The sequence below is a fragment of the Mustelus asterias genome, chromosome 31, assembly GCF_964213995.1.
Source record: "Mustelus asterias chromosome 31, sMusAst1.hap1.1, whole genome shotgun sequence".
Classification (NCBI taxonomy): domain Eukaryota; kingdom Metazoa; phylum Chordata; class Chondrichthyes; order Carcharhiniformes; family Triakidae; genus Mustelus; species Mustelus asterias.
The window spans coordinates 722,654-983,566 of NC_135831.1; the positions used below are offsets into that span (position 1 = coordinate 722,654).

General features: G+C 52.1%; 2 protein-coding genes across 2 annotated transcripts in view; one reads left to right on the top strand and one right to left on the bottom strand.

The window, feature by feature from the left end:
* Positions 1-10,966: 10,966 nt before the first annotated feature.
* Positions 10,967-243,261, top strand: dnah2 (dynein, axonemal, heavy chain 2). Its single transcript, XM_078200892.1, has 87 exons — positions 10,967-11,051; positions 15,448-15,494; positions 23,214-23,384; positions 34,078-34,306; positions 35,163-35,273; positions 37,334-37,572; positions 41,214-41,405; positions 47,645-47,802; positions 49,626-49,713; positions 54,364-54,569; positions 55,932-56,061; positions 57,671-57,853; positions 58,134-58,348; positions 61,509-61,655; positions 61,941-62,097; positions 65,507-65,746; positions 67,991-68,179; positions 70,485-70,632; positions 72,789-72,981; positions 74,985-75,185; positions 78,644-78,800; positions 78,927-79,101; positions 81,462-81,625; positions 84,199-84,360; positions 85,965-86,068; positions 89,905-90,061; positions 91,226-91,308; positions 94,923-95,103; positions 96,785-96,923; positions 99,650-99,867; positions 102,300-102,398; positions 107,974-108,099; positions 108,772-108,882; positions 110,392-110,580; positions 113,411-113,514; positions 114,629-114,818; positions 115,817-115,997; positions 117,437-117,564; positions 120,316-120,468; positions 122,087-122,212; positions 123,843-124,061; positions 126,751-126,868; positions 133,203-133,339; positions 136,237-136,374; positions 138,756-138,914; positions 141,738-141,890; positions 143,078-143,169; positions 144,744-144,942; positions 149,098-149,322; positions 151,376-151,480; positions 153,348-153,536; positions 154,997-155,082; positions 157,219-157,349; positions 159,392-159,538; positions 161,949-162,116; positions 167,068-167,228; positions 168,602-168,741; positions 170,945-171,077; positions 172,480-172,619; positions 178,190-178,400; positions 182,963-183,079; positions 186,477-186,618; positions 188,119-188,288; positions 189,682-189,798; positions 192,725-192,889; positions 195,947-196,072; positions 199,517-199,665; positions 200,902-200,968; positions 205,064-205,214; positions 206,489-206,637; positions 208,316-208,449; positions 209,579-209,723; positions 211,059-211,258; positions 212,801-212,927; positions 215,492-215,678; positions 220,164-220,312; positions 220,401-220,584; positions 222,907-223,097; positions 224,206-224,397; positions 225,883-226,067; positions 228,138-228,366; positions 230,448-230,599; positions 235,257-235,371; positions 237,156-237,332; positions 239,801-239,875; positions 241,728-241,878; positions 242,987-243,261. Exons 2-87 carry the CDS (start codon positions 15,492-15,494, stop codon positions 243,139-243,141), a joined length of 13,299 nt encoding a protein of 4,432 aa, XP_078057018.1. The 5' UTR covers positions 10,967-11,051; positions 15,448-15,491; the 3' UTR covers positions 243,142-243,261.
* A 9,234-nt stretch (positions 243,262-252,495) lies between these two features.
* Positions 252,496-260,913, bottom strand: part of LOC144481725 (disks large homolog 4-like) — a 142,846-nt gene continuing 134,428 nt past the window's right edge. Inside the window, 4 exon segments of the mRNA XM_078200873.1 lie at positions 252,496-252,708; positions 255,259-255,294; positions 255,297-255,349; positions 256,553-256,665. Coding sequence (XP_078056999.1) covers positions 252,602-252,708; positions 255,259-255,294; positions 255,297-255,349; positions 256,553-256,665 — 309 coding nt within the window. The 3' untranslated portion in view covers positions 252,496-252,601.

A 260,913-nucleotide genomic window follows, 5' to 3' on the forward strand; every position in this document is an offset into this window, starting at 1 on the left:
CGCGGGTGACAGGGGCATCATGCGAGTTGGGTCAATTGGTCATCGGAAACGTCCGCAACATCGCCTTGTCCCAAAACGCTTCACGGTATCTTGGTGACCTCTCGCAGCGTGTGCACACACGGCTGCCACTGTGCCTCGGTGGTGGAGGGAGACCCGCTTTTCTCATCATTGGTGGGACCTGGGCCTCGCTGGCCGGGCCCAGCGTTCATTGCCCATCCCTAGTTGCCCCTTGAGAAGGTGGTGGTGAGCCGCCATCTTGAATCGCTGCAGTCCATGTCCTGTGGGTTGGTCTACAAAACGTGGACTGCACAAGACATTGGTGAGGCCACACTTGGAATACTGTGTACAGCTCTGGTCACCCTATTATAGAAAGGATATTATTAAACTAGAAAGAGTTGCAGGAAAGATTTACTGGGATGCTACCGGCACTTGATGGATTGAGTTATAAGGAGAGGCTGGATGAATCATAGAAACCCTACAGTGCAGAAACAGGCCATTCGGCCCATCGAGTCTGCACCGACCACAATCCCACCCAGACCCTACCCCCATATCCCGACATATTTTACCCGCTAATCCCTCTAATCTACGCATCTCAGGACACTGAGTGGCAATTTTAGCACGGCCAATCAACCTAACCCGCACATCTTTGGACTGTGAGAGGAAACCGGAGCACCCGGAGGAAACCCACGCAGACACGGAGAGAATGTGCAAACTCCACACAGACAGTGACCCAAGCCGGGAATCGAACCCGGGTCCCTGGCGCTGTGAAGCAGCAGTGCTAACCACTGTGCTACCGTGCCCAGATGGACTGGGACTTTTTCCCCTAAAGCGGAGGAAGCTGAGGGGTGATCTTATAGAGGTCTATAAAGTAATGAGGGGCACAGATCAGCCAGATAGTCAATATCTTTTCCCAAAGGTAGGGGAGTCTAAAACTAGAGGGCATAGGTTTAAGGTGAGAGGGGAGAGATACAAAAGGGTCCAGAGGGGCAATTCTTTTCACACAGAGAGTGGTGAGTGTCTGGAACAAGCTGCCAGAGATAGTAGTAGAGGGGGGAAAAGGGGAAAAGGGACTGTCCTGTTGCAGAGTCGGGGCAGACCCGATGGGCCAAATGGCCTCCTTCTGCACTGTAGGGATTCTGTGATGAGAAAATAATAAATCAAACCAAATCAAAATCAAATATTTTGAGGCAGAAATGGAAAGGAAAATCCAGGGCATCAGTTGATTGGGGGGGATTAGCGGAGCAAATATGTGGGGTTAGGGGAGAAGGCCTGGGTGAGGTGCTTGGTCGGACAGTCGGTGCATACTCGATGGGCTGAATGGCCACCTTCTGCGCTGGAGGGATTCTGTGATATGATTCTATGATTAATTTTTAAGGATGCTGCCATGGTGGCGTGGGGGCCAGAATGTGAGGACTTTGCTATCCCCCTCCCGCCCGACACAGGTTTTTAATTGTCCCTTTAAGGCCCCATTCACAATTTGGAATGGGCGGGACTGTCCCTTTAAGGCCCCCAACCAAAATTTGGAATGTGCAGGACTGTCCCTTTAAGGCCCCCCCAACCACAAATTGAAATGTGTGGGACTGTCTCTTTAAGGCCCCCCCCGACCACAATTTGGAATGTGCGGGACTGTCCCTTTAAGGCCCCCCAACCACAATTTGGAATGGACGGGACTGTCCCTTTAAGGCCCCCCCAACCACAAATTGAAATGTGCGGGACTGTCCCTTTAAGGCCCCCATTCACAATTTCGAGGTGGCGCGATGGCGGTCGCGTCCCGTCTCCCGGGGCAACGCGGCCGGCTGCAATGGAAGAAGCGGGACGGGCGTTGATTGACGGGCGCTTCTGGCCACGCCGCCTGCGCCACATGGCCGCGCGGCCCGGTTGCCAGGGAAACGGCTCCAACGGTCCAAACCGCCACAGCCCGGCGACAACCAAACCTGCTGGCTGTGGCTGGGGGGGGCGGGGACAGAGGGCAGAGCCGGCCGCCTATTGGGCCGAGTGGGCGGGGCCCGCGGCGTCCGCCAGGCTGATTGGGCGATCCGGCTGTCAATCACGGCGTGGGAGAGGAGAGCGGGTTCGGTTGACTCGGCAAAAAAATCAACGGAGAGGCGCCGCTGTGAGGGAGCCCCGCACTGTCAGAGGGTCAGCGCTGAGGGAGTGCCGCACTGTCAGAGGGTCAGTGCTGAGGGAGTGCTGCAGTGTCAGAGGGTCAGTGCTGAGGGAGTGCCGCACTGTCAGAGGGTCAGTACTGAGGGAGTGCCGCACTGTCAGAGGGTCAGTGCTGAGGGGGTGCCGCACTGTCAGAGGGTCAGTGCTGAGGGAGTGCCGCACTGTCAGAGGGTCAGTGCTGAGGGAGTGCCGCACTGTCAGAGGGTCAGTGCTGAGGGAGTGCCGCACTGTCAGAGGGTCAGTGCTGAGGGAGCGCCGCACTGTCAGAGGGTCAGTGCTGAGGGAGTGCCGCACTGTCAGAGGGTCAGTGCTGAGGGAGTGCCGCACTGTCAGAGGGTCAGTGCTGAGGGGGTGCCGCACTGTCAGAGGGTCAGTGCTGAGGGAGTGCCGCACTGTCAGAGGGTCAGTGCTGAGGGGGTGCCGCACTGTCAGAGGGTCAGTGCTGAGGGAGTGCCGCACTGTCAGAGGGTCAGTGCTGAGGGAGCGCCGCACTGTCAGAGGGTCAGTGCTGAGGGAGTGCCGCACTGTCAGAGGGTCAGTGCTGAGGGAGTGCCGCACTGTCAGAGGGTCAGTGCTGAGGGAGTGCCACACTGTCAGAGGGTCAGTGCTGAGGGAGTGCCGCACTGTCAGAGGGTCAGTGCTGAGGGAGTGCCGCACTGTCAGAGGGTCAGTGCTGAGGTAGTGCCGCACTGTCAGAGGGTCAGTGCTGAGGGAGTGCCGCACTGTCAGAGGGTCAGTGCTGAGGGAGTGCCGCACTGTCAGAGGGTCAGTGCTGAGGGAGTGCCGCACTGTCAGAGGGTCAGTGCTGAGGGAGTACCGCACTGTCAGAGGGTCAGTGCTGAGGGAGTGCCGCACTGTCAGAGGGTCAGTGCTGAGGGGGTGCCGCACTGTCAGAGGGTCAGTGCTGAGGGAGTGCCGCACTGTCAGAGGGTCAGTGCTGAGGGAGTGCCGCACTGTCAGAGGGTCAGTGCTGAGGGAGTGCCGCACTGTCAGAGGGTCAGTGCTGAGGGAGTGCCGCACTGTCAGAGGGTCAGTGCTGAGGGAGTACCGCACTGTCAGAGGGTCAGTGCTGAGGGAGTACCGCACTGTCAGAGGGTCAGTGCTGAGGTAGTGCCGCACTGTCAGAGGGTCAGTGCTGAGGGAGTACCGCACTGTCAGAGGGTCAGTGCTGAGGGAGTACCGCACTGTCAGAGGGTCAGTGCTGAGGGAGTGCCGCACTGTCAGAGGGTCAGTGCTGAGGGAGTGCCGCACTGTCAGAGGGTCAGTGCCGAGGGAGTACCGCACTGTCAGAGGGTCAGTGCTGAGGGAGTGCTGCACTGTCAGAGGGTCAGTGCTGAGGGAGCGCTGCGCTGTCAGAGGGTCAGTGCTGAGGGAGTGCCGCACTGTCAGAGGGTCAGTGCCGAGGGAGTGCCGCACTGTCAGAGGGAGTGCCGCGTGGCGGGACGAAGGATGGCACTAACTGATGAAAAAATACGGGAGAGTCTTCAAGGATGGATTGGGCAAAACAAAATGCCTGCAAGGAAAAGTCTTTGTGGATCCAGAGGCGTCCCCTGGATTATTTAGGGTGAAACACGTCGTGATATAAAGTAGACACGGCGTTAACGAGATTGGTAGAACTGGGCATCATCCAACCAGTTCATGTTCTTGGAATGGGCAACACCAGTCGTTCCCGTATTGAAACCCAACAAGTGGGTGAGCACTGCTGCCTCACAGCTCCAGGGACCTGGGTTCAATTCCCGGCCTCGGGTCACTGTCTGTGTGGAGTCTGCACGTTCCCCCCGTGTCTGTGTGGGTTTCCTCCGGGTGCTCCGGTTTCCTCCCACACTCCAAAGATGTGCAGGTTAGGTGGATTGGCCATGCTAAATTGCCCCTTGGTGTCCAAAGATGTGCAGTTTCGGGGGATTGGCCATTGCTTAATTCTCCATTAGCGTCAAAAGATGTGCGGGTTAGGTGGATTGCCCATGCTAAATTGCCTCTTAGTGTCAGGAAGGCTTGCTCGGGTAAATGAGTGGGGCTATGGGGTTGGGGCCTGGGTGGGATTGTGGTCAGTGCAGACTCGATGGGCCAAATGGCCTCCTTCTGCCCTGTAGGATTCTACGATTCTCTGAAGAACCTCCGCATTTATGAGGAAGACAGTTTAACAGCCGATTGGATAAGCATCCAATCCCGAAGATTGAAGACCTGTTTGCAAAGCTGGCTGGAGGTCAGTCCTACACAAAGGTGGACATGAGTCGCGCCGATCAGCAACTCGAAGCGGACGACGCTTCCTGAGGTTACGTCAGAGTAAACACAGGCAGAGGGTTGTTCCAGTTACACGTGCCGGCCTTTCGGCGTGCCGTCAGCGTGTGCGATTTTCCAGGGGACGACGGGGAGTCCACTGCCGCAAGGTCTGGTTGCACCCTGACAAAGTTTTCACAACACGATCGACAGAAGCCAAGCTTCTGGTAAACCTTGAGGAGGTGCTGACATAATTTCAAGAGGCTGGAGTTCACCTCAAGAAGGGTAAATGTACTATTCAAGCCAGTGAGGTCACCAACCTGGGGTATGGTGTAGGTGCCCAAGGATTAACCCCTTATGGAAGATAAGATCAAGGCCATAAAGGAGGCAGCAGCCCCCAGAAACACACCAGAGCTCAAGTCATTTTTGGGAATGGTAAATTATGATGGGCGCTTTTTTTGCCAAACTTGTCAATGTTATTGGCCCCTTCTGCATACTCCGTAAAAGAAACACCAGCTTTGGTCTTCGAAGACTCCCCAGAAAGGAGCTTTCCGCAGAGTAAACCAATTGCTGCATTCTTCAAACTCGTTAATACATTTTTCCCCTGCTGAGCAAGTGGTGTTGACCTGCGATGCCTCTCCCTATGGCGTTGGTGCGCTCTTGGCCCATGGGATGGGCGACGGATCTGAAAGGCCACTAGGGTATGTCTCGAGAACCCTCTCAAAGGCAGAAAAAGGCTCCCAAAATGAGAAAGAAGGATTATCCATTGCTTTCGGTGTCAAGAAATCCACCAGTCACTCACACGGCAGCCACTTTACCATCGTTTCGAACCACAAGCTGTTCTTCGGTCTGTTTGAAGAAGACACAACCTTCATTCTGTCTGCATTCGAGGCGTTTCCCCTGGAGCGTAGTAGGCTTCGGGGTGATCTTATATAGAGGTTATAAAATAATGAGGGGCACAGATCAGCTCGATCGTCAATATCTTTTCTCTAAGGTAGGGGAGTCTAAAACTAGAGGGCATAGGTTTAAGGTGAGAGGGGAGAGATACAAAATGGTCCAGAGGAGCATTTATTTCACACAGAGGGTGGTGAGTGTCTGGAACGAGCTGCCAGAGGCAGTAGTAGAGGCGGGTACAATTTTGTCTTTTAAAAAGCATTCAGACAGTTACATGGGTAAGATGGGTATAGAGGGATATGGGCCAAACGCGGGCAATTGGGACTAGCTTAGTCGTTTAAAAAAAGGGGTGGCATGGAACAGGTTGGGCCGAAGGGCCTGTTTCCATGCTGTAAATCTCGATGACTCTATATTGACCTGGAACACTGATAGTGACTGCAGATGCACCGAGCCACCTCCCTTTACAACAAAGTGTTACAGCCGCTCCAGTAGCACAGGAAATTCTCATGGCGTTGAATTCTTTGGACACATTGGCAGTCTTGGCAGGTACTGGATCAGCCGGGATCCACTTCTGCCCAAAGTGAGACACATGATACTTACAGGTTGGGCCAATGAGCTAGTTTCTGAAGGAATTAAATCATGTCTCACCCGCAAGGATGAATGGAGTTGCCGGGATGGCACCATACTCTGGGCAGCAAGAGTAGCCATCCCTGTACCAGGCAGAGAGCTGCTTCTATTGGAATTATGTGGAGATGCTGGCGTTGGACTGGGGTAAACACAGTAAGAAGTTTAACAACACCAGGTTAAAGTCCAACAGGTTTATTTGGTAGCAAAAGCCACAAGCTTTCGGAGCTCCAAGCCCCTTCTTCAGGTGAGTGGGAATTCTGTTCACAAACAGGGCATATAAAGACACAAACTCAATTTACATGAATAATGGCTGGAATGCGAATACTTACAGCTAATCAAGCCTTTAAGATACAAACAATGTGAGTGGAGAGAGCATTAAGACAGGTTAAAGAGATGTGTATTGTCTCCAGACAGGACAACCAGTGAGACTCTGGAGGTCCAGGCAGGCTGTGGGGATTACGATCGTGTGACATGAACCCAATATCCCGGTTGAGGCCGTCCTCATGTGTGCGGAACTTGGCTATCAGTTTCTGCTCAGCGACTCTGCGCCGTCGTGTGTCGTGAAGGCCGCCTTGGAGAACGCTTACCTGAAGATCAGAGGCCAAATGCCCGTGACCGCTGAAGTGCTCCCCAACAGGAAGAGAACAGTCTTGCCTGGTGATTGTCGAGCGGTGTTCATTCATCCGTTGTCGCAGCGTCTGCATGGTTTCCCCAATGTACTATGCCTCGGGACATCCTTTCCTGCAGCGTATCAGGGAGACAACGTTGGCCGAGTTGCAAGAGTATGTACCGTGTACCTGGTGGATGGTGTTCTCACGTGAGATGATGGCATCTGTGTCGATGAGCCGGCACGTCTTGCAGAGGTTGCTGTGGCAGGGTTGTGTGGTGTCGTGGTCACTGTTCTCCTGAAGGCTGGGTAGTTTGCTGCGGACAATGGTCTGTTTGAGGTTGTTTGAAGGCAAGAAGTGGGGGTGTGGGGATGGCCTTGGAGAGATGTTCGTCTTCATCAATGACATGTTGAAGGCTCCGGAGGAGATGGCGTATCTTCTCCGCTCCGGGGAAGTACTGGACGATGAAGGGTACTCTGTCCATCGTGTCCCGTGTTTGTCTTCTGAGGAGGTCGGTGCGGTTTTTCACTGTGACGCGTTGGAACTGTCGATCGATGAGTCGAGCGCCATATCCTGTTCTTATGAGGGATTCTTTCAGGGTCTGGAGGTGTCTGTTGCGATCCTCCTCATCCGAGCAGATCCTGTGTATACGGAAGGCTTGTCCGTAGGGGATGGCTTCTTTAACGTGTTTAGGGTGGAAGCTGGAGTTACTATTGGAATTGCACAGAGCTCATCCGGGTATCTCAAAGATCAAATCGCAAAGATGAAGATGCTCACCAGAAATTATGTGTCATGGCCTGGCATTCATGCCAACATCGTGAGCTCAGTCCAGCACTGTGAAGAGTGCCACCTGCAACGAGGGTTGCCTGTTGCAGCCCCACTACACCCTTGGGAGTGGTCTGGCCTGGCCCTCCGAGCCCCCCACACAGCCCGTTCGCTGGCCTCCTTCCTGCCCTGACCAATCCTAATGGCAGAGTGGCAGTGGGGCTGCCCCACCCCCACCGATTGCCCCACCCCCCCCCCCGGGCACTTTGCCCCTTGGGCATTGCGGGGGGGGCCACAGACTGGCACTGCCAAGATGTCAATGCCCAAGGGCAACACCGACCGCCCCACCCCCTGGGGGTGCCCCGATTGCCTGCACTTACTCCAGCGGGGTCGGGCCACCTCATTAGCGGGGTGCCACTGGAGTGAAACTCTGGCGGGGTGGGAGAGGCGAGCGGGCCAGGAGAATTCAATCCCGGGCCCGCTAATATCATTTAAATACTAGCCCCGCCTCCGGCGTTGGTAGAGGCTAGCGGGGCGTGAACTCTCACACGAATCCCGTGCATCGCCCTTCCCCGCGCGATTCTCCCGGCCCGCTGCGCTAAAAAGCCGATTGTCATTGGCTGCCGAAAATGCGCAGGACACGGGCTTCTCCTTATGATGAGCGAATCAGCTGATTGAGCGCTGATGTCCCCATCAAACACTTCCAGGACTGGTACAGCACGGGGTTAGATACAGAGTAAAGCTCCCTCTACACTGTCCCCATCAAACACTCCCAGGACAGGTACAGCACGGGGTTAGATACAGAGTAAAGCTCCCTCTACACTGTCCCCATCAAACACTCCCAGGACAGGTACAGCACGGGGTTAGATACAGAGTAAAGCTCCCTCTACACTGTCCCCATCAAACAACTCCCAGGACAGGTACAGCACGGGGTTAGATACAGAGTAAAGCTCCCTCTACACTGTCCCCATCAAACAACTCCCAGGACAGGTACAACACGGGGTTAGATACAGAGTAAAGCTCCCTCTACACTGTCCCCATCAAACAACTCCCAGGACAGGTACAGCACGGGGTTAGATACAGAGTAAAGCTCCCTCTACACTGTCCCCATCAAACAACTCCCAGGACAGGTACAACACGGGGTTAGATACAGAGTAAAGCTCCCTCTACACTGTCCCCATCAAACAACTCCCAGGACAGGTACAACACGGGGTTAGATACAGAGTAAAGCTCCCTCTACACTGTCCCCATCAAACAACTCCCAGGACAGGTACAGCACGGGGTTAGATACAGAGTAAAGCTCCCTCTACACTGTCCCCATCAAACACTCCCAGGACAGGTACAGCACGGGGTTAGATACAGAGTAAAGCTCCCTCTACACTGTCTCCCATCAAACACTCCCAGGACAGGTACAGCACGGGGTTAGATACAGAGTAAAGCTCCCTCTACACTGTCCCCATCAAACAACTCCCAGGACAGGTACAACACGGGGTTAGATAGAGAGTAAAGCTCCCTCTACACTGTCCCCATCAAACAACTCCCAGGACAGGTACAACACGGGGTTAGATACAGAGTAAAGCTCCCTCTACACTGTCCCCATCAAACAACTCCCAGGACAGGTACAGCACGGGGTTAGATACAGAGTAAAGCTCCCTCTACACTGTCCCCATCAAACAACTCCCAGGACAGGTACAACACGGGGTTAGATACAGAGTAAAGCTCCCTCTACACTGTCCCCATCAAACAACTCCCAGGACAGGTACAACACGGGGTTAGATACAGAGTAAAGCTCCCTCTACACTGTCCCCATCAAACAACTCCCAGGACAGGTACAGCACGGGGTTAGATACAGAGTAAAGCTCCCTCTACACTGTCCCCATCAAACACTCCCAGGACAGGTACAGCACGGGGTTAGATACAGAGTAAAGCTCCCTCTACACTGTCCCCATCAAACACTCCCAGGACAGGTACAGCACGGGGTTAGATACAGAGTAAAGCTCCCTCTACACTGTCCCCATCAAACACTCCCAGGACAGGTAAAGCACGGGGTTAGATACAGAGTAAAGCTCCCTCGACACTGTCTCCCATCAAACATTCCTAGGACAGGTACAGCACGGGGTTAGATACAGAATAAAGCTCCCTCTACATTGTCCACCATCAAACACTCCCAGGACAGGTATAGCACGGGGTTAGATACAGAGTAAAGCTCCCTTTACACTGTCCCCATCAAACACTCCCAGGACTGGTACAGCACGGGGTTGATACAGAGTAAAGCTCCCTCTACACTGTCCCCCAAACACTCACAGGACAGGTACAGCACGGGGTTAGATACAGAGTAAAGCTCCCTCTACATGGTCCCCATCAAACACTCCCAGGACAGGTACAGCACGGGGTTAGATACAGAGTAAAGCTCCCTCGACACTGTCCTCCCATCAAACATTCCTAGGACAGGTACAGCACGGGGTTAGATACAGAGTAAAGCTCCCTTTACACTGTCCCCATCAAACACTCCCAGGACTGGTACAGCACGGGGTGAGATACAGAGTAAAGCTCCCTCTACATTGTCACCCATCAAACACTCCCAGGACAGATACAGCACGGGGTTAGATATAGAGTAAAGCTCCCTCTACACTGTCCCCATCAAACACTCCCAGGACAGGTACAGCACGGGGTTAGATACAGAGTAAAGCTCCCTCTACACTGTCCCCATCAAACACTCCCAGGACAGGTACAGCACGGGGTTAGATACAGAGTGAAGCTCCCTCTACACTGTCCCCCATCAAACACTCCCAGGACAGGTACAGCACGGTGTTAGATACAGAGTAAAGCTCCCTCTACACTGTCCCCATCAAACACTCCCAGGACAGGTACAGCACGGGGTTAGATATAGAGTAAAGCTCCCTCTACACTGTCCCCATCAAACACTCCCAGGACAGGTACAGCACGGGGTTAGATACAGAGTAAAGCTCCCTCTACACTGTCCCCCATCAAACACTCCCAGGACAGGTACAGCACGGGGTTAGATACAGAGTAAAGCTCCCTCTACACTGTCCCCATCAAACACTCCCAGGACAGGTACAGCACGGGGTTAGATACAGAGTAAAGCTCCCTCTACACTGTCCCCATCAAACATTCCCAGGACAGGTACAGCACGGGGTTAGATACAGAGTAAAGCTCCCTCTACACTGTCCCCCATCAAACACTCCCAGGACAGGTACAGCACGGGGTTAGATACAGAGTAAAGCTCCCTCTACACTGACCCCATCAAACACTCCCAGGACAGGGACAGCACGGGGTTAGATACAGAGTAAAGCTCCCTCTACACTGTCCCCATCAAACACTCCCAGGACAGGTACAGCACGGGGTTAGATACAGAGTAAAGCTCCCTCTACACTGTCCCCCATCAAACACTCCCAGGACAGGTACAGCACGGGGTTAGATACAGAGTAAAGCTCCCTCTACACTGTCCCCATCAAACACTCCCAGGACAGGGACAGCACGGGGTTAGATACAGAGTAAAGCTCCCTCTACACTGTCCCCCATCAAACACTCGCAGGACAGGTACAGCACGGGGTTAGATACAGAGTAAAGCTCCCTCTACACTGTCCAGACTCACCATGCAAATACTCTCCTCTTGTAGGAACGGCTAAGCTTCAAAAATGGAAAGCCGGAGGAGTTACTCACGGCAAGTCAGCCTCCGATCGTCCTCCGTTTCTTTTGGACATTCAGATCCTGGTACCCTGGATTCCTTCCATTCATCCAAGCAAAAAGAAGGTGAGATACTCGGTGATAGACTATGGCACTTGAGAGCAGAGACCAATTGAGGCACTACAGTGTGCTTTGTCACCAATCAGTGCCCGGCTTCATTTCCTCTTCTGCATATTTAAAGCACGACAGAAGGTGGCTTTATGTTTTGGACAGGGGAGGGGAAATAAACTGAGACCCCAATTTCCCTTCCCTTGAGTGTCCATTGTCAGTGTGGTCTCGGAGAGGGAGGGGGGTGTGGTTCTTAGCTCCCCAAAAATGCTTATGTTGAATTTAGCCGCAGGATTTTATGAGTTTGAATAAGAAGCATTATTTTTTGCATATTCACTCCAAAAGTCTGAGCGCAGGATCAGTCACTCCACAGTTAAAGATAGTGGTACTCTTTTACAAATTGTTCAAGCCCCCAGGGAAAACCCGCTTGAGGATTCGGTGAAGAAGCAAGTCTACTTCACTCTTGAGTGGGACGCTTACCTTTATCAATCGAGGCATAGATTACAAAAACAGGGAGGCCATGTTGGAGTTGTATAGGAGTTAGGTGAGGCCACAGCTCGAGTATCGTGCGCAGTTCTGTTTGTCACATTATAGCAAGGATATGATTGCGCTGGAGAGGGTGCAGAAGGCGGCACAGTGGTTCGCACTGCTGCGTCACTGCGCCATGGACCCGAGTTCAATTCCGACCTCGGGTGAGTGTCCTTGTGAAGTTTGCACGTTCTCCCCGTGTCTGCGTGGGTTTCCTCCGGGTGCTCCGGTTTCCTCCCACAGTCCAAAGATGTGCAGGTTAGGTGGATTGGCCATGCTGAATTGTCCCTTAGTGTCAGGGAGACTGACAGGGTGAATGCGTGGGGTTACAGGGATAGGGCCTGGGTGGGATTAGTGTCGGTGCAGTCTCGATGACCTCCTTATGCACTGTAGGGATTGTATGATGATTCTAGTGGAGATTCACCAGGATGCTGCCTGGGATGGAACATTTAAGTTATGAAGAGAGGTTGGATAGGCTTGGGTTGCTTTCCCTGGAGCAGAGAAGACTGAGGGGCGACCTGATCGAGGTGTTCAAAATTATGAGGGACATGGACAGGGTGGATAGGGAGCAGCTGTTCCCCTTAGTTGAAGAGACAGTCACGAGGGGACACAAGTTAAAAGTGAAGAGTGGGAGGTTTAGGGGGGGATGTGAGGAAAATCTTTTTTACCCAGAGGGTGGTGAGGGTCTGGAATGCGCTGCCCGGGAGGGTGGTGGAGGCGGGATGCCTCACATCCTTTAAAAAATACCTGGCTGAGTACTTGGCGCGTCACAACATTCAGGGCTATGGGCCAAGTGCAGGTAAATGGGATTAGGAGTTTTTTAACCTGTTGGTGCTGACTCAATGGGCCGAAGGGCCTCTTCTGTTCTGTATGATTCAGTGATTCTGTGAACTGTAGTCTAAATGAGTTCAGATAGCTGGAGTCACCTCTCAGTGTTCTTGGAGGGTTCCCTCGAAGAGATGAGAGGTGGTGAAGATCGGCCCTGGTGGTTCTCATTATTCGGAGGTCTAGCTTCTTGACAGATCTACTTTGATTCAGGAATCAGGCTTGGTGTGTTTTAAAGACTTTACCTGTGTGTTTAGAAGGCAAAGATGCTGCTGCCTTTTCTGTAGCTGTTGTGTGACGTTTTTCTGCAGCTGCCCAGGTCTCTCTCTGTGTCTTTAGAGAAAAATTCTTGTCTCAAGCCAGCTTTGGTCTCAACCGACGAAGGTTCGGATCCAGAGTGCTCTGGATGTCCAAAGCCATCACAGTACAATAGGAGATAGCTGGTGCTCTTTCACTCTGAACTTGTGAATAACTGGCCTAATCAGCTCTCCTTTGCTTTATTCTTCGAAACACCTGGTGGGAGTTGGTTCATTTCCCGTCTTGGCGTACCATCCTCGGGAGGAAGGTGCCGGGACTCTCATTCAAGGGGTGCAGGGGGGAGGATGCCTCGGTGCTAACAGGAGCCAGGCTCACCGTGCCCGGAAAGGGTTCAAAGGCAGCACCGGGGATACCTGGTGCTCAAGCAGGCTGTGTGCCTCGCTGCTTTGGGACTTTGTTCCAGTTATAAAAAGGACAGTAAGGCCATCTAGCCATCACCTCTTACATCTTTTCACCACCTCACACACCAACTGTGCCCCATCCATGCCACCTCAGCCCAACTCCATGGCACCTCCTACACTCCATGTCAAGCGATGGCACTTGCGTGTCCATTCAGCCACTCTGTATAGAATCGATGAACCCTATAGCAATGAAAGGATGTATTAAAAAAAGCTTTGAATAAACAGTCATTTGTTGATAAAAATTGCTTTTATTACACCCCAATAATAGTGTCAATCATCCAGACCCTTTAAAGTATCGATGGCAGAAACTGCAATCACTTGAATCCTCTTTATCGTATGTAAATAAAAAATGTGAATTTCAGAGAGCCGGCGGTATTAACCAAGCCGGGATTTTCCTGGGTTTCGAGTGTTTCAGCCATTCCTCATTATGTATTGTTGGTTGTGAGCCAGATCTCCGGTGGAGGACGAAAACAGCTACATAGAGGGGTGCGGCTTGACCTGGAAGATACGAGGGGCCCTGGGGAGGGTTGTTGGGTGGTTTTTGCCCACCATGGAGGTGGAGGCATGGGAAAGACTTTATGAACTTAACTTTCAAATGTTCACAGTCCAAAGCTCAGAGTCCAGAGATGTGCAGGTTAGGGGGATTGGCCATGCTAAATTGCTCCTTCGTGTCCCAAGATGTGCAGGTTAGGGGGATTGGCCAGAGTAAATGTGTGGGGTCACTGGGATTGGGTGGGGGAGAGGTCCTGGGTAAGATACTCTGTCAGACAGTTGGTGCAGACTTGGTGGGCCGAATGGCCTCCTTCTGCACTGTGTGGTTTCTATGATGGGTTCCCTCACCCAGGCTATGATTCATGACATGAAAACAGAAAATGCTGGAAAATCTCAGCAGGTCTGGCAGCACAGAACATAGATAGAGTCTCGAGGTCCATGGATTCTGTTTTTGATTTGATGTGATTTGATTTATTATTGTCACATGTACTGGGACTGTGGTAAACCACTGTTAGCTTATTGCCTGTGTGTGTGACATGCCTGGACACGTCCCTGCCGGCCCTGCCCGGGACTCCTCCCCTCTCCCCGGTCCAGGTATAAAGGCGACTGCTCCCCACCCCCCCCGCCTCAGTCCGGACCAGTTCATCGGCATGGGTGTGCTCCAAGTCTTTTGCGAATAAAAGCCTATTTGTTCTTGCATACAAACTAGTCTTTGCTCGATTGATGGTGCATCAGGGACACAGTGAAAAGTATTGTTTCTTGCGCGCTATACAGATAAAGCACACCGTTCATAGAGAAGGAAAGGAGAGAGTGCAGAATGTAGTGTTACAGACATAGCTAGGGTGTAGAGAAAGATCAACTTAATGCGAGGTAGGTCCATTCAAAGGTCTGACGGCAGTAGGGAAGAAGCTGTTCTTGAGTCGGTTGGTACGTGATCTCAGACTTTTGTATCTTTTTCCCGATGGAAGAAGGTGGAAGAGAGAATGTCTGGGGTGCGTGGGGTCCTTAATTATGCTGGCTGCTTTTCCCCGAGGCAGCGGGAAGTGTAGACAGAGTCAATGGATAGGAGGCTGGTTTGCGTGATGGATTTGGCTACATTCACGACCCTTTGTAGTTCCTTGCGGTCTTGGGCAGAGCAGGAGCCCATACCAAGCTGTGATACAACCAGAAAGAATGCTTTCTATGGGGCACCTGTAAAAGTTGGTGAGAGTCGTAGCGGACATGCCAAATTTCCTTAGTCTTCTGAGAAAGTAGAGGCGTTGGTGGGGCTTTCTTAACTATAGTGTCGGCATGGGGGGGACCAGGACAGGTTGTTGGTGATCTGGACACCTAAAAGCAACAGGTGTGAATGTGTTGAAGTTACAACGTTCACCTGACCCTTTGGCAGCCATCTTAACCACCAGTGGAGTGTCCGTAGACAATCCCACAGGGACACCACCCAGATCTGAAGTTATGAATAGGGCGTGCCTTCACTGGGCCAGCCATGTGACACTTTTTGAAGAGTAAAGCATCTCACAAGAGCATTACTGAACAGAATCTGACACAAAGCCACATGGGGGGATATTAGTTCGGACAGTTGAGGTGGGTTTGAAGGAGCACCTTAATATATTGTAAAGAGAGGCGGAGTGATTGAGGGATAGAATTCCAGAGCTTGGGTCGCAGGCAGCTGAAGGCACGGCTTGACAATCGTGCAGTGATGGGAATCAGGGGTCGCTCAATAGAACTCTGAGTGGCAGTGTTATTGTGGTGTGTTATTCTGCACAGTGAGCTAGTGACTCTTGCTCTGATGTACACCCAGTCTCACACTTTGCTTTGTTTCCCCTGTTTCTACCCCTAAATCGAAACAAAAGAAGAAACCAAGACAGTTCTGAAGTGGCATTCGATTGACCACAGCATGGTGAGTATATTAACGAGGGGTGGGGAGCAGCTCTGGTTTTTGTCCGTCCTTACTGGAGTGGCCTTTCTTTTCCCCAAAGTGTCACTTTTCCTGGCACTGGCAGTGTCTTGAGGAGCATCCTGCTCTTCATCCACTCCCGGCTGGTGGAAGGGGGTCTGCATTCCCCAGCGATCAGTACGGTTTGCACTGGAGCGGCCACTGAGGCAGGCTTGAAGTTGTGTCCTTTCCCTGTTTCAAATCTAGCCACTCAATGGGAGGGGGGGTAGGAGAGAGAGGAGGGTATGAGGGAGAGGGGCACAGAGGAGAGGGTTGGGGTGATGATGGGTCATAAGGAAGAGGCCAAGGGGTGAGGAAGAGAGTTGAGAAGAGGGCAGCACGGTGGTTAGCATTGCTGCCTTACAGCGTCAGTAACCCGGGTTCAATTCCGGCCTCCGAGTCTGCACATTCTCCCCGTGTCTGCATGGGTTTCCTCCGGGAGCTCCAGTTTCTCCCACACTCCTAAGATGTGCAGGTTATGTGAAGTGGCCCATGTTAAACTGCCCCTTAGTGTCCAAAGATGTGTAGGTTAGGGGAATTGGCCATGCTAAATTGCCCCTTAGTGTCCAATGATGTGCAGGTTCTCATTGATCCACTGGAGCAAGCTGAGAGGGGTGATTGAAAAGCAGCAGTGCTGGTAAGAGATTAATTGGATTAATTGAATTGTTTATTTATTTAATTAGTCAGCTAGTGTGTGTATTTTTTTGGCCTTTACTTTAACAGCAGTTTTTCAAGTTTAAAGTGAAAACTAGAAGTGGGCAGCAAAGGAGTCTGGGAAGGGTTTTTATTTTAACTTTAAAAGTCAGTTACCTGGGAGGTTCCCCCTCATTGATCCACTGGAGCAAGCTGAGAGGGGTGATTGAAAAGCAGCAGTGCTGGTAAGAGATTAATTGGATTAATTGAATTGTTTATTTATTTAATTAGTCAGCTAGTGTGTGTATTTTTTTGGCCTTTACTTTAACAGCAGTTTTTCAAGTTTAAAGTGAAAACTAGAAGTGGGCAGCAAAGGAGTCTGGGAAGGGTTTTTATTTTAACTTTAAAAGTCAGTTACCTGGGAGGTTCCCCCTCATTGATCCACTGGAGCAAGCTGAGAGGGGTGATTGAAAAGCAGCAGTGCTGGTAAGAGATTAATTGGATTAATTGAATTGTTTATTTATTTAATTAGTCAGCTAGTGTGTGTATTTTTTTGGCCTTTACTTTAACAGCAGTTTTTCAAGTTTAAAGTGAAAACTAGAAGTGGGCAGCAAAGGAGTCTGGGAAGGGTTTTTATTTTAACTTTAAAAGTCAGTTACCTGGGAGGTTCCCCCTCATTGATCCACTGGAGCAAGCTGAGAGGGGTGATTGAAAAGCAGCAGTGCTGGTAAGAGATTAATTGGATTAATTGAATTGTTTATTTATTTAATTAGTCAGCTAGTGTGTGTATTTTTTTGGCCTTTACTTTAACAGCAGTTTTTCAAGTTTAAAGTGAAAACTAGAAGTGGGCAGCAAAGGAGTCTGGGAAGGGTTTTTATTTTAACTTTAAAAGTCAGTTACCTGGGAGGTTCCCCCTCATTGATCCACTGGAGCAAGCTGAGAGGGGTGATTGAAAAGCAGCAGTGCTGGTAAGAGATTAATTGGATTAATTGAATTGTTTATTTATTTAATTAGTCAGCTAGTGTGTGTATTTTTTTGGCCTTTACTTTAACAGCAGTTTTTCAAGTTTAAAGTGAAAACTAGAAGTGGGCAGCAAAGGAGTCTGGGAAGGGTTTTTATTTTAACTTTAAAAGTCAGTTACCTGGGAGGTTCCCCCTCATTGATCCACTGGAGCAAGCTGAGAGGGGTGATTGAAAAGCAGCAGTGCTGGTAAGAGATTAATTGGATTAATTGAATTGTTTATTTATTTAATTAGTCAGCTAGTGTGTGTATTTTTTTGGCCTTTACTTTAACAGCAGTTTTTCAAGTTTAAAGTGAAAACTAGAAGTGGGCAGCAAAGGAGTCTGGGAAGGGTTTTTATTTTAACTTTAAAAGTCAGTTACCTGGGAGGTTCCCCCTCATTGATCCACTGGAGCAAGCTGAGAGGGGTGATTGAAAAGCAGCAGTGCTGGTAAGAGATTAATTGGATTAATTGAATTGTTTATTTATTTAATTAGTCAGCTAGTGTGTGTATTTTTTTGGCCTTTACTTTAACAGCAGTTTTTCAAGTTTAAAGTGAAAACTAGAAGTGGGCAGCAAAGGAGTCTGGGAAGGGTTTTTATTTTAACTTTAAAAGTCAGTTACCTGGGAGGTTCCCCCTCATTGATCCACTGGAGCAAGCTGAGAGGGGTGATTGAAAAGCAGCAGTGCTGGTAAGAGATTAATTGGATTAATTGAATTGTTTATTTATTTAATTAGTCAGCTAGTGTGTGTATTTTTTTGGCCTTTACTTTAACAGCAGTTTTTCAAGTTTAAAGTGAAAACTAGAAGTGGGCAGCAAAGGAGTCTGGGAAGGGTTTTTATTTTAACTTTAAAAGTCAGTTACCTGGGAGGTTCCCCCTCATTGATCCACTGGAGCAAGCTGAGAGGGGTGATTGAAAAGCAGCAGTGCTGGTAAGAGATTAATTGGATTAATTGAATTGTTTATTTATTTAATTAGTCAGCTAGTGTGTGTATTTTTTTGGCCTTTACTTTAACAGCAGTTTTTCAAGTTTAAAGTGAAAACTAGAAGTGGGCAGCAAAGGAGTCTGGGAAGGGTTTTTATTTTAACTTTAAAAGTCAGTTACCTGGGAGGTTCCCCCTCATTGATCCACTGGAGCAAGCTGAGAGGGGTGATTGAAAAGCAGCAGTGCTGGTAAGAGATTAATTGGATTAATTGAATTGTTTATTTATTTAATTAGTCAGCTAGTGTGTGTATTTTTTTGGCCTTTACTTTAACAGCAGTTTTTCAAGTTTAAAGTGAAAACTAGAAGTGGGCAGCAAAGGAGTCTGGGAAGGGTTTTTATTTTAACTTTAAAAGTCAGTTACCTGGGAGGTTCCCCCTCATTGATCCACTGGAGCAAGCTGAGAGGGGTGATTGAAAAGCAGCAGTGCTGGTAAGAGATTAATTGGATTAATTGAATTGTTTATTTATTTAATTAGTCAGCTAGTGTGTGTATTTTTTTGGCCTTTACTTTAACAGCAGTTTTTCAAGTTTAAAGTGAAAACTAGAAGTGGGCAGCAAAGGAGTCTGGGAAGGGTTTTTATTTTAACTTTAAAAGTCAGTTACCTGGGAGGTTCCCCCTCATTGATCCACTGGAGCAAGCTGAGAGGGGTGATTGAAAAGCAGCAGTGCTGGTAAGAGATTAATTGGATTAATTGAATTGTTTATTTATTTAATTAGTCAGCTAGTGTGTGTATTTTTTTGGCCTTTACTTTAACAGCAGTTTTTCAAGTTTAAAGTGAAAACTAGAAGTGGGCAGCAAAGGAGTCTGGGAAGGGTTTTTATTTTAACTTTAAAAGTCAGTTACCTGGGAGGTTCCCCCTCAGTAGTAGTTTTTTTTTTCTCTCGGGCCCCTAGCCCTATAAATTGGTGCAGAGGAGATACCCGATCCTCTACACTGGTAGAGGATCCCACCCTTCCATCCTCCTCTAACCTAATTATAAGTGTGGGGAAGTTTTTTGTTTTCTTTTTTTCTTGCTGGTAATGGCTTCAGGGATGGCAGTTCAGGCAGTATGCTGCATCTCCTGTGGGATGTATGTGGTGAGGAAATCCAGTAGTGTTTCAGGAGATTTTAGTTGTAAGAAGTGCATTAGATTGCAGCTTCTGGAGGAGCGTGTAAAGGAGCTGGAGGGGGAGGTAGAGGAACTCCGCATAATTCGGGAGGCGGAGGTGGAAGTTGATAGGAGTTATAGAGAAATAGTAACTCCTGGAAATGAGGCTTGGGTCAATGCCAGGAGGAGGGGTAAGAAGCAATCGGGAAGACAATCCCCTGGGGCGGTTCCCCTCCATAATAGGTTTTCGGTGCTGGAGGCTACAGTTGAGGAGGAATCAACTGAGCATAGAGAGCAGATCTCTGGGGGTGAGCCGAGTGAGAAAGCTCAGGTGGTTAGGGGCTGTAAAAGACTGGGCCTTGTGATTGGGGACTCCACAATTAAGGGGACAGATAGGAGGGTCGGAACTAAAGGTAGGGACTCAGGGTTGGTGTGTTGCCTACCAGGGGCTGGGGTCCGGGATGTGTCTGACAGGGTATTCAGGACTCTTAGGGGGGAGGGAGATAAACCACAAGTTATTGTACATGTGGGGACACACGACATAGGGAGGATAGGGGAAGGGGATATTAGGCAGGGATTTATGGAGTTGGGGTGGAAACTAAAGGCCAAGACTGACAGAGTGGTTATCTCTGGACTCTTGCCTGTACCACGGGATAGTTTAGAGAGGAATAGGGAGAGGGAAGGTTTGAATTCATGGCTGAGGGGATGGTGCAGGAGGGAGGGGTTCAGGTACTTAAGCAATTGGGGCTCGTACTGGGGAAGGTGTGACCTCTATGAGAAGGATGGTCTACACCTTAATCAGAAGGGGACCAATATCCTGGGGGGTAAATTTGCTAAGGCCATGCAGGGAGGTTTAAACTGATTCGGGGGGGGGGAGGGATCCTGAGTAGTGGGGCTGAAAGTGAGGGATGCATGGATGGGGACTGCAATGCACGGCATTGCAGAGGTGGGGTGGAGCAGGGTTTGAAATGTGTATACTTCAATGCCAGGAGTATTCGCAATAAAGTGGGTGAACTTGCAGCGTGGATCAGTACCTGGGACTTCGATGTTGTGGCTATTTCAGAGACATGGATAGAGCAGGGGCAGGAATGGATGCTGCAGGTCCCGGGGTTCAAATGTTTTAGTCGAAGTAGGGAAGGAGGTAGAAGAGGGGGAGGGGTAGCATTATTGGTCAGAGATTGTATCACAGTGTCAGAGAGGAGGTTTGATGAGGACTTATCTGTTGAGGTAGTATGGGCGGAGATTAGAAATAGGAGAGGAGAGGTCACCCTGTTGGGAGTCTTTTATAGACCTCCTAAAAGTTCTAGAGAGGTTGAGGAAAGGATTGCGGAGTCAATCCTGCTTAGGAGTGAAAGTAATAGGGCAATTGTTATGGGGGATTTTAACTTGACTAATATTGACTGGAATTGTTATAGCTCTAGCTCGTTAGAGGGGTCAGTTTTTGTTCAAAGCGTGCAGGAAGGTTTTTTGACTCAGTATGTAGACAGGCCAACTAGAGGTGAGGCTATATTGGATCTGGTGCTGGGAAATGAGCCAGACCAGGTGCTAGACTTGGAAGTTGGTGTGCATTTTGGTGATAGTGACCACAATTCGGTTACGTTCACCTTAGTGATGGAAAGGGATAGGCATGAACCTCGGGCCAGTGGTTTTAGCTGGGGGAAGGGTAATTATGAGGCTATTAGGAGAGAATTAGGAAACATAGGTTGGACTAGGAGATTACAGGGACTGGGAACGTCCGACATGTGGAGTTTTTTCAAGGAGCAGCTACTGCGAGTCTGTGATAGGTATGTCCCTGTCAGGCAAGGAGGAATTGGTAGGGCTAGGGAACCGTGGTGCACCAAAAAAGTTTCTTTGTTGGTTAAAAAGAAAAAGGAGGCTTATGTTCGGATGAGACGTGAGCACTCGGGTAGTGCACTAGAAAGCTTTAGATTGGCTAAGAGGGAGTTGAAGAGCGAGCTTAGAAGGGCTAAAAGGGGACATGAGAAGACTTTGGCGGATAGGGTTAAAGAGAATCCTAAGGCGTTCTATAGGTATGTCAAGAACAGAAGGTTGGTTAGGGCAAGTTTAGGGCCAGTTATAGATGGCAGAGGGAAGTTATGTGTGGAACCGGAGGAGATTGGTGAAGCATTGAACCAATATTTCTCTTCGGTGTTCACGCAAGGGGACATGAATATAGCTGAGGAGGACACTGGGTTGCAAGGGAGTAGAATAGACAGTATTACAGTTGATAAGGAGGATGTGCAGGATATTCTGGAGGGTCTGAAAATAGATAAATCCCCTGGTCCGGATGGGATTTATCCAAGGATTCTCTGGGAGGCAAGAGAAGTGATTGCAGAGCCTCTGGCTCTGATCTTCAGGTCGTCGTTGGCCTCTGGTATAGTACCAGAAGATTGGAGGTTAGCGAATGTTGTCCCATTGTTTAAGAAGGGGAACAGAGACTTCCCCGGGAATTATAGACCGGTGAGTCTCACTTCTGTTGTCGGCAAGATGTTGGAAAAAATTATAAGGGATAGGATTTATAGTTATTTGGAGAGTAATGAATTGATAGGTGATAGTCAGCATGGTTTTGTGGCAGGTAGGTCGTGCCTTACTAACCTTATTGAGTTTTTTGAGAAAGTGACCAAGGAGGTGGATGGGGGCAAGGCAGTGGACGTGGTATATATGGATTTTAGTAAGGCGTTTGATAAGGTTCACCATGGTAGGCTTCTGCAGAAAATGCAGATGTATGGGATTGGGGGTGATCTAGGAAATTGGATCAGGAATTGGCTAGCGGATAGGAAACAGAGGGTGGTGGTTGATAGTAAATATTCATCATGGAGTGCGGTTACAAGTGGTGTACCTCAGGGATCTGTTTTGGGGCCACTGCTGTTTGTAATATTTATTAATGATCTGGATGAGGGTATAGTTGGGTGGATTAGCAAATTTGCTGATGACACCAAAGTCGGTGGTGTGGTAGACAGTGAGGAAGGGTGTCGTAGTTTGCAGGAAGACTTAGACAGGTTGCAAAGTTGGGCCGAGAGGTGGCGGATGGAGTTTAATGCGGAGAAGTGTGAGGTAATTCACTTTGGTAGGAATAACAGATGTGTTGAGTATAGGGCTAACGGGAGGACTTTGAATAGTGTGGAGGAGCAGAGGGATCTAGGTGTATGTGTGCATAGATCCCTGAAAGTTGGGAATCAAGTAGATAAGGTTGTTAAGAAGGCATATGGTGTCTTGGCGTTTATTGGTAGGGGGATTGAATTTAGGAGTCGTAGCGTTATGTTGCAACTGTACACAACTCTGGTGCGGCCGCACTTGGAGTACTGTGTGCAGTTCTGGTCCCCACATTACAGGAAGGATGTGGAGGCTTTGGAGAGGGTGCAGAGGAGGTTTACCAGGATGTTGCCTGGTATGGAGGGGAGATCCTATGAGGAGAGGCTGAGGGATTTGGGATTGTTTTCGCTGGAAAGGCGGCGGCTAAGAGGGGATCTTATTGAAACATATAAGATGATTAGAGGTTTAGATAGGGTGGATAGTGATAGCCTTTTTCCTCTGATGGAGAAATCCAGCACGAGGGGGCATGGCTTTAAATTGAGGGGGGGTAGTTATAGAACCGATGTCAGGGGTAGGTTCTTTACCCAGAGGGTGGTGAGGGATTGGAATGCCCTGCCAGCATCAGTAGTAAATGCGCCTAGTTTGGGGGCGTTTAAGAGATCCGTAGATAGGTTCATGGACGAAAAGAAATTGGTTTAGGTTGGAGGGTCACAGTTTTTTTTTAACTGGTCGGTGCAACATCGTGGGCCGAAGGGCCTGTTCTGCGCTGTAATGTTCTATGTTCTATGTTCTATGGTTAGGGGGATTAGCCATGGCAAATGAGTGGATTACGGGGATAGGGCGGAGTTGGGCCTGGATAAGATTCCTGGGAGTGGGGGAGTGAGACCCTCGTCCCGGGTCTGCTGCTCAGCACCGGTGTTGAAATCCCTGCTGTTTCTGTTTCAGAATTACCTCTTCAAGACCCGGGTGGTTTTGGAGAACCTCCAGCCTGAGATGTGGTTAGAGGAACATGAGGACACTCTGGATGAGTTTATCCATGAGGAGACGCAGAGAGTTCTGACTGTGCACATGGACCAGTACCTTGGTCTGCAGGTTTTGCTTGGTACACCGTCACAGGTACAAAGAACAGTACAGCACAGGAACAGGCCCTTCGGCCCTCCAAGCCTGCACCGATCACGTTGTCCTATCGAGACCAGCCGCCTGTATCTCTCTATTCCCCGTCTGTTCATGTGTCCATCCAGATAAGTCTTAAATGTGGTTAACATAACCGCCTCAACCACCTCACTTGGCAGTGCATTCCAGGCCCCCACCTCCCTCTGTGTGAAACACCCCCCCCCCCGCACATCTCCACTGAACCTTTCCCCCCCTTATCTTGAACTTGTGCCCCCTGTAATTGTCATTTCTGCCCCTGGGGAAAAGCTTCCAACTCTTCACCCTATCCACACCCCTCATAATTTTATAAACTTCTATTGAGTCGCCCCTCAGCCTCCGCCTTTCCAGGGAGAACAATCCCAGTTTATTCAATCTCTCCTCATAGCCAATACCCTCCATACCAGGCAACATCCTGGTAAACCTTGTCTGCACTCCCTCCAAAACCTCCACGTTCATCTGGTAGTGTGGCGACCAGAATTGGACACAGTATTCCAAATGTGGCCTAACCAACGTTTTGTACAACTGGAACATAATTTGTCAACTTTTATACTCGATGCCCCGGCCGATGAAGGCAAGCATGCCACATGTTTTCTTCACCACCTTTTCCACCTGTGCTGCCACTTTTAAGGATGTGTGGACCTGTGCTCCCAGATCTGTGTGTGTCTATACTCCTGATGGTTCTGCCATTTATTTTATAGCTCCCACCTGAATTGGATCGACCAAAATGCATCACGTCGCATTTGTCCAGATTAAATTCCATCTGCCATTTCTCTGCCCAATTTTCCAGCCTATCTCTATCCTGCTGTATTCTCTGACAATCTTCATCACTATCTGCAAACTTGCTAATCAGACCAGCTACGTTTTCTTTCAAGTATAACAAACAGCAAAGGTCCCAGCACTGATCCCTGTGGAACACCATTAGTTACAGACCTCCATTCAGAAAAACACCCTTCCAGCACTACCCTCTGTCTTCTATCGCCAAGATGTGGAGATGTTGATGTTGGACTGGGGTGGGCACAGTAAGAAGTCTCACAACACCAGGTTAAAGTCCAACAGGTTTATTTGGTAGCACAAGCCACAAGCTTTCAGAGCGCTGCTCCTTCATCAGGTGAGTGGGAATTCTGTTCACAAACAGGGCATGTAAAGACACAAACTCAATTTACAAAATAATGGTTGGAATGCGTGTTTTTACAGGTAATCAAGTCTTAAAGGTACAGACAATGTGAGTGGAGAGAGGGTTAAGCACAGGTTAAAGAGATGTGAATTGTCTCCAGCCAGGACTGTTAGTGAGATTTTGCAAGCCTCGGCAAGTCGTGGGGGTGACAGAGAGAGTGACATGAACCCAAGATCCCGGATGAGGCTGTCCTCATGTGTGCGGAACTTGGCTATCAGTTTCTGCTCAGCGATTCTGCATTGTCGTGTGTCGTGAAGGCCGCCTTGGAGAACGCTTACCTGAAGATCAGAGGTTGAATGCTCGTGACTGCTGAAGTGCTCCCCCACAGGAAGAGAACACTCCCGCCTGGTGATTGTCGAGCGGTGTTCATTCATCCGTTGTCGTAGCGTCTGCATGGTCTCCCCAATGTACCATGCCTCACAAGGCCAACACACCCGGCCGTCCCATCGTGTCGGGCAATGGGACCCTGTGCGAGAACCTCTCCGGCTACGTTGAGGGCATCCTGAAACCCATTGTACAAAGAACCCCCAGCTTTTGTCGTGATACTACGGAAACTCAACGCACATGGAGCAGTTGAACCCGGAGCACTCCTCGTCACAATGGATGTCTCGGCACTCTACACCGGCATCCCCCATGACGATGGCATTGCTGCAACTGCCTCAGTACTCAATGTCGACAACTGCCAATCTCCAGATGCAATTTTACAACTCATTCACTTCATCCTGAACCACAACGTCTTCACCTTCAACAACCAGTTCTTCATCCAGACACACGGAACAGCCATGGGGACCAAATTCGCACCTCAATATGCCAACATCTTCATGCACAGGTTCGAACAAGACTTCTTCACCGCACAGGACCTTCAACCGATGCTATACACGAGATACATCGATGACATTTTCTTCCTTTGGACTCATGGTGAACAATCACTGAAACAACTATATGATGACATCAACAAGTTCCAACCCACCATCAGACTCACCATGGACTACTCTCCGGAATCGGTTGCATTCTTGGACACACGCATCTCCATCAAGGACGGTCACCTCAGCACCTCACTGTACCGCAAGCCCACGGATAACCTCATGATGCTCCACTTCTCCAGCTTCCACCCGAAACACGTTAAAGAAGCCATCCCCTACGGACAAGCCCTCCAAATACACAGGATCTGCTCAGATGAGGAGGATCGCAACAGACACCTCCAGACGCTGAAAGATGCCCTCATAAGAACAGGATATGGCGCTCGACTCATCGATCGACAGTTCCAACGCGTCACAGCGAAAAACCGCACCAACCTCCTCAGAAAACAAACACGGGACACGGTGGACAGAGTACCCTTCGTCGCCCAGTACTTCCCCAGAGCGGAGAAGCTATGACATCTTCTCCAGAGCCTTCAACATGTCATCGATGAAGACGAACATCTCGCCAAGGCCATCCCCACACCCCCACTTCTTGCCTTCAAACAACCGCACAACCTCAAACAGACCATTGTCCGCAGCAAACTACCCAGCCTTCAGGAGAACAGTGACCACAACACCACACAACCCTGCCACAGCAACCTCTGCAAGATGTGCCGGATCATCGATACGGATGCCATCATCTCACGTGAGAACACCATCCACCAGGTACACGGTACATACTCTTGCAACTCGGCCAACGTTGTCTCCCTGATACGCTGCAGGAAAGGATGTCCCGAGGCATAGTACATTGGGGAAACCATGCAGATGCTACGACAACGGATGAATGAACACCGCTCGACAATCACCAGGCAAGACTGTTCTCTTCCTGTGGGGGAGCACTTCAGCGGTCACGGGCATTCAGCCTCTGATCTTCGGGTAAGCGTTCTCCAAGGCGGCCTTCACAACACACGACAATGCAGAGTCGCTGAGCAGAGACTGATAGCCAAGTTCCGCACACATGAGGACGGCCTCAACCGGGATTTTGGGTTCATGTCACACTATCTGTAATCCCCACGACTTGCCTGGGCTTGCAAAATCTCACTAACTGTCCTGGCTGGAGACAATGCACATCTCTTTAACCTGTGCTTAACCGTCTCTCCACTCGCACTGTCTGTACCTTTAAGACTTGATTACCTGTAAAGACTTGCATTCCAACCATTATTTTGTAAATTGAGTTTGTGTCTTTATATGCCCTGTTTGTGAATTGAAATCCCACTTACCTGATGAAGGGCAGCGCTCTGAAAGCTAGTTGATTGTGCTACCAAATAAACCTGTGGGACTTTAACCTGGTGTTCTGAGACTTCTTACTGTTCTATGGCCAAGCCAGTTCTGAATCCATCTAGCTAGTTTACCCCTGATCCCGTGAAATTTAATCTTTTGTACCAGCCTGCCATGAGGGATCTTGTCGAATGCTTTACTAAAGTCCATGTAGACAACATCCACAACCCTTCCCTCGTCAATCACTTTTGTCACCTCTTCAAAACTCAATTAAATTAGTGAGATATGTCCTCCCTCATACAAAACCATGCTGTCTGTCGCTAACAAGACCATTCAGTTTCAAATGTGTATCTATCCTATTCCTAAGAATCTTCTCCAACAGTTTCCCTATCACTGACGTCAAGCTCACTGGCCTATAATTACCCGGGTTATCCTTGCTACCCTTCTTTAAATAATGGGACAACATTGGCTATCCTCCAATCCTCTGGGACCTCACCAGTGGCCAACGAAGAATCAAAGATTTCTGTTAGAGGCCCAGCAATTTCCTCTCTTGTCTCCCTCAGGAATCTGGGATAAATGCCATCCAGCCCTGGGGATTTGTCTACCTTAATGCTTTTTAATTCACCTAACACTTCCTCCCTCGTAATGATGACATGTTCTAAAGGGTTTACACATCCCTTCGAGACACCATCATTCAATGTGTTCCTCTCCTTTGTGAATACCGATGCAAAGTATTCATTAAGGATCGCTCCCACTTCCCGGTTCTACGCATAATTTCCCTCCTTTGTCCTGAAGTGGACCAACTCTTTCTCTAGCTATCCTCTTGTTCCTAATATCTGTATAAAATGCCTTGGGATTCTCCTTAATCCTGTCTGCCAAGGACATTTTGTGACCCCTTTTTGCCGTCCTAACTCCCTGTTTGAGTTCTTCTCTACTTTCCCTGTATTCTTCAAATGCTTCATCTGTCTTTAGTTGCCTGGACCTCATGTGTGCATCCTTTTTCTTTTTGACCAGACTCGCAATTTCCCTGGTCATCCACGGTTCCTGAATCCTGCCTTTCCTGTCCTTCACAGGCACATGCCTGTCCTGCACTCCAATCCACTGCTGCTTAAAAGACTCCCACATGCCAGATGTGGATTTACCCTCAAACAGCCTCTGCCAAACAACAGCCTTCAATTCCTGCCTAAAGAGAAAACACTGGAAAATCTCAGCGGGTCTGGCAGCATCCGTAAGGAGAGAAAAGAGCTGATGTTTCGAGTCCAGACGACCGTTTGTCAAAGACTCAAAACGTCAGCCCTTTTCTCTCCTTACAGATGCTGCCAGACCTGCTGAGATTTTCCAGCATTTTCTCTGTTGGTTTCAGATTCCAGCATCCGCAGTAATTTGCTTTTATCTAAATCCTGCCTAATCTGGTTGTAGTTAGCCTTCCTCCATTTTAGCACCTTAACACTCATCCTTTTCCATGAGTATCCAAAAGCTTACGGAACTGTGGTCGCTGTTCGCCACATGTTCCCCCACTGCAACTTTGATGACCTGGCCGGGCTGATTCCCTAGTACCGGGTCCAGTATAGCCCCCTCTCTCGTCAGTCTATCCACATATTGTTCCAAAAAGCCTTCCCGGACACATTTAACAAATTCCTCACCATCCGGACCCCTAGCCCGAAGGGATTTCCAGTCAATATGAAGAAAATTAAAGTCTCTCACTACAACAACCCTATTATTTCTGTCCAGAATCTGCTTACATATCCGTTCCTCAACTTCCCATGGGCTGTTGGGAGGCCTGTAGTACACCCCCATCATAGTGACTGCCCCCTTCCTGTTTCTGAGTTCTACACACAGTGTCTCATTATGTGATTCTTCCAAGATGTCCTCCCTCTGTACAGCTGTAGCATGTTCCCTAACCAGTATTGCAACTTCCCCCACCTCTTTTACCTTCCCCTCTGTCTCACCTAAAACATTTATATCCCGGAATATTTAGCTGACAGTCCTGTCCCTCTTTTAACCAAGTCTCAGTTATCGCAACCACATCCAAGTTCCACGCAAGAATCAAGGCTCTGAGTTCATCTGTCTTACCTGTTATACTCCTTGCATTGGAGCAGATACACTCCAGACCCACTGAGTTTGATCTCCCCCAGCCTGCTCTTCCATGTTCATCCCCAGTCTCTACACTTGCTGACCTACTGTTCTGATTTCCAACCCCCCCACCCCCGCCCCACCCCAACCCCACCACATTTGTTTAAACCCACCCGAACCACACTAGCAAACCTCCCGGCCAGGATATTGGTGCCCCTCCAGTTCAGGAGTAACCTGTCCTTCTTGTACAGGTCCCACCTTCCCTGGAAGACATCCCAATGATCCAGAAAACTGAAACCCTCTCTTCTGCGTCAGTTCTTTAGCCACGTGTTCAGCTGCACTATCTCCCTGTTCCTAGCCTCACTCGCACTTGGTACGGGGAGTAATCCTGAGATTACTACTCTAGAGGTCCTGCTTTTCAATCTTCTCCCTAACTCCCTAAATTGCCGTTGCAGGACCTCGCTACTCTTTCTACCTATGTCATTCGTGCCAATGTGAACAATGACATCTGTCTGATTTCCCTTCCGTTTTAGGATTCTTTGCACCCGCTCAGAGACATCCAGGACCCTGGCACCAGGGAGGCAAACTACCATACTGGAGTCCCTTTCGCGGCCACAGAAGTGCCAATCTGTGCCCCTGACTATTGAATCACCTCCCACTATTGCTTTGCTACAGTTTGTACTCCCCTCATCTGTGCTGCAGGGCTACCCGTGGTGCCTTCGTTCTGGCCACCGCTGTTGCTATCCCCTGATGGAACTTCCCCCTTCATCAGTAACCAAAACAGCATCCTTGTTAGATCGGGGGAAAGCCATAGGGGACCCCTGCACTGACTACCTACCCAATCTGGCAGTCACCCATCGATCTTCCTGCACCTTGGGTACGTTCCAGTGTCGGTCAATTCAGCAGACTCCATTCAGCAGAACAGGCATTCAAACCCTCCAGCTTGTTCTGCTTGCCATTTTGACCAGAATTGGTTGGGGGAGGGGGGGAAGGGGGTGGCAGGGGGAGTATTTGCTCGAGTGGTTGGGGCGGGTTTAAACTAATGTGGCAGTGGGATGGGAACCTTTGCAAGGATTTAGAGCAGGGGGAATCAAGAGCAAGAGAAAAGACAATAAGGAGAATAAGGAAAGTGATAGGCAGAGAAATCAAGGGCCAGAGTCAGATAAGGACCGAGTAAAACATAGTAGGAAAGGGAAAAGAAATGTTAAAAGTGCCCACCTTAAGGTTTTGTACCTGAATGCTCGGAGCATTTGAAACAAAATGGATGAATTAGTTGCACAGATAGAGGTAAAGGGTGCGATATACTCGGCATTACGGAGACGTGGCTCCAAGGTGACCAAGGATGGGAACTAAACACTGAGGCTATTCAGTGTTTAGGAAGGACAGATGGAAAGGAAAAGTTGATGGAGTTGCATTGTTGAATAAAGATGATATTGATATGATATTAAGGAATGATATTAGCACAGATGATTTGGTTGAGGAACCATAAAGGGAGCAGGCCACCTTGGGCTGGGTGTTGTGCAATGAGAGAGGATTGGTTGTGAGAGAACCCTTGGGGACGAGTGACCATAATACGGTAGAATTCTTTGTCAAGGTGGATAATGATGTAGTTGATTCTGAGACCAGGGTCCTGAATCTCAATAAAGGTAACTGTGATGGTATGAAGCATGAATTGGCCATGATGGACTGGGAAACATTACTGAAAGGAAAGACAGTGGACAGGCGATGGCAGGCATTTAAAGAATGAATAGGTGAACTCCAGAAGTTGTTTATTCCTGTTTGGTGCAAGTGTGGGAAGGGAATTGTAGCCAAACCATGGTTTACAAGGGAAATTAGAGATAGTATCAGATTCAAGGAAGAAGCCTACAAATTGGCAAGAAAAAAGCAACAGGCCTGAAGATTGGGATCAGTTTAAAATTCAGCAAAGGAGGACCAAGGATTGATTATGAAGGGAAAAATAGAGTATGAAAGTAAGCTAGCGGGGAAGATAAAACCTGACTGTAAAAGTTTCTATAGATATTTAAAGAGAAAAAGATTGACAAAAATGAATGTAGGTCCCTTACAGTCAGAAACGGGAGAATTCATAACGGGGAATAGAGAAATGGCCGAGGAATTAAATCTGTCCTTTGCTTCAGTCTTCACAAAGGAAGATATGAATAATGTCCCAGAAGTGCTGAGAGAAACATGTTTTAGTGAGGAGCTGAAGGAAATCAGCATTAGGAGAGAAATGGTTTTGGGGAAATTGATGGGATTGAAGGTGGATAAATCTCCAGGTCCTGATAATCTTCATCCCAGAGGACTGAAGGAAGTGGCCCTGGAAATAGTAGATCCATTGGTGGTTATTTTCCAAAATTCCTTGGACTCTGGAATAGTTCCTACAGATTGGAGGGTGGCTAATGTAAGCCCGCTATTCAGAAAGGGAGGTAGAGAGAAAACAGGCAACTATAGACCAGTGAGCCTAACGTCGGTACTGGGGAAGTTGCTGGAGTCCATTATCAAGGATTTTATAACTCGGCATTTGGAAGGCAGTGATATAATCAGACAAAGTCAGCACGGATTTACAAAAGGGAAATCATGCTTGACGAATCTATTGGAATTCTTTGAGGATGTAACTAGTGGAGTTGACTGAGGAGAACCAATGGATGTGGTTTATTTAGACTTTCAGAAGGCTTTCGACAAGGTCTCATATAACAGGCTACTATGTAAAGTTAAAGCACATGGGATTACAGGGAATGTCTTGAGACGGATAGAAAGCTGGTTAGCAGATAGGAAGCAAAGAGTTGGCACAAATGGGTCTTTTTCTGATTGGCAGTCAGTGACTAGTGGGGTTCCTCAGGGATCTGTGCTGGGACCCCAACTGTTCACAGTATATATTAATGATTTGGAAGAGGGAACTGAATGTATTATCTCCAAATGTGCAGATGATACAAAGTTGGGTGGGAGGGTGAGCTGTGAGGAGGATGCAGAGATGCTTCAGCGTGATTTGGACAGGCTGAGTGTGTGGGTATCTGCATGGCAGATACAGCATAATGTGGATAAATGTGAGGTTATCCACTTTGGTAGCAATAATAGGAAGACAGATTATTGTTTGAATGGGTGTAAATTGAGAGAGGTGGATCTCAGCGAGACCTTGGAGTCCTCATGCGTCAGTCGCTGAAAGTAAGCGCGCAGGTACAGCAGGCAGTAAAGAAGGCAAATAGAAACATAGAGGATAGGAGCAGGAGGAGGCCATTTGGCCCTTCCAGCTTGCCCCGCCATTCATCACCATCATGGCTGATCGTCCAACTCAATAGCCTCATCCTGCTTTCGCCCCATAACCCTGAATCCTCAGACTGTGAGCCCTGGTTCTGGACTCCCCCCACCATCGGGAACATCCTCCCTGCATCTACCCTGTCTAGTCCTGTTAGAATTTTATAAATCTCTATGAGATTCCCCCCTCATTCGTCTGAACTCCAGAGAAAACAATCCTAACCTAGTCAATCTCTCCTCATACATCAGTCCCACCATCCCCGGAATCAGCCTGGTTAGATCAGGTAGATCTTGCCAATTTGTATGCTTCTTACTTGAATCTGATACTACCTCTAATTTCCCTTATAAGCCATGGTTTGGCCGCAATTTCCTTATCATTCTGGTAACTATTCAATGTTTTGGCATCAACGACTTCCTGTGGTAATGAATTCCACAGGCTCACCACTCTCTGGGTGAAGAAATGTCTCCTCACCTCCGTCCTAAATGGTCTACCCTGTCACAGGGTATCAGTTGAGAGGCGGTAGATTTAAAACTGAGATGAGGAGGAACTACTCCTCGCAGGGGAAGGTGAATTTGTGGAACTCGCTGCCCCAGAGCGCGGTGGAGTCTGAATCATTGAATAATTTCAACAAGGAGATGGATATATTTCTGATAAACAAAAAAGGGATGGGAGGGATATGGGGAACAGGTGGGGAGGTGGATTTGGGACCAGGGACAGATCAGCCAGGGTCTGATTGCATGGCGGAGCAGGCTCGAAGGGCTGAATTTCCCATTTCTGCTCCTAATTCTCGTGTTTCTATGTAATCGCGTCCCCGCTCAGTCCCCTCTGCTCCAAGGAAAACAACCCCACTCGATCCAATCTCGCTTCATAACTAAACTCTCCAGCCCAGGCGACATCCCGGTAAATCTCCTCAGCACAATATAAAGTGGAAAATAAATGACAACCCGTGTGCAAAGTAGATGGGAGGGAAGACATGAGGAAAGGCTGAGAGGAAGGAGTGGTGCATTGTATCAACCTATTTAATTCTGTTACTGGCTTTGTATTGTGGTCCCTAAATTCCTCCCCATCTCCTTGCTTGCTATCCTCTCACATTTTATGCTCCCAACTTTTCTCTCGGTCCAAAGTGAGCGAGCTCACACTCTGTGGGTGGCACAGCGGGTTAGCGCTGCTGCCTCACAGCGCTAGGGACCCAGGTTCAATTCCTGCCTCGGGTCACTGTCTGTGTGGAGTTTGCACATTCTCCTTGTGTCTGCATGGGTTTCCTCCGGGTGCTCTGGTTTCCTCCCACAGTCCAAAGATGTGCGAATTAGATGGATTGGCCGTGCTAAATTGTCCCTTAGTGTCCAAAGCTGTGTAGGTAAGGTGGATTGGCCATGCTAAATTGCCCCTTAGTGTCCAAAGATGTGTAGGTAAGGTGGATTGGCCATGCTAAATTGCCCCTTAGTGTCCAAAGATGTGTAGGTAAGGTGGATTGGCCATGCTAAATTGCCCCTTAGTGTCCAAAGATGTGTAGGTAAGGTGGATTGGCCATGCTAAATTGCCCCTTAGTGTCCAAAGATGTGCAGGTTAGGTGGATTGGCCAAGCTAAATTGCCCCTTAGTGTTAGGGGGATGAGCAAGGGTAAATACATGGAGTTATAGGGTGTAGGGTCCAGGTGGGATAGTGGTTGGCGCAGACTTGATGGGCCGAAAGACATGCTGGTTCAGGTGCATTGGCCATGCTAAATTCTCCCTCAGTGTTACCTGAACAGGCGCCGGAGTGTGGCGACTGGGGGATTTTCATTGCAGTGTTAATGTAAGCCCACTTGTGACACTAATAAATAAAAAATAAATATGATAATAATAAACAATCCTCCACATTGAACTCCACCCCAGTTACTTCACGCAGGGCTGTGATTGAATGAGTTTATCCCCTCTCCTCTCCAGTCCTTGCCCACCACCAGCCCCATATCCAGCTGAATCTTGTTCCCCTCTTTCTGTGCAGTTCACAGATTATCTCATGTACTTCATCCGCAAGGAGAAAGCCGAAATTAACTCAGAGAACTTTGTGCACGTGGTCCAGTTTGGCACGATCCGGGGAGGGCACCTGGAGAGCTTGCTGAGGCACATGCTGGGCATCTACGCCCCACAGTTCATGGAGAACCGCAAGTGGCCCGAGAGCCTGAAGAACAACTTTTCCGGACACCTGCACAAGTTCCTGGCCAGCCTCACAGGTAAGCTGCTTTCCCGGATACAGAGCGCTGGCCAGCCTGGTTTCCCTCACGGTGTCAGTCTGCAATTAGCAGGTAACTCTCTCACTCCAGCTGACTCCAGAGGTCATGGGTTTGAGCCCCTGCTCCAGAGAGCTGAGTCAAGTTGATTCTCCCATCATCAGTACTGAGGGAGTGCCGCACTGTCAGAGGGTCAGTGCTGAGGGAGTGCCACACTGTCAGAGGGTCAGTGCTGAGGGAGTGCAGCACTGTCAGAGGGTCAGTGCTGAGGGAGTGCCGCACTGTCAGAGGGTCAGTGCTGAGGGAATGCCGCACTGTCAGAGGGTCAGTGCTGAGGGAGTGCTGCACTGTCAGAGGGTCAGTGCTGAGGGAGTGTCGCACTGTCAGAGGGTCAGTACTGAGGGAGTGCCGCACTGTCAGAGGGTCAGTGCTGAGGGAGTGCCGCACTGTCAGAGGGTCAGTGCTGAGGGAGTGCCGCACTGTCAGAGGGTCGGTGCTGAGGGAGTGCCGCACTGTCAGAGGGTCAGTGCTGAGGGAGTGCCGCACTGTCAGAGGGTCAGTGCTGAGGGAGTGCCGCACTGTCAGAGGGTCAGTACTGAGGGAGTGCCGCACTGTCAGAGGGTCAGTACTGAGGGAGTGCTGCAGTGTCGGAAGGTTAGTTGGGCTGGGAGGGTGGGCACTGAGTGCTGTTGGGCCACCTAGACCCCTGGCTGGGTGTGACCAGTGAACAGTGTGGATTGGATTGGAGCTGGGACCCTCTGTCACACATTGGTCTGCTGTCACACTGCCCACTTTACCATTCTGGGCGCTCTGTTAAAGATTGACCCAGCTTTGCTCTTCCCCTGGCGTTTTTCCGCAGATGCTCGCTACAAGCTGGACGGCCACACTGTCCTCTACATCCCAGTTGAAAGCTTGAATCTGACACCTGAGCGGGCAGCAATGGACAAGGAGCTCGTACAGAGACTGGAAAGTGAGTAGAGTTTACAGCACCGTAACCATTAGACGCTCGCCAATACCCTCCCCCTCCCCAAAATGCATCACCTCACACTGCGCACTGTCGTGAAAAGGTCCTTAATGCCACCATCAGTCAAAGTAAAGTTTTATCAGTGTCACGAGCCGGCTTACATTAACACTGCAATGAAGTTACTGTGAAAATCCCCTAGTCGCCACACTCCGGCGCCTGTTCGGGTAACACTGAGGGAGAATTTAGCCTCTAACCAGCACAGGTTCAATCCCCCCGAATGTGTGGAGTCTGCATGTTCTCCCCGTGTCTGCGTGGGTTTCCTCCCGGTGCTCCAGTTTCCTCCCACAGTCTGAAAGACGTGCTGGTTAGGGTGCATTGGCCGTGCTAAATTCTCCCTCAGTGTTAACCAAACAGGCGCCGGAGTGTGGTGACTCGGGGGATTTTCACAGTAACTTCATTGTGGTGTTAATGTAAGCCTTACTTGTGATGAATAAATAAAGTTTAGTTACACAGAGCAAGTGTTAATCCAGGAGTGCTTGTTCCAGGCAAGCAGAACCACCCCGTCATCCCCACTCCCTCTGGAATACTGAATCGACAGGTTATTCCAATTCAAGGAAACATTTGAAAATTATTATTTTAAATTGGTATTGGAAAAGAGCCTGAGTTCAAGAGTAAGTGATTTGCAGGGGGAATCACAACGTGAGGAATTAATTTCAAAAATCACCCACTCACCATGGGAGGCTCCAGATTACACATCAGATTGGATGATGCACAGCAACAAGCTACTTAGCCTCACTGCTCTGTATCTGCTCCACTCAGCTGATCAGCAAACCCCAATCCATTTCCCCCCTCCCCCCCTCACTATCCTGCTTCCCCAAGCTTAACCTGGAAATGCATCGAAGGTGGCACGGAGGCACAGTGGGTTAGCACTGCTGCCTCACAGCGCCAGGGACCCGGGTTCGATTCCCGGCCTCGGGTCACTGTCTGTGCGGAGTCTGGACGTTCTCCCCGTGTCTGCGTGGGTTTCCTCCGGGTGCTCTAGTTTCCTCCTACACTCCGAACGATGTGCGGGTTAGGTGGATTGGCCATGCTAAAGTGTCCCTTAGTGTCCAAAGATGTGCAGGTTAGGTGGATTGGCCATGCTAAATTGCCCCTTAGTGTCCAAAGATGTGCGGGTTAGGGGGATTGGCCGTGCTAAACTGCCCCTTAGTGTCAGAGAAATTCTGGGGATATATAGGGCCTGGGTGGGGTTGTTGTCAGTCCAGGCTCAATGGACTGAATCACTTCATTGTGCACTGTAGTGATTCTATGATTCTATTCACCTCAACCACACATAATCCAGGCAGCTACTCTGGTGGAGTACAGTGGGAGTGCTGCACTGTCAGAGCTATCGATCTTTCAGTGAGACGTTACCCTCCTTGTATCTGTTCAGGTGAATGCAGATGGTTTTGAGTCATGATTCATTAATACAGTCCTACACAGCTTCTATCATCCAACTCAAAACATCCTTAAAAAAACCCTGTTATTTGGACATTCCTCTCATTGCTGGTTGTAACACCCGCAGTTTGTCTTCAAATTATTGAAACATAATTCAATGGTTCCTGTGTAACAGCATTGAGGGGCTGAATGGCCTCCTCCAGTTCCTCTGTAACAGGCTTGAGAGGGGCTGAATGGCCTCCTCCTATTCCTCTGTAACAAGCTTGAGAGGGGCTGAATAGCCTCCTTCTGTTCCTGTGTAACAGCATTGAGGGGTTGAATGGCCTATTCCTGTTCCTGTGTAACAGGCTCAAAATGAGGGATGAATAGCCACCTCCTGTTCCTGTGTAACAGGCTCGAGAGAGAGAGAGGGGCTGAATGGCCTCCTCCTGTTCCTGTGTAACAGGCTCGAGAGAGAGAGAGGGGCTGAATGGCCTCCTCCTGTTCCTGTGTAACAGGCTCGAGAGGGGCTGAATGGCCTGTCCTGTTCTGAAGATACATGGGAGCAGATTAGTTAAGGAGGGGCAATGTGAGTTGGAAGTGAATGTGCTGAGCAGGGTCTCGGTGTTAATCTGTGCGTTTCATTGCAGCTGCAGTTGTTCACTGGACTCGTCAGATTAAGGATGTGCTGAGTGCCCAGGAGGCTGTGGAGACGGGCGAGATTGCGGGGCCACTCGATGAGGTGGAATTCTGGCGTAACCGCTGTGATGATCTGTCGGGGATCGGTTTCCAGCTGGATAAAGCTGGTGTCAAACATATCCAGTCTATCCTTGAGCTTTCCAAATCCTCTTACATTGCTCCCTTCCTCAAACTAGCCAAGCTCATCCAGGTATGTCCCAGCTCGGCCTTGTATAAGGACAGTCTGATTGCTCACCGATCCTTCAGTGCATAATCATTCTGTCGCGCTCGGTGCTCTGATTGCCAATCTGTGTGCGACGCTGAACTCTGCCAGGGCAGTGTTAGCATTGTGCCTGCTGATACCTCTCTACCCCTTCCACCTGCTGTCCCCCAGAGACCTCCCTGCCCAGGGTACCCCCCTGCCCAGGGTACCCCCCTGCCCAGGGTACCCCCCTGCCCAGGGTACCCCCCTGCCCAGGGTACCCCTCTGCCCAGGGTACCCCCCTGCCCAGGGTACCCCCCTGCCCAGGGTACCCCTCTGCCCAGGGTACCTCCCTGCCCTGGGGACCTCGGTGCCCAGGGGACCTCGGTGCCCAGGGGACCTCGGTGCCCAGGGTACCACCCTGCCCTGGGTACCTCCGTGCCCAGGGGACCTCGGTTCCCAGGGGACCTCGGTTCCCAGGGGACCTCGGTTCCCAGGGGACCTCGGTGCCCAGGGGACCTCCCTGCCCAGGGTACCTCCCTGCCCAGGGTACCTCCCTGCCCAGGGTACTTCCCTGCCCAGGGTACTTCCCTGCCCAGGGTACCTCCCTGCCCAGGGTACTTCCCTGCCCAGGGCACCTCCCTGCCCAGGGTACTTCCCTGCCCAGGGTACCTCTCTGCCCCCAAGGTCTCAAGCTAATAATGCAGAGTGGTGTTCTTGTGATGAGGAGGATGAGATTCCGATCCATTTTCTCCCCCCGTTCTGACCCTGGGATACTGCGACTGAATACTGTGTTCCTACTGATGTTCCAGCTCAACAATGGCGGCACGGTGGGTTTAGCACTGCTACCTCACAGCTCCAGGAACCGGGTTCGATTCCCGGCCTCGGGTCACTGTCTGTGCGGAGTCTGCACGTTCTCCCCGTGTCGGCGTGGGTTTCCTCCGGGTGCTCCGGTTTCCTCCTGCAGTCCAAAGACGTGCTGGTTAGGGGGATTAGTGGGGTAAATGAGTGAGGTTACAGGGGAGGTGGCTAAGATGCTCTGTCGGAGAGTCTATTCTCCTACATCCACCATCACATCCAACTTTTGACCACTCTCCCAGGTTTCCTGTCCCGCCCGTGACGATGCCCACCTCTAGCGGAATTGGAAAATCCCACTCATCAGAATTACAAAACACCATCTTCTGGGTACATTAACCGCTGATCCCACGCTTCTTGCCAACCAATTACTCAAACTGGACCTGACAGTGCCCAATCGCAAGGTGGCACGATGGTCAGCGCTGCTGCCTCATGGCGCCAGGGACCCGGGTTTGGTTCCCGGCTTGGGTCACTGTCTGTGTGGAGTCTGCATGTTCTCCCCGTGTCTGCGTGGGTTTCCTCCGAGTGCTTCGGTTTCCTCCCACAGTCCGAAAGACGTGCTGGTTAGGTGCTAATTTCTCCCTCAGTGTAACCCGAACAGGCACCGGAGTGTGGGACTGGGGGATTTTCACAGTAACTTCATTGCAGTGTTAATGTAAGCCTTACTTGTGACAGTAATAAATAAACTTTAAACAAAGGCAGTGTCGTGTCTGGCCCTCCGCTAAGCCTCCAGCTCCCAGTCTAGTCCACCTGCAGTGCCTAATTCCCCCTCTGAATTATCACTCCTTCCCTTCCCTGGATTGCCCCAACCCTGCTGGAAATCTCATCCTTTGTCACCTGCTGCCCGCAGGCTTAACCCTACAGAAACCCCCAAATCCTCCCAACCCCTGCCCCCCATTGCTGTTCAGATCCGACATATCCCATCCCCCGTCCCATCTGTCCTCATCCAACTCAACAGGGGAATCTGATCGATTTATATAATATTCTAAAAGGGATTGATAGAGTAAATGTAGAACATAGAACATAGAAAAACTACAGCACAAACAGGCCCTTCGGCCCACAAGTTGCGCCGGTCATGTCCCTACCTACCTAGGCTTATATATAGGCTTACCTAGAACCCTCAATCCTATTAAGTTCCATGTACTCATCCAGAAGTCTCTTAAAAGACCCTATCGAGTTTGCCTCCACCACCACTGACGGCAGCCGATTCCACTCACCCACCACCCTCTGAGTGAAAAACTTACCCCTGACATTTCCTCTGTACCTACCCCCCAGCACCTTAAACCTGTGTCCTCTCGTAGCAGACATTTCAGCCCTGGGAAAAAGCCTCCGAGAATCCACCCGATCTATGCCTCTCAACATCTTGTATACCTCGATCAGGTCACCTCTCATCCTTTGTCTCTCCAGGGAGAAAAGACCGAGCTCCCTCAACCTATCCTCATAAGGCATGCCAACCAATCCAGGCAACATCCTTGTAAATCTTCTCTCTTGTAAATCTTCTCTTCTCTGTAGACCAAATGTTTCCCCTTATGGGTCACAGGTATAGGTTGAGAGGCGGTAGATTTAAAACTGAGATGAGGAGGAACTACTTCTCACAGAGGGGGGTGGATTTGTGGAACTCGCTGCCCCATCGCGCGGTGGAGTCTGAATCATTGAATGGGTTCAAGAAGGAGATGGATATATTTCTGATAGGAAACGGGTTAAAGGGATCTGGGGAACAGGTGGGGAGGTGGATCTGAGACCAGGGAGAGATCAGCCAGGTTCTGATTGAATGGCGGAGCAGGCCCAAAGGGCAGAATTTGCCGACTTCTGCTCCTAATTCTGATGTTTCAACTGATTCTCTGCACTGCCACTTAGCATCACCCCCCCTGCCCCGCAACCCCACCAAAAATTAAACTGAAATTCTCACCTCTTGCTGCAACAACAACCTTTTGTGGCCTCGCTACAGCCCTCCACGCAGCCCTCCGCGCAGCTTCCGCGCAGCCCTCCGCGCAGCTTCCGCGCAGCCCTCCGCACAGCGTCCACGCAGCGTCCTGCAGCCCTGTTCCCAGCTTTTCCTGTTCCGGCTTCAGAGCGATTTACAGGTGGGAGCAGACGAGTGACGAAGGAAACAATGACGAGGAGGAAAGATCAGTGCCCGCTTGTCCAGGGGAAGCACTTCTTCATGCAAAGGGGGGTGGGGGGGGGGGGGGGGGGGGGGGGGGGCGGCGGGGGGCGCGTCTGGGAAATCTACAAAGCTCTCCTGGAGAAAGCTGAAGTTTGCGAGATCCCTGGTAAATGTATTGGGAAGTTTGTCAGCGTGTCTGACAAGTTGAGCAAGTACACCCGCTGTTTCTTTTTTAATTCCCCGGCTGGGCAAAGCGCCGTGACAATCACATCATCACAATACTCGTTTCATTAGATAGTATCAGATTGATGAGACAGTAATGGAGTCCTGATGCAAATCTTCAAATACGCAATTATAAAAATAACAAGACCATTTAAAGCTTAAACTCGCTGTGCGGCACATTAAGATATAACTTTTACTGAAAGGGTGGCTGAAAACTGTCAGTCGTCCCGCCCCCACATTGCTCAATCCTCTTGTCAAGGCCCCCTCCCCGTCCCTTCCATCATTGCCCACCTCCGTAAAACCCTCTCACCTTCCTCGCCTACTCCTTCTTGCTACTCCTACTCTGGGTTCAATCTCCCCTCCGTGTGCCATCTTGGGCAGGATCGTGTCAGTTCCCTTTGAGTCCGGGCGTTTCCTCCCGTCATTCCCTTTGTGTTTGTCGAATCTCTTTACACTTTGCGTTCAGGACGGACGTTCCCAGGCCCAGTCGAACCTCAGCTTCCTCACCATCCTCACCAGCCCCTGTGCGGAACTGACAAAGATGAAAGTGAAGGATATACCAGCCAAGCTGCCTCACATCCTCAGCCTCATCCGCATCATCTGGGTCAACTCCAGGTTCTATAACACCAGGGACCGCATCACCGCGCTTTTCCGCAAGGTGAGTGAAATCAGAGCAGAGAGAGGGCGGGGTGGGGGGGGAGGGGGGGGGGGAGGGGGGGGGGGGAGGCGGGCGGGGGGCTCACTCTCGCCTCTCGAGTCAGAAGGCTCATAGGCTGAAGCCCAAACTCAGAGGTTTGAGCAGAAAATCGGGGAAATCTCCAAACCGAGATTGACGGATTTAGATGGGGATTAAGGCCTGTGGAAGTCAGGTAAGTAAATGGAGTTGAGATACCGATCAGCCTTGCTCTAAATGGATGGCAGAGCAGGCTCGAGGAGTCAAATGGCCTCCTCTTCCCTGTCTTCCAAATAAACTTCCTGCTGCATTCATAAGAACTAGGAGCGGGAGTAGGCCATCTGGCCCCTCGAGCCAGCTCCGCCATTCAATAAGATCATGGCTGATCTTTTTATGGACTCAGCTCCACTTACCCGCCCGCTCACCATAACCCTTAATTCCTTTACTGTTCAAAAATTCCCCCAAGCCTAATTTATTCCCATCATTGAACTCATTCCCAAAGATCTTTGCGTCCCTTATTCTAACCTTCTTCCTGAAATCCCAAAGCTTTTAGAACAGCGGCTCACCTCACCGATCACCCCTGTCTATTTTAACCTCGGCTGCTGGCCCATGCTACTGAGGTGAGCCTGGGGCACTCAGCTGAAAGGAGATACAGAGCTGGGGTTTGAATGGGCCACTTGAACACCCACCTGCGTGTGGACTGCAAGGGCTCAGTGCTGTAAAGATAGGTCGATGCCTCTAACCCTCCCCCTGGGGCCCCGATTGGGGTGGGTGGGGGTGGAGGGGGGGGGGGGGGGGGGGTGGGGGGGGGGGGGGGGCGGCCTGGGTGTGTGGGGGGTGGTTAGCTCGTAAACGGTGCAAAATACAGCGGATCCTGGAATCTGAAAAAAAATCAAAAAATGCTGGAAAATCTCAGCAGGTCTGACAGCCTCTGTGGAGAGAGAATAGAGGCAACGTTTCGAGTCTGGATGACCCTTCGTCAGAGGCAAAGACCAGGAAAATGGGGCAGGATTTATACTGTGAGGGTGGGCGGCGGCTGTAATCGACAGTAACGGCATGGACAGAAAGACAAGGGGAATGTAAATGGTGAAGATAGAGACGAGGAATGGTGCTGAGAGCATCCATGAAGAGATCGGAATGTGTTGATGGCAGAACGAAGGTGCAGAGTGTAGGGATGCGGCAGGTGGCCCCAGTGGGGTGGGAGCAGGAGGGCTGAAACAAGATGAAGTGGAGCAATAATATAAATTAATAAAAATGGACGATGAAAAGAAGAAATGAAATAAAATAAATGGAGACGTTTTGCGTGGGTTTTCTCCGGGTACTCCGTTTCCTCCCAGAGTCCAAAGATGTGTAGGTTAGGGTTGGCCATGCTAAATTGTCCCTTAGTGTCCAAAGATGTGTAGGTTAGGTGGATTAGCCATGCTAAATTGTCCCTTAGTGTCCAAAGGTGTGTAGGTTAGATGGATTGGCCATGCTAAATTGCCCCTTAGTGTCCAAAGATGTGTAGGTTAGATGGATTGGCCATGCTAAATTGCCCCTTAGTGTCCAAAGATATGTAGGTTAGATGGATTGGCCATGCTAAATTGCCCCTTAGTGTCCAAAGATGTGCAGGTTAGGGTTGGCCATGCTAAATTGCCCCTTAGTGTCCAAAGATGTGTAGGTTAGATGGATTGGCCATGCTAGATTGCCCCTTAGTGTCCAAAGATGTGTAGGTTAGATGGATTGGCCATGCTAGATTGCCCCTTAGTGTCAGGGGGACGAGCTAGGGTAAATGTGCGGGGTTATAGAGATAGGGACTGGGTGGGATTGTGGTCAGTGCAGACTCGATGGGTCGAATGGTCTCCGAATGGCCTCCTTCAGGGATTGTATGACGGAGTTAAGATGGAGGAGAGAGTTCATGCTCTGAAGTTGTCGAGCTCAGTGTTCAGTCCGGAAGGCTGTAAAGTGTCTAATCGGAAGATGATGTGCTCCACAGTTCTGGCAGCATTCGCGCAGAGAGAGGGAGAGAGTTAACAGAGCAAGGTTTCTGTGGATTACCTGTCGCCAGAAGTGGAAGTGGTTGGAGGTCTAAGAGGCTTGGAGCAAGTCCAGTGTCAGGGATGGCTGGGGGAAGGGTGGCAGTGGAGAGTGAAAAGGAAGGTGTGATCGGGTGTAAGGCAGGAGTGATTACATAACATTAGGAATGATGGTACAAGCCAGGAGTTAACTGGACAAAGGACAAAACATAGCCCAGAGGAACAGAAATTCACCAGATGAGAATTAATGCCAGTGTTACAGACAGGAGGGGCTTTAATTTAAACAACCCTGATTTCTCCTCTTAGACATGATGTGGAGATGCCGGCGTTGGACTGGGGTAAACACAGTAAGAAGTTTAACAACACCAGGTTAAAGTCCAACAGGTTTATTTGGTAGCAAAAGCCACACAAGCTTTCGAGGCTCTGAGCCCCTTCTTCAGGTGAGTGGGAATTCTGTTCACAAACAGAACTTATAAAGACACAAACTCAATTTACATGAATAATGGTTGGAATGCGAATACTTACAACTAATCCAGTCTTTAAGAAACAAAACAATGGGAGTGGAGAGAGCATCAAGACAGGCTAAAAAGATGTGTATTGTCTCCAGACAAGACAGCCAGTGAAACTCTGCAGGTCCACGCAACTGTGTGTCGCGAAGGCCGCCTACTACCCAGCCTTCAGGAGAACAGTGACCAAGACACCACACAACCCTGCCACAGCAACCTCTGCAAGACGTGCCGGATCATCGACACAGATGCCATCATCTCACGTGAGAACACCATCCACCAGGTACACGGTACATACTCTTGCAACTCGGCCAACGTTGTCTACCTGATACGCTGCAAGAAAGGATGTCCCGAGGCATGGTACATTGGGGAAACTATGCAGACGCTGCGACAACGGATGAATGAACACCGCTCGACAATCACCAGGCAAGACTGTTCTCTTCCTGTTGGGGAGCACTTCAGCGGCCACGGGCATTCGGCCTCTGATATTCGGGTAAGCGTTCTCCAAGGCGGCCTTCGCGACACACGACAGCGCAGAGTCGCTGAGCAGAAACTGATAGCCAAGTTCCGCACACACGCGGACGGCCTCAACCGGGATATTGGGTTTATGTCACACTATTTGTAACTCCCACAGTTGCGTGGACCTGCAGAGTTTCACTGGCTGTCTTGTCTGGAGACAATACACATCTTTTTAGCCTGTCTTGATGCTCTCTCCACTCCCATTGTTTTGTTTCTTAAAGACTGGATTAGTTGTAAGTATTTGCATTCCAACCATTATTCATGTAAATTGAGTTTGTGTCTTTATAAGTTCTGTTTGTGAACAGAATTCCCACTCACCTGAAGAAGGGGCTCAGAGCCTCGAAAGCTTGTGTGGCTTTTGCTACCAAATAAACCTGTTGGACTTTAACCTGGTGTTGTTAAACTTCTTACTGTGTTCTCCTCTTAGAAACATAGAGGATAGGAGCAGGAGGAGGCCATTCAGCCCTTCGAGCCTGTCCCGCCATTCATCGCCATCATGGCTGATCGTCCAACTCAATAGCCTCATCCTGCCTACCATGCATCCGCAAGCAGAAAATTGTTTAGATTTCCTCGTTTATTAGCAGTGATGTACTTCTCAGCCCCTCAATTTTTATCAGTTATTCCACAACAGACTCCGGATGGGGGAAATCAGAAGGTTAGCCTATTCACACACACACAAACACAAGAGGAGGGTTGCAACACAGCCCCCTTCTTCACTCATGCAGTGAATGTAGTGTGGTTAGCTCTGCTGCCTCACAGCAAGAAGTTTAACAACACCAGGTTAAAGTCCAGCAGGTTTATTTGGTCGCAAAAGCCACACGCGTAAAGCCACACGCGTTAAACACAGCTGAGCCTCACAGCGCCAGGGACCTGGGTTCAATTCCGGCCTCGGGTCATTGTCTGTGTGGAGTTCGCACATGTCTGCATGGGTTTCCTCTCACAGTCCTGAGATGTGCAGGTTAGGTGGATTGGCCATGCTAAATTGCTCCTTAGTGTCCAAAGATGTGCGGTTACGGTGGATTGGCCATGCTAAATTGCCCCTTAGTGTCCAAAGATGTGTTGGTTAGGTGGATTGGCCATGCTAAATTGCCCCTGAGTGTCCAAAGATGTGCGGTTACGATGGATTGGCCATGCTAAATTGCCCCTTAGTGTCCAAAGATGTGTAGGTTAGATGGATTGGCCATGCTAAATTGCCCCTTAGTGTCCAAAGATGTGGAGGTTAGGGGGATTGGCCATGCTAAATTGCCCCTTAGTGTCCAGAGATGTGTAGGTTAGGTGGATTGGCCATGCTAAATTGTCCCTTAGTGTCGAAAGATGTGCAGGTTAGGGGGATTGGCCGTGCTAAATGTGTGGGGTTACGGGGACAGGGTGGGGATAGGCCTGGGTAAGATATTCTGTCAGAATCAGTGTGAATCTGATGGGTGAATGGCCTCCTTCTGCAATATAAGGATTCTATGATCTTGTGAAACATCCTCCTTCATCGCGAAGGGTTAAGGTTTGTGTTTTGTCCAGTTACCTTTTGAGGATGAGAGCGACCTTTCACAAATTTTGGAAACATCCCCGGTTTAATTCGCTTCCCGTGAGAGATGACGAGGGACCACGGTGGAGTCAGTCTCATGTCACGGTCGACTGTAAAGTACGGGTGCTGTGTACTACCTGGTGGGCGGCACGGTGGCACAGCGGGTTAGCGCTGCTGCCTCACAGCGCCAGGGACCCAGGTTCAATCCCAGCGGCACGGTGGCACAGTGGGTTAGCACTGCTGCCTCACAGTGCCAGGGACCCGGGTTCAATTCCTGGCTTGGGTCACCGTCTGTGCGGAGTCGGCACGTTCTCCCCGTGTCAGTGTGGGTTTCCTCCGGGTGCTCCGGTTTCCTCCCACAGTCTGAAAGACGTGCTGGTTAGGGTGCATTGGGCCGTGCTAAATTCTCCCTCAGTGTTACCCGAACAGGTGCCACTAGGGGGGTTTCACAGTAACTTCATTGCAGCGTTAGTGTAGGCCTACTTGTGACACTAATAAAGTTAGAAACACCTGGGTGTTCGCTGTTCCATATCTGGTTTGTACACTCCGGAGATTTAACGTTATTCTTGCCGCGCACCTTCCTAAAGCTGGGCTTTCTCCCAGTCTTACTGCTCGGACATGAGAGGACAAACCAGGAATAGTTTTCCCTGCAATTTCTTCTCCCTGCACGAGTGGAGTTTCAAGGCCTCCCTGTGAGTTTCTGCCTAACATCACCCAAATAGTGGAGAGGGCAATGTTCAGACACATCGAGCCTTTGTTTGCTGATTAGGGAGCTAAATTTCAGGCCCTGTTAGAAAGACAGAGTTAATTAGCGACAAAAGTGGAAGTACCAGATTGTGTCAATACATTATGTAAATAAAGTGTGTGAAGGAATTATGCATGATATGGAAACAGGTTGTGTACATTTTAAATGGTAATTTAGTTTGATAAATTATGCAGTGAGTGTGATTATCCTGGCTATGCACGCTTTAGTTTAAATGAGATTAGTTTTGCATTATTTTGTGCTAATTAGCACCTCTTATAATGGTTGAAAGTACTCCATTGTGGTAATCTTGCCCCCCCTCCACCAACCTTGTTATTCTCATCATAAAATCTTGGTTACGGCTCATTTGGAGTATTGCGTGCAGTTCTGGTCGCCGCACTACCAGAAGGACGTGGAAGCTTTGGAGAGAAGGATGTTGCCTGGTCTCGAGGGTGTTGGCTATGAAGAGAGGTTGAATAAACTAGGATTGTTTTCACTGGAAAGACGGAGGCTGAGGGGAGACCTGATTGAGGTCCACAAAATTGTGAGAGGCACAGACAGGGTGGATAGTCAGAAGCTTTTTCCCCAGGGTGGAAGTGTGAAGGGGGCACAGGTTCAAGGTGAGAGGGGGAAAGTTTAAGGGAGATGTGCGGGGGAAGGTTTTCACACAGAGAGTGGTGGGTGCCTGGAACGCGCTGCCAGAGGAGGTGGTGGAAGCGGACACATTAGCAACGTTTAAGAGAGATCTGGATGGGTCCATGAATAGGGAGGGAATAGAGGGATACGGACTGAGTCAGGGCAGAAGGTTTTTATTCGGGGCATCATGATCGGCACGGGCTTGGAGGGCTGAAGGGCCTGTTCTTTGTTCTTGTTCATTCTGACCACAAACTAGGAGACAAACTTGCGGTCCCGTCTCTTTTCAGCTGAGTAACGAGATCATCCGTTTGTGCTCCGGGGAGATCTCGCTGGATCGGATATTCGACGGTCACATCAAGTTGAGTAAGATCACGCTCCACGACTGCATCGAGTGTTGCCAAGCCTGGAAGAGCCATTTTGCTCGCGCAGCCTCCATTCACACAAGGTGAGTAAGACTTGGTCACATCCTCTGCTCACCTGCTGTCCTAGAGCTTCAACCATCAGCTGATCTCAGATCTGGAGGGGGACAGAATGGTTGAGGGAGAGGAATCCATTAAGCCCAAGGGGCTTGGGAAAGGGGAAAATTAGGCACTGATTCTTCTCCAGATTAGTGTGTGTGTGTGTGTATTCGTGTGTGTGTATTCGTGTGTGTGTATTCGTGTGTGTGCATTCGTGTGTGTGTATTCGTGTGTGTGTATTCGTGTGTGTGCATTTGTGTGTGTGCATTTGTGTGTGTGCATTTGTGTGTGTGCATTTGTGTGTGTGCGTTCGTGTGTGTGCGTTCGTGTGTGTGCGTTCGTGTGTGTGCGTTCGTGTGTGTGCGTTCGTGTGTGTGTGTTCGTGTGTGTGTTCGTGTGTGTGTTCGTGTGTGTGTTCGTGTGTGTGTTCGTGTGTGTGTTCGTGTGTGTGTTCGTGTGTGTGTTCGTGTGTGTGTGTTTGTGTGTGTTCGTGCGTGTGTCTGTTCGTGTGTGTGTCCATGTGTGTATGCGTGTGTGTGTGTTTGTGTGTGGGTGTGTGTCCGTGTGTTTGTGTATGTGTGCGCGTTCGTGTGTGTGTGTGTGTCCATGCGTGAGTGTATGTATGCACGCGTTCGTATGTGTGTGTGTTTGTGCGTGTGTGTTTGTGTGTGGGTGTGTGTCCGTGCATGTGTGTATGTGTGCACGCGCTCGTATGTGTGTGTTCGTGCATGTGTGTGTGACCGTGTGTGTGTGTGTTCGTGCATGTGTGTGTGTCCGTGTGTGTGTGTTCGTGCATGTGTGTGTCTGTGCCAGTGTGTATGTGTGTGTGTGTTCGTGTGTATGTGTGTTCACGTATGTATGTGTGTGTGTCCATGCATGTGTGTCCGTGCGTGTGTCCATGTGTGTGTGTGTTCGTGTATGGGTGTGTGTCCGTGCGTGTGTGTATGTGTGCGCGCGTTCGTATGTGTGTGTGTCCATGCGTGCATGTGTGTCCGTGCATGTGTGTATGTGTCTGTGTGTCTGTGCGTGTGTGTTTGTGTATGTGTGTGTGTTCATGTATGTGTGTGTGTTCGTGTATGGGTGTGTGTTCGTGCATGTGTGTGTTCGTGCGTGTGTGTGTGTGTTCGTGCGTGCGTGTGTGTGTGTTCGTGTATGGGTGTGTGTTCGTGTGTGTGTTCGTGTGTGTGTTCGTGTGTGTGTTTGTGTGTGTGTTCGTGTGTGTGTGTGTGTTCGTGTGTGTGTGTGTGTGTTCGTGTGTGTGTCCGTGTGCGTGTGTCTGTGCATGTGTGTATGTGCATGTGTGTGTTCGTGTGTGTGTGTTCATGTGCGTGTGTGTTTTCATGTTTTCGGGTGTGTGTGTGTGTGTGTTGTGTGCGTTTGTGTGTGCGCGTGAATGTGTGTTGTGTGTGTGTTGTGCACGTATGTGTGCGTGTGTGCATGCATGCACGCATGTGTGTGTACGTGTGTGTGCACGCGTGCACATGTATGTGAGTGTGTGCGTGCACATGTATGTGAGTGTGTGTATATTGGATGGAAGCACAGGGAAGCTGCCACCCTTACCCAGCCTGCCCTGTGAGTGGCTCTGACCTTGTGTACAGGGTGTACCGATCAAACTGTCCACTGCTTGCAGGCCCCGGCGGCAGCGCCATTTCCCCCGGCTCAGTAATTCTCAGCATCATTCACTTCGGGAAAACAACATCCCGGGAACAGAGCGAGTTCGATCTGACACACATGGTGCTGCTGGAACCGACCTGTCAGATTCCGGGGCACGGGACTGGATCCTAAATGTGCACTTCCCTCCTGCTTACAGGTTTTCAAACATCCCCTGGATCTTGGACAACACCAGCGTCTTTGCCCAAGTGGATGCCTTCATACAGCGCTGTCGGGACCTGCTTGAGGTAAGGCTGTGGAGAAAGTTTAATACTCACCCACAGACAGGCTACAGTAAAATACACCAAAGACAAGCACTGCACACACTGCAACTCTGAAACATAGTCAGAAAGATTGGAAACTGACAACAGGTCAGATAGCAGCGATGGAGCGAGAGAGAGAGAGAGACTTAATGTTTCCGGTTGAGGGCCTTCTCATCAGCACTGGAACAACTATGTGTGAGAGTGCGTGTGTGTGAGAGTGCGTGTGTGTGAGAGTGCGTGTGTGTGAGAGTGCGCGTGTGAGAGTGCGCGTGTGTGAGAGTGCGTGTGTGTGAGAGTGCGTGTGTGTGAGAGTGCGTGTGTGTGAGTGCGTGTGTGTGAGAGTGCGTGTGTGTGAGAGTGCGCGTGTGTGAGAGTGCGTGTGTGTGAGAGTGCGTGTGTGTGAGAGTGCGCGTGTGTGAGAGTGCGCGTGTGTGTGAGAGTGCGCGTGTGTGAGAGTGCGCGTGTGTGAGAGTGCGCGTGTGTGAGAGTGCGCGTGTGTGAGAGTGCGCGTGTGTGAGAGTGCGCGTGTGAGTGTGCGCGTGTGTGAGTGTGCGCGTGTGTGAGAGTGCGCGTGTGTGAGAGTGCGCGTGTGTGAGAGTGCGCGTGTGTGAGAGTGCGCGTGTGTGAGAGTGCGCGTGTGTGAGTGCGCGTGTGTGAGTGCGCGTGTGTGAGAGTGCGCGTGTGTGAGAGTGCGCGTGTGTGAGAGTGCGCGTGTGTGAGAGTGCGCGTGTGTGAGAGTGCGCGTGTGTGAGAGTGCGCGTGTGTGAGAGTGCGCGTGTGTGAGAGTGCGCGTGTGAGAGTGCGCGTGTGTGAGAGTGCGCGTGTGTGAGAGTGCGCGTGTGAGTGTGCGCGTGTGTGAGTGTGCGCGTGTGTGAGAGTGCGCGTGTGTGAGAGTGCGCGTGTGTGAGAGTGCGCGTGTGTGAGAGTGCGCGTGTGTGAGAGTGCGCGTGTGTGAGAGTGCGCGTGTGTGAGAGTGCGCGTGTGTGAGAGTGCGCGTGTGTGAGAGTGCGCGTGTGTGAGAGTGCGCGTGTGTGAGAGTGCGCGTGTGTGAGAGTGCGCGTGTGTGAGAGTGCGCGTGTGTGAGAGTGCGCGTGTGTGAGAGTGCGCGTGTGTGAGAGTGCGCGTGTGTGAGAGTGCGCGTGTGTGAGAGTGCGCGTGTGTGAGAGTGCGCGTGTGTGAGAGTGCGCGTGTGTGAGAGTGCGCGTGTGTGAGAGTGCGCGTGTGTGAGAGTGCGCGTGTGTGAGAGTGCGCGTGTGTGAGAGTGCGCGTGTGTGAGAGTGCGCGTGTGTGAGAGTGCGCGTGTGTGAGAGTGCGCGTGTGTGAGAGTGCGCGTGTGTGAGAGTGCGCGTGTGTGAGAGTGCGCGTGTGTGAGAGTGCGCGTGTGTGAGAGTGCGCGTGTGTGAGAGTGCGCGTGTGAGAGTGCGCGTGTGTGAGAGTGCGCGTGTGTGAGAGTGCGCGTGTGTGAGAGTGCGCGTGTGTGAGTGTGCGCGTGTGTGAGAGTGCGCGTGTGTGAGAGTGCGCGTGTGTGAGAGTGCGCGTGTGTGAGAGTGCGCGTGTGTGAGAGTGCGCGTGTGTGAGAGTGCGCGTGTGTGAGAGTGCGCGTGTGTGAGAGTGCGCGTGTGTGAGAGTGCGCGTGTGTGAGAGTGCGCGTGTGTGAGAGTGCGCGTGTGTGAGAGTGCGCGTGTGTGAGAGTGCGCGTGTGTGAGAGTGCGCGTGTGTGAGAGTGCGCGTGTGTGAGAGTGCGCGTGTGTGAGAGTGCGCGTGTGTGAGAGTGCGCGTGTGTGAGAGTGCGCGTGTGTGAGAGTGCGCGTGTGTGAGAGTGCGCGTGTGTGAGAGTGCGCGTGTGTGAGAGTGCGCGTGTGTGAGAGTGCGCGTGTGTGAGAGTGCGCGTGTGTGAGAGTGCGCGTGTGTGAGAGTGCGCGTGTGTGAGAGTGCGCGTGTGTGAGAGTGCGCGTGTGTGAGAGTGCGCGTGTGTGAGAGTGCGCGTGTGAGAGAGTGCGCGTGTGAGTGTGCGCGCGTGTGAGTGTGCGCGCGTGTGAGAGTGCGCGTTTGTGAGTGCGTGTGTGTGTGTGAGAGTGCGTGCGTGTGAGTGAGCGTGCGTGTGAGTGAGCGTGCGTGTGTGTGAGCGGCGTGTGTGTGAGCGTGCGTGTGTGTGAGCGTGCGTGTGTGTGAGCGTGCGTGTGAGTGAGCGTGCGTGTGTGTGAGCGTGTGTGTGTGAGTGTGAGCGTGTGTGTGAGTGCATGTGTGTGTGCGTGTGTGTGAGTGAGCATGTGTGTGTGTGTGTGTGTGAGCATGTGTGTGAGCGTGTGTGTGTGAGCATGTGTGTGTGTGAGTGTGAGCGTGTGTGTGAGAGTGCGTGTGTGTGTGTGTGAGCGTGTGTGTGAGTGAGCGTGCGTGTGTGAGAGTGTGAGAGCGTGAGTGTGTGTATATGTATGTCCTGAATTAGCAATTTAGCAGTCCGGAAGCAAACAGTGCCAGGATTCAGCAGGCAAGTTCCCCATTATTCTTCCCTCCATCGCAACGCCTTTTCCCGGTTAACTTTTGCTGGAATTGCCCTTCACCTGTCTCCTCATAACAGCTTCGTGCCTCCTATATGATCGGGCACTGCTGGGATATCAGCTGTGGATCAGTGGCTGCTGCTCTTGCCCCCATCTCAGAAGAATTCAATTCCCGGAGCAGAGTCTTGAGCTCATAATTGACACTGACCTTCCAGTGACAGTACTGAGGGAGTGCCACACTGTCAGAGGGTCAGTACTGAGGGAGTGCCGCACTGTCAGAGGGTCAGTACTGAGGGAGTGCCGCACTGTCAGAGGGTCAGTACTGAGGGAGTGCAGCACTGTCAGAGGGTCAGTACTTAGGAAGAGCAGCACTGTCAGAGGTCAGTACTGAGGGAGTGCCACACTGTCAGAGGGTCAGTGCTGAGGGAGTGCCGCACTGTCAGAGGGTCAGTACTGAGGGAGTGCAGCACTGTCAGAGGGTCAGTACTTAGGAAGAGCAGCACTGTCAGAGGTCAGTACTGAGGGAGTGCCACACTGTCAGAGGGTCAGTACTGAGGGAGTGCCACACTGTCAGAGGGTCAGTGCTGAGGGAGTGCCGCACTGTCAGAGGGTCAGTGCTGAGGGAGCGCCGCACTGTCAGAGGGTCAGTGCTGAGGGAGTGCCGCACTGTCAGAGGGTCAGTGCTGAGGGAGCGCCGCACTGTCAGAGGGTCAGTACTGAGGGAGCGCCGCACTGTCAGAGGGTCAGTACTGAGGGAGTGCCGCACTGTCAGAGGGTCAGTACTGAGGGAGTGCCGCACTGTCAGAGGGTCAGTGCTGAGGGAGTGCCGCACTGTCAGAGGGTCAGTACTGAGGGAGTGCCGCACTGTCAGAGGGTCAGTGCTGAGGGAATGCCGCACTGTCAGAGGGTCAGCGCTGAGGGAGTGCCGCACTGTCAGAGGGTCAGTGCTGAGGGAGTGCCGCACTGTCAGAGGGTCAGTGCGGAGGGAGTGCCGCACTGTCAGAGGGTCTGTCTTTCAAAGAAAACATTAAATTTTGCAGATATAGCTCCAGTGCAACAGTTCCGTTGAATAGTAGCAGTGTTATCCCTGATATCCTGACCAATATTTTGCCCTGAAACACAATATATATAAACCGAAAGTCTGGTGTCCTAACAGAGAACAGTCCAGCACAGGAACAGGCCCTTCGGCCCTCCGAGCCTGCGCCGACCATGATGCCTAAACTTAAACCGTACGCACTTACAGAGTCCGTATCCTTCCATTCCCATCCTATTCATGTCTCCGTCTAGTTGACCCTTAAATGCCCCTATTGTACCTGCTCCCACCACCTCCCCGGGCAGCGCGTTCCAGACACTCACCACCCTCTGTGTAAAAAACTTACCTCGCACATCTCCTCTAAACTGTTCCCCACGCACCTTCAACCCATGTCCCCGAGTACTTGACTTTTCCACCCTGGGAAAAAGCTTCTGACTATCCACCCTGTCCATGTCCCTCATAACCTTGTAGACTTCTATCAGGTCTCCCTTCAACCTCCGTAATTCCAGTGAGAACAAACCAAGTTTCTCCAACCTCTCCTCATAGCTAATGCCCTCCATACCAGGCAACATCCTGGTAAATCTTTTCTGTAACCCTCTCCAAAGCCTCCACATCCTTCTGGTAGTGTGGCGACCAGAATTGAACACTATATTCCAAGTGCGGCCTCACTAAGGTTCTATAAAGCTGCAGCATGACTTGCCAATTTTTAAACTCAATGCCCCGGCCGATGAAGGCAAGCATGCCGTATGCCTTCTTGACTACCTTCTCCACCTGCGTTGCCACTTTCAGTAATCGGTGGACTCAATACTGGTTGCGGGAGCTTGCAGTGTTCAAATTACTCACCGTGTTTCTAACATTACAACAACGATCAAACTTTCAGAGAAGTGTTTCATTGGCTGCGGAGTTCTGAAAGGTGCCGGTGAAATGCCTGCTTTCTGACTCTGAGTTGGGAGATTAATGTCTGTGACAATACACGGCCGTGAGATTTCCCCGACTCAGTCGCAGCCTCAGGGTTGGCCTGTGACAAGCTGCTGTTCATCAATCACTCCTGCTGCAATTCTGTAACACGCCACCGTTTCCCCCCCGCTCCCTCGGCCTGCCCAGGTGTGTGACTGCCAGGAGTTCTTTGCCCGCTGGGAAGATGGGGAACAGACACCACTACCTTGTTTCGGGGGACATCGCGGACCTGATATCACCCGGAGCCTGCTGGAGATCGAGGCCACCTTTGACAAGAACCTGCAGATGCTCAAACACATGAAGAATGAGATCCTGGATGTAAAGAACACATTCTGGCATGATGAATACAGCAGGTTAGTCTCACTGACCCCGAGGAGATTGCTTTGGGAGCACATTGCCCAGTGTCAAAGCTATTAAATGGCTTAGGAGCAGGCAGGGCCCGTTGAGACAGTGTGGTTGTGTGTTTAATCATGGCAGTTCACATCCCCTCCACCTGCATCCCTTGTCGTCCCTTCACAGGGGTCAGGTATGGCTCAGTGGGCAGCATGCTCTCACTCCAGAGCTTTGAGCACAGAATCCAGGCTGGCATGCCCAGTGCCACGGAACTGAGGCAGTGCCGCACTGTCAGAGGGTCAGTGCTGAAGGAGTGCCGCACTGTCAGAGGGTCAGTGCTGAGGGAGTGCCACACTGTCAGAGAGTCAGTGCTGAGCGAGTGCCGCACTGTCAGAGGGTCAGTGCTGAGGGAGTGCCGCACTGTCAGAGGGTCAGTGCTGAGGGAGTGCCGTACTGTCAGAGGGTCAGTACTGAGGGAGTGCCGCACTGTCAGAGGGTCAGTACTGAGGGAGTGCCGCACTGTCAGAGGGTCAGTGCTGAGGGAGTGCCGCACTGTCAGAGGGTCAGTGCTGAGGGAGTGCCGCACTGTCAGAGGATCAGTGCTGAGGGAGTGTCGCACTGTCAGAGGGTCAGTGCTGAGCGAGTGCCGCACTGTCAGAGGGTCAGTGCTGAGGGAGTGCCGCACTGTCAGAGGGTCAGTGCTGAGGGAGTGCCGTACTGTCAGAGGGTCAGTACTGAGGGAGTGCCGCACTGTCAGAGGGTCAGTACTGAGGGAGTGCCGCACTGTCAGAGGGTCAGTGCTGAGGGAGTGCCGCACTGTCAGAGGGTCAGTACTGAGGGAGTGCCGCACTGTCAGAGGGTCAGTACTGAGGGAGTGCCGCACTGTCAGAGGGTCAGTACTGAGGGAGTGCCGCACTGTCGGGTGGTCAGTGCTGAGGGAGTGCCGCACTGTCAGAGGGTCAGTGCTGAGGGAGTCCCGCACTGTCAGAGGGTCAGTACTGAGGGAGTGCCGCACTGTCAGAGGGTCAGTACTGAGGGAGTGCCGCACTGTCAGAGGGTCAGTACTGAGGGAGTGCCGCACTGTCAGAGGGTCAGTGCTGAGGGAGTGCCGCACTGTCAGAGGGTCAGTACTGAGGGAGTGCTGCACTGTCAGAGGGTCAGTGCTGAGGGAGTGCCGCACTGTCAGAGGGTCAGTACTGAGGGAGTGCCGCACTGTCAGAGGGTCAGTGCTGAGGGAGTGCCGCACTGTCAGAGGGTCAGTGCTGAGGGAGTGCCGCACTGTCGGGTGGTCAGTGCTGAGGGAGTGCCGCACTGTCGGGTGGTCAATGCCGCGATGCCTTTACTGCTGAGTTTAACAGCGCCACGCCATCTTTTCTTTTCAGGTTTCGTTCCGCCATCAAAGATCTGGAAGTGATGATGCAGAATCTGATCTCCTCCTCGTTTGAAACCATGACCACGGTGCAGCAAGGGGTGGAGTTCCTGGACGTTTTCCAGCCTCTTTCAAACCGTGAGGTATCTGTCATGTCTATCTGTGAGCAAGCCAGTTTTCCTGGTGTGCATACGGCTGGATAAACTGTGTGCTGCCCGCGTGGAAGGCCCTGGCCTTGGATCAGGTTAGGCAGAAGGAGAGGTGGTCTATTGAAAGATATCAGCTTCTTGGTTGGGGTGAGTGCTGAGAGGTGGTTTGCCCCCTGGGCTGGAGCGTCCAGGATTTGGATGGGGACACGTTGGGTGTCGGGGTCACGGTATCAGGATAAAAGGTTTGTTATTTCAAAATGAGAAATTCCTTGACTCTGTGTTTTGACTCTGTGGAACCCCCTGCCTCAAGACTCGGGGCGTCGCTGGCTGGGCCCAGCGTTCATTGCCCATCCCTAGTCACCCCTTGAGAAGGTGGTGGTGAACCGCCTTGTTGAACCCCCTGCAATCCATGTAGTGTCGCTACACCCACAGTGCCGTTAGGGAGGGAGTTCCAGGATTTTGACCCCAGTGACAGTGAAGGAACGGCCGATATATTTCCCAGTCAGGATGGTGAGTGACTCGGAGGGGAACCTCCAGGTGGTGGCGTTCCCAGGTATCTGCCGCCTTGTCCTTCTGGATGGTGGTTGTGGGTTTGGAAGGTGCTGCCTAAGGAGCCTTGGTGAGTCGCTGCGGTGCATCTTGTAGATGGGACACACGCTGCTACTGAGCGTCGGTGGTGGAGGGAGTGGATGTTTGTGGATGGGGGGCCAATCAAGCGGGGCTGCTTTGTCCTGGATGGGGTCGAGCTTTCGAGAGCATTCGCAGCACACTAATGCCAGTCAATGACCATTTCCCACAAGGGAAAATCGTAAGCATTGCCCCTTGACATTCATTGGCATTATTATCACTGAACCCCCGCCTCCCCCTACTATCAACATCCAGGGGTTACTATTGACCAGAAACTAAACTAGACCCAGCCATATAAACACTGGGGCTACCAGAGCAGGTCAGAGGCCGTCCCCTGACTCCCCAAAGCCTGTCCACCATCGACAAGGCACAAGTCAGGAGTGTGATGGAACACTCCCCACTTGCCTGGATGGGAGCGGCTCCAACAACACTCAAGAAGCTCGACACCATCCAGGACAAAGCAGCCCCGCTTGATTGGCCCCCCATCCACAAACACCACCATCTTCTGAAGCGATTAAGAATGGGCAACAAAAGCTGGCCGAGACAGCGAAGCCTCCATCCCATAAGTGAATTTAAAAAATATTTGGACCCTTGAGGGAATCGCGGGCTTTGGGGATAGGACGGGAAAGTGGAGTTGGGGGAGTATAGCAGCCATAGTCTTACTGAATGTCAGAACGGTTTTGAGGGCCGAATGGCCTAGGCCTGCTCCTGTTTCATATAGAAGGGCCCTCTTAACATGCTGCCTCGCTATCTCGATACAACTACTGGCAGGGTCAGCTGCTCTTCCATTTCGCGGCAAGAGAGTCATAATTTGGAGCAGATTTTTATCCGGGGAATAGCAAGGTGGGGGGAGCTGTATGCCACCCCCCCTCCCTACGGCGGGGGAGTTGGAAGTGAGGAGTTTGGCCCTCTTGGCAGGGTGTCAGTGCCTGGCTTTGACCGAGAGTTACAATGCAGAGCATCCTGTGCTTCACAGACCATCAAGCGGACCATTGATAAGAAGACAGTGGAGGTCTACATCCTGTTCAGTGATGAGCTCGCGTGGGTGAACAAAGACCTGAACAGGAAGGCCATGCACTTGGCCCCACAGATGCCCCGCTTTGCTGGCCAGGCGCACTGGGCTCGCTCTCTCCGCCGTCGCATCGATAGGTCGATGCAGGTAAGCTACATCTTTCCAAAAGCCAACCGATCCGTCTGGCCGGGACGGCCAGCCTGTGTGCTGGGACGGCCAGCCTGTGTGCCGGGACGGCCAGGCTGAGTTTCTGGATTAATAGTCTAGCGGTAATACCACTCGGCCGTCGCCTCCCAACTGCCCTTCTGAAATGGCTGAGTGGGACGCTCAGTTCAGGGGGCAATTAGGGATGGGCAATAAATGCTGGCCTTGCCAGCGATGCCCACGAATGAATAAAAGAAAATAATCTCTGTTTCACCACCCACAGTTCCTGGTACAAGCCACTTTCCTGCCCAAAATTGGCTTGGGTGAGGAGACGATGGTGTTCTTCCAGACACTGGAGCAGTCCCTGGACGAATTTGTGCGCAAGATCTTCACGGATTGGACGGTCAACATCGACCGTGAATGCATAAAGCGTCTGGAGAGACCCCTGATGATCCGGAACCTCGAGGATAGGGGCAAGCTCAGCGTAAACTTCGACATGTGAGTTTTACAATACCTGAAACGAGGGGCCAACAAAATGCCGGCTGGTTGGAATCAAACCGATAATGCTGGCTAAGTAGCTGACTGGCAGCGTAAGTCAGTGCTGTCGACACGGGATGAGGTGTGTGGGGCTGTCCCTAACGTACACAAAAGTGGAAAGCTGCAACTGCCAAGTGGCCCGTAGTGAATATCCTGGTGATATTCATATCCACCTCTTGTTTCTCTGTTGTTCTCGTATCCCCACCTCCCCCCCCCACCTTGTCTCCATCCATCCCTCTTACTCTGTTCCCCTTTACATAGATTCTATGGTACTCTTGAGAGGGAGTTAGGCCAGTTGAGTTTCTATCCTGCCCCATTCTTAGGGCACCTGGAGCACTGCGCACAGTTTTAGTCCCTGTACTTGAGGAAGGATATAAATGCATTCGAGGCAGTTCAGAGAAGGTTCACTGGGTTGATTCCAGGGATGAAGGACTTGTCTTCTGAAGAGAGATTGAGCAATTGAAGGTCTATACTCGCTGGAATTTAGAAGAATGGGAGGAGATCTAACTGAGGTTCCAACTAGAGAGGGGGCTATACTGGACCTAGTACTGGGGAATGAGCCCGGTCAGGTCATCAAAGTTTCAGTGGGGTAACATGTGGCGAACAGTGACCACAATTCTGTAAACTTTCGGATAGTCATGGAAAAGGATGAGTGTTGTCCTATGGGTAAGGTGCTGAATTGGGGAAAGGCTAACTACAGCCGGATTGGGCAGGCTTTGGTGGCTGTTGATTGGGAGAGGCTGTTCGATGGTAAATCCACATCTGGCATGTGGGAGTCTTTTAAGGAGCAGTTGATAGGAGTGCAGGATAGGCATGTGCCTGTAAAAAGGAAGGACAGGAAAGGTAGGATTCGAGAACCGTGGATAACCAGAGAAATTGTGGGTTTAATCAAAAAGAAAAAAGAGGCATACATAAGGTCCAGGCAGCTAAAAACAGATGGAGCACTGGAGGAATACAGAGAAAGTCGAAAAGAACTCAAACAGGGAGTTAGAAGGGCAAAAAGGGGTCACGAAATGTCCTTGGCAGACAGGATTAAGGAGAATCCCAAGGCATTTTATACATATGTTAGGAACAAAAGGGTTGTCAGAGAAAGAGTCGGACCTCTCAGGGACAAAGGAGGGGAATTATGCTTAGAACCCAAGGAAGTAGGTGAGATCCTAAATGAATACTTTGCATCAGTATTCACAAAGGAGAGGGACACGTTGATTGGTAGTGTCTCTGAGGGATGTGTAGACCCGTTAGAACAAATCGCAATTACAAGGGAGGAAGTGTTAGGTGTATTAGGAAGCATTAAGGTAGACAAATCCCCAGGGCCAGATGGCATCTATCCTAGATTACTGAGAGAGACAAGAGATGAAATTGCTGGGCCTCTAACAGAAATCTTTGTTTCTTCATTGGACACAGGTGAGGTCCCAGAGGATTGGAGGATAGCAAATGTGGTCCCGTTATTTAAGAAGGGTAGCAAGGATAACCCGGGTAATTATAGGCCAGTGAGCTTGACGTCCGTGGTAGGGAAACTGTTGGAGAAGATTCTTAGAGATAGGATCTATACACATTTAGAACTGAATAGTCTCATTAGCGATAGACAACATGGTTTTGTACGATGGAGGTCATGCCTCACAAATTTGGTTGAGTCTTTTGAGGAGGTGACAAAAATGATTGATGAGGGAAGGGCCATCTACATGGATTTTAGTAAAGCATTTGACAAGGTCCCTCATGGCAGGCCGGTGCAAAAGGTTAAATCTCACGGGATCAAAGTTGAACTAGCTAGATGAGTACAGAACTGGCTTGGCCATAGAAGACAGAGGGTAGCAGTGGAGGGGTCTTTTTCTGATTGGAGGTCTGTGACTAGTGGTGTTCCGCAGGGCTCTGTCCTGGGACCTCTACTGTTTGTGATATATATAAATGATTTGGAAAAAGATGTACCTGGTCTGATTAGTAAGTTTGCGGACGACACAAAGATTGCTGGAGTTGCGGACAGTGATGAACATTGTCAGAGAATACAGCAGGATATAGATAGGCTGGAATATTGGGCGGAGAAATGGCAGATGGAATTTAATCCAGATAAATGCGAAGTGATGCATTTTGGTAGATCTAATGCAGGGGGGAGCTATACAATAAATGGCAGAACCATCAGGAGTATAGACACACAGGGGGATCTGGGTGTACAAGTCCACAGATCCTTAAAGGTGGCAGCACAGGTGGAGAGGGTGGTGAAGAAGGCATATGGCACGCTTGCCTTTATTGGATGGGGCATAGAATATAAAAGTTGGCGTATGATGTTGCAGTTATATAAAACGTTGGTTAGGCCACATTTGGAATACTGCGTCCAGTTCTGGTCGCCACACTGCCAGAAGGACTTGGAGGCTTTGGAGAGAGTGCAGAGGAGGTTTACCAGGATGTTGCCTGGTATGGAGGGTCTTAGCTATGAGGAGAGATTGAGTAAACTAGGGTTGTTCTCCCTGGAAAGACGGAGGTTGAGGGGCGACCTAATAGAAGTTTATAAAATTATGAAGGGCACAGATAGGGTGAACAGTTGGAAGCTTTTTCCCAGGTCGGAAATGACAAACACAAGGGGTCACAAGTTGAAGGTAAGGGGGGCAAGGTTCAACACAGATATGCGGGGGACGTATTTTACACAGAGGGTGGTGGGGGCCTGGAATGCACTACCAAGCAAGATGGATGAGGAGACACAAGAGGATCATTTAAGACTTATCTAGATAGTCACATGAACAGACTGGGAATAGAGGGATATAAATGGATGGTCTAGTTAGGAACACATGATTGGTGCAGGCTTGGAGGGCCGAAGGGCCTGTTCCTGTGCTGTATTGTTCTTTTTTTGTTGTTCTTTGTTGAGGTTTATAAGATGCGAAAGGGGATTGACAGGGTAGATATAGAGGGGATGGTTCCCCTTGGATATTCTAGAACGGAAGGGGCAGGGAAGCGGAGATGGAGAGGTTTTTAATTAGCAGCGGGGATGAAGGGTTATGGGGAAGGGGCAGGGAAGTGGAGATGAGACCGAGGTGAGATCAGCCACAATGGGATTGAATGGCGGAGCGTGCCCGATGGGCTGAATGGCCCACCCCTGATCCTCGCTCTGATGTTCCTCTGTTCTTTACAGGTACCTGTTGGAGCTATTCAATGAAATCCATTACTGGGAGCGCTTGGCCTTTGAGATCCCTCACTACGTTATGGAGGTCTACCAGCGGAGGGAAGACCTGAGGATGCTCCGGGAGATTGTTTTCCTGGTGGTCTGTGATTATAACAGGTCAGTGCAGGCGGAGAGTGGAACCATTAACAGTGTCGTGGACGTGAGCCCCCCTACACCAAGTTACAATTCACCATCCTGCCCCTGCTTATTGTGTATACTTCTGAATCCACCCTGTCCATGCCCCTCATTAGCTGGTGATCCACTTGAATCACTATGACTCGGCACAAACTGAAATCATGCCTGTTGCCTTTGGAGCTTTATGCTCACAGTGTGTGAACAAATGTATAACGGTGTGAAGATTGGGTCCTTCAGCACTCTGTAACAGGCTGCTTGTCATTCTAGAATCCTTGATGAGTTGACGAAAGAGCAGCGGAACCTCTTCCGAGACAGAATCAAATTCCTGGACAAGAAAATAGCGCCGGGGCTGTCGAAGCTCCAGTGGTCAGCCAGGACGCTGTCCACTTACTTCATTGATGAATGTCGAATGCAAGCTAGACAGGTAATGTTACCAGTCAGATAGTCACTCAGCGTCCAGTGAGATACTCACTCAGCGTCCAGTGAGATAGTCACTCAGCGTCCAGTGAGATAGTCACTCAGCGTCCAGTGAGATAGTCACTCAGCGTCCAGTGAGATAGTCACTCAGCGTCCAGTGAGATAGTCACTCAGCGTCCAGTGAGATAGTCACTCAGCGTCCAGTGAGATAGTCACTCAGCGTCCAGTGGGATAGTCACTCAGCGTCCAGTGAGATAGTCACTCAGCGTCCAGTGAGATAGTCACTCAGCGTCCAGTGAGATAGTCACTCAGCGTCCAGTGAGATAGTCACTCAGCGTCCAGTGAGATAGTCACTCAGCGTCCAGTGAGATAGTCACTCAGCGTCCAGTGAGATTGTCGCTCAGCGTCCAGTGAGATAGTCACTCAGCGTCCAGTGAGATAGTCACTCAGCGTCCAGTGAGATACTCACTCAGCGTCCAGTGAGATACTCACTCAGCGTCCAGTGAGATAGTCGCTCAGCGTCCAGTGAGATACTCACTCAGCGTCCAGTGAGATAGTCGCTCAGCGTCCAGTGAGATACTCACTCAGCGTCCAGTGAGATACTCACTCAGCGTCCAGTGAGATACTCACTCAGCGTCCAGTGAGATACTCACTCAGCGTCCAGTGAGATACTCACTCAGCGTCCAGTGAGATACTCACTCAGCGTCCAGTGAGATAGTCGCTCAGCGTCCAGTGAGATAGTCACTCAGCGTCCAGTGAGATAGTCACTCAGCGTCCAGTGAGATAGTCACTCAGCGTCCAGTGAGATAGTCACTCAGCGTCCAGTGAGATACTCACTCAGTGTCCAGTCAGACAGTCACTCAGCGTCCAGTGAGATAGTCGCTCAGCGTCCAGTGAGATACTCACTCAGCGTCCAGTGAGATACTCGTTCAGCGTCCAGTGAGATACTCGTTCAGCGTCCAGTGAGATACTCACTCAGCGTCCAGTGAGATAGTCACTCAGCATCCAGTGAGATACTCACTCAGCGTCCAGTGAGATACTCACTCAGCGTCCAGTGAGATAGTCGCTCAGCGTCCAGTGTGATAGTCACTCAGCATCCAGTGAGATACTCACTCAGCGTCCAGTGAGATACTCACTCAGCGTCCAGTGAGATAGTCGCTCAGCGTCCAGTGAGATACTCACTCAGCGTCCAGTGAGATACTCACTCAGCGTCCAGTGAGATAGTCGCTCAGCGTCCAGTGTGATAGTCACTCAGCATCCAGTGAGATACTCACTCAGCGTCCAGTGAGATACTCACTCAGCGTCCAGTGAGATAGTCGCTCAGCGTCCAGTGAGATAGTCGCTCAGCGTCCAGTGAGATACTCACTCAGCGTCCAGTGAGATACTCACTCAGCGTCCAGTGAGATACTCGTTCAGCGTCCAGTGAGATAGTCGCTCAGCGTCCAGTGAGATAGTCGCTCAGCGTCCAGTGAGATCCTTGCTCAGCGTCCAGTGAGATACTCACTCAGAATCCAGTGAGATACTCACTCAGAGTCCAGTGAGATACTCACTCAGAGTCCAGTGAGATACTCACTCAGCGTCCAGTGAGATAGTCGCTGTATCTTTCTCTACGTAGTCAATAACTAACAAGTGATTTCTGCTAATATTTACAGTCTGTTAACTGTATAGTATTTGGAAGGCTCCCCAGGGACTGTGTCAGCATTTACAGGGGGTCCCCGGGGAGTGTGTCAGTATTTACAGGGGGTCCCTGGGGAGTGTGTCAGTATTTACAGGGGGTCCCCGGGGAGTGTGTCAGTATTTACAGGGGGACCGGGAAGTGTGTCAGTATTTACAGGGGGACCGGGTGTGTGTCAGTATTTACAGGGGGTCCCTGGGGAGTGTGTCAGTATTTACAAGGGGGTTCCTGGGGAGTGTGTCAGTATTTACAGGGGGTCCCTGGGGAGTGTGTCAGTATTTACAGGGGGTCCCCGGGGAGTGTGTCAGTATTTACAGGGGGACCGGGTGTGTGTCAGTATTTACAGGGGGTCCCTGGGGAGTGTGTCAGTATTTACAGGGGGGTCCCTGGGGAGTGTGTCAGTATTTACAGGGAGTCCCCAGGGGAATGTGTCAGTATTTACAGGGGGTCCCCGGGGAGTGTGTCAGTATTTACAGGGGGTTCCCGGGGGAGTGTGTCAGTATTTACAGGGGGTTCCCGGGGGAGTGTGTCAGTATTTACAGGGGGTCTCCGGGGAGTGTGTCAGTATTTACACGGGGTCCTGGGGAGTGTGTCAGTATTTACAGGGGGACCCGGGGAGTGTGTCAGTATTTACAGGGGGTCCCCGGGAAGTGTGTCAGTATTTACAGGGAGTCCCCAGGGGAATGTGTCAGTATTTACAGGGGGATCCCGGGGAGTGTGTCAGTGTTTACAGGGGGTCCCGGGGAGTGTGTCAGTATTTACAGGGGGGTCCCGGGGAGTGTGTCAGTATTTACAGGGGGGTCCCCGGGAAGTGTGTCAGTATTTACACGGGGTCCTGGGGCGTGTGTCAGTACTTACACGGGGTCCTGGGGAGTGTGTCAGTATTTACAGGGGGACCCGGGGTGTGTGTCAGTATTTACAGGGGGTCCCCGGGTAATGTGTCAGTATTTACACGGGGTCCTGGGGAGTGTGTCAGTATTTACAGGGGGACCCGGGGTGTGTGTCAGTATTTACAGGGGGACCCGGGGTGTATGTCAGTATTTACAGGGGGTCCCCAGGGGGAGTGTGTCAGTATTTACAGGGGGTCCCCGGGGAGTGTGTCAGTATTTACAGGGGGTCCCTGGGGAGTGTGTCAGTATTTACAGGGGGTCCCGGGAGAGTGTGTCAGTATTTACAGGGGGTCCTTGGGAGTGTGTCAGTATTTACAGGGGGTCCCCGGGGAGTGTGTCAGTATTTACAGGGAGTCCCCGGGGAGTGTGTCAGTATTTACAGGGAGTCCCCGGGGAGTGTGTCAGTGTTTACAGGGAGTCCCCGGGGAGTGTCAGTATTTACAGGAGGTCCCCGGGGTGTATGTAAGTATTTACAGGGGGATCCCGGGGAGTGTGTCAGTATTTACAGGGGATCCCGGGGTGTATGTCAGTATTTACAGGGGGATCCCGGGGAGTGTGTCAGTATTTACAGGGGGATCCCGGGGAGTGTGTCACTATTCACAGGAGGTCCTCGGGAGTGTATCACTCTATGCAGGGCGTTCCTAGAATGAGGGAAAAAGGAATCGAAGGAGATGTTGACTGAGATGGAGAGGAGCTGGAAGGAGACTTGCCAAGAGCAGAAACAACAGTCTGGTCCAGTTGGGCCAAATGGCCTGTTTGTGTGCTGTAAATTCTGTGTGGATTGATATCTCTGAATCTTGTTAATGTGAGAGACCAGAGCGTTTATTATCGTGATCTGTATCCCCACTTAGCTGCAGCTGACAATCGATGAGTACAAAGCCTCGAGCCTGGCCATTAAACAGTACGCCTACCAGATGAGTGAAATGTTGCTGGTGCTTATCGACAGCAAGCGCACGTACAATGACAAGGAGTTCCAAGACGCACAGCAAGCCCACCAAGAAAAGGTCCAGAACAAACTCTTAAAACTACACAAGGAGATCGTCACCATCATGCGCCAAACATATCTCGTCTTTAAGAATGATGGGTCTGAGGTGAGTATGATGTGCTGTGATGTATTTATACAATGACTTTCCGTATCCCTCCGTGGCGGCCAGGCAAGTTGAAGCAGTCGGTCGGACTAGAGTGATAGAGGTTTACGGCATGGAAACAGGCCCTTCGGCCCAACTTGTCCATGCCGCCCCTTTTTTTTAAAATCCCGAAGCTCGTCCCAATTCCCCGCTGACAGGAAGGCTTATAGAATCCTTGGGGTTATGGAGTCATTGAGTGTAAAAGCAAGGACTTGATGCTACATCTCTAGAACTGCTGCCTCACAGCGCCAGGGACCCGGCTTCGATTCCCAGCTGGGGTCACTGTCTGTGTGGAGTCTGCACGTTCTCCCCGTGTCTGCGTGGGTTTCCTCCGGGTGCTCCGGTTTCCTCCCACAGTCTGAAAGACGTGCTGGTTAGGGTGCATTGGCCGTGCTAAATTCTCCCTCCAGTGTTACCCGAACAGGCACCGGAGTGTGGCGACTAGGGGGATTTTCACAGTCACTTCATTGGTCATTGGTCAGTGCACATTTTTGGAGTATTGTGTTCAGTTCTGAGCACCTTATTTAAGGAAGGATGTTAAAGCCCTGCAGAGTGCAAAGGAGATTCACTCGAATGATACCAGGAATGAGGAATTCGAGATAACAGGGAAGGTTAGAGAGATTGGGCTCATTTACCTTGGAGCAGAGAAGATGAAGAGGTGATCGTATTGAGGTGCTGAAAGTGATGGGGTGAAGAAAGATATTCTGTTTCCACCAGTTGGTGCGTCAGTGGCTCGCTGTCACAATCCCAAGGTGGTCAGCAAGCGAGCTGGGAGCAGAAACCTCTTGACTCGGGAGAGCTGTTGGGATTTGGAATGCACTGCCTGCGAGAGGGGTGGACACGGATTCCATAGGAGGTTTCTAAAGAGAGCTGGATACACATTGGAAGATGAATATAGAGGGCTACGGAGAATGGGACTAGCTCTTTTGGGAGCTGGCGCAGCCACGATGGGCCGAATGGCCTCCTTCTGTGCTGTAATAGTCTATGGTTCTATCTTTTCTCCACCTTAATTGCTACCCATGGTTCCTATCTCTCAGAGACTGTGGCTCTCACCTCACACTCAAATGGAATGCTACAGGGAATGAGCCCTGCGTGAGGCAGTGCCGTACCTCCGTTCATACCCAAAGGAAGCGGTTCAGTCCGTTCTCCATCCACTCGCCGCTGCCCTGTACTGATCGTTCCTCCGAGTGACATGTGGCAGCTGGAAATCCCTCACTGCCGGCATCCGTTTTGAGCACTGAGGGGGTAAAAAGGCTCAAGGCTGTTTGGCTGCCTCTGTGAGGAGTGGGCGTTTGGGCAAAAGATTATCGCGAGCCCCAGCCTGAGACGCAGTCCCTTCAGACAGAGTGCTGGGGGACATCCTACATAAATACAAAAGCAGCAGCGGTGAGCACTGCTGTCTCACTGCGCCAGGGACCCGGGTTCAATTCTAGCCTCGGGTCACTGTCTGTGTGGAGTTTGCACATTCTCCCCGTGTCTGCGTGGATTTCCCCCGGGTGCTCCGGTTTCCTCCCACAGTCCAAAGATGTGCAGGTTACGTGCATTGGCCGTGCTAAATTGCCCCTTAGTGTCAGGGGGACTAGCTAGGGTAAATGCATGGGGTTATGAGGATAGGACACAGGTGGGTTTGTGGTAAATTGCCCCTTAATGTCCAAAAGTATGTAGGTTAGGTGGATTGGCCATGCTAAATTGCCCCTTAGTGTCCAAAAGTATGTAGGTTAGGTGGATTGGCCATGCTAAATTGCCCCTTAGTGTCCAAAGATGTGCAGGTTAGGTGGATTGGCCGTGCTAAATTGGCCCTTAGTGTCCAAAGATGTGAAGGTTAGGTGGATTGGCCATGCTAATTGAGTGGGGTTATGGGGATAGGGCAGAGTTGGGCCTGGATAAGATGCTCTGGTGGAGAGTCGGTGCAGACCCGATGGGCTGAATAGCCTCCTGCACTGTAGGAACTCTCTGATTCTACAAGCAGTGGGACAGTGGGGCCACCATGCTGATTGATGTTAATCACACCGCCCTGAAGGAGGCCATTCCCACGAGGCCCACTCCACTCTGCTCTCTTTCCCTTTGACTTTGTGATTCTCTTCCCCTTCAAATATTTATCCAGCTCCTTTTTGGAAATGGCCAGCTTTGCTCGTCTCGTCGGTTTGACGCTTGCTGTGATTTTGATGTCTAATCTCCCTTTCGATCTTGCTCCCCGTGGATTTACAGGTGCAGCACTTTTGGCTGAATTATGCCAAGAAAGTTGACCGAATGGTGGAAGAAGCCTTCAGACTGAACATTAAACGGTCGCTGCAGGAGCTGTCCAAGGCCATCAACGGGGACCCCAAATCCACGCCCAACGCTCTCTTCAGGGTGATGGTGATCCTTCTGGATGATACACTGGGCAGTCCGCCACGGGTAAGGCCATTTCACCGCCTGCTGCATTCAGTGTGGAGCTCCCACACTCCCGTGAACCCATGGAAGGTCGAGGGTGGTCAGATCGACATGTTTACCACACAGAACAAAGATCAGTACAGCACAGGAACAGGCCCTTCGGCCCACCAAGCCCGCACCAACACATGACACCTTTCTAAACTAAAGACCTTTTGCCTCTACGCGGTCCGTATCCCTCTATCCCCCTCCTATTCATGTATCTGTCAAGATGCCTCTTAAACGTTGCTATTGTAGCTGCTTCTACCACCTCCTCTGGCAGCGCATTCCAGGCACTTACCACCCTCTGTGTAAAATATTTACCCCTCACATCTCCTTTAAACTTTCCCCCTTTTACCTTAAACCCATATCCCCCAGTAATCAACACTCCTACCCTGGGAAAAAGACTCCAACTATCCATTCTATCTATCATTTTGTAAACTTCTATCAGGTCGTCCCTCAGCCTCCGATGTTCAAGTGAAAACAACCCAAGTTTGTCCAGTCTCTCCTCACAGCGAATATCCTCCAAACCAGGCAACGTCCTGGTAGATCTTTTCTGTACTCTCTCCAAAGCCTCCACATCCTTCTCTTAGTGTGCTGACCAGAACTGTACACAATTTTCCAAATGTGGCCGAACCAAAGTTCTATACAGCTGCAACATGACTTGCCAATTTTTATACCCAATTCCCCGGCTGATGAACACAGTAAGAAGTCTCACAACACCAGGTTAAAGTCCAACAGGTTTATTTGGCAGCACTAGGAGATGAAAGCAAGCCTGCCGTATGCCTTCTTGACCACCTTATCCACTTGCGTGGCCACTTTCAGGGAATTGTGGACCTGTACGCCCAGATCCCTTTGTTAATGCTTCTAAGGGTTCTGCCATTTATTGTACACTTCCCTCCTGCATTAGACTTTCAAAATGCATCATCTCACATTTGCCCAGATTAAATTCCATCTGCCATTCCCCGCCCAAGTCTCCAGCCTATCTATATCCTCCTGTTTCCTCTGGCAATCCTCCTCACTATCCGCAGCTCCCCCAATCTCTGTGTCGTCTGCAAAGTTACTAATCAGATCAGCTACATTTGGGGTGGCATGGTGGCACAGTAGTTAGCACTGCTGCCTCACAGAGCCAGGGCCCTGGGTTCAATTCCGGGTCACTGTCTGTGTGGAGTCTGCACGTTCTCCCTGTGTCTGCGTGGGTTTCCTCCGGGTGCTCCGGTTTCCTCCCACAGTCCAAAGATGTGCGGGTTAGCTGGATTGGCCGTGCTAAATTGCCCCTTAGTGTGCAAAGATGTGCGGGTTAGGTGGATTGGCCATGCTAAATTTCCCCTGAGTGTCCAAAGATCATAGAATCATAGAAACCCTACAGTGCAGAAATAGGTCATTTGGCCCATCGAGTCTGCACCGACCACAATCCTACTCAGGCCCTACCCTCATATCCCTTCATATTTATCCGTTAATCCCTCATACTTACGCATCTCAGGACACTAAGGGGCAATTTTAGCATGGCCAATCAACCTAACCCGCACATCTTTGGACTGTGGGAGGATCCCGGAGCACCCAGAGGAAACCCACGCAGACACGGGGAGAACGTGCAAACTCCACACAGACAGTGACCCGAGCCGGGAATCAAACCCAGGTCCCTGGAGCTGTGAGGCAGCAGTGCTAACCACTGTGCCAGTGTGCTGCAGGTTACGGTGCAGTTTAGGTGGATTGGCCATGCTAAAGTGTCCCTTAGTGTCCAAAGATGTATAGGTTAGGGTGATTGGCCGTGCTAAATTGCCCCTTAGTGTCCAAAGATGTGCAGGTTAGGTGGATTGGCCATGCTAAATTGCCCCTTAGTGTCAGGGGGATTTGGAGGATAAATATGTGGGGTTACGGAGATAGAGCCTGGGTGGGATTGTTGTCAGTGCAGACTCGATGGGCCGTATGGCTTCTTCGGCACTGTAGATTTTATGATTCTTCTGCAAATCATTTATATATATCACAAAGACGGTGGAAGATTTGGTCGAATAGACAGCTAGAGAAACGGTTTCCTCTGATGGTGCTGGGGGGGCTGGGGGGTGGGGGAGGTGGTGGACGAAGCTGGCGCTGTTACTTGTCAAACTATTTTGTTTGGGGGTAAGGATATTTCTGAAACAAGGATCAAGGCAGAGTTGACGCGCTGGTCCAGCACGAGCTGATCGAATGTGGAACGTGCTGAAGGGGCTGAATGGCCTCCCCGTTCCGTCGTGGGTTTGTGTTGTCGGGGCAGCTGCTAATCCTCTGCTGACCTGCCCCTCCCTCCCCCCAGGTGGAATTCTCCCCAACTCTCTCTCGGCTCGCAAACGTTGTCAACAGCATCAGCTTTCAGATTAAGAACACCCTCTCCATCTTCAAGCGGATCCCAGAGCTACTGACCAGGAGGAAGTCAATCCTCATTCCTGTCCACCAAAACATCGGTAAGCGGCAACTGCGCGGCCCCACGTTAAAATCCGAGCAGGTAGCGTGGCTCCTGAGTGACACCTATCTCAAAGGTATCACATCACAAAACCACGATGTGGAGATGCCGGCGTTGGACTGGGGTAAGCACAGTAAGAAGTTTTACAACACCGGTTTATTTGGAATCACGAGCTTTCGGAGCGCTGCTCCTTCATCAGGTGAGTGTTCATCAGGTTACTACATCACAAAACGTCAGACCATGAAACGCCACTCTGCAACATATCTTTTTTCTTAATAGCATAGAAGGAGGCCATTCGGCCCATCGAGTCTGCACCGACCACAATCCCATCCAGGCCCTGTCCCCTTAACCCCTTGTCATCCCCCTGACACTAAGGGGCAATTTAGCATGGCTAATCCACTTAACCTGTACAACTTTGGACACTAAGGGGCAATTTCCCATGGCCAATCCCCCTAACCCACACATCTTTGGACACTAAGGGGCAATTTAGCATGGCCAATCCACTTAACCTGTACATCTTTGGACACTAAGGGGCAATTTAGAACATAGAACATAGAAAAACTACAGCACAAACAGGCCCTTCGGCCCACAAGTTGTGCCGAACACATCCCTACCTTCTAGACCTACCTATAACCCTCCATCCTATTACGCTCCATGTACTCATCCAGGAGTCTCTTAAAAGACCCCATTGAGTTCGCCTTCACCACCACTGACGGCAGCCGATTCCACTCGCCCACCACCCTCTGTGTGAAAAACTTACCCCTAACATCTCCCCTGTACCTACCCCCCAGCACCCTAAACCTGTGTCCTCTCGTAGCAGCCATTTCCACCCGATCTATGCCTCTCAACATCTTATATACCTCTATTAGGTCTCCTCTCATCCTACGTCTCTCCAAGGAGAGAAGACTGAGCTCCATCAACCTATCCTCATAAGGCATGCCACTCAATCCAGGCAACATCCTTGTAAATCTCCTCTGCACCCTTTCAATCTTTTCCACATCCTTCCTGTAATGAGGCGACCAGAACTGAGCACAGTACTCCAGGTGGGGTCTGACGAGGGTCTTATATAGCTGCATCATTATCCCAATTTAGCATGGCCAATTCACCTAACCTACACATCTTTGGACAGTAAGGGGCAGAGACACAGGCACACACACACACAAACACAGGCATGCATACACAGGCATGTGCGCACACATGCACGTACAGTCACACACATACGCACATGCTCACACGCACATGCACACAGGGACTCGCTCACAAACACTACTACGTTCACACACAAGCACACGCACACACAGGCACATGCACACACACACACACACACACACACACACCTGGGTACACACACACACACACAGGTTCACATGTCCACACACACCGCACAGGCACACTCACGCACACGCAGTACAATCCCCTGCATGGGAATAGGCTATATGAGATTTCACCCAGCAGGTGGAGCACCTTTGGGCTGCCTGTGTCAAAATGGTAGCCATGATGTGGAGATGCCGGCGTTGGACTGGGGTGGGCACAGTAAGAAGTCTCTCCGCACCAGGTTAAAGTCCAACAGGTTTATTTGGTATCACGAGCTTTCGGAGCGCTGCTCCTTCATCAGGTGAGTGAACCTGCGGCGCTCCGAAAGCTCGTGATTCCAGATAAACCTGTTGGACTTTAACCTGGTGTAGTGAGACTTCTTACTGTATCAAAATAGAAATGCTTGCTCCATCGTCCCCTTCAAATCTATCCTCTGTCGTCTCCCAGTCTGGAGATGCCTTGATTTAAAACAAAAAATTCTCATAGTTGTTTTCAAATCCCTCTGTGGCCTCCCCCTGCCCCGGTCTCTGCCATTTCCTCCAGCTCGAGAAGCCTCTGAGTCTCTGCATTTCTCCAATTCTGCTATCTTGCACATTCCTCATTTTAAACACTCCACCATTGGCGGCCGAGCCTTCAGCTGCCTGGACCCTAAACTCTGAAACTTCCTCCCTAAAACTGCCTCAAAAATGCTCTTTAAAATCTTACCAAGCTTTTGTCCTCCTGTCCTGATACTGTGCTTGTTTGTCTCGGTCCATTCTTGCGAAGCGCATTGGGAGGTTTTACCACGTTAAAGGTGCTATATCAATGCAGCTGTGATTATTGCAGCACCTTTTCTTCCTGCAGAGAATGATGAGGAGATTAAGAAGATCCAAGGCATGATCAACAGTGGCATGGCGACCAATGCTGCCAACCTGCAGAACTATTTGAAAACCTGGGACACCTACCGCGAGATCTGGGAGATCAACAAAGATTCCTTCATCCGCCGCTACCAGCGCCTCAATCCAGCTGTGTCTTCCTTCGATGCAGACATTGCCCGGTGAGAGATATTGGGCCGGCTTTGAAATCCTGGGGTGGGGGGGCGGGGGGATTGAACATAAGAACATAAGAACTAGGAGCAGGAGTGGGCCATCTGGCCCCTCGAGCCTGCTCCGCCATTCAATAAGATCATGGCTGATCTTTTTGTGGACTCAGCTCCACTTACCCGCCCGCTCACCATAACCCTTAATTCCTTTACTGTTCAAAAATCTATCTATCCTTGCCTTAAAAACATTCAATGAGGTAGCCTCAACTGCTTCACTGGGCAGGGAATTCCACAGATTCACAACCCTTTGTGTGAAGAAGTTCCTCCTCAACTCAGTCCTAAATCTGCTTCCCCTTATTTTGAGGCTATGCCCCCGAGTTCGAGTTTCACCCGCCAGTGGAAACAACTTCCCTGCTTCTATCTTATCTATTCCCTTCATAATCTGATATGTTTCTATAAGATCTCTCCTCATTCTTCTGAATTCCAATCAGTATAGCCCCAGTCTACTCAGTCTCTCCTCATAAGCCAACCCTTTCAACTCTGGAATCAACCTAGTGAATCTCCTCTGCACCCCCTCCAGTGCCAGTATATCCTTTCTCAAGTAAGGAGACCAAAACTGTACACAGTACTCCAGGTGTGGCCTCACCAGCACCTTATACAGCTGCAACATAACCTCGCTGTTTTTAAACTCCATCCCTCTCGCAATGAAGGACAAAATTCCATTTGCCTTCTTAATTACCTGCTGCACCTGCAAACCAACTCCTTGAGATTCCTGCACAAGGACACCCAGGTCCCTCTGCACAGCAGCATGCTGCAATTTTTTACCATTCAAATAATAGTCCATTTTGCTGTTATTCCTACAAAATGGATGACCTCACATTTACCAACATTGTACTCCATCTGCCAGACCCTCGCCCACTCACTTAGACTATCTATATCCCTTTGCAGACTTTCAGCGTCCTCTGCACACTTTGAACCCCTGTTTCCAATCAGTTTTTTTCCCTCTCCAGTTTATTAAGCCCCTTGTGCCTCTTGCGGAGGTTTCTTACCCGGTCACCGATCCATCCTTCCTGTTGGTCACATTGGCCTTCCTCATACCCGAAGCTACACACTGTCATCATCAGTCCATAAGGTGCCGTCCTTTCCTCACCCAACTCCCAAACACAAGCAGCCTGGGTCACTGGGTAGGAATTGGATGGAGAAACCCTGAGTCCCCTCCCAAGTCTTGGGACAATAAGGTCCACTGTGCCACCCTACAACACGTGGAGTGCTGTGCACAATCTAATCCCCATATATTTTGTTTACACCCCCTCCCTTGGAGCGCTGCGCATAGCTTTCCCCCTCTACACTTTGTTTAGATCACACTGGAGGAACAAAATGGACAATTAGAAGAATATTTTCACTCAAAGGGTTTTCAAATGTTGGAATGCTTTACCTGTTGATACAACGGCGAACATTATCTCCGTAATAGGAAAGTGATGAATCATATGGAAAGGCCGAGTGTAAATGGGGATTGGGAGTGAAGAGCTCCAGTGGAGACACAGTCTTCCTCTTGCCCTTCTGGCTATCCTCTTCCCAGCTCCTGAGACTGGAACTTCACTATAAATCAAGGTGGCGCGGCGGCACAGTGCTTAGCACTGCTGCCTCACAGCACCAGGGACCTGTGTTCGACTCCAGCCTTGGGTGACTGCTTGTGTGGAGTTTGTACATCCTCCCTGTGTCTGCGTGGGTTTCCTCCGGGTGCTCTGATTTCCCCCCACAGTCAAAAAATATGCAGGTTAGAGGGATTGGCCGTGCTAAATTGTCCCTTAGGGGAATTAGCGGGGTAAATACGTGGGGTTACAGAGATAGGACCTGGATGGGCTTGTTGTCGGTGCAGGCTCGATGGGCTGAGTGGCCTCCTGTACTGTCGGGATTTTATGATTCTGTGGTTGACAAGTGAAAATAAAATCAGTCGCTGCTGCCGTCCACTGGTGCTGTTGTCACCTCCTCACTCGAACCTTGCTCCTCCTCTGCAGTTACACCGAGGTGGCCAACAACGTCCAGAAGGAGGAGACCGTCGTTCAGATTCAGCTGGTGCTCCTCGACTGCTCGCCGCTGAAATTCTCCCTGGTGCAACATTGCAACGAGTGGCAAAACAAGTTCACCACCCTGCTGAGCGAGATGGCAGGCCACATGCTGCTGGACTTCTGTCAGTTCCTGGAAGAGAACCGCACCAAGTGGGTACACATTCCACTCGAGCCTGGCTTGTGATAGAGCTCTACAGGATTAGGAGGGGCGTGGACTGAGTGGATAGTCAGATGCTCTTTCCCAGGGTAGAAGAGTCAAGTACTCGGGGACATGGGTTTAAGGTGCGTGGGGAAAAGTTTAGAGGAGATGTGCGAGGTAAGTTTTTTACACAGAGGGTGGTGAATGTCCGGAACGCGCTGCCCGGGGAGGAGGTGGGAGCAGGTACGATAGCGGCATTTAGGGGCAACTAGACGAATACATGAATAGGATGGGAATGGAAGGTAACGGACTCCGTAAGCGCATACGGTTTTAGTTCAGGCACCATGACCAGCGCAGGCTTGGAGGGCCGAAGGGCCTGTTCCTGTGCTGTACTGTTCTTTGATTCCATTTCCCCAGGCTGAAAACCTGGTCGTTCCCTCTTTCCCACCACCTTCAGTAAGTCAGTGAATGGACGGGGAGGTTCACTCCTTTTAAAGATAGTTCCCTGCTCTTGTGATGGCTCTCACTCTCTCCATGGCTCAATTCCAAATGGGAGACTTGAATTTCTCTCGCGCCTTCCCTTCTCAGAGTGCCCCAAAGCCAATGGAAGTACTTTTGAGGAATGGTCACTGTTTCAATGTAGGAAATTCAGTCGCCAATTTATGCACAGCAAGCTCCCATAAACTGTAGTGGGACAATGACAAGGTCACCTGCTTTTATTTCTGATAGCCTAGCCTGGGCGGCACGGTGGCACAGTGGTTAGCATTGCTGCCTCACAGTGCCAGGGATCCGGGTTCAATTCCGGCGACTGTGTGGAATCTGCACGTTCTCCCCGTGTCTGCGTGGGTTTCCTCCGGGTGCTCCGGTTTCCTCACACAGTCTGAAAGATGTGTAGGTTAGATGGATTGGCCGTGCTAAATTGCCCCTTAGTGTCAGGGGGACTAGTTGGGGTAAATAAGTGCGGTTAAGAGGATAGGGCCTGGGTGAGGTTGTTGTCGATGCAGGCTCGATGGGCCGAATGGCCTCCTTCTGCACTGTAGAGATTCTATGATTCTGATAAATACTGACCTTGGGTGAAATCCCCTCTCCTCTCTCTCTCTCTTTCTCTTTCTCTTTGTCCCATTGCTTCATTATCAGTCATTTGATTCTGTGATGGTCGGGAAAAAAAATTCTTTAAGAAAGACCCTCTCCCTAACCCTCCCCCGAACACACACCACTTCAACAACCAGTTCTCCCCAACCACCTAAAATACGGCAGAAGCCACTCACCCACTGCCCCCTTCCTCCAGGGGGGCCGACCAACACCCTGTTCCCCACCCCCCCCCCCCCCCCCACACAAATACAATCCCCATCCACTACCCCACACAACAAAAAACTAACAGGAGTAGGAATAATATAAAAACAAGGAAAAGGCCCATGAAACAAGAACAAAGAACAGTACAGCACGGGAAACGGGCCCTTCGGCCCTCCAAGCCTGTGCCGCTCCTTGGTCCAACTAGACCAATCGTTTGTATCCCTCCATTCCCAGACTGCTCATGTGACTATCCAGGTAAGTCTTAAACGATGTCAGCGTGCCTGCCTCCACCACCCTACTTGGCAGCGCATTCCAGGCCCCCACCACCCTCTGTGTAAAAAACATCCCTCTGATATCTGAGTTATACTTCGCCCCTCTCACCTTGAGCCCGTGACCCCTCGTGATCGTCACCTCCGACCTGGGAAAAAGCTTCCCACTGTTCACCCTATCCCCTTCATAATCTTGTACACCTCTATTAGATCTCCCCTCATTCTCCGTCTTTCCAGGGAGAACAACCCCAGTTTACCCAATCTCTCCTCATAGCTAAGACCCTCCATACCAGGCAACATCCTGGTAAACCTCCTCTGCACTCTCTCTAAAGCCTCCACGTCCTTCTGGTAGTGCGGCGACCAGAACTGGATGCAGTATTCCAAATGTGGCCTAACCAGCGTTCTATACAACTGCATCATCAGACTCCAGCTTTTATACTCTATACCCCGTCCTATAAAGGCAAGCATACCATATGCCTTCTTCACCACCTTCTCCACCTGTGTTGCCACAGGTGGAGAAGGTGACAACAAGCCACAAGATAAGGGCAAGGCATCACAGGGGGCAACAAGGATTGGACGTGAGCTGAAAGAAATGAGGCCGAGCATGAAGAAAAGGGGACGTGTCCTCTCTCTGTCCGACCCCAAAACCCTATGCAAACTACTATGCAAACTTTGGTCCAGTATTGACCAAAGCAGGTCACTGAAACACTGTTACTTACATCGCTGTCCCTGTCAGTGAGAGAGGACAATTACAGAAACACAGAAAGATTTACGATATAACAGGCCAAGTGTATGCAGGCCAGCCAAACGAGCGAAATCCTCCTTCCAGTTCTCAGTATGTAGCTCTGTAGGTCACAGCACCTTGAGTACATGTCCCAAAGCGCTTGAAAAATGCCATGAGGGTTACCATCAGACAGTGTGTTCCAGAACTCCATCATTTTCTGGGTGAAAAAATTACTCCCCCAACCCCTTTCTAATCATCGAAACATAGAAACTAGAAGCAGGAGTAGGCCATTCGGCCCTTCAAGCCTGCTCCGCCATTCATCGAATTCAATATCCTGATTTCCCCCTTACCCCCCATATCCTTCGATCCCTTTAGCCCCAAGAGCCAGATCTAGTTTCTTCTCGAAATCACACAATGTTTGGCCTGAACTATAGAAATCCTTTGACCAATTACTTTAAATCCACGTCCCCTGATTATTGACCTCTGCTGATGGAAATAGGTGCTCCCTCTCCTCTCTATCTCAGCCCCTCGTAATTTTACACAGACTCGATGGACAAGAGCTGATGCAAAGATGGATAGCAGCAAGCAGACGGTGATCTCTGGAAATATCTTTGCTTCAAAGCCTTTTCCAAACACCACACTCTCCCAAGTTGTTAAAGGCAGTCAGCGAGAAGACAAAGAGAAAGAGCCCAGACTACCCAATCCTTCCTCAGAATTCCCCATTTCTGGCCATGTTCTTGGAAATTTCTTTTTTAATTTTTAAAAGTTCATTCATGGGATGTGGGCGTCGCTGGCTGGCCGGCATTTATTGCCCATCCCTAGTTGCCCTTGAACCGAGTGGCTTGCTATGCCATTTCAGAGTCACCCCCATTGGCTGTGGCTCTGGAGTCACGTGTAGGCCAGACCGGGGTAAGGACGGCAGATTTCCTTCCCTAAAGGAACCAGATGGGTTTTTCCGACAATGGGTCATCAGTAGATTCTTAATTCCAGATATTTTTTATTGAATTCAAATTCCACCGTCTGTCGTGGCGGGGATTCGAACCCGGGGTCCCCCCAGAACATTAAGCGATAATGCCACCAGGCCATCGCCTCCTCTGTGTGCCCTCCAGTGTGACCAGACCCTTCAGTTTGCAGTCTCCTAACTTGCTCTGCCCTTGCTCTTGTCTCTGTGCCATCCATTTAGAGTCAGCCATATTCCGGTGAACCTGGAAGAGCTGACCAGTGGGATCCAGCTCCTCGAGCACCTTCAGAACGAGCTGCCAAAGACAGAGGCGCGCATCACCCCCATCCACGAACAGTTCAACATCCTGGAGAAGTACGAGTTCCAAATCGAAGAGAGCGTAAGTGTGCGGCCCGCATTGGGAGGAGACTTGCGCCTGGCGCTTGCCGCGCTCTTTTACCTTTTTCTATTTCCCCCCCCCCCCCCCCCCCCACCTCTCTCTATCTCTCTCATTTCTCTCTGGCAGGTCCAGCAGAGATTGGAATCGCTGAATGGCGAGTGGCTGAACTACCAGCAGGCCGTCGTGGAGAGCGAAGCCATGCTGAAGAAGCAGAAGGAGAAATTCAGGAGTGGCCTCATCCACTCTGCGGAAGAACTGCAGAAGAAGACCCATAGCGCCATTGAAGAATTTAACATGAAAGGTGAAGAGTGAGACCGACCTTTCCCACAGTATTCACCCAGCACAGTTCAAGAGGGATCTTGCATTTCTATAGCACCTTGGAAGCTCTCTCGGCATTCCAAATTACCTCACAGCCGCTGAGGTACTTTAGAAATGCCATGTAGGCAAACACAGCAGAATGTAAATGCAACGTAGGCACGCACGGCAAGATCTCACACACACTAATGTGATAATGACCAGATCATCCATGTTCTTGGTGATTTTTTTTGTGGGATTAATATTGCGCAGGACACTTCTTCATATTCGTGTCCTGTGGGATTAATGTGCACCCACCTGAGAGGACAGACAGAGTCTCGGTTTGGGACACTAAGGGGCAATTTAGCACGGCCAATCCACCTAACCGGCACATCTTTGGACACTAAGGGGCAATTTAGCACGGCCAATCCACCTAACCGACACATCTTTGGACACTAAGGGGCAATTTAGCATGGCCAATCCATCTAATTTACACATCTTTGGACACTAAGGGGCAATTTAGCACGGCCAATCCCCCTAACCTGCACATCTTTGGACACTAAGGGGCAATTTAGCACGGCCAATCCACCTAACCGACACATCTTTGGACACTAAGGGGCAATTTAGCATGGCCAATCCATCTAATTTACACATCTTTGGACACTAAGGGGCAATTTAGCATGGCCAATCCATCTAATTTACACATCTTTGGACACTAAGGGGCAATTTAGCACGGCCAATCCCCCTAACCTGCACATCTTTGGACACTAAGGGGCAATTTAGCACGGCCAATCCACCTAACCGACACATCTTTGGACACTAAGGGGCAATTTAGCATGGCCAATCCATCTAATTTACACATCTTTGGACACTAAGGGGCAATTTAGCATGGCCAATCCCCCTAACCTGCACATCTTTGGACATTAAGGGGCAATTTAGCATGCCCAATCCCCCTAACCTGCTCATGTTTGGACACTAAGGGGCAATTTAGCACGGCCAATCCATCTAATTTACACATCTTTGGACACTAAGGGGCAATTTAGCACGGCCAATCCCCCTAACCTGCACATCTTTGGACACTAAGGGGCAATTTAGCACGGCCAATCCACCTAACCGACACATCTTTGGACACTAAGGGGCAATTTAGCATGGCCAATCCATCTAATTTACACATCTTTGGACACTAAGGGGCAATTTAGCATGGCCAATCCATCTAATTTACACATCTTTGGACACTAAGGGGCAATTTAGCACGGCCAATCCCCCTAACCTGCACATCTTTGGACACTAAGGGGCAATTTAGCACGGCCAATCCACCTAACCGACACATCTTTGGACACTAAGGGGCAATTTAGCATGGCCAATCCATCTAATTTACACATCTTTGGACACTAAGGGGCAATTTAGCATGGCCAATCCCCCTAACCTGCACATCTTTGGACATTAAGGGGCAATTTAGCATGCCCAATCCCCCTAACCTGCTCATGTTTGGACACTAAGGGGCAATTTAGCACGGCCAATCCACCTTAACCTGCACATCTTTGGACATTAAGGGGCAATTTAGCATGGCTAATCCACCTAACCCGCACATCTTTGGACACTAAGGGGCAATTTAGAATGGCCAATCCACCTAACCCGCACATCTTTGGACACTAAGAGGCAATTTAGCACCGCCAATCCACCTTAACCTGCACATCTTTGGACTGTGGAGCAAATTGTAACAGCTGGAGGTAACCCATGTAGACACGGGGAGAACGTGCAAACTCCACACAGACAGCCACCCGAGACCGGAGCCCCCGACAGAGCAGTGCTGTGTCAGTACTGTAGTGGGAATGTCAGTCTGAATCAAGTATTTGAAGTGAGCTTGTACTTGTTTCTCATAACTCCGCTGTCAGCGCTACCCATTCAGCCATGACTGAGAAGCTAAAACATTGAACTATTGGCGTCCGCCTTGGTGTGGGAATTACTTTATACCTTACTGACAGTGAATGGGTGATTGGCCTCCAACGAATATCTCTTGTTTCAGCTTTTTGTACAGTTTAAAGATTTGTTTTATATCCAGAAACCTGGGATTTACAGCCAGATTGTGCCAATGTACTTAAACACAGGATTAGGAGAGAGCAACCAGCAATAACTGGGACAGTTCATAAAGAGTACGATTGAGAGTGTTCAGTAAGGGGGCAGGAAAAGGACTGGTTTGTTACAAGATTTACGGGGAGGGATTCAGAGTCTGTTTGGTTTCTTTCCTCACTGACATTTATTCCACAAACGTTGCTGGTGGGTGGGCTAAGAGCTACTGCGCCCACAGCTGCATTGCTGGCGTGACCCAGGACGCCCCTTCAAGTTTCCTATTTTGCTGCCTTACAGGGCCCTTCAGCAGTTCAGTGAGCACGGACACTGCTCTGGCCTCGATCAGTGAACTACGAAATAACCTCAACCTCCTGAAGCAAGAGGAAGAAGGTATTCGCAGCGGCCTCAATGTCTTCAAGATTGACCAGCCCTTGTCGAAGGAGCTGCAGAATCTGGAGAGGGTAAAGGAGCAATACAGAACACAACCTGGTGTCACTGTGTGCATTGTGCCTGTGTCCATTGTAACTGTGTCCGTTGTCCCTGTGTCCATTGTCCCTGTGCGCGTTGTCCCTGTGTCCATTGTCCCTGTGCGCGTTGTCCCTGTGTCCATTGTGCCCGTGTCCACTGTAACTTGTCCATTGTACCTGTGTCCGTTGCGCCTGTGTACACTGTACCTGTGTCCATTATCCCTGTGTCCATTGCGCCTGTGTCCACTCTGCCTTTGTGCATTGTGCCTGTGTCCACTGTACCTGTGTGCATTGCGCCTGTGTCCTTTGCGCCTGTGTCCTTTGCGCCTGTGTCCTTTGCGCCTGTGTCCTTTGCGCCTGTGTCCTTTGCGCCTGTGTGCGTTGCGCCTGTGTGCGTTGTGCCTGTGTCCACTGTGCCTGTGTGCGTTGCGCCTGTGTGCGTTGTGCCTGTGTCCACTGTGCCTGCGTGCATTGCGCCCGTGTGCGTTGCGCCTGTGTGCGTTGCGCCTGTGTGCGTTGCGCCTGTGTGCGTTGCGCCTGTGTGCGTTGCGCCTGTGTGCGTTGCACCTGTGTGCATTGCGCCTGTGTGCGTTGCGCCTGTGTACGTTGGTGCCTGTGTCCGTTGGCGCCTGTGTACGTTGCGCCTATGTCTGTTGGCGCCTGTGTCTGTTGGCGCCTGTGTCCATTGGCGCTTGCATCCGTTGCGCCTGTGTGCGTTGCGCCTGTGTGCGTTGCGCCTGTGTGCATTGCGCCTGTGTCCGTTGCGCCTGTGTCCGTTGCGCTTGTGTCCATTGCGCCTGTGTGCGTTGCGCCTGTGTGCGTTGCGCATGTGTGCGTTGCGCCTGTGTGCGTTGCGCCTGTGTCCATTGGCACCTGTGTCCGTTGGCGCCTGTGTGCGTTGCGCCTGTGTGCATTGCGCCTGTGTGCGTTGCGCCTGTGTGCGTTGCGCCTGTGTCCGTTGTGCCTGTGTGCGTTGTGCCTGTGTGCGTTGGTGCCTGTGTGCGTTGGTGCCTGTGTGCGTTGCGCCTGTGTCCGTTGGTGCCTGTGTGCGTTGCGCCTGTGTGCGTTGCGCCTGTGTCCGTTGTGCTTGTGTGCGTTGCGCCTGTGTGCGTTTTGCCTGTGTCCATTGGCGCCTGTGTGCGTTGGCGCCTGTGTGCGTTGGCGCCTGTGTGCATTGGCGCCTGTGTGCGTTGTGCCTGTGTCCATTTTGCCTGTGTGCGTTGCGCCTCTGTCTGTTGCGCCTGTGTGCGTTGCGCCTGTGTCCGTTTTGCCTGTGTGCATTGTGCCTGTGTGCGTTGCGCCTGTGTGCATTGCACCTGTGTGCGTTGCGCCTGTATCCGTTGCGCCTGTGTGCGTTGGTGCCTGTGTGCGTTGCGCCTGTGTGCGTTGCACCTGTGTGCGTTGCGCCTGTATCCGTTGCGCCTGTGTGCGTTGGTGCCTGTGTGCGTTGGTGCCTGTGTGCGTTGCGCCTGTGTCCGTTGTGCCTGTGTGCGTTGGTGCCTGTGTGCGTTGCACCTGTGTGCATTGCGCCTGTGTGCGTTGTGCTTGTGTGCGTTGCGCCTGTGTGCGTTGGCGCCTGTGTGCGTTGGCGCCTGTGTGCGTTGGCGCCTGTGTGCGTTGCGCCTGTGTGCGTTGCGCCTGTGTGCGTTGCGCCTGTGTGCGTTGCGCCTGTGTGCGTTGCGCCTGTGTGCGTTGCGCCTGTGTCCGTTTTGCCTGTGTCCGTTTTGCCTGTGTCCATTTTGCCTGTGTGCGTTGTGCCTGTGTGCGTTTTGCCTGTGTGCGTTGCGCCTCTGTCTGTTGCGCCTGTGTCCATTTTGCCTGTGTCCGTTTTGCCTGTGTCCGTTTTGCCTGTGTGCGTTTTGCCTGTGTGCGTTTTGCCTGTGTGCGTTGCGCCTGTGTGCGTTGCGCCTGTGTGCGTTGCGCCTGTGTGCGTTGCGCCTGTGTGTGTTGCGCCTGTGTGCCTGCATGCGTTGCGCCTGTGTGCATTATGTCTGTGTGCGTTGCGCCTGTGTGCGTTGCGCCTGTGCGTGTTGCACCTCTGTGCGTTGCGCCTGTATGTGTTGTGCCTGTGTGCGTTGTGCCTGTGTCCCTTGCACCTGTGTGCGTTGCGCCTTTATCCATTGGCACCTGTGTCCGTTGCGCCTGTGTGCGTTGCGCCTGTGTCCGTTGATGCCTGTATCCGTTGGCGCCTGTGTGCGGTGCGCCTGTGTCTGTTGCGCCTGTGTCCATTGTACCTGTGAAAGAGCTTTCCAATTAGTCCCAATCCCCTCTACTCTTTCCCCATCGCTCTGCAATTTGTCTGCTCTTGTTATCCGTGAAGGGCTGTGTTGCAGGATTATGGGGAGAAGCCGGGAGAATGGCACAAAGTGAATTGCTCCTTTGGAGTGACACGATCGGCTAAAGAGGCTCCTTTCGCGCTGTGAGAATTGTGTGAGATTCGGTCATTTGATTCAGATCTGTGTCGCTCTGGTTACTGACCCTCCTGCCACAGGAAAGGTCTCAGTTAATCTTCTCCATGTGTCGCTCGCAGCTCATGGACACCTTTTGAACTTTGCTTTGGTCTCTAGGATCTTGACTTCCTGCAGCAGGCGTGGGAGGTTACCAAGCAATGGGAGGATTCCTGGGTGGAGTGGAAGGGAGAAATGTTCAGCTCCTTACAGACCAATGTCATGGAGAACACCGCCATGGGCTACTTCAGAAAACTCAACAAGCTGAGTCAAGTCCTCAAGGTATGGAACGCCACATCTCCCACCGCCACTCTGATAGGGATCGTGCTGATAATCCAGTCTCTGACAGGGATCATGCTGATAATCCAGTCTCTGACGGGGATCGTGCTGATAATCCAGTCACCAAGCTGCTTCCAGTTAAATATAAAGCAAAGTCAGCACGGGAGAGAGGGCTGACAATTTTCACCACACGCAAAGCCAGCTCCGCTGAGTTTATTCTTGGAATCAGAGAATCCCCAGGGTGAGGATGAGGCCATTCAGCCCATTGAGACTGCACCAACTCTGACAGAGTATCATACCCAGGACCTCGTCCCCCACCCTATTCCTGTAACACCGCACATTTCACATGGCCAATCCACCTAACCCGCACATCTTTGGACACTAAGGGACAATTTAGCATGGCCAATCCACCGAACCTGCACATCTTTGGACACTAAGGGATAATTTAGCATGGCCAATCCACTTAACCTGCACATCTTGGAATGAAAAAAACCAATTCTGAATCTTCCCAGGCCCAGTGCTTTGCACACACCGACTCCTATTCCCAGTGAAAACACCATTCCACACAGCCTGTTGTAAAATTGTTGTGAATTTTTAAAAATCCATTCATGGGCGTCACTGGGCTGGCCCAGCATTTACTGCCCACCCCTCGCTGCCCTTGGAGGGCAGTTGAGAGTCAACCCCATTGCTGTGGCTCTGGAGTCACATGTAGGCCAGACCAGGTAAGGACGGCAGATTTCCTTCCCTAAAGGGAACCAGATGGGTTTTTCCGACAATCGACAATGGGTCATCAGTGGATTCTTAATTCCAGATATTTTTTATTGAATTCAAATTCCACCGTCTGCCATGGCGGGATTCCAACCAAAATCCCTTTGAACAGGAATAAATCAAATCTATGTACTCTATGAATGGTATGCTTTGTCTGTACAGTGCGCAAGAAACAATACTTTTCACTGTGTCCCAGTACATGTGACAATAATAAATCAAATCAAAAATCTAAATTAATTTCCAATTCCGACAGCAGTCCACAGAGTGCTCTCAGTCAGCAGTCTATCCTTGGGAGTGCCAGAGGAACTGACACTCCCAGTTAAATACAAGGAAAAGACTCCCTGATTGGCCCATCAATTGGCCCCGTAATCAGGGTCATATTCCAATAGGCCAACCTCAATGGCCTGATTGAAGTCATTACAGTCTCCAGAGCATTCGCTGGTCCAGTCAGAGTACCGCGAGGGCACCCTGATGTCACCAGCACTCGCTCCAGCCATCCCTCACAGACCTACAGACCTACACACACTCACACACACACACACACACTCACACACCCTCCTGAGGCCAGCGAGCACGGAGGTACCCGCGAGCCTTGCGCAATGGGATGGCCCTTCGGCCAACCCAGCCACAGCAGTGAAACCTCTCCAGTCCTGGCTCTCAGCAGCAGCTCATTTCTCAGTCATAATACTCACTGAGTCCGGAAGCCCCGTTCCAGCAAGAGTTTACACCGCGGGTGTAATGACAGGAGGGCTGCAAACGAGGGACGCCAGCCCCAGAGAGGTATCGCCATTCCGAGAGAAAAGATAGCTAATCGTGGTGCTTGTGTTATCCCCCGGCAGGATAAGAACTGGGAAATCATCACTGCATCAAAGAACAAGGTTCAGCAGTTCAAGAAGACAATGCCGCTGATTACAGACCTGAGGAATATAGCCATGCGAGACAGGTAGGTCGGGAAAGTCACTCCTAGTCATCGCTGAGTGGACGCGTCACTCCCTCACCGTTCGCCGGGGAGGAGGTGGGGGTGGGGGGGGAGACCCTTCCCTTCAGTTGCCTGGTCTCCAATCTTCAGCCCATTGGAGACCAGAGTTAACAACCAGGGGCTGGCAGCCAGAGGAGGCCATTCGGCCCATCGAGTCTGCACCGACCACAATCCCACCCAGGCCCTACTCTCATAACTGCACATAGTAACCCTGCTAATCCCCTTGATACTAAAGGGCAATTTACCATGGCTAATTCCTCTAACCTACACATCCCAGGACACTAAGGGGCAATTTAGCATGGCCAATCCCCCTAACCAGCACATCTTTGGACACTAAGGGGCAATTTAGCACAGCCAATCCCCCTAACCTGCACATCTTTGGACACAAAGGGGCAATTTAGCATGGCCAATCCCCCTAACCAGCACATCTTTGGACACTAAGGGGCAATTTAGCATGGCCAATCCCCCTAACCTGCACATCTTTGGACACTAACGGATAATTTAGCACGGCCAATCCACTTAACCTACACATCTCGGGACACTAAGGGGCAATTTAGCATGGCCAATCCGCCTAACCCGCACATCTTTGGAGTGTGGGAGGAAACCGGAGCACCCGGAGGAAACCCACACAGACACGGGGAGAACGTGCAGACTCCACACAGACAGTGACCCAAGGCCGGGAATCAAACCCAGGTTCCTGGCGCTGTGAGGCAGCAGCGCTAACCCACTGTGCCACCGTGCCGCTGGGATTGAACCCGGGTCCCTGGCGCTGTGAGGCAGCAGCGCTAACCCACTGTGCCACCGTGCCGCTGGGATTGAACCCGGGTCCCTGGCGCTGTGAGGCAGCAGTGCTCAGCACTGTGCCGCTGGGATTGAACCCGGGTCCCTGGCACTGTAAGGCAGCAGTGCTCAGCACTGGGCCACTGTGCCGCTGGGATTGAACCCGGGTCCCTGGCGCTGTGAGGCAGCAGTGCTCAGCACTGGGCCACCGTGCCGTTGGGATTGAACCCGGGATCCTGGCGCTGTGAGGCAGCAGTGCTCAGCACTGGGCCACCGTGCCGTTGGGATTGAACCCGGGATCCTGGCACTGTAAGGCAGCAGTGCTCAGCACTGGGCCACCGTGCCGCTGGGATTGAACCCGGGATCCTGGCGCTGTGAGGCAGCAGTGCTCAGCACTGGGCCAGCGTGTCGCTGGGATTGAACCCGGGTCCCTGGCGCTGTGAGGCAGCAGCGCTCAGCACTGGGCCAGCGTGTCGCTGGGATTGAACCCGGGTCCCTGGCGCTGTGAGGCAGCAGCGCTCAGCACTGGGCCACCGTGCCGCTGGGATTGAACCCGGGTCCCTGGCACTGTAAGGCAGCAGTGCTCAGCACTGGGCCAGCGTGTCGCTGGGATTGAACCCGGGTCCCTGGCGCTGTGAGGCAGCAGCGCTCAGCACTGTGCCACCGTGCCATCCCAAGGCAGGATACTAAGGCTATTTGCTTTCAAAGGAAAGATTTCTTGGAGAGAAACTTCACGACTCCACAAGAATGGTTCTCTCTCCTTCAATTTTACTCGGGGAATAACAGACCCAATATTTTCTGACACGTACTAAGGCAGCAAAGATAGAAATGTAACCCTGTGTCTGTGTATTAAACAGTGACAACTGTTCCAGAGTCGTTACTGGGAATGTGGAACTCTGCTGATCTGACAGAGAAACAGAGCGTTCCCCTGCTGTCCTGCTGATAAAATATGGATGGAGGATTTTATATTATCTCAATCCATCAGCTCATGTCTCTGATCAACAAGAACTAACAATTCTGCAGCAACTTTCACAACGTTCAATAGTGCCTCACAGCAAAATAATAATTGTTGTAATGTGAGAGGAATTGTGCAGAGCAAGATCCCACAATCAATGTGATGATGACCAGAAGAGCTGCTGCGTTTGGGTTCCTTTGGCTGAGGTGAAATATTGGCCCAGGACAGCAGAGGGATACCCCTCGCTACTCCTCTGAACATCAGACAAATAGTGCCCACCCGAGAGGGCAGTTTAGTATCTCATCAGAAACAGAGCATCTCTGACAGTGCGGCACCCCCTCAGTACTGACCCTCTGACAGTGCGGCACTCCCTCAGCACTGACCCTCTGACAGTGCGGCACCCCCTCAGTACTGACCCTGACAGTGCGGCGCTCCCTCAGCGCTGACCCTCTGACAGTGCGGCACTCCCTCAGCACTGACCCTCTGACAGTGCGGCACTCCCTCAGCACTGACCCTCTGACAGTGCGGCACTCCCTCAGCACTGACCCTCTGACAGTGCGGCATTCCCTCAGCACTGACCCTCTGACAGTGCGGCACCCCCTCAGTACTGACCCTCTGACAGTGCGGCGCTCCCTCAGCGCTGACCCTCTGACCGTGCGACACTCCCTCAGCACTGACCCTCTGACAGTGCGGCACTCCCTCAGCACTGACCCTCTGACAGTGCGGCACTCCCTCAGCACTGACCCTCTGACAGTGCGGCACTCCCTCAGCACTGACCCTCTGACAGTGCGGCATTCCCTCAGCACTGACCCTCTGACAGTGCGGCACTCCCTCAGCACTGACCCTCTGACAGTGCGGCACTCCCTCAGCACTGACCCTCTGACAGTGCGGCACTCCCTCAGCACTAACCCTCTGACAGTGCGGCACTCCCTCAGCACTGACCCTCTAGACAGTGCGGCGTTCCCTCAGCACTGACCCTCTGACAGTGCGGCACTCCCTCAGCACTGACCCTCTGACAGAGCGGCACTCCCTCAGCACTGACCCTCTGACAGTGCGGCACTCCCTCAGCACTGACCCTCTGACAGTGCGGCACTCCCTCACTACTGACCCTCTGACAAGTGCGGCACTCCCTCAGTAGACCCTCTGACAGAGTGGCACTCCCTCAGTACTGACCCTCTGACAGTGCGGCGCTCTCTCAGTACTGACCCTCTGACAGTGCGGCACTCCCTCACTACTGACCCTCTGACAAGTGCGGCACTCCCTCAGTAGACCCTCTGACAGAGTGGCACTCCCTCAGTACTGACCCTCTGACAGTGCGGCACTCCCTCAGCAGCGACCCCCTGACAGTGCAGCACTCCCTCAGCACTGACCCTCTAACAGTGCGGCACTCCCTCAGTACTGACCCTCTGACAGTGCGGCACTCCCTCAGTACTGACCCTCTGACAGTGTGGCACTCCCCCAGCACTGACCCCCAATAGTTCCCTCAGTTCACTCAAAGCTTTCTGATTCAGAGGACAGAGTAACATCCACTGGGTCCTAGTCTGGCTGCAAGAGACACTTTGTTTTCCAGACTGAAGCAACTAATTGTAGTTTGGGTCGCGAATTGAGCCTTCCCTTGGAGATTAGTTGCTCCCCCGTGCCTTTCCGAAGTTGTACTGAAACCTGATAGAAGTCTGCAAGTTTATGAGGGGCATGGACAGAGTGGATAGTCAGAAGCTTTTCCCCAGGGTGGAAGAGTGAATTACCAGGGGGCACAGGTTTAAGGTGCGAGGGGCAAGGTTTAAAGGAGATGTACGAGGCAGAGTTTTTACACAGAGAGTAGTGGGTGCCTGGAACTCGTTGCCGGGGGAGGGAGTGGAAGCGGATACGGTCGTGACTTTTAAGGGGCGTCTGGACAAATACATGAATAGGATGGGAATAGAGAGATACGGTCCCCGGAAGGGTAGGAGGTTTGAGTTCAGACGGGCAGCATGGTCGGTGCCGGTTTGGAGGGCCGAAGGGCCTGTTCCTGTGCTGTAATTTTCTTTGCTCTGTTATTGATATCCTCCCTGTCACTAACTTTCAGACACTGGAACAGCATCAAAGATGAGGTGCAGAAGCTGTTTGATCACACCAGTGAAGATTTCACCCTGGAGAAGATCATTGAGCTTGGCTTGGAGCAACACTCGGACGCAATCAGCAGCATCTCATCCGCGGCAACGAAGGAGCTCTCCATCGAAATGGTAGGGACAGCAGCACCATGGGCCAAACAGGTGGGAGCTGCCTCAGCTTTACTCTGCGTGGGGCAGCATACCACAAGTAACTTCCCCACCCTCCAAACTCCACTCCAGGCAGCTGAGCTCCCGACTGCTAATGATCTGTTGGTTCACTTCTGGTACAGTGCTGACAGAGGCCATTCAGCCCATCTAGTCTGCACCGCCTCTCCGACAGAGCATCTTACCCAAGCCTTGTCCACATAAACCCACATGTATGCCCTGCTGATTCCCCCACACATCTTTGGACACTAAGGGGCAATTTAGCACGGCCAATCCACCTAACCCGCACATCCTTGGACACTAAGGGGCAATTTAGCACGGCCAATCCCCCTATCCTACATATCTTTGGACATTAAGAGGCAATTTAGCATGGCCAATCCACCTAACCTGCACATCTTTCGGACTGTGGGAGGAAACCGGAGCACCCGGAGGAAACCCACGCAGACACGGGGAGCACGTGCAAACTCCACACAGACAGTGACCCGAGGCCGGGAATCGAACCCGGGTCTCTGACGCTGTGAGGCAGCAGTGCTAACCACTGTGCCACCCACTGAACCCTCCATTGTCCGCTGAGCCAGCAGGTGCCTGAGTTCAACCTCCCAGTTGGTCTCCGTCAATGACGGGCTTGGTCGAAGGCTGTATACGTGGCCTGTATACTCCGGGTTTGAACAGGAAACAAGGATAGCGGACCAGGCTACCTGCCCCTTATCTCCATTCAGTGATGGGTGCAAGGCCCTCCATGTGCTAAAAAGTTGCCGCTTCGTGGCTAACCTCTTTGGGAGTCCATTCTGCCCGTGGCAAGCGGCTGAATTTCCAATTTGCCCTCGGCCGTGGCCTCTCCATCAAAGCCGCTTCACCGGGGACTCCAGAAAGCTGCTCGTGCAGTGGTGCCAGAGTGAACAACTGGGGATTCACAGGAGCAGCATGCTGGTGCCTTCAGGACAGGCAGGGGGTAACTGCAGGAACTGGCAATGCCCTGGTCCAGCAGTCGACAGCGTGGCTGACCACACAGTGGGAACGGCCCCACTGAGCAGCTAAAGCTGAACGGACACCTGACAATTGGGCTGCGGTTTTATTGGTCAGTTTTGACCGGGCGTTAAACCGATCTTCAATGCTGTCATCTCCCAACAGGCTTTGGAAGGAATAAAAAAGACGTGGGAAGTTACAACTCTTGATCTTATGCCGTACAAGGACAAAGGCCATTTTAAGCTGAGGTGAGACCTTAACCACCACCACAACAACAACAAGTTACATTTATTCGGCACCCCTAACGTTGTAAAACATCCCGAGGCTTCTGACAGGAGCTGGGCCACTTGCGGAGATATCAGGGCCGAAAGCAAGCAGAAAAAGAGGTAGAGAGACGGAGAGGTTTCGGGAGGGAATTCCGGAGCCGGGGACCTGGTTGGCTGAAGGTACGCTTGTCAATGCTGGAATTGTCCAGGATTGGAGGAGCATTGAGATCCAGGAGGGTTGTAGGACTGGAGGCGGAGACTGGGGGAGAGGGGGCGAGGTAGGGAGGCTTGAAAACGAGGGTGAGAATTTTAAAATGGGTTTCCGGGTCGGGCAACGCTCAACGCAGCTCAACCCACGGCAGAACAGCAGCAGCAGAGAACGCCTGGAGATTGCGAATCTGCTCTTCCCTCCCTTCATCCTTGGCCAGGCTGCACCGAGGCTTCCCTGATATGTTTTTGCAGCCTGCTCTTGGAATGGGGAAACTTCCCCTGAGGAGAGCAGAGGTCAGAGTCAGGAATTTCAGCGCTCTGCTGGATTCAGAGTGAGGTTAATGCAAGGTGTCCCTGCCACATCTGCTGAAATGAAGCTCGATCCCTGCGGTCTGTATCGTGTGATCCGACCGCAGGAGGCACCTGCCGTAATGCAGGCGAAATCCATTCCGGAGAGACTGGTGAGAATGTGCAGCACGCTGCCCCAGGGGGGGAGTGGCTGTTAGATTCATTTCAGCAGGAAACTCGGCAAACACGTGAGGGGGAAAGGAATTGAAGATGATGCTGATAGGGTAGCGATGAACCATAGAATGCCGACAATGCAGAAGGAGGCCATTCGACCCATCGAGTCACCACCGACTCTCCGACAGAGTACCTTACCCAGGCCCATGTCCTATCCCCGTAACCCTGTGCATTCAATCCCCCTAACCTGCACATCTTTGGACACCAAGGAGCAATTTAGCACGGCCAATCCATCTAACCTGCACATCTTTGGACACCAAGGAGCAATTTAGCACGGCCAATCCACCTAACCTACACAACTTTGGACACTAAGGGGCAATTTAACACGGCCAATCCACCTAACCTACACAACTTTGGACACTAAGGGACAATTTAGCATGGCCAATCCACCTAACCTACACAACTTTGGACACTAATGGACAATTTAGCTTGGCCAATCCACCTAACCCGCACATCTTTGGACACTAAGGGGCAATTTAGCACGGCCAATCCACCTAACCTACACATCTTTGGACACTAAGGGGCAATTTAGCATGGCCAATCCACCTAACCTGCACATCTTTGGACACTAAGGGGCAATTTAGCATGGCCAATCCACCTAACCTGCACATCTTTGGACACTAAGGGGCAATTTAGCACGGCCAATCCACCTAACCTACACATCTTTGGACACTAAGGGGCAATTTAGCACGGCCAATCCACCCTAACCTACACATCTTTGGACACTAATGGACAATTTAGCACGGCCAATCCACCTAACCTGCACATCTTTGGAGTGTGGGAGGAAACCGGAGCACCCGGAGGAAACCTGCGCAGACACGGGGAGAACGTGTAAACTCCACACAGACAGTGACCCGAGCCGGGAATCGAACCCGGGTCCCTGGCACTGTGAGGCAGCAGCACTAACCCACTGTGCCACCGTGCCGCTGGGATTGAACCAGGGTCCCTGGCGCTGTGAGGCAGCAGCGCTAACCCACTGTGCCACCGTGCCGCTGGGATTGAACCCGGGTCCCTGGCGCTGTGAGGCAGCAGCACTAACCCACTGTGCCACCGTGCCGCTGGGATTGAACCCGGGTCCCTGGCGCTGTGAGGCAGCAGCACTAACCCGCTGTGCCACCGTGCCGCTGGGATTGAACCCGGGTCCCTGGCACTGTGAGGCAGCAGTGCTAACCCGCTGTGCCACCCTGCCGCTGGGATTGAACCCGGGTCCCTGGCGCTGTGAGGCAGCAGCGCTAACCCACTGTGCCACCGTGCCGCTGGGATTGAACCCGCGTCCCTGGCGCTGTGAGGCAGCAGCGCTAACCCGCTGTGCCACGGTGTCGCTGGGATTGAACCCGGGTCCCTGGCGCTGTGAGGCAGCAGCGCTAACCCACTGTGCCACCGTGCCGCTGGGATTGAACCCGCGTCCCTGGCGCTGTGAGGCAGCAGCGCTAACCCGCTGTGCCACGGTGTCGCTGGGATTGAACCCGGGTCCCTGGCGCTGTGAGGCAGCAGCGCTAACCCGCTGTGCCACTGTGCCGCTGGGATTGAACCCGGGTCCCTGGCGCTGTGAGGCAGCAGCGCTAACCCACTGTTCCACCGTGCCGCTGGGATTGAACCCGGGTCCCTGGCGCTGTGGGGCAGCAGCGCTAACCCGCTGTGCCACCGTGCCGCTGGGATTGAACCCGGGTCCCTGGCGCTGTGGGGCAGCAGCGCTAACCCGCTGTGCCACCGTGCCGCCCCATGGTTCTAATGTAGCAGGAGTGGGAGGAGGCTCGTGAGGAGCAGAAACACCAGCAGGGAGCAGTTGGGCCCAATGGCCTGTTTCTGTATTGTAGCTGCGGCCCCCTGGGAGTGGGGAGGGGGACAGCTGGTGGGGGAAGGTAGGAGATGGGCTTGGGGGGGAGGGTGGGTATTGGAGGGATGGAGGGGGCAACGGGGTGGCGAAAGCGGCAGAGAGGGAAAAGGAAATAAAGCCTCGGCCCTTCAGTCTTTGCCTGAGCACATTGCAAAGATGGAGGCAGGCTGGCCGGTAAAACACACTGACAGCACTGCGAAGCCTCTCGGGCCTGCGTGGGAATCCCAGCTCTTGTGTGAAGCTTGTTAATCTGTTTAAAAACAGCGCAGCAGCAGCCAACAAACACGGCCGGCGAGGCGTGAGCCCGAAAGGATGAAATATTAAACAAAGCCCAGTAACCAGTAACAGATGTGGCACTGTTGCTTTGTGTTTTGAGTTTTGCCCAGGCTGGCTGGGCTCGAATCTGTAACTTGTGGTGGGCGATGCGCTCCTCAGAGTGCGTGGCGCCCACTCTGATCTAATCCGCGCCATTCGTTCCCACACGCTCGCCGCACCAGGCCAGCACGTGGACAGCCAGCGCACAGACGGGGGGTGAAAGCAAATTACAGCAGAAGCTGGAATCTGAAAACAAGGGAAAATCTCAGCAGGTCTGGCAGCCTATGCAAGGAGAGAAAAGAACTGATGTTTCGAGTCCAGGTGACCCTGTGTCAAAGCTAAAGTGAGGTAAAAGGCAGAGAAAGCGGGAGATATTTATACTGCAGGAGGGAGGGAATGAAAGATGAGTGATTGCCACAGAAACCAGGGGAAAAAGCTGCTAATGGCTGTCCACAGACAGGATGTGTCTAATACCCCAGCTGCAGTGTGTCTAATACCCCAGCTGCAGTGTGTCTAATACCCCAGCTGCAGTGTGTCTAATACCCCAGCTGCAGTGTGTCTAATACCCCAGCTGCAGTGTGTCTAATACCCCAGTTGTTTGCTCCTGGTGCAGACGCTGTCCCCCTACCCCTCTGACTAATCGTGTGAAGTGCCCGATTCATGATCCCGCGGGTGCCATGAACTGATGTTTGTCTTTAATCTCTGTGTCCAGGGGGACGGATGAAATTTTCCAGGCGCTGGAAGAAAACCAACTCACACTGTCGACCATGAAGTCCTCCCCGTATCTGAGGGCCTTTGACAAGCTGGTGGATTATTGGGAGCGGTGCCTCTCTCTAATCCTGGAGGTGATAGAAATTATCCTTACCGTACAGAGGCAGTGGCTGTATCTGGAGGTAACTGACTCCTTCACAGGTATATTACACTGAGTGACCAACCGCGCAGAGTTAACCCACTGCTTAAGGATGTTCCCAAAGTGCTTCCGGGCCCATAGGGAACATGGCAGCCGGTTCTGAGCACAGCAAGCCCCCACAAACAGCCCCCTGGCCATGACCAATGAGGTTGGCGTGTGTGCGTGCGCGCGTGTGTGTGCGTGCGCGCATGTGTGCGTGCGTGCGCGTGTCAGTGAGTGTGTGTGTGCGTGTCTGTGTACGTCTGTGTGTGCCCGCACATCTGTGTGTGCGCGTGCGCATCTGTGTGCGCGCATGCGTCTGTGTGCGCACACGTGTCTGTTTGTGTTCATGCGTCTGTGTGTGTGCGCGCGCGTCTGTGTGTGTGTGTGTGCGCACTCGTCTGTGTGCGCATATGTGTGTGCACGCGCGTCTGTGTGTGTGTGTGCGTGCGCGTCTGTGTGTGCGCGCTCGTCTGTGTGTGTGCGCGCGCTCGTCTGTGTGCGCATGTGTGTGTGCACGCGCGTCTGTGTGTGTGTGCGCGCACGTCTGTGTGTCCGCGCGCTCGTCTGTGTGTGTGCGCATGTGTGTGTGCGCGCGCGTCTGTGTGTGCGCGCTCGTGTGTGTGTGCGCGTGCGCGCGTCTGTGTGTGTGTGTGCGCGTGTGTATGTGTGCGCGTGTGTGTGTGTGTGCGCGCTCGTCTGTGTGTGTGCGCGTGTGTGTGTGCGCGTGCGCGCGTCTGTGTGTGCGCATGCGCGCGTCTGTGTGTGTGCGCGCGCGTCTGTGTGTGTGCGCGCGCGTCTGTGTGTGCGCGCGCGTCTGTGTGTGCGCGCGCGTCTGTGTGTGTGCGCACGTCTGTGTGTGCGCGCGCATCTGTGTGTGTGTGCGCGCGCATCTGTGTGTGTGTGCGCATTCTGTGTGTGTGCACGTGCATCTGTGTGTGTGTGTGCGCGCGTGTCTGTGTGTGCGCGCGCATTCTGTGTGTCTGTGCATTCTGTGTATGTGTGTGCACGTGTTTGCGTGTGTGTCTATGTCTGACTTTTGGCAGCAAACACTGTACAGCTGTGAGCTTACTGCCGAGAGAAATACCATCCATCAATATCCTCCAATCCAACAGGCAAGTGGGAATTCCCTCAGATGCAAACTGATAAGATGCCTGCAAGTTTATTTTTACTGTGCATAGCAGTTTGATAACAGGATGGAGAGAATAGTTTACCCTGCCAGGTGAATATTCTCCTTGATATGAGACTGCAGGGGTCCTGGCTCAAACTTCCACTCTACCCTGGTTCACTGACCCGAGTAAGAGTTTTAACAACATCAGGTTAAAGTCCAACAGGTTTATTTGGTAGCAAATGCCATTAACTTTCGGAGCGCTGCCCCTTCGTCAGATGGAGTGGAAATCTCAGTGGAGTGGATATCCACGCCATCTGACGAAGGAGCAGCGCTCCGAAAATTAATGGCATTTGCTACCAAACAAACCTGTTGGACTTTAACCTGGGGTTGTTAAAACTCTTACTGTGTTTACCCCAGTCCAACGCCGGCATCTCCACATCATCACTGACCCTAGCCAGTGGGTGATGGGAGTGGGAACCTCAGTGACGATCCCGGGCACTCAGGGAAGAGTGAGTGGGAGCCCGGAGCCAGTTCTGCTGTTGAACAAACTCCCGGGTTCTTTTTGTTGCTGCAGAACATATTCCTCGGTGAGGACATCAGAAAGCAGCTGCCCCGAGAGTCAGCGGAGTTTGATAACATCGACTCGCAGTGGAAGATCATCATGCATCGTCTGGTCCAGGAACCCAATGCTCTCCGGGGAACCCATCACCCAGGTACCTTCAATTCCGGGCCCCGCATCTCAGCAGGGATGTGGAAAGATCATAATAGGAACAGGAGGAGGGCATTCAGTCCTTCCAGCCTCCTCCACTATTTAATACGGTCATGGCTGATCTAACTCCGCTTTCCCGCCTTGTCTCCATAACCCCAATTCCCCAACACATTAAAAACCAATCAATCTCAGCCTTGGAAATGATTCACAGCTTCCTGAGTGAAAACAATTCCAAAGATTCACCACTCTCTGAGAGAAGGAATTCTTCCTCAAATCTTGGGAGTCCTCGTGCATCAGTCGCTGAAAGTAAGCGTGCAGGTACAGCAGGCAGTAAAGAAGTCAAATGGTGTGTTGGACCTTCATAACGAGAGGATTTGAGTATAGGGAAAGGGATGTTTTGCTGCAATTGTATAGGGCGTTGGTGAGGCCACACCTGGAGTATTGAGTGCAGTTCTGGTCTCCTTATCTGAGGAAGGATGTCCTTGCTATAGGGGGAGCGCAGCGAAGGTTTACCAGGCTGATTCCTGGGATGGCGGGTCTGTCATATGAGGAGAGACTAAGTCGGTTAGAATTATATTCACTGGAGTTTGGAAGAGTGAGAGGGCGAATCTCATAGAAACTTATAAAATTCTAACAGGATTAGACAGGGTAGATTCAGAAAGAATGTTCCCGATGGTGAGGGAGTCCAGAACGAGGGGGTCACAGTTTGAGGATAAGGGGTAAACCTTTTAGGACTGAGGTGAGGAGAAATTTCTTCACCCAGAGGGTGGTGAATGTGTGGAATTCACTCCCACAGAAAGTAGCTGAGGCCAAAACGTTGTGTGATTTCAAGAAGAAATTAGATATGGCTCTTGGGGCTAAAGGGATCAGGGATATGGGGGGGAAACTCCTGCTCTGGCCTCCTTCTGAACTGTATGGATTCTGTGATTATCCCCTTTTCCCTCAGAACGTGGGGTGAGGATATTGAGTTGGATGATCAGCCATGATCGTAATGCATGGCGGAGCAGGCTGGAAGGGCCGAATGGCCTCCTCCTGCTTCTAGATTCTATGTTTCTATATAAATGAGCATCTTATTCTGCAGCTATTTCCTCTGGTTCTACACTCTCCCCCGAGTGAAGACTTCCTCCCAGCATTTACCTGCTATTGGCCTTGGAGGGAGTGCCGCTCAGATTCACAGCGTCAGAAGCTACAGGGACAAATGTACGAGGCCAGGTTGCATAGACCAGGGTTGTATTCCAACGTGTTTGGAAGATTTGGGATCGATCTAATGGAGTGATTTAAGATAATTGAAGGATTATGGGCGGCACGGTAGCACAGTGGTTAGCACTGCTGCTTCACAGCTACAGGGACCTGGGTTCGATTCCTGGCTCAGGTCGCTGTCTGTGTGGAGTTTGCACATTCTCCTCGTGTCTGCGTGGGTTTCCTCCGGGTGCCCCGGTTTCCTCCCACAGTCCAAAGATGTGCGGGTTAGGTTGATTGGCCATGCTAAAATTGCCCCTTAGTGTCCTGAGATGTGTAGGTTAGAGAATTAGTGGGTAAATATGTAGGGATATTTGGATAGGGCCTGGGTGGGATTGTGGTTGGTGCAGACTCGATGGGCCGAATGGCCTCTTTCTGCACTGTAGGATTCTATGATTTGACGGAGCTGGTGGAGAGGGTGGTAGAGAACAAGGAAGAAGAACTGCAACGAGGCCGTCAGCCCTGGGAGTGGACCTGAGCCAAACGGAGCGACTGTGGGAGCGAGTCCCACATTGTCCCCAGTCCCCGGACAAGCAGAGTTAGAGAGCAGAAGTCAAACAGAATCCGCATTGCTGCGGTGGGTGATCTCATGCAGTCACGATTCTGATCAGGATGTCATTACAGTGACACTGTAAGTCACGGTGAATGCACAACTTGTCGCCCCTTGTTTAGCCATTTGGACGGCACCAGAATTTAATCGTGTCCCCTGGCCCACTTTGTCCTTGCTCTTGTCCTATGAACTGATCCTGGCAGCCCCTTCAACCGCCTGGTCCCTGCAACTCCCTACATCAGCCCTGCCTCCTCCCTCACCCGCACTTTCAAAGTCACTGGATCCCTTCCTTCCTAGAATCATAGAATCCCTTTAGTGCCGAAGGAGGTCATTCGGCCCATCGAGTCTGCACTGACTCTCTGACAGAGCATCGGTAGAGGCAGCATGCTGGCATAGTGGGTTAGCGCTGCTGCCTCACAGCGCCAGGGACCCGGGTTCGATTCCCGGCTTGGGTCACTGTCTGTGTGGAGTCTGCACATTCTCCCTGTATCTGCGTGGGTTTCCTCCGGGTGCTCCGGTTTCCTCCTACAGTCCGAAAGATGTGCTGGTTAGGGTGCATTGGTGCCGGAGTGTAGTTCCCAAGGGATTTTCACAGTAACTTCATTGCAGTGTTAATGTAAGCCTACTTGTGACCAATAAATAAACTTTACTCTTACCCTGGCCCTCGTAGCCCCCTGTATTTATCCCTCTAGTCCCCCTAACCATCTTTGGACTGTGTGAGGAAACCGGAGCACCCGGAGGAAACCCACGCAGACACGGGGAGAACGTGCAGACTCCACACAGACAGTGACCCACTACCTCCCACTTCCCTCCTCACCTCCCACTGTAACTGTCTCCGTGTTTCCTTTCTGCTTCCTGTTTGGACTCCAGCCCCTTTTCCTGGAGAGCTGTCTCTTTGAGAAGCAGTGCTGGAACATGAGGTGTTGTTGTTGCTCCCTCAGGTCTCCTGGACACATTGAACGGCATGAATAACAAGCTGGAGGAGATTGAGAAATCCCTGGACATGTACCTGGAGACCAAACGCCAAATCTTCCCACGCTTCTACTTCCTGTCTAATGACGACCTGCTGGAGATCTTGGGGCAGTCCCGCAACCCCCCGGCAGTGCAGCCCCACATGAAGAAGTGTTTTGACAACATCAAAACTCTCAAAATGCAAAAGGTAATGTCACCTGCCTCCGTGCCCACCCCTCGTTTAGGTGCTGACACCCCACCAATTTCATATGGGCACGCTCGGAGTGTCTGGCTGATCTTCCTGCACAGATTCGGCCATCAAATGTCAGTCACAGCCAAGCGCTGATCTGTCGCCATCCACTATCCACTTGCACGCACTCATGAACTCTCTCCCGCTCTCTCACACACTCTCTCCCTCTCACTCACTCACTCCCGCTCGCTCTCTCACACACTCTCTCCCGCTCACACACACTCTCTCCTGCTCTCTCACACACTCTCTCCCACACTCTCTCCCACTCTCTCACACACTCCTGCTTGCTCTCTCACTCTCTCCTGCTCAATCAGACACTCTCTCCCTCTCACTCACTCACACACTCTCTCCCGCTCACTCACACACACTCTCTCCCGCTCACTCACACACACTCTCTCCCACTCTCACACACTCTCCCCCGCTCACTCACAGACTCTCCCGCTCACTCACACATTCTCTCCCGCTCACTCACACATTCTCTCCCGCTCACTCACACACACTCTCTCCCGCTCACTCACACACTCTCTCCCGCTCACTCGCACACACTCTCTCCCGCTCACTCACAGACTCTCCCGCTCACTCACACACTCTCTCCCGCTCACTCACACACTCTCTCCCGCTCACTCACACACTCTCTCCCGCTCACTCACACACTCTCCCGCTCACTCACACACTCTCCCGCTCACTCACTCACTCTCTCCCGCTCACACACACTCTCTCCCGCTCACTCACACACTCTCTCCCGCTCACTCACACACACTCTCTCCCGCTCACTCACACACTCTCTCCCGCTCACTCGCACACACTCTCTCCCGCTCACTCACAGACTCTCCCGCTCACTCACACACTCTCTCCCGCTCACTCACAGACTCTCCCGCTCACTCACACACTCTCTCCCGCTCACTCACACACTCTCTCCCGCTCACTCACACACTCTCCCGCTCACTCACACACTCTCCCGCTCACTCACTCACTCTCTCCCGCTCACTCACAGACTCTCCTGCTCACTCACACATTCTCTCCCGCTCACTCACACACTCTCCCACTCACACACACTCTCTCCCGCTCACTCACACACTCTCTCCCGCTCTCCCACACACTCTCTCCCGCTCTCCCACACACACTCTCCCGCTCACTCTCACACACTCTCTCCCGCTCACTCTCTCCCTCTCACTCACACACTCTCTCCCGCTCACTCACTCACTCTCTCCCGCTCACTCACACACTCTCTCCCGCTCACTCACTCACTCTCTCCCGCTCACTCACACACACTCTCCCGCTCACACACACACTCAGTCCCGCTCACTCACACACTCTCTCCCTCTCACTCATACACTCACACTCACACACTCTCCCGCTCACACACACACTCTCTCCCGCTCACTCTCACACACACTCTCCCGCTCACTCACACACTCTCTCCCGCTCACTCGCACACACACTCTCCCGCTCACTCACACACTCTCTCCCGCTCACTCGCACACATTCTCTCCCGCTCACACACACACTCAGTCCCGCTCACTCACACACTCTCTCCCTCTCACTCATACACTCCCACTCACACACACTCTCCCGCTCACACACACACTTTCTCCCGCTCACTCTCACACACTCTCTCCCTCTCACACACACTCTCTCCCGCTCACTCTCACACACTTTCTCCCGCTCACTCTCACACACTCTCTCCCGCTCACTCTCGCACACTTTCTCCCGCTCACTCTCACACACTCTCTCCCGCTCACTCACACACGTCTTTGCCACTCTCAGGATGTTGGCAGAGGCCGAGCGTGCATTTATCCCCTTCCTTTGGAAAGGCTTCACCGCTGCCAGCTAAGTTTCTGGAAAGGGGGAATCAGAGCGCATTAAGAGCTGGGAGCCAGACCATGTCGGGTTGGGTGGTTTGTGCCAGTAAGGGATATGAGTGAACCATACATTCAGGTGGGTCACTGGCTGGTCAGCATTTATTGCCTATCCCTCGTTACCCTTGGGAAGCTGGTGGTGAGCTGCCTTCTTGCACAACTGAGTGTCTCACTCGGCCATTTCAGAGGGTGGTTGAGAGTCAACCACATTGGCTGTGGCTCTGGAGTCACATGCAGGCCAGACCGGGGGAAGGACGGCAGATTTCCTTCCCTAAAGGAACCAGATGGGTTTTTCCGACAATCGACAATGGGTCATCAGTAGATTCTTAATCCCAGATATTTTTTATTGAATTCAAATTCCACCGTCTGCCGTGGGCGGGATTCGAACCCGGGATCCCCCCAGAACATGGGCTGAGTTCCTGGATTAACCCTGTGATCTCCGGGCAGTGTTATAACCGCACCAGCCAAGGGTACAGATCTCCACCACTGTGTAACCGCTGAGCTAACAGGCGCACTAACGTGTCTCCCTAGATCGGAACCACCAACAAAATGGAAGCTGCTGGAATGTTTGCCGCTGATGGAGAGTACGTGGAGTTCAAACATCCCACTCTGCTCGAGGGACCCGTGGAGGTACGGACATCTCCCGCTAGCTGCTGCTGCCAAGGGTTCCAAATTAACACTATCTGCCATTCCGGGGGTTGGGTGGGAGGGGGGGGGGGGGGGGGGGGTGGCGGGAGGAGTGGGGTGAATCTGCCTGTCTGCCTCAACCAACCCCCACACCCCTCCCCACCCCACACACACACACACACACACACACACACACATACACACTTTTCAATAGCTATGGAGTAAATACAGTGTAAGCTTGGGTAAGAGTTGGTGCAGACTCAATGGGCCGAATGACCTCCTTCTGCACTGCAGGGATTCTTGAAGTTTATTTTATCTATTAGTCTCAAGTAAGGCTTACATTAACACTGCAATGAAGTTACTGTGACAATCCGCTAGTCGCCACACTCCGGTGCCTGTTCGGGTAACACTGAGGGAGAATTTAGCACGGCCCAATCCACCCTAACCAGTATGTCTTTCGGACTGTGGGAGGAAACCGGAGCACCCGGAGGAAACCCATGCAGACACGGGGAGAACGTGCAGACTCCACACAGACAGTGACCCAAGCTGGTAATCAAACCCGGGTCCCTGGCGCTGTGAGGCAGCAGTGCTAACCACTGTGCCACCGTGCTGCCCCGGGTCCCTGGCGCTGTGAGGCAGCAGTGCTAACCCACTGTGCCACCGTGCTGCCCCGGGTCCCTGGCGCTGTGAGGCAGCAGTGCTAACCCACTGTGCCACCGTGCTGCCCCGGGTCCCTGGCGCTGTGAGGCAGCAGTGCTAACCCACTGTGTCACCGTGCTGCCCCGGGTCCCTGGCGCTGTGAGGCAGCAGTGCTAACCCACTGTGTCACCGTGCTGCCCCGGGTCCCTGGCGCTGTGAGGCAGCAGTGCTAACCCACTGTGCTGCCGTGCCACCCCTAAAGAAGGGGCTTTGCATTGGCCGGGAATCAAACCTGGGCCTCCAGCGTAGCAGGTGAGAATTCTACCATTGAACCACCAATGCAAACTAGGATCTATGATTCATAGAAGGTCATAGAATCCCTGCAGGGCAGAAGGAGGCCATTTGGCCCATCGCGTCTGCACTGATCACAATCCCACCCAGGGCTGATTCCCATGGCCCACATATTTAGCCTGTTCCCTGACACTAGGGTCAATTTAGCATCACCAATCTCAACCGAACCCGCACATCTTTGGAGTGTGGGAGGAAACAGGAGCACCCGGAGGAAACCCACGCAGACATGGGGAGAATCATAGAATCCTACAGTGCAGAAAGAGGCCATTCGGCCCATCGAGTCTGCACCAACCACAATCCCACCCAGGCCCTATCCCCATATATTTACCCACTAATCCCTCTAACCTATGCATCCCGGGACACTAATGGGCAATTTAGAATGGCCAATCAACCTAGCCCGCACATCTTTGGACTGTGGGAGGAAACCGGAGCACCCGGAGGAAACCCACGCAGACACAGGGAGAATGTGCAAACTCCACACAGACAGTGACCCGAGGCTGGAATCGAACCCGGATCCCTGGCGCTGTGAGGCAGCAGCGCTAACCCACTGTGCCACCGTGCTGCCCCGGGTCCCTGGCGCTGTGAGGCAGTAATGCTAACCACTGTGCCACCATGCTGCCCCGGGTCCCTGGCGCTGTGAGGCAGTAATGCTAACCACTGTGCCACCGTGCCACCCAAATCAATCTATGATCCTATGGGGAGTACTTTTGTCAGCGGTGGAGTGACCCCATTTGTAGCCCATCACATGACGTGTGACTGCAGCTCCTCACTCAGATCACTGAGTCGTTCCAAATGTCCAGCCCCCTCCTCACTCTCCACCCCAGGGACACTAGATAAAAACTGGCTTGCTGGAACAGAGCTGGAGTATTGCTGAAACTTCAAAATGGCTACTCGAAGCGACGCACCTTCATAGGGACCCGCCCTCTGCAAACAAAAGGAACATGTCCAAGCCTTGCACCCTTTTTTATTTAATTACCTGCGAGCCAAGGAAGCCGATAGTTCCCTGTTGATTTCTTTCTCCTTGGCAACACCTCAACCAATCAGAGTTGCCTTTCTCCTGCAGTAGAAATTGTGACTGTTTGAAATTTGGCATTCTTGTGTTTGTCCTGAGGAGCGCTGAGCTTCAACAAACGCGGGCGGGATTCTCCGGCCGCGGGCGCCGCAAGGCCGCAAGTTCCTCCACGGACCTCTGAACGGTCCACTGAATTTTCCCTCTCGCCTTCTAACCTTCCCGCGGTGGGCGAGACGGGAAAGTTTCAGCCCTGGTCTCTCTAAGCGAGACTCAAAATACACAGATAAATGATCAGGAGAAGGTGGAAAAGAGGTGGGATGAAGGAGGAAAGGAATCTGGGGACACGGATTCAGGTATCTTTCAAAGTCAGGACACAATTTAGCAAAGGTCACCAAAAATTACAAAGCAAATAGCGGCGTTCTCTCCAAGAGGGATTGAAGTGAAAATTAAACCTTGGTTAGATCACCTTTGCAGTACTCTGAACAGTTCTGATCTCGATATCTTTTTATAAAAAGGATGGTGAGGTGCTGAGGAAGGTACAAGAAAGATATGCAAGCATTGAAACTGAATTTAAAGCTTACAACCTATCAGGAAAAAGATGAACAAGCTGGTCTTCTCCTCCCGCAGAAGGAGAAAGCTGAGGGGTGACCAGATCGAGGCCTTTAAAATTCAGGAGGGTTTCAGTACTCTAGGTGTAGAGATCTTCCCACCTGTGTGGGAGACAGCAATGTGAGACTGTCACTAATAAATCCAGGAGAAACTTCATTATCCAGAGACTGGGGAGAATGTGGGACTCACTCCCACAGGGAGTGGGGAGAATGTGGGACTCGCTCCCACAAGGAGTGAGGAGAATGCGGGACTCACTCCCACAGGGAGTGGGGAGAATGTGGGACTCGCTCCCACGGGGAGTGGGGAAAATGTGGAACTCGCTCAAACGGGGAGTGAGGAGAATGTGGGACTCGCTCCCACAGGGAGTGGGGAGAATGTGGGACTCGCTCCCACAGGGAGTTGGGAGAATGTGGGACTCGCTCCCACAGGGAGTGGACATAATGCGAGGTGAATAGTATCAAGATGTTTAAGGGGGGAATTTGGATAAACACATGAGGGAGAATGGATTGGAAGGATAGGGTGATGGGGTGAGATGGACAGGGGGTGGGAGGTAGCTGGCATTGACCAAAAACACCAGCACGGAGCAGATGGGCCAAATGGCCTCTTGTGCTGTAAAATCCATGTCGGTTTTTCCAATTGATGTGATCAGGGTAGAGAAGCTTTAACAGCCCAGGAGGCACTGGGCGAACATTAGATGAAGGTTAAGCGCTGCCAGTACCACAGTCAGTGATGACATATAGAGTCAAGACATCCGTTAGAAACTGTTCCCTCTCAGGCATTTCACATTAAACTGTTTAATGTCCCTTTTAAAACAGAGGAGTTCCTTTCAATGTATTAAGGAGTTCGAGTACTTTGGGATCGGTTCTGGCTGGGAGTGGGTATTTGATGTTTGGGGGCTGCCGTGTTGAACCCTATCTTGGGTCGCACTCTCGGTAAATGTAGCCTCTCTCTTGGAGCACAGAGCTGCGTTTCCTCTCCTCATTGGGTAATATTCCTTGTGTAACCTCAGAGCCTGAGGGTGTGATTATCCTGACTGTCACACAAAGCCAGCTGATGGAGTTAACAGATTTCTACAGCCAGCAGACAGCCCCTTGCCCATGTGTACCCTGCCGCTCCCAGCTGCTGGGTAACTTTAACCAGTTGCCTATCATTTGTGTCCTGTTTTCCCTCCTCCCAAACACACAGCAGGGGGCTGGTCCTAGCACCGAGAATGGCAGTGGGTCAAAGCTCCCATCAGTGTTCGGCAACCCCTCAGATCATCACAGGCAGTCCGACACAAACAGGAGGCATCGATGGTTCAAATCATTTTGCAATCTTTGTGCCTGTGGATCCGTAAGACGAAGGAGCACACATCGGCCATTCGGCCCATCAGGTCTGCTGCATCATTCAATGAGATCGATGTGATAATCGTCAACTCCACCTTCCCGCCGTTATCCCCGTAACGCTCGATCCCACACAGGCAGAGGCTGTGTCCTTTACACATAGAAATCATAGAATCCCGACAGTGCAGAACAGGCCATTCAGCCCACCGAGTCTGTACAGACTCTCTGACAGAGCATCTTACCCAAGACCTCTCCCCTGCCCCATCTCCATAATCCCACACGTTTTCCATGGCCAATCCACCTAACCCGTACATCTTTGGACACTAAGGGGCAATTTAGCACGGCTAATCCACCTAACCTGCACATCTTTGGACACTAAGGGGCAATTTAGCATGGCCAATCCACCTAACCCGTACATCTTTGGACACTAAGGGGCAATTTAGCACGGCTAATCCACCTAACCTGCACATCTTTGGACACTAAGGGGCAATTTAGCATGGCCAATCCACCTAACCCGTACATCTTTGGACACTAAGGGGCAATTTAGCACGGCTAATCCACCTAACCTGCACATCTTTGGACACTAAGGGGCAATTTAGCATGGCCAATCCACCTAACCTGCACATCTTTGGACACTAAGGGGCAATTTAGCACGGCCAATCCACCTAACCCGTACATCTTTGGACACTAAGGGGCAATTTAGCACGGCCAATCCACCTAAGCTACACATCTTTGGACACTAAGGGACAATTTAGCACGGCCAGTCCACCTAACCTGCACATCTTTGGACACTAAGGGGCAATTTAGCATGGCCAATCCATCTAACCTACACGTCTTTTGGATTGTGGGAGGAAACCGGAGCACCCGGAGGAAACCCGCGCAGACACGAGGTGAACGTGCAAACTCCACACAGACAGTGACCCGAGGCTTGAATCGAACCCGGGTCCCTGGCGCTGTGAGGCAGCAGTGCTAACCCACTGTGCTGCTGTGCCGCTGGGATTGAACCCGGGTCCCTGGCGCTGTGAGGCAGCAGTGCTAACCCACTGTGCTGCTGTGCCGCTGGGATTGAACCCGGGTCCCTGGTGCTGTGAGGCAGCAGTGCTAACCCACTGTGCCACCGTGCCGCTGGGATTGAACCCGGGTCCCTGGCGCTGTGAGGCAGCAGTGCTAACCCACTGTGCCACCGTTTTGCCCTGCATCCTTGCTTTCCCTTGGAGATTTTCTCCTCCTCTCTTGAACACATCAACCGCCTGTTGGGGAACGGCTCCTTGGGAAGCATGTGTCCTCCAGCACCTCCTCTCTCATCACCATCGTTCAAGGTGGTGAGCATTAACCGGCTATTTGACTACAGTGGTGTCATGGAGATTCTACCCAGACCAGCCGTCCACGCGCATACCCGCAGCTACTCTCCTCCTGCCCAGGTCAGTGAGAATTGATCGAGTGGCCAGTCTAATTAACTCCTCCAGACCCCCAGGCAGATCATAATCCTCCCAAAATCCTGACAGAGATCTGTTAAAACCAACACAGACCCGGGGCGTTCCGGGTTTCTCGAGTAGATCAGCTAATGTTGGGGAGTCTAGCTGAACGCTCGGGGTTAAATAACATCTCTTTGTCTCTCTTGTTAATGCGTCCCTGTCTCTCTCAGGCATGGCTCTGTGATGTGGAACGCACCATGCGCTTTACCCTCAAAGACTTACTGAAGGACAGTCGCTTGGCTCTGAAGAAAATGCTTACCAAACGAGACAAGTGGGTGAAGGATTGGCCTGGTCAGGTTAGTGATGGATTTTCCCGGTCTGCCGGAGGGTAAACCAGCCCGAGTGTGAATGCAGTCGTTTCCATTTCCCTGCTCTGCGCTTTGTCAGAGCGGGTTTCTATACTGTGCAGCACCACAGCTTTTGTGAAACGTTTGAATGTTATTCCCACGCCGTGAATCGGGTTGAAGTGCGAGGGTTGTGCTGACAAGTAGTGGCAGCCATTTACACGCAGCAAGACGGCTAGGAAGCAAACAGTGGCTTCGGCCAGAGAGAGGGGTATTGGCCGATGCAATGTCACTTCACAAAGATACAGGGGGACAAGGCCACAGTTTAAGCTTCGAGCTTATTTTATTAGTGTCACAAGTAGGCTTACATTAACACTGCAGTGAAGTTACTGTGAAAATCATCACACTCTGGCGCCTGTTCGGGTACAAATGGCAGCGACAGCTTTGATGTGGCACAAGATGGATCCAGGTAACAAAGCTTGTTTGGCTCACCTCACTTAACATAGCCTGTGTGTTATTCTCGCAACCAGCTGCGTCTTTAATAATTGCGTGGGTTTGATTTTGTCTGCACTGCTCCGATTCCAAGAGTTTATCACTCTGTCTGGGCAATTCCCCAGTCTGCTTTCCGCGATTACCCTCCATCCTCTCGGTCCACCCAACATCCAGCCCTTCGTTTCTTCACAGATGCTTATCACCTCCAGCCAGATCCAGTGGACCACGGACGTCACCAAGGCTCTGATGTCAGCCAAAGAGCAAGGCGAGAAGAAACCCGTCCGGGTTGTTAAACGGAAGCAGGTGAGTCGGGCTTCACTACCGATTCCAGTCAGCTGAATCGTTGGGAGCGGGAGAGGAACCCGGGCACTGACTGTCCCCGGGTTCCGCAGGGACCAGCGGGTGTCCCTCCCAGTGGCCGTTTATAACGGGTGGAGAGACTGGAGTGGGTGGGAGGGGTATTTAAAATGATGAAGGTTTTAGATAGCTTAGACAAAGAGAAACTGTTTCCAAGGATCAGGAACCAGAAGGGCACAGAATTCAGGTGATTAGCAGAATAATCCGAGGTTACGTGAGAGAGAAAGCTCTTTGGCAGCGAGTGGTTAGGATTCAGAATGCTCTGCCTGGTTAACACGATGGAAACGAGAGTCAATCTCAGCTTTCCAAAGGGAATTGGATAACTACAGAAGCCTGGATATAGTGAAGAAGCATAGGAACAGCGAGGGACAGGAGAGTGGGACTCACTCTTCGAAAGGACTCACACTGTCTTGATCAGTTGAATGGTGTCCATGAGCAGGAGGGGTTGGCCGCGGGCTCCAACCAAGAAGCTCGACACCATCCAGGACAAAGCAGCCCCGCTGTTTTGTCAGGCAGCCTAGTTACCTGGTGCAGGTGTAACCCCATCAGCACGAACTGGGGACGGTGGGTTGTTGTCCCGCAGGCTTCACAGTGTAACCCCATCAGCACGAACTGGGGACGGTGGGTTATTGTCCCGCAGGCTTCACAGTGTAACCCCAGCAGCACGAACTGGGGACGGTGGGTTATTGTCCCGCAGGCTTCACAGTGTAACCCCAGCAGCACGAACTGGGGACGGTGGGTTATTGTCCCGCAGGCTTCACAGTGTAACCCCAGCAGCACGAACTGGAGACGGTGGGTTACTGTCCTGCAGGCTTCACAGTGTAACTCCCAGCAGCATGAACTGGAGCTTGTGGGTTATTGTCCCAGAGGCTTCACAGTGTAATTCCCAGCAGCACGAACTGGGGACGGTGGGTTATTGTCCCGCAGCTTCACAGTGTAACCCTCAGCAGCACGAACTGGGGACGGTGGGTTATTGTCCCAGAGGCTTCACAGTGTAACTCCCAGCAGCACGAACTGGGGACGGTGGGATATTGTCCTGTAGGCTTCACAGTGTAACTCCCAGCAGCACGAACTGGAGACGGTGGGATATTGTCCCGCAGGCTTCACTCAGCTGCAACACTGGTGTGAAATGTCGATGATCTTAGCTCTCCAAACCCCCTCCTCCCTCAGCCATCATCTTGTCTTTTGAAAACATTACATCTCAGCATTCCCCAATGGCCCCTGGACAAGGTGGTGGTGAGCTGCCTTCCTGACCCACTCTGTTGCAGCAGAAATTGCCCCAGCATTTTGAGTCTGCCATCTTGTCAGTTTTTGATAACCCTGGGGGCGGGGGGGGGGTGAATGGATGCTGGACCCTCCCGGGCTTTAATGATGAAGGGGGAAGCGAGACATAATAACCCTGTGGGTGGTCAGTGCGATCGGTGACTCCTTACCGTCCCGTCAATGCCTCTGCAGGTTAGCATGCTACGCAAGTATTCCGAGGCCATCCGTGGAAACCTCACAAAGATCATGCGGCTGAAGATCGTGGCTTTGGTAACGGTGGAAGTCCACGCACGAGACGTCATCGACAAACTCTACAAGCTGGGGTGTATGGATGTGACTGCGTTTGACTGGCTCAGTCAGCTCCGACTCTACTGGGACAAGGTAACTGACCCCGCGGGAGACAAACCCCTCTCCCCTCCGAGACAAACCCCGCTTCCACCCCCTCACACTGTCCGTTCCCCCTGAGACAAATCTTGCCTCCGCCTCTTCCTCAATCTCATTACAAATATATCCGTCCCTACTCTGTCACTGATTCATACAGTTCATCATCGAATCATAGAATCCCTACAGTGCAGAAGAGGCCATTTGGCCCATCGGGTCTGCATCGACTCTGGCAAAGTGTCTTATCCAGACCCATAGAACCATAGAAAATTACAGCTCAGAAACAGGCCTTTTGGCCCTTCTTGTCTGTGCCGAACCATTTTTTGCCTAGTCCCACTGACCTGCACTTGGACCATATCCCTCCACACCCCTCTCATCCATGAACCCGTCCAAGTTTTTCTTAAATGTTAAAAGCATTTACCACTTTATCCGGCAGCTCATTCCACACTCCCACCACTCTCTGCGTGAAGAAGCCCCCCCCTAATATTCCCTTTAAACTTTTCTCCTTTCACCCTTAACCCGTGCCCTCTGGTTTTTTTTCTCCCCTCGCGTCAGCGGAAAAAGCCTGCTTGCATTCACTCTATCTATACCCATCAAAATCTTATACACCTCTATCAAATCTCCCCTCAATCTTCTACGCTCCAGGGAATAAAGTCCCCTATCCCCATAACCCCACACATTTCCCATGGCTAATTCCCCCTAACCTACACAATTTTGGACACTAAGGTGCAATTTAACATGGCCAATCTGTCTAACCTGTACATCTTTGGACCATGGGAGGGAACCGGAGCACCCGGAGGAAACCCACGCAGACACGGGGAGAACGTGCACACTGCGCACAGACAGTGACCTGAGGCCGGTAATTGAACCCGGGTCCCTGGCGCTGTGAGGCAGCAGTGCTAACCCACTGTGCCACCGTGCCACTGGGATTGAACCCGGGTCCCTGGCGCTGTGAGGCAGCAGTGCTAGCCGCTGTGCCACCGTGCCGCTGGGATTGAACCCGGGTCCCTGGCACTGTGAGGCAGCAGTGCTAACCCACTGTGCCAGCGTGCTGCTGGGATTGAACCCGGGTCCCTGGTGCTGTGAGGCAGCAGTGCTAACCCACTGTGCCACCGTGCCGCTGGGATTGAACCCGGGTCCCTGGCGCTGTGAGGCAGCAGTGCTAGCCGCTGTGCCACCGTGCCGCTGGGATTGAACCCGGGTCCCTGGCACTGTGAGGCAGCAGTGCTAGCCGCTGTGCCACCGTGCCGCTGGGATTGAACCCGGGTCCCTGGCGCTGTGAGGCAGCAGTGCTAACCCACTGTGCCAGCGTGCTGCTGGGATTGAACCCGGGTCCCTGGTGCTGTGAGGCAGCAGCGCTAACCCACTGTGCCACCGTGCCGCTGGGATTGAACCCGGGTCCCTGGCGCTGTGAGGCAGCAGTGCTAGCCGCTGTGCCACCGTGCCGCTGGGATTGAACCCGGGTCCCTGGCACTGTGAGGCAGCAGTGCTAGCCGCTGTGCCACCGTGCCGCTGGGATTGAACCCGGGTCCCTGGCGCTGTGAGGCAGCAGTGCTAACCCACTGTGCCACCGTGCCGCTGGGATTGAACCCGGGTCCCTGGCGCTGTGAGGCAGCAGTGCTAACCCACTGTGCCACCGTGCCGCTGGGATTGAACCCGGGTCCCTGGCACTGTGAGGCAGTAGTGCTAGCCGCTGTGCCAGCGTGCCACCCCGTTATGTATTGTATGTTTTGTCCGGCTTGCTGTACTTTGTGAACCAGTCACTATGGGATCACATAACGGGCAAAGAACCAAGAAAATTCCAGCACAGGAACAGGCCCTTCGGCCCTCCAAGCCTGCACCGACCGTGCTGCTAATGAACTAAAACCCCCTACCCTTCCGGGGACCATATCCCTCTATTCCCATCCAATTCATGTATTTGTCCAGACGTCCATTAAAACTCATTATTGTCTCCGCTTCCACTACCTCCCCCGGCAGTGAGTTCCAGGCACCCTCTGTGTAAAAAATCTGCCTCGTGCATCTCCTTTAAACCTTGCTCCTCGCACCTTAAACCTGTGCCCCCTAGTAATTGACTCTTCCACCCTGGGGGAAAAAGCTTCTGACTATCCACTCTGTCCATGCCCCTCACAGTCCTGTAGACTTCTATCAGGGCAGTTACAATGTTAAATCACCTCCCATGGGTACTCGAGAGGCACCAGGACCAACAGCATACAAACAGCATTGTCTGTGAAGGCCTGTACAGGTTGGCCTGTCCTGATGGCAGTAAGAAGTCTCACAACACCAGGTTAAAGTCCAACAGGTTTATTTGGTAGCAAATGTTGGACTTTAACCTGGTGTTGTGAGACTTCTTACTGTGTTTACCCCAGTCCCAACGCCGGCACCTCCACACCCTGTCCTGATGGCCCAGTGCCTACACAGCGCAGACAGGTCTGTGGTGAGCGAGTTGAATTGAGCTTGGCTGCCACGAGGGGTACTAACGCTGGAGCGAGCTCTCTCAGCCTAACGGGAGGGTTACTGCGTTAAGGCTCATAGCCCTGGCTCACTCCCTGTGCTGGAAAATACACCATGGATGGCAGAGCTCAGGATCCACAGCAGCTGCAATGCCCAGTGAAGTTAAATGATCAGATTCACAGCAATGCCCACCGAGGTGAGGCAGCTGTGAGACTGGAAGGATAATAGCAGCGGTGTGAGAGAGCACCTTCCGGGGCTCAGGGTAGAGCCGGGGTGGCTTCAGTGACTGGGACACTGAGCTGCTGCACCTGTAGCATCCTCAGACTGACTGCCGGGGATTGAGCTGCTCTGTAATCTCTGAGGATTTTCCCCTCCGCAGGACGTGGATGACTGCATCATCCGGCAAACCAACACCCATTTCCAGTACGGCTACGAATATCTGGGCAACTCGGGGCGGCTGGTAATCACTCCCCTCACAGACAGGTAGGTCACAGCGTCCCCCTCGAGGCAATCACTCCCCTCACACAGACAGGTAGGTCACAGCGTCCCCCTCGAGGCAATCACTCCCCTCACACAGACAGGTAGGTCACAGCGATCCCCTCGAGGCAATCACTCCATTCACACAGACAGGTAGGTCACAGCGTCCCCCTCGAGGCAATCACTCCCCTCACACAGACAGGTAGGTCACAGCGTCCCCCTCGAGGCAATCACTCCACTCACACAGACAGGTAGGTCACAGCGATCCCCTCGAGGCAATCACTCCCCTCACACAGACAGGTAGGTCACAGCGATCCCCTCGAGGCAATCACTCCACTCACACAGACAGGTAGGTCACAGCGATCCCCTCGAGGCAATCACTCCACTCACACAGACAGGTAGGTCACAGCGATCCCCTCGAGGCAATCACTCCACTCACACAGACAGGTAGGTCACAGCGATCCCCCTCGAGGCAATCACTCCATTCACACAGACAGGTAGGTGCCTGCGTCCCCCTCGAGGCAATCACTCCATTCACACAGACAGGTAGGTCACAGCGATCCCCTCGAGGCAATCACTCCATTCACACAGACAGGTAGGTCACAGCGATCCCCTCGAGGCAATCACTCCACTCACACAGACAGGTAGGTCACAGCATTGTTCACAGAATCCTTACAGCGCAGGAGGGACCATTCAGTGACTCGAGAGCCACCGATTCTCTGACAGAGTATCTCACCCACAACCTCTCCCCCGTCTTATACCTGCAACCCCACACACTTCCCCTGGCCAATCCACCTACCCGGCACATCTTTGGACACGAAGGGACAATTTAGCATGGCCAATCCACCTAACCCGCACATCTTTGGAGTGTGGGAGGAAACCGGAGCACCCGGAGGAAACCCACGCAGACACGGGGAGAACGTGCAGACTCCGCACAGACAGTGACCCAAGCCCAGAATCAAACTCGGGCCCCTGGCGTTGTGAGGCCGCAGTGTTCACCACTGTGCCACTGTGCCGCCCGAACGGGCGATACAGATGGGAGTTGGGGATCAGTAAAGATGCAGTCCCCGCACTATCTCCACCTTCACGCCTAAAGCATCCCTTGGTGTCTCCTTTTCAGGTGTTACATGACATTGACGACCGCTCTCCACCTGCACCGAGGTGGATCACCCAAAGGACCAGCAGGAACCGGGAAGACGGAGTCTGTGAAGGATCTGGGAAAGTCCCTGGGCATGTATGTGATTGTGGTGAACTGCTCCGAGGGCTTGGATTACAAATCCATGGGTCGGATGTACTCGGGACTGGCACAGGTGAGACACAGCCTCCATCATACATTTCAACACTGACTTTGCCGTTGTATAAGACTGAGTTAAATTCCCTTCGGGAAACTCAGTCCTGAGGGAGGGCCGCACTGTCAGAGGGTCAGTGCTGAGGGAGTGCCGCACTGTCAGAGGGTCAGTGCTGAGGGAGTGCCGCACTGTCAGAGGATCAGTGCTGAGGGAGTGCTGCACTGTCAGAGGGTCAGTGCTGAGGGAGTGCCACACTGTCAGAGGGTCAGTGCTGAGGGAGCGCCGCACTGTCAGAGGGTCAGTGCTGAGGGAGTGCCACACTGTCAGAGGGTCAGTGCTGAGGGAGCGCCGCACTGTCAGAGGGTCAGTGCTGAGGGAGTGTCGCACTGTCAGAGGGTCAGTGCTGAGGGAGTGCCGCACTGTCAGAGGGTCAGTGCTGAGGGAGTGCCGCACTGTCAGAGGGTCAGTGCTGAGGGAGAGCCGCACTGTCAGAGGGTCAGTGCTGAGGGAGCGCCGCAGTGTCAGACGGTCAGTGCTGAGGGAGCGCTGCACTGTCAGAGGGTCAGTGCTGAGGGAGTGCCGCACTGTCAGAGGGTCAGTGCTGAGGGAGCGCCGCACTGTCAGAGGGTCAGTGCTGAGGGAGTGCCGCACTGTCAGAGGGTCAGTGCTGAGGGAGTGCCGCACTGTCAGACGGTCAGTGCTGAGGGAGCGCCGCACTGCCAGAGGGTCAGTGCTGAGGGAGTGTCGCACTGTCAGAGGGTCAGTGCTGAGGGAGTGCCGCACTGTCAGAGGGTCAGTGCTGAGGGAGTGCCGCACTGTCAGAGGGTCAGTACTGAGGGAGTGCCGCACTGTCAGAGGGTCAGTGCTGAGGGATTTGTCTTTGATATCAGAGAAGATGTGAATGTGAGTGTAATTTCAGTCGCGTTATTAATCTGCGTTGTGTCGCAGGGATTGTTTTGGGTGGTGTGTGGATTTAGAAGGTGCTGTTTCTGATGGCAGTCCCGTGTGTGTTTGTACAGACTGGAGCCTGGGGTTGCTTTGATGAGTTTAACCGCATCAATATTGAGGTCCTGTCTGTCGTTGCCCAACAAATCCTCTCCATCCTATCCGCGCTCTCTGCCAACCTGACCCGCTTCGTGTTTGAGGGTCGTGAGATTAACCTGGTCTGGTCTTGTGGCATCTTTATCACCATGAACCCAGGTAAGACTCCGGGAGGGGTGCGTACGCTACCACGAAGGAATGTTTCAACACATTTAAAAACAAATCTCGCCAGGTGTCTCAGTCATCGAAACCCAGCTTCCATTCTGCTGAATTGGCTGAGCTTCAGGGCGGCATGGTGGCACAGTGGGTTAGAGCTGCTGCCTCACAGCGCCAGGGACCCGGGTTCAATCCCAGCGGCATGGTGGCACAGTGGGTTAGCGCTGCTGCCTCACAGCGCCAGGGACCCGGGTTCAATCCCAGCGGCACGGTGGCACAGTGGGTTAGCGCTGCTGCCTCACAGCGCCAGGGACCCGGGTTCAATCCCAGCGGCACGGTGGCACAGTGGTTTAGTGCTGCTGCCTCACAGTGCCAGGGACCCGGGTTCAATCCCAGTGGCACGGTGGCACAGTGGGTTAGCGCTGCTGCCTCACAGCGCCAGGGACCCTGGTTCGATTCCCGGCCTCGGGTCGCTGTCTGTGTGGAGTCAGCACGTTCTCCCCGTATCTGTGTGGGTTTCCTCCGGGTGCTCCGGTTTCCTCCCACACTCCAAAGATGTGCCAATCCACCAAACCTTTGGACTGCGGGAGGAAACCGGAGCACCCGGACGAAACCCACACAGACACGGGGAGAACGTGCAGACTCCGCACAGACAGCGACCCGAGCCGGGTATCGAACCCGGGTCCCTGGCGCTGTGAGGCAGCAGCGCTAACCCACTGTGCCACCGTGCCGAGGGAGTTCAGAACAAGGGAGACAGAATGTTAAAATTGAAGTCAGGCCTTTCAGGGTTGATGTCAGGGAACACCTCCTCACACAGATGGAGTAGAAATCCGGAACTCTGTCCCACCCCAAAAGCCACGGGGACAACTGAAAAATTCAGAACTGAGATTGATAGATTCTTCTTCTTGATGAGGATCAAGGGTTGTGGAAGCCAGCTGGCTACATGAAGTTTTAATTTGATTTGATTTATTATTGTCACATGTATTAACATGCAGTGAAAAGTATTGTTTCTTGCGCACTGTACAAAGCATACCGTTCATAGAGTACATAGATTTGATTTATTATTGTCACATGTACTGGGACACAGTGAAAAGTATTGTTTCTTGCACGCTATACAGACAAAGCATACCGTTCATAGAGAAGGAAAGGAGAGAGTGCAGAATGTAGTGTTACAGTCATAGCTAGGGTGTAGAGAATGATCAACTTCATGCAAGGGAGGTCCATTCAAAAGTCTGACAGCAGCAGGGAAGAAGCTGTTCTTGAGTCGATACAGTTCATATACAGATCAGCCATGATCTAATTGAATGGCGGAATAGGCTCAAGGGGCTGAATGGCTTCCTCCCATTCCTCCATTTCTGTACTCATATGAGCTTTGGAAGAGGATAAGAGTTAGCGGTTGAGTCAGGAAGGCACAATGATAATATCACTGTTGTTAATCGCAGGATACGCTGGGCGGACAGAGCTTCCAGATAACCTCAAGTCAATGTTCAGGCCCATCTCCATGGTGGTTCCTGACTCAACGCTAATCGCTGAGATAATCCTGTTTGCAGAAGGATTCAACAACTGTAAGGTGCGTCCCCCGGATTACCACTCCGATTCCTTCCCCTTTCATCGTGCCGTTATGTCGGGTGTTTTTGTCCTTCCCCTCTCCTTTCGGCCTCCCAGAGACAGCCTGCTGCCCAGGGTCAGGGTCTGGTTTCTGCAAGTGGACAGGGCATGTCTCCTAACCAACGCCTGAGGATTCCCTGGGAGCCAGCTACACTGTACACCACAGAATAAAACCAACTCCTGAGGATTCCCTGGGAGCCAGCTACACTGTACACCACAGAATAAAACCAACTCCTGAGGATTCCCTGGGAGCCAGCTACACTGTACACCACAGAATAAAACCAACTCCTGAGGATTCCCTGGGAGCCAGCTACACTGTACACCACAGAATAAAACCAACTCCTGAGGATTCCCTGGGAGCCAGCTACACTGTACATCACAGAATAAAACCAACTCCTGAGGATTCCCTGGGAGCCAGCTACACTACACCACAGAATAAAAGCCAAATACCGCGGAAATCTGAAATAAAAACAAAAAAACATTCAGCTGGGAACATTCAGCAGGTCTGGCAGCATCGGTGGAGAGAGGAACAGAGGTGAAGCTTTGAGCCCGTACAACTCATCTTCAGAACTTCAAAAGGACGGCACGGTGGCACAGTGGTTAGCACTGCTGCCTCACAGCGCCAGGGACCCGGGTTCCATTCCTGGCTTGGATCACTGTCTGTGTGGAGTCTGCACGTTCTCCCCGTGTCTGCGTGGGTTTCCTCCGGGTGCTCCGGATTCCTCCCACAGTTCGAAAGATGTGTGGGTTAGGGGGACTGGCCATGCTAAATTGTCCCTTAGTGTCCAAAGATGTGTAGGTTCGGTTGATTGGCCATGGTGAATTGTCCCTTAGTGTCCAAAGATGTGTAGGTTCGGTTGATTGGCCATGGTGAATTGTCCCTTAGTGTCCAAAGATGTGTAGGTTAGGTTGATTGACCATGCTAAATTGTCCCTTAGTGTCCAAAGATGTGTAGGTTAGGTTGATTGGCCATGGTGAATTGTCCCTTAGTGTCCAAAGATGTGTAGGTTAGGTTGATTGGCCATGCTAAATTGCCCTTTACTGCGCAAAGATGTGTAGGTTAAAGGGATTAGCGGGGCTGCGGGATAGGGCTTGGGGTGGGATTGTGGTCGGTGCAGACTTGATGGGCTGAATGGCTTCCTTCTGCTCTGTAGTGTGTCACATGTACTGTTAAAGTTAAAGTTTATTTCTTAGTGTCACAAGTAAGGCTTACATTAACACTGCAATGAAGTTACTGTGAAAATCCCCCTAGTCGCCACACTCCGGCGCCTGTTCGGGTAACTCTGAGGGAGAATTTAGCACAGCCCAATGCACCCTAACCAGCACGTCTTTCAGACTGTGGGAGGAAACCGGAGCACCCGGAGGAAACCCACGCAGACACGGCGGAACCCCGCTCTTCCTCTGTGACCCACCCCTCGGCCAGTCAGAGTCCCGCTCTCCGCACCCTCTTCCCCTGTGTAAATTGTTGTGATCATTTGAAATTTGGTATTCTTGCATTTGTCCTGCTGAGTGCAAGGCTAAAAGCTTCAACAACATCTCTCTCCTTTCAGCAGTACTCAGGTTTTGTACAACCAAGGGACAATTACAAATAGATAGAGCCAGCTTCTGGAGTGATCCTTCTGCTGTGAGCCATTTCCTGCTGGGATAAGGGCGGCACAGTGATTAGCATTGCTTCCTCACAGAGCCAGGGACTCGGGTTCAATTCTGGCCTCGGGTCACTGTCTGGGTGGAGTTCTGCACGTTCTCCCTGTGTCTGCGTGGGTTTCCTCCGGGTGACCCGGTTTCCTCCCACAGTCCAAAGATGCAGGTCAGGTGGATTGGCCGTGCTAAATTCCTCCTTGGTGTCTAAAGATGTGCAGGTTAGGTGGATTGGCCATGCTAAATTGCGCCTTGGTGTCTAAAGATGTGTAAATTAGGTGGATTGGCCATGCTAAATTGCCCCTTAGTGTCGTGTCCAAAGATGTGCAGGTTAGGGGGATTGGCCATGCTAAATTGCCTCTTAATGTCCAAAGATGTGCAGGTTAGGGGGATTGGCCATGCTAAATTGTCCCTTAGTGTCCAAAGATGTGCAGGTTAGGGGGATTGGCCATGCTAAATTATCCCTTAGTGTCCAAAGATGTGCAGGTTAGGGGGATTGGCCATGCTAAATTGCCCCTTAGTGTCCAAAGATGTGCAGGTTAGGGGGATTGGTCATGCTAAATTGCCCCTTCGTGTCCAAAGATGTGTAGGTTAGGGGGATTGGCCATGCTAAATTGTCCCTTCGTGTCCAAAGATGTGTAGGTTAGGGGGATTGGCCATGCTAAATTGTCCCTTAGTGTCAGGGGTTGGCAGGATAAATACGTGAGGGTTACAGGGATAGGGCCTGGGTGGGATTGTTGTTGGTGTGGGCTTGATGGGCTGAATGGCCTCCTCCTGCCCTGTAGGTATTCTATGATTCTGGTGGAATCATGTTCAGCTCACATCTATCCCGGAACAGCAGTGTGAAGAGCAGACTTTCACCTCACCATTCAGAGCTAGAGTTGAACCCCTGACTGGACTTGTGTTAATCTTTCGTTCCTTTTGCTGGGGATATGAGGTGTGAAATCAGAGAAACTGGTTAAAATGCAACGACATGGGGAGTGACCTTGACAGGCTGTGGTCTGACTGGCCTTAGTCCTGGGTTTTGATTCCATTTTGCAGTCAGTGTGCTGACCGCTCTCCTTGTCCCCTGCAGGCCCTTGCGAAGAAAGTCTACACACTCTACTCGCTGGCTGTGCAGCAACTCTCCAAGCAAGATCATTATGACTTTGGCTTGAGAGCCCTCACCTCCCTACTCCGCTACGCTGGCAAGAAACGGCGGGACAAGCCTCAGCTCTCTGACGAGGAGGTAAGAACAGAGCAGGGGCTCTCTGAGCAGGGGGGAGGGTCTCTGAGCAGGGGCTCTCTGAGCAGGGGCTCTCTGAGCAGGGAGGGTCTCTGAGCAGGGGGGGTCTCTGAGCAGGGGGGAGGATGTCTGAGCAGGGGGGGCGGTCTCTGAGCAGGGAGGGTCTCTGAGCAGGGAGGGTCTCTGAGCAGGGGCTCTCTGAGCAGGGGGGGGTCTCTGAGCAGGGGGGGGTCTCTGAGCAGGGAGGGGTCTCTGAGCAGGGGAGGGGGTCTCTGAGCAGGGAGGGTCTCTGAGCAGGGGCTCTCTGAGCAGGGTGGGTCTCTGAGCAGGGAGGGTCTCTGAGCAGGGGTTATTTGAGCAGGGGGTCTCTGAGCGGGGGGGTCTGCAGCGAATCCTCTCTGACTAAGAGATAAGAGTGGATCGATAGCTTTCGAGCTGACTGGAGAGGATGCAGACGAAACTGTTGCTGCAATTTGGAATGATCTTTTTGAGGAAAGATTGAAGATGCTGGAGCTCTGCCCTCCAAGCAACACGACGGAAGGGACTCTGATAGAATAGACGAAGCAGTGTGGGGGAGGAGCAGAACCAGGAGTCATCAATATCACACGGTCACTAATAAACCCACTGGGGAACTCAGGAGAAACATCCTTACCCAGACAGTGAGAGAATGTGGGACTCGCTCCCACAGGGAGCGGGGAGAATGTGGGACTCGCTCCCACAGGGAGTGGGGAGAATGTGGGACTCGCTCCCACAGGGAGCGGGGAGAATGTGGGACTCGCTCCCACAGGGAGCGGGGAGAATGTGGGACTCGCTCCCACAGGGAGTGGGGAGAATGTGGGACTCGCTCCCACAGGGAGCGGGGAGAATGTGGGACTCGCTCCCACAGGGAGCGGGGAGAATGTGGGACTCGCTCCCACAGGGAGCGGGGAGAATGTGGGACTCGCTCCCACAGGGAGCGGGGAGAATGTGGGACTCACTCCCATGGGGGAGTGGGGAGAATGTGGGACTCGCTCCCACGGGGGAGTGGGGAGAATGTGGGACTCGCTCCCATGGGGGAGTGGGGAGAATATGTGGGATTTGCTCCCACGGGGAGTGGGGAGAATGTGAGACTCGCTCCCACGGGGAGTGGGGAGAATGTGGGACTCGCTCCCATGGGGGAGTGGGGAGAATGTGGGACTCGCTCCCATGGGGGAGTGGGGAGAATGTGGGACTCACTCCCAAGGGGGAGTGGGGAGAATGTGGGACTCGCTCCCACGGGGAGTGGGGGAGAATGTGGGACTTGCTCCCACGGGGAGTGGGGAGAATGTGGGACTCGCACCCACGGGGAGTGGGGAGAATGTGGGACTCGCTCCCACGGGCGGGTTGAGGTGAATAGTATTGAGGCATTTATGAGGGACTGATGAGGGGGCAAAATGTGTTGATAGGGTGAGAGGGAGTGGGAGGAGGCTGGAGTGGGGCAGAAACACTAGCACGGAGCAGATGGGATGAATGGCCTGTTCTGGTGATGTAAAGTCTGTAAAAATAATCCTTCAATTTAATTCACGAGCCAGTTCGAAGCTGTGAGGGATTGTTCAGGTTCTGAGGTAATGCCTTTATACAACTGAGTGTTTCTGTTCTCCAGATCCTCCTGCTGTCCATGAAGGATATGAATATGGCCAAGTTAACCTCCATTGACCTGCCGCTGTTCAGTGCCATTGTCCAGGACCTCTTCCCTGGGGTGGAAACCCCAGTGTTGGATTACGGGAAGGTAGGCAGACGCTGAGTGTGTGCGTGCTTGTTCGTTCGTCACTATCCCACCTGTGAATTCATGTTTTGAGTAATAAAGGGCTCTCCCATCATCTTGCTGATGGACAGATGTCTGCCCCATGAACTGGAGGTGTGCCAGCTGCCATATTGGTAAAGGACAACAAATAGGCAAGCAGTGCCCACTCCTTTGCAGATGAAGACCAGGAGACCTAAGGCCCTGTTTGTGACCCTCGATGGGGTTCTGGCTACAGTTAGAAACAGCACACACGCTCCGTTTTCCAAACCTCTCCTCGGATCGCAGTTCCAGGAGGGGGTTGTCCTCGGGCTTTGCGAGGTTTTGTTTATTCATTCGTGGGACATGGGCGTCACCGGCTGGGCCCAGCATTTATTGCCCATCCCTAGTTGCCCCTTGAGAAGGTGGTGGGGAGCCGCCATCTTGAATCGCTGCAGTCCACGTGCTGTGGTTGACCCACAATGCCGTTAGGGAGGGAATTCCAGGATTCTGACCCAGCGACTGCGAAGGAACGGCCGATATATTTCCAAGTCAGGATGGTGAGTGGCTCGGAGGGGAACTTGCAGGTGGTGGTGTTCCCATGTATCTGCTGCCTTCGTGCTGCTAGATGGAAGTGGTCGTGGGTTTGGAAGGTGCTGTCTAAGGAGCCTTGGTGAATTGCTAATGGGTGTCAGCAAGGTCTGTAACCCACCTCTCCCCCTCACCACACTGCTCCCCCTGACCCCCACCACACTGTTCTCCTTGAGCCCCGCCACATCCAGGACAAAGCAGCCCCGCTTGATTGTCCCCCCATCCACAAACACCCACTCCCTCCACCACCGACGCTCAGTAGCAGCGTGTGTCCCATCTACAAGATGCACCGCAGCGACTCACCAAGGCTCCTTAGGCAGCACCTTCCAAACCCACGACCACTTCCATCTAGAGGGACAAGGGCAGCAGATACCTGGGAACACCCCCACCTGGTTTGGGGAGGGTGAACCATGGTGCGATGCTGGGTTTGGGGAGCCTGAACCATGGCGCGATGCTGGGTTTGGGGAGGGTGAACCATGGTGTGATGCTGGGTTTGGGGAGGGTGAACCATGGTGCGATGCTGGGTTTGGGGAGGGTGAACCATGGTGCGATGCTGGGTTTGGGGAGGGTGAACCATGGCGCGATGCTGTGTTTGGGGAGGGTGAACCATGGCGCGATGCTGGGTTTGGGGAGGGTGAACCATGGCGCGATGCTGTGTTTGGGGAGGGTGAACCATGGTGCGATGCTGGGTTTGGTGAAGCTGAACCCTGGTGCAATGCTGTGTTTGGGGAGGGTGAACCATGGTGCGATGCTGGGTTTGGGGAGGGTGAACCATGGTGCGATGCTGTGTTTGGGGAGCCTGAACCATGGTGTGATGCTGGGTTTGGGGAGGGTGAACCATGGTGCGATGCTGGGTTTGGGGAGGGTGAACCATGGCGCGATGCTGTGTTTGGGGAGGGTGAACCATGGCGCGATGCTGGGTTTGGGGAGGGTGAACCATGGTGCGATGCTGGGTTTGGGGAGGGTGAACCATGGCGCGATGCTGTGTTTGGTGAAGCTGAACCATGGTGCAATGCTGGGTTTGCTTTGCTCTCTCCTTGCGCTGCAGTTGAAGGAAGCTATTGAGACGGAGTTGGTTGAAACGGGGTACGTGGTAACCGAGTTCACCGTGGCCAAAGTCATTCAGCTGCATGAGACCAAGAGTTCCCGGCATTCTGTCATGATCGTGGGGAAGACGGGCAGCGGCAAGACTGTCGCGTGGCGCACACTACAGGGGGCCCTGTCAGCCCTCCATAAGACTGGCGACGTCAACTACAATTTGGTCAAGGTTAGTAAATAGGCAAAGCACCAGGAAAGCTCCTTGTTTACTCTGACCCTGCTCGGTATTGCCTCGGGACAGGGAGGGGCTGGAGGAGATGGGCAGAGTGGGCGAGGTGCTGCGGTGGGGGAGTATGAGGGGAAGGGAGAGAGGAGAATGCAGGACCGAGGAGGGTGGGGGGGAGGAGAAAGGGCAGGGTGTGGAGCGGAAGAGGGGAAAGGTGGGGGGGGGAATTGGAAAGGGGAGAATGGGGAGGGAGAGGAGGGGAGAATGGAGGGGGAGAAGAGAGGGAGGGGAGGAGGGGGAGAGAGAGGAGGGGGAATGGAGAGAATGGGGAGGGAGAGGAGGGGGAGAAGGTGGAAGGGGAGAATGGGGTGGGAGAGGGTGAGGAGGAGGAAGGGAAGGGAGGGGAGGGGGTGAAGGGGGAGGGAGAAGAGGGAGAAGGGGAGGTAATGGAGTGGGGGAAGGGGAGGGTGGGCAGGGGTGAAGAAGGAGGGCTGGTGGGTCTTTAGGGCTGAAGCATGGTCATTAATTTTAGAGTGATTAATTTGGGGATTTGCAGCAGATCAGAATGGGAGGAGCGCAGAGATCTCGGGGGATTGAGGGGCTGGAGGAGATTCTGGGGTGGGACTTGGTGACAAGAGAGAGAATTGTTAAAAATTCAGGAAACTGAACGGGTGCAGAGAGTGGATGGTCAGTGTGGAAGGATGCAGGGAGTGGATGGTCAGTGTGGAAGGGTGGAGAGAGTGGATGGTCAGTGTGGAAGGATGCAGGGAGTGGATGGTCAGTGTGGAAGGGTGGAGAGAGTGGATGGTCAGTGTGGAAGGATGCAGGGAGTGGATGGTCAGTGTGGAAGGGTGGAGAGAGTGGATGGTCAGTGTGGAAGGGTGGAGAGAGTGGATGGTCAGTGTGGAAGGATGCAGAGAGTGGATGGTCAGTGTGAAAGGGTGCAGAGAGTGGATGGTCAGTGTGGAAGGATGCAGGGAGTGGATGGTCAGTGTGGAAGGATGCAGGGAGTGGATGGTCAGTGTGGAAGGGTGCAGAGAGTGGATGGTCAGTGTGGAAGGATGCAGGGAGTGGATGGTCAGTGTGGAAGGGTGGAGAGAGTGGATGGTCAGTGTGGAAGGATGCAGGGAGTGGATGGTCAGTGTGGAAGGCTGGAGAGAGTGGATGGTCAGTGTGGAAGGATGCAGGGAGTGGATGGTCAGTGTGGAAGGGTGGAGAGAGTGGATGGTCAGTGTGGAAGGATGCAGGGAGTGGATGGTCAGTGTGGAAGGATGCAGGGAGTGGATGGTCAGTGTGGAAGGATGCAGGGAGTGGATGGTCAGTGTGGAAGGGTGGAGAGAGTGGATGGTCAGTGTGGAGAGAGTGGATGGTCAGTGTGGAGGGAGTGGATGGTCAGTGTGGAGAGAGTGGATGGTCAGTGTGGAAGGATGGAGAGAGTGGATGGTCAGTGTGGAAGGGTGGAGAGAGTGGATGGTCAGTGTGGAAGGGTGGAGAGAGTGGATGGTCAGTGTGGAAGGATGCAGGGAGTGGATGGTCAGTGTGGAAGGGTGGAGAGAGTGGATGGTCAGTGTGGAAGGATGCAGGGAGTGGATGGTCAGTGTGGAAGGATGCAGGGAGTGGATGGTCAGTGTGGAAGGATGCAGGGAGTGGATGGTCAGTGTGGAAGGGTGGAGAGAGTGGATGGTCAGTGTGGAGAGAGTGGATGGTCAGTGTGGAGGGAGTGGATGGTCAGTGTGGAGAGAGTGGATGGTCAGTGTGGAAGGATGGAGAGAGTGGATGGTCAGTGTGGAAGGGTGGAGAGAGTGGATGGTCAGTGTGGAAGGGTGGAGAGAGTGGATGGTCAGTGTGGAAGGATGCAGGGAGTGGATGGTCAGTGTGGAAGGGTGGAGAGAGTGGATGGTCAGTGTGGAGAGAGTGGACGGTCAGTGTGGAGAGAGTGGATGGTCAGTGTGGAGAGAGTGGACGGTCAGTGTGGAGAGAGTGGACGGTCAGTGTGGAGAGAGTGGACGGTCAGTGTGGAGAGAGTGGACGGTCAGTGTGGAGAGAGTGGACGGTCAGTGTGGAGAGAGTGGACGGTCAGTGTGGAGAGAGTGGACGGTCAGTGTGGAGAGAGTGGACGGTCAGTGTGGAGAGAGTGGACGGTCAGTGTGGAGAGAGTGGACGGTCAGTGTGGAGAGAGTGGACGGTCAGTGTGGAGAGAGTGGACGGTCAGTGTGGAGAGAGTGGACGGTCAGTGTGGAGAGAGTGGACGGTCAGTGTGGAGAGAGTGGACGGTCAGTGTGGAGAGAGTGGACGGTCAGTGTGGAGAGAGTGGACGGTCGATGTGGAGAGAGTGGACGGTCGATGTGGAGAGAGTGGACGGTCGATGTGGAGAGAGTGGACGGTCAGTGTGGAGGGAGTGGACGGTCAGTGTGGAGAGAGTGGACGGTCAGTGTGGAGAGAGTGGATGGTCAGTGTGGAGGGAGTGGACGGTCAGTGTGGAGAGAGTGGACGGTCAGTGTGGAGAGAAACACCAGCACACAATCCATGGGCCAAACGTCCACTATTTTAAAATGTATCTGGAGAAAGGTTCAACACAAAATGTTCCTTATCTTTATGAACGTTGACATTTCCTCAGCGGTAATGTCTCTCGTTCTGAGCTATTCTGCTGCTCTTTCTGTTTTGTTCTCTGATGGCGGGACTTTGCCTGCAGGACTATCCCCTGAACCCGAAAGCAGTGTCGCTGGGTGAGCTTTACGGAGAGTACGACCTGTCAACAAATGAATGGACAGATGGTGTGCTGTCCAGTCTGATGAGGACGGCCTGTGCAGGTACATTGACGCGGGGAAGGGTAATGGAACGTTGGCCCTTATTTCCAAGGGGTTGGAGTATCAGAGTCAGAAAGTCTTGCTGCAACTGTACAAGGGACTGGGGAGACCACATCTGGAGCACTTGGTGAGGCCACATCTGGAGCACTTGGTGAGGCCACATCTGGAGCACTTGGTGAGGCCACATCTGGAGCACTTGGTGAGGCCACATCTGGAGCACTTGGTGAGGCCACATCTGAAGCACTTGGTGAGGCCACATCTGGAACACTGTGGGCAGTCTTAGTCCTTTTATTAAAGATAGATATTGTGTCTCTGGAGGCAGTGCAGAGAAGGTTCACTCGGATGATCCCGGCATGGAGGGATTGTCTAATGAGGAAAGGTTAAACAGGTTGGGACTCGTTGGAGTTTAGAAGATTGAGAGGTGATCCCATTGAAACATACAGGATTCTGAAGGAGCTCAACAGGGTAAATGCTGAGAGGATGTTTCCCCTCATGGGACAGTCTAGGACTAGAGGACATGGTCTCAGAATAAAGGGGGGCCAATTTAAGACTGCGATGTGGAGGAATTTCTTCTCTCAGAGGGTTTGAGAGTCTTTGGAACTCCTTGGCACAGGGAGCTGTGGGGGGGGGGGGGGGGGGGGGTGCGGAGGTAGCGGGGGGGGGGGGTGCGGAGGTAGCGGGGGGGGGGTGGGAGCAGAGGCTGTGTGTGTATTTAAGGCTGCGATAGGTAGATTTTTGATCAGTAAGGGAATCAAAGGTTACCGGGGTAAGGGCAGGAAAGTGGACGTGGGGAATGTCGCAGCAGACATGATGCTATTGAATAGCGGAGCAGGCTCGAGGGGCTGAATGGCCTCCTCCAGTCCCTGTTTCTTATGGTCTTATGGCAGGACAGGTGGAAAGGACAGTTAATAAAGCATACAGTATCCTGGGTTTATTAGTCGGGGCACAGACTGCAAGGAGGTCACATGGAATTCATATACTAATGTCAGGAATTTCTCCAATTCCCTTCGGAAAGCTCCTGATGAATCTGCTTCCGCCGCCCTTTCAGGCAGCGCCTTCCAGATCACAACAACTCGCCGCGTTTAAAAAAAACCCTTCTCCTCCCCTCTTCCCCCACCTCCGGTTCCTTTCCCGATTCTCTTCAGTCTGGTTACCCGCTCTGGTTAACCACCCTCTCACCGCAGTGGCGAAAGGCCAGTGCAAAAAGGCAAGCTCTTTCCTTCCTCGCCCGCGGTTGATTCTTTCCTCCCCGCTTTCCGGGAGTGGCTCAGCTCCCGTCCTCGTCGATTCAGGGTCCAATTCCGCGTTTTAAGCGTTTAGCAGCAGGACGATAAATCAAAGCAGCTCCGGGGAGCGTGGAGCTGGGAGTAAGTGAATGAAGACGTGAGTAAGCAGTGTTGGGTGCCCAGAGGGGATACGACATCTCATTTACAGGAAGCGTAGATCGGGGAGATTCATGGTGATTGTCAGCGCTCAGCTGCTTGCCGCAGGGTCCCATATGTCTCCGTTCCTGCACACAGGCCATCGCTGGAAGCAGGACACCTAACCCGAGCCATTGTACATTGCAGTGGTGTTGACAAAGAATTGCAAACATTTCTCATCTGGTAATGAAAGTTCTGCAGATTATTCGCCTCACAACAGAGGTGGAAATTGAGATGCTTTCAGGCCTAGAAATGGAAATGGGGGCTTGTCAGCAACAAATGCGATTAAAGGCGCCTATTAAAGGAATTGCCTGGGAACTGAATTGCCCTGTGGACCTTTACTCAACAATAGAGGAAGCCATGATGGATAGAGAAACGTCGGCCGAGCATGCTGCTAATTCGAAAAAAACATCCTGGAGGTTGTATCCCCGTCATTTTTAATTCACGCTCACGATGTGAGTGTTGCCAGCACTCTCTCTTGCCTATTTATCACCCAGGCCAGCAGGCAGCCCTCTTTGCATCAGTGAGCTGACACTGCCAGAAGCACCCCTTCAGAAATGGGCAAAGTGATGTCCCCGCAGCTTCACAGACAGCTCACAAAGCACACCCTGCAAGGCCGATCCCTACCGTTAACCTCAGGACAAACATGGCACAGGACAGCGCAGGAACAGGCCCTTCGGCCCACCAAGCCTGCGTTTCTAAACTAAAGACCTTTTGCCTCTACGCGGTCCCTATCCCTCTGTTCCCGGCCTACTCATGTATCTGTCAAGGTGCCTCTTAAACGTTGCTATTGTATCATAGAACATAGAACATAGAACATTACAGCGCAGAACAGGCCCTTCGGCCCACGATGTTGCACCGACCAGTTAAAAAAAAAAACTGTGACCCTCCAACCTAAACCAATTTCTTTTCGTCCATGAACCTATCTACGGATCTCTTAAACGCCCCCAAACTAGGCGCATTTACTACTGATGCTGGCAGGGCATTCCAATCCCTCACCACCCTCTGGGTAAAGAACCTACCCCTGACATCGGTTCTATAACTACCCCCCCTCAATTTAAAGCCATGCCCCCTCGTGCTGGATTTCTCCATCAGAGGAAAAAGGCTATCACTATCCACCCTATCTAAACCTCTGATCATCTTATATGTTTCAATAAGATCCCCTCTTAGCCGCCGCCTTTCCAGCGAAAACAATCCCAAATCCCTCAGCCTCTCCTCATAGGATCTCCCCTCCATACCAGGCAACATCCTGGTAAACCTCCTCTGCACCCTCTCCAAAGCCTCCACATCCTTCCTGTAATGTGGGGACCAGAACTGCACACAGTACTCCAAGTGCGGCCGCACCAGAGTTGTGTACAGTTGCAACATAACGCTACGACTCCTAAATTCAATCCCCCTACCAATAAACGCCAAGACACCATATGCCTTCTTAACAACCTTATCTACTTGATTCCCAACTTTCAGGGATCTATGCACACATACACCTAGATCCCTCTGCTCCTCCACACTATTCAAAGTCCTCCCGTTAGCCCTATACTCAACACATCTGTTATTCCTACCAAAGTGAATTACCTCACACTTCTCCGCATTAAACTCCATCCGCCACCTCTCGGCCCAACTTTGCAACCTGTCTAAGTCTTCCTGCAAACTACGACACCCTTCCTCACTGTCTACCACACCACCGACTTTGGTGTCATCAGCAAATTTGCTAATCCACCCAACTATACCCTCATCCAGATCATTAATAAATATTACAAACAGCAGTGGCCCCAAAACAGATCCCTGAGGTACACCACTTGTAACCGCACTCCATGATGAATATTTACTATCAACCACCACCCTCTGTTTCCTATCCGCTAGCCAATTCCTGATCCAATTTCCTAGATCACCCCCAATCCCATACATCTGCATTTTCTGCAGAAGCCTACCATGGTGAACCTTATCAAACGCCTTACTAAAATCCATATATACCACGTCCACTGCCTTGCCCCCATCCACCTCCTTGGTCACTTTCTCAAAAAACTCAATAAGGTTAGTAAGGCACGACCTACCTGCCACAAAACCATGCTGACTATCACCTATCAATTCATTACTCTCCAAATAACTATAAATCCTATCCCTTATAATTTTTTCCAACATCTTGCCGACAACAGAAGTGAGACTCACCGGTCTATAATTCCCGGGGAAGTCTCTGTTCCCCTTCTTAAACAATGGGACAACATTCGCTAACCTCCAATCTTCTGGTACTATACCAGAGGCCAACGACGACCTGAAGATCAGAGCCAGAGGCTCTGCAATCACTTCTCTTGCCTCCCAGAGAATCCTTGGATAAATCCCATCCGGACCAGGGGATTTATCTATTTTCAGACCCTCCAGAATATCCTGCACATCCTCCTTATCAACTGTAATACTGTCTATTCTACTCCCTTGCAACCCAGTGTCCTCCTCAGCTATATTCATGTATCTGCTTCTACCACCTCCTCTGGCAGCGCATCCCAGGCACTTACCACCCTCTGTGTAAAACATTTACCCCTCACATCTCCTTTAAACTTTCCCCCTTTTACCTTAAACCCATATCCCCCAGTAATCAACACTCCTGCCCTGGGAAAATGCCTCCAAATATCCATTATATCAATACCTCTCATCATTTTGTAAACTTCTATCCAGTCGCCCCTCAGCCTCCGATGTTCAAGTGAAAACAAACTAAGTTTCTCCAACCTCTCCTCACAGCTAATGCCCTCCAAACCAGGCAACATCCTGGTAAACCTTTTCTGCTCTCTCTCCAAAGCCTCCACATCCTTCTGTTAGTGTGGCGACCAGAACTGTACGCAATATTCCAAATGTTACCATACATTAAGCTGATTTTTCTCTGCACCCTAACTATGACTGCAACACTATATTCTTCACCCCTCTCCCTTCATCACCCTTATGTACTCTACGAACGGTATGTTTTGTCTGTATAGCGCACAAGAAACAATACTTCTCACTGTATCCCATGTGGCAATAATAAATCAGATTAAATCAAAATATAGCCAAACTGAAGTTCTCTGCAACATGGCTTGTCAATTTTTATACTCCATGCCCCAACTAACGAAGGCAAGCTTGCCATACGCCTTCTTGACTACCTTATCCACCGTAGCAACATTTAAGAAGCATTTTGACAGATACATCAATAGGCCGGGAATAGAGGGATAGGGACCGCGTAGAGGCACAAGGTCTTTAGTTTAGAATGACGGTCATGTGTTGGCGCAGGCTTGGTGGGCCGAAGGGCCTGTTCCTGTGCTGTTCTTTGTTCCCGTTTCCAAGCCGGTATTGAATGACCAGGTGACCATTTATATATCACGCAGCGAGAACCTCAAGTTGGTTATGGAACCACAAACAGTGAATTATTTATTTAATTTCCAGTCAACCGGTCGGGCGGTCCCACACAGTGAATTATTTATCCTGGAATTGTCTGGCGCAGCTGCCTCCCTACTTTTAATTTTGCATCGACACATCCCATGTTCCCGCCGCACAGTGTGAGGGAATCCGTGCAGCTCACACGGAAATCAAGCCTGGAGGAGTTCATGGATGAATTACTCACTTCATCTGTTTGCTTAACTTTGGCTAAGGGGATGGGCTGCAGCACCCAACAAATGATTTATTTTCATGTTGACCTCTTGAGGCCGGGATCTTGTTTAATTTGACATTCCACGCTTAATGTCAGGGCGTTCACACAGCCAGCACCTGGAATCTGCCTGCACCTTCAGCACAAGCATTGTTTAACCTTCAACCCACCGCTTGCCTGTCTCCCCGTGTCCAATTATTCCCCCATCGGTGGCCACTTTCAGGAATTATCTTCTCTAAGCAGATCGATGTGATCAGAACTGAACAAATCAGAATTGAGGAGTTTCTGTCCACACGGACAGTCACCCGAGGCTGGAATACGGTAGCACAGTGGATAGCACAGCTGCCTCACAGCGCCAGGGACCCGGGTTCAATTTCAGACTTGGGTCACTGTGTGGAGTTTGCATGTTCTCTCCTTGTCTGCATGGGTTTTCTCCGGGTGCTCCGGTTTCCTTCCACACTCCACAGATGTGTAGGTTAGGTGGATTGGCCATGCTAAATTGCCCCTTAGTGTCCAACAATGTGTAGGTTAGGTGGATTGGCCATGCTAAATTGCCCCTTAGTGTCCAAAGATGTGTAGGTTAGGTGGATTGGCCATGCTAAATTGCCCCTTAGTGTCCAAAGATGTGCAGGTTAGGGGGATTAGTGGGGTAAATACTTGGGGTTACGGGGATCGGACCTGGGTAAGATACTCTGTCGGGAGTCGGTGTAGACTCGATGGGCCGAATGGGATTCTATGACCATCTAAAACACAGATCTCTGGTCCTGTGGGGCAGCAGTGCTAACCACTGTGTCATCGTGCTGCTCCTTTAGGGGATGGAAGACATTTTACAAGTACCTGCCAATCTACAGAAATTTCCCTCTGGAATTATAGCGAATGAAATGTGGAATGTGCTGATTTATAGATCACATCCTGGGGAAGAGCAGCTGCTTTATAGGAACAGACTGTACTAAAACACAGCCTGTACCTCAGTCCACTCAGAACAATGCTGCCCAACGACCTGCTGACTAGATAAGGACTGTCACTGCGAAGCTATCAGAGTCTTCCCAATAACGGTACCTGTACTAAAATCACACTCTGAAAGCTCAGGGTTGAGTAGAAAATTGATTTCCAGATTAATGATGAAAGCCCAAGTGACCTAACACAGGCGCTGACCCTTCTAAGAGGTGGCATTGTGACTGAGAGAGAAGCCTTTCCTTCAGCCCTCACATCAGTGCACAGAGTTTAACATCTGCCCCACACTCGTTATCTGTGGTCACCTCCACTGGGACGCCAGTCGCCAATTTGAGTCTTTTTTCTGCACTCGCAGACGAGAAGCCAGATGAGAAGTGGATCCTGTTTGACGGGCCTGTGGACACACTCTGGATTGAGAGCATGAACTCGGTCATGGATGACAATAAGGTGCTGACGCTGATTAACGGGGAGCGGATATCCATGCCCGACCAGGTAAGGCAGCCCCTGATATCCTGCAGCCGGACACCAGCACACAACGCCAAGGTTTAGAGTTTAATTTCATCCCTTCCCTCCCCACTTCCCATCTGCCCAGCAAATGCGGCACAGCTCGGGATGTTGTTTCCTCCGGCTCGGAGGGAAGGGGATTGTCTGGAACAAGGGGTCACAGTCTCAGGATTCAGGGTCCACCATATAGCACTGAGGTGAGGAGAATTCTCTTCACTCAGAGGGTGCTTAACCCGTGGAATTCTCCACCTCAGAAGGCAGCGAGGCCAAATCACTCAGTGTATTGAAGATGGAAATGGATGGATTTCTGGACTCTAAAGGTGTCAGGGGGTATGGAGAGAGTGGGAGTATGACATTGAGACAGAGGATCAGCCATAAGAACATAAGAAATAGGAGCAGGAGTAGGCCATCTAGCCCCTCGAGCCTGCCCCGCCATTCAATAAGATCATGGCTGATCTGATAGTGGTTTAGTTCCACTTACCCGCCCGCTCCCCATAACCCTTAATTCCCTTATTGATCAGAAACCTATCTACCTGTGACTTAAACATATTTAACGAGGTAGCCTCCACTGCTTCAATGGGCAGAGAATTCCAGAGATTCACTACCTTCTGAGAGAAGAAGTTCCTCCTCAACTCTGTTCTAAACTGACTCCCCCTTATTTTGAGGCTGTGCCCTCTAGTTCTTGTTTCCTTTCTAAGTGGAAAGAATCTCTCTGCCTCTACCCTATCCAGCCCCTTCATTATCTTATATGTCTCTATAAGATCCCCCCTCAGCCTTCTAAACTCCAACGAGTACAGACCCAATCTACTCAATCTCTCCTCATAAGCCACACCCCTCATCTCCGGAATCAACCTGGTGAACCTTCTCTGTACTCCCTCCAAGGCCAATATATCCTTCCGCAAATAAGGGGACCAAAATTGTACACAGTATTCTAGCTGCGGCCTCACCAGTACCCTGTACAGTTGCAGCAAGACCTCCCTGCTTTTCTACTCCATCCCCTTCGCGATAAAGGCCAACATTCCATTTGCCTTCTTGATCACCTGCTGCACCTGCAAACTGAGTTTTTGCGATTCATGCACAAGGACCCCCAGGTCCCTCTGCACAGCAGCATGTTGTAATTTTTCTCCATTTAAATAAGAGTCCATTTTACTATTATTCCTTCCAAAGTGGATAACCTCACACTTGTCAACGTTATACTCCATCTGCCAGATCCTCGCCCACTCACTCAGCCTATCCAAATCTCTCTGCAGACTTTCCACGTCCTCCACGCAATTCGCTTTCCCACTCATCTTTGTGTCATCCGCAAACTTTGTTACCCTACACTCGGTCCCCTCCTCCAGATCGTCTATGTATATGGTAAACAGTTGAGGCCCCAGCACCGATCCCTGCGGCACGCCACTAGTCACCAACTGCCAACCAGAAAAGCACCCATTTATTCCAACTCTCTGCTTCCTGTTGGATAGCCAATCCTCAATCCACGCTAACACCCTACCCCCAACTCTGTGCACCTTAATCTTCTGCAGCAACCTTTTGTGAGCCATGATCAGATTGAATGGGAGAGCAGGCTCGAAGGGCCGAATGGCCCACTGCTGCTCCTATTTTCTCAGTAACCTGTCTTCACTCTTCACTGATGCTGAGAAACTGCATCAATTGTTTTTATTCCAGGGCGTCAGTCCTTGAAATGTGTGATTTCACAAAGGAATTGGATATACTCTGGGAGCTAAAGGGATCGAGGGATATGGGAGGGAAGGGCGATCAGGATATTGAATTCGATGATCAGCCATGATCAAAATGAATGGTGGAGCAGGCTGGAAGGGCCGAATGGCCTCCTCCTGCTTCTTGTTTCTATGTCAAGCACCATCCTGTCAAATCCAGCGATGGGATTCCCAGTGCTGCTTAAGTCTAAGTCAGGAAACAGGAACTGGGCTCTCTGGATGGCTCAATGTCCTGACAGTGAGCAGAGCAGGATCTCTGGAGCGCAAAGGTCAGCCTCATCCTGATCACCATCCATCGATTCGTGTCAGAGAGGGTGGAGGGAGCATTGGCCCTGACTCTGATCAGGTCCAACTCTGCCCCCGTGTTAGAGAGAGTGAAGGGGACATTGGCCCTGACTCTGATCAAGTCCAGCTCTGTCCCCGTGTTAGAGAGAGTGAAGGGGACATTGGCCCTGACTCTGATCAAGTCCAGCTCTGTCCCCGTGTTAGAGAGGGTGGAGGGAGCATTGGCCCTGGCTCTGATCAAGTCCAGCTCTGTCCCCGTGTTAGAGAGGGTGGAGGGAACAATGGCCCCGGCTCTGATCAAGTCCAGCTCTGTCCCCGTGTTAGAGAGGGTGGAGGGAGCATTGGCCCTGACTCTGATCAAGTCCAGCTCTGTCCCCGTGTTAGAGAGGGTGGAGGGAGCATTGGCCCTGGCTCTGATCAAGTCCAGCTCTGTCCCCGTGTTAGAGAGGGTGGAGGGAACAATGGCCCCGGCTCTGATCAAGTCCAGCTCTGTCCCCGTGTTAGAGAGGGTGGAGGGAGCATTGGCCCTGGCTCTGATCAAGTCCAGCTCTGTCCCCGTGTTAGAGAGGGTGGAGGGAGCATTGGCCCTGACTCTGATCAAGTCCAGCTCTGTCCCCTGCCCAACTCACCATGTCCGTTCCTCCACCACGCTCGCTCATGCACAATGTCCAGGTGGAATAAGGCACGGGATGTCCAAACCAGGTCCCACTGAAGCCCGTGTGACAGGCAGAGGAGGCTAGAGCAGGTATTTCAGCGCGCACCAGCCTGGGAACGGCTGAGCTGGGAGCTCCTTGGAAGGGCATGCTTTTGCCCACTAGCCCACCACGAATGATTCTCGATGAGCCGGTTTAGTTTCTGACAGTGTGTTTTGTTCTTCCTCCCCAGGTTTCACTGCTCTTTGAGGTGGAGAACCTGGCAGTAGCATCCCCTGCCACCGTCTCTCGCTGCGGAATGGTTTACAATGACTATGCAGACCTGGGCTGGAAGCCTTACGTTGAGTCCTGGCTGAACAAGCGAACCAAGGTACATTTCAGATACACTTTGAGGGGGTGCCAGACCTCCTCGTACTCCCTTCACAAACACACAGAAACTTGTCAGTCTTACTTCAGAAAGCTTGTTCATTCTGACCGTCCTGCTGTAAATTCCAGAACTTACCCGAGCCCTTCTATCTTAACTGATTTTCAACCCCCTCACCCAGGGCAGCTTGGGTGAGGCAGTAAATGCCAACCTCACCAGCGAGGCTCATGGAGAATGACCATAAAATCCCTACAGTGCAGAGAGAGGCCATTCGGCCCATCAAGACTGCACCAACTCTCTGAAAGCACAATCCCACCCAGGCCCTCCCCTCCGCCCTATCCCTCTAACTCCGTGCATTTATCATGGCCAATCCCCCTAACCTGCACATCTTTGGACACTAAGGGACAATTTAGCACGGCCAATCCACCTAACCTGCACATATTTAGAGTGTGGGAGGAAACCCATGCAGACACGGGGAGAACATGCAGACTCCAGACAGACAGTAACCCAAGGCTGGAATTGGACCCAGGTCCCTGGCGCTGACAGGCAGCAGTGCCAACCACAGTGCCCACCGTGCAGCTGGAGGACGAAGATGTAAGAGTCACTGCTGGCAATTAGTGGTGGATGAACAGGCCACGGAAGGCTCATGGTGGAAGGTTTCCCCGTACCCCGTGTACGCGGCGAGTGTTGAAGCAGAAAATCTTCCCTCTTGTGGTGTGGAGCAACGTTCAAGAAAGGAATGCAGGAAACGGGGACCATTCAGCCCCTCAAGATTGTTCTGCTATTCACCGAGATGGTAGCCCTGCACTCCTGTTCCATTCACCCGCCTTTGTTTCCCATCCCTGAAATCTTTACCCACCGCTAACCTGCTCACCAAGATATTACTGAGCAGAGGAGCAAATAATAGTACGGCAACGGTTAAATATGAATATCAGTGATATGATTGCAACAACACTCAAACACTCCCGTCAAACTTCCCTTTGCTGCTTAAAATAACTGGGCTAATGCTTCCATGAAGGAAGTGCTGGGAGTAATTTAGACCCTGCACATCACTGAGATTTCTGTCCTGTGGCAAATATGTTGAGAGAAAGCATTAGAGGGTATATGTTCCGCTTGGGGAGATTCACATGCAGACTCTTAGCCTATTCAGAAGTTAAACCGCAGCTTACAGTCAGAGCCACTTACCTTTCTAAAGTGCCTGGATGAACATAGATGTATCACAGCCTGGTGTGGCTCCTGCTCCGACCAAGACCGCAAGAAGCCCAATCCATCATGCAAACCAGCCTCCCATCCATTGACTCTGTCTACACTTCCCGCTGCCTCGGGAAAAGCAGCCAGCATAATTAAGGACCCCACGCACCCCGGACATTCTCTCTTCCGCCTTCTTCCGTTGGGAAAAAGATACAAAAGTCTGAGGTCACGTACCAACCGACTCAAGAACAGCTTCTTCCCTGCTGCTGTCAGACTTTTGAATGGACCTACCTCGCATTAAGCTGATCTTTCTCTACACCCTAGCTATGACTGTAACACTACATTCTGCACTCCCTCCTTTCCTTCTCTATGAACGGTATGCTTTGTCTGTATAGCGCACAAGACACAATACTTTTCACTGTATCCCAGTACATGTGACAATAATAAATCAAATCTATGTATTCTATGAACGGTATGCTCTGTCTGTATAGCGCGCAAGAAACAATACTTTTCACTGTGTCCCTGTACATGTGACAATAATAAATCAAATCAAAAATAGAATTGGAGCAGCTGAAGGAGGTACTGGGGGCGCGGTTGGAAAATCTCATCAAATCCAAACAGAAACCTTGAGAAATGGAGAGAAGAGAGGGGGGACGTGGGTTGAGGTGTATAAGATTCTGAGGGATAGGGACAGGGTGAGTAGGAGCTGCTGTTCCCCTTGGTTGAGGGGTCAGTCACGAGGGGGCAGAGTTTTAGGGTGCGGGGCACGAGATTCAGAGGGGATTTGAGAAAAGCTCTTTCACCCAGAGGGTGGTGGGAATCTGGAATGCGCTGCCTGGGAAGGTCGTGGAGGCCGGAAGCCTTACAACCCTTAAAAAAATATTAAACAGCACTTGAAATATCATAAAATTCAGGGGATATGGGGCAAGTGCGGAAGATGGGATTAGTGCGACTTTAGTGGTGGTGTTGATTCGATGGGCCGAAGGGCCTTTTCTGCGCTGTATGGTTCTATGACCATCTTGCTGATTCTTTCAGCAAAAGCCCAGTTTATGAGTTTGGTGTGCACAACAGACTGGCAACACCCCCCGCCCCACCCACTGTCCATTCATTAAGTTTCTGACACTCTTGTCCGTTGTTACTCGATGCGATGCTCTCTCTATACTTGCCGCAGTTTGACCCAGGTCCCTGCTTTACAGGAGGAACAAGAGCATCTTCAGGAAATGTTCCAGAAGAGTGTGGAGAAGACGCTGCAGTACAAGAAACACAACTGTAAAGAGCTGATCCCCACTGCTGAGCACTGCGGCGTGGTCTCTCTCTGCAACCTGTACCAGACCTTGGCAACAGTGGAGAATGGGGTAATTCAATAACTGGCTCCAACCGAGGGCAACAATTGTGCCAGGGCGTTGAATCAGATACACGGGGAGTGAGTTACAGGCGGCAATCTAATCGACACAATGCAGTGTGTTTGTATGAATTTAAACTCCGGTCTGATACCTAACCTGATAGCAGTGGATATCAGGAATTCCAGCACTCACTCCTCAATGTTTGGTATCAATTAACATTAACGCACAGACAGAAGTGGGAGGTGAGTTAGTCCCACTTATCTTTATAAAACACCGGGATGAAATAGTATGAGCAGAATTGGAAAATCCACACATTCCCTGCTTTATGAATCCCACAACCACTGCATGAAATTGTCACCTGTAACAGCGTTACAGTCTGGAGTCTAATCGAGGGGTTCGGGGGTGACTTATATATAGAATAACAGATACCCGGGAGTGAGTTACAGACTGGAATCTAATCGAGGGGTTCGGGGTGGTTTATATATAGAATAACAGATACCCGGGAGTGAGTTACAGACTGGAATCTAATCGAGGGGTTCAGGGTGGTTTATATATAGAATAACAGATACCCGGGAGTGAGTTACAGACTGGAATCTAATCGAGGGGTTCGGGGTGGTTTATATATAGAATAACAGATACCCGGGTGTGAGTTACAGACTGGAATCTAATCGAGGGGTTCAGGGTGGTTTATATATAGAATAACAGATACCCGGGAGTGAGTTACAGACTGGAATCTAATCGAGGGGTTCGGGGGTGGCTTATATATAGAATAACAGATACCCGGCAGTGAGTTACAGACTGGAATTTAATCGAGGGGTTCGGGGTGGTTTATATATAGAATAACAGATCCCCAGGAGTGAGTTACAGACTGGAATCTAATCGAGGGGTTCGGGGTGGTTTATATATAGAATAACAGATACCCGGGAGTGAGTTACAGACTGGAATCTAATCGAGGGGTTCGGGATGGCTTTTATATATAGAATAACAGATACCCGGGAGTGAGTTACAGACTGGAAACTAATCGAGGGGTTCGGGGTGGTTTATATATAGAATGACAGACACCCGGGAGTGAGTTACAGACTGGAATCTAATCGAGGGGTTCGGGGGGGTTTGTATATAGAATAACAGATACCCGGGAGTGAGTTACAGACTGGAATCTAATCGAGGGGTTCAGGGTGGTTTATATATTGAATAACAGATACCCGGGAGTGAGTTACAGACTGGAATCTAATCGAAGGGTTCGGGGTGGTTTATATATAGAATAACAGATACCCGGGAGTGAGTTACAGACTGGAATCTAATCGAGGGGTTCAGGGTGGTTTATATATAGAATAACAGATACCCGGGAGTGAGTTACAGACTGGAATCTAATCGAGTGGTTCGGTGTGGTTTATATACAGAATAACAGATCCCCGGGTGTGAGTTACAGACTGGAATCTAATCGAGAGGTTCAGGGTGGTTTATATATAGAATAACAGATACCCGGGAGTGAGGTACAGACTGGAATCTAATCGAGGGGTTTGGGTGGTTTATATATAGAATAACAGATATCCAGGAGGTAGTTACAGACTGGAATCTAATGGAGGGGTTCGGGGTTGTTTTACATGTAGAATAACAGATACCCGGGAGTGAGTTACAGACTGGAATCTAATCGAGGGGTTCGGGGTGGTTTATATATAGATTAACAGATACCCAGGAATGAGTTACAGACTGGAATCTAATCGAGGGGTTCGGGGTGGTTTATATATAGAATAACAGATACCCAGGAATGAGTTACAGACTGGAATCTAATCGAGAGGTTCGGGCTGGTTTATATATAGAATAACAGATACCCGGGAGTGAGTTACAGACTGGAATCTAATCGAGGGGTTCGGGGTGGTTTATATATAGAATAACAGATACCCAGGAATGAGTTACAGACTGGAATCTAATCGAGGGGTTTGGGGTGGTTTATATATAGAATAACAGATACCCAGGAATGAGTTACAGACTGGAATCTAATCGAGGGGTTTGGGGTGGTTTATATATAGAATAACAGATACCCAGGAATGAGTTACAGACTGGAATCTAATCGAGGGGTTCGGGCTGGTTTATATATAGAATAACAGATACCCGGGAGTGAGTTACAGACTGGAATCTAATCGAGGGGTTCGCGGTGGTTTATATGTAGAATAACAGATACCCGGGGGTGAGTTACAGACTGGAATCTAATCGAGGGGTTCAGTGTGGTTTAGATATAGAATAACAGACACCCGGGAGTGAGTTACAGACTGGAATCTAATCGAGGGGTTCGGGGGTGGTTTATATATAGAATAACAGATACCCGGGAGTGAGTTACAGACTGGAATCTAATCGAGGGGTTCAGGGGTGGTTTATATATAGAATAACAGATACCCAGGAGTGAGTTACAGACTGGAATCTAATCGAAGAGTTTGGTGTTTATATATAGAATAACAGATACAGTGACTGCACTGTTAAAAATGTATCTCACTTGCTGTGAATTGCCATGATGTGGAGATGCCGGCATTGGACTGGGGTGGGCACAGTAAAAAGCCTCACAACAGCAGGTTAAAGTCCAACAGGTTTATTTGGTATTGTGAGCTTTCGCAGCGCTGCTCCTTCATCAGGTGTGTGACGCAGCGCTCTGAATGCTCATGATACCAAGTAAACCTGTTGGACTTTAACCTGGTGTGTTGTGAGACTTCTTGCTGGCTGTGAAGTGTTCTGGGACATCCCGGGGTCATGCGAGACACTATGGAAATGCGAGGTGCCTTGTTTTCCAGACAGTGTGTGTCAGTGGCGACCCGCTCTCAGTTGAAGTGCCGTTTCTTTCAGGTGAACCCGGCTGACCCTGACAACTACATGCACATGATTGGGATGGTCTTCACATTCAGCCTGATCTGGTCCGTTTGCGCAGCCGTGGATGAGGACGGACGGAAGAAGATGGACAACTTCCTGCGGGAGATGGATGGCAGCTTCCCGAGCAAGGTGGGGCTACTCCTGAGGCACGGCACGCTCAGGGACAAACATTCAAAATGTCTCCTTCACACTGCAGTTGGGCAGAGGGTGGAAGGTGGGATGCTCGAGTCCAGTGCAAACAGTCAGAGCAAAAAGGAAATTGGATGTATCTGTGTGGAAAAGGAGAAATTTGCAGGGCTGTGGGGGAGCAGCAGGGGAGTAGGAATAATTGGATAGCCCGGTGGATGTTTCAGTGAGCAGGAGGGGGGAGGTTTGCGTCGGTGCTGTTTATAAACTGGAAAATGCTGGATGGGACGGGCACAAACTTAACTTTCTACATGTGGAACACTGGGCGGCACGGTGGCACAGTGAGTTAGCGCTGCTGCCTCACAGCGCCAGGGACCCGGGTTCAATTCCCGCTTGGGTCACTGTCTGTGTGGAGTCTGCACGTTCTCCCCGTGTCTGTGTGGGTTTCCTCCGGGTGCTCCGGTTTCCTTCCACAGTCCGAAAGATATCCAGGTTAGGTGGATTGGCCATGCTAAATTGCCCCTTAGTGTCCAAAGATGTGTAGGTTAGGTGGATTGGCCATACTAAATTGCCCCTTAGTGTCCGAAGATGTGCAGGTTAGGTGGATTGGCCGTGCTAAATTGTCCCTTAGTGTCCAAAGATGTGCAGGTTAGGGGGATTGGCCATGCTAAATTGCCCCTTAGTGTCCAAAGATGTGCAGGTTAAGGGGATTGGCCATGCTAAATTGCCCCTTAGTGTCCAAAGATGTGCAGGTTAGGGGGATTGGCCATGCTAAATTGCCCCTTTGTGTCCAAAGATGTGCAGGTTAGGGGGATTTATGGGGTCAATATGTGTGGTTAGGGAGATAGGTTGGAGAGGGATATTCTGTCAGAGAGTCAGTGCAGACTCGATGGGCCGAATGGCCTCTCTCTGCACTGTGGGGATTCTGTGGCATGGGTTAAACAGTTCAGGTGGCACTCCCTCCAGCCTGGGTGAATGAGTGGGACAGGTCGCTCCGAAAGTGACAGTGGCCAATGCCTGGCAATGAAACTGAGGTGTGTGGGAGATGCTGGTGATGGGACGGTGCGAGTGAGTTCAAACTGTGAGCTCCACTGCGGGTCAGCACTGCTGGGTCCTCCGGTCTCCCTGTCGCTCAGACAAGCTGCTGTGCGCTGAATCTTCCCACTAATGGCTCTGCTGTTTTTGCACAGGAAACTGTCTATGAGTATTACGTAGACCCAAAGACCAAGGTCTGGACCTCCTTTGAGGAAAAGCTGACAAAGTCATGGCGATATCCCAGCAAGTAAGGCAACTCTTTCAGCCTGTTTAATGATAACTTTATCGACTTTCCAGTGAACAGCCCGGAGATCCAGGAGGCACGTTTATATGTTACCACATCTCTAAACACTTCGCACCCAGCGAGTTACTGGGAAGCACAACCAACATTGTCTCTGTCTAGCACACAGCAAGAAACATCGAAAATAGGAGCAGGAGGAGGCCATTCGGCCCTTCGAGCCTGCACCATCGTTCATTACGATCATTACCGATTATCCAACTCAGTAGCCTTATCCCGCCTTCCCTCCCCCCATCTCCTTTGATCATCTTTCCCCCCAAGAGCTGCATCTAATTGTTTCTTGAAAACATTCAGTTTAAAGTTTATTTATCAGTGTCACAAAAGGCTTACATTATCACTGCAATGAAGTTACTGTGAAAATCCCCTAGTCGCCACACTCTGGCACCTGTTCGGGTACACTGAGGGAGAATTTAGCACGGCCAATCCACCCTAACCAACGCGTCTTTTGGACTGTGGGAGGAAACCGGAGCACCCGGAGGAAACCCATGCAGACATGGGGAGAACATGCAGACTCCACACAGACAGTGACCCAAGCTGGGAATCGAACCCGGGTCCCTGGAGCTGTGAAGCAACAGTGCTAACCACTGTGCTACCGTGCCGCCCCATGGGGTGGCACAGTGGGTTAGCACTGCTGCCTCACAGTGCCAGGGACCCGGGTTCGATTCCCGGCTCGGGTCACTGTCTATGTGGAGTCTGCATGTTCTCCCCATGTCTGCATGGGTTTCCTCCGGGTGCTCCGGTTTCCTCCCACAGTCCAAAGATGTGCGGGTTAGGTTGATTGGCCAGGTTAAAAATTGCCCCTTAGAGTCCTGAGATGCGTAGGTTAGAGGGATTAGCGGGTAAAATATGTGGGGGGAGGGCCTGGGTGGGATTGTGGTCGGTGCAGACTCGATGGGCCGAATGGCCTCCTTCTGCACTGTGGGGTTTCTATGATTTCTATCTATTCAATGTTTTGGCATCAACTACTTCCTGTGGTGATGAATTCCACAGGCTCACCACTCTCTGGGTGAAGAAATGTCTCCTCACCTCCGTCCCAAATAGTCTATCGTGAATCCTCAGACTGTGACCCCTGGTTCTGGACTCCCCCACAATCGGGAACATGCTCCCTGCATCTATCCTGTCTAGTCCATCCCACAAACAGCAGCGAGGTAGCTTGTGTTTGGCCAGACTGATAGACACACGCTGTAAGATCCCACAGCAGCAATGAGCTGATCATTCACTCCGGTGCTGTGGGTTTGTGGGATGAATACTGGCCCCGGTCACTCCTGTTTGTCTCTGGAATAGTGTCCACAGGATCAGTTATATCCACCTGAGGCTGCTTTGTTTAACAGGTGATTCAGAAGACAGCACCTCACTACAGTCCTGCACTCCCTCAGCACTGGGGATGTCAGCCTGGAATGGAAGTCTCCAGAGTGGGGCTGTCCCTGCTTGTATTGTGGTTAGCGCCCCCATAAATTGGAATGCAAAGTGCTGCCTGGCGATGTGATTGTGTGCTACAGCGACACCTTCTCTCTCTGTTGCAGCATGCCGTTTTACAAAATCATCGTGCCCACGGTGGATACGGTGCGGTACAACTTTCTGGTGAGCAGCTTAGTGGCCAATCAGTGCCCCGTGCTGCTGGTGGGGCCGGTCGGGACCGGGAAGACTTCCGTCGGTCAGAATGCCCTCCAGACCCTTGACCCTGTCAAGTGGTCAGTACTGACGGTCAACATGTCGGCCCAGGTAGGAAAGCCTGATTGCTAATGGTTAACAAGCTTGCTTCAGAAGCAGACGGAGACTGTGGATGCTCTGACCAGCGCACACTTGTTCAGTCAGTCCGAACCTGTCCGTAGAGGATGGATCAGCAAATAGATAGGAACATAGAAACTAGAAGCAGGAGGAGGCCATTCTGCCCTTCCAGCCTGCTCCACCAATCACTCTGATCCTGGCTGGTCATTAAATTCAATATCCTGAACCCCCTTCCCCCCCCGCTCCACATCCCTTGATCCCTTAGAGCTACCTCTAATTTCCTCTTGAAATCTCACAACATTTTGGCCTCCAAAGCTTTCTGTGGGAGTGAATTCCTCAGATCCCCCAGTCTCTGGGTGAAGAGATTTCCCCTCATTGCGCATCGTGTTGGTATGGGACATCACACTGATCACAGCTCGATCCCAAACTGGCCAGCTCCTGAGGCAGCGGGACTAATTCCATTGGTCTTCAAAAGAGTCAACTCAAGCTCAGTGGGCTGAATGGCCTCCCTCTGTACTGTACTGTTCTATGATTGATGTGGAGATGCTGGCGTTGGACTGGGCACAGTAAGAAGCCAGGAGGTGAGTTACTCTTCACAAAGTATCCAGTCTCTGACCTGCGAAGTGACAGAGTTACTAGACTTGTACAATCATAGTCAGTAAGAAGCCTCACAACACCAGGTTAAAGTCCAACAGGTTTATTCGGAATCACGAGCTTTCAGAGCTCTGCTCCTTCATCAGGTGAGTGGGGCAGCTCGTGATTCCGAATAAACCTGTTGGACTTTAACCTGGTGTTGTGAGGCTTCCTACTGACTATGATTGTACAATTCTAGTAACTCTGTCACTTAGCAGGTCAGAGACTGGGTACTTTGTGAAGAGTGACTCACCTCCTGGCTCCCTAAAGCTTGTCTACAAGATGCACTGCAGCAACTCACCATGGTTCCTTATGCAGCACCTTCCAAACTCATGACCTCTCCCATCGAGAAGGCCAAGGGCGGCAGATACCTGGGAACGCCACCACCTGGAGGTTCCCCTCCGAGTCACTCACCATCCTGACTGGGAAATATATCGGCCGTTCCCTCACTGTCGCTGGGGTCAAAATCCTGGAACACCCTCTCTAACAGCACTGTTGGTGTACCTACACCACACGGGACTGCAGCGGGTTCAAGCAGTGTTGTGTATGTGCATATGCATGCGTGAGTGTGTGTGTGTGTGTGTGTGTGCGCGTATGCGTGTGTGTGTATATATGCATGCGTGTGTGTGTGCACGTATGCGTGTGTGCGTATATATGCATGTGTGTGTGTGCACGTATGCATGTGTGCGTATATATGCATGCGTGTGTGTGTGCGTATATATGCATGTGTGTGCGTGTGAATGTGTGTGTGTGCGTATATATGCATGTGTGTGCGCGTGTGTGTATATGCGTGTGTGTGTGTGTGTGTGCGCGTGTGTGTGTGCGCGTGTGAGTGTGCATATATGTGCGTGTGTGTGTATGTGCCGGGTGTGTGCGTGTGTATGTATGTGTGTGTCTGTGTGTGTGTGTATGTGCCAGGTGTGTGTATGTGTGTGTGTCTGTGTGTGTGCGTGTGTGTGTGTCTATGTGCCAGGTGTGTGTCTGTGTCTGTGTGTGTATGTGCCGGGTGTGTGTCTGTGTCTGTGTGTGTGTGTGAGTGTGGTGCGTGTGTGTGTGTCTATGTGCCGGGTGTGTGTGTGTGTGTGCCGGGTGTGTGTGTGTGTGTATGCCGGGTGAGTGTGTGCCGGGTGTGTGTGTGTGTGTGTGTGTGTGTGCCGGGTGTGTGTGTGTCTATGTGCCGGGTGTGTGTGTGTGTGTGCGTGTGTGTGTGCCGGGTGTGTGTGTGTATGTGCCGGGTGTGTGTGTCTATGTGCCGGGTGTGTGCATGTGTGTATGCCGGGTGTGTGTGTGTGTGTGCCGGGTGTGTGTGTGTATGTGTGTGTGTGCGTGCGTGTGTGCCGGGTGTGTGTGTGTGTGTGTGTGTATGCTGTGTGTGTGTGTGTGTGTGTGTGTGCCGGGTGTGTGTGTGTCTATGTGCCGGGTGTGTGTGTGTCTATGTGCCGGGTGTGTGTGTGTCTATGTGCCGGGTGTGTGTGTGTCTATGTGCCGGGTGTGTGTGTGTCTATGTGCCGGGTGTGTGTGTGTATGTGCCGGGTGTGTGTGTCTATGTGCCGGGTGTGTGTGTGTATGTGCCGGGTGTGTGTGTCTATGTGCCGGGTGTGTGCATGTGTGTATGCTGGGTGTGTGTGTGTGTGTGCCGGGTGTGTGTGTGTATGTGTGTGTGTGCGTGCGTGTGTGCCGGGTGTGTGTGTGTATGTGTGTGTGTGCGTGCGTGTGTGCCGGGTGTGTGTGTGTGTGCCGGGTGTGTATGTGTGTGCCGGGTGTGTGTGTATATGCCGGGTGTGTGTGTATATGCCGGGTGTGTGTGTATATGCCGGGTGTGTGTGTATATGCCGGGTGTGTGTGTGTGTGTGCCGGGTGTGTGTGTATATGCCGGGTGTGTGTGTGTGTGTGTGCCGGGTGTGTGTGTGTGTGTGTGCCGGGTGTGTGTGTGTGTGTGCCGGGTGTGTGTGTATATGCCGGGTGTGTGTGTATATGCCGGGTGTGTGTGTATATGCCGGGTGTGTGTGTATATGCCGGGTGTGTGTGTGCCGGGTGTGTGTGTGTGTGTGTGTGTATATGCCGGGTGTGTGTGTATATGCCGGGTGTGTGTGTATATGCCGGGTGTGTGTGTATATGCCGGGTGTGTGTGTATATGCCGGGTGTGTGTGTATGCTGGGTGTGTGTGTGCCGGGTGTGTGTGTATGCTGGGTGTGTGTGTGCCGGGTGTGTGTGTATATGCCGGGTGTGTGTGTATATGCCGGGTGTGTGTGTATATGCCGGGTGTGTGTGTGCCGGGTGTGTGTGTGTGTGTATATGCCGGGTGTGTGTGTATATGCCGGGTGTGTGTGTATATGCCGGGTGTGTGTATATGCCGGGTGTGTGTATATGCCGGGTGTGTGTATATGCCGGGTGTGTGTATATGCCGGGTGTGTGTGTGTGCCGGGTGTGTGTGTGCCGGGTGTGTGTGTGCCGGGTGTGTGTGTATATGCCGGGTGTGTGTGTGTGCCGGGTGTGTGTGTATATGCCGGGTGTGTGTGTGTGCCGGGTGTGTGTGTGCCGGGTGTGTGTGTGCCGGGTGTGTGTGTGCCGGGTGTGTGTGTGCCGGGTGTGTGTGTGCCGGGTGTGTGTGTGCCGGGTGTGTGTGTGCCGGGTGTGTGTGTGCCGGGTGTGTGTGTATATGCCGGGTGTGTGTGTATATGCCGGGTGTGTGTGTATATGCCGGGTGTGTGTGTGTGCCGGGTGTGTGTGTATATGCCAGGTGTGTGTGTGCCGGGTGTGTGTGTGCCGGGTGTGTGTGTGCCGGGTGTGTGTGTGCCGGGTGTGTGTGTGCCGGGTGTGTGTGTGCCGGGTGTGTGTGTGCCGGGTGTGTGTGTGCCGGGTGTGTGTGTGCCGGGTGTGTGTGTGCCGGGTGTGTGTGTGCCGGGTGTGTGTGTATATGCCGGGTGTGTGTGTATATGCCGGGTGTGTGTGTATATGCCGGGTGTGTGTGTGCCGGGTGTGTGTGTGTGCCGGGTGTGTGTGTGTGCCGGGTGTGTGTGTATATGCCGGGTGTGTGTGTGCCGGGTGTGTGTGTATATGCCGGGTGTGTGTGTGCCGGGTGTGTGTGTGCCGGGTGTGTGTGTGTGCCGGGTGTGTGTGTGTGCCGGGTGTGTGTGTGTGCCGGGTGTGTGTGTGTGCCGGGTGTGTGTGTGTGCCGGGTGTGTGTGTGTGCCGGGTGTGTGTGTGTATGCCGGGTGTGTGTGTGTATGCCGGGTGTGTGTGTATATGCCGGGTGTGTGTGTATATGCCGGGTGTGTGTGTGCCGGGTGCGTGTGTGCCGGGTGCGTGTGTGCCGGGTGCGTGTGTGCCGGGTGCGTGTGTGCCGGGTGTGTGTGTATAACAGGATTCCCAGACACTGATGGTGACTGGTTGAAACGGGGCCATTCTTCTTGTCCGTCGGTAACATCTCTCACCAGCTCAAAGCTGAGAAACAGACTCTTCCCTCACACCACTAACTGCTTTCTGATCTCTCCCTCCCGCCGCGGCTGCCCAAAGACCACATCGAGAAACGTCCAGGATGTAATTGAGAGTCGCGTGGAGAAGAGAACGAAAGGTGTTTATGTTCCAGTCGGTGGCAAAAAGCTCGTCACCTTCATGGACGACCTGAATATGCCGGCCAAAGATACCTTCGGCTCACAGCCCCCACTCGAGCTGCTGCGCCTCTGGATAGATTACGGCTTCTGGTACGACCGACTCAAACAGACTGTGAAGCACATCAAGGTAACCAGCAGCCCTGGGCTTGTGTCAAAGCAGCGGCAGCATTCCTCCAGCACCTCGCAACGTCCCAAAGCGCCTCACAGCCCATCGGGTATCTCAGCTGCCCCCACCCCTGGCAGGGGGAGGGACCACCTTCCTGCCCCGCTCCCCCCTCCCGGTGGGGGTTGGACCACCTTCCTGCACCCCCCACCCCACCACCCCGGTGGGGGAGGGACCACCGTCCCGCCCACCTCCCCAGCACACGCCCAGAATGTGTGGGCAGCCTGTCTGCCATCTTTAAATTTAAACCAAATCAGGGGTGAGTTAGATTTGTTAGTGAGCCTGGATGATACGCTGCCCACACCATGAACCGTTGTGGCGCGGTATTTTACACAAACTCTTCAAATGGTGGGAAGGGAGGAGTTGTTCTGTGTTAACAGGCTGCCCTTATCAGGGTGTGAGATCCCCCCTAATATAGTAATCCCTCTTACATCCTACCTGCCTGTTTACTGACAGTGCGGCACTCCCTCAGCACTGACCCTCTGACAGTGCGGCACTCCCTCAGCACTGACCCTCTGACAGTGCGGCGCTCCCTCAGCACTGACCCTCTGACAGTGCGGCACTCCCTCAGTACTGACCCTCTGACAGTGCGGCACTCCCTCAGCACTGACCCTCTGACAGTGCGGCACTCCCTCAGCACTGACCCTCTGACAGTGCGGCACTCCCTCAGTACTGACCCTCTGACAGTGCGGTGCTCCCTCAGCACTGACCCTCTGACAGTGCGGTGCTCCCTCAGCACTGACCCTCTGACAGTGCGGCACTCCCTCAGCACTGACCCACTGACAGTGCGGCACTCCCTCAGCACTGACCCTCTGACAGTGCGGCACTCCCTCAGCACTGACCCTCTGACAGTGCGGCACTCCCTCAGCACTGACCCTCTGACAGTGCGGCACTCCCTCAGCACTGACCCACTGACAGTGCGGCACTCCCTCAGCACTGACCCTCTGACAGTGCGGCACTCCCTCAGCACTGACCCTCTGACAGTGCAGCACTCCCTCAGCACTGACCCTCTGACAGTGCGGCACTCCCTCAGCACTGACCCTCTGACAGTGCGGCACTCTCTCAGCACTGACCCTCTAACCGTGTGGCACTCCCTCAGCACTGACCCTCTGACAGTGCGGCACTCCCTCAGCACTGTGTGGCACTGCATTTAGCAGTGAGACTGGTCTCTGCAGCAAACAGTGTGCTTTGGGAAGCAGTCGCTATGGCTAATTTAAAAGGAGTCCCTGTAAACTGCAGCAAACATGATGAAAAGGGAGTGATGATGTCCCAGTAGAAGCTGTGTGATTTCTTCAGTGAATGAGTGTGAATGTTTGATAGTTACACAATGATGTGTTCAATCAATCGCAGTGACTTGCAGCAGCCACTGAGCTGCTGACAGGGAGTTACCCAATCATCAATATTCCTGCCAGCAGCCCGATATCTGTACCTTCAGAAAGTAACGGAGTGTCCAAAGCTTCCCCTGACATTTCATTGTGACAAAACATGGGCGACACGGGGGGCACAGCGGGTTAGCGCTGCTGCCTCACAGCGCCACCGACCCGGCTTCGATTCCTGGCTTCAGTCACTGTGTGGAGTCTGCACGTTCTCCCCGTGTCTGCATGGGTTTCCTCCGGGTGCTCCGCTTTCCTCCCACAGTCCAAAGATGTGCAGGTTAGGTGGATTGGCCATGGTAAATTGCCCCTTAGTGTCCAAAGATGTGCAGGTTGGGTGGACTGGCCATGCTAAATTGCCCCTTAGTGTCCAAAGATGTGCGGGTTAGGGGGATTGGCCGTGGTGAATGTGCAGAGTTATGGGGATAAAGCGGGAATAAGGCGGGGGTGGGGGTGAGGGGGGGTGGTGGTGGGAGGGTTGCCAGTGTGAGATGCTCTGTTGGAGGGTCTGTGGAGACTCAAATGGCCTCCTTCTGCACTGTCAGGATTCTGTGATTCTATGATTCTACTCTGAAAATGTCGGGAACTGCTCAGCATTTTACATAAAATGATCTGTTTCCACCCTGTAAATGTTTATTCTGCAGGATATGTTTCTAATGGGAGCGATGGGCCCCCCTGGAGGGGGCCGGACAGTCATCTCCGCTCGCCTTCAAAGCAGGTTCAATCTGATCAACATGACGTTTCCTGCGGTAGGTGTGGGGAGGGAGGGCTACTGTGATCACATTCAGCGCAAAAACCTTCCGTCCAGCAATGTACAGACAATAACCAATGGCTCCATCCACTTTGTTTATCACAACATGTACACCTTCCCACACAGACCTTAAAAGCTTCGCTCAGATTCCCCCGAGTTCACATTTCTTTAAAGTGTAGTGATCCAGCTGTTCGAGCCTGTCCGGGTAACAAAGATGTTAAAGCCTGCGGGTGAACCCAACAGCCCATCTTTACACCCTCTCCAAAGCGTGTCACCCACCCTGTAGGGAGACCACAAGTGTGCACAGCATTCCAACTGAACCTGAACTAAGTTATTGTGCAAAAGCAGAATAGTTTAGCTCATCTTATGTTGTGTTGTAAGTTCAAGCTGGTATCTTACTCAAAGAGAGAAAATGCTGGAAAATCTCAGCAGGTCTGGCAGCATCTATAAGGAGAGAAAAGATCTGACGTTTTGAGTCCAGATGACCCCTTTGTCAAAGCTAAAAGGCACAGAAAGGCTTTCTCTGCCTTTTAGCTTTGACAAAGGGTCATCTGGACTCGAAACGTCAGCTCTTTTCTCTCCTTACAGATGCTGCCAGACCTGCTGAGATTTTCCTGCATTTTCTCTCTTGGTTTCAGATTCCAGCATCCGCAGTAATTTGGTTTTATTTAGTATCTTACTCACTTCAGCTCCCTAAAGCTTTTAGGGGTCTATGCGCTAGAATGCCCAGATCGCTCTCCGCACCGAGTTGGGGATTTCTCTCTGGAAGTTGCTTATCCGTTGTGCTCTCGCCATTCCCACATGGCACTTCTCCAGGTTACATGCCAGTTAGCAGTGAAGGGTCCATTCCACCAGCATACCCGGATCTGTTGTGTATAGTCAGGCATTCTGAAACTCTCACACATCTGCAAACCTGGAACTCATTTCCCCCAATGCCTACATGGATGGCACGGTGGTTAGCACTGCTGCCTCACAGTGCCAGGGACCTGGGTTCAATTCCCGGCTTGGGTCACTGTCTGTGCGGAGTTTGCATGTTCTCCCCGTGTCTGCGTGGGTTTCCTCCCAGTACTCCAGTTTCCTCCCACACTCCAAAGATGTGCAGGTGAGGTGGACTGGCCATGCGAGATTGCCCCTTAGTGTCCAAAAATGTGCAGGTTAGGGGAATGGCCATGTTAAATTGCCCCTTAGTGTCCAACGATGTGCAGGTTAGGTGGACTGGCCATGCTAAATTGCCCCTTAGTGTCCAAAGATGTGTAGGTTAGGTGGACTGGCCATGCTAAATTGCCCCTTAGTGTCCAAAGATGTGTAGGTTAGGTGGATTGGCCATGCTAAATTGCCCCTTAGTGTCCAAAGATGTGTAAGATTGGGGAATTAGTGGGGTAAATACAGGGCTATGGAGATGGGGCCTGGGTGGAATGCTTTGTCGGAGAGCTGGTGCAGACTCGATGGGCCAAATGGCCTCCTTCTGCAGTTTAAGGATTCTATGATATGCAACCATTTTCTGCCCATTGCTTCCAGCCAGCCAGTAAATTGCCAGAAAACACACAAGGCAGTAAGTTTTGTAGACTAATGAAAGATGTTTTGGAAATCTGGATAGTTAATCTGTACTGGGATTCGCTCATCCTCTGTCTTTCCAGTTCCTGCAAACAAACACAGATTCAATTCCTGTGACCAGACTTATTTGTTTGAAGCCACTTTGTGTATCCCTGAAACACCCCGCTCTACCTAACTGATCTCCGATTGCATTCCTGTACTCACACACACATGTATGTTCCCAGATATTTCCTGTCCTGATTTTGTTGTTAATTTGCGCTGTGTCTTCACCTTCTCGGCTAGTTTGACCCAGGAAGGTTTTCTCTCTCTAGACGTCCCAGATCAAGCGGATTTTCAGCACTCTGATCAACCAGAAACTGCAGGATTTTGATGAGCAGATGAAGCCAATTGGCAATGTCATTACTGATGCCACCATCGAACTTTACAACGGAGTCGTTCATAAGTTCCTGCCTACACCCACCAAGATCCACTATCTCTTCAATCTCAGGGATATCTCCAAGGTATTCACTCTATTTGCCTGTCTCTCATTCACCCTCCCCCACTTTCTCAGCCTCCTGTCACTCTTTCCTGTTGCCTGTCTCTTCTATTCTATCCTCCACTCTTCCATTATCTCTCTTACATTCTCCCTCTCTCTCCTGTTCCCTCTTCTCTCTGGCCCTTTCTCTGCAACCTGTTTCTCCCTTTCCGTAGTCCCCAATTCACGTATCTCTCAAATCTTGTCTTTGTTTTTCTTATTTCTGTCTAACGAATCCCTCTTCTCATAGAAATAATAGGGCAGCACGGAGGCACCGCGGTTAGCACTGCTGCCTCACAGCGCCAGGGACCCGGGGCAGCACGGTGGCACTGCGGTTAGCACTGCTGCCTCACAGCGCCAGGGACCCGGGGCAGCACGGAGGCACCGCGGTTAGCACTGCTGCCTCACAGCGCCAGGGACCCGGGGCAGCACGGAGGCACCGCGGTTAGCACTGCTGCCTCACAGCGCCAGGGACCCGGGGCAGCACGGAGGCACCGCGGTTAGCACTGCTGCCTCACAGCGCCAGGGACCCGGGGCAGCACGGAGGCACCGCGGTTAGCACTGCTGCCTCACAGCACCAGGGACCCGGGGCGGCACAGTGGCACTGCGGTTAGCACTGCTGCCTCACAGCACCAGGGACCCGGGGCGGCACGGTGGCACAGTGGTTAGCACTGCTGCCTCACAGCGTCAGGGACCCAGGGCAGCACGGAGGCACCGCGGTTAGCACTGCTGCCTCACAACGCCAGGGTCCCAGGTTCAATTCCGGCCTCGGGTCACTGTCTGTGTGGAGTTTGCAGCTTCTCCCCGTGTCTGCGTGGGTTTTCTCTGGGTGCTCCGGTTTCCTCCCACACTCCAAAGATGTGCGAGTTAGGTGCATTGGGCCGCGCTAAATTGACCCTAGTGTCAGGGGGATTAGCAGGGAATGGGGCCTGGGTGGGATTGTAGTCACTGCAGACTTGATGGCCGAATGGCCTCCTTCTGCACTGTAGGGATTCTATGGATAGAATCAAACCACACAGACCAAGGCCATTCAGCCCTTTGTGGGGCAGCACGGTGGCACATTGGCTAGCACTGCTGCCTCACCGCGCCACAGACCCAGGTTCGTTTGCTGGCTTGGGTCACTGTCTGTGTGGAGTCTGCACGTTCTCCCCGTGTCTGCATGGGTTTCCTCCGGGTGCTCAGGTTTCCTCCCACAGTCTGAAAGACGTGCTGGTTAGGGTGGAATTGGGCAGTGCTAAATTCTCCCTCAGTGTTACCCGAACAGGCGCCAGAGTGTGGGCGACTAGGGGATTTTCACAGTAACTTCATTGCGGTGTTAATGTAAGCCTTACTTGTGACACTAATAAATAAAGTTAATCTGTTTGAGGCCTTGGAAGGAGCTCTCCAATGCCTCCTGCTCCCCTCCGCTCTTTCCTCATCATTCTGCTGCTGTTTTGGTTCCCGCAGGTGTTCCAGGGGATGCTGCGTGTGCACAAGGACTACCACGACTCGAAAACAAGTATCGCACGGCTGTGGGTTCACGAGTGCTTCAGGTATCTCCCCCTCCTTTAGTTATCCCCCGTTTCTGTCCCAAACCTCTGCTGGGGTGCAGATCCATTGGTTCACCCACCACCCCCGATACCTGAGTGTTATTCTTCACCCACAAACATCGATCCTGCATCCTGGGCTGTGTATTGGATCAGGAGAGGGGCATCACATCCCTACAGGATTGCCATCAGGAGAGGGAAGCTTCACATTTCCCCCCTTATTTTCCCAGGAATGCTGAGACCCCGGCTGCTTGCAGTACCTCGCAGGCACATTCCTGATTGCAGCTCAGTTTTACACCACAACATAGAACCATAGGAAAGTTGCAGCACAGAAGGAGGCCATTCGACCCATCTTGTCCATGCCCAGCCCAAGGACACTCAGGTGCCCTTTCTAATCCCACCTTCCTGTACCCGGCCCAGGGCCCTGTAGTTTACAGCACTTAAGGTGCAGATCCAGGTACTTTTTAAAGGAGTTTAGGGTTTCTGCCTCCACCACCAACTCAGACAGTGAATTCCAGACACCCACCACCCTCTGCGTAAAAAAAGGTTCTTCCACATGTCCCCTCTACACCTACCGCCACTTATCCTGAATCTGTGTCCCCTGGTTCTAGAATTCTCCACCCAGGGAAACAATGTTATCCTGTCCACTCTATCTCTCCCCCTCATCATTCTGTCCACCTCAATCAACTCGCCCCTCAGCCGCCTTTGTTCCAAGGAAAATAACCCCTATGGGGGTAGGGCCTGGGTGGGATTGTGGTCGGTGCAGACTCGATGGGCCGAATGGCCTCTTTCTGTACTGTAGGGTTTCTACGATTTCTATGATTTCTAACTGCGCTGGAGAAGCTTCTTCAGTGCAACTGAACACAGTCAGAGGGTCATTACAAGTCAACCACACTGCTCTGGACCTGGTCTTACAGAGAGCTCTTACTGAATGAGGACAACAGATCTCCTGAACATAGGGGAGGCGATGACCGAGAGGTATTATCGCTAGACTATTAATCCCGAAACTCAGCTAATGTTCTAGGGGACCCGGGTTCGAATCCCGCCACGGCAGGTGGTGGAATTTGAATTCAATGAAAAAATATCTGGAATTAAGAATCTACTGATGACCCATTGCCGATTGTCGGAAAAACTCATCTGGTTCCTTTAGGGAAGGAAATCTGCCCTCCTTACCCGGTCTGGCCTACATGTGACTCCAGAGCCACAGCAATGGGGTTGACTCTCAACTGCCCTCAGGCAACTAGGGATGGGCAATAAATGCTGGACCCAACCGGCGACGCCCGTGTCCCACGGATGAATAAAAAATATAGCATGAAGAAACTGTGCTAGTCAACAAAGCAAAATACTGGAATCTGAAACAAAAACAGAAAATCCTGGAAAATCTCAGCATCTGTGGAGAGAAATCAGAGTGAATGTTTTGAGTCCGTATTCTTAATAAGAGTCATACGGACTCGCAACGTTAGTTCTGTTTTCCCCCTCCACAGATGCTGCCAGGCCTGCTGAGAGTTTCCCTTAATTTCTCTTTTTGTGTTGATGAAGGAACCGCTTGTGTTTTTATGACAGTCTGGTAGTATCCTGATCGCTATTCCTAACACGAGCTTTTTATGCCAGTTTATCTGACTGGATCGAGTTTGAATTCCCCACATTTGAGCTTGTGTCTCTAGCTCATTAGTCCAGCCCCCTGGGTTACAAAAACCACTCGGTACCATTTCCTATTCCAATTCCCGCACCTAGTGGCGCACTAAGGCAGACCTTGGTCTGTCTCCATAGTTAGGAATTCCCGGATCAGGTCACCAGTCTGATCATCAGGGGAGTATAGGAGTGGGAGGAGGGGGGGGGGGGGGCGGTGGGGGTCGCCACTCCACATCGAGTGTGGCTCACCAGGAGTCTCTCCCACTCTTACCGCCAGCCCTTGGCGTCTTTGGAGGGATTTGGCCAGCTGACGCACCCAACCTGCTTTTGGCTGCGTTATGGATTCATCTTCCTTGACCGTCGAGTCATGGGCTGGGACTCGAACCCAGAGCTTCTGGCTCAGAGCCAGGGACGCTAACCCTACTGCGCCACAAGACCTCCCGACCTGCTACCATGTCTCCGACTGAGTTGAATGATTGCAGAGCTAACCTTTCTGTCTCATTGATGCAGGGTATTTTCTGACCGGTTTGTGGAACACAAAGATATGGAACTGTTTGTGGTGCTACTGAATGAGAAGTTAGGCACTTTCTTAGACATGACCTTCCACAGCCTCTGTCCAACTAAGCAGTCACCCATCTTTGGTAAGAATGGAGTACAGTATCTCAACGTGAAAACAGAGACAAGTAATGAATGCCTCTCCTGTCTCAGCAATTCTCTGCTGTTCCCTCCCTGCTGGTGATTTGAAATGAGACGTACTAATATGCCGTTGCTTGTGATGTTTAGATGCTTTGGCAGATCTATGCTTAACTCCGCCTGTTCCTTAAAAAATCACTGATCAGCTCATCCCTAAGGAGACATGGTCTCAATCGAAAGGAAAATGCTGCGGAAACTGGGAATCGGAAATAAAATGTCGGACAAACTCAGCGGCAGCGGCTGTGGAGAGAGAGGAGCAGAGTGAACAAGCAGAATTTCCCGGCCGCTCACGCCAGCGGGATTCTCCAGCCCCGCTGCAGTGAGGAGATTTGTCTGAGCGCCAAATTCCCCACCCTCGCCGGCAGCAGCGACGGGGCGCGAACGGTCGGAGAATCCCAGCCAGCGTCTCCAGCCCATGTGCCTCTCCTTCAAGCTCTGAACTCAAGATGGCACGGCACGGCACGGTAGCACAGTGGTTAGCACTGCTGCTTCACAGCTCCAGGGTCCCGGGTTCGATTCCCGGCTCGGGTCACTGTCTGTGTGGAGTTTGCACATTCTCCTCGTGTCTGCGTGGGTTTCCTCCGGGTGCTCCGGTTTCCTCCCACAGTCCAAAGATGTGCGGGTTAGGTTGATTGGCCAGGTTAAAAAATTGCCCCTTAGAGTCCTGGGATGTGTAGGTTAGAGGGATTAGCGGGTAAAATATGTGGGGGTAGGGCCTGGGTGGGATTGTGGTCGGTGCAGACTCGATGGGCCGAATGGCCTCCTTCTGCACTGTAGGGTTTCTATGATTTCTATGATTCTATGATGTTAACTCAGTTAACAAGCTCAGGACGGCTTCCTGACTCACTCACTCATGATCAGTTGCTAGATTGTGTTGCATGTCCTTTTACCTATGAGGGGGCAAATATTTTTATTTTATATTTATTTTATTTATTCGTGTCACAAGTAAGGCTTACATTAACACTGCAGTGAAGTTACTGTGAAAATCCCCCAGTCGCCCACACTCCGGCGCCTGTTCGGGTAACACTGAGGGAGAATTTAGCACGGGCCAATCCACCCTAACCAGCACGTCTTTCGGACTGTGGGAGGAAACCGGAGCACCCGCACCAAGGCAAGATGCTTTAAGATGCCTCACCTAGAGTCGTGGTGGAAGCTCTCTGGAAGGCTGATGTTGGTTTAATATCAGGACGGTGATTTAACAAAAAAATGCCGTGTGAATAATTTAATGCTGCCACAGTCATTGGATGATAAATTTGGGGATGAACTGACCCATTCAGCCTGGATATGACAGGCCGCCTGCCAGATTGGACAGGGAAGATAACAAGAGTCCTTTATCCAGACCCAGAGTGAGTGATAGGCCAGCCGCCATGGCAGATAATGAGTCCAACCCCTCCCCGAGGCTCCGTGCCATCATCGGTTTGGTCTGAGCCACTCATCAAAGACATCATAGGATCATCGACTCCTTACAGTGTAGAAACAGGCCATTCGGCCCATCAAGTCTGCACTGACTCTCCGAAACAGCATCTTACTCAGCTACATCCCCCTGTCCCCCTTCCCATCTCCGTAACCCTGCACATTTAGCATGGCCAATCCACGTAACCTGCACATCCTTGGACACCAAGGGACAATCTAGCATGGCCAATCCACCTAACCCGCACATCTTTGGAGTGTGGGAGGAAACCGGAGCACCCGGAGGAAACCCACGCAGTCACGGGGAGAATGTGCAGACTCCGCACAGACAGTGACCTGAGGCTGGAATTGAACCCGGGGTCCCTGGCGCTGTGAGGCAGCAGTGCTAAGCACTGTGCCACCCTGCTGTCTTTGGCCTTGGAATTGCTTGTGACGACACTCTTACACTTAGCTGCAGGTGCAGTTCTGCTTCTCCCAATCCCACATTTAACATCCTGCCTCCTCGCATCCCCAGCCCTCTCTCCACAGACAGCTCTCCTACAAGTGGGAAACTGAGGGTTTCTCTCTCTCTCTTTTCCAGGTGACTTCATCCGGGGCGATGTATATGAAGACCTGACGAACTTCAAGGTGTTGAAAACGTACATGGAGCACCAGCTGTCTGAGTATAATTCCACCCCTGGGGTGGTACCCATGAGCCTCGTCCTGTTCAAAGATGCTATCGAACACGGTAACCGTTGTACAACCCCTCCAGTGCCTTGCATTCCTTTACATACCGATCATCTTCCTCTTACAGTATTGGCACGCTCATGAGGATAAAGATTTGATTTAATTTGATTTATTATTGTCACATGTACTGGGATACAGTGAAAAGTATTGTTTCTTGCGCGCTATACAGACAAAGCATACCGTTCATAGAGAAGGAAAGGAGAGAGTGCAGAATGTAGTGTTACAGTCATAGCTAGGGTGTAGAGAAAGATCAACTTAATGCGAGGTGGGTCCATTCAAAAGTCTGACAGCAGCAGGGAAGAAGCTGTTCTTGAGTCGGTCGGTACGTGACCTCAGACTTTCGTATCTTTTTCCCGATGGAAGAAGGTGGAAGAGAGAATGTCCGGGGGTGCGTGGGGTCCTTGATTATGCTGGCTGCTTTTCCCGAGGCAGCGGGAAGTGTAGACAGAGTCAATGGATGGGAGGCTGGTTTGCGTGATGGATTGGGCTACATTCACCACCTTTTGTAGTTCCTTGCGGTCTTGGGCAGAGCAGGAGCCCCAGACCAAGCTGTGATACAACCAGAAAGAATGCTTTCTATGGGGCACCTGTAAAAGTTGGTGAGAGTCGTAGCTGACATGCCAAATTTCAGGGATGAGGGTAAGGCCTCTTATTTTCTATCAGTTGGCCCTACTTGCTTTCCTACCACAGGAAAGATTTCTTGGTGCTCTATCGGTAATGAAATGATAAAGATTGCGCTCCTGACCTTACACGGAAAAGATCTCCAGTTCTCTGCAGAGATTATTTGTAGAGTTTGTTTCAGGGATCAGTTCCACATCTGTTTTCTCCTTTTGTTGAAAAGCTTTCTTGGGTTTGCTGCCAAGTTATTGTTAAGTCTTGTACCCACTCTTACCGTTGTAATGCTGTGGGGAGGCAGTGGTGTAGTTGTGTTGTCACTGCACAAGTAGCCCAGAGAGCCGAGCAAGACCTGGCGTCCCCGGGTTCAAACCCCACCACGGCGGATGGTGAAATTTGAATTCAATAAAAATCTGGCATTAAAAGTCCAATGATGACCGTGAAACCATTGTCGATTGTCGGAAAAGCCTACCTGGTTTGCTAATCATAGAATCCCTACAGTGCAGAAGGAGGTCATTCGGCCCATCGAATCTGCACCAATCACAATCCACCCAGGCCCTATTCCCGTAACCCCACACTTTTACCCTAGCTAGTTCACCTGACACTAAGGGGCAATTTAGCATGGCAAATCCACCCTAACCCGCACATCTTGGACTGTGGGAGGAAACCGGAGCACCTGGAGGAAACCCACACAGACACGGGGAGAATGTGCAAACTCCACACAGACAATCGCCCAAGGTTGGGATTGAACCCGGGTCCCTGGCGCTGTGAGGCAGCAGAGCTTGCCACTGTGCCGCTCATGTCCCTTAGGAAAGAAAATTTTCCATCCTTACCCGGTCTAGGACTCCCGACATGTGACTTCAGAGCCACAGCAATGTGGTCAACTCCAACAAGCCCGCCCACAACTCCCCACCACACCCACAACTCCCCATCACGCCCACAACTCCCCACCACGCCCACAACTCCCCACAACTCCCCACCACGCCCACAACTCCCCACCACGCCCACAACTCCCCACCACACCCACAACTCCCCACCACACCCACAACTCCCCACCACACCCACATCCTGCTGGCTGCATCTCACATGTTCAAATTAGGCCACAGCTTGGGGACAATTGATTTATTCTATCCTTAAAACCATAGAAAGCATTCTTTCTGGTTGTATCACAGCTTGGTATGGGCTCCTGCTCTGCCCAAGGCCGCAAGGAACTACAAAAGGGTCGTGAATGTAGCCCAATCCATCACGCAAACCAGCCTCCCATCCATTGACTCCGTCTACACTTCCCATTGCCTCGGGAAAAGCAGCCAGCATAATTAAGAACCCCACGCACCCCGGACATTCTCTCTTCCACCTTCGGGAAAAAGATACAAAAGTCTGAGGTCACGTACCAACCGACTCAAGAACAGCTTCTTCCCTGCTGCTGTCAGACTTTTGAATGGAGCTACCTTGCACTAAGTTGATCTTTCTCTACACCCTTAGCTATGACTGTAACACTACATTCTGCACTCTCTCCTTTCCTTCTCTATGAACGGTATGCTTTGTCTGTATAGTGCGCAAGAAACAATACTTTTCACTGTGTCCCAGTACATGTGACAATAATAAATCAAATCAAAATCAAGATTTCAGGGTCTCTATCGCTAACCTCTTGTGTTTAATGGATAGATTGGCGGTAACAGTCTCTGGGTTATGATTTAGGAGATCAGAATTGCCACAACAGTGCCCCGACAGGGTGGCCCGCTCCTGCCCTGTTAAACCTCAGATTGAATGTGTGTTCCTCACTTTTCCTTCCTCAGTGACGAGGATTATCCGTGTGATCAGTCAACCCCGTGGGAACATGCTGTTGGTTGGGATAGGGGGCAGTGGACGACAGAGTCTCTCTCAGCTCTCTGCCTTCATCTCCACCTACAACACCTACCAAATCGAAGTCACCAAGGTCTACCGCAAGATGGAGTTCAGAGAAGGTAGGTCTGAGTCTTGGTGTTGTTTTAAAATATTAATCTCCTTCCTGCCATCTGACATTGGGGTCGGACAATTCCGGCCTCACCCACGGCTGGGATTCTCTGGTGCCGCTGCGGTGAGTGTAGATGGTCGCACGGTTGAGGCAGTGGATGGTTACGTGGGTGAGGCAGTGGATGGTCGCACGGTTGAGGCAGTGGATGGTTACGCGAGTGAGGGAGTGGATGGTCACGCGGGTGAGGGAGTGGATGGTTACGTGGGTGAGGGACTGGATGGTGCCCAGCGCCTCCTGGTCCGAGGAGAGGAAATGGGGACCCAGGAGAGAATGAAGTATCTTAAAAAATTAACATTGCTGATAAGAACATAAGAACATAAGAAATAGGAGCAGGAGTAGGCCATCTAGCCCCTCAAGCCTGCCCCTCCATTCAATAAGATCATGGCTGATCTGATAGTGGGTTTAGTTCCACTTACCCGCCCGCTCCCCATAACCCTTAATTCCCTTAATGGTTAAATATCTATCTATCTGTGACTTAAACACATTTAACGAGGTAGCCTCTACTGCTTCATTGGGCAGAGAATTCCAAAGATTCACTACCCTCTGGGAGAAGAAGTTCCTCCTCAACTCTGTTCTAAATTGACTCCCCCGTATTTTGAGGCTGTGTCCTCCAGTTCTTGTTTCCTTTCTAAGTGGAAAGAATCTCTCTGCCTCTACCCTGTCTAGCCCCTTCATTATCTTATATGTCTCTATAAGATCTCCCTCAGCCTTCTAAACTCCAACGAGTACAGGCCCAGTCTACTCAATCTCTCCTCATAAGCTAACCACCTCATCACTGGAATCAACCTGGTGAACCTTCTCTGTACCCCCTCCAAAGCTAATATATCCTTTCTTAAACAAGGGGACCAAAATTGTACACAGTACTCTAGGTGCGGCCTCACCAGTACCCTGTACAGTTGCAGCAAGACCTCCCTGCTTTTATACTCCATCCCCTTCGCGATAAAGGCCAACATTCCATTCGCCTTCTTGATTACCTGCTGCACCTGCAAACTGTGTTTTTGTGATTCATGCACAAGGACCCCCAGGTCCCTCTGCACAGTAGCATGTTGTAATTTTTCACCATTTAAATAATAGTCCATTTTACTATTATTCCTTCCAAAGTGGATAACCTCACACTTACCAACGTTATACTCCATCTGCCAGATCCTCGCCCACTCACTTAGCCTATCCAAATCTCTCTGCAGACTCTCTGTGTCCTCCACGCAATCCGCTTTCCCACTCATCTTTGTGTCATCCGCAAACTTTATCACCCTACACTCGGTCCCCGCCTCCAGATCGTCTATGTATATGGTAAATAGTTGAGGCCCCAGCACCGATCCCTGCGGCACGCCACTAGTCACTGATTGCCAACCGGAAAAGCACCCATTTATTCCGACTCTCTGTTTTCTGTTAGATAGCCAATCCTCAATCCACACTAACACTTTACCCCCAACTCCGTGTACCTTTATCTTATGCAGCAACCTTTTGTGAGGCACCTTATCGAATGCCTTCTGGAAACCTAAATACACCACATCCACCGGTTCCCCTTTGTCAACCGCACTCATTATATCCTCAAAAAATTCCAGGAAGTTAGTCAAACATGACTTTCCCTTCATGAATCCATGCTGCGTCTGCTTGATTGAACCATTCTTTTCCAGGTGTCCTGCTATTTCTTCCTTAATGATAGATTCCAGCATTTTCCCAACTACGGATGTTAAGCTAACCGGCCTGTAGTTACCCGCCTTTTGTCTACCTCCTTTTATAAACAGTGGCATTACATTAGCTGTTTTCCAATCAGCTGGCACCTCCCCAGAGTCCAGTGAATTTTGATAAATTACAACTAATACATTTGCTATTTCTTCTGCCGTTTCTTTCAGTACCCTGGGATGCATTCCATCCGGACCAGGGGACTTGTCTACCTTTAGTCCCATTAGCCTACCCAGCACCACCTCTTTAGTAATAGTGATCGTTTTAAGGTCCTCACCCCCTACAGTCCCATGACGTCAATTATTGGTATGCTATTTGTGTCTTCCACTGTGAAGACCGACACAAAAAACTTGTTTACGGCCTTGGCCATTTCCTCGTTTCCTATTATTAAATCCCCCTTCTCATCTTCTAAGGGACCAACATTTACTTTAGCCACTCTTTTCCATTTTATATATTTGTAAAAACTTTTACTATCAGTTTTTATATTTTGTGCTAGTTTACTTTCATAATCTATCTTTCCTTTCTTTATTGCTTTCTTACTAGTTCTTTGTTGTTTTTTAAAGCCTTCCCAATCTTCTAGTTCCCCACTAATTTTGGCCACTCTGTATGCATCGGTTTTTAATTTGATACTCTCCTTTATTTCCTTAGTTATCCACGGCTGGTTATCCCTTTCCTTACATTCCTTCTTTTTCACTGGAATATATTTTTCCTGAGTACTGAGAAAAATCTCCTTAAAAATCCTCCACTGTTCCTCAACTGTCCCACCAATTAGTCTGTGTTCCCAGTCTACATTAGCCAACTCCATCCTATTGTAATCCCCCTTGTTCAAGCAGAGGACACTGGTTTGGGACCCTACTTTCTCACCCTCCATCTGTATTAGAAATTCAACCATATTGTGATCACTCATTCCAAGAGAGATCACTCCTCACAAGGAGATCATTAATTTTACCTGTGTCATTACACAGGACCAGATCCAAGATAGCTTGCTCCCCCGTAGGTTCTGTAACATACTGTTCGAGGAAACTATCGCCACAGCATTCTAAGAACTCTTCCTCAAGTCCGCCGCGTCCGACTTGAGTTGACCAATCAATATGGACCAATCAATAATCCCCCATGATTATTGCTGTTCCATTTCTACATGCATCTGTTATTTGTTTGTTTATAGCCCGCCCCACCTTGCAGTTATTATTTGGGGGCCTATAGACTACGCCCACCAGTGACTTTTTCCCCTTACTATTCCTTATCTCCACCCACATTGATTCCACATTTTGCTCCTTAGAGCCTATATCATCTCTCCCTACCGCCCTGATGTTGTCTTTAATTAACAGAGCTACCCCACCTCCTTTTCCTTCCTGTCCATCCTTCCGAAATGTCTGATACCCCTGGATATTCAGTTCCCAGTCCTGGTCACCCTGCAACCACGTTTCTGTAATGGCCACTAGATCATACCCATTTGTACTGATTTGTGCCGACAACTCATTCACTTTGTTTCGAACGCTACGTGCATTCAGGTAAAGTGTCTTTATGTTAGTCTTTCTTACCTGGACCCGATTTGTTAGTGCATTCCTTTGTTTGCATGCTCTGTCCCTTCCTGTCACAGACTGGTTATTCTTCCCCCGACCATCTCCTTGCACTGTGTTGACAACTTCCCTTCTCATGCTTGTCACCTTTTTTACTCTGCCTGAGGTTAGATTCCTGCCACCTTCTATACTCTCTGTTCTATTACATGGTCTGGAAACTTTACTAACCTCTCCTGAGCCCTCGGCTCCTTTAACTAGTTGAAAGTCCTCATCATTAACCTGCACTCCTACCCTCTCCTTTACCTTTGATTTTCTAATTCTCCATGCAACTGAACCCTCCCCCCCACTATTTAGTTTAAAGCCCTATCTACAGCACTAGTTATACGATTCGCCAGGACTCTGGTCCCAGCACGATTCAGATGAAGACCATCCCTCGGAACAGGTCCCCTCTTCCCCAATACTGGTGCCAATGTCCCATGAATTCAAACCCATTCCTCCCACACCAATCTTTGAGCCACGCATTTACCTCCTTAATCTTATTGACCCTGTGCCAATTAGCTCGTGCCTCAGGTGGTTATCCAGAGATTATTACCTTTTTGGTTCTGCTTTTTAATTTAGCTCCTAGCTTTTCATACTCCCTTAGCAGAACCTCTGTTCCTGTTCTGCCTCTGTCGGTGGTACCTACGTGGACCACAACAACTGGATTTTTACCCTCCCACTCCAAGTTCGTCTGCAGCCCAGATGAGATATCCCGAACCCGAGCACCAGGCAGGCAACACAACCTTTGGGATTCTCGATCCTGGTCACAGAGAACAGTGTCAATGCCCCTAACTATACTATCCCCAATTACCACTACATTTCTTTTTTCCCCCCCCACTTGAACAGCTCCCTGTACCACGGTGCTGTGGTCAGCTTGCTCACCCTCCCTGCAGTCCCCGTTCCCGTCCACACAGGGAGCAAGAATCTCGAACCTGTTGGAGAGGTTCAGGGACTGAGGCTCCTAGAACTCTACCTCCTGGAGCCCGCTACCTGCCTCACTCGCAGCCACACTCTCTTGTCCCTGACCACTGGCTGAATTTGTTAGTCTAAGGGGTGTTACTGCCTCCTGAAATACAGCGTCCAGGTAACTCTCCCCCTCCCTGATGTGTCGCAGTGTCTAAAGCTCAGAATCCAGCTCATCAACCCTGAGCCGGAGTTCCTCAAGCAACCAACACTTACTGCAGACATGCTCACTGGGAACCACAGTGGGGTCCACCAGCTCCCACATCGTGCAGGAACAACACATCACATGACGCTCCATCCTTATTTTATTTGCCTTGTTTTTAAGTTTTTAAAAACTAAGAACTAAACCTACCCTGCCTCGCCCGTTTCTGCCTAAGCCCGTTGAGCCAAAGCCCTTCAGCCCTCACTCTGCTACCTGCTCACTCCGCTGCCCGCTAACGACACTGCCCGCTAACGACGCTGCCCACTAATGACGCTGCCCGCTAACGACGCTGCCCGATGGATAGTGCGGCCTGCTTTTTAAACCTCCCGCGCACTTGTATAAAAAAATAAAAAATTCCTTCCCAGGTCACCCCGCGGCCGGCCTACTTCCGCTTTTCACTTTAAACTAGGAAAAAAGAAACTCCGCGAAAAGGTAAGGAAAGTAAAGTCAATCCCTTACCCTTTTGACTGAACTTAACTGTACATTTGTAGACCTGAAGAAAATCTACCGCGAGGCAGGAGTTGCAAATAACCCCACCATGTTCCTGTTCACGGACACCCAGTTAGTTGAAGAAGCCTTCTTGGAAGATATTAATAACATCCTGAGCTCCGGAGAAGTTCCAAACCTGTTCAAAGCAGACGAGTTTGAAGAGGTGCGTAGTTGGTCCCAGATATAAGGGCAGTGGTGATAAACCACTCTCTATACTCCACACAATCAGGTTCCATCCTGATTACAGTTACACTCACACTCCCAGTACACATCGCAAACAAACTCTGCACTGGGGGAAAAATCGGCAATGTGACAATTAGCCCAGAACTCTGCTGGTTAGAATCCATTTTCCGATTCAAGAATGTTTTAGCAATTTCCCTCTCATAGTGTGAGAAACAGAAAGAAGTTGCCCTTCTGTTGTGTTATTCTCCTCCCCACAACATCCCTGGGGTATTCACAGCCCGTGAAGTACATCGGAGGGGGAGGCAGTGTACAACACAGCAAATGCTCATTAGCCATGATTAGTTTCTCACTGGGAAAGTTCACCCAGTGATAATGCAGTGGGGCACGGGCGAGAGCCAAAATCCTTTCTTCCCCACACTCCCTCATTGTCGAAAGGCAACCAGAAAGGTTCCGCTGGTTCAGGGTGGCATGGTGGCACAGTGGTTAGCACCACTGCCTTACAGCGCCAGGGTACCCGGCTTCGATTCCCGGCTTGGGTCACCGAGTCTGCACGTTCTCCCCGTGTCTGCGTGGGTTTCCTTTCAGGTACTCCGGTTTCCTCCCACACTCCAAAGATGTGTGAGTTAGGTGAATTGGCCGTACTAAATTGACCCTTAGTGTCAGGGGGCACTAGCTAGGGTAAATGCATGGGGTTATAGGGATAGGCCCTGGGGTGGGATTGTGGTCAGTGCAGACTCGATGGACCGAATGACCTCTTTCTGCACTGTAGGATTCTATGATTCGATGCATCTCCAGCTTGTCAGATACTGGCACAAGTGTCACCGTGGAATAAAATGACTGACTGTAAAACAAGAACATGGAAACCCGAAGCAGGAGGAGGCCATTCGGCCCTTCGAGCCTGCTCCCCCATTCATTATGATCGTGGCTGATCATCGAATTCAATATCCTGATGCCCCCAATTCCCCCCCCATATCCCTCGATCCCTTTAAACCCGAGAGCGAAATCTAATTTCTTCCTGAAATCACACAACGTTTTGGCCTCAACTACTTTCTGTGGTGGTGAAACTTCACATTTTATGTTATTAGGTCATTGGCAGAGTGAATGTCCTTTGCGTCGATAATGTGGCAATCCCTTGTTGTGTTCAGAATCTTTTAGCAATGGCTCGGTGTGGTGTAAAGTGTCAAACTGGCGCTCCTCCCCGGCAACATTGACAGGAGCTGAGTGGGTTCCGCCAGTGAGGAGGCTTGGGCCTCCCTTTCCTGCAGGCTGGGCTTTACCAGGGTCACTGACCTGGGAGATAGTGAAACAAGGCAGGGATCTGCTGCCACTATTAACCATCTTCTCCATTGCCAGATTAAAAACTCCTTGTTAGACGCAGCGAAAGAAGAATCCATATCGCAGACAAATGAAAGCATCTTCAATTTCCTGATGGAAAGAGTGCGTAATAACCTCCATGTCGTGATGTGCATGAGTCCCATCGGAGACCCTTTCAGGTGAGGTGTTAGCATAGAGAATGAGAGCGTTTCAAAACAGACCAAAAGGATTTGTTATTTTTACACTGAAGGCCTGTATTCAGCATCAAACAGGCGCCATTGCTTTAAGTCCAGGTTGCTGGTTCCCAACGAATTGCAGCGCCATTGAGTTGTTGCTTCAGATCGATAACTTCATGATGGGCAACTTATGTTCCAGTTGTACAAAACATTGGTGAGGCCACATTTGGAATACTGAGTCCAATTCTGGTCTCCACACTACCAGAAGGACGTGGAGGCTTTGGAGGGAGTGCAGACAAGGTTTACCTGGGGATGTTGCCTGGTATGGAGGGTCTTAGCTATGAGGAGAGATTGAATAAACTGGGATTGTTCTCCCTGGAAAGACGGAGGCTGAGGGAGCGACCCGATAGAAGTTTATAAAATTATGAGGGGTGTGGATAGGGTGAAGAGTTGGAAGCTTTTTCCCAGGGGCAGAAATGACAATTACAGGGGGCACAAGTTCAAGATAAGGGGGGAAAGGTTCAGTGGAGATGTGCGGGGGGGAGTGTTTCACACAGAGGGTGGTGGGGGCCCTGGAATGCGCTGCCATGTGAGGGGGTTGGGGCAGACACATTAGCGACATTTAAGACTTATCTGGATAGACACATGAACAGATGGGGAATAGAGAGATACAGGCGGCTGGTCTCGATAGGACAACGTGATCGGCACAGGCTTGGAGGGCCGAAGGGCCTGTTCCTGTGCTGTACTGTTCTCTGTTCCAAGTCCAGTCCTTGTCCGTGCGGTTCTCTCCTTTTCAGTTCTCTATTTTTGGGGCCTGATGGCCTCTGCTTTGCTCCACTGTGGCACTTTTCATTATTATCCATGTGGCTGACTTTGTCTGACTTGCACACAGTGACACAGTGGGTTAGCACTGCTGCCTCACAGCGCCGGGGACCCGGGTTCAATCCCGGCCTCGGGTCACTGTCTGTGTGGAGTTGGCACGTTCCCCCCGTGTCTGCGTGGGTTTCCTCCGGGTGCTCCGGTTTCCTCCCACACTCCAAAGATGTGTGGGTTAGGTGGATTGGCCATGCTAAATGTGCTTGGGGATAGGGTGGGGGAGAGTGCCTGGGTACGACGCTCTGTCAGAGAATCGGTGCAGACCTCGATGGGCCGAATGGCCTCCCTCTGCACTGTAGGATTGTATGAAATGAAACAAACTGTGTCACTCGGCTCCCTCCACAACCCCGTGACTCGTCACTTAACCTCCCACACAGAAGGAAATTGGAATGAGGTTCTCTCGGTGACTGGGTGTGTCTGGGTGACTGGGTGTGTCTGGGTGCGTCTGGGTGTGACTGGGTGCATCTGGGTGACTGGGTGTGACTGGCTGCGTCTGGGTGACTGGCTGCGTCTGGGTGACTGGCTGCGTCTGGGTGTGTCTGGGTGACTGGCTGTGTCTGGGTGCGTCTGGATGACTGGCTGTGTCTGGGTGACTGGGTGTGTCTGGGGGTGACTGGCTGCCTCTGGGTGACTGGGTGTGTCTGGGTGCGTCTGGGTGACTGGGTGCGTCTGGGTGACTGGGTGCGTCTGGGTGATTGGGTGTATCTCGGTGACTGGGTGTGTCTGGGGGTGACTGGGTGACTGGGTGTGTCTGGGTGCGTCTGGGTGACTGGGTGTGTCTGGGTGACTGGGTGCGTCTGGGTGACTGGCTGCGTCTGGGTGTGTGTCTGGGTGACTGGGTGTGTGTCTGGGTGACTGGGTGTGTGTCTGGGTGACTGAGTGTGTGTCTGGGTGACTGAGTGTGTGTCTGGGTGACTGAGTGTGTGTCTGGGTGACTGAGTGTGTCTGGGTGACTGGGTGTGTGTCTGGGTGACTGAGTGTGTATCTGGGTGACTGAGTGTGTGTCTGGGTGACTGAGTGTGTGTCTGGGTGACTGGGTGTGTGTCTGGGTGACTGAGTGTGTCTGGGTGACTGAGTGTGTGTCTGGGTGACTGAGTGTGTGTCTGGGTGACTGACTGGGTGTGTCTGGGTGACTGGGTGTGTCTGGGTGTGTGTCTGGGTGTCTGGGTGTGTGTCTGGGTGACTGGGTGTGTCTCGGTGCTTGAGCTGTTTTTGGTTAAATGGTCTTCCTCAATCATAACTTGTGATCTTCGGAACGACGCGGGCAGTTTTTAAACAGCAGAGTGAGGCTGCCCGAGGACATTTAGTTTTCTCTTTCACTGTCTGAAAGGAATCGTGTACGCCAGTACCCTGCGCTGGTGAACTGCACCACCATCGACTGGTTCTCCGAGTGGCCAAAGGATGCCTTGCTGGAAGTGGCTGAGCGCTACCTGATGAATGTGGAACTTGGGGGATCAGAGGAGGTAAGGAATCAGGAGGAGCTGTGACCGTCTGTGTGCAGAGGCTGGGTGACAGTGCACTCCAGTCAGTCTGAATGATGCTGAACCACACTGGGGATAGCTCCCGTCCACAGCCTGAGACAGCAGTGGAGCTCCACACCTCACCTGGATCAATCTCCCCTCACATGTACCTTGTGACTGCAGTTGCCCAAGTGCAGGGTTTCTGCAGCCAGGTGTGGTGGCTATGTGGCCTCTGAGACCAAGAGCAACTATCTTGGCACTGACCAGGACTCAAACCTGAGGTCCCCCTGACAGATTCACCCTTCCCAAAGTCCGATACGAGGCGAGCTGGCTTGACGGCTATAGGTGTGTCTTTACACGATCCTGTGTGACATTTACAGAGACGAGATAGTGATCAGGAGAGGCTGGACACCTCTCTGTGGGAAAGAGAAGGCTGAGGTGTGACATTGATAAAAGTCTTTAAAACTCGACAGGGATGTGATAGTCTAGATATTCAGAGGATGTACCCACCAGTCGCAGAGACCAAGGACAAACAGCCATAAATATAGGAAGATCACTAACAAATCCAGTTAGGAATTCGGGAGAACAATCAGGGGAGTGGGGGAGAATGTGGGACTCGCTCCCACAGGGAGTGGGGAGAATGTGGGACTTGCTCCCAGGGGGAGTGGGGAGAATGTGGGACTCGCTCCCAGGGGGAGTGGGGAGAATGTGGGACTCGCTCCCACGGAGAGTGGGGAGAATGTGGGACTCGCTCCCACGGGGAGTGGGGAGAATGTGGGACTCGCTCCCAGGGGGAGTGGGGAGAATGTGGGACTCGCTTCCACGGGGAGTGGGGAGAAAGTGGGACTCGCTCCCACGGGGGAGTGGGGAGAATGTGTGACTCGCTTCCACGGGGAGTGGGGAGAATGTGGGACTCGCTCCCACAGGGGAGTGGGGAGAATGTGGGACTCGCTCCCACAGGGAGTGGGGAGAATGTGGGACTCGCTCCCACGGGGAGTGGGGAGAATGTGGGACTCGCTCCCACGGGGGAGTGGGGAGAATGTGGGACTCGCTTCCACGGGGAGTGGGGAGAATGTGGGACTCGCTTCCACGGGGAGTGGGGAGAATGTGGGACTTGCTCCCACGGGGAGTGGGGAGAATGTGGGACTCGCTTCCACGGGGAGTGGGGAGAATGTGGGACTCGCTTCCACGGGGAGTGGGGAGAATGTGCGAGTTAGATATAGCTCTTGGGGCAAAGGGGAGAAAGCGGAATCGGGCTGTTGAGTTGGATGATCAGCCATGATCATAATGAATGAAGGAGCAGACTCGAGGGGCTGAATGGCCTCCTCCAGCTCCAATTAGCTCTGTTTCTGTGCTGAACCCCAACCTTGGTTCTTGTTGCCAACAGTTTGTTCCATTGTTCTAGCTCCGCAATAATTTGGCGCGTATCTTTGTGACAATGCATCGTTCAGTGACAACGTATTCCGAAAAAATGTTGCTGGAACTTCGAAGGCACAACTACGTCACCCCAACCAACTACCTGGAACTGGTATCCGGTTACAAAAAGTGAGTGTGAGTGAGCGGCGTGACATCATTCCCCTCATGCTGGAAATAATACCTGGGAACAGGCAACAATTGTCTCTAATCCAGCACCCAATGATGGAATTGTTTGCTTTGTACCTTCACATTCACCACTGGGGAATAGTGGGCTCCCAGTCAGACCATTGTACTGCATTCTCAACGCTCCTTCTGTGCCCAATAAACCACTCAAACCCAGAGCTGCCGGCTCAGAGGCAGGGGTGTAACCCACATAGCTACACACCCCCCCACTATGGAATAAGTACAGGATATTCCATGTGACTTAATCCTGTGTGAGTATCTGTGTGTGTGTGTGTGTGTGTGTGTGGGTGTGTGTGTGGGTGTCTGTTTCTGTGTGTGTCGGTGTCTGCATGTGTCTCGGTTTGAGTGTTGGCATGAGTGCGCCTCTTGATATGTATGTTGGTGTGAATGCAGGTGGATCTGTGTTGGTGAGTTTGTGTCGGTGTGTGCACGTGTGTCGGTGTCGGTGCGTGTGTGTCGGTGCGTGTGTGTCGGTGCGTGTGTGTCGGTGCGTGTCTGTCGGTGCGTGTGTGTCAGTGTCGGAGCGTGTGTGTCGGTGTGTGCGCGTGTGTGTCGGTGTGTGCGCGAGTGTGTCGGTGCGTGTGTGTGTCGGTGTGTGTGTGTCGGTGTCGGAGCGTGTGTGTCGGTGTCGGAGCGTGTGTGTCAGTGTCAGAGCATGTATGTCGGTGCGTATGTGTCGGGGTGTGTTGGTGTGTGTGTATATGTGTGTCTGTGTGTGTTGACGTGTGTGTGCGGGTGTGTGTGTCAGGAGTGTGTGTGTGTGTCAGTGTGTGTGTGAGTGTGTGTGTGCGTGCGTGTGTGTGTGTGTGTGTGTGAGTGCGTGTGTATGTGTGTGTGTGTGTCGGTGGGAGTGTCTGTCTAAAAAGAGGATGAAGCTTCGCAATGTTTGATTGCGGTGAGTAATTACACTCACCATTCAGTGTGGCTTTGGAAGTTTGGCTGCTGGGTGAGATCCCAGAGGGCTGCTGACACTTGTACCCAGCAAGAGAGGCGAGGAATCCATCATTGACTCTGCTAATGGAGCATATCACACAGCTCAGCTGTCAGTGTAAACTGTAAGAGCAAAGTTCAAGCACGGCACTAACTGTGTGCTTGTGACATGCCCTGGAGTTTCCTTCTCTCCACACATCACATCATTTATTGATGTTTCTGATTTGATCAGTGCTGGCAATGCTTGTTATTGGCGATGGGTTGCATTGCAATAGGAAAGATTTACTAGCGCTGACCTGACTGAGCCTGAAATCCTCATGTCTAAATGAATAACATTATAGGATGCTGATACACAAATGTTTGACACCCGTGCATCTAAAGTGCTTCTTACTGCTATTTTAACAGACGTAACTAATCTGTTTATTTTATAGAACCGTGTGTTTGTTACCATGCGCTGTTTTTCTTTATTAATTCATGGGCGTCGCCGGCTGGCCCAGCATTTATTGCCCATCCCTAGTTGCCCTTGGAGATCAGTTGAGAATTAGCCACATTGGCTGTGGCTCTGGAGTCACATGTAGGCCAGACCGGGGTAAGGACGGCAGATTTCCTTCCCTAAAGGAACCAGATGGGTTTTTCCGACAATGGGTCATCAGTAGATTCTTAATTCCAGATATTTTTTATTGAATTCAAATTCCACCGTCTGCCGTGGGCGGGATTCGAACTCGGGTCCCCCCAGAAACATTAGCTGAGTTTCTGGGTTAATAGTCGAGCGATAATACCACTTCTCCCCTGGTTCTTGAAGACGGGGGTGTTTCAATAGAAGAATTTGTGTGGCTAAGTTAGCATTTGAGGTGACAGCTTGTGACTGCAGTGCAGTATCACCTCAGTCTAGGTTCAATCCACCCCAGTCCCCCCAGTAAGATAAATATCTCACAAAGGCCCCACGTGGTGTATACAAAGAGGAAATGCTGGAAAATCTCAGCAGGTCAGGCAGCATCTGTGGGGAGAAAACAGAGCAATTGTTACCCTGACTCGAAACGTTGGCTCTGTTCTCTCTCCACAGACGCTGCGTGACCTGCTGAGATTTTCCAGCATTTTCTGTTTTTGTTACTGGTTCCAGCCTCCGCAGTACTTTGCTTTTGTCCCATTTGATGTGTTGTTTAATCCATTCTTAGGATGTAGGTCTCGTTGGCAAGTCCAGCATTTATTGTCCCTCTCTTAAGCGTCTTTGAGAAAGTGGTGCTGAGCTGCCTTCTTGAATAGAACTGAGTATCTCGCTCGGCCATTTCAGAGGATAGATAAAAGTCAACCACATTGCTGTGGCTCTGGAGTCACGTCTAGGCCAGACCGGGTAAGGACGGCAGATTCCTTCCCAAATTAATGAACCAGATAGGCTTTTACAACAATCCAGTAATTTCATACTCAACATTGCTGATCCTAGTTTTTTTAAATTCCAGATTTCGTCTCATTAATTGAATTTAAATTCCCCAGTTGCTGTGGCGGGATTTGAACTCGTGTCTCTTGATCATTAGTCTGCAATTCTGGATCACTAGTTTCAATAAACATAGCCACAGCACGGTGGGCACAGTGGGTTAGCACTGCTGCCTCACAGCGCCAGGGACCCGGGATCAATTCTGGCTTTGGGTGTCTGTGTGGAGTCTGCACGTTCTCCCCGTGTCTGCGTGGGTTTCCTCCGGGTGCTCCGGTTTCCTCCCACAGTCCAAAGATGTGCAGGTTAGGTGGATTGGCCATGCTAAATTGCCCCTTAGTGTCCAAAGATGTGTAGGTTAGGTGGATTGGCCATGCTAAATTGCTCCTTAGTGTCCAAAGATGTGCAGGTTAGGTGGATTGGCCATGCTAAATTGCCCCTTAGTGTCCAAAGATGTGCAGGTTAGGTGAATTGGCCATGCTAAATTGCCCCTTAGTGTCCAAAGATGTGCAGGTTAGGTGGATTGGCCATGCTAAATTGCCCCTTAGTGTCCAAAGATGTGCAGGTTAGGTGGATTGGCCATGCTAAATTGCCCCTTAGTGTCCAAAGATGTGCAGGTTAGGTGAATTGGCCATGCTAAATTGCCCCTTAGTGTCCAAAGATGTGCAGGTTAGGTGGATTGGCCGTGCTAAATTGCCCATTAGTGTCAGGGGGACTAGCTAGGGTAAATACGAGGGGTTACGGGGATAGGGCCTGGGTGGGACTGTGGACGGTGCCGACTCGATGGGCTGAATGGCCTCCTTCTGCACTGTGTCGATTCTATTCTATGATTCTATACATGACCACAGCAGCTCTGAAATGAATGTAGGCTTGTGGTTGTGCACTGAGAGAGAACCCTCCGTTTATTGTCTGTGTTGAGGAACATTTGGGTCTGGAGGTTCACAGCTGGCTCTGCCTAGTGAGAGTGATGGTTAATGCAAACCACCCGTGTGCTGGTGGAGCATCCGTGCGATTACTAATATCCCAGATCGGGGAATTTACACTGGGAATTCCAGTGACAGCGAGGGGACGGGTCATGCACATCCAAGTCACAATGATGTGTGAGCTTGTGACCTCTGCATTGTCAGTCCAGCAACCCGTAATCGCTGTGCTTTGTACCCCTTTGTTGTAGTCGGGGCACCGCAGAGCCAGCTATATTCTTCAGCTGGCTGTTCTGGGGGAGGAGGGGGGGTAACTGCTGCTTCGAGAAGTGAGAGAGGCAGAAAACTTGCCTGTCGTGGAGGCGTCTCGCTCTGCGGAGCTTGCAGAGTTCCCCCTCCTGCCCACAAGATGAAAGCAGCCCTTGACAAAACCGTGTACCACGGGAGACATCGTTCAGTAACTCAATCGGAACAAAGACCCAGGGGAAAAAAAACAATGGCTCCACACAAAAAGCGCTTCGACTCCCGAAGCGAGCTGCCTTTGTGAGGGAAATCTCTTCCTGAGCATTAAAAGAATAATTGCGGAGCACTCTGCTTCAACGTGAAATCTCATACAATTGCAGTGAATGGGGAGAGTGGACCTGCTCTTTTCCAACCCTGCCTTTGAATCACATTAGTCTGGAGCTCACGCTGTAATGCCGAGTGATTTTCCTGCCTGAATTGCTGATTCCCTGCTGTCAGGAGATTTCCTGACACAAGTCCTCGCAATTCAATACCGCAGCATTAAGCTGCCTCCAATTTCAATTGATCAACCCTTAAAGGGGAAGGGAAGCCTTCCTTCCCCTTGCGAGGCATGGTATTCGCCACCTTGGCTTAAAAAAAACTCACACAGCGCCTTGGGTCAAAGCACTTCACTCAGCTGCAAATTACACTGCTGAGCTGCAAGGACCGCAGGGTGATCTCCCAGAGTCAGAGAGTGACAGATCTATTCCAATGTCGCAGCTCCCACTGCAGCTGACCGAGTGGCAGAGGCAGGAGAGGCGACACTGTTTGTGAGCTGCAAAGGTGCACACTGTGCATCGACTCCCAACCCCCGCACTCCCCGTTCAAACTGACAGGTCGCACTGTGCCAAACATCTCCTTCCAAACCTCTGGGTTCACAAAGTTCAAACAGAGCAGCTCAGAGAGAGAGAGGGAGGACAACAGTGCAAATGTGTACAGACTGAGTGGATTGTGTGTGCTAAATTGTTCCTTCGTGTCTAAAGATGTGCGGGTTAGGTGGATTGGCCATGCTAAATTGCCCCTTAGTGTCCAAAGATGTGCAGGTTAGTGGGATTGGCCATGCTAAATTGCCCCTTAGTGTCCAAAGATGTGCAGGTTAGGTGGATTGGCCATGCTAAATTGCCCCTTAGTGTCCAAAGATGTGCAGGTTAGGTGGATTGGCCATGCTAAATTGTTCCTTAGTGTCCAAAGATGTGCGGGTTAGGTGGATTGGCCGTTCTAAATTGTTCCTTCGTGTCCAAAGATGTGCAGGTTACGTGGATTGGCCATGCTAAATTGTCCCTTAGTGTCCAAAGATGTGCAGGTTAGTGGGATTGGCCATGCTAAATTGCCCCTTAGTGTCCAAAGATGTGCAGGTTAGGTGGATTGGCCATGCTAAATTGTTCCTTAGTGTCCAAAGATGTGCGGGTTAGGTGGATTGGCCGTTCTAAATTGTTCCTTCGTGTCCAAAGATGTGCAGGTTACGTGGATTGGCCATGCTAAATTGCCCCTTAGTGTCCAAAGATTAGGTTAGGGTTATTAGCAGAGTAAATGTGCGGGGTTACATGGATAGGGTGGGGAAGTGGGCCTGGGAAAGATGCTCGAGTCGGGATGCAGACTCACTGGGCTGAATGGCCTCCTTGTGCACTGTAGGGATTCTGGGAAAATGCTGGGCTGTGTTACCTTCGATGGCTGGATTGGCAGTGGCTGTGTACGTTGCAGGGACTGCATTGTGGGCACAGCTGTGGGCATTGCTGCCTACCCACTGGTGGGCTGCGCCACTCGCAGCCTCTCTGAGACTCTAAACAGTTGTGCAAGAATGGGTTTGACAAAGGAGGCCTTGCGGCTGGACCCACTGCTTCTCCACACCCATAGGTGGCCCTGACCTGATGGTGGACGCTCAGAGGTGGCCCTGACCTGATGGTGAACGCCCAGAGCTGGACCTGGCCTGATGTCTGTATGTTCCCCTTCCCCAGGTTGCTGGAGGAGAAACGCATTGAGCTGAGCACCCAGGCCAACAAGCTGCGGAATGGACTGTCAAAGATCGATGATACCCGTGACAAGGTGGAGGTGATGTCTGTGGAGCTGGAGGAGGCCAAGGTGAAGGTGGCTGAGTTTCAGAAGCAGTGTGAGGAGTATCTGGTGATCATCGTGCAGCAGAAACGAGAGGCTGATGAGCAACAGAAGGTGGGTCATAGAGTCATAGAGGTTTCCAGCATGGAAACAGGCCCTTCGGCCCAACTTGTCCATGCTGCCCTTTTTAAAAAAAACTCCTAAGCTAATCCCAATTGCCCGCATTTGGCCCATATCCCTCTATACTCATCTTACCCATGTAACTGTCTGAATGTTTTTTAAAAGACAAAATTGTACCCGCCTCTACTACTACCTCTGGCAGCTTGTTCCAGACACTCACCACCCTCTGTGTGAAAAAAGTGCCCCTCTGGACACTTTTGTATCTCTCCCCTCTCACCTTAAACCTATGCCCTCTAGTTTTAGACTCCCCTACCTTTGGGAAAAGATATTGACTATCTTGCTGATCTGTGCCCCTCATTATTTTATAGACTTCTATAAGATCACCCCTCAGCCTCCTACGCTCCAGAGAAAAAAGTCCCAGTCTATCCAGCCTCTCCTTATAACTCAAACCATCAAGTCCCGGTAGCATCCTAGTAAATCTTTTCTGCACTCTTTCTAGTTTAATGATATCCTTTCTATAATAGGGTGACCAGAATTGCACACCGTATTCCAAGTGTGGCCTTACCAATGTCTTGTACAACTTCACCAAGACGTCCCAACTCTTGTATTCAATGTTTTCTGACCAATGAAACCAAGCATGCTGAATGCCTTCTTCACCACTCTGTCCACCTATGACTCCACTTTCAAGGAGCTATGAACATGTACCCCTAGATCTCTTTGTTCTATAACTCTCTCCAACGCCCTACCATTAACTGAGTAAGTCCTGCCCTGGTTCAATCTACCAAAATGCATCACCTCGCATTTATCTAAATTAAACTCCATCTGCCATTCGTCAGCCCACTGGCCCAATTGATCAAGATCCTGTTGCAATTGGACATAACCTTCTTCACTGTCCACTATGCCACCAATCTTGGTGCCATCTGCAAACTTACTAACCATGCCTCCTATATTCTCATCCAAATCATTAATATAAATGACAAATAACAGTGGGCCCAGCACTGATCCCTGAGGCACATCGCTGGTCACAGGTCTCCAGTTTGAAAAACAACTCTCTACAACCACCCTCTGGCTTCTGTCAAGAAGCCAATTTTGTATCCAATTAGCTACCTTCACCCTGGATCCCGTGAGATTTAACGTTACGCAGCAACCCGTGTCTGCGTGGGTTTCCTCCGGGTGCTCCAGTTTCCTCCCACAGTCCAAAGATGTGCGGGTTAGGTTGATTGGCCATGCTAAAATTGTCCCTCAGTGTCCTGAGATGCGTAGGTTAGAGGGATTAGTGGGTAAATATATAGGGATATGGGGGTAGGGCCTGGGTGGGATTGTGGTCGGTGCAGACTCGATGGGCCGAATGGCCTCTTTCTGCACTGTAGGGTTTCTATGATTCTATGAACCGACCATGTGGTACCTTGTGAAAGGTGGGTGAAGGAAGGAAATCCCCTCCCAGCCTGTGTTCCTGCTAACACTCTGTGAAGGTGCACCCACATTATCCCCATTGACTCAGCTAGCTCGACAGCCCGTGCTGGACATGGGAATGGAATTGCTCCATTTCCCTGGGTGTAACCTCTCTCAACTCCCTAACGTTTCAGTCCTGTGATCTAAGCAGCTCAAACATCCTGCACTTCCGAACTCCACCGTGGTCCCTACGCATTGATGTCAGCATCCTTACCCTCACGCAAACACACATCCATGGCCTCCCTCCAGCCTACCTTGTGCTTTCCTCCAGCCCCGTGCCCCTGCCTGTACACTTTGTTCCCCAGACGCTGGTCTGTTCCTTGTTCCCTCTGCACTTAACTCCAGCCAGTGCAGCCATGCTTTCAGCCCCATGCCTATGCCCCCTCCGTCTTGCCCCCTCCCTGGTCTCTTGATAAAGATTTTTACGTATCTTTCAGACCTGCTCTCGACTCCAACTCCATCTTCCCCTTCTCCTCCAGCTCACAGTCCATAGAAACTAGACGCAGGAGTCGGCCTTCCAGCCTGCTCTGCTCCGTCACTCATTTGGATCACGGCTGATCATCAAATTCAATATCCTGATCCCCACTTCCCCCCATATCCCTCGATCCCTTTAGCCCCAAGAGTTGTACCTAATACCTTCTTGGAAATCAGACAACGTTTGGGCCTCAACTACTTTCTGTGGGAGTGAATTCCACACATTCACCACCCTCTGGGTGAAGAAATTTCTCCTCACCTCAGTTCTAAACGATTTACCCCTTATCCTCAAACTATGAACCCCCCCCACCCTAGTTCTGGACTCCCCCACCATCGGGAACAATTCATTCCCCGAGACCAGGGGTCTCCAAACTACGGCCCGCGGGCCACATCCGGCCCGCAGCGGGCCGCACCCAGATCGGAGTTTGGAGACCACTGCCCTAGACTGTAAAGCTCTTTCTGGGCTACCTGTCTGACGTGAGGAGCACCGCATCAGAAGTTGCTGCTGCTTCTCCAGGCTGCAGACAGGTTCTCCGTGATGTTGAGAGACGTTTGATTCCAGTGTCAAAGAACAAAGAAAATTACAGCTTGGAAACAGGCCCTTCGGCCCTCCAAGCCTGCACCGACCATGCTGCCCCCATCTGAACTAAAACCCCCTACCCTTCCGGGGACCATATCCCTCTATTCCCATCCTATTCATGTACTTGTCCAAACGCCCTTTAAAACTCACTATCGTATCCGCTTCCACTCCCTCCCCTGGCAGCGGGTTCCAGGCACCCACCACCCTCTGTGTAAAAAACTTGCCTCGTACATCTCCTTTAAACCTTGCCCCTCGCACCTTAAACCTGTGCCCCCTAGTAATTGACTCTTCCACCCTGGGAAAAAGCTTCTGACTATCCACTCTGTCCATGTCCCTCATAATCTTGTAGACTTCTATCAGGTCTCCCCCTCAACCTCCGTCGTTCCAGTGAGAACAAACCAAGTTTCTCCAACCTCTCCTCACAGCTAATGTCGATGGGTTTGGGTTCCTCCTCCTGATGTGACAGCACAGACTCACACTGGCAGTGTCATTCTCACCTCACCCGCTTTGGATCTAAACGCAAATTGGAATATTTCTCTGCCGTGACTGCATGAGAATTAGGAGCCGGAGTAGGCCACTCGGCCCCTCGAGCCTGCTATGCCATTCAGGAAGCTGGTGGCTAGTCTGGCCAATGATAATGGTGAGATACCAGTAGCTGTGGAGGAGCAGTAGGGGGTTAGATGGCCAGGTGAACAGATCAGCAAAATCCCGTACATGAGTTGGCCTTTAATTCAAGGGGATTGGAATTCAAAGTGAGTAACACAGAGTCTTGTTCAGACCCTACCCCGAGTAACTACACTCAGGTTTAGGTACAGCACCCCAATAAAGATAGGGTGTACACCTTGAAATAGCACCTCAGAAGCCGGTGTCCCTTCACCAGATTCCCTTTATTTAGAAACTTCTCCCCACTCCTAAGAGTGCTTCAGGTAGGCTGTGGGAATCCGGAGTGCCGGTAGCCCTGACACTCCTCCGTATATCCACAGGCGAGACTCCCTGCTTGGGCAGACAATCATTCCCTCAATCAGGGAGCTCATACTCCGAAAGCCCCACCTCACAGGCTTCACTGAGGTCATTACACAGCCCAGACTCACCAGAAGGATATTGGGGACGTACTACAGGGGTTAATTATGAGAACTCTTTGAGTTCAGGAGCTTGATAGATAATCTAATCAAATGGAAGTTTATATTGAAAGACCCAATTCCCATAAGGTTAGAGCGAGAGACTGTTTGGAAGTGATTCCAGGAGACGTATTTTCACACTAAGGGCCGTGGAAATCTGGAACTCTCGGCAGCACGGTGGCACTGTGGGTTCGCACTGCTGCCTCACAGCACCGGGGATCCGAGTTCAATTCCGGCCTCAGGTCACTGTCTGTGTGGAGTCTGCACATTCTCCCCGTGTCTGTATGGGTTTCCTCCCACAGTCTGAAAGACGTGCAGATTAGGTGGATTGACCATGCTAAATTGCCCCTTAGTGTTAGATGTGCAGGTTCGGGGGATTGGCCATGCTAAATTGTCCCTTAGTGTCAGGGGGATTAGCTCGGGTAAATACATTGGGTTACAGGGATAGGGCCTGGGTGGGACTGTTGTCGGTGAAGGCTCGATGGGCTGAATAGCCTTCTGCACTGCAGTGATGATCCTCTCCTGAGGAGGTTGCTAGTGTTTGGAGTCAGTCAGAAATAGATTTTAGTTGGTTAAGGTCATCCCGGATTTGAGGTCTTCAGGCCAGCCAGGATCTGATTGGTTGACGCAGCAAGCTGAAGGGCTGAATGGCCTTGTCCTGACTCTGTGAACGCACTTGCAGGCACCGTGACCAATTTGTTTGCGTCCCCAGTGGGAGAGCATGTGTATCTTGCAGCCAGAGTCACAGGCAGCTGTCAGCGAGCTTGGCAACGTGGGAACACGAGGCCCAAGTTTCTCATGCTGTGTTGCCCTGTCTGTAACACCGCTGGGCGCTCCAATCTAAACCACAAGGGGAGATCGGAGACCCCTTTCAATGTAACCCGATCACTGTCCTGATAAACTAACCCCTTTGAGCATTTCTGTCCATGTAGACTGTCAGCTCCCACAGTGAGAAGATTGCCGCGGAAGAGATAAAATGCAAGATAATGGCGCAAGGAGCCCAGAAGGAACTGGATGAGGCCATGCCAGCACTGCAGGAAGCCATGAAGGTACAGAACTGGGAGCAAACGATAAGAGGCTGACTCACACGGTTTCCCTCGTCTGCTGCTTCTTCACCCCCCTCTGCTGCGGAATCTCACGCAGGGACGAGTGTCAGCTTGACTCAGCAAGTGGCGCTCTCCCGCCCGCCACCCCCCCGCCCCCTGCCCCCGCCGTGTGACTGGTTGTTGGCTCAATTGCCGCATCAGCAGTTTGAGCTGAGTGAGTGCCACATCTTGTGCTGCCAAATAAACCTGTTGGACTGTAACCCGGTGTTGTGAGACCTCTTACTGTGAGTGCCACATCACCAGGGACAGGCTGTGACAGAGAGGTGAAGCCCCCCTGACTGTGACAGAGAGGTGAAGCAGGGGGGAGGTGAAGCAGGGGGGGCCCCCCCCTGACTGTGACAGAGAGGTGAAGCGGGGGGGGGCCCCACCTGCTAACTACGCTGGCACTTGATAATCAGGGCTGTTAACTAGAAGCTTGCGAGTGGTACAAGGATCACTTGGATGTGCACCAAACCATGGGCAGGGCAGCTGGTTTGTCGCACACGCAGTGTTTTGGTCAAACGAGCTGCAAACAAGACATTTTCGAAACATTCAGAGTAAATTTGCCATGCCGCATCCGCTTATTTCCATAGTGCTGTGTTATTGTGTCTGTGCCGAAAGAGTTATTCAATTCACCCCATTCCTCCCCATCTTTCCCCATTACGCTGCACATATTCCCTTTTCGAGAAACGGGGCGGCACGCTGGCACAGTGGGTTAGTGCTGCTGCCTCACAGCGTCAGGGACCCGGGTTCAATCCCAGCGGCACGGTGGCACAGTGGGTTAGTGCTGCTGCCTCATAGCGTCAGGGACCCGGGTTCAATCCCAGCGGCACAGTGGCACAGTGGGTTAGTGCTGCTGCCTCATAGCGTCAGGGACCCGGGTTCAATCCCAGCGGCACGGTGGCACAGTGGGTTAGTGCTGCTGCCTCATAGCGTCAGGGACCCGGGTTCAATCCCAGCGGCACGGTGGCACACTGGGTTAGTGCTGCTGCCTCACAGCGCCAGGGACCCGGGTTCAATCCCAGCGGCACGGTGGCACACTGGGTTAGTGCTGCTGCCTCACAGCGCCAGGGACCCGGGTTCAATCCCAGCGGCACGGTGGCACAGTGGGTTAGCGCTGCTGCCTCACAGCGCCAGGGACCCGGGTTCAATCCCAGCGGCACGGTGGCACAGTGGGTTAGCGCTGCTGCCTCACAGCGCCAGGGACCCGGGTTCAATCCCAGTGGCACAGTGGGTTAGCGCTGCTGCCTCACAGCGCCAGGGACCCGGGTTCAATCCCAGCGGCACGGTGGCACAGTGGGTTAGCGCTGCTGCCTCACAGCGCCAGGGACCCGGGTTCAATCCCAGCGGCACGGTGGCACAGTGGGTTAGCGCTGCTGCCTCACAGCGCCAGGGACCCAGGTTCAATCCCAGCGGCACGGTGGCACAATGGGTTAGCGCTGCTGCCTCACAGCGCCAGGGACCCGGGTTCAATTCCAGCCTTGGGTCACTGTCTGTGTGGAGTCTGCACGTTCTCCCCATGTCTGCGTGGATTCCCTCCGGGTGCTCCGGTTTCCTCCTACACTCCAAAGATATGCAGTTAGGTGGATTGGCCATGCGAAATTGTCCTTTAGTGTCCAAAGATATGCAGTTAGGTGGATTGGCCATGCTAAATTGCGCCTTAGTGTCCAAAGATGTGCAGTTAGGGGGATTGGCCATGCTAAATTGCGCCTTAGTGTCCAAAGATGTGTAGTTAGGTGGATTGGCCATGCTAAATTGCGCCTTAGTGTCCAAAGATGTGCAGTTAGGGGGATTGGCCATGCTAAATTGCCCCTTAGTGTCCAAAGATGTGCAGGTTAGGTGGATTGGCCATGCTGAATTGCCCCTTAGTGTCCAAAGATGTGTAGGTTTGGTGGATTGGCCATGGTAAATGCGCAGGGTTGTGAGGATAGGACACAGTGGGCAGAACAAAGAACAAGAACAAAGAACAATACAGCACAGGAACAGGCCCTTCGGCCCCCCAAGCCCGCGCCGCTCCCCGGTCCAGGATTGAATCCTGAATCCAGGATCCCCGCCCAATTTTCCAGCCTATCTACATACCAATATCCTATCCACCGAGCTGTCCCTCACAGCTACGATGCTTTGTTCATTACAACCTATTAACTTACCCCCAACCCCCCATTCCAGACCATGTGATCTCCAGGGAGAGGCGAAAACCCAGAGTGAAAAACCCCAGGGCCAATATGGGGAAAAAAAATCTGGGAAATTCCTCTCCGACCCCCTGAGGCGATCGAAACGAGTCCAGGAGATCACAATGGCCCCGATCGGAAAATGCTTCCCAACCCTAGTCATTTCCACTTCCACGAACACCATATGAATTCCCTGCCCCCGAGAGAGGTTCCCAACTATCCGCAGTCTCACTCTGTACTGGCACCAGCAAGATGATCATAGAATGAAGCCTTGAAACGAGAAACCAGGAACAATTAGCCCGCGCCGCTCCCTGGTCCAAACTAGACCACTCTTTTGTATCCCTCCATTCCCACTCCGTTCATATAGCAGCTTGGGTGGGATGCTCTTTGGAAGAGTCAGTGCAGACTCAGTGGGCCGAATGGCCTCCTTCAGCATCATTGTGATTCTGTGGTTCGAATTTATCTACTTCCCTCTCAAAGTTAATATTGAGTCTGTTTCCTCTGCCCTTTCAGTCAGTGCCCTCTAGATGACAGCAACTTGCTCTTCCAAACACAGATTCTCGATTCCCCCCTCTGGAACTTTTCCCGATTCTCTGCAATCTGCGTCCCTCAGATACTGACCTCCTGCCACTGGAAACACTGGGGGTGAATTTTCCCATTCCGCCTGCCATGGGAATCGGAGCGGGCGAGGGGCGGACCATGGAAAGGTCCGTTGACCTCGGGCGAGATGAGGCGAGGGCAGCTGGAAAATCCCGCCCATTCTCTCCTGATTTTCTTCACCAAAACCTGCTGGGCTTTCAAACGCCCCCAGTAAATCTCCGCTCCTCCCTCTGTGCTCTGAGGAGAACATCATCGTGGGCCGAAGGGCCTGTTCTGTGCTGTACTGTTCTATGTTCTATTAACAATCCCAGCTTCCACATCGCTCCAGGACCTGGAGCCATTCTAACAAATCTCCCCTGCACCCCTCTCCAACACCCTTCCTAAAGAGTGGAGCCTGGAACTGTACACTCGAACCAATGTGTTTATTCATTAATATCAGTGAAAAATAAAATGATTTTCTGAGATCCAACATGATTTACCAAGGCATGGCGATCTTCCTGCCAATGTTAGTTGGTAAACGGCGCGGCTGGCTGGGGTGTGAGTTAAGCGGACAGCCATGGGCTAATGCACTGTCTCAATCCTTCACCTTGCAGGCTCTGGAGTCCCTGAACAAAAAGGACATGACTGAAATCAAATCGTACGGCCGCCCCCCTGTCCTCGTTGAGACAGTGATGCAAGCAGTAATGATTCTCAGAGGATCGGAGCCAACCTGGGCAGAGGCCAAGAAACAGCTGGGTGAGGCCCTAACGTCTGATACTGTCTGGCTGGATGGGTGGACGGTCTGGGAGGCCAGGTGGATCAGTCAGCCCTCCGAGGTGTGAGATGTGTTTCTGCCACACGGCTAGTCAGCAAAACAAAACATGTAGAAGGAGCAAGTGAATGATTTCCCCATTTATCAAGACAAATTGGCAACACAGTGGCACAGTGGTTAGCGCTGCTGCCTCACAGCGCCAGGGACCCGGGTTTGATCCCCGGCTTGGGTCACTGTCTGTGTGGAGTCTGCACGTTGTGATAAACCACTGTTAGCTTATTGTCTGTGTGTGTGACATGCCTGGACACGCCCCTGCCGGCCCTACCCGAGACTCCTCCCCCCCTGGTCCAGGTATAAAGGCGACTGCTCCCCAACCCCCTGCCTCAGTCTGGACCAGTTCATCGGCATGGGTGTGCTCCAAGTCTTTTGGTAATAAAAGCCTATTTGTTCTTGCATACAAACTAGTCTTTGCTCGATTGATGGTGCATCACACGTTCTCCCCGTGTCTGCGTGGGTTTCCTCCGAGTGCTCCCGTTTTCTCCCACAGTCCAAAAGATGTGCCGGTTAGGGTGCGTTGGCCATGCTAAATTCTCCCTCAATGTAACCCGAACAGGCACCGGAGTGTGGCAGCTAGGGGATTTTCACAGTAGCTTCATTGCAGTGTTAATGTAAGCCTACATTCGATTCCCAGCTCGGGTCACTGTCTGTGTGGAGTTTGCACATTCTCCTCGTGTCTGCGTGGGTTTCCTCCGGGTGCTCCGGTTTCCTCCCACAGTCCAAAGATGTGCGGGTTAGGTTGATTGGCCAGGTTAAAAATTGCCCCTTAGAGTCCTGAGATGCGTAGGTTAGAGGGATTAGTGGGTAAATATGTGGGGGTAGGGCCTGGGTGGGATTGTGGTCGGTGCAGACTCGATGGGCCGAATGGCCTCCTTCTGCACTGTAGGGTTTCTATTCTATTCTATTCTATTCTATTCTACTCGTGACAATAATAATAAAATTTGAATTGAAAACTTAAATGCTAACGGGGTAATTGTCTGCTCAACCCATATCCGTTCATCATAAACATGGTACAAAGTGTCCTTGTCAAGAGCAGAGTGAGGTGTAGACATTCCCTGGAAACACAAGACAGGTCCCTCTCCACAGGATTCCCAGCCCCTGATCTGCTCTGGTAGCCACTTATTTATGTGGCTGGGTCGCAGTTGAGTTTCTGGTCAATGATAACCCCCAGGATGTTGATAGTGGGAGGGATTCAGTGACGGTAACCCCCAGGATGTTGACAGTGGGAGGGATTCAGTGATGGTAACCCCCAGGATGTTGATAGTGGGGGATTCAGTGATGGTAACCCCCAGGATGTTGATAGTGGGAGATTCAGTGATGGTAACCCCCAGGATGTTGATAGTAGGGGGGATGCAGGTTGGTGCTATTGGTTTTGATGAGTGGTGGATTTGACGCAGGGTTTGATGAGGCGGCCTCCTGTTTTTCAGGTGAGGGAACCTTCATTAAGCAGCTCATTAATTTCGACAAGGACAATATTTCTGACAAAGTGCTGAAGAAAATCGGGACGTATTGTGCACAACCAGACTTCCAGCCGGAAATTGTGGGCCGTGTGTCTGTAGCGGCCAAATCCCTCAGTATGTGGGTCCTTGCCATGGAGGCAAGTATTGTTCCAATTATCCACATCTCTCCTCCTTCCTCGTGGCTCCCAGTGCTTCCTCTCTCTCTTCTTTGCTTCCTTTGTTTTCCCTTGCTCTTTTCCCATCAGGTTTTCACTATCTCACTCATGTCTCTGCTTCTCTTTGTGAATCTCATTGTTCATCTAACCCTTCAGCAAATTGTGAATGAATCATAAATCCAGCTGGAGCAAATCAAACGCGTTTTGAATGCAATATGATTCAATGTTCCTGCTCTGAATCTTGGTGCGGATGTGCTGCTCCTATGAATGGTTTCATCAACCAAGTCATTGGGCTCTGTCGATGGGAGTGGAGTGTAAAACTGGAACAGAACGCACATTTTCAAAATCTTTCCCAGGATGTGAACGTCGCTGCCTGGGCAGCATTTATTGCCCATCCCTAGTTGCCTTTGAGAAGGTGGTGGTGAGCTGCCTTCTTGAATCGCTGCAGTCCACGTTCTGGTGTTGATCCACAATGCCGTTAGGGAGGGAATTCCAGGATTTTGACCCCAGTAACAGTAAAGGAACAGCCGATATATTTCCAAGTAGGGATGGTGAGTGACTCGGAGGGGAACCTCCAGGTGGGGGTGTTCCCAGGCATCTGCTGCCCTTGTCCTTCTAGATGGTAGAGATCTTGGGTTTGGAAGGTGCTGTCTGAGGTGCCTTGGTGAGTCACTGCGGTGCATCTTGTAGATGGTACACACGCTGCTACTGAGTGTCGGTGGTGGAGGGAGTGAGTGTTTGTGGATGGGGGGCCAATCAAGTGGGGCTGCTTTGTCCTGGATGGTGTCGAGCTTCTTGAGTGTTGTTGGAGCCGCTCCCATCCAGGCAAGTGGGGAGTGTTCCATCACACTCCTGACTTGTGCCTTGTAGATGGTGGACAGGCTTTGGGGAGTCAGGGGGTGAGTTACGCTCCGCAGTATTCCCAGCCTCTGATCTGCTCTGGTAGCTACAGTATTTATACGGCTGGGTCCAGATCAGTTTCTGGTCAATGGTAACCCCCAGGATGTTGACAGTGGGGGATTCAGTGATGGTAACCCCCAGGATGTTGACAGTGGGGGATTCAGTGTGTTAATGCTTGTGAATGTCAAAAGGAGATTGTTTGAAAATCTCTTGTTTGTGATGGTCATTGTGTGGCGTGAATGTGACTTGCCAGTGACCACCCCAAGCCTTCATGTTCTCGAGGCCTTGCTGTACACGAGCGCAGACTGTTTCACTATCTGATCAGACTCAAATGGTGATGAAAATTGTGCAACGGAGGACAAGCTATGAAAAGCCAATGAAGCAGTTTTCAGGTGTATCTCGCTGACACTAAGTGGGCCTGCAGTGATTCCCTGCCTGTCTCTAACCTCTCCTCTCCCCATCGCTTTACCCACAGCTGTACGGCAGACTGTACCGTGTGGTTGAACCCAAACGAATCCGCCTCAGGGACGCCATGGCACAGCTGGCGGAGAAGCAGGCCTCACTTGCTGACGCACAGGCTAAGTTAAGAGAGGTGGGTGCTGCCTTGTTCTAATGTGTTGCTCTGCGGCTTTGTTAACTCTCCATCTCCCACCCGCAGCTTGCTGGAAGCGACAGGGAGCTCAGTGATTTCGGACGGGACAGACACCGTCCACTCCCTTTGCTGGCAATCGGACTTTGTAAACTTTCATCAGAATGCCAGGACTTTGCTCCAGATTCTCCCTGTCCTTCTCAATGCTGCCAGCGCACTCAGCAGCTAAATCCGCACTCAGGCTGTCACACTGAGGGCCAGGAGGAGAGATTGGATAGAACCATAGAAAATTACAGCTCAGAAACAGGCCTTTTGGCCCTTCTTGTCTGTGCCGAACCATTTTATGCCTAGTCCCACTGACCTGCACTTGGACCATATCCCTCCACACCCCTCTCATCCATGAACCCGTCCAAGTTTTTCTTAAATGTTAAAAGTGACCCCGCATTTACCACTTTATCCGGTAGCTCATTCCACACTCCCAGGTTGGGATTATTGGTTGGGATTATTTTAGAAACATAGAAAAACTACAGCACAAAACAGGCCCTTCGGCCCCACAAGTTGTGCCGAACATATCCCTACCTTTTAGGCCTACCTATAACCCTCCATCCTATTAAGTCCCATGTACTCATCCAGGAGTCTCTTAAAAGACCCTATTGAGTTTGCCTCCACCACCACTGACGGCAGCCGATTCCACTCGCCCACCACCCTCTGTGTGAAAAACTTTCCCCTAACATTTCCCCTGTACCTACCCCCCAGCACCTTAAACCTGTGTCCTCTCGTAGCAGCCATTTCCACCCTGGGAAAAAGCCTCTGAGAGTCCACCCGATCTATGCCTCTCAACATCTTATACACCTCTATTAGGTCTCCTCTCATCCTTCGTCTCTCCAAGGAGAAAAGACCGAGCTCCCTCAGCCTATCCTCATAAGGCATGCCACTCAATCCAGGCAACATCCTTGTAAATCTCCTCTGCACCCTTTCAATCTTTTCCACATCCTTCCTGTAATGAGGCGACCAGAACTGAGCACAGTACTCCAAGTGGGGTCTGACGAGGGTCTTATAAAGCTGCATCATTATCCCCGGACTCCTAAACTCAATCCCTCGATTGATAAAGGCCAGCACACCATTTTCCTTGGAACAAAGAAGGCTGAGGGGTGAGTTGATTGAGGTGTACAAAATGATGATGAGGGGGAGAGATAGCAAAAGGGAAAATGCTGGAAAATCTCAGCAGGTCTGGCAGCATCTGTAAGGGGAGATTAGAGCTGACGTTTCAAGTCCAGATGATCTTTTGTCAAAGCTCCTTTGAGAAAGGGTGGTCTGGGCTCGAAACGTCAGCCCTTTTCTCTCCTGACAGGTGCTGCCAGACCTGCTGAGATTTTCCAGCGTTTTCTCTTTTGGTTTCAGATTCCAGCGTCCGCAGTAATTTGCCTTTATAAAGGAAGAGATAGAGTGGAGAATTCTAGAACCAGGGGACACAGATTCAGGATAAGTAGCAGTAGGTGTAGAGGGACAGGAGGAAAAACCTTTTTTACGCAGAGGGTGGTGGGTGTCTGGAATTCACCGCCCGAGTTGGTGGTGGAGGCAGAGACCCTAAACTCCTTTAACAAGTACCTGGATCTGCACCTTAAGTGCTGTAAACTACAGGGCTATGGGCCCACTGCGGGAAGGTGGGATTAGAAAGGGCACCTGGGTGTCCTCAGGCTGGCATGGACAAGATGGGCCAAATAGCCTCCTTCTGTGCTGCAACTTTTCTATGGTTCTATGATAGAGCAGCGGACTGAGTTCTCGGAGAGGGTCCTGAAGAGATTTCTGCAAAGGGATTGAGTGATGAGTTGAGGAGGTGAGATTAGACAAGGAGACAGGCTCTTTGTGTGAAATGGCCTTTACCCATTGCTGACATGTGATTTGGCCTAATGGAGACAATGGGGAGTGAGGGGTGAGTGCGGGACACTCTACCTGGCCCTCCAGACAGGCCTCCTGAGCATCCCATCCCTGCCCGACCTTTCCCGTGACGAACACCAATACCCCATACATCTCGCTGCTTCCCGACAAACCCTCACCCAGGAACAGGCACAGTCCACAGAGTGTGAGGTGACAGTGGAAGCTGCCACATTCTGGAGGGAGCCGGAAAGATATTCGTCAAAGAAAGCGAAGTGAGAGATGTAGAGAATTTTCGGACTGGCAGGCAGGTTGTAGTTTTCCCTGCGAGTTTCACTGCAGTTTTCTCACTGGCTGAGGTTTTCCAGCGTTGAGTTGCAGTTTTCACTTCTGGTCCTGAACAAAAAAAACAAAGAAAATTACAGCACAGGAACAGGCCCTTCGGCCCTCCAAGCCTGCACCGACCATGCTGCCCGACTGAACTAAAACCCCCGACCCTTCCGGGGACCGTATCCCTCTATTCCCATCCTATTCATGTATTTGTCCAGACGCCCCATAAAACTCACTACCGTATCCGCTTCCACTCCCTCCCCCGGCAACGAGTTCCAGGCACCCACCACCCTCTGTGTAAAAAATCTGCCTCGTACATCTCCTTTAAACCTTGCCCCTCGCACCTTAAACCTGTGCCCCCTAGTCATTGACTCTTCCACCCTGGGAAAAAGCTTCTGATTATCCACTCTGTCCATGCCCCTCATAATCTTGTAGACTTCTATCAGGTCTCCCCTCAACCTCCGTCGTTCCAGTGAGAACAAACCAAGTTTCTCCAACCTCTCCTCAGAGCTAATGCCCTCCATACCAGGCAACATCCTGGTAAATCTTTTCTGTCCCCTCTCCAAAGCCTCCACATCCTTCTGGTAGTTCCGTCTGTTTCGAACGCAGTGATTTGTGAAACATGCCTGGCTTGGTGGTGGTGGGTGCTTTTTGGGCTCCCAGCGGTTGTTTCCAACGCTCTTTACCATTCCACACCCCCCCCCCCCCCCCCCAACCCCCCCAGGTGGCTGAGAAGCTGGATACTCTGAAGAAACTGTACGATGAGAAACTGGCTCAAAAGGAGGAGCTTCGCAAAAAGTCGGAGGAGATGGAGATCAAAATGGACCGTGCAGCCAAGCTGCTGTCAGGCCTGGCTGCAGAGAAAGTACGCTGGGAAGAGACCGTCAAGGTGAGTGTGTGGGGTGGGGGGGAGCGGGGGGGGGGGGGGGAGGGGGGCTGGGGGAGGGGGGGAGGGGGGGCAGCGGCGTGCAGCAACTGTACAGATTGTCAGTGTTGCTCTGGGCATGGAGGGTGGAGATGGGGGAGTGCAGAACCCCCAACACAGCAAATTCCACAGATGAGGGGTTTGGCTTACGAAGAGAGATTGGGCAGTTTAGGCCGACACTCGCTGGCATTTCGAAGAATGAGAGGAGATCTAATTCCGGCCTCGTTCAATTCCAGCCTCGAGTCACTGTCTGCGTGGAGTCTGCACGTTCTCCCCGTGTCTGCGTGGGTTTCCTCCAGGTGCTCCGGTTTCCTCCCACACTCCAAAGATGTGCAGGTTAGGTTGATTGGCCATGCTGAATTAATAAATCAGCTGGATAGTCAATATCTTTTCCCAAAGGTAGGGGAGTCTAAAGCTAGAGGGCATAGGTTTAAGATGAGAGGGGAGAGATACAAAAGTGTCCAGAGGGGCAATTATTTCACTCAGGGTGGTGAGTGTCTGGAACGAGCTGCCAGAGGTAGTAGTAGAGGCGGGTACAATTTTGTCTTTTAAAAAGCATTTAGACAGTTACATGGGTAAAATGGATATAGAGGGATATGGGCCAAATGCGGGCAATTGGGACTAGCTTAGTGGTAAAAACTGGGCGGCATGGACAAGTTGGGCCGAAGGGCCTATTTCCATGCTGTAAACCTCTATGACTTTATAAATTGACCCTAGTGTCAGAGGGACTAGCAGGGTAAAAATGTGGGGTTACGGGAATAGCGTCTGGGTGGGATTGTGGTCGGTGCAGACTCGATGGGCCGAATAGCCTCCTTCTGCACTGTAGGGATTGTGTGATTCTGTGATAATTGAGATGTACAGGATGAGAAAGGGGATGGACAGGGTAGACGTGGAGAGGATGCTTCCTCTTGTGGTATAATCTAGAACAAGAGGTTTTAGCAATAAGGATAAGGGTAGACCAGGATACCATTCAGGGTGGACCATTAGGACGGAGATGAAGAGACATTTCTTCACCCAGAGAGTGGTGAGCCTGTGGAATTCATCACCACAGGAAGTAGTTGATGCCAAAATATTGAATGTATTCAAGAGGTGGCTGGATATAGCACTTGGGGGCGAATGGGGTCAAAGGTTATGGGGAGAAAGCAGGATGAGGCTATTGAGTTGGATGATGAGCCATGATGGTGGTGAATGGCGGAGCAGGCTCGAAGGGCCGAATGGCCTCCTCTTGCTCCTATCCTCTATGTTTCTATGTTTTAAGGGGTAGCAGATTTAAAACAGAGATTAGGAGAAACTACTTCTCTCAAAGGGTGGGAATTCACTGCCTCAGAGTGCGGCGGATGCCGGGACGTTGAGAGTAAATTTAAGGAGGAGACACAGATTTGTAATTAGTAATGGGGCTCGTAGAATCATAGAATCCCTACAGCGCAGAAGAAGGCCATTCGGCCCATCGAGTCTGCACCAACACCAATCCCACCCAGGCCCTATCCCCGCTTAGCTAACCTGCTAATCCCTCTAACCTATCACACCCGGGACAATGAGGGTTAATTTACCATGGCCAACCCCCCTAACCTGCACATTTTCGGACTGTGGGAGGAAACCGGAGCACCCGGAGGAAACCCACGCAGACACGGGGGAGAACGTGCAGACTCCACACAGACGGTGACCCGAGGCCGGGAATCGAACTCGGGTCCCCGGCGCTGTGAATCAGCAGTGCTAACCCACTGGGCCACCCAGAAGGGTTGAAGGGTTATGGGGAGCAGGCAGGGAAGTGGAGTTGAGGCTGAGATGAGATCAGCCATGATTGCATCGAATGGCGGCACAGGCTCAAGGGGCTGAATGGCCTCCTCCTGCCCCTGGTTCTCACATTCTCGTGTTCTAAACCGCCGCCACCCTATCCTGCAGCCGATGAAGCTTCTGCATATTGTGCCGGTGTTTGCTTAGCGGTTTTCCGACCAGTCCGCCTGCCAGGGAGGAACGTCCCTGGACAAGGCGGCAGGGATCGGAGTCAGCTCGATGGGCAGAAACTCACTGCGGCCTTGGCCTACAGATCCCTCAGCTCCCTCTGCCACCTCCTGCTGCTCCTCTGAGGATTGTAACTTATTCTGTAACTTGATTTTGTGTCTCTGGGCACTGTTTGAGAGCACATTTCCACTCCATCTGACGAAGGAGCAGCGCTCCGAAAGCTTATGGTATTTGCTACCAGATAAACCTGTTGGACTTTAACCTGGTGTTGTGAGACTTCTTCCTCTGAGGATTGCCAGTGTATTAAAAATGGGAGCTGCATTCTGTATCGCAGGCTCCGGGATTCCCATCAGCACTCCTCCTCCTCCTCCTTCTCCTGTGCGTGACCTTGTGCTTAGCTGCTGTTCCCCCTTCCCCCAGTGGTGGTGATGGAAAGTCAGGCTGAAAGCCCGCCTCTCTGAGAGTTCTGAAGGTCCCACCAGCGTTAGGTGCATTCCTGGATGGTTAAGATACCCTAAAAACCCCTTCAGAGAGTCAGCCGAGGGCAGCCAGCAATCCCTTTGCCGATCACTGGACATCCAACAAAGCCCCGGCATCTGGGTGGGTTCAGGGACTGGAGCTGACAGCATCGATCGAGAGTGGTGCAGGGGTCCTGAGGGCAAATTCTGCTGCTAGCGTGCAACCCACTGGGCCATTGTGTGGCCAGGCCACCGTACGACAACGCTCAATTTATAATAACCACCATCTCGCTGCTGTTTACCTGATGTTGAAAATAGGGAGTTGATGAGACAAAAGGGAAGTATTGTCTCTCTTGTATCCAAAATTAATTTGAAGGGACACTATGTCAGGGCCACTTGGTGATGTGTCTGGTTGCTTCGTCTAGCCAGGGTTGCTGTAACACTGAAAGATCGAGCCTGTAGTTAATGAGTATAAAACTTCTCTCTGGAACCTGTTCCACACCTGCTTTCGTCACGTGCCACATTGCTCGAGTATTCTGTTAACAACATTGTCCATCCTCGCGTGGCCAGCTCCAACAGGTCCTTTTCTCTTCCCTGCCAGGGTCTCGAATCGGACATGGGTTACCTGGTTGGAGACTGCCTGCTGGCCTCAGCCTTCCTTTCATACATGGGCCCTTTCCTCTCAAATTATCGGGAGGAGATTGTTACTGACATCTGGATGAAGGAGGTGAGTGTCAGAGGGCCAGCACCTCGTGTGTTGTTTCTGCACATTATTACTGACCATTATCACCAGGTTATCATGGTGCCTGTGTACTGAGGTGTACCTGTGTGCTGTGGTGTACCTGTGTACTGTTATGTACCTGTGTGCTGTGGTGTACCTGTGTGTGCTGTGGTGTACCTGTGTGTGCTGTGGTGTACCTGTGTGTGCTGTGGTGTACCTGTGTGTGCTGTGGTGTACCTGTGTGTGCTGTGGTGTACCTGTGTGTGCTGTGGTGTACCTGTGTGTGCTGTGGTGTACCTGTGTGTGCTGTGGTGTACCTGTGTGTGCATTGTGGTGTACCTGTGTGTGCTGTGGTGTACCTGTGTGTGCTGTGGTGTACCTGTGTGTGCATTGTGGTGTCCCTGTGTGCGCTGTGGTGTACCTGTGTGTGCTGTGGTGTACCTGTGTGTGCTGTGGTGTACCTGTGTGTGCTGTGGTGTACCTGTGTGTGCTGTGGTGTACCTGTGTGTGCTGTGGTGTACCTGTGTGTGCATTGTGGTGTACCTGTGTGTGCTGTGGTGTACCTGTGTGTGCTGTGGTGTACCTGTGTGTGCATTGTGGTGTCCCTGTGTGCGCTGTGGTGTCCCTGTGTGCGCTGTGGTGTACCTGTGTGTGCATTGTGGTGTACCTGTGTGCGCTGTGGTGTACCTGTGTGTGCTGTGGTGTACCTGTGTGTGCATTGTGGTGTACCTGTGTGTGCTGTGGTGTACCTGTGTGTGCTGTGGTGTACCTGTGTGTGCATTGTGGTGTACCTGTGTGTGCTGTGGTGTACCTGTGTGTGCTGTGGTGTACCTGTGTGTGCTGTGGTGTACCTGTGTGTGCTGTGGTGTACCTGTGTGTGCTGTGGTGTACCTGTGTGTGCATTGTGGTGTCCCTGTGTGTGCTGTGGTGTACCTGTGTGTGCTGTGGTGTACCTGTGTGTGCTGTGGTGTACCTGTGTGTGCTGTGGTGTACCTGTGTGTGCTGTGGTGTACCTGTGTGTGCTGTGGTGTACCTGTGTGTGCTGTGGTGTCCCTGTGTGTGCATTGTGGTGTCCCTGTGTGCGCTGCGGTGTACCTGTGTGTGCTGTGGTGTACCTGTGTGTGCTGTGGTGTACCTGTATGTGTTGTGGTGTACCTGTGTGTGCACTGTGGTGTACCTGTGTGCACTGTGGTGTACCTGTGTGCATTGTGGTGTACCTGTGTGTGCTGTGGTGTACCTGTGTGCGCTGCAGTGTACCTGTGTGTGCTGTGGTGTACCTGTGTGTGCATTGTGGTGTCCCTGTGTGTGCATTGTGGTGTCCCTGTGTGTGCATTGTGGTGTCCCTGTGTGCGCTGCAGTGTACCTGTGTGTGCTGTGGTGTACCTGTGTGTGCTGTGGTGTACCTGTATGTGTTGTGGTGTACCTGTGTGTGCACTGTGGTGTACCTGTGTGCATTGTGGTGTACCTGTGTGTGCTGTGGTGTCCCTGTGTGCGCTGCAGTGTACCTGTGTGTGCTGTGGTGTACCTGTGTGTGCTGTGGTGTACCTGTGTGTGCTGTGGTGTACCTGTGTGTGCTGTGGTGTACCTGTGTGTGCATTGTGGTGTCCCTGTGTGTGCATTGTGGTGTACCTGTGTGCTGTGGTGTACCTGTGTGTGCTGTGGTGTACCTGTGTGTGCTGTGGTGTACCTGTGTGTGCTGTGGTGTACCTGTGTGTGCTGTGGTGTACCTGTGTGTGCTGTGGTGTACCTGTGTGTGCTGTGGTGTACCTGTGTGTGCATTGTGGTGTCCCTGTGTGCGCTGCAGTGTACCTGTGTGCATTGTGGTGTACCTGTGTGCACTGTGGTGTACCTGTATGTGTTGTGGTGTACCTGTGTGTGCACTGTGGTGTACCTGTGTGCACTGTGGTGTACCTGTGTGCATTGTGGTGTACCTGTGTGCGCTGTGGTGTACCTGTGTGCGCTGTGGTGTACCTGTGTGCGCTGTGGTGTACCTGTGTGCGCTGTGGTGTACCTGTGTGCGCTGTGGTGTACCTGTGTGCGCTGTGGTGTACCTGTGTGCGCTGTGGTGTACCTGTGTGCGCTGTGGTGTACCTGTGTGTGCTGTGGTGTACCTGTGTGTGCTGGGGTGTACCTGTGTGCATTGTGATGTACCTGTGTGCACTGTGGTGTACCTGTGTGCACTGTGGTGTACCTGTGTGCATTGTGATGTACCTGTGTGCACTGTGGTGTACCTGTGTGCACCGTGGTGTACCTGTGTGCATTGTGATGTACCTGTGTGCTGTGGTGTACCTGTGTGCTGTGATGTATATGGTTTGCCTTTTGCATTCCCACCGCACTAGCGGTCGGTGTGTGCTGTTGGTTGCACAGGACAAGTCTGGGCAGAGTGACTGGGATAACAGGAGCAGTGCTGTTCCTGAACAAGTGTCGATCTTCGAATGGCCGCAGTCTCTCTGAACTTCCCTCACATCGTTTCCAAGCTGCAACTCTCTCTGTCCCTCCTGTTACTGTGCTGACACCTTCTCACCTTCTAATTCATCCTTTTGCAGCAAAATCTCAGCTGCCTCAGTAATCCCTTCTTCCTGTTGCTTTCCTACACTGAGAAATGCCCAGGCTGTGAACACTGCCCAGGCTGTGTACAAGGCCCAGGCTGTGAACGAGGCCCAAGCTGTGTACAAGGCTCAGGCTGTGTACAGGGCCCAGGCTGTGTACAGGGCCCAGGCTGTGTACAGGGCCCAGGCTGTGTACAGGGCCCAGGCTGTGTACAGGGCCCAGGCTGTGTACACTGCCCAGGCTGTGTACAAGGCCCAGGCTGTGTACAGGGCCCAGGCTGTGTACAGGGCCCAGGCTGTGTACAGGGCCCAGGCTGTGTACAGGGCCCAGGCTGTGTACAGGGCCCAGGCTGTGTACAGGGCCCAGGCTGTGTACAGGGCCCAGGCTGTGTACAGGGCCCAGGCTGTGTACAGGGCCCAGGCTGTGTTCAGGGCCCAGGCTGCGTACAGGGCCCAGGCTGCGTACAGGGCCCAGGCTGCGTACAGGGCCCAGGCTGTGTACAGGGCCCAGGCTGTGTACAGGGCCCAGGCTGTGTACAGGGCCCAGGCTGTGTTCAGGGCCCAGGCTGCGTACAGGGCCCAGGCTGCGTACAGGGCCCAGGCTGCGTACAGGGCCCAGGCTGTGTACAGGGCCCAGGCTGTGTACACTGCCCAGGCTGTGAACACTGCGGAGGCTGTGTACAGGGCCCAGGCTGTGTACAGGGCCCAGGCTGTGTACAGGGCCCAGGCTGTGTACACTGCCCAGGCTGTGTACACTGCCCAGGCTGTGAACACTGCGTAGGCTGTGGACAGGGCCCAGGCTGTGTACAAGGCCAGAGTGCGGCGTGAGCAGTGTTTGTACCCAGTTTCTTGCCTGGCTGATTGTACTGCCGTCAAACTCTCTGAATGATATTCCCTACAGATCAACCAGAGGGCAGTGCCCTACTCCCCCGACTTTGCCTTTGCAAACTTTCTCTCCAATCCCACCACAGTGCGAGACTGGAACATCCAGGGCCTGCCAACGGATGCCTTCTCCACAGAAAATGGAGTCATCGTAACCAGAGGCAACAGGTACGGTGGGGCTATTCACCAGAGGGAGGGGGCAGCAGAGAGATATGTAACACCAACAGACCAGGGTCAAGGAGGACAATTCCACTGTCAGTGCTGGGGAAGTGCCGCACTGTCAGAGGGTCAGTGCTGAGGGAGTGCCGCACTGTCAGAGGGTCAGTGCTGAGGGAGAGCCACACTGTCAGAGGGTCAGTGCTGAGGGAGTGCCGTACTTTCTAAAAATTGGTTCAGCTTCACTCTCTGAGGGTCAGGCAAGTGATACCCTGTGACAGTGTAGGGGGAGCTTTACTCTGTATCTAACCCCGTGCTGTACCTGTCCTGGGAGTGTTTGATGGGGGACAGTGTAGAGGGAGCTTTACTCTGTATCTAACCCCGTGCTGTACCTGTCCTGGGAGTGTTTGATGGGGACAGTGTAGAGGGAGCTTTACTCTGTATCTAACCCCGTGCTGTACCTGTCCTGGGAGTGTTTGATGGTGGACAGTGTAGAGGGAGCTTTACTCTGTATCTAACCCCGTGCTGTACCTGTCCTGGGAGTGTTTGATGGGGGACAGTGTAGAGGGAGCTTTACTCTGTATCTAACCCCGTGCTGTACCTGTCCTGGGAGTGTTTGATGGGGGACAGTGTAGAGGGAGCTTTACTCTGTATCTAACCCCGTGCTGTACCTGTCCTGGGAGTGTTTGATGGGGACAGTGTAGAGGGAGCTTTACTCTGTATCTAACCCCGTGCTGTACCTGTCCTGGGAGTGTTTGATGGGGACAGTGTAGAGGGAGCTTTACTCTGTATCTAACCCCGTGCTGTACCTGTCCTGGGAGTGTTTGATGGGGACAGTGTAGAGGGAGCTTTACTCTGTATCTAACCCCGTGCTGTACCTGTCCTGGGAGTGTTTGATGGGGGACAGTGTAGAGGGAGCTTTACTCTGTATCTAACCCCGTGCTGTACCTGTCCTGGGAGTGTTTGATGGGGGACAGTGTAGAGGGAGCTTTACTCTGTATCTAACCCCGTGCTGTACCTGTCCTGGGAGTGTTTGATGGGGACAGTGTAGAGGGAGCTTTACTCTGTTTGATTCAGTGCAATGTACTAGGAAATCCTCTGGCCATCACAATGCTGGGTTTGCATTCTGTGCGAGTTAGTGGAATGTGAGCGAGTCTCTTTGGGTAAGGGGTGTGATTGTAAACGGAGCTGGAAACTGCTGGAAACGACTCAGATTCACACCTTGACATTAGTCCTTCTCTCCCTCAGGTGGCCTCTGATGGTGGACCCACAGGGTCAGGCTCTGAAGTGGATCAAGAACATGGAGTTCTCAAAGGTACAAGGCTCATAAAACTAGAAGCTGCAGATACAAGCTGAGCACCAACAGGGGGAACAAATACATAAATCCACATTATTTATCAACATGATGAGGCAGCACGGTGGCACACTGGGTTAGTGCTGCTGCCTCACAGCGCCAGGGACCCGGGTTCAATCCCAGCGGCACGGTGGCACAGTGGGTTAGTGCTGCTGCCTCACACGCCAAGGACCCGGGTTCAATCCCAGCGGCACGGTGGCACAGTGGGTTAGTGCTGCTGCCTCACACGCCAAGGACCCGGGTTCAATCCCAGCGGCACGGTGGCACAGTGGGTTAGCGCTGCTGCCTCACAGCGCCAGGGACCCGGGTTCAATCCCAGCGGCATGGTGGCACAGTGGGTTAGTGCTGCTGCCTCACACGCCAAGGACCCGGGTTCAATCCCAGCGGCACGGTGGCACTGTGGGTTAGTGCTGCTGCCTCACAGCGCCAGGGACCCGGGTTCAATTCCCGGCTTGGGAAACTGTGCAGAGTCTACACGTTCTCCCCTTGTCTGCGTGGGTTTTCTCCGGCTCCTCCGGTTTCCTCCCACAGTCCGAAAGATGTACTGGTTAGGTGGTAAATTGCCCCTTAGTGTCAGGGGGATTAGCAGGGTAAATGCATGGGGTTATGGGGATAGGGTCTGGGTCGGATTGTGGTCGGAGCAGACTCGATGGGCCGAATGGCCTCCTCCTACACCGTAGGGATTCTATGATTGGCCAAGACGGTGAGGTCAATAATGCATTGGCAGCAGGGCGAAGGTCATGACTCCCTGGAAGTGGCCAACCTTACAACAGGCAACACCTGATGACACAGCTAACCCTGAAAGCTTACCTGGACCGCGTGGTCCTTCAAACAGTCTGCATGATCTGTTTAAAAAGTGTAGGACTCACCCCTCACCCCTTCCTCAACATGTGGCGGATGGGACGGCCCACCATTTGCTGGGGTCCCGCCGCTATCAACCGGGTTTCCAGGTGTTCACACTCTCGGCTGGGGGTCGGGAAAGGGGTGGGGTTGGGGGGTGGTTGCCTGCAGTGGGACTGGAAGATCCCAGCAGTGGGAACAGCCGGAAATACCCAGCCAAAGAATCCCTACAGGATACAGAATTCCTGAGTGGGACTGCAGCAGTGGCTCCCGGTTAGAACAGGGTGACGTCCCCAGCAAAACGCAGTGAGGGGAGGATAGTAACACATTGCAGATAACCCTGCCCAAAACCCAGCCAGCGTCCCGGCCCAGATACAGCAGCCTCGCCTCTCTGTGGCCAAATCACAATGTCCTCCTCCCGTCCTTCAATTTTCCCATCTTCTCTCGAGGTAGATATCAAACTGGCAGGAGGGTCTGTGCCTGTGGGTGCAGAACGCTGCCAGCACCTCCCCGAAATGGCCGTGCTCGGAGTTGTGAGAACTCCGACAGGACCAGCAGCCTTGGCTGCTGTTCTTGCTGCTGCTCCCTCGACCAGGCAACTTGGATTCGATAGAGGCGGTGCTCTCACTGTTGCCCTGGTTCTCATGATGTGGAGATGCCGGCGTTGGACTGGGGTAAACACAGTAAGAAGTTTAACAACACCAGGTTAAAGTCCAACAGGTTTATTTGGTGGCTTTTGCTGCCAAATAAACCTGTTGGACTTTAACCTGGTGTTGTTAAACTTCTTGCCCTGGTTCTGATCAGCCTGGTGTTTGCACGTACATCGCCTGAGTCACCACCACTCCAGTGGTGCAGCTCAAGCTTGGTAAGGAGGGGGCTCCGGCACCCTTCACACTGTCCACAACATTTCACCCTGGCCACAAAACCTTTCAAACCACCCCATTAGTCATTCACTGAAATAATAAAAAATATCTTTCTCAAATTCCCAGTCACTGTGGAATAACACAGAAGATGGTACTCATGATGTGGAGATGCCGGCGTTGGACTGGGGTGAACACAGTAAGAGTTTTAACAACACCAGGTTAAAGTCCAACAGGTTTATTTGGTAGCAAATGCCATCAGCTTTCGGAGCGCTGCTCCTTCGTCAGATGGAGTGGAAACCTGCTCTCAAACAGGGCACAGAGACACAAAATCAAGTTACAGAATACTGATTAGAATGCAAATCTGGTTGGTTGTAGGGGACAGTGTAGAGGGAGCTTTACTCTGTATCTAACCCCGTGCTGTACCTGTCCTGGGAGTGTTTGATGGGGGACAGTGTAGAGAGAGCTTTACTCTGTATCTAACCCCGTGCTGTACCTGTCCTAGGAGTGTTTGATGGGGGACAGTGTAGAGGGATCTTTACTCTGTATCTAACCCCGTGCTGTACCTGTCCTGGGAGTGTTTGATGGGGTCAGTGTAGAGGGATCTTTACTCTGTATCTAACCCCGTGCTGTACCTGTCCTAGGAGTGTTTGATGGGGGACAGTGTAGAGGGATCTTTACTCTGTATCTAACCCCGTGCTGTACCTGTCCTGGGAGTGTTTGATGGGGGACAGTGTAGAGGGAGCTTTACTCTGTATCTAACCCCCTGTGCTCTACCTGTCCTGGGAATGTTTGATGGGGGGCAGTGTAGAGGGAGCTTTACTCTGTATTTCACCCCGTGCTGTACGTGTCCTGGGAGTGTTTGATGGGGACAGTGTAGAGGGAGCTTTACTCTGTATCTCACCCCGTGCTGTACGTGTCCTGGGAGTGTTTGATGGGGGACAGTGTAGAGGGAGCTTTACTCTGTATCCAACCCCGTGCTGTACCTGTCCTGGGAATGTTTGATGGGGGACAGTGTAGAGGGAGCTTTACTCTGTATCCAACCCCGTGCTGTACCTGTCCTGGGAGTGTTTGATGGGGGACAGTGTAGAGGGAGCTTTACTCTGTATCTAACCCCGTGCTGTACCTGTCCTGGGAGTGTTTGATGGGGGACAGTGTAGAGGGAGCTTTACTCTGTATCTAACCCCGTGCTGTACCTGTCCTGGGAGTGTTTGATGGGGGACAGTGTCGAGGTAGCTCTGCTCTGTACCTGATGATATTGTACCTCAGCATGCTGGAGCGCATAGAAACTAGGAAATAAATTAAAACGTTCACTTTCATCCCTTAAATAAATGACTTGAGCAAAAAATCGATGAATGAGTGAGTGTGAGTGAGTTTGAGTGAGTTTGTGAGATTGAGTGAGTTTGAGTGAGTTTGAGAGATTGAGTGAGTTTGAGTGAGTTTGTGAGATTGAGTGAGTTTGAGAGATTGAGTGAGTTTGAGTGAGTTTGAGAGATTGAGTGAGTTTGGGTGAATTTGTGGGTTTGAGTGAGTTTATGAGATTGAGTGAGTGAGTTTGTGAGTGTGAGTGAGTTTGGGTGAGATTGAGTGAGTTTGAGAGATTGAGTGAGTTTGGGTGAATTTGTGGGTTTGAGTGAGTTTATGAGATTGAGTGAGTGAGTTTGTGAGTGTGAGTGAGTTTGGGTGAGATTGAGTGAGTTTGAGAGATTGAGTGAGTTTGTGAGATTGAGTGAGTTTGTGAGATTGTGTGTGTGAGTTTGGGTGAGTTTGTGGGTTTGGGTGAGTTTGAGAGATTGAGTGGGTTTGGGTGAGATTGACTCACACTGGGTTTAATGATGTTCAGGCCAGTTGGAAAATCATTTGCAGTATACACCCCCATCTGCTGGCTGTAACACAGAGTGCAGCTATAATAAGCTGCAAACATTCTCACCATCATACACTCCCAGAACAACTGAAATCACGCTTAGACTGGCAGCTGGAAGGTGCACTGGTTAATTGACTATTTCATGTAGATCCTGTCCACCGCAGCACAGTAACCCACTGTCACCCAGAGTCAATTCCAGCCTCAGGTGACTGTGTGGAGTCTCCACATTCTCCCCGTGTCTGCGTAGGTTTCCTCCGGGTGCTCTGGTTTCCTTCCACACTCCAAAGATGTGTGGGTTAGGTGGATTGGCCATGATAAATTGCTGCTTCGTGTCCAAAGATGTGCAGGTTAAGGGGATTACCGGATAAATACGTGGGGTTACGGGGATGGGGCCTGGGTAAGGGTTGGTGCAGGCTTGATGGGCTCAATGGCCTCCTTCTGCAGTGTAGGGTTTCTATGATTCTAACCTCTTTGTGGTTACTGTTTCCACAGGGGCTGAAACTGATTGATTTTCAGATGACTGATTACATGCGTGTGCTGGAAAAGGGAGTGCAGTTTGGATCTCCTGTTCTACTCCAGAATGTTCAGGAAGATCTGGATCCGTCACTGGCCCCCATCCTCAATAAATCCGTCACTAAAGTGGGTAAGTGTCCAGGTGTGGCCAAGACCACAGAGCAAGGAGACTTGACCAGCTTGGCAAGTGTCCAGGGGTGGCCAAGACCCACAGAGGAGGAGACCTAACCAGCTTGGGAAGGCTTTGAATGGGACCACTCTATAAACTCCAGCACTCGAAGGGATAAGGAGAGTGAATTGTTACTCTGGTCTCAGAGTCAGACTGGATGAGCTGATCTGAAAGTGACTGTCCTCACAGTGAAATGGCTCTGAGTGCACAGGCCATGTTAGAAATGGCAGCAAAGGTGGGTTCCCAACTTCAATTCCCTGCTCTCTCCCTGCAATTCAGCCCAGGGGATGGGCAGGGGGAGAACGTGGCATCTCTCACCCACTCGAGGTCCAGAGCGGCTAGGAAATAGGCAAGGACTCCCTGATCGAGTGGGTTATAGATGCCACGTTCTCCCCCTGCCCACCCACTAGGCTGAGATCAGTTGAATTAGTCGCAGCAGGGAACTGAGTGGGGCTCCTGGCACAGAGGAGGAAGCGAGACGAGGAGGAGGCGATGGCCTAGCGGTATTATCGCTAGATTATTAATCCAGAAACTCAGCTAATGTTACTGGGGGACCCTGGGTTCGAATCCCGCCCACGGCAGATGGTGGAATTTGAATTCAATAAAAAAATATCTGGAATTAAGAATCTACTGATGACCCATTGTCGATTGTTGGAAAAACCCATCTGGTTCCTTTAGGGAAGGAAATCTGCCGTCCTTACCCGGTCTGGCCTACATGTGACTCCAGAGCCACAGCAATGTGGGTGACTCTCAACTACCCTCCAAGGGTAACTAAGGATGGGCAATAAATGCTGACCCAGCCCAGCGACGCCCGTGTCCCATGAATGAATTTTTAAAAAAGAGTCTCGGATTGAGATTAGCCGAGAGCCGGGGCCAATAGTCCACTGGAACACGGCAGGGACAAGCGTGTGGAACAGCAACTTGGGCAAGGTTGGCAGGCTGAGAGGAATGATACCACTGAGAAAGAAATGGCAAGAATGTAATTCTTTCTTAAAATAAAACATTAAAAGGTTCTCTGCCTGCAACACAGCTCATAAGTTCACAGGAGCAGAATGAGGCCATTCAGCCCATCGAGTCCACTCCCCCACTCGATCATGGCTGATATGTTTCTCATCCCCATTTTCCTGCCTTCTCCCCGTAACCCTTCAACCCCCATTCCCAATTAAAAATCAGTCTCACTCCTCCACAGGGCACCCATGCAGCTTGCGTTTGACGCTGTTCCTTCCCTCCCGCAGCTGGGCGCCTGGTGATGAAGCTGGGAGACAAGGAGATTGAGTACAACAAGGAATTCCGATTCTACATCACGACCAAGTTGTCGAATCCACACTACGCCCCGGAAATCTCCACCAAGACCACCATCGTCAATTTTGCTGTCAAAGTGCAGGTTGGTGGCAGCCCCACCGCACAGACTGGGGCGGGTATCCCGGGGTAGGATTGATAGAAATATCCAAGCCTCCACAGACCGTGTGCGGGGTACCTGCGAGGCTCAGGGACATGGGAAAAGCTTAACTTCAGATTCCCATTCATTTGCATCATTCTCCAGTTACTAAAACTGAGGGCAGAATCCAAAGATGTGCGGGTTAGATGGATTGGCCATGCTAAATTGTCCCTTAGTGTCCAAAGATGTGCAGGTTAGATGAATTGGCCATGCTAAATTGCCCCTTAGTGTCCAAAGATGTGCAGGTTAGGGGGATTGGCCATGCTAAATTGCCCCTGAGTGTCCAAAGATGTGTAGGTTAGGTGGATTGGCCATGCTAAATTGCCCCTTAGTGTCCAAAGATGTGCAGGTTAGGGGGATTGGCCATGCTAAATTGCCCCTGAGTGTCCAAAGATGTGCAGGTTAGGGGGATTGGCCATGCTAAATTGCCCCTTAGTGTCCAAAGATGTGCAGGTTAGGGGGATTGGCCATGCTAAATTGCCCCTTTGTGTCCAAAGAGGTGTGGGTTAGGGGGATCAGCAGGGTAAATATGTGGGTTTACAGGGAGAGGGCCTGGGTAAGATGCCCTGTCAGAGATCTGGTGCAGACTCAATGGGCAGAATGGCCACCTCCTGCCCTGTGGGGGTTACAAAGAACAAAGAAAATTACAGCACAGGAACAGGTCCTTTGGCCCTCCAAGCCTGCACCGATCATGCTGCCCTAACGAAACTAAAAAAAAAACCTTCTGTCCTTACTCGGTCTGTTTCCCTCTATTCCCTCCCTATTCATGGACCCATCTAAATGCCTCTTAAATGTTGCTAATGTGTCCGCTTCCACCACCTCCTCTGGCAGCGCGTTCCAGGCACCCACCACTCTCTGCGTGAAAACCTTCCCCTGCACATCTCCCTTAAACTTTCCCCCCTCTCACCTTGAACCTGTGCCCCCTTCACACTTCCACCCTGGGGAAAAAGCCTCTGACTATCCACCCTGTCTGTGCCTCTCATCATTTTGTGGACCTCTATCAGGTCTCCCCTCAGCCTCCGTCTTTCCAGTGAAAACAATCCTAGTTTATTCAACCTCTCCTCGTAGCCAACACCCTCGAGACCAGGCAACATCCTGGTGAACCTTCTCTGCACCCTCTCCAAAGCTTCCACGTCCTTCTGGTAGTGTGTTGACCAGAACTGGACGCAATACTCCAAATACAGCCTAACCAAGGTTTTATATAGCTGCAACATGATTTGCCAACTCCTGTACTCAATGCCCCGGCTGATGTAGGCAAGCTTGCCACACGCCTTCTTAATCACCTTGGCCACTACTGCCTCACAGCGCCAGGGACCTGGGTTCAATTCTATGATCCTATGCACCGACCCTCGGATCCCAGTGTTCTGGCTGCCCATTTTCCCACCTCACCAGCAGCAGTGTATAATGCCAGCTGTGCCCAAACCACCAGGCTCCAGTGACACAAACCAGCCAATCAGGAATCTGGCCTGAGCCTCATGGTCCGGATTGACGTGCGCCGGAGAGCAGGAACATTCACTTGGAGAATGTGCTCTGGGAATGAAGTGAATGGTGGGGCCAGCGTCCGTCGTGTTGTGGTACAGAGCCAGCGGGTTTGTCTCGGTCTGCTTTTCCTCACTCTCTGTAGGGCCTCGAGGCGCAGTTACTGGGCAACGTGGTGAGGAAGGAGCGGCCTGAACTGGAGGAGCAGAAAGACTCACTGGTGATGAACATCGCAGCCGGCAAGAAGAAACTTAAAGAGCTTGAGGATGAAATTCTACGGTAAGAGGATGAGTTCGACCCCCAGCAAGGCCCAAAGGTCAAGGAGTCTGGCCGACACACACCGGGTAGCCCCAGCGGTTGCTGCTCACCGAACAGGGATGTGGGATCAGTTTGCTGGGTGACACAGTGGGTTAGCACTGCTGCCTCACAGCGCCAGGTACCCGGGTTCAATTCCCGGCTTGGGTCACTGTCTGCACCTTCTCCCTGTGTCTGCGTGGGTTTCCTCTGGGTGCTCCGGTTTCCTCCCACACTCCAAAAATGGGCACAATAAGAAGTCTCACAACACCAGGTTGAAGTCCAACAGGTTAAAGTTCAAGATGATGAAGGAGCAGCGCTCCAAAAGCTCATGATTCCAAATAAACCTGTTGGATTTTAACCTGGTGTTGTGAGACTTCTTACTGTGCCCCAGTCCAACAGCGGCATCTCCACATCAGTCCAAAGATGTGCGGGTTAGGTGAATTGGCCATGGTAAATGTACGGGGTTACAGGGAAAGAGTGGGGATAGGGTCTTTGTAAGACACTCTGTGAGAGAATTGATGCAGACTTGATGGGCTGAATGGCCTCTTCTGCACTGTATGATTCTAAAGTAAAAGTAAAGTTTATTTATTAGCCACATGTAGGCTTACATTAACATTGCAATGAAGTTACTGTGAAAATCCCTAGTCGCCACACTCCGGCGCCTGTTCAGGTCGATGCACCTAACCAGACTGTGGGAGGAAACCGGAGCACCCGGGGGAAACTCACGCAGACACGGGGAGAACGTGGAGACTCCGCACAGACAGTGACCCCAAGCCGGGAATCGAACCCGGGTCCCTGGCGCTGTGAGGCAGCAGAGCTAACCCACTGTGCCACCGTGAGTCAGGAGCTCACCAGCGAGAGGCTAGTTCTCCTGTCAGCCCAGTCGCAGCCTGCATGTGTGGTCCTAGGAATGAGCGAATGTCCCCATCCAGTTAAATATCACATCAGCCGTAAACTGGTGTAAATTCAGCCTGCGAAGGCAAATGCTCCCACCTGTAACCACTCTGGAGTTGGCGGTGGGAGCGCGCTCCAGTTGGGAAGTGGACTTTGGCTGATGCCCTGCCGCAATGCCGGATTGTCTGCTCACTCACTCCAATCCCCTCCTCTCCAGGTTGCTGAACGAGGCAACAGGCTCACTACTCGACGATGTACAACTCGTCAACACCTTGCAGACTTCGAAGGTAACTGCCACCGAGGTAGCAGAACAGATCGAGAGCAGCGAGACCACGGAGGTGAAAATCGACTCCGCTCGAGAGGTTAGTACACACACACACGCACATCAACTGAACTCAACCCAACCCCGCGTGTGTGCACACAACAGCTACAGGCATCATTGGAGAGAGGGAAGTGGGTGAATTGCACCAACTCACCAAGCCTCCTCATGGCAGCACCTTTCAAACTCACCAGCACTGCCATCTAGAAGGTCAAGGGGCAGCAGATACCCGGGAACACCACCACTTGCACCTTCCCCTCCGAGTCACTCACCATCCTGACGCGGCCATTCCTTCACTGCCGCTCGGGTCAAAACCCTGCCTAGCAGCACTGTCGGAGAGCTGGCGCAGACTCAATGGGCAGAATGGCCTCCTTCTGCCCTGTAGGGGTTACAAAGAAAAGTACAGCACAGGAACAGGCCCTTCGGCCCTCCAAGCCCGTGCCGATCATGATGCCCTAACTAAGCTAACAAAGAAACCTCCTGCCCTTACTCGGTCGGTATCCCTCTCTTCCCGAGAATAGAGTGGTGGCCTACACCATGTGGACTGCAGTGATTCAAGAAGGCAACTCACCAGCACCTTCTCAAGGGGCAATATCTCAAGGATATTATTAAACGAGAAAGAATGCAGGAAATATTTACTAGGATGCTACCGGGACTTGATGGATTGAGTTATAAGGAGAGGCTGGATAGACTGGGACTTTTTTCTCTGGAGCGTAGGAGGCTGAGGGGTGATCTTATAGAGGTCTATAAAATAATGAGGGGCACAGATCAGCTAGATAGTCAATATCTTTTCCCAAAGGTAGGGGAGTCTAAAACTAGAGGGCATAGGTTTAAGGTGGGAGGGGAGAGATACAAAAGTGTCCAGAGGGGCAATTTTTTCACACAGAGGGTGGTGAGTGTCTGGAACAAGCTGCCAGAGGCAGTAGTAGAGGCGGGTACAATTTTGTCTTTTAAAAAGCGTTTAGACAGTTACATGGGTAAGATGGGGAAAGAGGGATATGGGCCAAACGCGGGCAATTGGGATTAGCTTATGGGTTAAAACTGGGCAGCATGGACAAGTTGGGCCGAAGGGCCTGTTTCCATGCTGTAAACCTCGATGACTCTAATTATGGATGGGTAATGAATGCTGGGCCTAGCCAGCAATACCCACATCCCTTCCATTAATTAAACCACGAGGCAATAGGGTCATAGTCATAGAGTTTTACAGCACAGAAAGAGGCCCTTCAGCCCATCATGTCTGTGCTGGCCACCAGCCATCTCATACTGTTTACCAGCAGCCTGAGACTGAGAGTGAATGGGGCAGATCACCAATAACAGAGGGTTGTGGGTCACCGCGAACCACTGTTAAATGTCACCCCATATCTTTGTTTAACCTCAGGGGTACCGTTCGTGCGCTGAGCGAGCTTCCATCCTCTTCTTCGTCCTGAACGACATGGGCAAGATCGACCCCATGTACCAGTTTGCCTTGGACGCCTACATTGACCTCTTCAACCTGAGCATCGAGAAGAGCAAACGCAGCCCCAAGCTTCAGGAGCGGATCGTCAACCTCAACGAGTACCACACCTACGCTGTGTACAGGTACCCGGCCAGCGCACACTCCGTCCAGTGCGGGTTCAGGGGCAAGCAGCGCGAGCACCATGAGAGTAGAATGTGCTCTGCCCATCCACTGCCACTCCTACTGGAACACACACCATCAGCTTCACTGGACAAAACATATTGCCTGTTTGAAAAGTGGGCACTGATCAGCCCAACATGGCATGTGGCGTTCACCCGCACTGAGGAGGAATGTTCCCGATGGTGGGGGGAGTCCAGAACTAGGGGTCATAGTTTGAGGATAAGGGGGTAAACCTTTTAGGACTGAGGTGAGGAGAAATTTCTTCACCCAGAGGGTGGTGAATGTGTGAAATTCACTCCCACAGAAAGCAGTTGAGGCCAAAACGTTGTGTGATTTCAGGAAGAAATTAGATATCGCTCTTGGGGCTAAAGGGATCGAGGGATATGGGGGGGAAGGGGGTGATCAGGATATTGAAGTCGATGATCAGCCATGATCAAAATAGGATAAGGCCTGTTCCTGCTTCGAGTTTCTTTGTTTCTGTGGACTGTGAGCTGGAGGAGTAAAGTTTATTTATTAGTCACAAGTAAGGCTTACATTAACACTGCAGTGAAGTTACTGTGAAATTCTCCTAGTCGCCACACTCTGGCGTCTGTTTGGGTCAATGCACCCTAACCCGCACGTCTTTCAGACTGTGGGAGAAAACTGGAGCACCCGGAGGAAACCCACGCAGACACGGGGAGAACGTGCAGACTCCGCACAGACAGTGACCCAAGCCGGGAATGGAACCCGGGTCCCTGGCGCTGTGAGGCAGCAGGGCTAACCCACTGTGCCAGCGTGCCGCCCCCTCAAAGGCTCGAAGGCCTACTCCTGCTTCTAGTTTCTATGGACTGTGAGCTGGAGGCGAAGGGGAAGATGGAGCTGGAGTCGAGAGCAGGTCTGAAAGATATATAAAAATCTTCATCAAGACTCCAGAGACCAGGGAGGGGGCAAGACGGAGGGGGCAGAGGCATGGGGCTGAAAGCATGGCTGCACTGGCTGGAGTTAAGTGCAGAGGGAAGAAGGAACAGAGCAGGGGCTGGGGGGGAAGGCGGGTTCAGGATATTGAATTTGATGATCAGTCATGATCATAATGAATGGCGGAGCAGGCTCGAAGGGCCGAATGGCCTCCTCCTGCTGCTAGTTTCTAAGTTAGGCCATGCTGGAAGGTGATCGTTAGGGTGATTGAGGGGTTCCAGTCCAGTCTCCTGTAACCGGCTCATTGCTGATATAAATGAGACCAAGGTTATTCTGTATCCTAATGCCTAAATAACCCATTAGACTGTAACCCCACTGTAATCAATCTGTTTCTTCCTCTGAGATCTGTTATTGGTGACCAATACAACTTAGTGTTCCTCCTTCTCAGTGGGAGTGTTTAAATTGCCCCAGTGGAGTGAAGCCTGATCCACCTGTCGCTCCGAGATACACGTGCCGAGGGCTCTTTGATCTGTGATTGATGGTCAGTTTAGCAGTGGGAGTGTTTAAATTACCTCAGTGTAGTGAAGTCTGATCCACCTCTCACTCCCTAGATACACGTGCCGAGGGCTCTTTGAGCGACACAAGCTGCTTTTCAGCTTCCAGGTGTGCATCAAGATCCTGGAGGTCGCCGGCAAGCTCAACATGGACGAGTACAACTTCTTCCTGCGTGGGGGTGTGGTGAGTCTGAGGGAGGGGCCGGCGGGGCAGTGAATGTGTACCAGGGTTTGAGTGTACCAGACATGGTGTGGTGTGTACTAGCAAGAAGGTGGTGAGTGTACCAATGGTTGTGTGTACCAGTGAGGATACAGTGAGTGTCCCAGTGTCTGTGTGGTGTGTACCAGTGAGGGTACAGTGAGTGTACCAGTGTCTGTGTGGTGTGTACCAGTGAGGATACAGTGAGTGTCCCAGTGTCTGTGTGGTGTGTACCAGTGAGGATGCAGTGAGTGTACCAGTTTTTGTGTGGTGTGTACCAGTGAGGATACAGTGAGTGTCCCAGTGTCTGTGTGGTGTGTACCAGTGAGGATACAGTGAGTGTACCAGTGTCTGTGTGGTGTGTACCAGTGAGGATACAGTGAGTGTACCAGTGTCTGTGTGGTGTGTACCAGTGAGGATACAGTGAGTGTACCAGTTTTTGTGTGGTGTGTACCAGTGAGGATACAGCGAGTGTACCAGTGTCTGTGTGGTGTGTACCAGTGAGGATACAGTGAGTGTACCAGTGTCTGTGTGGTGTGTACCAGTGAGGATACAGTGAGTGTCCCAGTGTCTGTGTGGTGTGTACCAGTGAGGATGCAGTGAGTGTACCAGTTTTTGTGTGGTGTGTACCAGTGAGGATACAGTGAGTGTCCCAGTGTCTGTGTGGTGTGTACCAGTGAGGATACAGTGAGTGTACCAGTGTCTGTGTGGTGTGTACCAGTGAGGATACAGTGAGTGTACCAGTGTCTGTGTGGTGTGTACCAGTGAGGATACAGTGAGTGTACCAGTTTTTGTGTGGTGTGTACCAGTGAGGATACAGTGAGTGTACCAGTGTCTGTGTGGTGTGTACCAGTGAGGATACAGCGAGTGTACCAGTGTCTGTGTGGTGTGTACCAGTGAGGATACAGTGAGTGTACCAGTGTCTGTGTGGTGTGTACCAGTGAGGATACAGTGAGTGTACCAGTGTCTGTGTGGTGTGTACCAGTGAGGATACAGTGAGTGTACCAGTGTCTGTGTGGTACCTCTAGATTTTAATGCAGTGAGGGTGTGGGGAGGAGTGGTCTATCGATGGAGGATTTGAGCTTATGAGGGAGGGATAGAAGTGGAAAGTTTAGATTGAATATTGACTTCCCATCGCGTTGATAAACATCACCGTCCTGCATTTATATAGCACCTCTAATGCATTAAGACATCCCAAAGTGATTATCAAACAAAACCTCATAACAAGCCCAAAGGAGATATTGGGACAGGTGACACTGGATTGGTCAAAACATCAGACTTTCAGGAGTATTTAAAATGAGGCGAGAGAGAGACATTTAAGTTATGAAGAGAGGTTGGATAGGCTTGGGTTGTTTTCTCTGGAGCAGAGAAGACTGAGGGCGACCTGATTGAGGTCAAGATTATGAGGGGCATGGACAGGGTGGATAGGGAACAAGATATGTTCTTGATTGGTAAGGGGATCAAACGTTATGGGGAAAAGGCAGGAGAATGGGGTTGAGAAACATATCCGCCATAATCGAATGGCGGGGCAGACTCGATGGGCCGAATGGCCTAATTCTGCTCTGATATCTTATGGTCTTATGGCCTTAGTTGAAGGGTCAGTTAGGAGGGGACGTAGGTTCAGTGTGACGGGTAGGAGGTTTGGGGGGATTTGAGGAAAATCTTTTTACCCAGAGGGTGGTGAGGGTCTGGAATGCGCTGCCCGGGAGGGTGGTGGAGGCGGGATGCCTCACATCCTTTAACAAGTACCTGGATGAGTACTTGGCGCGTCACAACATTCAGGGCTACGGGCCAAGTGCGGGTAAATGGGATTGGGTGGGAGTTCAGATGTTTCTCACATGTCGGGAGTTCTGGTGTTCCTCACATGTCGGGAGTTCTGGTGTTCCTGACATGTCGGGAGTTCTGGTGTTCCTCACATGTCGGGAGTTCTGGTGTTCCTGACATGTCGGGAGTTCTGGTGTTCCTCACATGTCGGGAGTTCTGGTGTTCCTCACATGTCGGGAGTTCTGGTGTTCCTCACATGTCGGGAGTTCTGGTGTTCCTCACATGTCGGGAGTTCTGGTGTTCCTCACATGTCGGGAGTTCTGGTGTTCCTCACATGTCGGGAGTTCTGGCGTTCCTCACATGTCGGGAGTTCTGGCGTTCCTCACATGTCGGTGCAGACTCGATGGGTCGAAGGGCCTCTTTTGCACTATTATTCTTTGATTAAGAGAATCCCAGAGCCCTGGAATGATTAAAAACGGGGATTTGAAAGAGGTCAGGGAACTTGCTGGGTTGAGGGGCCAGGGGAAGAGATGGGGGGGTCAGGAGGGGGGCAGGCCCCGGAGGGATTTGAAAGCAGTAAGATGGGAGGCGAGGTCAGAGCGGGGGTTACAGGGAGAGAGGTGGGAGATGAGCAGTTTGATTTGTGTTGAGTCTAACACTGTGGATGTGGTGCTTCGAGGAACATGTCCCGCTCTGGAGGCAGCTTTGGGCCTTACAGAGAGTGGGATGCTGCTTATTGAAAGGTTCTAAAGCTGATCTGTCGCTTGTTTCCCTGCCTCGGACAGGTGTTAGATAGAGAAGAGCAGATGGACAACCCCTGTCCTGGTTGGCTTGCGGACATCAACTGGGACAACATCACGGAGCTCGATAAATTGACAAACTTCCACGGAATTATGAATTCCTTTGAACAGTATCCCAAGGATTGGCATGCCTGGTACACCAACGCTGAGCCAGAAACGGCAGTGCTACCAGGTGAGTGTCCTCAGAGCTGCCCGAGCACAGGCTCCTACAGAGCGCCCTCCTCGTTGGCCTTGAGGACTAGGACGCTGCAACAATTGTGACGATAGGTAGGCCTAAAAGGTAGGGATGTGTTCGGCACAACTTGTGGGGCCGAAGGGCCTGTTTTGTGCGGTAGTTTTTCTATGTTTCTGTGCTGTGCCTTTAGGAAATGCATTTGTGTCACGTTTCTTGTACAGGATGTGTTTTAGCAGACAGTTCTATTAGCCGGTGCCGCTTTGTCTGTAACAGGCAGCCCTATTGTTACTGCAGCAGCATAATTGATCTGAATTGCTGCATTGTTTGTGTTAATCAGGACGAATGCAGTTCTGTTATTTTGGTATTTTCCCCTGGGCGGGACGTGGCAAACGCCACTAGCTTTCGGAGCGCTGCTAAACCTGTTGGACTTTAACCTGGTGTTGTCAGACTCCTTACTGTGTTTACCCCAGTCCAACGCCGGCATCTCCACATCAGGACGAGGCTTACACAGAGAAACCAAGTCACTTGCTGCTTGGAATTGTTAGAGAGAAGGTGCCTCACTTTCTCTCTCTGGATTTGGACACTGGGATCTGCCAGAAAATAAAGTCTCTCTGACGTTCTGCTGCTTGAAGATAATTCTTTCTCTGGAGGCTGCTGTGTGGGAGTCAGACGACAGGTGTCTGTCCGGAGGGGTTAAAAGGCTGGAAAGTAGCACCCACGTGAGCGTATATGTTGTGTGCTAACTGATTCTGAAGAAGGATTTATGTCTGTGGGGATATTGCTTACATTGGAACTATAGAGATAACTAGCAGTTAAGTATTTCAATTGGTAAAGTTTTGCTAATTCTTCTTGTTATATTCTAACTGTGTTCTTAAATAAAGTTTGTTTTATTAAAAGCTCCCTAGTGGGGCAGTCGAATCATACCTGGAGTGAAACACCTTATGCTCACACCAATGCTGAAATCAAAAACAGCACAGGAGCACAGTGGGTTAGCACTGCTCCCTCACAGCGCCAGGGACCCGGGTTCGATTCCCGGCTGGGTAGCACAGTGGTTAAACTGCTCCCTCACAGCACCAGAGACCCGGGGCAGCACGGTGACACAGTGGTTAACACTGCTGCCTCACAGCGCCAGGGACCCAGGGCAGCACGGTGACACAGTGGTTAACACTGCTGCCTCACAGCGCCAGGGACCCAGGGCAGCACGGTGACACAGTGGTTAACACTGCTGCCTCACAGCGCCAGGGACCCAGGGCAGCACGGTGACACAGTGGTTAACACTGCTGCCTCACAGCGCCAGGGACCCAGGGCAGCACGGTGACACAGTGGTTAACACTGCTGCCTCACAGCGCCAGGGACCCAGGGCAGCACGGTGACACAGTGGTTAGCACTGCTGCCTCACAGCGCCAGGGACCCAGGGCAGCACGGTGACACAGTGGTTAACACTGCTGCCTCACAGCGCCAGGGACCCGGGGCAGCACAGTGACACAGTGGTTAACACTGCTCCCTCACAGCGCCAGAGACCCGGGTTCGATTCCTGGCTCGGGTCACTGTCTGTGCGGAGTTTTGCATGTTCTCCCCGTGTCTGCGTGGGTTTCCTCCGGGTGCTCTGGTTTCCTCACACAGTCTGAAAGACGTGCTGGTTAGGTGCTAAATTCTCCCTCAGTGTAACCTGAACAGGAGCCGGAGTGTGGCGACTGGCGGACTTTCACAGTAACTTCATTGCAGTGTTAATGTCAGCCGACTTGTGACACTGATAAATATACTTTAAACTGATCTACACTCCCAGTCTCTCTCAACATTCCCAGCGACTAACTCCAATTGTTTATATCCAAGTCAGCCCCTGCCTTGTATTTCTGGGATGTTTTTTCCCAGCTGTATGGAGGCCAGTTCGTGAATCAACCAACTTTATCCTTCCTTCAGTCTGACCTTTCTCGTTAGATGGTTCTGTCCCACAGATCCTGCTCAGAACAGTTCCTCCATTGATAACCCCCACCCCATCCCTCCAGTGACAGTCCCCAGACACTGATCACCTTCTTCCCCCAACCCGCCTTGTCTCAGTAACCTCCCCCAGCCCCAACGGCCTTTGCAGAGTCGGAAAACACAGAACAGCGCAGCACAGAAACAGGCCCCTCAGCCCATTACAGCACAGGGACAGGCCCCTCAGCCCATTACAGCACAGGATCAGGCCCCTCAGCCCATTACAGCACAGGAACAGGCCCCTCAGCCCATTACCGCACAGAAACAGGCCCCTCAGCCCATTACAGCACAGGGACAGGCCCTTCAGCCCATTACAGCACAGGATCAGGCCCCTCGGCCCATTACAGCACAGGAACAGGCCCCTCAGCCCATTACAGCACAGGGACAGGCCCTTCAGCCCATTACAGCACAGGAACAGGCCCTTTGGCCCATTACAGCACAGGAACAGGCCCCTCAGCCCATTACAGCACAGGAACAGGCCCCTCAGCCCATTACAGCACAGGAACAGGCCCTTTGGCCCATTACAGCACAGGAACAGGCCCCTCAGCCCATTACAGCACAGGAACAGGCCCCTCAGCCCATTACAGCACAGGAACGGGCCCTTCAGCCCATTACAGCACAGGAACAGGCCCCTCAGCCCATTACAGCACAGGAACAGGCCCCTCAGCCCATTACAGCACAGGAACAGGCCCTTTGGCCCATTACAGCACAGGAACAGGCCCTTCAGCCCATTACAGCACAGGAACAGGCCCCTCGGCCCATTACAGCACAGGAACAGGCCCCTCAGCCCATTACAGCACAGGAACAGCCCCTTTGGCCCATTACAGCACAGGAACAGGCCCTTCAGCCCATTACAGCACAGGAACAGGCCCCTCGGCCCATTACAGCACAGGAACAGGCCCCTCGGCCCATTACAGCACAGGAACAGGCCCCTCGGCCCATTACAGCACAGGAACAGCCCCTTTGGCCCATTACAGCACAGGAACAGGCCCCTCAGACCATTACAGGACAGCAACAGGCCCTTCTGCCCATTACAGCACAGGAACAGGCACTTTGGCCCATTACAGCACAGACACAGGCCCTTCGGCCCATTACAGCACAGGAACAGGCCCCTCAGACCATTACAGGACAGCAACAGGCCCTTCTGCCCATTACAGCACAGGAACAGGCCCTTCGGCCCATTACAGCACAGGAACAGGCCCTTTGGCCCATTACAGCACAGACACAGGCCCTTCGGCCCACGATATTATGCTGAACATGATGCTAAATTAAACTCATCCCTTCTACCTGCCGTTGCTCCATATCCCTCTGTTCCTTGCATATTCATGTGCTCATCTAAAAGTCCCTGCACCACCACCCCTGGCAGCGCGTTCCAGATACCCACCACTGTCTGTGTAAAGAACTTACCCTCACATCTCCGCTGAACTTTCCCTCTCTCACCTTGAGTGCACGCCCCCCAGTATTAGACATTTCAAATCTGGGGGAAAGAGACCCTCTCTACACCTCTCATCGTGTTATAAAAGCAGGGGGGTGACGGTGGCTGGTTCTGCCCAGCAGAGAGTCTAAATGAGTGGGCGAGGGTCTGGCAGATGGAGCACAATGTTGGCAAATGTGAGGTCATCCATTTTGGTAGGAATAACAGCAAAATGGACTATTATTTAAATGGTAAAAAATTGCAGCATGCTGCTGTGCAGAGGGACCTGGGTGTCCTTGTGCAGGAATCTCAAGGAGTTGGTTTGCAGGTGCAGCAGGTAATTAAGAAGGCAAATGGAATTTTGTCCTTCATTGCGAGAGGGATGGAGTTTAAAAACAGCGAGGTTATGTTGCAGCTGTATAAGGTGCTGGTGAGGCCACACCTGGAGTACTGTGTACAGTTTTGGTCTCCTTACTTGAGAAAGGATATACTGGCACTGGAGGGGGTGCAGAGGAGATTCACTCGGTTGATTCCGGAGTTGAGAGGGTTGGCTTATGAGGAGAGACTGAGTAGACTGGGGCTATACTCATTGGAATTCAGAAGAATGAGGAGAGATCTTATAGAAACATATAAGATTATGAAGGGAATAGATAAGATAGAAGCAGGGAAGTTGTTTCCACTGGCGGGTGAAACTAGAACTAGGGGGCATGGCCTCAAAATAAGGGGGAGCAGATTTAGGACTGAGTTGAGGAGGAACTTCTTCACACAAAGGGTTGTGAATCTGTGGAATTCCCTGCCCAGTTGAGGCGACCTCATTGAATGTTTTTAAGACAAGGATAGATAGATTTTTGAACAGTAAAGGAATTAAGGGTTATGGTGAGCGGGCGGGTAAGTGGAGCTGAGTCCACGGAAAGATCAGCCATGATCTTATTGAATGGCGGAGCAGGCTCGAGGGGCCGAATGGCCTCCTCCTGCTCCTGGTTCTTATGTTCTTATGTAAAAGCAGGGGGTGAGGGTGGTTGGTTCTGCCCGGCGGGGGCAGCTTCTGCTGCTGGTTCTAATCCCCCTTTCTCTGCGTTTGTCTTCTTCAGTGGAATGGGATAACACCTGCAACGAGCTGCAGCGCATGCTGATCGTACGCTCCCTGCGACAGGACCGCATCGCGTTCTGCGTCACCTCGTTCATCGTCAACAACCTGGGCTCCAGGTTTGTGGAGCCGCCAGTGCTGGATATGAAATCGGTCAGTGAGTGACGGGGGTGCCAAACACTCAGATCAGTGCAGGCCGTCTCCCCGGAAGCACTAACGCCACCTCCCCCTTCCTCAACAGGTCATTGATGATTCCAACTCTCGCACCCCACTCATCTTCGTGCTCTCCCCGGGGGTGGATCCCACCAACTCCCTGCTGCAGCTGGCAGACTACTCGGGCATGGCTAGCCGCTTCCTCGCACTCTCTCTGGGCCAGGGACAAGCGCCCATCGCCACGCGAATGATCACAGAGGGTGTGTCCGAAGGTACGGCAAGCCGCGCGGCAATCTCAGTCCTGTCCCGGGATAGCACGGGAGGAGGGAGGCCGAAGGGCCTGTCGCAAAGCATTCACAGTATTGAAACAAGCCATTCAGCCCGATTGCACCAAGCTTACCCAGCTTCCCCTTCAATGTCTCTGCTCTGCTCACCTCAATCACTCCCCGTGGGGCAAGTCCCATGTTCTGTCCACTCCCCGTGGGAGCCGAGTCCCACATTCTCCCCACACCCCGTGGGAGCGAGTCCCACATTCTCCCCACTCCCTGCGAGAGCGAGTCCCACATTCTCCCCACTCCCTGCGAGAGCGAGTCCCACATTCTCCCCACTCCCTGCGAGAGCGAGTCCCACATTCTACCCACTCCCCGTGGGGCGAGTCCCACATTCTCCCCACTCCCTGTGGGAGCGAGTCCCACATTCTCCCCACTCCCCCCATGGGAGCGAGTCCCACATTCTCCCCACTCCTCGTGGGAGCGTGTCCCACATTCTCCCCACTCGCCGTGGGAGCGTGTCCCACATTCTCCCCACTCCCTGTGGGAGCGAGTCCCACATTCTCCCCTCACTCCCCCGTGGAAGCGAGTCCCACATTCTCCCCACTCCCCCGTGGGAGCGAGTCCCACATTCTCCCCACTCCCTGTGGGAGCGAGTCCCACATTCTCCCCACTCCCCCCATGGGAGCGAGTCCCACATTCTCCCCACTCCTCGTGGGAGCGTGTCCCACATTCTCCCCACTCGCCGTGGGAGCGTGTCCCACATTCTCCCCACTCCCTGTGGGAGCGAGTCCCACATTCTCCCCTCACTCCCCCGTGGAAGCGAGTCCCACATTCTCCCCACTCCCCCGTGGGAGCGAGTCCCACATTCTCCCCACTCCCTGTGGGAGCGAGTCCCACATTCTCCCCACTCCCCCCATGGGAGCGAGTCCCACATTCTCCCCACTCCTCGTGGGAGCGAGTCCCACATTCTCCCCACTCCCCCCATGGGAGCGAGTCCCACATTCTCCCCACTCCTCGTGGGAGCGTGTCCCACATTCTCCCCACTCGCCGTGGGAGCGTGTCCCACATTCTCCCCACTCCCTGTGGGAGCGAGTCCCACATTCTCCCCTCACTCCCCCGTGGAAGCGAGTCCCGCATTCTCCCTCTGGGAGCGAGTCCCACATTCTCCCCACTCCCCCCATGGGAGCGAGTCCCACATTCTCCCCACTCCTCGTGGGAGCGTGTCCCACATTCTCCCCACTCACCGTGGGAGCGGGTCCCACATTCTCCCCACTCCCCATGGGAGCGAGTCCCACATTCTCCCCACTCCCCGTGGGAGCGGGTCCCACATTCTCCCCACTCCCCATGGGAGCGAGTCCCACATTCTCCCCACTCCCCGTGGGAGTGAGTCCCACATTCTTCCCACTCCCCCGTGGGAGCGAGTCCCACATTCTCCCCCACTCCCCATGGGAGCGAGTCCCACATTCTCCCCACTCCCCGTGGGAGCGAGTCCCACATTCTCCCCACTCCCCGTGGGAGCGAGTCCCACATTCTTCCCACTCCCCCGTGGGAGCGAGTCCCACATTCTCCCCACTCCCCCATGGGAGCGAGTCCCACATTCTCCCCACTCCCTGTGGGAGCGGGTCCCACATTCTCCCCACTCCCCGTGGGAGCGGGTCCCACATTCTCCCCACTCCCCGTGGGAGCGAGCCCCACATTCTCCCCACTCCCCGTGGGAGCGAGTCCCACATTCTCCCCATTCCCTGTGGGAGCGAGTCCCACATTCTCCCCACTCCCCGTGGGAGCGAGCCCCACATTCTCCCCACTCCCCGTGGGAGCGAGTCCCACATTCTCCCCATTCCCTGTGGGAGTGAGTCCCACATTCTCCCCACTCCCCGTGGGAGCGACTCCCACATCCTCCCCACTCCCCGTGGGAGCGAGTCCCACATTCTCCCCACTCCCCGTGGGAGCGAGTCCCACATTCTCCCCTGGTTCTGGTCCTATTTGAAATTGAAACATCTTGTTGAAGCCAAGCTCTATTCTGGTTCCTGCAGCTTGACAGATTGTGTCGAGCCCTGTCAAAGCTGCTTGTTAAATGGCTCTCACCTTGGTTAAACCCCTCTCAGTCGATCATCCAGACAAACCTCGGGCTCCTCTCTTTCCCCCCGTCCCGGCAGACAGCTTCTCTGGAACGTGCACCTGTGCGGGTGTTCACTCTGCGGATTGGTGAAGTGGGAGTTTCTGTTGTCTGTGATGGTCACGGGCCTCCCGTGTCCAGGGGTAAGAGAGTGACCACGCTGAGGGAACACCAGCTGATCTGCTTCCTCTCTGTGTAACCGACAGGAAACTGGGTGTTCCTCGCAAACTGCCACCTCTCGCTCTCCTGGATGCCACAGTTGGATAAGCTGATAGAACAGCTGCAGATCCAGGATCCGCACCCGGACTTCCGTCTCTGGATAAGTTCCAGCCCGCATCCTGACTTTCCAGTCTCCATCCTACAGACCAGCATCAAGATGACAACAGAGCCACCAAAGGTAATCCCAGGAGCGGGTGTCTCCGTCCAGCCGTCACACGCCCCTCTCGCTGGTTCAATGTCCCCCCCAGCGTGCCCGGAGGTAGCAAATACCCAGTGAGGAGAGGGCGCCAGACTAGAGGCAGCTGGGCTGGGGAATGGTGAGGAGTTGGTCTCTGGGTTCAGCTTGATGCTCACGGTGAGCTTCTGGGCCATGACACACACCCTATTTGATTATGGATTCGTGGGACATGTGCGTCGCTGGCTGGGCCCAGCATTTATTGCCCATCCCTAGTTGCCCTTGGAGGGCAGTTGAGAGTCACCCCCATTGGCTGTGGCTCTGGAGTCACATGCAGGCCAGACCGGGGTAAGGACGGCAGATTTCCTTCCCGAAAGGAACCAGATGGGTTTTTCCCACAATCGACAATGGGTCATCAGTAGATTCTTAATTCCAGATATTTTTTATTGAATTCAAATTCCACCGTCTGCCGTGGCGGGATTCGAACCCAGGGTCCCCAGAACATTAGCTGAGTTCAAAAGAGAAAATGCTGGAAAGTCTCAGCAGGTCTGGCAGCCTCTGTAAGGAGAGCAAAGAGCTGGCGTTTCGAGTCCAGATGAGCCTTTGTCAAAGCTGTCAGCTCCTCTTCTCTCCTCATTGCCAGACCCGCTGAGATTTTCCAGCGTTTTTTCATTCCAGATTCCAGCCTCCGCAGTAATTTGCTTCGATCCATGAGCTGAGTTTCTGGATGTGATAGTTCAGTGAGATTACCACGAGGCCATCGCCTCCCCTGGTGGTACAGACAGCTCAGAGGTCCGAGCTTGATCTCCTCCGTCCCTGGGAGAGGGGACTGCTATTGCCACAAAGGAACATGCCCAGTGCCGGTCCCGCTCTTCCCGACTGACAGACTGTGCCAGCCTCTTCCACCCCCGCCTCTCCCGCTCCCTTTGGGAGGCGGCACTCAGCCGGAGCCCGGCACCATTTAGTGGGATGCTCCAGTGACTGGACGTGCAAACCGTGACGGTTCTCCAGAAGGCTCGAAGCCGGGCTCACTGGCCCCTTTTGCTAACGCTTGTCTCTCTTTCTCTCTCTCTCTCTCTCCCCCACCCCGGGCCACGCGCCCCCACCTCAGGGCATCAAAGCAAACATGAAGCGTTTGTACAACCTGGTGTCGCATCAGCAATTCAAACGCTGCTCCAAGCCCAGGAAATACAAAAAGCTGCTCTTTGCCCTGTGCTTCTTCCACAGCATCCTGCTGGAACGCAAGAAATTCCAGCAACTCGGCTGGAATATCATCTACGGCTTCAACGACTCCGACTTTGAGGTAGGCGTGTGTAATCAGAGTGACTGGGAACAGATTTACGGGAACCTGCCCTCTTCCCCACTCCACTCATTAATGTCCACACCATACATTCCAATTTCAACAAAATGTCTTTCTGCTCACCGAACGTGGCCTGCAGAGTGTGCCCCCTGTCCCATCAAACACTCCCAGGACAGGTACAGCACGGGGTTCGATACAGAGTAAAGCTCCCTCTGCACTGTCCCCCATCAAACACTCCCAGGACAGGTGCAGCACGGGGTTAGATACAGAGTAAAGCTCCCTCTACACTGTCCCCCATCAAACACTCCCAGGCCAGGTACAGCACGGGGTTAGATACAGAGTAAAGCTCCCTCTGCACTGTCCCACATCAAACACTCCCAGGACAGGTACAGCACGGGGTTAGATACAGAGTAAAGCTCCCTCTACACTTTCCCCATCAAACACTCCCAGGACAGGTACAGCACGGGGTTAGATACAGAGTAAAGCTCCCTCTACACTGTCCCCCATCAAACACTCCCAGGACAGGTACAGCACGGGGTTGGATACAGAGTAAAGCTCCTCTACACTGTCCCCCATCAAACACTCCCAGGACAGGTACAGCACGGGGTTGGATACAGAGTAAAGCTCCCTCTACACTGTTCCCATCAAACACTCCCAGGACAGGTACAGCACGGGGTTGGATACAGAGTAAAGCTCCCTCTACACTGTCCCCATCAAACACTCCCAGGACAGGTACAGCACAGGGTTAGATACAGAGTAAAGCTCCCTCTACACTGTCCCCCATCAAACACTCCCAGGACAGGTACAGTACGGGGTTAGATACAGAGTAAAGCTCCCTCGACACTGTCCCCATCAAACACTCCCAGGACAGGTACAGCACGGGGTTAGATACAGAGTAAAGCTCCCTCGACACTGTCCCCATCAAACACTCCCAGGACAGGTACAGCACGGGGTTAGATACAGAGTAAAGCTCCCTCTACACCGTCCCCATCAAACACTCCCAGGACAGGTACAGCATGGGGTTAGATACAGAGTAAAGCTCCCTCTACACTGTCCCCATCAAACACTCCCAGGACAGGTACAGCACGGGGTTAGATACAGAGTAAAGCTCCCGCTACACTGTCCCCCATCAAACACTCCCAGGACAGGTACAGCATGGGGTTAGATACAGAGTAAAGCTCCCTCTACACTGTCCCCATCAAACACTCCCAGGACAGGTACAGCATGGGGTTAGATACAGAGTAAAGCTCCCTCTACACTGTCCCCATCAAACACTCCCAGGACAGGTACAGCACAGGGTTAGATACAGAGTAAAGCTCCCTCTACACTGTCCCCCATCAAACACTCCCAGGACAGGTACAACACGGGGTTAGATACAGAGTAAAGCTCCCTCTACACTGTCCCCATCAAACACCACTGAAGAGTACCAAGTCTATCCAGGTCTGTTGAGTGGAGCAGTGGAACTCAAACACACTGTCTGTGCTGCAGGTGTCTGAAAACCTGCTCAGCATTTACCTGGATGAATACGAGGCGACACCTTGGGACGCTCTCAAGTACCTGATTGCGGGGGTGAATTACGGAGGCCATGTTACTGATGACTGGGATCGCCGACTGCTGACCACATACATCAACGACTATTTCTGTGACCAGGCTGTCGCCAGTCCTTACTTCAAGTAAGTTTCATTTTTCACTCTGTGAAGTGCCACCACTGCCAAAGACCCAGTGACATTCAGCCAGATAAATGCCTTTCAGTGGCACGGTGTAGCAAGAAATCAATGTTCCAGTTAGTGCGTTAACGAGGAACAGTAAACCTTTCTCCCTACTCGTTTTCCAAGAATCATTGACGCAGAGACAGAAGTAGCCCGCTCCCTCTGGCTACTGCTCTCACTAACCTTTCCCCAGAACACGCTGTTCAAAACTCTGCAACAACGAGTGCCCCAAGGTGTGGGGGACGTGGGAGTTCTGGCACTTTCTCCCTCACGGTGGCACAGTGGGTTCGCACTGCTGCCTCACAGCGCCAGGGACCCGGGTTCGATTCCCGGCTTGGGTGACTGTGTGGAGTCTGCACGTTCTCCCTGTGTCTGCGTGGGTTTCCTCCGGCTGCTCCGGCTTCCTCCCACACTCCAAAGACGTGCTGGTTAGGGTGCATTGGGCCGTGCTGAATTCTCCCTCAGTGTTACCCAAACAGGTGCCAGAGTGTGGCGACGAGGGGATTTTCACAGTAACTTCATTGCCGCGTTAATGTAAGCCTATTTGTGACACTAATAAATAAACTTAAACGGTGATAGGATGTGGGTCTGTGATTCCCCCACACGGTGACGGGACGGGGGTCTGTGATTCCCCCACACGGTGATGGGACGGGGGGGTCTGTAATTCCCCCACACGGTGATGGGACGGGGGTCTGTGATTCCCCCACACGGTGATGGGACGGGGGGGTCTGTGATTCCCCCACACGGTGATGGGACGGGGGTCTGTGATTCCCCCACACGGTGATGGGACGGGGGGTCTGTGATTCCCCCACACGGTGACGGGACGTGGGGGTCTGTGATTCCCCCACACGGTGATGGGACGGGGGGGTCTGTGATTCCCCCACACGGTGATGGGACGGGGGGGTCTGTGATACCCCCACACGGTGATGGGACGGGGGTCTGTGATACCCCCACACGGTGATGGGACGGGGGTCTGTGATTCCCCCACACGGTGATGGGACGGGGGTCTGTGATTCCCCCACACGGTGATGGGACGGGGGTCTGTGATACCCCCACACGGTGATGGGACGGGGGTCTGTGATTCTCCCACACGGTGACGGGACGCGGGTCTGTGATTCCCCCACACGGTGACGGGACGGGGGCGTCTGTGATTCCCCCACACGGTGATGGGACGGGGGGTCTGTGATACCCCCACACGGGGATGGGACGGGGGTCTGTGATTCCCCCACACGGTGATGGGACGGGGGTCTGTGATTCCCCCACACGGTGATGGGACGGGGGTCTGTGATTCCCCCACACGGTGACTCGGGGGGGTCTGTGATTCCCCCACACGGTGACTCGGGGGGGTCTGTGATTCCCCCACACACGGTGACGGGACGGGGGGTCTGTGATCCCCCCACACGGTGACGGGACGGGGGTCTGTGATTCCCCCACACGGTGATGGGACGGGGGGTCTGTGATTCCCCCACACGGTGACGGGACGGGGGTCTGTGATCCCCCACACGGTGATGGGACGGGGGTCTGTGATTCCCCACACGGTGATGGGACGGGGGTCTGTGATTCCCCCACACGGTGACTCGGGGGGGTCTGTGATTCCCCCACACGGTGATGGGACGGGGGTCTGTGATTCCCCCACACGGTGATGGGACGGGGGTCTGTGATTCCCCCACACGGTGATGGGACGGGGGTCTGTGACTCCCCCACACGGTGATGGGATAAGGATTTACTTTCCCATAATTTTGATCTCCTAACTCTCCCCATCATCCAACTGATGACAGCCTCTAATCCTGTGACTCTTGGTCGTGCCTGTCAGAGATGTGAGACATTTGCTGTTCTGCTGTGAATTCCCCAGTATGGGATGCCATTTTATATTCACCATGCTTTCGAGTGCATGGAGTTCATGTTTGTAACCTAGCCCTAATTTAATGATTTATTAAATCTTCTGTGCTTGAAGATTCCTTCCCCATACCCCACCCAAACAGTATTCTTTCTGTCGAGATCATTTCTAATGTGCATGCTTTGCGTTCCTCTCAGACTCTCCATATTGGATAATTACTACATCCCCAAAGATGGGGACCTGGAATCTTACCAAGAGTACATCAACATGCTGCCTGCGATGGAACACCCCGAGGCCTTCGGGCAACACCCCAACGCTGATGTGGCCAGTGAGATCATCGAGGCTCTCAGACTCTTCGACACCCTGCTGTCGCTGCAGCCACAGGTCACCACCGCTGGGGGCAAGGGAATGACCAGGGAGGAAAAGGTAAAACCCTCCGCTCGACAAGAGGGCACACTCCCTCACTCCCTGTGAATGTCACATCCCCAGCAAACCCCCACGGTGCGCACCCTCAGCGAGTCAGAAAATAACCTCTCCCCGCACTCCGCAACCCTCTGCTCCCGAGTGTGAACCTGAAATATCCCACGTCCGTATCGGGAGAAGAACGGGGATTGGATAACAAACAGGAAGCAGAGAGTTGGGGCATTTTCAAGTTAGCAGGCTGTGACCACTGGAGGCCACGAGGATCAGTGCTGGGCCCTCCAATATTTACAAGTTATATTAGTGACTTAGATGAAAAGATAAAAAGTAATTTTCTCATCCTGAAGGTGCGGGGTGGGGGGGGGGGGGGTGTGCGAGGGGTGGATTGGCCATGCTAAATTGCCCCTTAGTGTCCAAAGATGTGCAGGATAGGTGGATTTTCCATGGTGAATATGTGGGCTTACGGGGATAGGCAAGGGGAGAGGGCCTGGGTAAGATGGTCTGTCAGAGAGTCGGTGCAGACTCGATGGGCTGAATGGCCTCTTCTGCACTGTAGGATTCTATGATTCAATGAATCCGATGATACGAAGCTAGGTGGGGATACAAGCTGTGAGGAGGACACAAAGTGACTGCAAAGGGCTACAGACGGGTTAGGTGAGTGTGAAACAAGTTGACGGAGTGTAACGTGGGGAAGTGTGAGGTTATTCAGTTTGGTCTTAAACCTGTGACTCAGGGAGGCTTGGGTGTGAGCAAGCAGTGCAGCAGGCAATTCGGAAGGCCGATGGCATGTTGGCCTTTATGGCAAGGGGATCGGTGTGCAGGAATCACAAAACTTTGCTGCATTTGTACAGGGTCTTGGTGAGAACACATCAGGAATAGTGAATGCAGTTTTGATCTCCACATTTCAGAAAAGATGCACTTGCACTGGAGCTGGTACAGCGAAGGTTCACTCAGTAACTCCCTGGGATCACAGAGTGGGATGGGGGGTGGTTTGTCCTATGATGAGAGGCTGAGGAAATAAAACTTTTATTCTCTGGGGGTTTAGAAGAATGAGAGGTGACCCCATTGAAACGTACAAAGATTCTGAGTGGGTTTGACAGGGTGGGCCCTGAGGGATTGTTTCCGCTGGCCCGGGGGGAATCTGAAACACGGGGGCACAGTCTCAGGAGAAGGATTGAGACTGGGAGAAATGTCTTCACCCAAAGGGTTGTGAATCTTTGGAATTCTCTCCCCGGGGGGTGCTGTGGATGTTCAAACAAAAACAGAAAATGCTGGAAAATCCCAGCAGGTCTGACAGGATATGTGGAGAGAGAATAGAGCTGACGTTTCGAGCCTGGATGACCCTTCACAGGAGCGGCAGGGTGGCACGCTGGGTTAGCTCTGCTGCCTCACAGCGCCAGCGACCTGGGTTCAATTCCCGGCTTGGGTCACTGTCTGTCTGCACATTCTCCCCCGTGTCTGCGTGGGTTTCCTCCGGGTGCTCCGGTTTCCTCCCACAGTCCAAAGATGTGCGGGTTAGGTGGATTGGCCGTGCTAAATTAACCCGAGTGCCAGGGGGACTAGCAGGATAAATGTGTGGGGTTGTAGGGATAGGGCCTGGGTGGGATTGTGGTCGGTGCAGACCCGATGGGCTGAATGGCCTCCTTCTGCACTGTAGGGATTCTATGGTTCTTGATTGATCAGAGCTGGGTGCGGGTACTCCATCATTGACTATATTTACCGCTGTGGGACAGGCAGATTTTAGATCTTTCGGGGAATTAAGGGATACGGGGAGCGGTTGGGAGAATTGAGTTGAAGACCAAGATGAGCCATGATAGTATTGCACGATGGAGCACGCTGGATGGGCAGAATGGTCTACTCCTGTTCCTGTTCCTTATGTTCAGGGCTATTCCCCACAGCCAAAATCACTAAAACAGATTGGCTGGCCCGCATCACGTTGCAGTCTGTGGGATCTTGCTGTGCGCAAATTGGCTACCTTGTTTCCTGCATTACCGCGGTAACAGCACCTCAGTTAGAGATTCCTTCAGTAGCTGGGAAGCAGGTTGCGTAACGGCGCACGGTGTCCTCACTCTGTCTTGTCACTAAAGGTGCTCGAGCTATCGGCCGATGTGTTACAAAGGACCCCCGAGGATCTGGACTATGAAGGCACGTGTCTGATGCTGTTGGACGACAACTCGCCCCTGAATGTCGTACTGCTGCAGGAGATCCAGCGTTATAACATTCTCCTGGAAATCATCAGGTAGGAGCAACACTTGGCTGATCATTCCCTCGACACTGTCCCCATCAAACACTCCCAGGACAGGTACAGCACGGGGTTAGATACAGAGTAAAGCTCCCTCTACACTGTCCCCATCAAACACTCCCAGGACAGGTACAGCACGGGGTTAGATACAGAGTAAAGCTCCCTCTACACTGTCCCCATCAAACACTCCCAGGACAGGTACAGCACGGGGTTAGATACAGAGTAAAGCTCCCTCTACACTGTCCCCATCAAACACTCCCAGGACAGGTACAGCACGGGGTTAGATACAGAGTAAAGCTCCCTCTACACTGTCCCCATTAAACACTCCCAGGACAGGGACAGCACGGGGTTAGATACAGAGTAAAGCTCCCTCTACACTGTCCCCCATCGAACACTCCCAGGACAGGTACAACACGGGGTTAGATACAGAGTAAAGCTCCCTCTACACTGTCCCCATCAAACACTCCCAGGACAGGTACAGCACGGGGTTAGATACAGAGTAAAGCTCCCTCTACACTGTCCCCCATCAAACACTCCAAGGACAGGTACAGCACGGGGTTAGATACAGAGTAAAGCTCTCTCTACACTGTCCCCATCAAACACTCCCAGGACAGGTACAGCACGGGGTTAGATACAGAGTAAAGCTCCCTCTACACTGTCCCCCATCAAACACTCCCAGGACAGGTACAGCACGGGGTTAGATACAGAGTAAAGCTCCCTCTACACTGTCCCCATCAAACACTCCCAGGACAGGTACAGCACGGGGTTAGATACAGAGTAAAGCTCCCTCTACACTGTCCCCCATCAAACACTCCCAGAACAGGTACAGCACGGGTTAGATACAGAGTAAAGCTCCCTCTACACTGTTCCCCATCAAACACTCCCAGGACAGGTACAGCACGGGGTGAGATACAGAGTAAAGCTCCCTCTACACTGTCCCCCATCAAACACTCCCAGGACAGGTACAGCACGGGGTTAGATACAGAGTAAAGCTCCCTCTACACTGTCCCCATCAAACACTCCCAGGACAGGTACAGCACGGGGTTAGATACAGAGTAAAGCTCCCTCTACACTGTCCCCCCTCAAACACTCCCAGGACAGGTACAGCACGGGGTTAGATACAGAGTAAAGCTCTCTCAACACTGTCCCCATCAAACACTCCCAGGACAGGTACAGCACGGGGTTAGATACAGAGTAAAGCTCCCTCTACACTGTCCCCATCAAACACTCCCAGGACAGGTACAGCACGGGGTTAGATACAGAGTAAAGCTCCCTCTACACTGTCCCCATCAAACACTCCCAGGACAGGTACAGCACGGGGTTAGATACAGAGTAAAGCTCCCTCTACACTGTCCCCATCAAACACTCCCAGGACAGGTACAGCACGGGGTTAGATACAGAGTAAAGCTCCCTCTACACTGTCCCCATCAAACACTCCCAGGACAGGTACAGCACGGGGTTAGATACAGAGTAAAGCTCCCTCGACACTGTCCCCCATCAAACACTCGCAGGACAGGTACAGCACGGGGTTAGATACAGAGTAAAGCTCCCTCTACACTGTCCCCCATCAAACACTCCCAGGACAGGTACAGCACGGGGTTAGATACAGAGTAAAGCTCCCTCTACACTGTCCCCCATCAAACACTCCAAGGACAGGTACAGCACGGGGTTAGATACAGAGTAAAGCTCTCTCTACACTGTCCCCATCAAACACTCCCAGGACAGGTACAGCACGGGGTTAGATACAGAGTAAAGCTCCCTCTACACTGTCCCCCATCAAACACTCCCAGGACAGGTACAGCACGGGGTTAGATACAGAGTAAAGCTCCCTCTACACTGTCCCCATCAAACACTCCCAGGACAGGTACAGCACGGGGTTAGATACAGAGTAAAGCTCCCTCTACACTGTCCCCCATCAAACACTCCCAGAACAGGTACAGCACGGGTTAGATACAGAGTAAAGCTCCCTCTACACTGTTCCCCATCAAACACTCCCAGGACAGGTACAGCACTTGGTTAGATACAGAGTAAAGCTCCCTCTACACTGTCCCCCATCAAACACTCCCAGAACAGGTACAGCACGGGTTAGATACAGAGTAAAGCTCCCTCTACACTGTTCCCCATCAAACACTCCCAGGACAGGTACAGCACGGGGTTAGATACAGAGTAAAGCTCCCTCGACACTGTCCCCCATCAAACACTCGCAGGACAGGTACAGCACGGGGTTAGATACAGAGTAAAGCTCCCTCGACACTGTCCCCCATCAAACACTCGCAGGACAGGTACAGCACGGGGTTAGATACAGAGTAAAGCTCCCTCTACACTGTCCCCCATCAAACACTCCCAGGACAGGTACAGCACGGGGTTAGATACAGAGTAAAGCTCCCTCTACACTGTCCCCATCAAACACTCCCAGGACAGGTACAGCACGGGGTTAGATACAGAGTAAAGCTCCCTCTACACTGTCCCGATCAAACACTCCCAGGACAGGTACAGCACGGGGTTAGATACAGAGTAAAGCTCCCTCTACACTGTCCCCATCAAACACTCCCAGGACAGGTACAGCACGGGGTTAGATACAGAGTAAAGCTCCCTCTACACTGTCCCCCATCAAACACTCCCAGGACAGGTACAGCACGGGGTTAGATACAGAGTAAAGCTCTCTCTACACTGTCCCCATCAAACACTCCCAGGACAGGTACAGCGCAGGGTTAGATACAGAGTAAAGCTCCCTCGACACTGTCCCCCATCAAACACTCCCAGGACAGGTACAGCACGGGGTTAGATACAGAGTCAAGCTCCCTCGACACTGTCCCCCATCAAACACTCGCAGGACAGGTACAGCACGGGGTTAGATACAGAGTAAAGCTCCCTCGACACTGTCCCCCATCAAACACTCGCAGGACAGGTACAGCACGGGGTTAGATACAGAGTAAAGCTCCCTCTACACTGTCCCCCATCAAACACTCCCAGGACAGGTACAGCACGGGGTTAGATACAGAGTAAAGCTCCCTCTACACTGTCCCCCATCAAACACTCCAAGGACAGGTCCAGCACGGGGTTAGATACAGAGTAAAGCTCTCTCTACACTGTCCCCATCAAACACTCCCAGGACAGGTACAGCACGGGGTTAGATACAGAGTAAAGCTCCCTCTACACTGTCCCCCATCAAACACTCCCAGGACAGGTACAGCACGGGGTTCGATACAGAGTAAAGCTCCCTCTACACTGTCCCCATCAAACACTCCCAGGACAGGTACAGCACGGGGTTAGATACAGAGTAAAGCTCCCTCTACACTGTCCCCCATCAAACACTCCCAGGACAGGTACAGCACGGGGTTAGATACAGAGTAAAGCTCCCTCTACACTGACCTCATCAAACACTCCAGGGACAGGTACAGCACGGGGTTAGATACAGAGTAAAGCTCTCTCTACACTGTCCCCATCAAACACTCCCAGGACAGGTACAGCACGGGGTTAGATACAGAGTAAAGCTCCCTCTACACTGTCCCCATCAAACACTCCCAGGACAGGTACAGCACGGGGTTAGATACAGAGTAAAGCTCCCTCTACACTGTCCCCATCAAACAATCCCAGGACAGGTACAGCACGGGGTTAGATACAGAGTAAAGCTCCCTCTACACTGTCCCCATCAAACACTCCCAGGACAGGTACAGCACGGGGTTAGATACAGAGTAAAGCTCTCTCTACACTGTCCCCATCAAACACTCCCAGGACAGGTACAGCACGGGGTTAGATACAGAGTAAAGCTCCCTCTACACTGTCCCCATCAAACACTCCCAGGACAGGTACAGCACGGGGTTAGATACAGAGTAAAGCTCCCTCTACACTGTCCCCATCAAACACTCCCAGGACAGGTACAGCACGGGGTTAGATACAGAGTAAAGCTCCCTCTACACTGACCCCATCAAACACTCCAGGGACAGGTACAGCACGGGGTTAGATACAGAGTAAAGCTCCCTCTACACTGACCCCATCAAACACTCCAGGGACAGGTACAGCACGGGGTTAGATACAGAGTAAAGCTCCCTCTACACTGTCCCCATCAAACACTCCCAGGACAGGTACAGCACGGGGTTAGATACAGAGTAAAGCTCCCTCTACACTGTCCCCATCAAACACTCCCAGGACAGGTGCAGCTCGGGGTTAGATACAGAGTAAAGCTCCCTCTACACTGTCCCCATCAAACACTCCCAGGACAGGTACAGCACGGGGTTAGATACAGAGTAAAGCTCCCTCTACACTGTCCCCATCAAACACTCCCAGGACAGGGACAGCACGGGGTTAGATACAGAGTAAAGCTCCCTCTACACTGTCCCCATCAAACACTCCCAGGACAGGGACAGCACGGGGTTAGATACAGAGTAAAGCTCCCTCTACACTGTCCCCATCAAACACTCCCAGGACAGGTACAGCACGGGGTTAGTTACAGAGTAAAGCTCCCTCTACACTGTCCCCATCAAACACTCCCAGGACAGGGACAGGAATGGTCCGATTCCTCTCCCATTCTTTTGCTTCCTCACTGTCGCACTGTTTCCTTTCTCAGTTGTCTCTGTGTCTGCCGCTCCTCTCTGCGTTGCTCTGGTTGTTTCTCTAACTGTTTAACTGACCACACATTATCATCTCTCCCAAGGACCTCCCTCACTGAGCTAAAGATGGCCATCCAAGGACTGGTGGTCATGTCCACGGACCTGGAGGAGATATTTAGCGCTATCCACGATGCCCGCGTCCCGTCGCTTTGGGAAATGGTAAGGGAACCTGGAGTCCTCGCTCACAGCACCGTGGTAAATCTCCAAACCTCACCACAGCATCAATATTATTTTCAGCTCTCCTCTAAGCTCGAGGGAGGAGGTGATCGGTTTTCCCAATTCCTGGGGGAGTGATACCATACCGAGCGCCCATGTGAGCAGCTGGTTCCGCGGACTATGGGTATTGGCATCTTTTAAACTGTGGCAGAGTGTCGCAAAGTGGCCCCGATTTCGCCGTTTCCCTGCAGTCCCCCCCCGCCCCACATCCAGACGCACACAATTCCCAGCCAGAGGTAGGTACGCTCGATCCCACTCTCATTCTGCCCTGCACCTTCCCCAGTCTCTTAGCCAGTCAGTGACTTCCCCGAGTGAGCGCTGAAACTTCTCCCCACTCCCCTGCTTGCTGGTGAAATCATCCCCGTTCAGGCAGCAGGACATCCAACACCTGCATTTGTGTAGCACCTTTAACGTCACAGGTGAGAAAATCCAAGCCACTCAAGGAGACATAGGGACAGGTGATCAGAATGCTCCATAAAAGAGGGCGGTTTTAAGGAGCCTCTGAAAGGTGGAGGGGGGCGGGGGGAGGGGGGGAAGAGGGGAAGAGGGAGGAGGGGGAGAGGGAGCTTGTGAGGGGGTGAGGGAGGAGGAGGAGAGGGAGCGAGGGAGGTGGAAGAGAGGGAAGGGGAGGAGGAGAGGAAGGAAGAGAGGGAGGTGGAGGGGGAGAGGGAGGTGGAGCGGGAGGGGGAGAGGGAGGGGGAGGTGGAGCGGGAGGGGGAGGGGGAAAGGGAGGGGGAGGTGGAGCGGGAGGGGGAGGGGGAAAGGGAGGGGGAGAGGGAGGTGGAGGGGGAGGAGGGGGAGGAGGGGGGGAGGAGGAGAGGGGAGGAGGAGGAGGAGGTGGAGGGGGAGGGGGAGGTGGAGGGAGAGGTGGAGAGGGAGGGGGAGGTGGAGGGGGAGGTGGAGGGGGAAGTGGAGGGAGAGGGGGAGAGGGAGGGGGAGGTGGAGGGGGAGGTGGAGGGGGAGGTGGAGAGGGAAGTGGAGGGAGGGGGAGAGGGAGGGGGAGGGGGAGTGGGAGCTGGAGAGACGGACCGAGCTTGAAGGAGGGGATTTAAACCCAATGGTGAGAGTGTCAGATTTGTGATGTCCAGAGTGAGAATGGCTGAACAAGACCATAAAACCTCAGAGCCTGGGTAGGCCATTCGGCCCATCGAGTCTGCCCCGCCATTCAATGAGATCATGATTGACCTGATGTGATAATCCTCGACTGCACTTTCCCGCCTTATCCCCGTAACCCTCGATTCCCTTCCTGATTATAACTCTCTCTGTCTCAGCCTTGAACATACTTACCGAGCCAGACTCGACAGCCCTCTGCGGGAAAGAATTCCACAGATTCACTCCCCTCTGAGAGTAGGAATTCCTCCTCACCCCCATCTTAAGCGGGCGACCCCGTTACTCTGAGATAATCCCCTCTGGTCCCAGACTCTCCCACACAGGGAAACAACCTCTCAGCATCGCCCCTGCCAAACCCCCTGAGAATCGGGGATGTGGTTGTTGGGTACATGGACAGCAGCGGTCGAGCTGAGACTGGGGAAGCTGTCTTTGGGTGGGAGTTCTGGGTGGAATGACCTCTCCTCCTGCTGGGAGGTAACTGATTGCTCGGTATGTCCTCTGGCGGTGTGGAGTTTAACCTGCTTTAGTTCTGTTCTCCCACGCTGCGGTCCGGCGCGGGCCTCAATCCGTCATTAGCCTTTGTGGTAAGGTTCACCATCTATCTGTGCGTCCCTCAGGCCTACCCCTCGATGAAGCAGCTTGGAGCCTGGACACGGGACCTGGTACACCGGGTGGATCAGCTGGCCAAGTGGGCAGAGAGCACTCACCCACCTGTCATCTTCTGGATTTCCGGATTTACTTTTCCCACCGGGTTCCTGACCGCCGTGTTACAGCTGGCAGCACGCAAGAACACGGTAAGAACACGCCTGCACTCGGGAACGGCGAGCGGAAGCACGTGATAAACACGGCAACTGTACAGCCAACTAAAACTCAGGAAGTCTCTTCCTCAGAGCATGCCGGGTAAAAGGATGTCTGCCCAGTGATCCGTGCTATTGAAATCATTTGATTTATTATTGTCACATACTGGGATAAACATAGAACATAGAACAGTACAGCACAGAACAGGCCCTTCGGCCCACGATGTTGTGCCGAGCTTTATCTGAAACCAAGATCAAGCTATCCCACTCCCTATCATCCTGGTGTGCTCCATGTGCCTATCCAATAACCGCTTAAATGTTCCTAAAGTGTCTGGCTCCACTATCACTGCAGGCAGTCCATTCCACACCCCAACCACTCTCTGCGTAAAGAACCTACCTCTGATATCCTTCCTATATCTCCCACCACGAACCCTATAGTTATGCCCCCTTGTAATAGCTCCATCCACCCGAGGAAATAGTCTTTGAACGTTCACTCTATCTATCCCCTTCATCATTTTATAAACCTCTATTAAGTCTCCCCTCAGCCTCCTCCGCTCCAGAGAGAACAGCCCCAGCTCCCTCAACCTTTCCTCATATGACCTACCCTCCAAACCAGGCAGCATCCTGGTAAATCTCCTCTGCACTCTTTCCAGCGCTTCCACATCCTTCTTATAGTGAGGTGACCAGAACTGCACACAATATTCCAAATGTGGTCTCACCAAGGTCCTGTACAGTTGCAGCATAACCCCACGGCTCTTAAACTCCAACCCCCTGTTAATAAAAGCTAACACACTATAGGCCTTCTTCACAGCTCTATCCACTTGACTGGCAACCTTTAGAGATCTGTGGATATGGACCCCAAGATCTCTCTGTTCCTCCACAGTCTTCAGAACCCTACCTTTGACCCTGTAATCCACATTTAAATTTGTCCTACCAAAATGAATCACCTCACATTTATCAGGGTTAAACTCCATTTGCCATTTTTCAGCCCAGCTTTGCATCCTATCTATGTCTCTTTGCAGCCTACAACAGCCCTCCACCTCATCCACTACTCCACCAATCTTGGTGTCATCAGCAAATTTACTGATCCACCCTTCAGCCCCCTCCTCTAAGTCATTAATAAAAATCACAAAGAGCAGAGGACCAAGCACTGATCCCTGTGGCACTCCGCTAGCAACCTGCCTCCAATCCGAAAATTTTCCATCGACCACCAAGTATTGTTTCTTGCGCGCTATACAGACAAAGCATACCGTTCATAGAGTACATAGAATCTTAGAATCCCTACAGCACAGAAAGAGGCCATTCGGCCCATCGAGTCTGCACCGACCACAATCCCACCCAGGCCCTACCCCCATATATTTACCCACTAATCCCTCTAACCTACGCATCCCAGGACACTAAGGGCAATTTTAGCATGGCCAATCAACCTAACCCGCACATCTTTGGACTGTGGGAGGAAACCGGAGCACCCGGAGGAAACCCACGCAGACACGAGGAGAATGTGCAAACTCCACACAGACAGTGACCCAAGCCGGGAATCGAACCCAGGTCCCTGGAGCTGTGAAGCAGCAGTGCTGACCACTGTGCCACTGTGCCACCCATAGATTTGATTTATTATTGTCACATGTACTGGGACACAGTGAAAAGTATTATTTCTTGTGCGCTATACAGACAAAGCATACTGTTCATAGAGAAGGAAAGGAGAGAGTGCAGAATGTGGTGTTACAGTCATAGCTCGGGTGCAGAGAAAGATCAACTTAATGCGAGGTAGGTCCATTCAAAAGTCTGACAGCAGCAGGGAAGAAGCTGTTCTTGAGTCGGTTGGTGCGTGACCTCAGACTTTTGTATCTCTTTCCCAACGGAAGAAGGTGGAAGAGGGAATGTCCGGGGTGAAATAGCTGAGGAACAAAATAAAACTTTGCCACCAAAAGAGAAAACGCTGGAAAATCTCAGCAGGTCTGGCAGCATCTGTAAGGAGAGAAAAGAGCTGACGTTTCAAGACCGGATGAGCCTTTGTCAACGGATGGGAGGCTGGTTTGCGTGAGGGACTGAATGGGAGACACTGAATTAGGTTGGGAACCACTTTGGGAAGGATGTCGAGGCCTGGGCGAGGGAGCGGAGGGTGACTTACTGGAACGGGACCCGGGAATGAGGGAGTTCAGTCCGTGCGGAGAGAGACTGGGAGGAGCCGGGATCGTTCTCCCCGGAGCAGAGAAGGTTCAGGGGGAGATTGAATCGAGGGGTTCAGAATCAGGAGGGGGTTTGGATGGAGTGAATGAGGAGGAAGTGTTTCCCAGTGGCAGGAGGGTGGGTCACCAGAGGTGGGGGGACACAGATTGAGGAGAATCGGGAAAAGCTCCAGAGGGGGGAGATGAGCTCCTGTGACGTGAGATTCGATAATTTAATCTTCAGTTTAATTCAGTGAGGAAGATAATAAGGATTTCTCTCCTTTGTCCCTCACCCAGATCTCAGTGGATTCACTCTCCTGGGAATTTATTGTTTCTGTAGTCGATGATAACAATCTGTTGGAGCATCCCAAGGTAAGGCAAATACTTTCTTAAAAGCAGCACCACGATACGAAGACAGATTGCATTTCTATAGAACCTTTCACCATTTCAGGAACTGCCAACACACTTCACAAACAGTGCAGCACTTTTTAATGTGATGTGATCATGTTGCATTATGGAAAATACAGCGACTAACCGCTGCACAGCAAGATCCCACACACAGCAGCTGTGGTACATCACTGGGTCAGCGAACCTGCTTGGCCCTGCCAGGAATATCGATCAGGGCACTTCAATCAGGAAATCCCAGCATCAATCAGTCTCAGTTTAAAATATTTCCCACCACACAGCATTACAGACAGTGCGGCACTCCCTCAGTACTGACCCTCTGACAGTGCGGCACTCCCTCAGCACTGACCCTCTGACAGTGCGGCACTCCCTCAGCACTGACCCTCTGACAGTGCGGCACTCCCTCAGCACTGACCCTCTGACAGTGCGGCACTCCCTCAGCACTGACCCTCTGACAGTGCGGCACTCCCTCAGCACTGACCCTCTGACAGTGCGGCACTCCCTCAGCACTGACCCTCTGACAGTGCGGCACTCCCTCAGCACTGACCCTCTGACAGTGCGGCACTCCCTCAGCACTGACCCTCTGACAGTGCGGCACTCCCTCAGCACTGACTCTCTGACAGTGCGGCACTCCCTCAGTACTGACCCTCTGACAGTGCGGCACTCCCTCAGCACTGACCCTCTGACAGTGCGGCACTCCCTCAGCACTGACCCTCTGACAGTGCGGCACTCCCTCAGCCCTGACCCTCTGACACTCCCTCAGCACTGACCCTCTGACAGTGCGGCACTCCCTCAGCACTGACCCTCTGACAGTGCGGCACTCCCTCAGTACTGACCCTCTGACAGTGCGGCACTCCCTCAGCACTGACCCTCTGACAGTGCGGCACTCCCTCAGCACTGACCCTCTGACAGTGCGGCACTCCCTCAGCACCGACCCTCTGACAGTGCGGCACTCCCTCAGCACCGACCCTCTGACAGTGCGGCACTCCCTCAGCACCGACCCTCTGACAGTGCGGCACTCCCTCAGCACTGACCCTCTGACAGTGCGGCACTCCCTCAGCACTGACCCTCTGACAGTGCGGCACTCCCTCAGCACTGACCCTCTGACAGTGCGGCACTCCCTCAGCACCGACCCTCTGACAGTGCGGCACTCCCTCAGCACCGACCCTCTGACAGTGCGGCACTCCCTCAGCACCGACCCTCTGACAGTGCGGCACTCCCTCAGCACCGACCCTCTGACAGTGCGGCACTCCCTCAGCACTGACCCTCTGACAGTGCGGCACTCCCTCAGCACTGACCCTCTGACAGTGCGGCACTCCCTCAGCACCGACCCTCTGACAGTGCGGCACTCCCTCAGCACCGACCCTCTGACAGTGCGGCACTCCCTCAGCACTGACCCTCTGACAGTGCGGCACTCCCTCAGCACTGACCCTCTGACAGTGCGGCACTCCCTCAGCACTGACCCTCTGACAGTGCGGCACTCCCTCAGCACTGATCCATCCAGCAGCTGGATTAGTTTCTGGAAAAGAAGAGTGGGAAAACAGCACCTTCTCTGAGAAAATATGAGTTTAAAAGTTGGGAGTTGTTGCCATTGTGACAACGGACTCAAAATCATCTGTGGACAAAGAACAGCTTCCTGCAGAAGATGAAACTGAGTCTCTGCTTGGGGTCCAGTTTGTCCATTTTCCCAAAGTGTGTTAGAGTGAGAGCAACAGAGCCCGAGTTCATTATTCCTCAGCATCGCTGTCCTGACTGTGAATAACCGATACCCAGCCTGACCGCACACTGCTCACTGACCGCTGTGTGTTTGCTCTCTCAGGACGGTGTGTATGTAAAGGGGATGTTTCTCCAGGGCGCAGGCTGGGACAAGAAGAACTCCTGCCTGATGGAAGCTGAGCCCATGCAGCTGGTCTGTCCCATGCCCTCGATTCACTTCAAACCAGTGGAGAACAAGAAGAAATCCGGAAAAGGTGATGATGGAGGGCGGGGGGGATGTGCTGTGTTGGGAGAGGTGGTACAGCTCGGTGCTGAGTGCTGCCATTGGGAGCAGGGCGAGTGGGGTTTACAGTGGGATTTGATTTGATTTGATTTATCATTGAGGTGGAGATGCCGGCATTGGGCTGGGGTGAGGCACAGTATGAAGTCTCAACACCAGGTTAAAGTCCAACAGGTTTATTTGGAATCACGAGCTTTCGGAGCGCCGCTCCTTCACCAGGTCCCCATCACTCACCTGATGAGGGAACAGCTCGTGATACCAAATAAACCTGTTGGACTTTAACCTGGTGTTGTGAGACTTCTTATTGATTTATTATTGTTACAATTATTGGATACAGTGAAAAGTATTGTTTCTTGCATGCTATACAAAGCATACCGTTCATGGAGAAGGAAATGAGAGAGTGCAGAATGTAGTGTTACAGTCATAGCTAGGGTGTGGAGAAAGATCAACTGAATATATGGTAGATCATTTCAAAAGTCTGACAGCAGCAGGGAAGAAGCTGTTCTTGAGTCGGTCGGTACGTGACCTCAGACTTTTGTATCTTTTTCCCGACGGAAGAAGGTGGAAGAGAGAATGTCCGGGGGTGCGTGGGGGGGTCCTTGATTGTGCTGGCTGCTTTGCCGAGGCAGCGGGAAGTGTAGACAGAGTCAATGGATGGGAGGCTGGTTTGTGTGATGGATTGGGCTACATTCATGACCTTTTGTAGTTCCTTGCGGTCTTGGGCAGAGCAGGAGCCCCAGACCAAGCTGTGATACAACCAGAAAGAATGCTTTCTATGGGGCATCTGTAAAAGTTGGTGAGAGTCGTAGCTGACATGCCAAATTTCCTTAGTCTTCTGAGAAAGTAGAGGTGTTAGTGGGGCTTTCTTAACTATAGTGTTGGCGTGGGGGGGACCAGGACAGGTTGTTGGTGATCTGGACACCTAAAAACGTGAAGCTGTCAATCATTTTACTTTGCCCCGTTGATGTGGACTGGGGAGGCATCCAGTGATGGTTCAAGGGGCACAGCATGTGCTAAAGGGCTGTCCATGGATTGGGAATCTGTCAGGCTTGCTAACTGTACTTCTCCCGTTATTCCCTCAGGGATCTATTCCTGTCCGTGCTATTACTACTCCCAGCGAGCGGGGAGCAGCCGACACACCTCCTTCGTGGTGGGGATTGAGCTGAAGGCTGGAGACAAGCCCCCCGATCACTGGATCAAACGGGCTACCGCGCTCTTACTGAGCCTTGATTATTAGTGTGTCTGAACCCCTCCACCCGGGGCTTTGATTAGCAATTGGTAACAGTGGGAATGTGTGCTGCTCTGCACCCAAAAGAGAATATATCGTCACAGTGAGTAATTCAGTCGGATAATTTGTAACGTCTCACCTCGTGTACAATGCACCTCGTGTACAATGCACCTTGTGTAGACGGAGTCCAGTTCCGCAATCAAAAGCATTGTTTAACACAATAATAAATATTTTTACAACGCTCGGTGGTGGGTACAATCTGGTGTAGTGTTTGTGACACATCAGTCCCTGGCAATCAACATCTCTGATAGGACAGTCTAAATATCACCCCTTCACATTCAGCATAGTCACTGAACCAACCAACCATAGAACCATAGAAAATTACAGCTCAGAAACAGGCCTTTTGGCCCTTCTTGTCTGTGCCGAACCATTTTTTGCCTAGTCCCACTGACCTGCACTTGGACCATATCCCTCCACACCCCTCTCATCCATGAACCCCTCCAAGTTTTTCTTAAATGTTAAAAGTTACCACTTTATCCGGCAGCTCATTCCACACTCCCACCACTCTCTGTGTGAAGAAGCCCCCCCTAATATTCCCTTTAAACTTTTCTCCTTTCACCCTGAACCCATGCCCTCTGGTTTTTTTCTCCCCTAGCCTCAGCGGAAAAAGCCTGCTTGCATTCACTCTATCTATACCCATCAAAATCTTATACACCTCTATCAAATCTCCCCTCAATCTTCTACGCTCCAGGGAATAAAGTCCCAACCTATTCAACCTCCCAATCCAAACTGAACCTCCACCATCCAAACCCCAAACACCAAACTGAAACCCCCACCATCCAAACACCAAACTGAAACCCCCACCATCCAAACCCCAAACTGAACCCCCCACCATCCAAACTCCAAACTGAACCCCCACCATCCAAACCCCAAACTGAACCCCCACCATCCAAACCCCAAACCGAACCCCCACCATCCAGACCCCAAACCGAACCCCCACCATCCAGACCCCAAACTGAACCCCCCACCATCCAAACCCCAAACTGAACCCCCACCATCCAAACCCCAAACCGAACCCCCACCATCCAGACCCCAAACTGAACCCCCACCATCCAAATCTCAAACCCCAAACTGAACCCCCACCATCCAGACCCCAAACTGAACCCCCACCATTCAAACCCCAAACTGAACCCCCACCATCCAAACCCCAAACAGAACCCCCACCATCCAAATCTCAAACCCCAAACTGAACCCCCACCATCCAGACCACAAACTGAACCCCCACCATTCAAACCCCAAACTGAACCCCCCACCATCCAAACCCCAAACTGAACCCCCACCATCCAAACCCCAAACTGAACCCCCACCATCCAAACCCCAAACTGAACCTCCACCATCCAAACCCCAAACTGAACCCCCACCATCCAAACTCCAAACTGAACCTCCACCATCCAAACCCCAAACTGAACCCCCACCATCCAAACCCCAAACTGAACCCCCACCATCCAAACCCCAAACTGAACCCCCACCAACAAAACCCCAAACTGAACCCCCACCATCCAAACCCCAAACTGAACCCCCACCATCCAAACCCCAAACTGAACCTCCACCATTCAAAACCCAAACTCAAACTGAACTCCCACCATCCAAACCCCAAACTGAACCCCCACCATCCAAACCCCAAACTGAACCTCCACCATCCAAACCCCAAACTCAAACTGAACCCCCACCATCCAAACCCCAAACTGAACCTCCACCATCCAAACCCCAAACCCAAACTGAACCCCCACCATCCAAACCCCAAACTCAACCCCCACCATCTAAACTCCAAATCGAACCCCCACCATCCAAACCCCAAACTCAAACCCCACCATCCAAACCCCAAACCGAACCTCCACCATCCAAACCCCAAACTCAAACCCCACCATCCAAACCCCAAACTGAACCCCTATCATCCAAACCCCAAACCCCAGACTGAACCCCTCACCATCCAAACCCCAAACTGAACCCCCTCCATCCAAACCACAAACTCCAAACTGAACCCCCACCAATCAAACCCCAAACTGAACCCCCTCCATCCAAACCCCAAACTGTACCCCCCACCATCCAAACCCCAACTGAACCCCCACCATTCAAACCCCAAACTGAACCCCCACCATCCAAACCCCAAACTGTACCCCCCACCATCCAAACCCCAAACCGAACCCCCACCATCCAAACCCCAAACTGAACCCCCACCATCCAAACCCCAAACTGAACCCCCACCATCCAAACCCCAAACTGAACCCCCACCATCCAAACCCCAAACTGAACCCCCACCATCCAAACCCCAAACTCAAACTGAACCCCCACCATCCAAACCCCAAACTGAACCCCCACCATCCAAACCCCAAACTGAACCCCCACCATCCAAACCCCAAACTGAACCCCCACCATCCAAACCCCAAACTGAACCCCCACCATCCAAAACCCAAACTGAACCCCCACCATCCAAACCCCAAACTGAACCCCAACCATCCAAACCCCAAACTGAACCCCCCACCATCCAAACCCCAAACTCAAACTGAACCCCCACCATCCAAACCCCAAACTGAACCCCCACCATCCAAACCCCAAACTGAACCCCCACCATCCAGACCCCAAACTGAACCCCCACCATCCAAACCCCAAACTGAACCCCCACCATCCAAACCACAAACTCCAAACTGAAGCCCCACCATCCAAACCCCAAACTGAACCCCACCATCCAAACCCCAAACTGAACCCCAACCATCCAAACCCCAAACTGAACCCCCCACCATCCAAACCCCAAACTGAAACCCCACCATCCAAACCACAAACTCCAAACTGAAGCCCCACCATCCAAACCCCAAACTGAACCCCACCATCCAAACCCCAAACTGAACCCCACCATCCAAACCCCAAACTGAACCCCACCATCCAAACCCCAAACTGAACCCCCACCAACGAAACCCCAAACTGAACCCCACCATCCAAACTCTCACACTCACAACTGACCCGCCACAAACAGCAATTCCTCATCAAGAAAAACAGCTGTGGATGTGAGATCCCGAGTGACAGCAGTGCAGATACATCTCCCTCTACACTGTCCCCATCAAACACTCCCAGGACAGGAACAGCACGGGGTTAGATACAGAGTAAAGCTCCCTCTACACTGTCCCCATCAAACACCCCGAGGACAGGTACAGCACGGGGTTAGATACAGAGTAAAGCTCCCTCTACACTGTCCCCATCAAACACCCCCAGGACAGGTACAGCACGGGGTTAGATACAGAGTAAAGCTCCCTCTACACTGTCCCCATCAAACACTCCCAGGACAGGTACAGCACGGGGTTAGATACAGAGTAAAGCTCCCTCTACACTGTCCCCATCAAACACCCCCAGGACAGGTACAGCACGGGGTTAGATACAGAGTAAAGCTCCCTCTACACTGTCCCCATCAAACACTCCCAGGACAGGTACAGCACGGGGTTAGATACAGAGTAAAGCTCCCTCTACACTGTCCCCATCAAACACTCCCAGGACAGGTACAGCACGGGGTTAGATACAGAGTAAAGCTCCCTCTACACTGTCCCCATCAAACACTCCCAGGACAGGTACAGCACGGGGTTAGATGCAGAGTAAAGCTCCCTCTACACTGTCCCCAACAAACATCCCTAGGACAGGTACAGCACAAGGTTAGATACAGAGTAAAGCTCTCTCTACACTGTCCCCATCAAACATCCCTAGGACAGGTACAGCACGGGGTTAGATACAGAGTAAAGCTCCCTCTACACTGTCCCCATCAAACACTCCCAGGACAGGTACAGCACAGGGCTAGATACAGAGTAAAGCACCCTCTACACTGTCCCCATCAAACACTCCCAGGACAGGTACAGCACGGGTTAGATACAGAGTAAAGCTCCCTCTACACTGTCCCCATCAAACACTCCCAGGACAGGTACAGCACGGGTTAGATACAGAGTAAAGCTCCCTCTACACTGTCCCCATCAAACACTCCCAGGACAGGTACAGCACAGGGCTAGATACAGAGTAAAGCACCCTCTACACTGTCCCCATCAAACATCCCTAGGACAGGTACAGCACAAGGTTAGATACAGAGTAAAGCTCCCTCTACACTGTCCCCATCAAACACTCCCAGGACAGGTACAGCACAGGGCTAGATACAGAGTAAAGCACCCTCTACACTGTCCCCATCAAACATCCCTAGGACAGGTACAGCACAAGGTTAGATACAGAGTAAAGCTCCCTCTACACTGTCCCCATCAAACACTCCCAGGACAGGTACAGCACAGGGCTAGATACAGAGTAAAGCACCCTCTACACTGTCCCCATCAAACACTCCCAGGACAGGTACAGCACAAGGTTAGATACAGAGTAAAGCTCCCTCTACACTGTCCCCATCAAACACTCCCAGGACAGGTACAGCACGGGGTTAGATACAGAGTAAAGCTCCCTCTACACTGTCCCCCATCAAACACTCCCAGGACAGGTACAGCACGGGCTTAGATACAGAGTAAAGCTCCCTCTACACTGTCCCCATCAAACACTCCCAGGACAGGTACAGCACGGGGTTAGATACAGAGTAAAGCTCCCTCTACACTGTCCCCCATCAAACACTCCCAGGACAGGTACAGCACGGGGTTAGATACAGAGTAAAGCTCCCTCTACACTGTCCCCCATCAAACACTCCCAGGACAGGTACAGCACGGGGTTAGATACAGAGTAAAGCTCCCTCTACACTGTCCCCATCAAACACTCCCAGGACAGGTACAGCACGGGGTTAGATACAGAGTAAAGCTCTCTCTACACTGCCCCCATCAAACACTCCCAGGACAGGTACAGCACGGGGTTAGATACAGAGTAAAGCTCCCTCTACAATGGGATTTATAGTGCGAGTGTAAAAGAGACACGAGACTTTGAGAAACATTTAAAATAAAACTTTTATAACTTTTTTTCATCCACTTACAATAGCATCCAGTCCATCATGGCATCACAGGTGGGAAATGAGCACAGTTAAATCGAAGGGAGGGATTGATGAAGACAGTTCCGCAAACCACACATGCCTGAATCTAGCCTGGCACCGGACCCTCAGGGGGTTGGAGGCAGCATTCGGTGGGATAGTGACTGGGCTGGTGAGCGGGGGGGGGGGGGGGGCGGAGGGAACACACTCGTGTGAACTCACTCTTGTGGGCACTCTATTGCAGAACCCTTCCCGTGGCTCTGGAGATATTCCTCATCCCGGGAGCTTCTATCACATAGAGGGGGACAGGCAACAGGTAGCATGAGGAACTCCACACTCTTGCCTGCTGCCCGACCCCCCGACATGCTGCCTGGTGCCTATCCCGACCTCCGTCTCCCGCAGTCAGAAAGAAGGTGCTTCCTGGCTGGGTGATGGCTGAACTTGCCTTGACCCTCTGCTTTTGGAGAATGACCCTATGAGGAGAGACGCTCCAACTCATCCTCGCCACTGGATCCTTGTTAACGTGGCCGTTCTGGCAACATCGGACCTCGATAGTGTCTGATCGAGGAGGGGAGGGGCTGGCCAGCAAAATTAACCAGTTGTGAACCTTCGCCCTTCACTGCCAGCCAACTCCAAACCCATCAGCCAGAGGTCCATCGCCCTCTCTCCCTCTCCAAGCAGGATTTTCCCCTTTCCCCAGACCTATCCCCACCCCACCTCCAAGAGCTCCAAGGGCAGAGATAGTAGCAATGGTTCGCTGGATCCACTGTCTCCCCCTTCTCTCTCTCTGGTGATCGAATCTCCCTGGACTTCCTCATTTCACTGGCAGCTAATACCACAATATTCCTAATATCGGGGCGGCACGGTGGCACAGTGGTTAGCACTGCTGCTTCACAGCTCCAGGGACCTGGGTTCGATTCCCGGCTCGGGGTCACTGTCTTGTGTGGAGTTTGCACATTCTCCTCGTGTCTGCGTGGGTTTCCTCCGGGGGCCCCGGTTTCCTCCCACAGTCCAAAGATGTGCGGGTTAGGTTGATTGGCCAAGCTAAAATTGCCCTTAGTGTCCTGAGATGCGTAGGTTGGAGGGATTAGTGGGTAAATATGCAGGGATAAGGATGTAGGGCCTGGGTGGGATTGTGATCGGTGCAGACTCGATGGGCCGAATGGCCTCTTTCTGTACTGTAGGGATTCTATGATTCCTGGATGCTGTGTGCTCCGGAGGACTTTACTCTGAAGACTTGCTGCAAAGTCTCAGCCCTCAGAGTGGCTGCTTCACTCTTCATCCATATAGTTCCCCAATTCACTCCAATCGTGAGATTCTTCCTTACAGAAAGACTGCCTTCAGCAGCAGCGAGCTGACAGTCTCTCCCCCAATGTTAGGTGTGAGCTGTACCCATAAAATCACACAATCATACAGAATCCTTAAAGCGCAGAGGGAGGCCATTCGGCCCATCGAGCCTGCACCGACCACAATCCCACCCAGACCCTATACCCGTAACCCCACGTATTTACCCCGCTGACACTGAGGAACAATTTAGCATGGCCAATCCCCCTAACCTGCCCCTCTTTCGGAGTGTGGGAGGAAACCGGAGCACCCGGAGGAAACCCACGCAGACACGGGGAGAACGTGCAAACTCCACACAGACAGTGACCCGAGGCTGGAATCGAACTCGCGTCCCTGGAGCTGTGAGGCAGCAGCGCTAACCCACAGTGCCACCGTGCTGCCCCGGGTCCCTGGCGCTGTGAGGCAGCAGTGCTAACCACCGTGCCGCCGGGTCCCTGGCGCTGTGAGGCAGCAGTGCTAACCACTGTGCCACCGTGCTGCCCCAGGTCCCTGGCGCTGTGAGGTGGCAGTGCTAACCACTGTGCCACCGTGCCAGCCAGCCCGAAAGCAGCCGGGGGTTCAATTCGGATCAGTGCCACTGTACGAGGGTCAGTGACACACCCAGCTCGAACCTCACGCCTGTCGGCAGCAGCAACCCCCCCTTCAAGGCCAGGAGAGGCCAAGCTTTGTAAAGCTGGGGCGTTGGCGGCGGGGGTGGGGGCGGGGGGGAGGCAGTGAAATGGGCAGGAGAAAATCAGCCTCCTTCATCATTCCTTCCCCCCCCATCCCCCCCCCCCCCCCCCCCATTCCACCATCGAGACCCCCTGCAGAAATCCCTGTGTCCCTCCATCCCCACGGACTGATGGAACATTTCCCCATTGCCCTGAACACTGCCAATCCCTGCCTCACCCACAGAGCGGACAGCGGGGCGGGGTGGGGGTCTCTGGCACCCTGCTCCACCCAAGGTCTGAAATGAAGACACTCCCTTCTTGCCCAATGCACTGCGTAACAGAAATACTCTAAAGAGATCAAATTAACCCAGGGAAAAGAGCCAGGGAGGGGCCGGGGTGGGGGTGGGGGGCCGGGGTGGGGGGGAGGGGGGCGGGGGGTGGGGGGGAGGGGGGAGGGGGGCGGGGAGGAGGGGGGATTGGGGGGGATGGGCCGGGGTGGGGGTGGGGCGGTGATCTCCAGTGACAAAAGGAGAGAGAAACCACTTCAGGGAATGTGAAAGCAGTGGGTTTTTTCCACTGGGGTAACGGGGTCGTTCTACGCCGAGAGTAACTCGGAAATCGGGCCTCACCTCCACGAGAGGCGACCTCTTTGGAACACACAAGATGCCGGGTGGGATTTTCCAGCCCCGCTCGCCCCAGGACCGGAAAATCCCACCCAGGGTCAACGGACCTTTGCACGGGCGCGCCACCCGCTACAGTTCCCGCGGCAGGCGGGATGGGAAACTTCCATCCTCCAAGGGAGGACAGAGAGAGAGATCCTCTCCGCTGGGCGAGGAATCTGAAACACAGTATTGGGGGCACGGGTCTCTGGATAAAGGGGGGGCCGATCGTTTCGGACCCAGATGAGGAGAAATTGCTTCACTTCACGAGGGTTGTGAATCTTTACCTCCCCAGAGGGTTAGTCGTGGAGATTCCCATCTCTGAGACCCACACGGTGGGGAGGGGGAGGGGGGGATTTCTGATCCCTGGGGGAATGAAGGGATTGCGGGGAGCGGACGGGGAAACCCAGGCTCGGCCGCGATGGTGTTGAGGAAGCCCCGTGTGGCGTAACCGCTGCTCTAATAGACGCCCACGGTCTCTCTGCAGCTGGATAGAGGAAAGGCCCCGTGTGTAGCGGGGGAATGTGGGGAGGGAGGGAGGGAGGGAAGGAAGGAGAGAGAGAGATAACAAGAAATGTCTCGTCAAGGAAGATGGCAAGAGTTTCCCCGCCGGTTGCGAGGAGCAGCGAATTTGGAGGGATTATCACCATCTTTCCAGGGGGTTGATCAGGATTTCACGCCGCGTTCCTTCCACATGTCCATCCACCTCCGGATTGAATTAGTTTTAATGATTATGTTTATTATTTTTTCTCTTTTCGAGTGCAGGCAGCAATATACCAGACGATACCAGGAAAGGAATGAGTAGAGAACAGAAAGCAATATTTTAAAGTCTTTTTTTTGTCGTTTTTTTTCCTCCTTCTGTCTTTGCCGTTTTGTTCAATCACTTTGCATGAGTTTTTTTTTTAAAATAAGGAAGTTATTTACATTCAGCCAGAGATGAGCCCAGGCTTCACGGACGTGACACCCCCCTTCGTGCAGCGCAAGTTGGGGGGCTGATTTTTTTTTTTATTATTTGTTCGTTCAAAGGTCCTTGTTATTTGCTTGCTTTACACACAAAGCATGCACAAGCGGGATTGCACAGTGCGGAAACATACAGGTCACACGCAAGGCTGCCCTCTTCTTCTTAAAAAACATGATTCTTTTCAATTCTTCTGCCCATCCCCAGGAATGGAGCGAATGAAAGAACAAAAACTGTGTGGGTGGGGGTGTGTATGTGTGTGTGTGGGTGTGTGTGTGGGGGTGGGGGTGGGTGTGTGTGTTTGGGTATATGTGCGGTTATGCATAGGTCAGTGCACATGCGTGTGCGTGCATGCGTTTGTGCATGTGTGTGTACATGTTTTTATGCAGTGGTGTGTGTTGGTGTATATGTATGTGTACATGTTTGTGTATATGTGAGTGTGTGTGTGCGTATGTAACTATTTATGTGTAAATGTGTGGCTGTATGTGGATATTTGCATGTGACTGTGTGTGTGTGTATAGGTGTGACTGTGTATATACTTGTGTGTGTATATATGACTGTGTGTATATGTGACTGTATGTGTCTGCATGTGTGTGTGTATATGTGCGTGCATGTGTGTGTGTATATGTGCGTACATGTGTGTGTGTATATGTGCGTACATGTGTGTGTGTATATGTGCGTACATGTGTGTATGTGCGTACATGTGTGTGTGTGTATGTGCGTACATGTGTGTGTATAAGGGGGAGTCAGATCCTGCGAGAGGCGGTAGCAGCTGTCGAAGCTTGGGATTGGGCAGGATTAGCAGGGATGAGATCAGTCGGCTGTGGTGGGGTGTGGAGGGAGGGGTGGGGTGGGGGAGGGTGGGGGGTTTATCCTAGAGTCTTTCCCTGGAAGGGACCCAGATATAGGGGCCAGAATGCTCCTCGATGACGTGCTTTGACCGGATGTAGATCTCCTCGAAACTGTCACCGTCCACAATGGCTGCAACAACAGAGGGAGAGAGGAGAGAGTTAGTTTGTTTTAGATAGAAACTCGACAACGGGGGGAGAGTGAGGTAGAGTGAGGGTGAGGGGGTGGGGAGAGTGAGGATGGGGGGAGGGTGACGGGGCTGGGGAGAGTGAGGGGGGGAGGGTGAGGAAGTGAGGTAGAGTGAGGGTGAGGGGGTGGGGAGAGTGAGGATGGGGGAGGGGGGGTGGGGAGAGTGAGGAAGTGGGGGAGAGTGAGGTAGAGTGAGGGTGAAGGGGGTGGGGAAAGTGAGGGTGGGGGGGAGAGTGAGGGTGGGGGGGAGAGTGAGGGTGGGGGGGAGAGTGAGGGTGGGGGGGAGAGTGAGGGTGGGGGGGAGAGTGAGGGTGGGGGGGAGAGTGAGGGTGGGGGGGAGAGTGAGGGTGGGGGGGGAGAGTGAGGGTGGGGGGGAGAGTGAGGTAGAAGGGGGTGGTGAGAGTGAGGGGGGTGGGGAGAGTGAAGGTAGGGGGGAGGGGGGGTGAGGAGGTGGGGAGAGTGAGGTAGAGGGTGAGGGGGATGGGGAAAGTGAGGGTGGGGAGAGTGAGGGTGAGGGGGGAGAGTGAGGGTGAGGGGGTGGGGAGAGTGAGGGTGGGGAGGTGGGGAGAGTGAGGGTGGGAGGGTGGGGAGAGTGAGGGTGAGGAGGGGTGGGTGAGGGTGGGAGTGAGGATGAGGGGGGAGTGAGGATGAGGGGGGAGTGAGGATGAGGGGGGAGTGGGGATGAGGGGGAGTGGGGATGAAGGGGGAGTGAGGATGAAGGGGGAGTGAGGATGAGGGGGGAGTGAGGATGAGGGGGAGTGAGGATGAGGGGGGAGTGAGGATGAGGGGAGTGAGGGAGGGGGGGGGGAGTGAGGATGAGGGGGAGTGAGGATGAGGGGGGGAGTGAGGATGAGGGGGGGAGTGAGGATGAGGGGGGAGTGAGGATGAGGGGGGGGAGTGAGGATGAGGGGGGGAGTGAGGATGAGGGGGGAGTGAGGATGAGGGGGGGAGTGAGGATGAGGGGGGAGTGAGGATGAGGGGGGAGTGAGGATGAGGGGGGAGTGAGGATGAGGGGGGGGAGTGAGGATGGGGGGGGAGTGAGGAGGGGAGTGGGGATGAGGGGGAGTGGGGATGAGGGGGGAGTGAGGATGAGGGGGGAGTGAGGATGAGGGGGGGAGTGGGATGAGGGGAGAGGGGGGTGAGGATGAGGGGGGGAGTGAGGATGAGGGGGGGGAGTGAGGATGCCGGGGGGGGGGGGGGGGGGGAGTGTACCATGTCACCACAGTGGAGTTTGTGAGCTGGGAAAACAGAACCCCTCCATCTTCCCAGCTGGATTTCTGACATCTCCTTCTCAAGTAAAGACCCACCAACCACAGTTTGGAAATTTCCAATTCCCTCCCCCCGACACCAGTATATTTTAGTGGGATTGGAGGGGAGAGAGTTCCAGATCCCCTCTGTGTGAGGACATGCTTCCTGATGTCCCTCCCCGAATGGCCTGATTCCAGTTTGAAGGTTCTGCTCTGCCCCTTCTTCAGGGCAATCACTCTCCCCTCACCCGCCCCCTCCCCACGCCCCACCTCACTTCACCCCCCCACCCCCACCACCCCTCCCCCTCCCCACCCCTCCCCCTCCCCGCCCCCCACCACCCCACCCCACTCCCCCTCCCGCCCCCCCATCACCACCCCACCCCTCTCCCCCCTGCCCCCCACCACCCCTCTCCCCACCCCCCTCCGCCCCCCACCACCCCTCCTCCCGACCAGAGGAATCCTTTCTCTCTCTTGACCCATGGAACCTTCAACCAAACAAATGTGGGTTGGTCTCCATGCCCGACATCAAACCCCTTCCCCACAATCCCCCATCCCACATTCTCCCCACTCCCTGTGGGAGTGAGTCCCACATTCTCCCCACTCCCCGTGGGAGCGAGTCCCACATTCTCCCCACTCCCCGTGGGAGCGAGTCCCACATTCTCCCCACTCCCCCGTGGGAGCGAGTCCCACATTCTCCCCACCAATCCACCTAACCTGTAACCCCACACATTTACAATGGCTAATCCATCATTCACGTCTTGGGACACTAAGGGACATGGCCAATCCACCAAAACCAGCACATCTCTCGGACTGTGGGAGGAAACCGGAGCACCCGGAGGAACCCACGCAGACACGGGGAGAATGTGCAAACTCCACACAGACAGTGACCCGAGCCGGGAATTGAACCCAGAGTCCCTGGAGCTGTGAGGCAGCAGCGCTAACCACTGTGCCACCGTGCCGCTGGGATTGAACCCGGGTCCCTGGAGCTGTGAGGCAGCAGCGCTAACCCACTGTGCCGCCGTGCCACTGGGATTGAACCCGGGTCCCTGGAGCTGTGAGGCAGCAGCGCTAACCACTGTGCCACCGCGCTGCCCCTCAGTTTTCTCTTTATTGAGAGCTGCAGTCTTGCAACAACACCTCCATTCGGATCCCCCCCCCTGCCTATCTGACAGACACTCTGTGGGGGCCCGTGGCTTCTGGCGAACACCAACCTCCCCTGTTAAAAAATGCAGGTAGGGTCACACACCTGAGAAACACTCAGTGAATTCCTGCTCCAATTCACAGCTCTCTCAAATGCCTTTCGAGCCTGTTCCTCTGTCAGCCGTTTGTTAATCTCCCTGTAAGACAAAGCACAGAGCGACTCGAACCATCCTCCGTCCATTCCACCCTATTAACAGCACAACAGAGCACAGCTCACGCACCCATCCACCCAGACAGCTGCACAATTTCCACTGCCTTCCTGTTCACACCTTCCACCATCTCGAACATCCCAAAAGGAGGGGAGTGGGGAGTGAGCCAGCAGACTGATTCCCGAGAGTTAGTGATGAGGCAAAGGACGGGGGGTGGAGGATGTGGGGGAGAGAGGAAGCTACTGTGTAGTGGGCATAGTAAAAAGCACCATTGGGAGAGACTAAGTCACTGGAGTTTGGAAGAGTGAGAGGGATCTCATGGAAACTTATAAAATTCTAACAGAGTTAGAGAGGGTAGATTCAGAATGTTCCCGATGGTGGGGGAGTCCAGAGATGTGTGGGTTCGGGTGATTGGCCTGCTAAATTGCCCCTTAGCGTCAGGGGGATGAGGACTGTGGGGTTATGGGGATGAGACCTGGGTGGGATTGTGGTCGGTGCAGACTCGATGGGCCAAAAGGCCTTCTGCACTGCAGATTCTATCATTCGATGAATCCAAAACTAGGGGGTGTCATGGTTTGAGGATAAGGGGTAAACCTTTTAGGACTGAGATGAGGGGAAATTTCTTCACCCAGAGGGTGGTGAATGTGTGGAATTCACTCCTACAGAAAGTAGCTGAGGCCAAAACGTTGTGTGATTTCAGGAAGGAATTAGATATCGCTCTTGGGCTAAAGGGATCGAGGGATATGGGGGGGGAAAGGGGGGAATCAGGATATTGGATTTGATGATCAGCCGTGAATTCATAATGAATGGTGGAGCAGACTGGAAGGGCTGAATGGCCTCCTCCTGCTTCTAGTTTCGATGTTACTATGTTTAGTAAGAATGTTCAGGTCTGGCCTGGAGATACTGCGTGTGGGAAGGTGAAAGGATTGAAAAGGTTGGGGTGGTAACAATGGGTATGGGAGCAGGGAGCAGTATGGGGGCAACAGAGCTGACAGCGGGGGTCAAACACCGGGGGGAGGGGGGGGCAAAGGCGGGGGGGGGGGTTGCAAATGTGGTACACAGCAAACCATCCACAGGGGAAGCGGAGACGGAGTCGATGCTAGCTCACAATGGGCTGAATGGGAAACCCGATCCCAGTTCCTCCTCCCTCCCGCCCCGATCCGGACCCGGGAGGGGGAAGCGAGTTAATACTCACAGGATATTTCCAGCGATTTGGGTCTGATGAAGATGGCGATGGGATGAAGGTGAGCAGCCTGCAATCTCCGCACTGCGTTCGCCGACACGTCCAAGATGCAATGCTTCCCCTGGAGGGCAGAGAGGAGACCAGCTTTAACCGAGAGCAGAGCGGGGGATGGACCCACGGGGGGGGGGCGGGAGAGTTTGGGATGGACCCAGGAGGGGTAGAGGCAGAGAGAGAGAGGGTGGGGGAGACGATGGACACACAGGTACAGTTAGAAGATTACAGAATAGGAAGGGAAAGGGGTCGGTGAGACAAACAAAGGCTGCAAACTATTGGAAAAACAGCCATCGATCGGCAGGTATAAACTGACTGATTAAACAGCGAGAGAGAAACGCTGGGACTGAGTGAACTGTAACTGATAGAAAGATAATCCCCGATCCGCAAGGTTAACACAACATTTAATTTACACCTTAATAAACAGGATCGTAAAATAGTGAGAGCACGGACCATTCAGCCCATCGTCACCTCTGTACTGGCCCCCCCCCCCCCCCCCGCCACAGCAATTCACCCCGTCTCACTCCACAGCTGGGATTTTCCAGCCCCCAGACCGGAAAATCCCACCTGGGGTCAGCGGGCCTTTGCACTGGTCCGTGTCCCGCCCGTTACGATTCCCGTGGCAGGCCGGAACGGGAAAATCCCGCCCCTTTGTCATATTGCTCGTTCCCCGTACAATTCCGGATTCCCGTCCAATCCTTCTCTGAAAACCATGGATTAAATCTGCACCCCCCCCACACGTTGCGCTCCTGATCCGAATCACTCGCTGCTTAGAAAAGCATCTCCCCTTCGCTTCTTTTGTTAACCCCCGTGTACTAACCAGTGATAGGTCACATCGGCCACTCACCAAATATTACTAAACACTGGGTAGTAACCAGGTTGTAGCCCTGGATTTGTACAGAGCTGGACACTCGTGTAACGCACATCGCCAGCACCAGGGAGCAGCAGTGCTCCACAGAATACCGGGCTTTTATTTTAATTCTTGGGAATGGCGAGTGTACCCAACAAGGAGCAGATTGGGAAGCAGATCCTGGAGAGATGTGATCATAACAGAGTGGTCGTGATGGCAGATTTTAATTTCCCAAATATCGATTGGAATATCCCCAGGGTAAGGGGTTTAGATGGGGAGGAGTTTGTTAGGTGTGTTCAGGAGGGCTTCCTGACACAGTATGTGGACAAGCCTACAAGAGGGGAGGCTGTACTTGATTTGGTATTAGGGAATGAACCTGGGCAGGTGTCAGATCTCTCAGTGAGAGAGCATTTTGGGGATAGTGATCATAACTCTATCTCCTTTACATTAGCATTGGAGAGAGAAAGGATCAGTCAAGCTAGGAAAGTGTTTATTTGGAGTAAGGGCAATTATGAGGCTACTAGGCAGGAAATTAGAGGCATAAATTGGAAGGAGGTTTTCTCAGGGAAATGTACAGAAGAAATGTGGCAAATTTTCAAGGAAAATTTGTCTGGAGCTCTGCACAGCAACGTTCCAATGAGACAGGGGAGTTATGGTAGGTTACAGGAACCATGGTGCACGAAAGCTGTAACGAATTTAGTCAAGAAGAAAAGGAAAGCCTACAAAAGGTTCAGGGAGCTAGGTAATGTTAGAAATCCGGAGGAGTATACGACTAGTAGGAGGGAACTTAAGAGGGAAATTAGAAGAGCAAGAAGGGGTCATGAGAAGGCCTTGGCAGACAGGATAAAGGAAAACCCCAAGGCATTCTACAAGTATGTTAAGAGCAAGAAGATAAGATGTGAAGGAGTAGGACCTATCAAATGTGACGGTGGGAAAGTCTGTACAGAACCGGTAGAAATAGCAGAGGTACTCAATGAATACTTTACTTCAGTATTCACAGTGGAAAAGGATCTTGGTAGTTGCAGTGCAGACTTGCAGTGGACTGAGAAGATTGAGCATGTGGACATTAGGAAAGAGGGTGTGTTGGAGCTTTTGAAAAGCATCAAGTTAGATAAATCGCTGGGACCGGATGGGATGTACCCCAGGTTACTGTGGGAGGCGAGGGAAGAGATTGCTGGGCCTCTGGCGATGATCTTTGTGTCATCAATGGAGACGGGAGAGGATTGGAGGATTGCGGATGTGGTTCCGTTATTCAAGAAAGGGAGAAGAGATAGCCTGGGAAATTATAGACCAGTGAGTCTAACCTCAGTGGTTGGTAAGTTGATGGAGAAGATCCTGAGAGGCAGGATTTATGAACATCTGGAGAGGAATAGTATGATCAGAAATAGCCAGCACGGCTTTGTCCAAGGCAGATCATGCCTTACGAGCCTAATTGAATTTTTTGAAGATGTAACTAGACACATAGACGAGGGAAGAGCAGTCGATGTAGTTTATATGGATTTCAGCCCCACCTGATAAGGTGCCCCATGCAAGGCTCATTGAGAAAGTGAAAGGGCACGGGATACAAGGGGACGTTGCTTTCTGGATTCAGAACTGGCTTGCCCACAGAAGGCAAAGAGTGGTTGTAGATGGGTCTTCTTCAGCATGGAGGTCGGTCACCTGTGGAGTGCCCCAGGGATCTGTTCTGGGACCCTTGCTCTTTGTGATTTTTATAAATGACCTGGATGAGGAAGTGGAAGGATGGGTTGGCAAGTTTGCTGATGACACAAAGGTTGGAGGTGTTGTGAATAGTGTAGAGGGATGTCAGCAGTTGCAACGAGACATAGATAAGATGCAAGACTGGGCGGAGAAGTGGCAGATGGACTTCAACCCAGATAAGTGTGTGGTGGTTCATTTTGGCAGGTCGAATAGGATGAAAGAATATAATATTAAGGGTAAGACGCTTGGCAGTGTGGAAGATCAGAAGGATCTTGGGGTCCGGGTTCATAGGACGCTCAAAGCAGCGTCGCAGGTAGAGGCTGTGGTTAAGAAGGTGTATGGAATACTGGCCTTCATCAATAGAGGAATTGAGTTTAGAAATCGGGAGGTAATGCTGCAGCTGTATAGGACCCTGGTCAGACCCCACCTGGAGTACTGTGCCCAGTTCTGGTCGCCTCATTACAGAAAGGATGTGGAAGCCATAGAAAGGGTGCAGAGGAGATTTACGAGGATGTTGCCGGGATTAAGTGGTATGCCTTATGAGGATAGGCTGAGGGAGCTCGGTCTTTTCTCCTTGGAGAGGCGAAGGATGAGAGGTGACCTGATAGAGGTGTAAAAGAGGTTGAGAGGTATTGATAGAGTGGATTCTCAGAGGCTTTTACCCAGGGCTGAAATGGTTGCCACAAGAAACATAGAACCCCTACAGTACAGAAAGAGGCCATTCGGCCCATCGAGTCTGCACCGACAACAATCCCACCCAGGCCCTATCCCCATATCCCTACATATTTACCCACTAATCCCTCTAACCCTCATATTTACCCGCTAATCCCTCTATGCATCCCAGGAGACTAAGGGGCAATTTAGCTTGGCCAATCAACCTAACCCGCACATCTTTGGACTGTGGGAGGAAACTGGAGCACCCGGAGGAAACCCACGCAGACACGGGGAGAATGTGCAAACTCTGCACAGACAGTGACCCGAGCCGGGAATCGAACCCAGGTCCCTGGAGCTGTGAAGCAGCAGTGCTAACCACTGTGCTACCGTGCCGCCAAGAGGTCACAGGTTTAGGGTGCTGGGGAGTAGGTACAGAGGGGATGTTAGGGGTACGTTTTTCACTCAGAGGGTGGTGGGTGCGGGGAATCGGCTGCCGGTAGTGGTGGTGGAGGCGGATTCGATAGGGTCTTTTAAGAGACTTTTGGATAAGTTCATGGAAGTTAGTAAGATAGAGGGTTATAGGTAAGCCTAGTAGGTAGGGACATGTTCGGCACAACTTGTGGGCCGAAGGGCCTGTTTGTGCTGTAGCTTTTCTATGTTCTAAGGACAAAACCTCAGGAGCCAACATTTCAAGTCTGGACGACCTTTCACTCGCATTTGGGGAAAGATGCAGCGACATTGGAGGCAGTTCAGAGGAGGTTCACTGGATTGATTCCTGAGACGAGGGGTTTGTCGGATGAAGAGAGATTGAACATTTTGGGCCGATACTCTCTGGAATTGAGAAGAATGAGGGGAGATCAGATTGAGGTCTACAAGATGATGAAAGGTGTGGATAAAGTAGACGTGGAGCGGATGCTTCCTCTTGTGGGACATTCTGGGACGAGAGGTCACAGTCTGAGGATAAGAGGCAGCAAATTTAAAACAGAGTTGGAGGAGAAACTACTTCTCCCAAAGGGTTGTGAATCTGTGGAATTCCCTACCCGGTGGGTGCCGGGACAGGGAGTAAATTTAAGGAGGAGTGAGACAGATTTTTAACTGGGAATGGGGGTTGAAGGG

What these genes read in the sequence shown, in the direction of transcription:
- dnah2 (XM_078200892.1), top strand. An exon ending in GGGTTGTTAAACGGAAGCAG is followed by an intron (nt 108,883 to 110,391) that starts GTGAGTCGGGCT and finishes ATGCCTCTGCAG; the next exon opens with GTTAGCATGCTACGCAAGTA. An exon ending in TAAATCCGTCACTAAAGTGG is followed by an intron (nt 205,215 to 206,488) that starts GTAAGTGTCCAG and finishes TCCCTCCCGCAG; the next exon opens with CTGGGCGCCTGGTGATGAAG.